The 251,143-nt window shown below is 47.8% G+C and overlaps 1 protein-coding gene across 2 annotated transcripts; it reads left to right on the forward strand.

Moving 5' to 3' along the window:
- The first annotated feature begins 65,961 nt into the window (after window positions 1–65,961).
- Window positions 65,962–231,914, forward strand: SLC24A4 (solute carrier family 24 member 4). Of its 2 annotated transcripts, none has more exons than XM_059915819.1 (17): window positions 65,962–66,115; window positions 68,179–68,289; window positions 176,238–176,314; window positions 180,031–180,105; window positions 181,377–181,461; window positions 181,999–182,102; window positions 182,923–182,997; window positions 185,774–185,799; window positions 187,411–187,464; window positions 189,362–189,504; window positions 194,116–194,285; window positions 196,726–196,918; window positions 220,610–220,776; window positions 225,243–225,357; window positions 229,385–229,497; window positions 229,929–229,994; window positions 231,170–231,914. In XM_059915819.1, the coding sequence occupies exons 1-17, from the start codon at window positions 65,986–65,988 to the stop codon at window positions 231,320–231,322; spliced, it is 1,857 nt and encodes a 618-aa protein (XP_059771802.1). In that variant the 5' UTR covers window positions 65,962–65,985; the 3' UTR covers window positions 231,323–231,914. The 2 variants fall into 2 exon arrangements, with proteins under 2 accessions (XP_059771802.1, XP_059771804.1); XM_059915821.1 differs by having other exon boundaries at window positions 189,362–189,447.
- Window positions 231,915–251,143: the final 19,229 nt, after the last annotated feature.

Raw genomic sequence — 251,143 nt, forward strand, 5'->3', positions numbered from 1 at the left:
TAAATTGTCTATCAGTGGGTTACAATAGGACGAATAGTCCCTCCCCACCCCCATCTGTAAAGCTGTTAGCTTTCAGGCGCTGAAATACTAAGCCTCTCACAGATGCTTTAGGCATTTTCACATCTTTCATCTCATTTTATCCTCATAAGAACCTGGTGGTATTATCTTCATCTGACAAATGAGAGAACTAAATGTGTAATTTAGGATGCATCTGACTGTGAGAAAGAGAATACTGGACCAAAAATGACTTAGACAGCAATAGGTTTATTATCTCCTTGAGAAGTGGTCCTGCTAGCTGCAGGGCTGGTTAATTCAGGGGCTCCATAACACCAGGTCCCAGCTTCTCTGTGCTTCTCTTGACTACTTCTCATGGGCACAAGGTGGCTGCCGCAGTTCTAAGCAGCCACAGCGTCCTCGTGTAAAGCAGCCTCTCCTACGGTGTTAGGGAGGAAATCCTCTCCCAGCAGTGCTTTGGTGACTGCTCCTCACTGGCTAGGATTGAGTCCTGTATTCAGGTCTAAGCCAGTCACCTACAGAGGGGCGGAGTTACATGATTGACGTGGACCAGTCAACCTTCATCTCCTGGGACTGGGAGGGTGGATAGGCAGCCAAACCAGCAGATAAGATGGGCACAGGCAGCCCTGGCTGTGAGGAGGCGTGGCGAGGGCACGGCTTGTCTAAGCCCAACCTGTCAAGCCAAGACTGGAGTCTTAGGTTCCAACTTACACTTTGGCACTTCCCACTAGAGCTCTCTGAGTCCTTGGAATGAGGTCACACCTTTAAATGGTCTTCAGCTTGGAAGGAGCCTCCAGGGCCTTCTGGGCCAGTCTCTTTCTGACCAGCCGGCGAAGGTGGGTTTAAACTTCACAGAGCAGACTTGTCTTGCTTCTTCCCAAAGACTGGCGCAGCTGCTGAGGCTCCGAGGGCCACGTAGTCCATGCTTTTTATTGCACAGATGGGAACAGTGGGGCGGGGTGGGAGAAGGAGCTCATGGTCACAACAGGAGGCGACTGGATTCAGGGCCTTCAACTCCTGATTCTTGATACGTTGCCCTTTCTACTCCACCTGGCTGTTTTGCACGTGAATACTAATAAAAGTGAGCGTGTATGGGAGGCACTTTAGAGCAGCACTTGAAAGCACAGACTGTGGAGCCTGACTGCTGTGTTTGTATCTTTGGGCAAGTTATATTATCTTTCTGTTCCTCAGTTTCCTCATCTGTAAAATGGGTATAATAACTGGACTGCTTCCTCGGGTTGTTGTGAGGAGTAAATGAGTGAGTACACGTAAAGGCTTTGGCACATCTAGTAAGCTTTTTAATTATGATCGTGCTCCTACCACGTGCCCAGCACCATGCTCTATGTTTTGCATTTATCTAGTCTTTATGACACCTCTATTATTAGCAGAATTGTTTTACAGATGAGGACATTAATGCACAGAAATGTCAGGTAACTTACACAGGGTCCCATAGCTGAGGCCACACTGAGTGTCAGACCACATCTGTCTCTAGAAGCCTGAGCTCTTAATCACTTTGCTATCCTGTCTCCCTCCCCTTGGTGTTTGGCCTCTTGGGTTCTCTACTGCAGATAAAAAAAACCAAGGCCAGCCAGGTCAAGCCCCCTAGTTCATGGTCACCAAGCTAGTCAATGAAACAGGAGCTAGGAGACAGGGACATTTCACCAGCCCACTCTTCCCCTGCAGAGACAGAGCCTCCTCAGGTTCCGACAGCAAGATCTGTCTCAGCTACTCTGTCAGGCAGTTCTTCCTCATGTCAGACCCAAATCTTTCCTGCTTTAATTTATGCTCATCTTCTTTTTGCTGAATCTCTGAGACCTTTTTCTAGTTTATTTGAATTGTTAGCTTATGAGTCAATGAGTCTTCACACCTGCCACTCAGCCCTGCCCTGTTTGTCCCCCCGCGTCCACTTCAGAGCCTCTCCCTGAGGATGTAGCTAAGGCCTTTCTGTGCCACCTTCAGGGACAAGAGGACCAGGGGTCTCTAGAGTGTCCCCTCCTGCCGCAGTCTCATCTCAGCCTCAGTGGGATCCCGTTCCTCCCCAGGCCTGGATGAAGCGTCTCCCTCCTGACATCTTATTTCCTTGTACTTCTCCAGACTTCCCACCTCCCATCTGGCTGGGGAGTGACTATTTCTAATATGTGAACTGGGGGAGGGAGAGACTGTCCTCTAGGCCTGCACTGTCTACCACTAGTCACATGTGGCTATTTAAATTGATTAAAAGTCAGTAAATTTTAAAAATCCTGTTCCTCTGCTGCACTAGCCATGTTTCAAGTGCCTGATAGCCACGTGTGCACAGTGCCTTTGTATTGGACAGCGCGAGCACAGAACATTTCCACCACTGCAGAAAGTTCTGTTGACGGCAACAGAATTGTGGTTCTCTAGCTCAGAATCATATGGAGGACTTGTTAAAATACCTAAGGCCGGGCATCCCCCACCCCCAACCAGAGTTTCTGTCTCAGTATGTCTGGGGCGGGTTGGAGGATTTTCATCTCTGACAGTTTCGTAGGTGATGCTACAGAGGCTTGCCCAGGGGCCCCACTTTGAGAACCGCTGCTCTTCCCACCACTGGGGGAGCCTGCTTGGAAGACCCATACGCTCATCCTGAGCTGATGGTGGGAAAGAAGGACGGCTGGACACAGCTCCCGCAGCTGAGCTTCGAGAGGGAGCATGAGACCAGCCTTTTCTTTTTAATTTGTATTGGAGTGTAGTTGATTTACAATGTTGTGTTACTTTCTGCTGTACAGCAAGGTGAGTCAGTTACACATATGTACATATCCACTCTTTTTTAGATTCTTTTCCCATATAGGTCATTATAGAGTATTGAGTAGAGTTCCCTGTGCTATACAGTAGGTTCTTATTAGTTATCTGTTTTATATATAGTAGTGTGTATATGTTGATCCCAATCTCCCGTTTATCCCTGCCCCCCTCCCCCCCGGTAACCGTAAGATTGTTTTCTACATCTGTAACTCTATTTCTATTGTGTAACTAAGTTCATTTGTACCATTTTTTAAAGATTCGACATATAAGCGATATCATATGATATTTGTCCTTCTCTGTCTGACTTACTTCACTCAGTATGACAATCTCTATGTCCATCCATGTTGCTGCAAATGGCATTATTTTGTTCTTTTTTATGGCTGAGTAATATTCCATTGTATATATGTACCACATCTTCTTTATCCATTCCTCTGTCGATGGACATTTAGGTTGCGAGACCAGCTTTCTAAAAGCAAACATTGGCGGGACAGTGGGGTATGTTCCTGAATTTGCCAAAAAAAAACTCCACCCTCAACCCAACAGAATAATCCTGCACGCCTGTGGGCTGCCTGGGCTTCATTTCCACTTGTCTGTAAGTTCTGAGAAGGAGCCACTTCAGTTCCAACCCTCAACACTGTCCTTCTCCAATGACGAATACAAAACGAGGAGCCACTCCAATGTCACCTAAGACACTGGTCCTTGGTTGCAGTTTTCTTTCCACCTTGCACTTTCCAAGACCCACAGGTACTTGGTACCTTCTCTTTCAAAGAGGCTGTGTAGGGGACAGGAAAGCACTGGATTTGGAGTTGAAAGACTTGGATTCAAGTTCCTGTGTGACCTTGGGCATTGCCCCTCTGAGTTCAGTAATGGGGTAATATGATCATATTACTTTACAAAGCAGTTTTATGCTCAAGTAATACAGGATGTGATTTTGTCTGTAAGTCACAGAGTACTATCCATACCTCAGGTCCCGTAGCTTGGTGTGTAACTATTAGAGCACAGGCTCTACCCGATTATTTGTTTATCTGCACATCTCTTGACAGCCTGAGAACTCCTCAAGGCAGGGCTCTGTCTTATTCACCTATTAATCTTTGAGCCCCCTAGTGCTTGACTTGAGGTCCAGCAAATAGTTATAACAATAATGATTATTATACTAAAGCATACAGCATGTATCATTGTCAGGCACTGAACTAATATATTAATTCATTTAATTCTTACTGCTTCTGCACAAGGTATGTATTACAGTTATGAGATTATACATAACAGGTGCCAAGTAAATATCTACTGAAGTGTCTAGGGCAGCCCTTCTCCAACTTTAACAGGAATAGGGATCACTCGGGGATCTTGATCTTGTTAAAGTACACATCCTGATTCAGCAGGGCTGGGGTGGGCCTGGGATTCTGCATTTCCAGCGGGCTCCCAGCTGCCAGGTGGTGCTGCCGGTCCGCAGACCACACTGTGGGGTCAGAGATCTAGATCATTTAACAAGTCATCAGATGGAAAACATCCAGTCCCTTGTGGGGTAGATGCAGGGGTGGGAAACACTCAGAAAAAAATAACTCATGCCTTACTTTGGTGGTGAGAGGATTACAGATCCTCAGGATAGACATTCTCTGAGGGGATGATGAAATGAGTCAATCAAAGGCAGCTTTCAAAGTCTCACTGGAACAGTCTATTCTCACAGTTTCCAGGAAAGGCGCAGGGTAAATACTTTCCAACATTAGGAACAAAGCTTAACGGTGTGGGGCTACACATCCGATCTTAACAGGAAGGCCAGCACTTGCTGTCAAATCTCCTGGACTCTGTCCTCCAGCGAGGGCTGTGAGACCTTCCCATGGCGGCCAGGGCACAGGTGGACCTGAGGCCAGTCCCCCTAGCAGGCGGATGGATGCCCAAGGGCAGTGGGAGGAAGTGTGTGGATGAAGTGTGGCCTCAGAGTCACACACAGCTGGGTCCCAATCCGTTGCCCTTGCCAGCTGTTCAGTCCATGGCAAGTACCTTATCGCCGTGTTTCTGTTTTCTCAGTGTAGCAGACAGATGATACCAGGTTTGATGAAGAAACCAAAACTCCTGGAGGCTTTCAAACAGAGTGACTGTAATGCAAGGAATTGGTTACAGAGGAGATGGCAGAGCTGGAAGCCAAACGGGGCAAGGGGTGGCAGTCCAGAGGCTAGCAGGAAGACAGCCGTGGGCTGGAGGCCCAGGAGGGAAGCCGCGTTTCCACGGGGTCAGGTCACCAGGGTGGGGCTGGAACCACAGAGGACACGGCCCTTGCCAGGATGCTACCTGAACAAGGACAAAGGAGGAGAAATACCCCTAGGGCTTGACCCTTTACCCCACCCTCCAGTCTCTGCCATTGCCTCCCTGGGCTGAACCTAGCTGGACGCTGGGAAACACGGCCTACTGCGGCCAGCCGTGCTGTAACCCGGAGCAGGAAAGGGGAGGAATGGCTCCAAGGGCCAACATGCTCAGGACCTGCATCACAGGTTCAGGGACTGGGCGGGGAAGCCTGTGTAAACGCCCCGGCACAGCGCCGGCCACATCAATAAGGCGCATGTCCTTCCCGCTCCTGGAAACAGCCGGCCTCGGGGGTTAACCTTGTCTTCTGGGATGCCGTCTTGGCTATCAGCAGTTTCCCTCATCACCCCTGTCTGTGTGGAACTCCAGGCTCTGTAACTCAAGAGAATCCTTCTCTACTGGCCTCTAGGGATCCTGGAACAGGTGGGAAAGGGTTCTTCAGACCAAAAGACCATCAGGGCCCAGGGAAGTGGCCAAGGCTGGATGCAGGGACACCGGCAAGGGGTGACGGCCTGGACAGGCCTGTCACTGTTCTGTCCATTCGTTCATTCATTCATCCATTCATTCATCCATCCATTCTTCTCTTAACAAGCAGTCACTGAGCCAGAACCACAGTAGGTGTCGGAATGCAGGCTGTGTCCCAGCCTGGTGGGTGATGCAGGCCTGTAAATTAACATTTCAGTCAGGGCTGTCTTGGTTCTAAGAAACAGAAAACCATTCCAAAAACTCAAGTGAAAAGGAGGCTTATTGAAAGGGGTAAGGGAACCTGATAGAATCAAAGTTCAGGAAGTGCAGCTAGACCTCAGGGACCTGGCCCCATCTTGCTCTCTGCCTCTCCGGGCATCTGCAAACCAGATCACATGTGGTTCCTGCTCCCCCAGAACTTCTGCCTGTGGGTGACGCTGGCTTCCCTGCTGTCAGCTGACTCAGGCCTTGAGTCTCCGTGACTGTACAAGTCCAGCACATCCTCACCAACCAACAAAGATCACTGGTCTCTCCGTTTACATTATAGCGAGAGATCCTGCCCCTGACTGGCTCTCTTGAGTCAGACCCCAGGCCCCATCAGGGTGGCCTGGACAGGACAGGCAGTGGGGAAGCAGGGGGAAGGGCAGGTCCTGACAAGGGAGCCCAGGGCAGGCAATGAAACATGCTTCCTGCAAGAAATAATTACAGATCTGGCCTAAGGAGCATATTGATTATGGAAAAGCATTTAAAGTGATAATAGTGACCATTTATCAATTTATCAAGTTTTTATGTGTCAGACATTATATAAGTACTTTTTATATGTTTACCTCTTTAAATCCTCACTGTAGGCCTCAGAAGTCTGCTTTATTATTTTCCCCATTTCCCCATTTGACAGATGAGAAAACAGGTTGTAGGAGGTTATATACGTGGCCTGAGGTCAGGTGGGTGGAGGTGGTAAGAGCAAACTTGAGCCACATCGCTGAGCCACATGTCTTAGTCCTGTGGTTCTCTGCTTCCACCGAGAGCAGACGCCCATCAGTAAGGCCATTTCCTGTGCACAAACTACAAGAATGCTGTCTCCAAATCAAACCTTTCTTTTGTTAAGGAATTTCAGATGCACAGACTTGGGGTATTAATGTCCCATTTTAAGGCTCACCATAGCCGTCCACCTGTGCTCAAATCCTCCTTTATCTTGATGGTGTTTTATCCTTCATCCAGGTCCCTATCCTAGGCCCCTCCCCTAGAGCTGTCCACTCTGCAGTAGATAACATACGTGCTTCCAATTTACCTCGTGTAGGTTTAATTAATATATGCTATCCTTTGAAAGTGTATATGTGTTTGGGGTTTATTTTTCAGGGACTGTTTATTTTTTATATCTTTTTAAATTTTATTTATTTTTTAAAAATTTATTTATTTTATTTCATTTATTTTTGGCTGCATTGGGTCTTTGTTGCTGTGCATGGGTTTTCTCTAGTTGTGGTGAGCGGGGGGCTACTCTTCATTGCAGTGCGCGGGCTTCTCATTGCAGTGGCTTCTCTTGTTGCAGAGCACAGGCTCTAGGTGCGTGGGCTTCAGTAGTTGTGGCTCGCGGGCTCTAGAGCACAGGCTCAGTAGTTGTGGCTTGCGGGCTTAGTTGCTCTGTAGCATGTGGGATCTTCTGGGACCAGGGCTCGAACCCGCGTCCCCTGCATTGGCAGGCGGATTTTTAACCACTGCGCCACCAGGGAAGTCCTATTTCTTTTTTTAGATCACAAATCACATAAATTCCCCTCTAAGCCCTGTTTTTGCTGCATCCCACAAATTTCCTGTGTTTTCATTTTCATGCAGTTCAAAATATTTAAAAATTTCACTTGAGATGTATTCTTGGACCCATGTGTTATTCAGAAGTATGTTGTTTAATCACCAGGTATTTGGGGATGCAGTAGTCCATAGATGTCCGTTATGCACAGTTGATTGATGGTGTTGTTGAATTCAATCATGTGCTTACTGATTTTCTGCCTGCTGGATCTGTCCATTTCTGGTAGAGGGGTATTGAAGTTTCTAACTCTGAGAGTGGATTCATCTATTTCTCCTTGCAGTTTTATCAGTTTTGTCCTATGTATTTTGATGCTCTGTTGTTAGGCACATACACGTTTAGAATCATTAGGTCTTCTTGGAAGTTGACCCCTTTTTCATTATGTAATAATGCCCCTCTTCATCCTTGATAACTTCCCTTGCTCTGAAGCCTGCTCTAAGATTAATATAGCTACTCCTGCTTTCTTTTGATTAGTGTTAGCAATGTATATCTTTCTCTACCCATTTACTTTTAATCTATATGTGCCTTTGTATTTAAACTAAGTTTCTTGTAGACAACATATGATTGGTTTTTTTTTTATCCACTCTGATAATCTCTGTCTTTTAATTGGGGTATTTAGACCACTGATATTCATTCAAAGTGATTACTGATATAGTTTGATTAGTATCTACCACAGTTATTACTTTTTTCTATTTGTTATCCTTGTTCTTTGTTCATATTTTTGTCCTTCACTCTTTTTCTGCTTTTAATTGAGCATTTTTTAAAACTTTTTTTTAGTGGGTTGCCCTAGAATTTGCAGTATACATTTATAGCTAATTGAAGTTCACTTTCAAATAACACTATACTGCTTCATGGGTAGTGTGAGTACATTATAATAACAAAATAATACTAATTCTGCCCTCTTGTCCCTTGTATCATTGCTGTCATTTATTTCACTTATACATAAGCCATATAGGTATGTAACAAAATACATTGTTGCTATTATTATTTTGAACGAACCATTGTCTGTTAGATCAATTGAGGTTTTTTAAAAATTTATTTATTATTTATTTTTGGCTGCGTTGGGTCTTTGTTGCTGCACGCGGGCTTTATCTAATTGCGGCAAGTGGGGGCTACTCTTCATTGCGGTGCACGGGCTTCTCGTTGTGGTGGCTTCTCTTGTTGTGGAGCACGGGCTCTAGGTGCGTGGGCTTCAGTAGTTGTGGCACATGGGCTCAGTAGTTGTGGCTCACGGCCTCTAGAGTGCAGGCTCAGTAGTTGTGGCACATGGGCTTAGTTGCTCCGCAGCATGTGGGATCTTCCCAGACCAGGGCTCGAACCCATGTCCCCTGTATTGGCAGGTGGATTCTTAACCACTGTGACACCAGGGAAGTCCTGAGATTTTTTTTTTTAAGTTTTTATTTTATCTTCAATTATTCCTTCTCCAGTGCTCTTTATTTCTTCATGTAGATCTGAATTTCTGACCTACATAATTTTCCTTCTCTCTAAAGAACTTTTAACATTTCTTGCAAAGAAGTCTACTGGCAACAAATTTCCTCAATTTTTGTTTGTCTGAGAAAGTCTTTATTTCTTCTTCATTTCTGATGGGTCATTTAGCAGGGTACAGAATTCTAGGTTGGTGGGTTTTTCTTTCACTCAGCACTTTAAATATTCACTCTACTCTCTTCTTAACTTGCATGTTTTCTGAAGAGAAGTTGGGTGTAATTCTTATCTTTGTTCCTCTGCAGGTAATATTTTTTTTCCCTCTGTTTTTTTTTTTTCTTTACCTTTATATGCCTAAGTGTAGTTATTGGTTTTTTGTTTGTTTGCATTTATCCTGCTTGGTGTTCTCTGAGCTTCCTGGTTCTGTGGTTTGGTGTCTGACATTAATTTGGGGAAATTCTCAGTCATTTTTGTTTCAAATTTTTATTCTGTTCCTTTCCCTCTTACTTTTCCTTCTGGTATGCCCATGATGTGTATCTTACACCTTTTATAGTTGTCGCATAATCTTTGGATATTCTGTTCTGCGTTTCACAGTCTTTGTTGTCTTTGCTTTTCAGTTTTGGAGGTTTCTACTGCTATATTCTCAAGCTCAGAGGTTCTCTCCTCAGCTGTGTCTGGTCTACTAACAGGCCCACTGAAGTCATCTTTCATTTCTGTTACAGTGTTTTTATTTCTGGCGTTTCTTTTTGATTCTTTCTTAGAATTTCCATTTCTCATCTGTTACATTGCCCATCTGTTGCATGCTGTCTGCCTTATCAATTAGAACCCTTAGCATGTTAATGCTAGTTGTTTTAAATTCCTGGTCTGACAATTCCAACATCCCTGCCATATCTGAATCTGGTTTTGACATTTGCTCTGCCTCTTCAAACTGTGGTTTGTTTTGCCTTTTAACATGTCTTATAATGTTTTCTTGATAGCTGGGCATGATATACTGGGTGAAAGGAACTGCTGTAGACAGGCCTTTAGTGATGTAATGGTGAGGTGTGTGTGTGTGGTAGGGGAAGCATTCTGTAGTCCTGTGATTAGATATCAGTCTTTCAGAGATCCTATACCTCTGGATTGTGAATGTCACCGATGCTTTTCAGTTTTTTTTTCCTCCCCTTAAGGGGAGACAGGATGGCTTGAGAGGGCTGGAGTTGGGTATTTCCCTTTTCCCATGTGGAAAGCTAAAGCTACACAATAGTCTAGGGGCTTCCCTGTGACTGGATCACCCTGGAGCGTTTTACTCCCAGACTTGTTCATACTGAGCCTCCAGCAATTTGTTAATTACAGTTCCTGTTTCAGAGGTTGCAGCTTGTGGGTTTCTGTTCCAATTAAGTTGTTATTCTCTATATCTATCTCTTGGCTTCTGCAATTTGGGGGGGCGGTGGTTTGCCCCGTGACCTCACTTCTTTTACAGATCTAAGGAGAGGTGTTGATTTTTCGCTTTGTTCAACTTTTTGCTTGTTGTTAGGATAACAAGGTGACTTCCAAGAGCTTCTTACACGGTGGACCAGAAACCAGAAGTCTCCCTTATCTAGTTTTAATTGAGAATTTTATATTATTCCATTTTATCTCTCCTCTTAGCCTATCAATTATAACTCTTTTAATTTGTTTTGGTGGTTGCTTACAAAATACATTTTTTAATTGATATGTCTACTTTTAAATAACAATATACCACTTCACATGTAGTGCAGGTACCTTTTCCCCAATTTCTCCCTTCTATCCCTTGTGACATTGCTGTTATACATTTCACTTACCATATGCTGTAATTATACATTTTTATTCTTGTTGCTTTAAACAAAGTTATCTTTTAGATCAATTGAGAATAAGAAAAGTAAAATATTTTCTTCTCTGAAGCTCTTCCTTTCATTACATAAATTGAAGTTTCTGACATATAATTTCTTTCTGCCTGTAGAACTTCTTGTATCTTTTTTTTTTTTTTGCAGGGCAGGTATGCTGGTGATATATGCCCTCAGTTCTTGTTTGTTTGAGAAAGTCTCTTTATCTCCTTTACTTTGGAAGAATAATTTCTCCAGGTATAGAATTCTAGGTTGGTGGGTTTTTTCTTTCAACATTTTAAATGTTTCCATGCCATTCTCTCCTTGTTGAGAAGTCTGCTGTAACTCTTCCCTTTTTTCCTCTGTTGGTATGTTCCCCCCGGCCTCTTTGAAGATTTTCTCTTTGACTTGGATTTTCTGTAGTTTGAATGTGATGTGCCTAGGTGTGGAGTTATTTTGCTTGTTTGCTTGCTTGTTCATTTGTTTTGGTGTTTATTCTGCTTGGTGTTCTCTGATCTTCCTAGATCTGTGATTTGGAAAGTTTTTGGCCATTATTACTTCAAATGTTTCTTCTGCTCAGTTTTCTCTTCCTTGTCCTTCTGGTATTCCAACTATGCATATGCTACACCTTTTGATGGTGTCCCACAATTCTTGGATGTTCTGTTCCATTCATGCTTTTTCCTATTTGCATTTCAGTTTGGGAAATTTCTATTGACCTGTCTCCAAGTTTACTGATTCTTTCCTTGGCTGTGTTTAGTCTCCCGCTGAGCTCATCCAAGGTGTTCTTCATCCTGTGATGGTGTTTTTGACTTCTAGCATTTCCCTTTTGATTCTTTCTTAGAGTTTCCATCTCTCTGTTTACATTATTCGCATGTTCTTGTATGTTGTCTATTCTTTCCACTAGAGCTCTCAACACATTAACCACATTTATTTCAATACTCTCTCTGATATCCAACATATGTATCATATCTGAGTCTGGTTCTTTTGATTGCTTTGTTTCCTTAGACTGTTCTCTCTTGCCTTTTATCAGATTTTGTTATTTCTTGTTGAAAGCCAGGCATGTATCGGGCAGTAAGGCCTGGGGTAAATTGGCTTTTAGTGTGAGAGTTTACGTTAATTTGTCTAGGTGTTGGGCTGTGTTTTTTTTTTTTTAATTAATTAATTAATTTATTTATTAATTTTTGGCTGCATTAGGTCTTCTTTGCTGTGCACGGGCTTTCTCTAGTTGCGGTGAGTGGGAGCTACTCTTTGTTGCGGTGCGTGGGCTTCTCATTGGGGTGGCTTCTCTTGTTGCAGGGCATGGGCTCTAGGCATGCAGGCCTCAGTAGTTGTGGCACATGGGCTCAGTAATTGTGGCTCGCAGGCTCTAGAGCTCAGGCTCAGTAGTTGTGGGGCACAGGCTTATTTGCTCCATGGCATGTGGGATCTTCCTGGACCAGTGATCGAACCTGTGTCCCCTGCAGTGGCAGGCGGATTCTTAACCACTGCGCCACCAGGGCAGCCCTTGGGCTGTGTTTAATGTTTGCTGCAGCCCTGTGTTCCAGAGGCTTCAACTTCTTCTAGAGTCCTTGTTTTTGTCCCCTCTTGAATTTGGGCATCCCTAAGCACTCCTCTTTGGAAAGAGTCTGTGTCTGACAGCCCTTTCAACTGTAACCCACTGTTATTGTATTGGAACACTCTTGGTGTGGTGGCTTTGTGATTCATTAGCTTTGTTTGGGCATGTTTCTTCACTGAGCCTACTTCCTAACCTATAAAATAAGAACAGTAATAAGCCAAGATGTGGAAGCAACCTAAGTGTCCATCAACAGATGAATAAAGAAGATGTGGTATATACACAATGGAATACTACTCAACCATAAAAAAGAACAAAATTTTGCCATTTGCAGCAACATGGATTGAACTTGGAGGGCATTATGCTAAGTGAAATAAGTCAGACAGAGAAAGATAAATACTGTATGATATCACTTATATGTGGAAACTAAAAAATACAACAACCTAGTGAATATAACAAAAAAGAAGCAGACTCAGAGATATGGAGAACAAACTAGCAGTTACCAGTGCAGGGGGAAGTACAGAGGTGGGGGAGTGCAAGGTACAAACTATTGAGTATAAGATAGGCTCAAGGATGTATTGTACAACATGGGGAATATAGCTAATATTTTGTAGTAACTGTAAAGGGAAAGTAACCTTTAAAAATTATATAAAATTTTTTTAAGTGAAAAAAAAATCAATGTGGAGCGTTCTTCCCATAAAGAAGAAGAAAAAGAGGAAGAGGAAGAAGAAGAAGGAGGAGGAGAAGGAGAAGGAGAAGAAGGAGAAGAAGAAGAAGAAGAGGAAGAGGAAGAGGAAGGGGAAGAAGAAGAAGAAGCAGAAGCAGCAGAAGAAGAAGCAGAGAAGGAGAAGAAGGAGAAGGGGAAGGGGAAGAGGAAGGAGAAGGAGAAGAAGAAGAGGAGGAGGAGGAGGTGGAGGAAGAAGAAGAAGAGGAAGAGGAAGAGGAAGAAGAAGAAGAAGAAGGAGAAGGAGAAGAAGGAGAAGAAGAAGAAGGAGAAGAAGGAGAAGGAGAAGAATAGGGCCTTTTAAGGCTGTGTTAAGGCTCAAATGAAATCCTAAGTGAAACACTGAGCACCATGCCCAGTATCGACTTGATTCTTGGTTGAATCAATGGGCCTATTTAGCTTTACATCATTCATTGCTGCTGGTCTAGTTGGATGGTGACCCAGAGTATGGCTTTGCCTCCCTCAACCACACAGTTAGAATCAGAACCCTTCTCTCCCCATCCCAGTGGCTCAGCGGTATGAATTTTGCAATAGACAAGTTTCTTAAAAATAAATAAAGGGTGCTTTCTAGGTACCCCAGATGCTTTAAGCATCTAATGACATATTTAAGTACAGAAACTGCGGAAACCACCTCTCTCTCCTGAGAAAATAATAACCTCCCTAATTGCACACTGACCGAAGGTACATTCCCCCAAGTAAATAGTATTCTGTTCAGAAGCATCCTAATTAGGTATTTACCTAAGAGATTGCAATGGCTTCACCCGGCTCCCCAGGGAAGTATTAAGCATCATATCAGGGCCAACAGGACTGAAAAACAAGCCAGCATCAATAAAATAAACCCTGTCATTGATTTTCCATGAGAAGGCAGGGGGCTGGGGCTCTGGGGAGAGGAGTTGTTAGCCAGCCGTGGGTGGGGCAGCATGAATGCCTGCATGAATGGAGGCAGCTCCCCTCAACGATGGTCACAGGTCAGGCTGAGAGGCAGTGTCTTTTTGTCCCACCTCCCCAGAATTAGGAGCTGGGGCTCTGCAGGAGAATGTGTTTTGTGCAGCCACTGAGTGCTGAAACAACAGATGTAGGAGCTGCTGAGGCTCCACGTTTGGTGGGAGGTGGAGGGGTCCTCTCTGTGTCCTCCCAGTTCTCATTGGCTTTGGGTCATAGAAGTTCCTGGAGAGGCCAGGGAGCCTTATACAACCTTCCCTAGAGGTGGAGTTACCTGCTCCCACCCACTCCCCTTCTCTTTCTTCTCTTTCTTCCTCCATTTCTCTCCTGTCTTGCACTTCTATCTCATTCTCCCTCCATCTCCTCTTTTTTTCTTTCACCTTCTTCCTTTCTGCTCAACAATCCCCTTCTCCTCTGTCTTCCCTTTCTCTCCTCCGTCTTCCCTTTCTCTCCTCCCTCAGCTCCCTCACCCTCCTTCCCCACCGCCCACTCTCTTACAATTCCTGGCTCCTCACCTGGAACTCCAGGGAGTCCAGACCTGTCCTCATCACCCACACAGCACATGGCCCCTGGCTGGGTGGTGGTACCCCTGCGGCAAGCCCTTGGGTGCCGGGAAAGTGATGAGAGTTTGGGAAAATCAACCTCAGCTTCTTACCAGGAACTGATAGGAGATACTCCTCAAACCTGGCTCTTTTGCTTGCAGGCACCATCAACTGTGCCTTGGGATCAACGTCATAAAGCTCTCCGGGCGGAAGGTTTCTACGGATACACTGCGAGGTGCACAGGGGCTGTCCTCGAGAGCTTGCAGATTGTACATACACTCAGAGGTGGAGGGTGGTGAGATTCTCAGCACGTGGGGACCACCAGCCGTCACAGTCAGTGAAGGGGGCATGGAACACGTGGGTCTCCTTCTCATCCTGGCTTATGGCCCAAAGAACATGCCCTTTTATTTTCATTCTCAGAGCCCTTCTTTTCCAGCACAGAGGGCTTTGTCAGCATGGGTAGAGTCAAAGGAACCCTAGCGATTGTCCTGATCTGGAATTCTTAACCTGGGTCTATAGCCTGGAGGTTTATATTAGTCTGCTTCTGCTGCCATAACAAAGCACCGCAGACCAGGCAGCTTAAACAATAGACGTTTATTTTCTCACAGTTCTAGAGGCTGGAAGTCCAAGATCAAGGTGTCAGCAGGGTTGATTTCTTCTGAGGCCTCTCTCCTTGGCTTGCAGACGGCCGCCTCCCCCTGTGTCTTCACACGTTCTTCCCTCTGTGTGTGCCTGTGTCCTAACCTCCTCTTTTCATAAGGACACCAGTCCTATTGGATTAGGGCCCACCCTAGTGACCTCATATTAACTTAACTACCTCTTTAAAGACCCTATTTCCAAATATAGCCACATTCTGAGGTCCTGGGGGTTAAGACTTGAACATACAAATTTAAGGGTGGGGGACCATTCAGCCCATAATAGGGTTTGTGGATAAAACTGGGGGAAAATAGGAAAAAAATGACATTTTTATTTTCACAGACCTCTAACTGAAATGTAACATTTCTTACCTGCATCACAAATGTGGGCAATAAACCATAGTTACATTAGCAGCACCTGTGACATTGTTACCAATAAAAGTGACAAATATTTTCACATGAAATTATAGTTGTCACAGACATCCTAAAATATTGTTTATACTCATAACTACTTTGAAATTACAGTTGTTATACCCACTGCTGGGTCTTCTTTATTGCATTTATTAAGAAGCATATATGTTACTATATAACAGTTTTTTCAGTGTATTGATAATTTTATGATAATTGGTTTCCCTTGCAAATTCAATTTTATTTTATGCACTTTAAAACATTATACTGAGAAGGGGTCCAGAAGCCTCACCAAACTGCCAGAGGGATTCATAGTACATTAAAGAACCCTGGACCTAGTTGAAAACTTCATTTTTACAAGGGAGAAAAAGGGCGCCCAGAGAGGGAAATTCACTTGTCTGTGGTCACACAGCTGGTTAGTGGAAGGGCTGGGCTAGAGCTGAGGTCTTACGATTCCTAGTCCACTGCTTGGTCCACTCCATCATGTTTGCTAGCTGTTTTTCCCCTGGTGAGGACTGGTATAAAATCATTAGCTTTGATATGAATTCTCAAAATACCTTCAGATTAGTAGTATATCCTATATGTCCTTCAGATGTGCAGCCTTCAGGGTCACCCTTTCCTTTAATAGCCAACTAGCCTAGTCCCCTTTCTGAGAGATAGAAGGTAGGCCAGCTTTTAACTGCTTCCCCTCCTGACATGTTAGGGAGATCTTGGAGGAATGTTTACAGGTTTCATGGGCACTGGTTTTCTCTGATGGCCCCATCTAGTAGGGCAACCAACTCATCCTGGTTTGTCTGGAACTTTCCCAGTGTTTGCACTGAAAGTCCCATGACCTGGGAAGCCCCTCCTTCCTGGGCAAGCAGGGGTGGTTGGCCACCCTCCCAGTCAGCCTCTTGCCTGGACAGCTGCTCCAGCCCCTTGGGTCATCCCTTACCCACTCATCATCGGCCTGTCCAAGCTGTTCCCTCTTTGCCTACTCTGCGTGGCTCTCCAAAGCCCAGCTAAAACCAGGCTGTCTCTTGCTCTGCAATTTCTCTGAAGACTTGGGAATTATATTGTGGGTAAGAGAACAACCTAATATCTTATTGTGGATCTCAAGGCTCCTGGCTGCCCGGGACCCTTGCCCACGGGCTGGTTCTCTCTCCTTGGCCCCCAGCCTGCTGCTACTTGGCGTGGGTCAGTGTGGCCTCTTCCAAGGGTGCTGAGCTCCCTCTTTCCCCACCAGAGGACCCTGACCTCGGCCCTCAGCCCTCTGCCCTCTTGGGGCTCAGATCACTAACATCCCCCCACTCCCAATCAATATCCTGATCTTTCTCACAAATACCATATGATATCACTTATATGTGGAATCTAAAATATGACACAAATGAACCTATCTATGAAGCAGAAACAGACTCACAGACATAGAGAACAGACTTGTGGTTGCCAAGGGAGAGGGGGGTGGGGGAGGGGTGGATTGGGAGTTTGGGATTAGCAGATGCAAACTATTATATATAGAATGGATAAACAACAGGGTCCTACTGTATAGCACAGGGAACTATATTCAATATCCTGTGATAAACCATAATGGAAAAGAATATGAAAAAGAATGTATATATATGTATAACTTAATCACTTTGCTGTACAGCAGAAATTAATGCAATATTATAAATCAACTATATTTCGATAAAATAAATTTTTAAAAATCCTTGTGTTTCTCAAAGGTGCTTCTCTACATGAAGACCGGCTCTGAGATCATCACCACAGCACAGCTCAGCCTCTGATTCTCACACGCCCCAGCTTGGCTTCACCTCTGCCAGTGAGAAGGTTCATAGATGTGGTTTTCTAAAAACAATCAGATGTCCATTCTCCATGTCTATGTCTCTATTCCTGCCCTACAAATAGGTTCATCTGTACCATTTTTCTAGACTCCACCTACATGCGTTAATATACGGTATTTGTTTTTCTCTTTCTGGCTTACTTCACTCTGTATGACAGTCTCTAGGTCCATCCACATCTCTACACATGACCCAATTTCATTCCTTTTTATGGCTGAGTAATATTCCATTGTATATATGTACCACATCTTCTTTATCCATTTATCCATTTATCCATTGTTGGACATGTAAGTGGTTTCCATGTCCTGGCTATTGTAAATAGTGCTGCAATGAACATTGTGGTACATGTGTCCTTTTGAATTATGGTTTTCTCAGGGTATATGCCCAGTAGTGGGATTGCTGGGTCATATGGTAGTTCTATTTTTTGTTTTTTTAAGGAATGGACATGTGGACATAGTGGGGGAAGGGGAAGGTGGGACTAATTGGGAGATGAGGTTTGACATAAATACACTACCATGTGTGAAACAGATAGCTAGTGGGAGCCTGCTATAAAGCACAGGGAGCTCAGCTTGGTGCTCTGTGATGACCTAGATGGGTGGGAAGGGGGTGGTGGGAGGGAGGTCCAAGAGGGAGGGGATATAGGTATACACATAGCTGATTCACTTCATTACACAGCAGAAACAAACACAACATTGTGAAGCAATTATACTCCAACTAAAAAATAAAGGGAAAAAAATAAAAACACTCCGAGTTTCTTTCCCTCCAACACGACTTCTGCAGTCATTCCTGGAGCAAGGCAGCATTAAAATAGCAGTCCGCTCCTGACCCCTAGGGCAGTAAAAAATACATTTGCATCATTGTTGCAGGCATTCATGTATTCATTCAGGACACATTTACTGAGACCTACCACGCACCGGGCACTGAGCTGGGATGTGTAGATGCAAAGATGAACAAGATCAACCCCTTGCTCTCTAGTAATTCCCTGCTAGTAAGGGAGACAGACCATCATATGATGCAGCCAGGGTTGTATGGTGCAATCTACCAGGTGCTGGGTGAACCAAGTGATGATGTGGTCATTTCCACCCTGGTGACAGGGTGGAGGGTGGAGAAGGGAAAGGAAGGTGTAGTGCCGTGATTCTCAGAGAATGATGTCTAGACCAGCACCATCAGCATCACCTGGGAACTTGTTGGAAATGCAAACTGTCATGCCAACCCAGACCTCCTGAATCAGAATCTCTGGGGCTGGGGCCCAGCATTCTGTGTGCCAAGAAGCCCTGCAGAGAATTCTAGAGCCAGTCAAGTCTGAGACCCATGGGCACAGTGGATGTTGTTGGCGCCCCTCCCCCAGTGCCCATTACAGTTTAGTGCAAGCATCCCCCCAGCTGCCTCACCTGGGAGGTTACCTCCATCCCCGCCCCGACAGAGCACAGCCAGTGACGGACATGGGCTACACTGAGCTGCTATCTTGGCCACAGCTCTGTGTGTGTGGGGTAACTCTGGGGTGCAGGTATGATGCAGAGTTCTCGAACGTCCTGACTGAAGCTCGTCCCCAGCTGGGTGCACATTCCTGCTCGGTTTGATCCCTGCCCTCATCCTGCTCCCCTCATACCCTTCTCCCGAGACCACCCCCAGTAAATCAACCTCACGCACCCCAGCTTTAACCTCCTGAGCTACCTGTCGGCGCAGAGGGTAACAACATAGGGAAGCTTGTACACGGATACACATATGTAACACATTCCAAAATCTCAACTTCACACTTTGGCCAGGTATCAGCAGATGGATTTGTACGTACCTGGACAGAAGGGTGATCATTTAGTACAGCTGACGTTATTCGAACGTGCATTTTTCATCGGTGGAGATGCAAGTATGCTCTCCAAGGCAGTTTTTGGCAATGCTTTAAAGAGATGGACTAATCAATCACTTCTGATTCTGGCTGTTTATTGGAGCTATCAATCATGCTGAACCCTCTTGGCGTTAATGGGAATGTCATCAGTGCTTCTACAGGATTCTCCCTGCACCTCAGCTTTAAATAACAAGATTATTATTTTTCACATGTTATTCAATCTGGGATTTCCCCCCACCATTGGTTTGAGCCTGGGAGACCCTCCCCCTGAAAGTGCTTCTCCTTCTGGCCCACCCGAGGAAAGTCAATTTGCCTCAGATTTGGGGAAGGAACTAAGCCAAGATGCCTTCACGCAGACTAATTAGGGGTTGCGCTTAATTGCAGGTTGTCTTGACATTTTTGCAAAGGCTGCCACGTGTCTCTCCTGATGTTGGATATGTATCTTCTCGAAGCTAGGAGAGGCTGTGTCCTCCAGCTTCCCCAGGGGCCTGACAAGTTGCTGGGGCTCCCTATGAACTTTATGTGGTTATAGTGACACAGGCCGGGAACTGGGACCCTTTACTGCAGTGCTTGCACTTGGACAAACAACTCCTCCAGCAACAGAATACAAAGAAGCTCTAAGGGACTGAACATAACTGCACGCATGTGTGATTGGGGCAATTATGCACAACACGATACAAAAAGGCTAAAACCCAACTGCCACTTCTGAGGTGCCAGGAGCAAAAGCAGGGGACTGCGCGTGATCCCTGCACACAGCACCGCCAGGCGGGTGGGCAGGCCACCGTACCCACCGATCTGCTCCTACCCTCACCCTATTTGAGGAACCAGCTCGCTCCCCCCCCCCACCCCAAGGAACAAGCAAGGGCACCTGTTACTTATTTTTGTGCACGAATCCCCATAAAGCCTTGCCTGAATTTCTTGTCTGGCCTCTCCTCAATTTCTGCTGATTAAAGAGTCCAGGAACCCAGGTCGGTAACAACGGTGCAGGTAATCTGTGTGATCTGTGAAGTGGGCTTTCTTAAATCACAAAGAGGATAGAAAAATAGTGCCCAGCTATTACCTCCCTGTGATTATTCTCTTTGACCAAGAAAATCTGTGAATCAGAAGAACAAATGCATGTGTCCCCAAGCCAGTCCCCTACAATGAGCATTTCCTGGGGACTCATGAGATTAAAGGACTCAACAGCCAGGTGAGGAATGAGTGGGTGAGTGGAGGGAGCTTAGGGGTGAGCTGGGGTGGGACAGGGGAGAGCAGGGGAGCTTGTGAGGCCAAGCGTTGGGGTACAGAGCAGAGACCCGCAGAGCAGGGCAGAGTGGAGTCTGGTTTCAGTCTCCAGTGCCATAGTTTTGTCTAGTCAGCCTTGACTCTGACCTTGGGTCCAAAAACTCCTCCTCGACAGCCATCCCCGTCAGCCCTCTGTTGTTGCTGTCCGTCTGTCCAATTCAGGGGTTACTGGATCCCTATTAGGATCCCACTTTTGGCTCATTCTGTCCAGGAATGGTCGGTGAAGCACAACTGTGCCAGGCGCAGGAAGAATGCAGCCCAGGGCTCACACTGACCCCTCACGCCGTCTTGGCTACAAGATCAGGAGAAGGCAGAAGCCGTGATGACGACCACAGGGTTTGGCATGACAGTATCTGTTGAGTTTTCCTCATTTGCGCCATCTTCCCCCGCCCACTGCCACTTCCATGGGAAGAGAATGTGGGTTGAGTGAGTGAGTGAGTGAATGAATGAATGAATGTAGTTGAACTGCACCTTGCTCATTCTCCCCATCGGACCCTCATTATCCTCCCTGGCTTGGAATGTTCTTCCCATGCTCCAATTTGCAGCCCCTCCCTTACCATCTTTGACTCAGCTCAAATATCGCTTGTACATGTCACTCTCTTGATCTTTCTGAAAGGCAAACATGATCTTGTCACCTCTGTGTTGAGATCCTTTAAATGCCTTCCCATTGTTATGGATTTATCCAACAAATACACATTGAACTCCTTGTGCAAAGGTTGCGTCGTGTCTCCCAGTGCCTGGGACTGATCCTGGTTACGGGCAAGACTGCAGAGAAAGTCTGTCTCCTCGTGGGACTTACATTCTAGCAGAGGAGGGAGCCGCTGACCAAGTGAAAATAAACCAGAATGTTCCAGACTGTAGCCCTTCGGAGCACGTAGTCTTGGACTGGCAGATGGAAGGCCCACATTTAGTGCTTCTTTGTAAACCACACTCTCATCCCGTTCACCTCTGCTGCCTCTGTTTCTTCCTCTGAATCTCTTTCCTTCTCTTTGACATACACAGCTCCAGTTTTCTCGAAGGTCACAAGAAGCCAGAAGAAGCATCTCTGTCGGCAGCTTCCGCCAACATGAAATGGAACTCCCAAGGGGCCTGCAGGAGTTATTGGTTTAGGGGTGAGAAAAGGCCTTGATCAAGTGGCCTCAGGAAGGGACTATTTGTCTCCGGAGCCACCTCCCCTGCCCTCCAGCCTCTGTCTTCCTTTCCATTCCTTTCAGACCAGGATCTGTGCACGGATGGCAGTGGGTGAGCCATGGCGAAAATTCGTTTTTGGCCCTAGGAGAGCTGGGTTCCCGTCCTGCCCCTGCCCAGGTGACCTCAGGAAAACCTCCTGTGGCCCCTAGTTTTCATCCCTGAGGTGACAAGATTGTGTTAGATGACATCTGTGGCCCCTTCCAGCTCTGGGTTTGACTAGCATCTTGCCTTCCTTGAAGCTTGGCGAGTCATTGTGCTTCAGCAGCTCCCTTGGGGGCAGCTCTGCTCTGAATGTTAGTTTTGTGATGTGAAAAACATGGCAGGGAGGGGGGCATTGATTCAGTGAAGACTTTCTGGTGATCTGTCACATTTTGCAGTACCTTCCCGCTTCATCCACTTTACACTACTGGAAATCAAGAGGAAAGTGGAATTCCAAAATAAGAAAAGCACAGGCAGAACAAAGGGACGGGTCTCTGCTGAGGTGGTCAGGGGCTAATGCCAGGTATTTCCCACTCTCTGCCTGGGTAAGCGGTAGTGTTGCGCTTCCTGACCCTGTGTGTTTGGATGGGGCCATGTGATTAATTCTGGCCAATAATTTGTGAGGGGAAGTTTGCATATCACTTCCAGGCCAGAGCATGGAGGTGACAGGGGAAAACTTTCAGCACTCTTGACAATGTTTGAGAAGGAGTCTGCTCAGTCAGTCTGGGTCTCTGAATGACCACATTAAACAGAGCGTCCAGCTGACCCTAGATAGACGTGTAACAAAAGAGAGAAATACCCTTGGTTATCTTAGGTCCCTGAGACTTTGGGGTTGTTTGTTACTGCAGCATAATCCAGTATGTCCTGACTATTACACAAACCTAGATTCTGTCAAGAGCAGTGGAGAACATGGTTAATTTCCTCTGAGCAACTTTCATTAATCCTTCATTGGTAAGAGCAAAAAAAAAACCACACAAGATGCCCATGTGGAAGCTTAACTGGGTCTTTCCTTCCCATCTTACAATGTGCAGTGCTCAAGGATAAAAAGCCCTTGGAAATCCACCACAAAGGTGAAGGTCTATGTAGATTCCTGCCGCACCAGTTCAGACCTTAGGTTGCGGGGCCTGTTTTTCCTCTGCCTCATCTCCCCAGCCTGACTCCGTACCCCAGCACGAGGAGCTTCGTTTCCCTAGCAAGCCCTTTCTGAGTCAGATGGATGAGAAATCAGTTGAGAAAGGGAAAACAAGACAGCTTGATCTTTCAGGGATGAGTTTGAAGACATTTCCCAACTTAATATTTTACCTGCCAGGAAAAAAAAAATGAAAATATTCATAGGAAATTATCTTGAAGAGCCCATGTGATGGGTGAGAAGAACTTTCCTCATTGTTTTCAATAATGTTGTTAGATGACGTGATTGACAATGAATAATATCGAGAGGGATTATTGTTGCTGTCCAACCCACTGTTTGCCTCAGACACTTATTATCAGGGAAAGCTGATTACATGCATAAGAATTTTCATGTCTAGCCGAGACCCCATAGTAGATGATTTCCGTAAAGCAAATGTATGGACTTAGAAAGAAATTTTAGCAGACAATTTCCTGTTAAGAAAACTCTTCAAATATAAAATTTTCAAGTCTCATCATATTGGCTCATCATCCCTAAAGTAGAATTTGGGGTGTGTCTAGTATGGGACCAACTAGTACTTTACTTGGCAAAAGATGTCTGTGCCATCATGGTTATCTATGATAACATTTATATAAACCCCCTAGACATTCCCCATTGGTACCCGTGTCCCTGGCTGGTTCCCAGGTTTGGCGTTAAAAGGCTTAGATTCAGGACCCACCTCAGCTACTGACTAGCTCAGAAGCGTTAAACAAATCAGTTTATTTCTCCGAGACTTGATTTCCTCACCAGCAAAAGGGAGTCAACTGCCAACTCTTAAGGTAGCTATGAGGCTCCACTGCTTCTATGGCTCAGTTCTGGTCATGTTCTCCCACTGAAAGTTTCCATTCCCATCGCCTTGCTGTGTTGTCCAGTATGGAAGCCACTAGCCACGTGTGGCTATTTCAATTTCAATTTATATTAATTAAGATGAAATATAATTGGGACTTCCCTGGTGGTGCAGTGGTTAAGAATCCTCCTGCCAATGCAGGGGACACGGGTTTGAGCCCTGGTCCGGGAAGATCCCACATGCCGCGGAGCAACTAAGCCCGTGCGCCACAACTACCGAGCCTGCGCTCTAGAGCCCACAAGCCACAACTACTGAGCCCACACGCCACAACTACTGAAGCCTGTGCGCCTAGAGCCTGTGCTCTGCAGCAACAGAAGCCACCGTGATGAGAAGCCCGCACACCGCAACGAAGAGTAGCCCCCGCTCGCCGCAACTAGAGAAAGTCTGAGCGCAGCAATGAAGACCCAATGCAGCCAAAAATAAAATAAATACTTTTTTTTTAAAAAGGTGAAATATAATTGGACATCTGGTTCCTCAGTGACGCACACCACATTTCACATGTTCAACAGACACTGAGGCTAGTGGCTACTGTACTGAACAGTGAAGATACAGAACATTTCCCTAATTGCAGAAAGTTCTATCCGATGGCACTGGATAGCACTACCAAATTCTTTGTTAACATGAAATCTTGTGAGAAGTTCCCCTACGTAAAACAGTTAAAAAGAGATATTCCGATTGAAAACAGGTGGGGAGATCAGAGTACCTCCCGTCCTCCACCTCTCCTGGCTGCCTCTCGCCTCTCGGGAGGCTGTAAGGAACCCCGCAGAGGCCCTCGGAGCAGAGTCTGAAAACCACTGGTTCATAGGCTAAAGCTCAGACTGCTTTGTAGGTGGCCCTTTATGACCCGACCTCAACCTATCCTGTTCTCCTCTCCCACCTCCACGTCACCATCCCCTCCCCAGGACAATGAATTTCCTCTCCCTAATATGCCCTTCCCCCTCCTCTGCTTGCTAATCATGTTAATCACCTTCCAGGACCCAGTTTGAAGTAGATCCCACTCAACAAGTTGGGTTAGTCACTCCCTGTATCCATTACTGGTGCTTTAACCGCCTTGGATTGGGCCCGTCTCCCCAGCCAGCCTGTGAGCTCCTGGAGGGCCGGGGCCATGCCCTGTATCTCTGTATGCTTGGTACACAGGCGGCACTTAGGAAATGTTAGTGTGGTGGACGGACAGAAGTTGGGTGAGGCCTTGCAATGGGCCTGTCTCCCCAGCTACACTGTGGGCCAGGGCACTGTCCTGTTTTCTCATGACAGCAAACTCACACTGACCCACTGCGTACTCACAATCCAGCCCTGTTTTTGGACTACACAGCTGCCTGCAATCCTCAGGTCTGTCCCCAGTGCTGGTGGGAAAGGACACTGTGGCCGGGCCGGGCCTGGAGCTCACGGCTCCTCATTCTTCCCTCCCACAAATATTTGTTAAGCACCTACTGCATACGCAACAGTAGCTGGGGCGCAGGGGGATGGAGCCCTGGCAAAGCAACACTATCCCTCACCCTCATGAAGCTCACATTCTAAGTAAAATAAACAATAAATAAGTAAAACATATTTTGGCAGATGGTATGATGGAGAAAATTAAGCCTGGAAGGGGGAAAGGGAGGGTGGGGCTGGGGCAGGAGAGCAGTGCTGAGGGGGGGTCACAAGGTGAAGGAAGGTGAGCAGGTGGGTCAGAGGGGCAGTGAGAGATATAAAGGCCCTGAGGAGGGAACCATGTGGATGTCTGGGTGAGGGGTGGTTTGCACAGAGGGGACTGCAAGGACAAAGGCCCTGTGGTGGAAGGGTGCTGGGGGTGTTTGAGGCCCGATTGGGCAAAGCCTCGTAGGTGTCTTGCTGTGGACTGAACTGTGTCCCCTCCAAATTCCTATGTCGAAGCCTTAACTCTCAAGGCGACTGTATTTGGAAGCAGGGTTTTTAGGAGGTAATTACGGTGAAATGAGGGTGGGGTCCTCATCTGAAAAGATTGGTGGCCTTATAGAAGAGAGAGAGAGATATCACACCAGTGAGCACACAGTGAAGCCAAGCAGAGGGGTCTCACCCGAACCCGACCCCACTGGCCTCCTGATCTTGGACTTCTGGCTCCAGAACTATGAGAAGTAAGTGTCTGTTGTTTAAGCCCCAAGTCTGTGGAATCTGTTATGGCCACCAGAGCAGACTAAGCCACCTCTGTAGAGACTTTGGCTTTTACTCGGAGTTGGGAGCCCTGGGAGGGTTTGAATGAGGAGGAGTGGCACGTACTGACCTATTGTTAAAAGAATTTGTCTGGCTTCTGTGCTCAGAACAGAGGGGACAAGGGGACAGGGAGATCCAAGAGAAGTCTATTGGAAACATCAGGCAAAGTCCACACAATGGAATACGTCTCAGCAATAAAAAGGAACAAAGTGGTGCCTGCTGCAACATGGAAGAACCTCAGAAACATCCTGCTGCGTGAAAGAAGCCAGATGCAAAGACCACAGACTGTGTGAGTCCACTTTTGTGAAATGTCCAGAAAAGACACGAAGGAACGTTCTAAAACGAGACTGTGGTGATGGCTGCATAACTATAAATTTACTCCAGATCATTGGTTTGAACCAGGGTGATGAGAGTGGAAGTGGTGAGAAATAGTCAGATGCTATTTTGTGGGGTCAGCAAGTAGGATTTGCTGACGGATTAGACCTGAGATGTGAGAGAAGGAAAAGGCAAGGATGGATCTACGTGCTAACACTTACAGCACTTACTATGCTGCAGACCCTGGTCTCAGCCCACTACAAATATTAACCCATTTAATCCTTATAAAAATTCTATGAGATAAAGACTATGAACCCCATTTTACAAATGAGAACACTGAGGCACCACAAGGTGAAGCAGCTTGCCCATGGTCACATATTTAGGATGAGGCCAAAGAACTAGATTAGTGGAATTGACATGTATTAAGATGAGGCACGCCATGGGACTTCCCTGGTGGCGCAGTGGTTAAAAATCTGCCTGCCAATGCAGGGGACATGGGTTCGAGCCCTGGTCCGGGAAGACCCCACATGCTGCGGAGCAACTAAGCCCGTGCGCCACAACTACTGAGCCTGCGCTCTAGAGCCTGCGTGCCACAACTACTGAGCCCGCGAGTCACAGCTACTGAAGCCCGCACGCCTAGAGCCCGTGCTCCCCAACAAGAGAAGCCACCACAATAAGCCCGCGCACCGCAATGAAGAGTAGGCCCCGCTCGCCGCAACTAGAGAAAGTCCGAGTGCAGCAACAGAGACACAACGCAGCCATAAATAAATAAATAAATTTATTAAAAAAAAAAGAAAGATGAGGCACGCCTGTGACAGGAACTGGTTTGTAGGGACAGAAGGTCAGAAGTGCCCTGTGGACACGTCATGTCTGAGAGGCCCCCTAGACGCACTGAGTGAGCCACAGGATTATCAATCAAGTCAGTGGTTTAAAGGAAGTCGCTTTGCTCTGGGACCCTCTTGCCCAAGCTTAAACTGAAGGTGTTTTAATTTGGAAAGGCACCTCGGAGCTGTCCCAGCACAGTAGGATTGAGATGGGGGCGCCGGAGCCCTACGCAGCTGGGAATGGGACGTCAGAGACGGTAGCGGATTGCATAGGGGAGTCTGGCCATCATGGGGCAACTGATTTTCTGCCCCACCTTCAGGACAAGCAAGATGCGAGGACAAAAATTCTGGTTTCCAGACAGGAGTCAGCACACCTGGTGATTCTAAGAGCCCCAGGCAATGACTGTTTCCCTTCAGCCAAGCAGACAGAGCCTCAACACAGGGATTTGGGTAATTAATGTAATTTGAGTCATTAATTGACCTGATTTGGTTTCATCTGGACTATACAGGTCTCGCCAACATTTGAGATACAATTAGAGGTTGTTACGTGTTTCCCTGTTGACCCACTTGTGGGAGACTCTTTCTGAGTTTACCTGGCGGGATGTAAATGACTTCTTCTGGCTTATAGAGTAAAATACAGTGTCTATGCTTTCAGACCTGTGGTATGTAGAGAACAGTAGGTGGGAAACCACGAGACTGGCTTCTGATAATCCCCAGGCCACTTATACAGAGGGCAGGCAGTCAGGCTAGATGATCTTCAAAATCCCACCTGTATTACTCAGGTAGGGCCACCGTAACAAAGAACCACAGACTGGGTGGCTTAAACAACAGAAACGTGTTGTCTCACAGTCCTGGAGGCTAGAAGTTCAAGATCAAGTTATTGGCAGGGTTTGTTGTTTCTGAGGCCTCTCCTCTTGGCTTATAGACAGCCACCTTCTCCCTGTGTTCTCACTTGGTCTTCCCTCTGGGCCTTTGTCCTAATCTCCTCTTCTTGTAAGAACATCAGTCATATTGGATTAGGGCCCATGCTAATGACCTCATTTTAACTTAATTACCTCTGTAAAGACCCTATCTCCAAATACAACCACATTCTGAGCTATTAGGAGTTAAGACTTCAACATATGGATTTATGGGGACTCAATTCAGCCCCCAACTCCATCCAACCCCAAGGTTCAGCGATTCAGGGTCCCCTCTCTGTTGCTAACTCCCCATGAACTAGGGCATGACATTCTCCCTCTGGACCTCAGTTTTCCCATCTGCTCTGCCTCCCTCAACTGGGAGGCACAAACCAGTTACAAGAAAGTGCTTTGTCACCCCCAAAGCGGTGGTCCTTGGATGGACAGCACCACCCCTCGGGGGCATTTGGGAAATCTCTGGGTGCAGGCTTTGCGTTGTCACCATAGTCGGGAGACCTCAGGGCATCTAGGGGGCAGGAGCCAGGGAGAAGTCCTGCTTCATGGGGGACGTTCCCAAACCACGAACAGTCCTCTGTCACTCGTGACTTTCTAATATCCTCTGTGCATTCATGTAGGTGAAAAAACAACCCATAATCATCTGAACTTAGCACCTAATTCTATTTTACATATAAACACAAAGCATTTCTTTTTGCAAAGTTTAAATGTATATTTTTTACAGGAAGGCACTGCCAGGCAAATCGAGAGAAGATTGTACCTTGTTTTGTTTGGAACTGTATCAAAAATTATTCACCACTTTAGAAAACACATTTTCTACAACACACATTCAGAAAATGGGCTTCTAAGACAATGCCACTCATGGCACTTGAGTCACTGGTAAGACATACCTGCACCAGTTTGCATGTGTAGCTGCCTTGTCCCTTCCAACTAGAGATGCAGATGTCTCCTCAGGCTGTTCCCTAGCATAGCTGTGAAATATATTGTCCTAATTTACTTTCTTTCCGTTCCTTTTATCACAGCCAGGGCATCATATATTTTCTTGAAATTATGAGATAGGTAGTTATATTATTAATGAATTTCCCTTAAAGATTGTAAAGGGAATGCTAAGTATTTCTAAATGGTGGCTATAACATAAGAGTTGAGAAATTCTGCTCTAAGACAACATGCAGGTACAAATTTGTACCGGGCTGGTCAACGTCGCCCTCTGGGGGTTTTGCATTTCTTCAGCCCCCGGGCACAGGTGCACCTGACCCCCCAGGTGATCTGGTTGCAGTGGAGCACCCTCAGAAGGAAGAGAACGTTTTTGCTTTTGTCATTTCTCTTAACTCTCACCCAGCAAGGCGCTGGCATCTGCAGTGGCCACTACTCATTACTTTAGACAATAGAGTCGGTCACTGCTGAGGCCTCTGGACTTCTGTGGGTGAGAGGGCGCAGCTGAAAGCCCAACTTCCCCAAGCCTGGCTACCTGTGCCAAGCAGCTGGCAACACCCCGAGACGCCGGGTCACTTGGAGGCCCGGCTGGGGCAGAACTGTGGGGACCAGCTTGTCACCGGTGACGTCACTGGGCGGGGCAGGGTGTGGGCGCAGCCTGCACCCTGGGGCAGCCCACCCTGCCACCTTGCCACTCGTCTGTGCTCCAGCTTCACTCCCAGCCTGGGTGCCAGCCCCTTCCCAGCCTTGGGGCCTCCGGCTTCATTAGTGGCACAGCACATAAATGAGGCATGTCTCCCCTGGGATGGCCACCCTCCTCAGGGAGCTGCAGACCCTACCCCAACCTCTCTCCCTGGTGCGCATTGGCCTTACTGCTGCAGGTGACATGGAAAGTCCACCAAGAGAAGCCTCCTCGGCAACAAGCCAGAAGTGGTCCTGCAGTTTCCCTTCGTGCACCTGCTCTGTGTTTCCTGTCCCTCCAGGTCATTTTCTCTGAGCCTCCAGCTGAGAATTCCCAAACTCAATGCCTTGCTCCTTCCTTGAAACCCTCCAGTAGTTCCTCAGCTCCTACAAAGAGACTCCCCAACGTGTGGACCACCTGCATAACTGCTTGTCAAAATGCAGGTTTCCAGGTTGCATCCTGGACCCACAGAATCACAGTTTCTGGGGATGTGACTCTGGAATCCATCTTTTAATATGAGCTCCCTGGGTGATTCTGTTTTCTCTAATTTGGGGCATCCTGACCTACAGAAAAAAGTCCAGTTGTCTTTATGGCACTGGCATCTTTCACAGCTAGGCTCTGGTCTACCTATCCAGGCTCATTTGTCACAACTGGGCTCACAGTGAGCTTGTCATTGTTCCCCAGCATCGTGCGCCCTACCGTTTCCACGTTCCTCTACACATACTCTTCCTTCTGTCTGGAAGCACAGTCCCCCCTTTCCCCCTTGAAAACTCCTACGCACCTTTTAAGACAAGGTCAAACAGCACCTCCTCTGGAAGCCTTCCTTGACTCCCTCCGGGTAAGCAGTTGTTGCTGCAGCGCAAGGTCATATGGTGATTATAGTACTTCCCATCCTGTTCTGTCCTCATCCCTTTAACCCCACCTGGCAACGCCCTCCTCATTGTCAGCTCCTGGCGACAGGAGGACTGTCTTATTTATCTTTGAAACCCCAGCAACTAACACCCTTCCTGGTACATCCTGGGTGTTCGGTAAATATTTATGTAACTTTAAGTGGTCTCTTGGACACTAATTTCCCATCTCTTCTTAATTGAGGTTCTGCCTTAGGCTGCTGGGCTGCATTTAAACCTTGGTCATTAAAAAGCAGTTCCTTTGTTTCTTCTGCGTGGTTCATATTTAGCCAAAGAGATTTATTTCTCCAATAAACCCTGCTCTCCAGTCAGCCACATTCATCTGCTCCTCCTACTGAGGAATGAAGGGACAGTATGCACCAAGAACTCCTATGCTAGTGAATGCAGAAGAAGGGAACCAGGGAAATTCGGTTCAGTCTCACCGCCAGCCAGCAGTTGATCAAGGCTGCTTCCCTGGCATTTGTCTCCTGTGTTTGCAGGGTTAAATGAGGTTCTTTAGGGGGGAAAATACTCAGAACTCTTTTCTTTGTTCTACTGACTGCTCTAATTTTCTTTTTTTAAGGTTTTATTTATTTATTTATTTTGGCTGTGTTGGGCCTTCGTTGCTGCGCGCGGGCTTTCTCTAGTTGTGGCGAGCGGGGGCCACTCTTCATTGGGGTACGTGGGCTTCTCATTGCGGTGGCTTCTCTTGTTGCGGAACATGGGCTCTAGGCACGCGGGCTTCAGTAGATGCAGCGCAAGCTCAGTAGTTGTGGCTCACGGGCTCTAGAGAGCAGGCTCAGTAGTTGTGGCACATGGACTTAGTTGCTCCGCAACATGTGGGATCTTCCCAGACCAGGGCTCAAACCCATGTCCCCTGCACTGGCAGGTGGATTCTTAACCACTGTGCCACCAGGGAAGTCCTGCTCTAATTTTTAATATGAAAAAAAGAGAATTTCAGGTTCATGTTCTAAGAGGGTGGCTAACCTATCAGGGAATGTAGAGCTGACAGGTGTGTTGTTAGCAAACCCAACGGACTCCAAGCTCCAAGCGACAGAAATGCAGGCTGGGGATATTTCCTACTTCCTGGCGACCCAAGACTGCTGGAGAATTTTTGCCTGATGCGAATTCAGGTACAAATTCGGTCTTAACAGTTGGGGTTGACACCCATCCCATTTCTTCTGCGTGGATCTCTTCCTTTCTGTTTTTCTTGGTTGAGAATATTATATCTTTAAGGATTCCTGCTGCCAAACTGTTTTCATAGATGCAAACCAACTGTTCTGGTGGTGAGGCTATTATATTCCCTGCCAACTTATCTCCAGGAGAATTCAGGGGTTTGGGCACAGGGAAGATGGCAAGCACTAAACGGACCGGCTGGGCGCTGAGCTGGACACAAACAATATGGTCTTGCGCCTAGAATTCTGAAAGTTCAGGGTGAGAAGGAACTTTGAAGGTCACCTTGTCTAACCCCTCCTTTCCATGCTTGAACTCCCTCTGTGACATTCCTAGCAAATGTTGATTATCCAACCCTTGTACAATCACTTCCTGTGCCAGAGACCTCACTATTCTCTCAGGCAGCCCATTCCATTTCCTGATTGCTCTGCTGGCCAGCTTTCTCATAGGGTAAGCTGACATCGTGTCTCTGTAACTTCTAGGGGGTGGCCTTGCTTGTGCCTGCTTGTGTCATGTAGAGAGAGGCTTAAGGATTGGAGGCTTTCTCTTGTTCAGGTTAATCATCCCTGGTTTTGTACACTACTTCTGTGGGTGATGGGAACCTACATGGTTTTTACACTTTTTTCACATAATGGAGGTACTGTGACATGAGCCCCCTGGGGAGAGCTCCCCAGTGGCATGGTTCACTTACTTCTCCCCAGGATGGGCACGTGAATTCCATCCACAGCCATTCACATCACAGGTGGCTGTCACTACCTCAGTACTTAGTACCTTAATGCTGGGCACATAGGGGTACTCAATGAATATTTACTGGATAAATACAAGGATAGATGGATGAATGGGTGGATGAATGGGTGGGTGGTTGAATAAATAAATAGATAAATGGATGAATAAACAAAATTATGACTCAGTAAGTGAAGGAGTCCAACTGGAAATGTTTGGATCAATCAATCAATATCTATGGAACCTCTTCTATACCAATATTGTGCTGGGTAAAGGGAAGGAGTGCTGGGGAGGAAATGAGCCTTTTACAAAGAAGTGTAGATATAATGATTTATATCCTAATGATAGAAACAAGCTGGATGCAAACCTGTGAAAACAGCCTCCTGCCTCTCTAGATCTGATGGTTATTGACATCTGTCTATAGCAAGGTACCCGCAACATAAATTTGGCTCCTTGGAAGTCCTTCCTGTGATTTGGGATTGAAAGAAGTTAGAGCTGGAAGGGCTATTAGTGATTAATTGGTCAAACCCTCTGTTTTACAGTGAGGACCTGGAGATGGAAGTGACTTACCCAAAGCCACACAGGAAATTAGTGTCTGAGCCAATTCTGGAATCCCTGTTTCTCAACTCCCAGTCTAGCACCTCTTTTCCAGTATGCTTTCTTTGCTCAGAGATTATTTGTCTTAATCCACATTCATTGTGTATTTGCTCCGAAATATCTGCTTTGCATTGACTTTGCAGACCTGGCTGGCTTTGAATTCCATAGATATCATTCATTCATTCATTCATTCACTCATTCTCTATCCAGCCACACTTGGGGGAATATTTATTATTTCACATTGACCATTAGTATTTAGGATAAACAATGCTCCATGTATTTATTAAAAATAACTTTGAAAATAGTCTCCTTGGTTTTTATGTAAGGTTCACAACAATCTCCCTTGGAAGCCAGTACGGAGTTGAAGAAGGCTATGTGTGATTTAAATTTAAAGATGGGCCAGATATGACCTGTGATCAATTTTCAGTGGCTGTTGTGCACTTGGGCTGCAGAGACATTAAGGAAGGCTTGTAAACTACCTAACAGAGCACTTAAAAATCTAATAAATAAGAAATACAATGCCACTGTCAGAAGTCTTGATGGAGGTCGGAGGGAGCCAGAGAAGTAATTTGTGCAGTAAATCCTGTGTATTTCCATTACTCTTTTTTTCCCCTTCAGACAGGCTAAGAATAGAAGTCTCAAATAAATATATATCGGAGGTAGAAAAGAGAAAATGGTGATTTGGAATGAATTGCTTGATGGTCTAAGCTGACAATATAGAAATTGGAATCAGAGATTATAAGCGCAGGGTATGATACCGCCATGTTTTCTAGGAGCCATATTTGATTTGGCAAAACGTCTAAAGGCCTAGGTGGGGGGGAAATGTTGCCGAGTCCCATAAAAACAGATCAAGATGAACAAGGTGAAGACCCAGGGAAGTATGACTTTAGTCCTTACTTGGCTGATGTCTCCTGGACATTCCATGGTCTGACTTCTTTATGGTCATTAATGACCATGACTGAAGGTGTTTCAGCTTCGATGTCTCAAACCATCTGGCTTCTCCTCCCATCATGCAACTACTCTTCTGATGACCACCAATGACCTCCTTGTCATTGAGGCCAATGGACACTTGTTTTATCCCTTGTTTCATGTGGCGCTGATATTGACCCCTGCTTCCTTTTCCTTTCCCTGCTTTTCTTCCTATTTCTCATCCCCATGTTCTCAGTATCCTTTGCTAGCTCCTTTTCGCCACTTGTATTTGAATGTTGATGTCCCCCAAGGGCTGTCCTTCACTCTCTTCTTACTCCACACATTCTGAGCAACTTTGAGACTCTCAGCTTTCTGTCTTCACCCATTGTATGTCTTAGCTCCATGTTTTCAAATTTTTTCTAGATCTGTGCTGCTTAATATAGTTGCCGCTAGCCGCATGTGGCCTTTTAAATTCAAAATCTCAAATTAAAATAAAATGTAACATTTGGTTTTTCATTCACATAAGCCACATTTTAAAAAATCGAAGTATAGTTGATTTACAATGTTGTGTTAGTTTCAAGTGTACAGCAAAGAGATTCAGTTATACATATATATATATTCCTTTTCCAGATTCTTTTCCATTATAGGTTATTACAAGATATTGAATATAGTTCCCTGTGATATACAGTAGGTCCTTGTTGTTTATCTATTTTATATATAGTATTATGTATCTGTTAATCCCAAACTCCTAATTTATCCCTCCCCGCCCCCCTTTCCCCTTTGGTAACCATAAGTTTGTTTTCTATGTCTTGTGAGTCTGTCTCTTTCTTTTTTTTTCTTAATTAATTAATTAATTTATTTATTTTTGGCTGCGTTGGGTCTTCGTTGCTGCACGCGGGCTTTCTCTAGTTGTGGTGAGTGGGGGCTACTCTTAGTTGTGGTGCTCGGGCCTCTCATTGCGGTGGCTTCTCTTGTTGCGGAGCACGGGCTCTAGGCGTGAGGGTTTCAGTAGTTGTGGTTTGCAGGCTCTAGAGCGCAGGCTCAGTAGTTGTGACACACGGACTTAGTTGCTCCGCAGCATGTGAGATCTTCCCGGACCAGGGCTCGAACCCGTGTCTCCTGCATTGGCAGGAGGATTCTTAACTGCTGCACCACCAGGGAAGTCCCTGTGAGTCTATTTCTGCTTTGTAAATAAGTTCATTTGTATCCTTTTTTTTAGATTCCACACATAAATGCTATCATCTATTTGTCTTTCTTTGTCTGGCTTACTTCACTTAATATGATAATCTTTAGGTCCATCCATGTTGCTGCAAATGGCATTATTTCATTCTTTTTATGGCTAATATTCCATTGTATATACATATACCACATTTTCTTTATCCATTCATCTGTAGATGGACATTTAGGTTGCCCCCCTGTCTTGGCTATTGTAAATAGTCACACAAGCCACATTTTAAGGGCTTTATAGCTGTGTGTGGCTCTCATGTTGGACAGTGCAGCTACAGAACACTACCATCATTGCAAAAGGTTCTACTGCACAGTGCTGTTCTAGCAATTGCCACCTGAATATCCCACAAGCACCTCAAACTCATCATGCCTCAAATATATTATCATACTAACTTTGGTGTACGTGGAAAAGGGTGACAAAAAGAAATAAGGGAGGGGGAAAAAAGAAACTTTCAGTTGTAAGTAATATAAAACCCATCTCAACAGGCTTAAATAATAAAGGGAATTTTTTGATGCATGATACTAAATGGTCCAAAAGAAGGGTGAGTTTCACATGAGGCTTGACCTAGCAACTCAGCAACGTCATCAAGGACCATCTCTCTACTATATCCGTAGTGTTGACATCACCCAAAGGCCAGCACCACTTATGGACACAAGGTGGTTGCCAGAAGCTCCCAAAGCAACAATCTTTCTCACTCTTGTCCAAGGAAGATAGGGGCAGTTTCAGGTGCAGAGCATAGCGATTTTTTTTTCTCAGATTATATTCTATTATATGTTATTACAAGATACTGGGTATAATTCCCTGTGCTATACAATAGATCTTTGTTACGTATCTATTTTATGTATAGTAGTTTATATCTATTAACCCCATACTCCTAATTTGACCCTTCCCCCTTCCCTTTTCCTTTGGTAACCGTAAGTTTGTTTCATATGTCTGTGAGTCTGGTTCTGTTTTGTATATAGATTCGTTTGTATTATTTTTTAGATTCCACATATAAGTGATATCCTATAGTATTGGGTGGGCCAAAAAGTGCCTTCGGTTTTTTAAGTAAAAGACACATTTTTCATTTTCACCAAGAACTTTATTGAACAAAGTATTCACCCTTCTATTCCACTACCTTCTGCCATTTTTCAGGCAACTTCATAATTCCATCTTCCCAAAACTTTTTATCTTTTTGAGCAAAGAACTGTTCCAGGTGCCTTCTACAGTCTTCCAGGGAATTGAAATTTCTTCCATTAAGAGAATTTTGTAAAGACTGAAATAAATGGAAATCTGAAGGTGCAATGTCTGGTGAATATGGCAGATGAATCAGAACTTCCCAGCAAGCTGTAACAGTTTTTGCCTGGTCATCAAAGAAGCATGCGGTCTTGCGTTATCCTGATGGAAGATTATGTGTTTTCTGTTGACTAATTCTGGATGCTTTTCATCGAGTGCCGCTTTCAGTTGGTCTAATTGGGAACAGTACTCGTTGGAATTAATCATTTGGTTTTCTGGAAGGAGCTCATAATATAGGACTCCCAATCCCACCATATACACAACATCACCTTCTTTGGATGAAGACCAGCCTTTGGTGTGGTTGGTTCACTTCACTTGCTCCACGATCTCTTCCATTCCACATTGTTGCACAGTATCCACTTTTTATCACCCATCACAATTTGTTTTAAAAACCGAAAGTTTTCATTACATTTCAGTAGAGAATCGCATGCGGAAATATGGTCAAGAAGGTTTTTTTCGATTAACTTATATGTAACCCAAACATCAAAGCGATTCCCATAACCAAGCTGGTGCAAATGATTTTCAACGCTTGATTTGGATATTTTGAGTATGTCGGCTATCTCCTGCATAGTATAACGTTGATTGTTCTCAATTATTGTTTCGATTTGATCGCTATCAACTTCAACTGGTCTACCTGATGGTGGAGAATTGTCCAGTGAGAAATCTCCAGCATGAAACTTCGCAAACCACTTTTGACATGTTCAATCAGTCACAGCACCTTCTCCACACACAGCACAAATCTTTTTTGTGCATTTCAGTTGTGTTTTTACCTTTCTTGAAATAATAAAGCATAATATGCCAAAAATGTTGCTTTTTTCTTCCCTTTTCAATATTAAAATGGCTACACAAAAATTCACCAATTTTTTTTTAACATCTTTATTGGAGTATAATTGCTTTACAATGTTGTGGTAGTTTCTGTTGTATAACAAAGTGAATCAGCTATACGTATACATATATCCCCATATCCCCTCCCTCTTGCGTCTCCCTCCCACCCTCCCTATCCCACCCCTCTAGGTGGTCACAAAGCACCAAGCTGATCTCCCTGTGCTATGCAGCTGCTTCCCACTAGCTATCTATTTTACATTTGGTAGTGTATATATGTCAATGTCACTCTCTCACTTTGTCCCAGCTTACCCTTCCCCCTTCCCGCATCCTCAAGTCCATTCTCTATGTCTGTGTCTTTATTCCTGTCCTGCCCCTAGCTTCTTCAGACCTTTTTTTTTTACATTCCATATATATGTATTAGCATATGGTATTTGTTTTTCTCTTTCTGACTTACTTCACTCTGTACGATAGACTCTAGGTCCATCCATCTCACTACAAATAACTCAGTTTCATTTCTTTTTATGGCTGAGTAATACTCCATTGTATATATATGCCATATCTTCTTTATCTATTCATCTGTCGATGGACTCTTAAGTTGCTTCCATGTCCTGGCTATTGTAAATAGTGCTGCAATGAACACTGGGGTGCATGACTCTTTTTGAATTATGGTTTTCTCAGGGTATATTCCCAGTAGTGGGATTGCTGGGTCATATGGTAGTTCTAGTTTTAGTTTTTTAAGGAACCTCCATACTGTTCTCCATAGTGGCTGTATCAATTTACATTCCCACCAGCAGTGCAAGAAAGTTCTCTTCTCTCCACACCTTCTCCAGCATTTATTGTTTGTAGATTTTTTTAACGATGACCATTCTGACCGGTGTGAGGGGATACCTCATTGTAGTTTTCATTTGCATTTCTCTAATGATTAGTGATGTTGAGCATCCTTTCATGTGTTTTTTGGCAATCTGTATATCTTCTTCTTTTTGGCAATCTGTATATCTTCTTCATGTGTTTTTTGGAAATCTGTATATCTGTATATCTTCCTTTCATGTGTTTTTTGGCAATCTGTATATCTTCTTTGGGGAAATGTCGATTTAGGTCTTCTGCCCATTTTTGGATTGAGTTGTTTGTTTTTTTGATATTGAGCTGCATGAGCTGCTTGTATATTTTGGAGATTAATCCTTTGTCAGTTGCTTCGTTTGCAAATATTTTCTCCCATTCTGAGGGTTGTTTTTCATCTTGTTTATGGTTTCCTTTGTTGTGCAAAAGCTTTTAAGTTTCATTAGGTACCATTTGTTTATTTTTGTTTTTATTTCCATTTCTCCAGGAGGTGGGTCAAAAAAGATCTTGCTGTGATTTATGTCACAGAGTGTTCTGCCTCTAAGAGTTTTCCCCTAAGAGTTTTATAGTGTCTGGCCTTACATTTAGGTCTTTAATCCAAAAAATTCACCAATTTTGATAAGTCTTTTTTTAAATGCATGCTGATTTGACAGCTGTCACATATAACCTAACAAAATTGTTTCAAATGAAGTTAAAGACAACTAAGTGCTGCTAGAGCCACCTTATGAAAAAAACCAAACGAAACTTTCGGCCCACCCAATATTTGTCTTTCTCTGTCTGACTTATTTCACTAAGAATAATAGTCTCTAGATCCATCCAGGTTGCCGCAAATGGCAATATTTCATTCTTTTTCATGGCTGAGTAATATTCCATTGTGTATATGTACCACATCTTCTTAAGCCAGGCATCTGTTGACGGGCGCTTGGGTTGCTGCCATGTCTTAGCTATTGTAAATAGTACTTTTGTCTTAGCATTTTCAATCAAAGCCTTGAGATCCACTTTGGTTGGACCAGTCCAGGCCGCCTGCCTGTGCCTGAACTATTCACTGTGGCCAGGGGCATGGTAAGGATTGACTGGCTTAGCCCCATGGTGCATCTCTGGTTACAGAATCACTTGGAATAAGCTTTTCCTGATGCACAAGTGTTCTCAGACAGAAATTGGGAGCTGCAGGGGAGACAGAAGGGAAACATGGATGCTGAGGTGGTACCCACGGATGTCTGATAGGAGGGGATGGCATGATTTTACAATGAGATTGATAAGTGGAGTTTACATTCAATTTCCTTTATTTTCGAGTTTTAGAATCAGAACCTGGATACTTTGGGTTGAACTTGAAGAAAGCCAAGCAGCAGCTGCAGCAGGACCATGCTTCTTTCATGTAACCCACTATCAACTCCGAGCAGGACAGGGCTCCTTCCATCCCATGTGTTTCCTAAGGAAAGCTTTTGCTTCTCAGCCCCAGAAATGATGGCGTTTTCTGGGGGGTCCAGAGGACCAGAAAATGGGGTTATTTTTTTAAAGCCCAAAGTAGAGTGGGGAAAATGTGCATTTTCCATTTACTGTGATATATTCTTTCTCAAATTGGGGAAAGAAATGCAAAGAATCAGGGGAGGGGAAGAAAGCAGAAAGAAATAATGTAAGTGAATACAGTACCATATTTCCTGGTTCAGACTGGCAAAAAGTAAAACTGCTTCTACGATGGCACAGGAAATTGTGATAGATGCCAAAACTAGAACAGAAAGCTTTTCTATAATTTTTATACTGCTTCATTTTATTTGTTTGCCAGTAATCCATATCACCTGTAAGAAAAGCACCATCTTAAAAGTTCTGGCAAAAATTCACTTCATTTCATGGGATAGAAGTTAGTAAAGCCACGGCTTTTCAGCAAGTATGAATTAGGACAAGTATTCAAATGGATCAGACCAAAACTGCTTTCTTTCTGTGTATAATGAGCATCTTAAGGGAGGAGTGAGAGCAGCCTCACAAACTCCATTATCAAATAGTTACTTTATTCAGAGAGCCTTATAAACCCCATTTAGCTTTAAGTATCTGTCACATCTAGAGGGTCTCCAAGGGAGGGGCTTCAATTTTCTTTAAGTTATGCGGTGCTGGGGAAAATTGGCTAGAGCATGTTGAAATTCTCTTCTTGCACAACTGCAGAAAAATATTTTTCTCTGAAGTTGCTTAAGATGATCTTTTTCAAAAAGCCAAAGCGTTTGAAATGTGTCCGCTGTGGCAAAGCCCCCTTGACAATTATTTATGAAGCGCTGAGGAGTGGTGGAATAGAAGGCAGCCAATGTTCTGGGTTACATTATATTCCCCCAAAAGATACGTTGCAGTCCAAACCTCTAGTACTCGTAAATGAGATTTTATTTGCAAATAAGGTCTTTGCAGATGTAATCAAGTTAAGATGAGGTCATACCAAATTGGGGTGGGCCTCAATCCAAAGACTGGTGTCATTTGGACACAGAAACAGAGGCAGAGAGAAGAACTACCCGTGAGGACAAAGGCAGAGATGGGATTGGTACAGTTGCCAGCCAAGAACACCAAGGATTGTTGGCAGTCACCTAGAAGCTAGGAAGAGGCAACGTAGAAGTCTTCCCTAGACCCTTCAGATGACACATGGCCCTGCCAGCACATTGATCTTGGACTTCTGGCTTCCAAAAGCATGAGAGAAGAAATTTCTGTTGTTTTAAGTTCCCCAGTGTGTGGTACGTCGTTGAGGCAGCCTGAGCAAACTCATACAGCCACTGTGGGCTCCAAGGTCTTCTCCCAGATAGAACAAGATTCACTCTCTTCCATCCTTGGCTCTGCAGAGAAACACAGGTCCTAAATTGCCAGACTGACTCAAAGTGACCTTGCAAATATCCCACTCTGCTGCTACGGCCACCTACCAGAGTCTCTGTGTCACTTCCCAATCTTGAAGAACCCCCCCAACCTTCTGAGTTAAGTCTCAGCAACCAGACAACACAACTTAGTTAGAACAGGGGAGATCTGGAGAGAGCAACAATACAGGCTCTGGTTTCCTGGGTATGAATTGACTCTGAGCCCAAGAAAATTTTGCATGTTCTGGTAGAAGGGCATTGATTACAAGATCTACTTCTGATATTTAATGACTGGAGCCTTGGATAAGACACTTAAGCTCTGTGAACCTCAGGCTCCTCATATGTAAAATGGGTCTATAATTCCTGCCCTGCCAATTTCTCAGGGTTGTTTGGGTATCAAATGAGAGCGAATATGAGTGAACCAGTTTGACATGGAAATTGCATGCAAATCTAAGCCATCGATTTTATCAGGGTGGCCACAAAACCCAGTTTCTAAGGGAGGGAGGGAGAAAGTGTGAGAGTAGGAGACTGTAGCAATACCAGGGTGTTTCTAAAGCAGAGCTCAGAATGAAGAGATCTGCCCAAGGTCAACCAACAGGACCAGAGATCTACAACTAGAATTTGGCTCTCTAAAATTCACTGCTCTGCCCCATTCCTGTCTCTCTCTCCAACAGTCTCTACATATTTGGTTTTGGTTTTGGTTTGGGTTTGGGTTTGGGTTTTGTTTTATTTTTAAAATTTATTTATAATTTAATTTTTATTTTATATTGGGGTATAGTTGATATACAATGTTGTGTTACTTTCAGGTGTGGTTGCTTTCAGAAAAGTGGTTCAGTTATACATATACATATACCCATTCTTTTTCATATTCTTTACCCATATAGGTTATTACAGAATACTGAGTAGAGTTCCCTGTGCTATACAGTAGGTCCTTGTTGTTTATCTATTTCATATATAGTAGTATGTATATGTTAATCCCAAACTCTTAATTTATCCCTTCTACACACCTTTCCCCTTTGGTAACCATAAATTTATTTTCAAAGTCTGTGAGTCTGTTTCCGTTTTGTAAATAAGTTTATTTGTATCATCATTTTAGATTCCACATATTAGTGATATCCTATGATATTTGTCTTTCTCTGTCTGACTCACTTCACTTAGTATGATAAAGACTATACTTTCAGGGATCATTTCTATTAGTTCGTTACATATTTTCTTCTTTAAATTATTTTTTATAATTTAGGAAACTTCTGCTTCTGCTTCTCCCCCTCTCAATTCCTATCCTCTCTCTGTCCTTCCTTCTCTATTCCTCATCCTCTTTCTCTCCTTCTCAAACCCCATTTTTCTTTGGAAAAGTTTCAAGTAGAATGAATTCAGTGTTCTCAGCCAAGTCTCTGTATAAAGAGCTCACTATGTACTTTAACAGAAATTATCTCCTCTGAAGAATCCCTACTTTAATCTCCCCCAAGGCAGGTTTTTGTGGTGTTAGAACAAAATGACACAATTCTCTTCAAACTAAAAGCCTTATTAATTAGCATTCAGAAAGTCTTGCCACTTTCTCTTCTTACCTTTCTTGTAATTGGAGGCTTAATTGATTGGATGAGTTTCAATGATTTTTTAATAGCATGTGGTTATTAGGACCAATCAAATACTTCAGAATAATTGTCTTAACTTTTGAGGCGGGGGGTGGAGAGGGGGGGGACGGCAATAATCATCTCTAACATTGCTGGGATTTAAAGAACACATCTTGGCTGAGTTAAAACTTTTTTCTGTATAACATATGTCTCAATGGGGCTGGAACCAACATACACCTGGGCCAATAGCCTTTCATGGCAGATGTGGTCACAGCAGGTGACCCCAACCTGGGAGAGCATCTCTTTCATGTGAGGTCTCCTGTGGCTCAATGAAAAGCTTGATTGTTTCAGGGAGACCTGACTTAAAACCTGATTACAGGTATGGGGGAGAGACAATTGGATTATATCATGTTGTGTCATCTCACCCGGGAGATAATAACCACTCTCCCAGGCTGGAAACCCCTCCATCGCTTACTAACTGTGGGACATCAGAAAAGTGTAGGGGTCATGGGGTTCTCAGCAGCGGAAAGGAACTTAATGAGTCCAGCCCTTACCTGCCTCATCCGCAGGACAGAATGAATGTCAATAGCCCTGAAATCAAATTGCAAAACTATCCAAGTGGGAAGTGCTATTCTCCATGCAGTAAATGATCTGAATGCTCATAGAGAGACCTGAATGGGGTTGGAGGACATCCGCTGAACTATTACTTTCTTTGACTTAAACTTCAAATGAGCTTCCAGCCCAGTCTCTTCTTGGGAGCTGGCCTTGACATTGCAATTTAAAGGGGACCCTTCAGTCCTCCTGACATGCCCTTCCCAATTGATTTTGCACCACCCGCAAAGAAAGTGCTGTGCCCAGCAGTCTCCCTCAGCAAACCTAGTCCTTCAATCCCCCGTGGTCCTGCTGCTTCTGTGGGTGGTCTTGCTTGATGAAGGCGAAGCCTTAGAGCACCAGTGAGGGGAAGACTGCCATCACCTTGGCACCTCAGGCACCCTACTGCCACTCCAGCCATGAGTGGCGGCGTACTTGCAGCCCAGACACTGCCGTCTGCCACTTTGATTTTTCAGGGACTGTGGACACCATGCCTCCATTTTCACCTTTGATCAGAAAGCTCAGAACAAAACAAAGCCCAGCCCCAGGACACACACCTTACTCCTGTCAAATCGCCCCTCTTTTCTAAAGGGCCCAGGGAACAAGGGGGGCTGTGCCTATCTCTTGGAGGAAGGATGCTCTGAGAGGTCTCAGAGCATTTGTCCTCAGCAACGGTGAGGTCCCTGCTCTGGGGCTTTGATGCAAACTTCCCTGCCGGGGAGGGGGATGGGGAGGCCATTCTTCAAAGGTGCTCAACCATAGGCTGGAGCCCTGATCCTTGGAGTGGGTGGGGGAGAAGCGGCAGGGACACAGCGGCCCTAGGAAGATTGGGGGTGACCATTCTGCCTTGAGAAGGAGAATGAGGCATCTTCTCTCCCGCTAACGCCTGCCTCACCTGTACCCATCAGTGCAATCTTCCAGCAAAAAGGAGAACCACCTTCCCCTCCGTGGGCAGCTCTGGCCCTGCCTCCAAGGGCACATGAAGGTCATCAGTGGCCATCCCCTTCTTCCCCGCAGTTCTAGATTGCGGATTCCATTACTAAATTCATAAAATCAAGACAAGACTTAGCGGTCACATTGGAACCTGTTCAAGGTGACAAGCATTGAACCTGCGCTTAAAGATCCAGGAAATATAAGGTTTCCTGTGAACTCCTCAGTCCAAGAATGTATCTGGTTCTCCCAGATTCCCAGGACAGAAGCCTGGGAGTCATCCAGACTCCTCTGCCCGCCCTCCCGCCCCCCCCCCCCGACCCCCCCCGACCCCCGCACTGTCCTAGGCCTCTTCAGTCAGCCAGTAACTGCAGTCCATTTATCTCTAACTTTCTTCCAGGTCCGTGCCCTGGAGTCTGGTGCCCCTGTCAGGCTTAGTCCACACCTGGCTTCCTCCATCGGATTTTCTTTCTGTAATCTGCCCCGCTTCAACCCATATTTTCACACAGGCTGCACAGTGGTCTCTTTGAAAGCCGAATCTGACCATGGCACTCACTCGTGCAGAATCCCTGAGGAGCCCGTTATTGCCTCCAGGACAATAGCTGAACCCCGGCGCCTGACACCCAAGGTCCTTGAGGACGTGGCTGGCTTCCCCGGGAGCACTTCAGCCATTGCCCGGCACATTCTCTTTCTCCCCGTTACTGTCGTTCCTCAACTCAGGGGTGCACCGGATTTTTCCTATGGGTTACATTTCTGAAATTCAGACGTGTCTGAAATTGACATACACACTTCAATCCCCCACCCTCAGCCCCGCCCCGAGAAACTGTTACTAGATCAATGGTGCGTCATATAATCACTAGCGTTTTGGATCAGAGGAGCCAGCATGGCAAGTGGCAGAAGTGACAATCAGTTCGGCAAGTGAGGCAGGAAATGGAGAGAGATGTTGTACTCTGGAATTTATCTGGTGGAGCCGCCTGAAAGGGGATGGGAAGGGTCAAACCGGTCTTTTGGCAAGATCTGTCTAGAAGTCCTGTGAAGAATGGATTGGAAAATAATGACAATGGAAGGGGGATGGGAGAGAGAACCAGACCTTAGAAGCGGAAATGTCTAGAGGACACTTTGCAGGTAGACCTTAAAGTATGGCCCATTAATGTACAGTTAGTGCAGATCAAGTGTGGGCAAACTTTTTCTGCAAAGGGCCAGTTGGTATCTCAAACTAATGAGGGTCTTTAAGATATTCCGAAAAGCCTGTTCCCTAATCCTGCTTTAGTAATCGAGTGCACTGTCCAGTCCTTTCTAGCCAGCAAGCATCTCCCTTAACCTGAACCTCACGTTTAATTGGTATTTGTATCCTCTTTGCTCTAACATTCATGGACGCCAGGCACAGCTTTAAGTACCGTAGATAATTCAAAACTAATTAAGACTCCAGGAACTCGAAATCTAGTAGAAGAGAGAGACCTGCTAAACAACCAGAAGAGGAATTCAAACACGCTGTACAAGAGGTATGAACCAAGGGCCATGAGAATACAGAGGAAGGAGGGGGCTTCGTTCTTCCTGGTCCAAGGGAAGGCTTTGCCGAGGGATAACATTGGAATTGGTCCTTGAAAGATGGAGTAAGGTTTGTTTGTCCAGGAAGAGGAGACAGCTTGAGCAGAGACACAAAGGTGAAAGTGGTGTGTTCTGGAACAGCAAGGGGGCTGGGGGGAGAGAGCTGGGGCCGAATGAGTGAGTGCAGAGCCTGGAGGAGAGATTAGAAAGGCAGGTGGGGGGCTAGACCATGAAGGGCTTTGCACACCTTGCAAAAGCTGTGGAGTCTGATCCTGAAGGCACAGCAGGCTGAACAGAGACAAATAACGATTGCTCCCCAAACCTTGAATACTAAACTTTCACAGTGAAATTAAAAAAAAAATTCTCTCTAAAACTCGGTTCTCTTGCCTTCTCTGCTCTGACATCTACTTCAGCGGCAGCTCCAGCCGTGTCTCAGAAACACCCACACCACCAACCCCCTGTTCTGTTCAACCGCTCTTTGCAATGAAAACGCCTCTTCCAGTTAAATGTGAATTTTGGATCTCATTGATCTATTTCCACTTATTACCAACAGCGGTTGGAAGATTTGCATGATGAAAGGTGGGAAGACGAAATTGTCTTCTCCTTGGAGAAATCATCTGTGCACCTGCCGTTTAGAAATTATTCCAAGTTCACGCTCCGTGAGAAAAGTTACAAATTGTTCCCTGGCATGGAGGTAATGTACCCGTCCACAGGCGACCTCGCTCATGTCTAGGTGTGTTATTAGCTGCAACACCCCCTTGGTGTGGCCTTGGGGAAGCAAATGAAGAGTCATGGATCAAGGTCACTGCCAGGCATTCATTCATTCACTTATCAAATATTTATTAACAACTGCTTAGGTGCCCAGCACCAGGCAAATTGTACTAGGAGGTACACACACGTGAATCGAAAAGCACAAGTCTTCCCCCGCTAGAATATAAGGTCCGTGGAGCAGGGACTTGGCTTGTCTGATTCACTGCTTTATTGCCAGTCCCTATAATGGTACCCAGCACATAGTAGGGGGTGTCAGTCAGTATTTACCAAGTGAATGAATAAAGGAATGAAAGCGTTTATATTGTAATGGAAAGAATACTGGAAACCTAGGTTTGAATCCTAGAATCTGTGCATGAGCAAGCCATACTCGTACATATTTTTATCTATAAAAATGACTTCCTTCACCAATTAAAAGTTGAAGCTTTGATCCTAATAATATTGAATACCCGTAGTTCCATATCATGTCCCCATATATCTTTATCCTCCTGAATGGGAGAAACCAATCTAACAAAATACTATAAACGTCATGGTTTCTGAAATGTCATCATCTACTACTCTCCAGGTCCCAGATAATACCAACTGATACTAGGAACAGGGAAAATTGAGACTCCAACAGAATAGAGAATGAGTAACTGCTTTTTTTCTTTGTTGGCGTGGTGTTCAAGAGCCAGAGGAAGGACAGAAGTCCGACCAATTCCTGCTCTACCACAGCTGTGCGGTGCCAGTTGATGGAATTTTGTCTAGCCCCCTCATTACACAGTCAGCAAAGAGACATGATCAGCAGAGCTGGGCGCGCCAACCCCGCTCCCCTTTGCGTTTTGGTCAAGTGAGTCGTGGTAGTCAGCAAGCCTGCCCTTCCTGGGCAGTTGTAACAGTTCAGATAATAGGCCCACAGACGTCAGCCCTGCATTTATCCGCTCACAATGGCTCAGTTCGGCACTGCAGCATTATTGCAAGCCCACTTTGAAACAAACACGCCTTGAAACACACACAAATGTGTCCCCGTGCCCCCGCCTCTGCTGGAAACTTTAAAAGACACCTCAGCGAAACCAAGCTGGGCTGTAATGAGAAGGGGCTGTTCCTGAACACGAGGCAGAGGCTGGCAGAATCTTAATCAATAAACTGAAATGCCAGGTGAGTTTGAGATGCAGGGGCGGACCGTGGATGCCTGGTTCTGCCTGGCTTGCAGAGTGCCAGCTGATAGGGTTTTGCCCAGACTTGGTCACAAATGTAGGCAGAGGGCGTGTGCGACCTGAGATGTTTCACGATGTCCTGTTTAGATGAAAATGTCATCCTCCTCCTCCCTGACAATCGCCTTTCATGCCTGAAGAGTCCAATTTCAGGCCAGTCTTTTAGATTATTAGAGGCACTGGGTCCCTAAAGCTTCTCTCTAAATAATGGAAGGAGGGATGTGCTTACTGTCGTCACAGCAGTAGCAGCTGTGCTCTGATACTGTTCACAGTTACAAGGGGCCTTTGCGAGTTTGTCATTTAACCCTCGCAACACCCCGATTGAGGTAGGTGAGGCAGAGACTCCCACATTTATAGATAAGGAAATGAGACTCATACGGGTTCAGTGACTTGCTCAGGGTCACCAGCAAATACACATTAGAACCAAGAACTCTCATGGTTGGGATTGACTCAAAGCTCATCTAGTCCCGGGTATCTCTTGTCAGATGCCTCTTATATCCTAGACCGGCAGTCACCTCACTTCTGCGTGGATGCTTCCAGGATGGAGTTTACTTCCTCACAAGACAAGCGCTCCATTCCACTGTTGGTTAAGCCTCATTGTCATTCTGTTCTCCTTTATATTATGGAGCCCACATCTGTCTGCCTTTATCTTACAACCTTCTTTGGATACATGGAATAGGTTGAGTCCTTCTACCTGAAATCGTTTCTGTTTGAGGATCATTCCTATGTCTTCCACTCCCAGGTCTTCTTTAAGCCAAAAAATTCCCCAGAGTTTTGAGATACCCTCACTCTCACTGTCACCCTCCTTTGATTGTTTTAAATTGTTAATATTCTTTTAAAAACAGAAGCCATCAGAACTTGACATGATAGTCTACCTGTGGCCTGAGAAACAGAGTAGAACTGTGACTATCACCTCCTCGGATTAGGACCCTGTGCTTGTTTTAATGCTACCAGAGCCTGCATAAAATCTGCCCTTCACCTAGAATAGTGAGATGTAGGGAAGGTAAGATTTGATAAAAGAATCATAGAATAATGGGACACAGGAAGGGTAAGATTTGCCAAGAAAATCCTGGAACAGTGAGACATGGGAAAGGTGAGATTTGATAGGAGGAAATCAGAAAAGCACGGAATGCCGCGGTGGAGAGGTTACCCTTGGAGACAGGCTGGTGGGGACCTTGTGGGTGCTGGAGCTGCTAGAAAGGGCAGTCAGAGAGTCTAAGAAAAGAGGCCCTGGGGTCAGCCATACACCCACCTTCTCTGCCCTCCCCTGCAAGGCCCCAAATTCAAGAACTGCAATTGCTGACTAAGCTGCTTCAACCCCCCCATCTTGTGATTGCCAGGGTGACCGAGGACACATACAGCAGAAATGGCTAGTGGTCCACAAAGTCTGTCCTCTCCTGCCATTCGTTAGAGATTAATAGAGTTATAGGTGAACATGTGGCCACATAACTAGAGATGATATTTCCCAGCCCTCCTTGTAGGTAGGTGTGGCCATGTGACATTCTCACCAGTGGATTGTGAGCCACGTGCTGGTCTAGGCCTTAGAAAACTGGGTGGGGCTCCTCCATGACCTTCTCTCCCTCCCCCCAACCCCACCAGCTGGAATACAGGATGTGGCAGGGACCCAACTTCAACCGTACCCAAGAGGATAAAACCTGCGGCAGTGGTTCTCAAACTTGATCTCATTGGAATCACCAGGTGGGCTTGTTAAAACACAGGTTGCTGGGCCCACCCGCAGGGTTTCTGCAGTGGGGGTCTAATAATTGCATTTCCAACAAGTGATTTCTAACAGGAGATACTGCTGCTGCCCATGGGGGGTCTGCAAATGACACCTTAACTTCTGCCTTGAGGGATTGCCTGAGTTTATAGACACAGTGAAGACATCCAGGACTGGACATCAGACCTGGGTACAAAGAGGCACCTCTGAAGGATTCCTGAATCATACAGGGCAGAAGACACAGGAGAAAAGCCTGGGCATTTGGTCAAGCTGGCATGGAGAAGGGTGAGCTGTGCTTTGGCCCCTGCTGTCCGGTGATACAGTTTGCATCTCTGAGTGCATGAAGCAGGATGTACCAATGACTCAAGATTTTGCTCCTTTCAATTCTTTGAGGCTGTGCTCTGCTCATCTGATGGGATCTTGGGGAGTGTCACCTTGGACTTGGGGTGCTGGCCACCCCTGACCTGGGAGGGGGAGCTGCATTTCCTCTGTCCACCCAGCAGACCCCCAGCTGTCAGCTCTGATTCTGTCCTCCTGGGGTGTCTGCTGCTCGTCTGGCTGCAAGTCCCCCAGGCTGGCTCGCTGGGGGGTCCTGTCAGGAGCAGCCCATTGAATGCCCCCTCTGCCCCCAGGTACTGTGCCAACTGTTCTCTGCGCTTTCTCCCATTTTGATCTAGTCATTTGTTTTATTCATATACTTATATCTGGATTCGTCTCAAAAGGATTTTAAGGTAAATTTGTTTTCCAACCCTCACAAAAGCCTGTGAAGTAAGGATTATTATTTCCATTTTAAAGTCCATGAACTGCTGCTTAGAGAGGGGATGTAACACAGCTAGTGGGCACAGCTAATGGCAGAACTGGGACGGAACATTGGTCTTTTTGACTCCAAATTGTATTCTCTTTCTTTCCCCCAATAGGTCTTTTTTAAAAGCTATGAAAAATTGATACATATAAAAAGAACATATGTAAAGTATATGTAGGTTATAACCAGTAACAAAAAAATGCCCCCTGTGAATCGGCCCCTTGGGTTCTCCATGGGCCATGCTGCTTCCAAACGAATATTGTCAGGGACCCTCCAGGAACCAAGGCGAGCTGAGGGCGTTGTAGTTTTTTGTCCTGTAACTCTCACCTCCCCTGGGAGGCAGGCATGCCATGCTCAGAATGCAGACGGAGAAACCAAGGTGCTGGGGCTCTCCCAACCAGGCCAAGGTCCCAGGTGGGGTCCCAGGGTGACCTGAGGTTCACAGAGCCCAGGGCTTCCTATTCTGTCTGCTTGTCACGCCCTCTGGGCCCATTTTGGAACATGTAGATCCCTGATCTCCAGCCCTGACCTTGTAGATCAGAATCTCCAGAGCTGTGGCCCAGGAAGGTATTTTTTTCGAAACTCGGGTGCCGCTGGCCCACAGGCCGGGATGGGGGACTAAGTTCTCCAGCCCCAGGCTACAGCGAGTGAAGGGGGATCTGGGGATGGAGCCTCAGAGCTGCAAACCGACCTACTTGACTTTGCTGCCTCACGATTCTCAGCGACTTGCAGCCATGGAAGGGCCTCAGGGTGGGATACGGGGCCCTCCTGATACAAACTTGTAAACCCTTTCCCACGCAAAGGGCACTCCACCCCAAAGGCTGTCATTGCCACATAAGGCCAAAGTTAACGAATGAGTAGTGAGGGTTTCTAATATTTGTTGTTTAGAAGGTAAAATGAGCCTATTGCTAGAGCTGACTGAGGACTCTTAGTTCAGCATTCTACTAAGAAGTCTGGCTGTCACCCAGCTCTTGGCATCAGAGGTGCCTGGGAATCCTGCAACGCTGGAGAAGAATACACGCTGCCAGAGTCCCATTGGTGCTGCCTTGCGCTTTTCAGCTTCGGCAGCGTCCGTGGCGTTGGTGGCGAGCTGTCTGGTTAACACTGTGGTGTGCGGTGTTGCCTATCTGCATCAGCTGTTTGAGGAGTTTATAATTTTCCAATAACTCCATGCTAATGTTATATTCACAGGCAAACTGTCCACACCCCTGTTGCAAAGGCAGCTGTGAACATGCACCTCGGCTCCCTTGAATTTGCTTGGATGGTAGCATCGCATGTTACTGCGCAGCTCCTTTTCCCTTAAAACTCGGGACGGCTGGGGGCAAGTGGTCCATGGGGCATCTTTTATCCAAGCAGGTCACCAGTCGACAAAGTTTGAGAGCCATCGGCCCAGAGGTGTCAACTCTTAGAGCCGGGAGGTACCTCAGCCCCAAAGTCAGGGAACCTCAGAATCCACTATGGTTTCTTTAACAAAGTAGACTCAAGAGGTAGTTTCTCTTCTAAGACTAAGGCCAGGCGCATGTACAGAGGCTGCCTGCCCAGTAACATGCTATTTCATTTACAGCAGCCTGAGAGCGTAGCTTGTGTGTGTTAATATTGGATTATTTCTCTTCATAGTTAGCTGCCTCCTCACTTCCCTGTTTCCATGGCAACACTTCTCAAACACCACTTGCACTCTGAATACACAATGTAAACAACCTTCAGTTGAACATTTCCCAATTTAGGGGTTTGGAGCCACAGCCAGCAGGCCTGCCATTAGGAATAAAGGTGAGACCCCAAACCTGGGAAACTGCTCAGAAGCGGCGTGCTGGGGGGTGCTGGGGGGACACGCAGCAAAGGACTCCTGAGCCAGGTCTTTGATGGACAAGGGGCCCAAAGGTCACTCACTAACACTCTGTTCTTTCTTATTATATGAGGGGCTCAGGGTGACTTACTGAACTGGCAGGGACTCCTCTGTCACTTAGAGATGAGGAAACTGAGGCTTGGAGAAGGGAAGTGATTTTGTTATTGTCACACACTTGGTGATGGAGACGAGACCAGAACTAGGGTGTGTCCAGGAACTGCACATGTTCACCCAGCATTCGGTTCCCCAGCCCCCTTGTGCTCATGGCAGACATTGTTGGTCCATCCTGGAATTCTTTCCCACGGAGCCTAGACTCATACTTCTCCATTTTAGCACAATGCTCTGGGAAGTCATTGCCAGTTGATTGGAAACGGCACGTGAGATGATGTTCAGTTGCCATTCCAGCATGACCAGTACTAGATCCAGTACTGCAAAGAGAATGGCATTAGTGTAGGTCACTCATAGGTTTCAGAAGCCTGGAGAGCCAAGAAATAGGAAGACAAAGCAGGAAGGAAGTAACTCAGCTAAGCATCTTCCGTGAGCCAGACGCTGACGGAGGTTGGTGCTTCCATATGCATGCTCTTGTCTCACCTTTGAAACTCACCAGATCCCCATTCAAGGGGAGTCAAGGGTTGGTCAGTCCAGACAACAATCAACACGGGGGGCAGAGAGAAACTAATTGTGGACCTAGCCAGAAACATAAGACAAAGCAAGTCCGTGACGGGCTCCAAGGACTGGATGGGGGAAACCAAGATCAAAGGACAAACCCAGCGGGCAACAGCGGGGCCAAAAATGGGAGACGAAGCCCAGTGCTGGTGGGTGTGGAGTCTGGGGGGCAGCACAGCCGACGGGCAGAAGTGGGGAGGGGTGGGGCGGAGTGCAGGGACCTTAGAGAGGCAGGTGCCTGGCGAGGGTGCTCCCTTTTTCCAGGGATCTGGTACAGGGGTACTGCTGGCTGTCCAGAGCTGCCTGACATGCGGCTTCCTCGGCAGATGGTGGTGACATTATCTGTGCCTCTTGTCTTGAGAATTGCCTCCTCTGGGCTTGCTGGCTGCAGGAATGTCCCCCAAGGCAGCCCAAACCGGCACCCCACCTCTTCTTGAGGGAAAGGCACTGATCCATCCAGACAGGGGTGTCCGGAGGAAAGCCACGTGTCCTTTTTCCCAAGTGCATCATGTCAGCCCAGAGGTGCTGTGAGGGCCTCAGCAGGCTCTGGGCTCAGGTGGCTCCACTATAGGAACTCCCTCCACTAAAGAAAATAGGGACTCAGCCCGCTATCCGGGGAATGGCTCAGGACCCCACTAAAGGCATTGCTTTTTTCCTTTCATCAAAGGAGATATTTTTCTTTCCAGTTTCTACCCACACGTAGTAACGCACACAATTTTCGCATAGTTATAAGCATGATAAGGAGGATTGTTGAGTTTTTTAAAATAGAAAAACCTCAGACCTTTTCCATTCAATGTCTTAGCAACCCTTAGCATCCTTTGATTTCTGAGCAAATGATCACATGATTGCTGTGTCTTTAGCAAAGAACCAAAGGACACTCTTGGCCTTAAGAAGTTGAGGAGAGGCTCAGATAGCGGGGCCAGGAAAATGCCATCAGCGGTGTCCTATGGGAGTAGGTTGCAGTTCCTAAGAGTCAAGATTTTGGGACGTGGGCAGGGAGGGGGGATTCCCCCATTTAGTCACAGACCAGGCTTTGGAGCAGTGGGAGGATGGAGTCCATCATTTGCAGGTTTTAAACAAGCAAACGGAAGGAGAGGTTCATCCCTAATGTAGTTGGTGCACAGCTTCCCAGGGGCCCTGAGCCTGCCCCTCTCAACCATCAGAGTGGATTTGGTTTTGCTGATTACAAAGGTGTGCACTGGGGATGGGGTTTTGCCAGTTGTCTGTACTCCCAGGGATGGCACATTGGGTTTCCCCAGTGATGCTGTAGATGTCCTTGAGAGCCAGGCCTAGGCTTCAGGTCCCCATTCCATAACCTGTGCTGGGCTGGTCTTGCCTGGGGCCCTCGAAACGAGCACGCCACACCCTCAGGGTATCACCCTGGAAGGAAATCCACACGTCCGTTGGGGCTCTGGGCTGTGATGACCTGGGGAGTGCGTCTGAGCATTAAACCTGGGGCACTGACAATGCCCTCTGCCCTCAGTGCCTCCGATATTGTTTCTGCTTTCTGTTCTCTTGCCTCCTTTTAGAGGAAAGACAAGGTTGAGGACAGCGCTGCCCTTCCTGTCCTCAGAGAAGACCTCTGTGCTGGGCAGTTTGCCAAATGGAAAGAGCTACGAGCCAGGGAACCAAGGCCTGGCTTCACCACTGACTCACTGTCACCCTGGGAAAGGCATGCCCCTTTTCTGGGCCTCAGTTTCCCCATCTGTAAAGTACAGGGATTGGGCTATAGCAGGATTCCTCAAAGCACCAGTGCTATGGGGTTATTAACTGGTGATAGGAGCAGAAAGGAAAGCGGGGCCAAATCAGTTTGGGAAATGTTGAATTTAGCAAAATAAAAATGCTCCATTGCTGCGGATCTTCTCAGAGCCTTTAATACACTTTGTGGATTTCCAAAAGGAGATTATAGCATAAGGTATTTCCAAAATTTGTTTTAACATAGACCCTCTAAACCTTTTCAGTGTCAGTATTAGAATTCTCTTTCTCTCCTTGGAGAGCCAGCAAAGTCATTGATCTTCACTTCTTTGAGCATCTAAGGCTGTTTGGTTTTTCAGTTTGTTTCTAAAATATAAATAGTCCTTGGTGAGGTCTTGGGGGTGGGTGAGGATCCACCTTAAACCAGAGGTTCTTGAAAGTCCTTAGAAGATGGCTTTGGGGGAAGGGTTCCACTCCTGCAGAAATGGTATGCAAAAGCTGATGTGTCTAGTTTGTACACTCTCCTGGGGTGGGGGGCTCAGAGTCTATAGCATTCATCACATTTTCTAAGGCATCTGTACCCCAAAGGTGGTGATGCATTGTGTTCTAATTCTTGGTAGAAATCATTTGATTTTGTAGGAATTTGGACAAGACTTTGATATCTTGATTGGAATCAGGGCAGTTGGGCTCAGGGAACAGAAGTGACAGGAAAGTGGACAGAAGATGGGGAAAACGAGAGGGACCAGCAGTGACTCCATCCCGGGCAGGGCATGGCCTCCCCAAATTCTTCCCTGGTCCCACTATGAATCTAAAAATCATCACGTGGTTCTTGGCTATGGAACTCAGCTACTGAATATTAATGCTCTGTGGCAGGGAGAAAATTACCGCTGTCCCAGAAAGGCTCCATCTTTCACAGGTCACCGGGGCTCCATTTGTTAAATTGTTGCCCAAGGGCACAAATGTCCTGCAAGTATGTGTCTCCTCAAGGTCAGATACTTTCTCTTCCTCAAAGACACCGGGGTCTCCACCTCAGACTCCCTCCATGCAGACCGGAGAGGTTGCTGAAAAGGTGAGAAGTGGTGGCAGGAAACTTCCCTCTTTACAGAGAAAAGCCTGCCCACAAATGTGTCCGAAGGCGCTGGGGCATTAGTGGGGTGCCTGAGAGAAGGTTCTGTTGGAACCAAAACCGAAAGACCAGATCCACAGAGGGAGACTTTGAAGTGTTAATTCAAAAGCAGAGTTCTCTGACGGACTACCAACCGTCCTTGGATCACCGGCCTTTGCAACAGAATACTAAGCATGAGTTTACACATTATTATTTACCAGCGGCCTGAGGGATTAGAATTCTCTTGGCTTGAACGGCCTCATGACTGTTCACACACATGACCCCACGGAGCACAGGGTTAGCAGTCGAAGGGGAGAAGGTTACTTACTGCGTGTGTTCTCACAAAAGCTCTTTCTTTCTCTCCTTGGAGATCTTCTGAAATATCTCCACACCGCAGGTAAGAATTTGCTTTCAGAACCTGGTTTAAAAGGGGGAAGAGAGAAAGGACAGGCCTCAAAGCTAACTGACAGCGTTCATCCGAAATCCTTTAAATTAATTGAAAACGCTGAGTCACACCCACCCATTGTATAACAGCCATTTACCCACATTGCGTAGCAGCCATTAAAGTATCAGTGTTACTTTGGGGGGCACTTTATTATGCCACCCAGTGGTAAATCTCCTCTGGGGCCCCCTCTTTTTTTTTAATCGCCCAAAAGAGTCGCAATTTGCTAATTTATTATCAAATGGGCTGAGTCTGGGTTGATCCCAGCCTCCTATTCAGCTTTTTGCCTCAGCACAAGGATGGTGGACCATGTGAAAGTTGGTGTCCAGCCTGAAAGCCGTGCTTGATATTTTAAAAACATTTTGAATTATCTACAAAGGCAGAACCACCAATCCATCACCTAGCAGGCGTTACAGGATGACTTACACGTGCAGGCGGGTGAGCTCTGAGCTTCCGTCTCTCTGTGTCTTTTCTGGGTCTCAGTTTCCCCCTCTGTCAAAGGAGAGCTTGGACGGGAAGATGCATTCTTGAGGCAGGACGATGAAGAGCAGAGATCCTGGACCCAGTCTGCCTGGCTTCGAATCCCCGCTTTGTCACTTACCAGCTGTGTGACTTTGGGCAAGTTACTTAACCACTCAGAGCCTTGGGCTCCTTCATCTGTAAACTGATGATTACAGAATTGTTGGGAGGATTAAAAGGGTTGCTAGATATAAAGTGCTTTGAACACTGCTTGGCCCCGAGCAAGGATAGGTAAATGTGATATACTGTTAGGATTGTTCTTGTTGGGGCCCTGGGGAGATGACTCTTTGTGCATGGCACTCATCACCCACCACTCACCATTTCCTCGGCTCCCTGGGCACACTGCTGGACCGTATTTCCCGCCTCCCTTGCGGCCCTGGCCACTTGACAGAGTTCTAACCCCAGAATGTGGGTGGAAGTGAAATCGCCACGTCCAGGTCTGACTCATAAAAACCTTCCCTGGGGGGTGGATTTTCCATGTCTCTCCCGCTCTGCCATTTCAGCGCAGATGAGTTTGGCACCCCTGGAGGCCCAGCGCTGAAGATGGTGTGGCCACGAGAGGGAAGGGACCAGGAGCTCTGACTAACCGCTTGGAGAAGAGCTGCCTGCCTCTACGCCCAATTTGGACTTCGTTTGGGTGAAGAATAAACTTCAGCGGTGCCAAGCCAGTGAGGTCTGGGGGCAGCTAGAGTTACTGCATCCAGGCGCTGGGCTAGTGTGGACGTTTATGGAGACTCAGACATCCTTCCCGAGGGGTCGAACCTGCTTGTGGTTGTTCAATTTCCTGTCTCCAAGTTTCTGATGTTATCTGGGTAACAGCCAAAGGACACCCAGTTCTCTGGCTGGGGACAAGAGCTTGTATGTCCAGCAAGCACTAGCCTGGGCTCTGGCAAGCTCCCCACAGACAGCTGCCTGAGCTGGCTGCCCACACTTTCTGGACAATGGGGCCGAATTTCTGCCCAGATGCCATGGGGAGCTACTCAGGTTCCCCGGGCAGTAGCCCATGTTCAAAGTATTCCATTTCAGTTCTCAGATCTTGGTCCTCCCCCGTCTTCCCCTGTGGCTCTCCCTTGAGTGGGAATTAGCAGGAGCGTTTGTACAGAAGCCTCCGAAGTGGGCAAAGTGAAACTTCCTCATTAAAACTCAAAATGTAACACCTTCCCCAACAAAGCCAGGGCTAGAAGGACGCTGGCTGTGTTAAATTGTCTACTGGTGGGGAGTGACTTGCTGACGGTGTCCCTGAGTTGGAGACACGTGTGTCGCAACGGTCCCAGAGGCATTTAGTAATTCCCCTTGTGGCGGAATCCCTCTCCCTTTGATGAAAATCTCCTCCAATGCTTTCTCTGTCCCTCTCTCCCCGCCCTTGTCATTTTTCCCCTGGCACGACCGTCATTTCTACCCATGTATTCAGGCCCCTCCAGAGGTGCAGAGAGGCCAGGGCTTTTGAGACCTGAGCCATTAGAAAGACATAAAGAAATATGAAAACAAAATAGAGTACTTTCACAGAAAAACAAAAACCCAAGCTGCTGTAGCCTTTGGCTGCTCAGTACACCAATTATAAAGGAAAATCCGGCTTTTGTGCAATGTCATGTTTCATAGTGAGCATGGAGAGGCCAATCCAACAGCAGAACATTAGCAAGGGTCTAAAGTGGAGACACCTATGCGCCATGTCCCTTGCCAAAGAGCCCTTCCTACTGTCCCTTGGGGTAAGCCCTACCTGCCTTATTCCTACTCTCAGACTGACAAGCTCCAAGCGATCAGAGGGGCAGTGGGTGCACTCGGGGGTCTGCACCTTGGAGTGGAGGCTTGAACTGTGACTTATTACCCTGGGGATCTTGGCCAAGCCACTTAGTCTCCTTAAGTCACAATTTCACATCTGTGGTGGAGGCTGATAGTTGCCCATCCAAATCCCTCCTCCTCTGCTTCCACAGTAACAGGATTCTCCCGGGCACAGGCTGCTCAGGTAGGCATTTTCAACCTTTCTTGGGTAGGCATGGTCATGTGACTAAGTTTCCACCAATGGTCTGTGAGAAGTGACACAGGCTGGGGCTGGGACTTCTGACATTGGGTGTTCCTGCATTGTGCTCTCCTCCTCCGTCCTGTGGACTGAAACCCAGGTGTGCTGGTGAATCAGCTTCGACCGTGAAGATGATGAGAACGCCCTAGAGGATGGCAGAGCCACCACGTGGCAGGAGCCTGGGTCCCTGAGTGATGAGGAGGAGTAGAGCTACCTTACAAACCTGGATGGCTCTATGGGGACTCTTGCATAAAAGAAACTCCTTGTTCTCTATGACACTCGAGTGCTGGATTTCTTTTCCATAGTAGGTTAGTCTTTAACTGATAACATTCTTCATAGGCTTATGGTGTGGTAAGTTATGTAAGGGTAAAGTGCTCTACAGTTAGGTGTTCAATACATGGTGAGCAAAGGGATTGGTCATTCCCTTGTTTAAATCCAAGAAATCTGAGAATCAGATTTACAAAACATAGAGCAGCTGCATGACTTGATTTCAGGGAACCCCCAGGCTCAGCCTGTTTGAGCATCTTTCCTCTGCTAGTTGGCCTTGGCTGAGAGTTCCCACCATCAGTGAGTAACCAGGAGATGACCAGGAAGGAAACAGGGATATCATATATAGCCTTCTATCTCTACCCAAAGAGCTAGTTAGCACACCTATCAGAACGAGTAGCTGTAGCATGGTGTGGTTGGTGAAGGGTATGGCTAATGGGCAGAAGACCAGGTTCAAATCCTAGCTGTACCTCTAACTCCTTTTGCAAACTTAAGTGGGCCACCTAACTGTGAGGAACCTCAGCTTCCTGAAGCATCCACAAAATGGGGATGCTAATTCTGGCTCTGCCTATTCCCTAGGGCTATATGGGGATCAAAAGACACAAGATGGTGAAAACACTGCATATGGCAGATGCCAATGGGAGAAACATAACAGATCAAGTCCTATTTGCTGAATGTGGAACAGGTATGCTTGTCCCTTCCTTCCATGAGTATTTGCTGAGGACCTACTAAGTCCAGTGAGGGGAGATGTGTGCAGGGGAGACGTGGTTCCTGTCCCCACAGAGCTTAGAGTCTGCTGGAAACTATACACAAGGAAATAGGCAATTACAATACAGCATGATGAATTATTTGATAGAAGTACAAGCCACCATAAAAATATAGACGAGGGGGCTCTTAACTCAGACTTCTGTGGTCCTGGAAGGCTTCCCAGAGGAAATGATATCTCCTTTAAGATTGGAAGCAACAGAAAGAGTCAGCCAGGTATCTTAGTTCAGGCTGCTATAACACAAATACCCAGACTGGGTGGCTTATAAACAACAGAAATTTATTTCTCAGAGTTCTGAAGGCTGGAAAGTCCAAGATCATGGTGCCAGCAGATTCAGCGTCTGATGAGATCCACTTCCTGGTTCATAGATGGCTGTCTTCTTGCTGTGTCCTCACAAGGGGAGATGGAGCTCTCTGTGGGGGTCCCTTTTATAAGGGCTCTAATCCCATCCATGAGGGTCCCACCCTCATGACCTAATCACCTCCCAAAGGCCCCACCTCCTAACACCATCACATTTGACAGTAGGTTTCAACATGTGAATTCTGTAGGGACGCAAACATTCAGTCCATACCACCAGGCAAAGGGGGCTTTGGAGGTGGGGAGACATGTTCAAGGAAAATGAAACAAGGGTCACCTCTGAAGAGCAAGAAAGAGCCTGAAAGAGATTCTGAGTGGCTGGAGCCTGGAATGAAAGAAAGGGAATAATGAAAGATTGGGCTGGAGGAGCTGGGAGGGTCAGGAGCAGGGTAGAGAGAACACACTTGGCTGCAGCTTGGATAAAATACCAATGCCCAGTTCCTGCCCCCAGGTGGTTTAAAAGCCCCCCAGGCGACTTGAATGTGCAGCCAATGTTGAGAGTACTGATTAGATCACACAGGATCTTATATGTCAAGCTCAGGAGCTGGAAGTCTAGCTTGAGAGCAGCAGGGAGTCTCTGAAGGTTTTATGGGAGGAAGGGACATGACCAGATTTTCCCTTTTACCCTAGCTGCTGGTTGGAGGAAGGAATGTGATGGAAAGACTGGGGTTAGAGACACTGGTTAAGAAGGCTGCCGAAGGGTGCAGGTGAGGAATGGAGCCAGAGGTGATAAAGGGGATGGCAATAAGGGGACAAACCTGAGGCCTGAGTGACGATGGACTGGAAGGAAGTGGGGGAGAGGCAGGAAGACAAGGATGAGCCTCAGATTCCTGACGTGGGGGTCAGAATTCCTGAAAAGACTGCAGCTCCAGATACAGACTTATAAGTCAGCAGCGGAGAGCAAATAACTCCAGCCAGAGAATTGATGAAGTCTCCTGGGAAGAGGGGTGTAAAGAGAGAAGAAAAGAGGGCCTAGAACAGAGGCACAGAGGGCCGAGGGAAGAGCCGGTTGGAGAAGGAAGAGAAAAACCATAAGCACACACTGTTAAAAAAGTTAAGGATGTGACTGTTTTAAGAAGGGTGTGTTCAAGAGTGTCCAGTTCTGCTGAGATGTCTCCACAGGTCACTGGTAACCTTGACAGTGAAGATGAATGGGACCTTGGGGTGGTGCTGAAGTGATGGTGAGAGCGGGCACCTCCTAACAGGGACAAATATTTTTTATCTTCTTCACATTATAACCAAAATGTGTTTATTCATTCATTCTATAAATACGTCATTTATTAAGCACCTAATGTGCTGGGCACTGTGTTCAGAGCTGCAGACAAGAGAGCAGGTTCTTGAGGTCCTCACTGGCCAGGAGGAGACAGATACTCTCTCCCATTTCACAAGACCACGTGATGTAATTGCTATAATGGAGATGCGCGTCAGGGGCTTTGGAACAAGCTGGACCAACTCTACCGGGGAGGGGGAAGGGGCGGCCAAGAAAGGTCCCAGAAAGCAAGGAAGCGGGATGAGGTTTGCCCTGGTGTGGTTGTCATGGGGGCTGTCCGCTGCAGAGTGCAGAGTTCAGCCTGCAGTGGAAGAAGCGCACTTCCAGACCCGCCCATGTTGCTGGGGCCACGTGCCTGGCTTTGGCCGATGAGTGGTGAGCAGCGGTGTGCAGAGCCCAGAGTCCTCAGGTGCCAGCTCAAGACCCTCCAGTGGGCTCTCCTCCCTCTGTCATGGCGAGCAGCAATGTTTGAGACTGTGGCTGTTCCTAAGAACATGAGTAACTGCCCTCAAGACACACACCTCTTGATAGACAAGAAATGTAGGGGAGGAAAAACTATTTTCCCTCCACCTATCTTAGGTTCATTGGCTGGGGCCTTGTAAATTAGACCAACAAAAGACAGATTAACAAGAGAAAACCAAACAGAAGTTTATTCATCTGTGCATCGTGCATACACATGGGATTACCCAGTAATGAGTAATTCAAAGGGGCGGTAAGAATTTGGGCTTATATAGCATTTTAACAAGTAAAAGTACATCTTTAGGGAAGTGAGAAGACAAAGGAAAAAGACTTTGTGCTTCCATGGGTGGCAAATTGTGAGAAGGCAAATATAAGGGGAGATCAACGGCGGATAAGGGCGAGTTTTAGCAAAGTTTGTAGATAGATTGCTCTGGTGCTGTCCCTGGGCTGATAAGGATCTAGAGTTGTCACCAGTGATTAACCTCTGTCCTTCCTGGCACAGAGCAGAGGGGAATAATCTCTACAGATTTATTTCCTACATTTAGGCAAATAGGGGAAGGGCAAATAGGGGAAGGGCAAATAGGGGAAGGGCAAATAGGGGAAGTTTTTCTTGTATTTGCTTCTTCTTATTTGCCTTCAGCTCAAAATAATCCTTATGCCAAAGTAGCATGTTTTGGAGTTGAATATTCTGCTACCTTGAAGCAAACTTGTTGTTTTACTGTTTTTTGTGGTTACCACAGCATAACCTAGCCCAGTGGTTCTCAAAATGTGGTTCCTGGACCAGTAGTAACAGCTTCACCTGGGAACTTGTTAGAAATACAAATTCTCAGGCGCCACCCCAGACTTACTGAAGCTGAAACCCTGGGGTGGGGCTTAGCAATCTGAGTTTTAACAAGCCCTCCAGGGGATTCTAAAGCATGGTCAAGTTTGAGAACTGCTGACCTAGGTGGTGCCAACTGATACAGTTATCTGGAAGACACAGCAGGAGGAATTACAATTCATAGAGAAGGTCGTTTAAGTAAACTTGAAAAAAACCGAGTAAGAAGATGAATTAAATGGTGAGGCTCTTTATGTCATAGGAATGAATATTTAAGAAAAAATATATTGTACCTATCTCCACAGACTGAGCCTTCCTATCAAAATGGTGAAAACTGGTCATGTGGACAGTCTCCTACTATGTCACATCACAGAAAATACTGTTGCAGAGGGGATACTCAGAATCCAATGTCACTGAAGCCACAACTAGGCTAACTAAGGTAAACCCAGAAATGCACTTTCCATTTGTCTCCGTGGCCTTGCTTAGAAAATGCTCCTGGATGCTTTGAATCTGAAAGGTACATAAAATCCAATTCTCTCTTCTGCAGGGTGAGTCATTAGAGCTGCAGCAAAGGCTATTTGGTAATGGGCAGTATTTAAATGAAGCAAAAAGTACAATTTCAAATGAATTGCTTTTTAAACTGTCAGATAAAATGAATCCATTTGTGCATGTGAAATTATTCCAAGGGTTCTAACTATTAACCGAGAGCAGGTGAAAGATGTCAAAGAAACGTTCTATTAAAGAGCTGGCTAAATGTTTAAAGACAGACACCTGATGACTCCTTTGGCCTGTTTTGGATTCAGAAATGTCTATTTTTGCCAGCCCTATGTGAGCTCCATGGACAAAAGTTTTAGGAAAATATTAAATCCTAGTAATAATATGCCATTTTTTAAGCTTCGATAAGTTTTTTTAATTGAAGTATAGTTGATTTATAATGTTGTATTAGTTTCAGGTGTACAACAAAGTGATTCAGTTATACATATATACATATATATATACATATATACGCACACATATATATGTATATATATACTGATACATATTCTTTTTCAGATTCTTTTCCCTTACAGGTTATTACAATATATTGAGTATAGTTCCCTGTGCTATACAGTAGATCCTTGTTGGTTATCTATTTTATATATAGTGGTATGCATATGTTTATCCCAAACCCCTAATTTATCCTCCCCCCACCCCACTTTCCCCTTTGGTAACCATAATTTTGTTTTCTATGTCTCTGGGTCTAAGTCTGTCTTGTAGATAAGTTCATTTGTATTATTTTTTTAGATTCCACATATAAGTGATATCATAAAATATTTGTCTTTCTCTGCCTGGCTTTCTTCACTTAATATGATAATCTCCAGGGCCATCTGTGTTGCTGCAAATGGCATTATTTCATTTTTTATGGCTGAGTAATATTCCATTGTATAAATATACCACATCTTTTTTATACATTCATTTATCAATGGGCATTTAGGTTGCTTCTATGTCTTGGCTATTGTAAATGTGTTGCAATGAACATTGGGGTGCATGTATAATAAGATGCCATTTTGTTCATTAGAGATGCTTTAACCAATGTGACCCAAATGCTGTCTTACGGCGGGACAATAGTATATTATCACTTTAACTTTTTCCTTTGGTGAAAATACAATGCCAAGGGCTCTTGGCTAGCTTTCCAAATGCCCATTTAACACTGTTCTGTGGTCTTTTATTTGTTATTGATAAATAGCAATCCTTGTACAGCCTGGTCAATAAGAAGAAAATTCTTCAAACGTATGAAAAGTGCTCTTTTTGTCACCGGCAGGTATGCCTGGTAGAGGTCACCCATATAGAGGGAGATCCTCAGTGGTAAGGCTGCTCTACAGACAAAACAGAATCCTGAGCTGTTCTACACAAGGGCAACCCCGGCCTTTTCCATTTCATTTCCTCTAGGGGGTTCTACTGCAATTAGTCTTGTGTTCATGACTTCAGTATCCGTGGGACTACTGAAACAGGACTACTGAAAATAATTAGTGAATCTTCTCCTTCCCCTGGCCCTCCAGGTACCTCTCACCTGTGTCACTATGCCAGGCTAGCACAAGCAAAATTCTTGCTTGGTCAGTCCAAGAGGAACTGTGCAGATAGTGCCCCACTAGAAGCATTGGGACAGATTTGAAAGGGCCTGCTTCTGACACTTGAATGTGCACACAGATCTCCAGGGGGTCTTGTTAAAAATGCACATTCTGACTCAGTAGGTCTGGGCTGGAAACTTAGAGCCTGAATTTCTTGCAAGCTCCCAGGCAATGCCTATGCTGCTGTGGACCACATTTTGAGTAGTGATGGAATGACACACATTCCGCAAAAACAGTGACTTTTAGAACTGACTCTGTTAAACAGGCATTTGTCTAAGGGTCTGGCTCCCCTTTGCTTTGGGGTTCCTTGAAAGCAGGAACTGGATCTTACACATTTTTTGGTTGTTTTGTTTTGTTTTGTTCTCTGGCTGGCACTTGGCATTAATCCTGCACACGGTGGGTGTGCATTTATTTAATTAAACAGAGCCGGCCTTGTTCCAAAAAGGATTTTAAGTGGACTTAACCCCTAGCAGGCCCTAACTAGGGGCTTGATGAGATGGCCAGGGAAGGAAATCATTCCCAGGGGTAGTCACAAACCCTCTGGGCTGAGGCCCTTCCGCTAAGGGTCCCCACCACCTGCTTGCACCCGGATTACAACTCAGCTACTGCTCTTCGGAAATTCTCCCTCCTGCCCCATTTTTAAAGAGCTTTACACTAGAGAGCCGATCAGAGAAAAGGAGGAAAAACAAAACAAAACAAAACCCAGAAAGCCCCGTGAAACGGCAAGGCTCCAGAACATCAAAAGCTCCACTCTCCGCGGCGGGGCGCAGAACTCTCGGGTTTCTCTCTGCCGGGTCTCCAGCTTCGTGCAGGTCGGCGTAGCGCCCGGAGAGCCCTGCAGGAGCCGGCCTTGGGGGCGCGGGCGCGGGCGCTCGTCGGCTTGGTGCAAGCCTGTTTGTTAGCTCTGCTCGAGCAATTAATCTTCTCGTGCATTTCCCGCCCCGGGGAGAGGGGGAGTCGTGGGGGCCTCGGGTCGCCTCGGGGGTCGTGCAGAGCCCGGACTAGAGCGATCGCTCTACAGAAACCCTTGTTCCCAGAGTCCCTGTGGTGCCATAACCCGTTCCTCTCTGCAGCAGCCTCGGAGGGTTAGAGAAGGGCTTGTTTCGGCTCCACAGGGGCTGGGGGAGAGAAAAAGGGAGAAGGAGGGTGATTGTGTGGGTCAGTAGTTGAGCCTCAGGGGGGAAGGGAGGAGCGCCCGGGCGAGTGCGCCCTAGGGGAGGAGTACACGTGCTGGGGGGAGCGGTGGTGAGAGGCGGGCAGGAGGGGAGGAGAAGGGAGGCGTGAGCTGCGGGCGGGAGGCGCCAGGGCCTCGCAGACGCAGACGCCGGCAGCCGGAGAGAAAGTTCCCGGGGAGAGCTCGCCCCCGGAGGGCCGTCGTCGAGGCTGCTCGCGGCGAGGGTTGCAGGTCCCGCGCGTCCCGCCTGCCTCCGCCTCTGAGCGCCCTGGGCCGCCGGGGCTCGGCTCGCCGGGAAGCAGGGGAGCATCGCTGGCCGGCGGCCGCCGCCAAACTTGGAGGGGGAGGGTGCTGCGAGTGCGAGCGGCGGCGCGGGGCGCGGGGGCACACTGAGTGCTACCGGGGCTGCGGCCGGGCGAGGGCGCCGAGGCCGAGCGGGCAGGTGAGGGGCACCAGCGCCAGGACTGCGCCAGCCCTGCGAGCCAGGGCCGCCAGCGCCAGCGTGCCGGCGTCGCCTCCTCGCCGCGGAGCCACGGTGAGCGGAGCGCGCACGCCGCGCGCCCGCACCTCCTCGCTCCCCTCTGGGCTTCCCCGCCGAGCTCACCCGCGGGCCATGAAGCTTTGGCCCGTAGCCCCTCGCCTCTGAGCCTCGCGTCGCCCGCTCCAGCCCACGCCGCTCCGCCAGAGATAGCACTCCGGCCAGTGGGGCTCCCCATCCTCTGCCAGAGACGGCATCCAGGCGCTCCGGGATGGCGCTCCGCGGTCCCCCGCGGCCGCGCAAAGTTCGCAGGAGACGAGAGATGCTGGGGCAGCAAGTTGGCTTCGTGTGCGCGATTTTGGCCCTGGTGTGCTGTGCGTCTGGCCTGTTTGGCAGCTGGGGTAGGTACTGGTGCGGGCCTGCCCCGGGAGTTGGGGGGCTTGGGCTGGAAAGCCGCGGGGCAGCTCCGAGAGGTCTTCCCTTCCTTCCCAGTCAGGTTGGCCCCAAGGGTTCATCCAGTCCCTTCCCCACCAGGCAGGTAGAGCGCACCCAGGAGGGCTGATATCGACGCTCTGAGCTGTGGTTCCTGTTCCCCTGAGCTGCGCGCGGCCCCTGGGGGCTCAGAACGCGGCTGCAGGTCTGTGTTACTAAGGCGAAAGCCTGAACCACTGGCCCCCTCGGCGCCAGAGTTCTGTCCCTGGGGTGCCCAGGGAGTGTGGGCAGCGCAGCGGCGGGATCCAGGTGTGGATTCTCTTGGCCTGGGGCGGACGAGACTAAGTGGACCAATTTCCAATTTTACGGAGCGTTGAAGGTTGTTCTCTGCGTCCCTCGAAAACCCAGATTCTGAGGCTGGGAACTGAGTCTCAGCTCTCCCCTCGCCCCTGCCAAAGGGGCGCCCTGGGTGTCCTGACGCGTCTTCTCCAAACCCTAAAAATGTTGGGGGCAGTCTGTCCCCTCGGGAGGTTGCTGCTATGTTTCAGTATCACTTCTCAACTCCTCTTAATCCCCACGGTACCAGAACGCTTGTGCCTGGAACCACTATCCACACTCCTTCATCCAAGGAGAGACTGAGGGATTTGGGAGTTGCTTAGGATATACAAATTTAAGATGGAGAGAAAAAGAAACTTGCAAAAAATATGTTTAGGGAAGGGAGTGGGGGATGTGAGCCTAGGTGGAAGCTTCAGAAGACATTCAGGTGGCTAACATTCCCATTTTTAGTTGGACGCTGTGGACCTTCTAGTATTTTTTTTTAGTGTTCTATTTTAATTTTTAATGTCCTCTAGAAACTATTTTAAAAATTTTTTAATTGAAGTATAGTTGATTTATAATGTGTTAGTTTCAGCTGTACAGCAAAGTGATTCAGTTATACCTGTATGTGTGTGAATATACGTATGTATATATGCTTTTTTCCCGATTGCTGTCTAACATTTTAAAAAATGAAAGAAATGGCATGATTTAGCAACCTGGACATGGGGAATAAAGCAGGTGGTCCCTTCTTGAGCAGTTAGGGACAATTTAGAGAGTTTCATATTGATAAAAATCAGGTGGAACTTGATTTAACTCTTTAATACTGCCTTTCAAAACCCAAACTTTGTGATTTGAGGATAAAAGATCAAAAACTGGCCCTGTCCAACAGAAATCCAGAAAGGTTATTTGAACACTTTAGTACCTGGTGCTTTGCAATTGGGCAAGTTGGTGTGTGTTCTCCCTCAATTACAAGAAATAACAAAATACCTAGAGGCTCCTAGATGTCAGCATTATAGAAGAGGTATTATTATCCAGCTGAAGCAGTATGCACATCAGGAGAGGTAAATGAATACTTTAAAGGTCTTAAGGTGAGAATCCTTTTTATTTGCTGGCCTTTAGGAGTTTAACTGCGCTTGGTTATCGGCATCCATACCAGTGATCTCCCTTGTTACTCAGTGTGGCCCTTGGACCAACAGAATCAGTGTCACCTGGGAGCTTGTTAGTGTAGAATCTTGGGTCGTGGGCCAGACCTACTGAATCAGAATCTGCATTTTAACAAGATTCCCAGGTGATTTGTGTGCACATTCAAGGGTGAGAAGCCGTGGGCCAGACCCCATCAACTTTCTCCACCTGTTTGCTGACTTTATCCTTCAGGGCAGGAACGCCTGAGCATGTTTACTGGCTAAGAACTTCATGGTCATCTATCTAAACCCTTTGTTGCACCTGTGAAGGGCTGAGACTGGAGCAATCTTGGCCAAGGTCAGATCACATGCTGACCAATCTGGGACTAGAAACAATGAACTCGATCTAGGAAGCAGATTACTGTAGGTGAGCAGGTGATATTGTGCTTCCAGTCATTGTATCACTCCCTACAGATGGCTCTCAATAATCAAACAGGGCTGTTGCTGACAGAGCTAGATACAGGCGGGTAAGGCCATTGTGAGAATGCAGGCGCCATGTTGATCTAATGGTGTTTGTGACTTATTTTCCAATCCAGGGCACAAAACAGCTTCTGCTAGCAAACATGTTTTACCAGACACGTGGAGAAGTAGAAGGCTGATGGCACCAGTGAATGGGACTCAGACAGCTAAGAACTGCACAGATCCGGGTAAGAGATAGATTCTTCCCCTAAGGCATTTGGCGGGATCTGGAGATGGTGCGTATGCGGACAATTACAGCCAGAGCTGAGAAAAGGTGGTTTTGTGACCCTGAGTAGGAAAGGGTAGCTATAAGGTGTTGAAAGGTAACGTACAGATGTTAATCAGTCGTGCTGCTAAGCAACTCCAGTACTTTCTTTATCCAACAACTGAAAAGATCACATTTCAGAGAATTTAAATTCTCATTTTTAAATTCTCATTTTTAAATTTAAGTTCTCATTTTTTGTTCTCACAATGCTCCTAAAGGCTCAGTGTTCCGCCCCAGCTCCCGCAATTTTGTTTGCCTGGGTGTCTTCGTTTTCTTTCCCTTTTGCTCTCTGTGTCCATCTGATGGAGCTTCAGGGACACAAACCCAGCTGCTGTGGCAGAGGGCACTTTGGGATGACTCACCAGGGTCATACCACCCAGGGTCGCTGCAGAGGTGGGACACGCTGGGTTGCTGGGGCCCCTTCTCTGGAAGAGGAGTTCCAGGTAGCATTGCAGCCTGGTAGATGGGTTCTGCTCGCCCTGGGAGGTGGTTCGATGTGCCTCTTCAGACTTCTCCAGGCGATCAGAGGCTGTAGGGACCCAGTGATGACATCTCGTCTGTTCTCCTGCCAGATGCAGGCTTTGCTTAAATGGGTGGAGATTTCTTCTCAGAACCTGTACGGGCCAGCGAATGGAAGCTGCCTGGGCCTCAGACAGGCCAGTCCTAGGTTTTAGCTCTGGCTCCCAAACTTGGGGGTCTTTGTGAGAAGGACTCAGTGAGACGATGCCTTCAAAAGCTCTTTGGGAACTATGAGGTTTTATTTTCTTATTTTTTTTAATTGAAGTATAGTTAATTTACAATGTTGTGTTTCAAGTGTATAGCAGAGTGATTCAGTTATACATATATATCCTTTTTCAGATTCTTTTCCATTATAGGTTATTACAAGATACTGAGTATAGTTCCCTGTGCTATACAGTACGTCCTTGTTGTTTACCTATTTTATGTACAGTAATGTGTGTATGTTAATCCCAGACTCCTAATTTACCCCCACCCTGCTATCCCCCTTGGTAACTGTAAGTTTGTTTCCTATGTCTGTGAGTCTATTTCTGTTTTGTAAATAAGTTCATTTGTATCATTTTTTAAGATTCCACATATAAGTGATACCACATGATATTTGTCTTTGTCTGACTTACTTCACTTAATATGATAATCTCTAGGTCCATCCACGTTGCTGCAAATGGCGTTATTTGGTTCTTTTTTATGGCTGAGTAATACTCCATTGTGTATGTATACCACATCTTCTTTATCCATTTACCTGTTGGTAGACCTTTAGGTTGCTTTCATGTCTTGGCTATTGTAAATAGTGCTGCTGTGAACATTGGGGTGCGTGTATCATTTCGATTTATGATTTTCTCCAGATATATGCCCAGGAGTGGGATTGCAGGATCATGTGGTAGCTCTATTTTTTGTTTTTTTAAGGAATCTCCATATTGTTCTCCATAGTGGCTGCACCAATTTACATTCCCACCAACAGTGTAGGAGGGTTCCTTTTTCTCCAGACCCTATGAGGTTTTACTATAGATGGGTACCACTTGGCTTTTCCACCAAGTTGCCGGGCAAGTCAATCTTTTTAGGTGTCTGTTTTCTTACCTCTAATATGGACAGAATAGTACTTGGCCTCCTACTCCAGGGTTGTTGGAAGAATCTGGTAAGGCTCTGTATGGGGCTGTGTGCAAAAGGAACTAGAAACCCAGGCCAAAGGACCAGGTTAGGATGGCAGTCTTCCCATGTCTTATTTTCATAGGCAGGTCTTATCTGCATTTTAAAGGTCGGAAAACATCTAGGGAGGAGACACGAGTCACTCAAAATCATGAACCTTACAAGCGGGGAAGGTGGCACTGGAACCTAGGCCTGTGGGTCTGAAATGTTTGGTTAGTTCCATGCACTGAAGAAGGCCAGGGCGTTCCCTCAGAGCCTGTTTTCTACACCATCAACTTCCCTTCCCTCAAGATGCCGTGTGAGAAATCCATTTGGGACACGGAGGCTTTGGTAAACCTCTAAGCGGTTCATCCTCTGCTTGATGGGGCTGCGACTGCGTGAGCTTGCAGGGAAGCAGCTGGGATTCCCCTTAAACTCCCATCTATCTCGGTGACCCAGTGGGCAGTGGTGCCCGTCCTGTCATTTCACCTCCCCCAGCACGTTCTTCCATCAGCCAGAAGTGGCCGGCGCATGTGCAGGACTAAGCCATGAACATGTGTAAGGCCAGGAACTATGGGTCCATCCTCTCTCTAGGCACCTGAGAGGCTAAAATTTGCAGCATCCATGAAAGGAATGCTTAGCTACTCTGGGTAAAGAATCAGGGTGAGTGCATTTTTGACTGGTTTCTAGCTCATTGATGGCCTCATCGTGGGCTGGCTGTGTCCTCCTCCTGTGGCTCCTGTCCCATCTAGTCTGGGCACATTGGCTTAGATGGGGCCCCGTTCTTAGGAGAGAGTCTCCTATGCCCCACTGTTGCCCCTGTCTCTTCAGTATACTGTCTGATCAGAAATTATTCCACTAACTACGGAGCAGTCAGTCCTATTTGGCAGGAAGGACTGGACTTTTGTCCGCCTTGTGGAGAGGGAAGCAAGGAAACCGCAAAATGTTTAGCAGTAAGTAATATTTGGATTATGCTTTGTGTTGACTGTTTCTGGGATAGGGTCCTGCACATAGAAAGGACTCAGTAAATATTGGTCAAGTGATGGAATGAAAGGGCATTTTCGAATATTAAACACTTTAATTCTTAGTGTTTATGCAAAGATGAGGACCACGAGGCTCAGAAGTTCAGTGACTTCCCAAGATCTCTTGGCTGGCAGGAGCATCCCTTGGTCATCTGACTCTGGATCTCATGACCTCCCTGCTCCATTGCACCTGCCCCCGCTCTCCTCCCAGCCCAGGCGGGGCTGAAGCCTGACTCCCCTTCCAGCCTCCTCGTCCCTGGACCACGAGACTATCCAGTCTCCTTTCCATTTCACGAGTGTGTAGCACACACCTGCTGTTGTGTGTCCAGCCCTGCAGTGGGCACTTGGTGGGGAGTAGAAGCAAGTATAAGAGGCCGCCCTTGTCATCAAGCAGCTCACAATCGAGTAGAGAGGACAGAGTCCTGACACAGGAGGACTGCAGAGGTCCCCCAGGCAGCAGCCCCATGGGGCTCGGAGGGCAGTGAGTGACTCCGATGCGGATCTGTGGAGTCCTAGCGTCTAGATGAGGCAGGCCTCTGCTGCAGTGACAGAAAACCTCCCCAAGTTGGGTTTAGCGAAAAAGGGAATTTATTGGCTTAGTCACTGAAAGCGTGAGGTCAAAGGTGAAGTGTTGAGACTCAGTTTCTGTCTCTGGGCTCAGGTGTCAGCCAGTGTGGGGGGGTGGTGACCACAGCTCTGGCTTTATGTCCTCCCAGACCCAAAAATGCTGGGAGAGAGCGCTGGTGGCTGAGGCGGTTCTGCAGAAGCCCCGAGGTTCTGGTGGCTTGGCTTGAGTCACGTGACTCAAGTCACATGACTCTAAGCCAATTGCTTGGCCAGGGGAGTGTTGGGTCTGGACCGGCTTAGACGTGAGTCACAGTCTCTGCCTCTGGAGGGAGGGGACTGAAGCATCCTCCTCCAGCCCCGAACTCTGCCTGGGAGTCAGCTGGGGATGGGCAGTTTCAGGAGGTGGCCCTCAATGTTTTATAACCGTCCTGTTCTGGGGCTGCTGCTGTGACCAAGGTGGACCAGAGCTCCCTTCCCGTTAGAGTGTCAGGGGGGTGACAGGGCGGCAGCCAATGGCTGCCGTCTTTCCTGCAGTTACAGGAGTCACCCATAAAGAACCCCAAGGTTCTTACATCCCCCGAAGTTTCTGCTCTGCGTCCTTCTCCACCAGCTAGAGGGCCCCCATCCTGATCTACCAGATGAGGACTTTCAGGGATGTGGGAAGATGGGGCTTGAAGAATTTCCTGCTGTGTCAGCTCCCAGAGCTGAAGCATCGCCCACAGTAGGTGTTCAACAAACGTTAGTTCACGTTTCCACAAGAACCTCCAGGGAGGGACCCTGTCTTATTTTCTGTCCCCTCTGAGTGCTCCTATTCGCCTGTCAGAGAAGTATTTAGCTTCGTTTCCTAAAAACACGAATGGGACCCTGCTCTAGTCATCCCTTAAGACTTGAGGTGGAAAGTGGGCTCTTTGCTCAGCCTGGGGTCATTTCTCCAGATCTTGGTGGTGTTTCCATCTCATTATTTGTGCTTCAGTGTAAGTGCCCCCCGACCCCATCACGTTACCCTACGTTATTTTTATGACATGTATCTCCATCTAAAATAATTTACTTATTCATCATCTGTCTCCCCTTGAGGGCTACCTTGCTCACTGCTCTATGCCCAGAAGAGTGATTCTTAATCCTGGCCACACGTTCAAATCACTGAAGCACTTTTGAAATGCCCAGGACCCAACCCTGGAGTGTCTGATTGCCTTCGTCTGGGGCTGGGGCCTAGAAATCAGTACTTGCTCAGAGCTCCCCAGCCGCTTCCAAGTTGAAGCCAGGGTTGATGCCCGCTGGGCTGGAGCCCTGCTGGTCAGCATGGCTGGCATCACCTGGGAGCTTGGTAGGAATGCAGAGTCTCAGGCCCCAGACCTACTGCGGAATCAGAATCTGCATCCTAATGAGATCCCCGGGACGGTTCCCATGCCCACCAAAGTCTGGGAAGCACTGGGCTAGAACACTGCCTGACACTCTGTAGGCTTTCAGTAAGTATTTGAATGTTGAATGAAGGCTAACACTTAGTTTAACATAGTGATTTTCCTGAAAACCAGTTTGGTTTCTCTTTTTAAATGTAGGGAAGCTAAAAAAAAAAAAAAAAAAAAAAAAGACTTTTCCATAGCCTTCAGTGGTCAAAATTGGAGTTTGGTTTTTGTTTTATTTTTCTATTTTATCTTCCTCCAGAGGCAGTGGGTCCCTCCCTACAAAATGCATGAAATAGGAACGAGGGGCAGTGACTTTGAACCCTGTGGGAACTGTCTTAGTTCAGGCTGCCAGAATAAAAAATTACAGACCGGGTGGCTTAAACAGCAGACATTTATTTCTCACAGTTCTGGAGGCTGGGAAGCCCAAGGTCAAGGTGTTGGCTAGCTCCATTCTTGGCTTGCAGACGGCTGCCTTCTTGCTGTGTGCCCACGTGGTGGAGAGAGAACTGGAGCTCTGGTTTCTCTCCCTCTTCTTATAAGGGTGCTAATCCTGTCTTAGGGGCTCCACCCTCATAACCTCAAATAAACCTAAAGACCCCCACCTCCAAACACCATCACATTAGGGGGTTAGGGCTTCAACATAGGAATTTCAGAGAGACACAAACCTTCAGTCCATATCAGGACCCAAAGGGTTTCCACACGTTTCTCGGTGGTGACACTTGGAGTGTTTGAAGACAGTTGAGGGTGGAACCGGTGATTCTCACCCCTAGCCTGCAGGTGAGAAACACCTGGGAGGCTCTGAAAGATACAGATGCCTGAGCCTGACTCTGACCTGTGAGGTCCGAACCAGTGCTGGACACATTCTGCGGCTGACTTTTGGAGCTTCTGGGAACCTTGCTCTTCCCCTGCCCGCCGTCTTCTAAGATGAGCTTCTTCTTGTGATTGTCACCTCCCACTGGCCTTTCCTGATCACCCAACCCAAAGTAGCCTTCTGTGTCACTGGTTCTCTTGGTTTAGGTTTTAACAGGCACTAAACTTATCCATTGTTATATTGTTTGTTTGCCTCCCTCAACTAGGATATAAAAGGCGAGCCTCGTTTGCTTTTTAAAACCATAATAGTGCTTCAGTGTTTCCTTTTGTAAAATGAGGGTGGTAAGGGGGGTGATAATTGCATTTATTTCATAGGGTTGTTAGAATTAAATGAGTTAATACCCATCAAGCACTTAAACGCATACATGTTCACACATTCGCTCCTTTTCATTATTATTATTTTTATCTGCTTAGCCCAGAGATGACACAGTGCCCATGTATTGTAGGTACTAGAAAACTATTTGTCAATTGAATTTTATGAGGACAAGCAAACATCTTGACACACATTGTTTGTCTTCTCTTCTGTGAATACATTTCTTGTTTTTTGTTTTTTGGTTTTTTTTTTTTAACCTTTTTGGAGATTTGGGATGCTGGAAGATGGCATACCTTGCAGAACTTGCTGCTGAATAGAAAAACTGATTTTTGTCTCTTGACAGTTAGGTGGTGTTTTACCTTTTGGCTTCTTAGCTGGGGTGGGAATGCCTTCCCCCATTCTTACACTGTCTTTTCCTGCACATTTGAGATTGAGTCAGTGGTCCCGCCTCTACCATGTCACCCCATTCATTTAGGTGCCCAGCATCCTGTGCCTCATGTTTGAAAAGGGAGAGAGGTGCTTGGTTCCCTCCATTGATACTGGAGGAATTTGCTTTGTCATGTTTGGTTTTGCTCCTTTTCAAATATGTCTTTTGAAAGGCCTGGTGGCTATGTGTCTTCGCTTGAGCTGCCATAACAAAACACCATAGACTGGGTGGCATAAAACAGAAATGTATTTTCTCACAGTTCTGGAGGCTGGAAGTCCGAGATCAGGGTGCCAGTAGGATCAGGCTCTGGTGAGGACTGTCTTACTGGCTTGTGTGTGTCCTTACGTGGCAGGAGAGAGTGAGTGAGAATAAGCCTCTGCTGGCCCTTCTTATAAGGCCACTAACTCCATCAGGCCCAGAGCTCGCCTTCATGACCCCGTCTAACCCGAGTGACTTCCCAGAGGCCCCATCTCCAACAGCATTACTTGGGGGGGTTAGTGCTTCAACATAGGAATTTTGTGGGGATGCATTCAGTCCATAGTAGTGTCCACAGAGGGAAGGCCGGGGGCAAGGAGGGCTGACAGAGAGGTGCTTGAGAGGCATCTGAAGTTGAAGGTGGTTTCTAGATTTTCAGGAGAGCAGAGGTGTGGGATCACGTGCTAGGTGGAGGCTTTTTTGTGGTCAGCCTGGCTCTGATCTACTTTTCCTTTTTGTTCCATGCCAAGGCTGAGCTGCAGACCATAGGGAGAGGAGACGGGGTGGTGGAGGCTAGTGCGGGTGTGGGAGCCTGCACACAGGAGCCAGCGTTGAGGCTGGGCTGGGAAGACATGAGATCGCTGAGCAGGTGCCCGCTGCAGTGGGTCTCTGTAGGCGCCCCTGTGCGGGGAGCAGAGGTGCAGAAGGCACGAGAAAGCAAGAGTAGGAGGAGGGGACCCAGAGCTGCAAAAAGTACATCAGGCCGTGTGGGCGTGGAGGTGAGGTGGTACCGGCGATAACATGACGTGTCTGGATTCTGAACGAACGTCTGTCTGTTCAGAGGCTGCTTCAAGGCACACATCCCAAGTCTGAAAGTTGTTATGTAAAAGCAAGCGCGGCGTTGGAAAAGCAAGAATTGAACTTATCCCTGTGGGCAGGGAGATCACAGCTGAGTTACTGTGCCAGACGACAGAGCTGGAGTGCCAGCGGGGAGGGGCTTTCCTGGGCAGAGCAACCTCCAGAGCAGCCAGGTGGCTCCTTGGGGCAAGTGTCACCGTCCACCTTGGAACAGCGATAGGCTGGCAGAGCCACAAACCTGATGGCAAGTACAGGCCGAGGAAGACAGCACCCTGTGATCAGTGTGATCACTCTTGGCTTTTTTGGGGTGGTGGGAGTGGGCATGTTAATACAGTGGGTCAGGTGGCTTGGGGGCCAAAGGTCTGGGTTCTAGTATTGGCTCTGCCAGGATCCTGCTTGGCATTTGGGGTTGATATTTCCCCCCTCTCCCCCCTCCCTCCCTTCCCTGCACCCCCCCCTCCCTCCCCACTCTCTCTCTCTCTCTCTCTCTCTCACAAATACCTCCCAAAACGAGATTACATAGGATAAGTACAAAGACTTCCGGCAGCCAGGCAATGCCCTGTCTCAGTGTGTACGAGCGCTTTCCTTCTTGGCGATGGCAGCTTGTCATGGGGAAGGCAGATGTGTGGAATTGTGTCCCAGCCCACCGTTACTGGCCGGCCACGTGACCTATAGCGAGTTATATAATCTCTCTAAGCCTCAGGTTTTCTCTTTTGTAAAATGAGGATAGCAGCATTTCCTACCTGTCTCATAGGGCTGCTGCAAACCTTAAATCCCATGATGAATTGAAGTACTTAAGGGTACCCATCACATCATTGTAATCATGGCTAACACCAGCGTACTATAGGCAGGTGCTGTTCTAGGTGCTTTCTGTGTATTAACTTACTTGCTCCTCATAACAACCCTTTGGGTAGGTGCTATTAGTGTCCTCGTTTTGCAGATAAGGAACAGGAGACTCAGAGAGGTTAAGTAACCAGTCCAAGGTCACCCAGCCAGCAAGAAGAGACAGGTGTATGGTAGAGGCAGGGAGAGAGAGATTTAATAGACTTTATTTTTAGAGTAGTTTTAGGTTTACAGAAAAATTGAGGGGAAAATAGATTTCCTGTATTACTTCCCCTCTTCCCATCTTCCCCTGTTAATACCTTGCATTCCTGTGGTACATTTGTTGTAGTTGATGAGCCAATACTGACACATTATTATTAACCAAAGTCCATAGTTTACATCAGGATTCACTCTTTGTGTTGAACATTCTGAGTTTTGATAGATGTATAATGACATGTATCCACTGTAACAATATCATACAGAACAGTTTCACTGCCCTAAACATCTGTGGAGCCAAGGTTTTTAATTTGGATGGTGTGAATCGTGCGCCTATATCCTTATCCATAATTACGAATAAACAGGGTAGAAAAAGACAATTTAGAGATGAGGACTTGCGTTGCAATTCCAGACTCCATCACTGTCTGGGTGCCCCCTGAGGAACAGGGAATGCCTATCCATTGTAACAGCAAACACCTGTGTGGGCACCACTTCTTGGTATGTTTCTAATACCGATTTGTTTGCAATCAAAAGTTTTGTTGTTGTTGGTTTTTTTTTTTTTTCCTTTTTGCCTTATCCAAACTATTGGGGCCATCTGCTAGCAATCTCGCCTCCTTGCCGGGCCATCTGACTTCCAGATTCTCCGCTCTTGACGCCATGCGGGCCTCCCTCAATCCAGAGAGCACCCACTCGGCTTCCTCTTGAACTCTGAGGATCGTTTCTCCTGAGTTAAAAATGGAAATCATTAAGCATTGCCATGTGTTGCCTTGGGTAGAAGAGATCCAGCCGTTCAACTCAACAGCAAAGTCAAATGCTTGAAAAGCGTTTTTTTTTTTTTTTTTATTAAACATTGTCCATTATGAAGAGGCCATTGGAGCATAGCATTTTACTAAAAAAGAAGAAAAGTAAGTGTGCTGGAATAATTTACAGTTTCTCCTGGAAGGACAGTGGATGTCTCCCTTGGGAAAGGAAGAGAAGGTCACTGTGTGGCCAAGAAGCAAAGGAGCTCTCTGCCCAGTGGCTTGTCCCCTTGCACATGGGAAAGTGCCACCAGTTTCTGGGTCCACAGCTCCCTTTGCTAAGTCAGCACAGGACGGGGCTCCAGCTCTGGGTCTCATGTAATTGCGCGAGAAATTAATTGCAATGTGCATTTCTCGACTGTCTACACAGCCTGTACTGTACTAGGCTCTGAAGCTGGAAGGGACCCAGTCTCTGCTGTCAGAGAGTGTGCACTGCGCAGGGGAGACGGGGCTTAAATAACAGACAGAGCCCCCTATGGCAGATACCTCCAGAGGAAAGAGCCCGGTGGTTCAGGGCAAGGGTGCCCTCCCAGGAGGAGGTGACATCTGAGCCCACCCTGCAAGGGTAGGAGGTGGCAGTGGAAGGACATTCTAAAGCAGAGGGCTCAGTGCTTAGGAAAGTGCTGCCTGAGAAGGTGCAGCAACATGTCCTACCTGAGCAGTGCTTACTAGCAACCACGCATCGTGCTCATGGGCTGTCCGAGGGGAGAGAGAAAACAAACACTTCCTAAGATTACCATGCACAATAGTTAAGTAATTAGGCTTTGGGGATTTAGCATGGAGTCAGTGCTCAACCAGGGCTAGGCTGAATCAGATTACTTTTTTTTTTTTTTAAAGCAGATGGAGGTCGGGCTGGGCAGTATGCTGGGGCTGTCCAGGATGAAGTTGGTAAACTGGCTCACATTGGCCCTGCCCCAAGCCACAATTAAGGCAGTCACCCCAATTCACAGGTTGTGCTGGGCCCAGAGCAGGTTGTAGTTAAACTAATAGAAATATTTGCTAGTCTTTCTGCACTAGGCTGTGAGCTCCTTGAGAACACAGCTGTGTCCCCTGCATCTTTGGCTCTAGGACTGAGGCCGGAGTCAGGCATAAACTCAGCTTGCAGCAAATAGTGACTGGATGGACAGAGGCCCTCGTTCTACCCGTCAGGGAGCTGCGGCCCCCGAAAGCAGCTGCTTTCTCCCTGGCTGTCTCCCCCCCTAGCCTGCTGATGCTTAGGGACAGATCCAGACACCCAGCCAGGAGGAATTAAGAGTTATGAGCTCAAGGGTTAATAACATGGACTCTGGAGTCAAACTGCCTGGTTTCCAATCCTGCCTCTGTCCTTAGTAGTTACGTGACCTTGAACTAGTTACTTTATCTTCTAACCTCAGGGAAGGGGCAGGGTTTGTTTTGTTCACTGATACATCCCAAACTCTGGAACAGCACCGCGAGCACATGCGTGTGTGTGTGTGTGTGTGTGTGTGTGTGTGTGTGTGTGTGTGTAGGTGTAGGTGTATAGAAGCCCGTACAGCACCTTCCTCACCGGGTTGTATGTGCTAAGTGTGTTAATCTATATAATGGGTTTACAGGAGGGCCTGGCACAGAGCAAGCACTATACAAATATTTGCTGCTGAAATTACTTCCAAAAGATAACTCGAATTGAACATAATTTTATAGGATAAATTTTTAGAACTGAAAGATTGAGGGTGAATTTCGTAAAGGCGGCATTTGCTTTATTTCAAGTAAAAACGTTAAATTGACATCTGGACTTATGTTTGCTTGTTTCTCTTTGAGGACAAGAAGCTGTTGATTCTTTGAAGGGCTGATGGTGAGACGGCGTAGACCGTGCAGGCCGCAGTGGACCCCTGTGTGTGTTCCACATCTGGTCCTTTCTGTTGGTGAAGGGGGACCTGATGAATGAGATCTGGAATTTGGAGACCAGAGTTTGCGTTCCGGCCCTGACACAACCTGTGCATGAGTCACTTTGACTATTACAGCCTTAGTTTCCTGCCTGTGAAATGGGCATAATGATGATGCTATTTATCCTAAGACTTTTTAGGGTCAAATGCTGTGCAAACATTATTACTGTTGTTTGCATAACTATAGTAGATGCTTAACCCTTCGAAGAACATTCCTTCCTAGTGAAATAGAGAAAATCAGTTATTTGGGGCTTTGTTATTTGGGGCTTTTCAGAATTGACTCGTAAAACCGCAAATAGGATTTGGTGCAAGCATTGCGCATGGCCCGCGTGCAGCAAAGCCCCCGTCGGTGGAGTGTCTGGCTAGAAAAGAAAGACACAGGAGGTCTTTTAGAACATCCTTTCAGATACCAGCTTTTATGACCCCCTCATCAGTTGATCTCATTTCACACTATAAATGTCTGACATTTGATTCCGTTATACATGCCAAGTTCAGGGACCAGCCTTTTAGCTGGGCTGATCCCACACCAGCTGGTTCAGCTCTGTGCCTAAGATCTGTGTTTATTAAAACAGGCACATGGATGAAAAAAATTACGTAGGAGGCCTCCTGTGGGCAGTTTCTCGGAGCTCAGGTAGGAAACCATTCTTGGGTCTGATATTTGGCTAGACGAGCATTCATGGAGCGACAGTGTCTGCTGAGCCCGTGGGGAAATGAAAACTGACCTAGATGTGGACGCTGCCTCCAGGGAGCTTCCATTCCAGTTGAGAGGAACAAAGTACAGAACTGACCTGTAATATGAGGGGGGATATGAAGTGTTCCAATCCTGGGGGTAAGGACAGAGGAAGGACAGCTCAGTCCTAAATGTCAGGATCAAGAGCATCACATCAAAGGGGGCCCTGGGGACGGGCCTTACACACATTCCCTTGCTGAGCCTCGCAGCAATCCTGGGAGGGCAGCTGGCAGGTATTATTGTTGTTGTTATTATATCCAGTTTACAAAAGATACAGGGAAGGCACAGAGAGCTTAAATAGTTTGCCTAAGTTCTCCTAGCTCGGAATTGGCAGAGTGGGGATTGGAACTCAGGCCGCCTGTCCCCATAGCCTGTGTTCTTTGGGGAAGATGATGAAGGGTCCCCTGGCTAAGGGACAGTTAAGGGATAAGCTTAGGGCATAAGGTGTATGGGCGGGTGTGGGAGGCTAGTCACCCTGTAACAAGCATGTTGGAGTAAGAGCCTTAGACCCCCGAAGGCCTTGGTACCCTACCCTGTAAGCAGTGGGGGCCACTGACGGTTTCTGAGCAGCTCTGTGCTTTAGGAAGATGACTCAGCCGGCAACATGGGGGATAACTTCAATTAAGGTAATATGTGAACGTTCTTCGCATCAAGCCTAAGGAGCTTTTTAGGGAGAAAACAAAGTGAAGACAGGGAGAACAGTTCGGAGCTATTGCAAAGAGATTTAGGCAAAAATGATCGTCTTGTGCAGGTTGTAGAGGAATAGACGGAGAGAGGCAGCTTCTGCAGGTCTTGGCAGATGTTGGAGGTAGGAGTTGTCGGTTCTGATCACAGATGCAGATAAGTGGTCCCAGCACCACCATTTTCCAAGACGGGGGTGTGGGAAGCACTCCTTCCTTCTTTAGACTTGGACCCCTCTGCAGGGACCCTTGCCCAGAACCTTGTACCGAGGACAGTGGCTGGTTTCTCTCCTCTCTTTCATACTCTGAAGTGCGCATCTGACAGACACTCATTGGCCCTCTGTGAGTGGGGCCCTGGTCGGTGCTGGGATACAGAGAGAAGTCCCTGTTCTCAGCCCACAGGTGTCATCGCCTCGTGTGACCTGGAATGACACTCTAATGCCCAGCGTGGCTGGAAGACATCACGCACCATGCAGCATTTGAGATGTGCTTTGACACAAGTGGGTATTTGCTGGGCAGATGGGAGTGTGCGACATTCCTGGTGCTGGGCACGGTGATTGCAGAGATAGGGTGGTAAGAGAGGACCCGGCCGGATCAGGGATGAGAGTGGCGTTTTCAGCTGGCTTTGGGTTCAAGTCCTCGGGTGGGCGTGGTGGGCCCTGTGGCTGCATTGCACCAAGCCCGAGGGGCGCTGCTTCTCCATCTGACTCGTGTAGGGTGGCAGATGCGGTTCTCGGCCTCGGGGAGCACAGCCGAGAGGCGAGGGAGCACAGATCACCACGATCCTGTGCTCCTTCTGCACGTTGCCTCTGTGTCGGGTCGCCCGGTTTATGACACGTTTTATATCAGCAGAGCTTAAGCCCCACGGGATTTTGCAGAGGCTTTTGCTGTAAGTGACACGTAGGCATTTAAACAAAACCCATAGGGAAGAGTTTCTGAAGTGTAGAGCATTGTACAGACTTAGCAAAGGGAAGACTGTGGCCCTTTTTCTGGGGGACAGCCGATACTCAGAGCCTCACCTGCCCCTCTTCTGCTTCTCTTCGCCCACTCCGAGTATTCAAAGGGGCAGCTGAGTGCTCGTCCTGAAAGGATTCGTGTCATCACGTGGGCGCTTGGTAGAGTGGCAGCAGCCCAGCCTCCCTTTGTCGCCTGGTGGCCTTTGTGTCTTACCTTATTTGGAGATGAACATCCCAGGACAGGGACCATGTGAAATGCCCTCTGTGCTGATGAGCTGCCTCAGGGTGGCCGAGGACCTTGCCTGACCCGCACGGTGAGGACAGCGCACTGGGTGGGGGCCCGGGATGCAGGACCGAACTTGCAGGACGTGGATCGGAGCCAGGGACGGGAGTCCCACCGTCGACAGGCTGGCCTGCAGTCTGGAGGAAACCCATTACCAGAAAGAAGTGGAGCCTCATTGGAGACCCGCAGGAGTGTCGATAAAGGTGATTAATGGAGTAGATAGAATGACTTAGAAGCAGAGATTAGAGCAGCTAAGTAGCTCTGGCTTATTACGCCTCTGTCAAAGCAGGCTGTGTGGAGAAGGGGCACTTGACACTGTTCTGCAGTGATTCACCTGGTTGCAGGAGGCCACACCTGGGGAATCCTCAGACCAGGAGGGGAAGAGCCAGGGGCAGCTCCCCTCCCCTAAGTGCCTCTTAAAGGAAACCTTGGCTCCGCAAACAGCCTCCCCAGGAAAGTGGAGGGAAGCCCCATCACCTGGGCTATTTAAATTAGGTGGGGCAGTGCGCTGGCGGGTTTATAAGAGAACTGGCTGCGGAGTGGACTGGCCGTGCTCTCGCATCTTTTCTCTAATTTCTGGGTAATTCTTCTGTGGGTCTCGGAGGGGGAGCCCTTGAAAGAATTGCTTTGAAATCTCTTTGATCATTTAAACCTTGCTTGTTTTCCCTTAGCTGGCAAAAATTCCAATGTAGCATGGTGTGACAAGTATCTAAATGACTTGCGGGCTTTGGGTGACCCATATGCATTTAGAGGAAGAAAGAAAGAAGAGCGGGATTGGTATCTAATTTGCAGACCACAGGCACTGGGCAGGGGTTGCTGCTGCTTCCACCGCCCCCAAGCTCACAGTGAATACTTAGAATCGCACAATGAAGTCAGAGGGCCCCCAAGAGATCACGGTGGGGGGGGGGAGCGGGGAGGAGGCACGTGTTGAAGCTCAGAGCCGTGCCTCTCCATCTTTAATGTGCCCACGGTCACCTGGGGACTTGGTTAAAATGCAGACGCAGGAGGTCTGGGGGAGGCTGAGGTTCTGGGGTGCTATCAGCGCTGCTTCTTTGGAGTAGTGAGAGTAGAGTCTGCCTGTTCTACGTTTGGGTCCCAGCTCTGCCAGCGAGCTGAGCAGCCTTGGGCAAGTTACTTGGTCTGAGCCTCAGTTTCCCCATCAGTGAAATGGGGGCTATATTGCTTACCCAGCAGGGGTCTTAGTAGAATTCAGTGAGATCATGGCTGTCAGCTGCTTTGCTTAGCGCCGTGACCAATACATAGCCAGAGTTTGGATATGGAAAGCTTGTGCTTAGAGCTTGGTCCGACATTCTCCAAGCTGCTCCGAGGAGCCCCGGTCCCTCACGGTGGTCTTGCCCCTCTCCCCATCTCTTGCTCAAAAAAGCGTTCGTGATTGGATAACTTTGGGGAAGACTTGTAAAGTCTGCCTCTAGTGGAGACCGATTGGGTCACAACAGCATATTCAAGGTTCTGAGATATTCTGCAGTAAAGAAATATTTAAACTTAAAAATTTGTATCATGGGAAAAGACATAACATAAAAGTTACCATTTTAACCATTTTAAAGTGCAAGGTTTAGTGGCATTAGGTGCAATCCACATTCTCGTGCAGCTGTCACCGCCATCCCCCTCCAGAGCTTTCTGTTCATCCCCAACTGAAACTCCACACCCGTGAACCAGTGATGACTCGTTCCCCTCCCCCAGCCCCTGGCGACCTCCATTCTACTTTCTGAGTTTGACTACTGTAGATACCTCATGTAAGTGGAATCATACAGTATTTTCCTTTTGTGTCTGGCTTATTTCACTTAGCATAATGTCCTCAAGGTTCATCCATATTGTAGTGTGTGTCAGAATTTCCTTCCTTTTCAAGACTGAGTAATATTCCATTGTGTGTATAAACCACATTTTGTTTATCTCTTCATCCATCATTGGACACTTGGTTGTTTCCACCTTAGACTATGGTGAATAATGTTGCTATGAACACGGATATACAAGTATCTGAGTTTTACACTTTTTTCAACCTAGTATTTCCCCAATATTGGTGGGGAGGCGTGTGGGTGGAAAAATGCTGAACAGTCCAACCCACTCTCCCCAACCCTGTATATTACAGCCCCGGTGGGACTCCCAGGTCTGTCCCTGAGGTCCTCAACCCTGACTGTGTTTTAGACTCACCCAGGGAGCTTTAAAAAAATACCCATGCCTGGGCTCCACCCTGGACCAATTAAATGAGGATCTTTAAGGTTGGGACCTGGCCAGAGGTATACTCAAAGCTCCCAGGGAACATTAATGAGTAGCCAGGGGTGGGGGGACTTGCAGAGGTTGACACCCAGTGGTGGTGCAGGGCGGGGGTGAGAACTGAGGTGCATCGAGTCCCAGGATGTCACGGGCTGTAGCCGCTCCACGAGTCTCCCCATCACCCAGATCGAGCTCCTGCCCTGGAGCTCCTGCCATGGGTGCCTGAGAGCAAGGGCAGCCCTTGTGTTTGGCAGCCCCTTGGGCTCCCATAAGTCCAGACCATATTGAAAAACGTCTGTTGTCCATCTCCGCTAGGGAGGCCTTATCCTCAGTGGGAGAACCCAGATGGAGGCAAGCCCATGCCTGCATGAAATCACCGAGGCTGCCATTTAGTGCCGCAGTGTGGACCTGCCTCAGCGTGGTGTGCAGAGCTGAATGCAGATGAGGCGAAGCATTGCTGATTTTGAGGACAGTTTTTGTTTACAGAGGGCAGTAGGAGCACCACCGTTCAAATATTTCTCAACTGGGAAGATCACTGTTGACCCTTCTTGTCACTTTGAGATTGAGAGATTGAGTTTCTGGCCTTCATGCTGTCAGCCAGATGGCCTGGGCTGGTACACACCGCCCCCTCCCTGAGACACGGATTTGCCTCAGCAGGACTTGACCTTGGGAGCCACGGTGTAGTGGTCTGCCATCCCTGTTTAATTTCCAGGAACTTGCAATCTTGACTGCCCAGTCTCACTTTGGTCTGATGTGTCATAGTGTGGAGGAAAGACTTAAAGGCATTTAAATTATTTTTTCATAGCATAGCATGGGCCCAGGAGAACAAGCCAAAAGCCTGTTTTTACTCCAAGTTAAGCCTTCCAGCTCGGTCCTCTCTTTCCAGGAGTGTATGATCCTGGGGTCTTTTGTAAGGAGATCCTCAACCCCAAAGAGATCACAGCAGCGTTTTGCCCGGTCCTGCCGGGCAATACACCTGGGAGGCTGGGGCGAGGTGAGCTCCAGGGGGTCCGCTCCTTTCCTGCGCTCGGGAACACAGTTTACAGGAGCAGAGCTGCTGAACCCATGGTAACCAAGCCCACACATTCACTTCAGACCTAATAACCAGTCCCCAGCCAAGCTGCAGAGCCTGGGGACAAGAAAATCCCCTTCTGATTCGGCACACCTGACCATGGTGTCATGGGGCGGTGGACCGTCCCCCTCACTCTTTCCAGTTGGGGAGAGTGGTACCCTTGGTTTGAACAAACTGGCAGAAATATCCTCAAGCTGTTTTACTCCATAGAGATATATGATATGAAAGAAATGATTAAAAAAACAAAAACCCTCACAACAATGAGTGATTTTGATTCTTGACCCTATCCTCCTTTTAGGGAGTCTTTATGGCTTTTTAATGACCCGGGTCTCCATCCACTATGCAGGCGGAGGATAAAGGCTGTTTCTGCCTTTCTGTGTACCAGGCTCCTCCACGCCCATCTTCGTGCAGACGTTCCTTTGAATTGGTTGTGAAAATCCATCACGAAGACTAGACCACGAAGCAGGGGTATTTGCCATTCTGGGTTTGAGAGGCAGCCTAGGATCCTGTGTGGGTGAGTTGGTCTGGGACTTCTGTGAGCTGCAGGCATTAGAGATTGATCATCTGGCAACTGGCTTCGCTGGCTGTTGAACGCACGTCCCTGCTCAGCTCACCCCATTCGCGGTGCAGCTGCCTGTCTGGTTCATCTGTCTTAGAAGTCCGCGATTTCCCTTTCTGCTGCTTCCGTTTTCATATAACCCAGTGTCAATATAGCAACAAGTGGCAGGGGCAACCCTGAAACTACTTAGTAGACCCGGTCCCTCATGGTTTGCTTGATATGGTTTGTTACGACCCATCTGTTCGTTCACCTCTTTTCTCTCCCTTAACTGCATCTTGGGAGTTGTCTTTTGGATGCAATCTGGGTCTTAAATTGTAGTACCCTGTCGTCTCTTTCCAGGAGTAGTTGGCTCCTGGAAAGAAGTAAGTTTGCAGAATTATCAGAAATTCACCATCACTCTCCATTTGATTGAATAATCTTTATTTTGAGTTTAGCTAGTCCCTGAGGCCAGATTTTTCCCGCTAGCTTCTCAGACCGACTGGTTCCCCACTCACACCTCTCCTGCCGCCTCTGGGCTTGAAGTGTGCTAAGGCGATGTGCTCACTCATTTATTTACTCATTTACCCAAGAAATTCAAGAGCTGCTGATGTGGGAATCACTTTGCCACGTGTAGATGAATCGAACAGGGCTCACCCTAACATACAGTGCGGGAGGGAAGAGGAATCATGAATCCAAATATTAGCATGTCATGATGAGGAAAGGAACTGCTTCTGCAAAAAAAAAAAAAAAAAAAAAAAATCCCAAAAGTCAAATGGAAATCTAGCTCTTTATTCCAAAAACTCATTCTCACATGAAATAAGCATTGCTTAAATGCCCACCCTATGGTGCAGAATACCATAGGCAGATAACTAAATACCAATACCAATAACTAAGATACTCTCTGGGGATAGAGAGACATTCAGATCTACATACCTTCAGAGGCAGACGAAGCCATGTGAAGGCCCAGAGAAGCAAGAGGTTTTTCCTTGTGGGCCTTCATGGAGGAGCTGGCCTTAAAGGTGGCGTGGACAACTTTTGACCCCACGGATGGAGGGAACTACATGGACCCGGACCCTGAGGTAGGACTTTCTGTGATGATTTGTGTTATTGTCTGCACTTACTTACTTCCAGACCTTCCCGTATGGGGGGGGGGGGTGTGACTTGTGTTATAGGGCATTCAATCCATTGACACTGGACATGGACATGAAGCTTGCTTTGGCCAGTGGCACATGAGCAGATATGACTTATACTGTCTGAACAGAAACATTAAAAGCCGTGGTGTGTTTCTGCCAGCTCTTGCTCTTTTCCCTTTCCCACGAAGATGGCATGCCCTGGATGCGGCTTATCCTTCTGCCTGGATTCTAGAATGGCAAGACAGGAGAAGCCAACCCATGATTGCCAGTATATGATGCAAATAAGAAATAAATGTGTGTTGTATGCCACTGGTATTTGGGGGTTGTTTGTTACTGCATCATAACAGTCATCTAATGAAAGTTGACTGATACAGTCTCAGTCGTAGAATGGTGTGGTTTGCTCACATGTAGTGTAAAGCGAGGGGGAGATTTGGGGAAGAGAGATTGTCCTAGAATCAGATGACAGCAGGTTTCTGTTGTCCAGCTAAGGAGTTTGGATTTCTTACAGAGGCAGTGGGAGTTGGGAAAGGCTTCTGAGCCAAGGATTGATGTGATGGGGAACGTGCTTTGGGAAGATGACTCCAACCTCAGGACAGAGGATGGAACTGGTTCTGGGGAGATGTTTGAGGTTGTTTGCGGTCCAGGCAGAAGGTGAAGAGGGCAGGGACAGTGGAGTAGAGACAGGATCCAATTTCAGAGACTAGGTCATTGTCAGATTAACATAGACCTGGCAGCTGCCTGAAGGTGAGGGAGGCAGAGAGGCGCAGGGGCCAGGTTCTTGCTGGTGGGGGGGGGGGCTTTGTCTTGGTGGACCCTCCACAAGCTGGGGGAAGAGCTGACCTGATGTGCGCCATCTGGCCAGCTCACCAAGTGTCTGAGCACTGCCTGTTTCCAAGATGCTGCATTTTGCTGTGTCAAGACGAGAGGTCTGGGGAGACATGCCAGGCATTGGGTGGACTTCAAGTTCACTCCCGGCTTTAGAACTTCCTAAAATTCTGCTGCTGCACAAACCATTGTGCAAACAGGGTAGAGGTGTGGTGGGGCCTGACTAAGGAGACAGATGGAATGCCTGGGGGGATGGGGTCCAGTCGGGGTGCACTGTATCCCAGAGCAGAATGCAGGGTGACCCCATGAGGGACTCGGGGATTTGGCCTGCCCCACTCATTGATCAGTGTGTAGTTGTCCCCCTGTATCCACAGGGGATTGGTTCCAGGACCTGCAGGGATACCAGAATCCCAGGGTGCTCAACTCCCTTATGTAAAATGGAGCAGTAGTCGGCCCTCCTTCTCCACAGACTCTGCATCTGTGGATTCAGCCAACTGTGGTTCGAATCTTGATTGGTGGTTGGTTGAATCTGGGGATTCGGAGCCCACAGACATGGTGTGCTGACTGTAGTAGCATCACTCCTTCATTAATCACTCATTCAGCAAAGTGGTTGAAGTACCAACTCTGAAGCTGGACTGTGTAGGTTTGAGTCCTGGCTCTGCCATTTACTAGCAGTGACGTTGGGCAGGTTACTTATTAACCCTTCTGTGCCTCAGTTTCCCCATCTGCAGAATGATGATGACACCCCTGAGGTGAGGTGTCTTAGTGAGGGTTCAATACATTACCATAAGTATAGCACTTAGAGGAGGATTTGATGATACACAGTAAGGGCTGTTGCAGTTGGGGGAGGGCAGTATTTATTGAGCACCTACTGGGTGCCAGGTACTGTGCTAGGCACTGGGGATACAGCAATAAACAGAGTCCCTGCCCTCGTGGAGTTTATTTGAGTGGAGAAGGCAGCACATAAATTTGCAAATAAGTAGATGTATAATGTCAGGTGAAAAATAGCACGAGGAAAAATAAATCGGGATAAGGAGATAGTGACCAGGATGGGTTTGGGGATCTAAAATAGGGTTTTCAGGAAGGCCTCTTAGTGGACGGGACCTGAATGTGGCAAGGGAGGGTGTCTGGCTATATCTGCTAGGGGAAAGGGGAGTTGTGTGTCAAGAGAACAGGAAGTGCAAAGGCCCTGAGGAGGCTGTTTCCAGAACGGCAAGGGGGCTATGTGGCCAGAATGTAGTTTGCTCATTGAAATACTTCCATTTCTTTCTTAAGGAAATTGAAGCTTTCTGCTTCTATTACAAGTTCAGATTTTATAGCAAATGGGATAGAGAGTAGTGCAGGAATATGGAACCCTGTTGTTCTCAAGCCTTTTTTAAAAAAATTTAATTTTATTTATTTTTTTATATAGTAGGTTCTTGTTAGTCATCCATTTTATACACATCAGTGTATACATGTCAATCCCAATCTCCCAATTCATCACACACACACACCCCCCACTTTCCCCCCTTGGTGTCCATACGTTTGTTCTCTACATCTGTGTCTCAACTTCTGCCCTGCAAACCAGTTCATCTGTACCATTTTTCTAGGTTCCACATATATGCGTTAATATACGATATTTGTTTTTCTCTTTCTGACTTCACTCTGTATGACAGTCTCTAGATCCATCCACATCTCTACAAATGACCCAATTTCGTTCCTTTTTATGGCTGAGTAATATTCCATTGTATATATGTACCACATCTTCTTTATCCATTTGTCTGTCGATGGGCATTTAGGTTGTCTCAAGCCTTAAATTGTCTTTTGGAGCCTCAGTTTTTCCATCTGTAAAATAGGGGTGGTCTTCCTTACCCCTTGGGATGGGTGTGGGGAATACATGAGGTCATGTGTCCTTAATCTCTGCACCCACAAAGCGTTCGGTAAACATTAATTATTAGAAGCCTTGGAGGAGAGTGATCTGAGGGCAAGGATGGCAGTGTCTCTCCAAGATAACATGTTGGGTTCGAATCTGAGGTCATAAGGGAGTGATGGATCATTATTGTAACCCGTCTAATTTAAAGGGCCTTATATCCAAGCTGTTATTTATATTGCAGTAATAGCTACTTGCAGTGGTGATTTTACTTGCTAGAGGGGAAAATGGCCATGACATCTGTGAAATGGCATTGAACTAGGGCTGTGGTTCTTAACTTTGGTTGCTCATTAGACTCACTTGGGGAGATTTAAAAAATCCTGATGCTGAGGCCACGTCTCAGACAAATTAAGTCGGAATCTCTAGGTGTGGACCAGTCTGCAGTAGCTTTTAAAGCTCTCCTGGTGATGCAAATGTGCAACCATGGTTTAAAACCACTGAGCTGGGTTGGGTGGGGGTGGTCTCTTGCTCTGAAAGATTCTGCAGGGAGATTTGGGGGCGTATATGGCAGATCCATGATCATTGCCACTGTGATATGTGACTGGGGCAGGGGGTGGTGCTGAGGTTAAGAATGACCTCAAGAGTCAGGGTTCCACTAAGCTACTTCCTCTGTAGTGTAAGCTACTTCCATTGCCAGAATGGTTCATTACGCAGCTGGACATAGCTTTAGTTTTAAACTTCTAAGAAAAGTGTCATTAAAATGAGTGCTTTACAGTGGACTCTGTGCTTACTAAAAAGAGTGCGGGCTCTTCAGTAGGTTCTGATATCAATCTCCTATTTCTTCCTCCTGGGGAGTTAGTGATCACCCTTAGCCAGTGTGGTGATGGGAATTAATGTGATACATCCTTGATTCCATTCAGTGTCCCACAATGGGCTCATTCCACCTGGTTTGTGTTGGGATGCACCAAATCTTTCAAGGAGCCAAAGGCACCAACAGCCTGGTATGTCTCTTTGTGGGGTAAGACAACACTAATGGCAAAAGGTAGAGTCAGGAAAACTGAAGCTTCAAGGTGAAGTAGCAGCCAGGAAAAGATGAGGCGTCTCATTAGATAGTGAAATTCTCATTGTTTATGTTGTTTCCCTTTTTGGCTGCCAGGGAGCCGAAAGTTGTTTTATGTTCATTTGCCTTAGATTCCCTTAGACTTTATTTAAAAATTGTAATTCTCTAGTCCCTCTTTACCATTACTTCTCCACACTGCTACTCGACTTTCAGCTTTTTACTCTGATCTTGGTCTTTTTTTTGAAGTATTTGGGTTATAAAAATACTTTTAAAGAAAATAATTTAAGTGCTAGACATTTTGGACATCACCCTGTGCCTCGATATCTGATTGGAAAAGAGTTGTTCTTATCACGTTCAAAGGAGTTGTTGGGATGTTAGAGCTTCTTTTTTTTTTTTTAAAACGTTTCTTTAATTAATTAATTTATTTATATTTATTTTTTTTTTTGGCTGTGTTGGGTCTTCGTTTCTGTGCGAGGGCTTTATCCAGTTGTGGCGAGCGGGGGCCACTCTTCATCGCGGTGCGCGGGCCTCTCTCTGTCGCGGCCTCTCCCGTTGCGGAGCACAGGCTCCAGACGCACAGGCTCAGTAGTTGTGGCTCACGGGCTTAGTTGCTCCGCGGCATGTGGGATCTTCCCAGACCAGGGCTCGAACCCGTGTCCCCTGCATTGGCAGGCAGACTCTCAACCACTGCGCCACCAGGGAAGCCCCTGTTAGAGCTTCTTTTGCAACCCTGACATCTTCACAGATGAGGACCCAGGCCCAGGGAGAGGAAAGACTTGCTCAGGAGGTAAGACGATGTGATGGGACGAACCGGGCACTCAGCACAGGAGTCTGGGTCCTAGCTTCTCCATTTACTAGATATGTGAACTCAGGCAGGTTTTAACCTCTTTGAGCTCTCAAATTCCTTATTTATGAGATGGAGACCATCCTAGCTTTGCAGGTTTGTTGTGGGGATTGGATGAGTTAAGGTGTACAAAGCACTTGGCAGGGTGCCCGGCACTTAGAAACAGACACAGTAGCATTTTTATCAGATTATTGCTAAGCCCAGGGTCAGCAAACTCTTTCTGGAAAGGGCCAGATAGTAAATATTTTAGGATTTTCAGACTGTATGGTGTCTATGGCAATCGCTCAACTCTGCCATTGTACGATGAATCCGTAAGTGTGTATGGATATGTTGCAATAAAACTTTATTAACCCTGGGCTGTAGTTTGCGACCTGCTGTAGGTCACACAGCCAGTTGGCAGTTTCCTGATTCCCAGTCTCTGGGGCCCCTTCCTCTGGACCCACACTGCACACCATTGGAAATGGAGACTGCACAGTAATTAGTTTGGTGTTGTCCAAACTATTGGTTTTTTGGGTTAATTTCTTTTCCCTAAGATTCATACTAAGGCAGAGTTTCATCTTGAGAAATCTGAGACAGGATCAGCGTGCCCCTGTATTTCCTCTGGGTTTCATCTTCTGACGTGCGTGGGAAAATCCTTTTGAAGCACATGGTTCTAAGGGCTCCCTTTGGTGAAGGCTAGTTGGGGCCCAGAGCCAACAAGGGGTGGAGCCAGGTTCTTGTGAATGTGGCAGATTCATTACTGAGAATGTTGCACGGGAGTGACAGTCTAAACTCGGGAAGGAAAGCAGGTGCTGTGTCAGCCCCTGACTGTGGCTTATGATCTGGAGTTACCAGCCCTCAGGGAGGTGGCACATCATGCTGCAGCCTTGGGAAGGCTCATAAAATGAACCATCGCAAAACAAGAGGCAAAGAGTGGGGACCCCGCATTCCAGGTAGGAAGGCTGGTGTAAGAATTACTGTGAGTCCTCCCCTGCCCCTGCCATCTCCCGATTTTCAGTGTCCTAAATAATAAGTGACTGTATGATGTTTCTTGAGTGTACAGGGCAAGTTCTTTTTTAGTTTTTTTTTAAATTAAACTTTTAATTTTGAGAGCTGCAGATGCACACAGTCGTAAGAAACGGTGCAGGGAGATTCCATGTACTCTTTACCTTGTTTTCCCTAATGGAGATATTTTGAGAAACAATATCACAGGATACTGACATGGATGCAGTCAAGATACAGAATGTTTCCATCGCCCCAAGGATCCCTCCTGTTGCTGTAGGGCATTTCAAAATATAAGCTTTTATTGAATTTGGGGGCATTCAAATAGGGTAGCATGCCAGCAGAATGGTTCAAGTACCGTCTGTGGCAGTCTTGTTTCCCATAGCAGAATGTCTCCTTTCTGAATTATGGATAAAGGAGCTTTGTAACTGATTGTCTTCCTAAGAGGCAGTTCTTGTGGGTTTGAGGATGTGCCATGGCACTGGTCCCACAGGGCAGACACTTGCCACTCAACCTGGTGGACATTTGGTCATAAAGAATCATTTTAGGGATGGTTGTAGAGGGGAAACGTGCCCAAGCTCAGAATAACACACTTATAAACAATAGCTGCAGGCTTACGAATGTATTGGACCCTGTTTAAAGTCTCTGCATCTAGAAAGACAGTAGCGAGTAGTAACTGGTGAACTGACCTCCGTCATTTGATCATGTGAGGCTGAGTTCTTTGTGGGGAATTGGTAACAGTGGTAGGTGAGAGCCAACTGCTCTTCGGCACCCTTGCTGCCAGGTTATAAAGAGAGGAAGTTGCCAATCAAATTCTGCCACATGCGGATGTACAACCATCAGTAAGATAAATGAAGTTCTAACGCACTATCCTTTAAGGTATTCTGAGCACAACTTGAAGGGAAGTTCAAGGTAGAATCGATGATATTCAAGTGTCAGGATTCCATTAACCTTATAGTCAGGATCAGACAACCAGAACCCACCCAAGCCAACAGCCAGACTCAGACCATTTGAGGCTCGGGCACCATCCCTAAGGATGCAGTTTGTAGGCTTCTCTTCCTAGTCACTGTGGGTGGGGATGACCTCCACAACATCTCAGCCTACCCACATGTCTTGAAGGCCACTGATTTTATCAGCGAGAGTCCATTTCTAACACCCAGTATGCTGATCATCCAATTAGGATTCTAGTTACCAGTATTCCCAACTCATTATGCAGATTAGCAGAGTCCCTGATGTTTATGGGAAATAGAGACAACTGAAGCACTTGGTGTTTGGCCATTCATCATGCTAACTCACCACCCCTGGGGTGGGAATTCAAGATTAGGGCACTGACATCCCCTAGAGCTTAGCTGAAATTACACACACACACACACACACACACACACACACACACACTCTATGCCGAAAGCTCAGAGTAAATTAGAGTATCTTTAAAAAGTGGTTGCAGGACAGGCTGAGCTTCAGAATGCCACCTTTAACACTGATAGATTGTGGGACTCTGAGATTTTTAACTCAGAGGCTCTGTTTCCCCATCCATGAAGTGGGGATAAGACCTACCTCAGAGGGTTGCTTGTGGAGTCTAAGAAATGTTAGCTGCTATTGTTAAGTGAAAAAAAAGATGCTTCTCAGCTTTCTTCTGCATCCACTGGTATGAACAAGACATGTGCCCTTTAGAATCATTCTTAAGTGCTCCTTCTCTAATCAAAAAGTTATAGGCTTTATTTTAGTTGGAGAGACGGGAATAAGAATGGCAGGGGTTGGGGGGTAAATAGGAGGAAGGGAACTGGCATTTGAGCCCCTGTTCTTTGATCAGCACTGTTGTGGGTGACAGTGAACAAGAGTCCTGACCCCCAGGGAGAGGAGAGGCCTTGAACAAGGATTCAAGAGTGAGATGACCTATGAACAAGTGCAAGAGGCAGTCAGAGCGTACAAGGGGGTTGATCTCGTAAGAGAAAGCTCCCCCGAAGCAGGGATGTTTGACTTGAGACACCACAGTAGACAAGGAAGGAGTTACCTCAGTAGAGAAAGATGGAAGATGTGAATGGCAGATACAGAGGCACTGGGGCAAGGAAGAAGGTGGTATATTACAGCAATACAGCCAAGTTTGTAGCGTTTGGAGTAGAGTGACGGGGGAAGGAGGCGTAAGGTGAGGCTGTAAGGGTGTAGGCTCTACATTGAGCAGGACCTTATAGGCCAGGGGATGGAATTTGGACTTTGGCGAGCTCTCCCCTAGGGCTTTGCATTGCCATTAGTGTAGATTCTGCTTTCAGAAGATGATTCTCAGATGTGTGGCAGCCTCATTTTGCTGATGAAGAATTGAGGCACGAGGAGGTTAAGCACGTTGGAAGTTGGAAGATGGAAAGCAGACCCAAGATTCACTCCCTGGGCCTTGTTTCACCATCTGCCAGAAGGGGAGGTTGTAGCTGAAGTCTGAGGTCCATTCCAGCTAAATTGGGATGAGTTAGACTTGCAGAGGGACTTACACGGGAGTGGGAACATGGCACCTCCTTATGAGGATTATAGAATGGTGGCCCTATAAGTTAAAAATGAAAACTACACTCAGGAAATTCCATCAGCCATCTGTGGAAATCAGCCCCTGTCTTAGTCCGTTTGGGCTGCTATAACAATACCATAGGCTGGGTGGCTTATAAACACCAGAAATTTATTTCTCATTTCTGGAGGCTGGAAGTCCAAGATCAAGCGCCAGCATAGTCAGGTTCTGGTGAGGATCCTCTTCTGGGTTGTAGATTGCCGACTTCTCATTGTGCCCTCACGTAGTGGAAAGAGGTCAAGAGAGCTCTCTGGGGTCCCTTTTATAAGGGCAACTACCCTACTTGTGAAGGTTCCACCCTTATGATCTAATCACCTCCCAAAGACCCCACCTCTAAATACCGTCACACTGGGGGTTAGGATTTCAACATATGAATCTGGGGGAGACACAAACTTCCAGTCTGTAACAGTCCCGTTGTCCAAGAATGTGATTCTGCAGAGGTTGGGAACCCTCAAAATTCTGATTAGGATTTCCTGGCTGTGCTTTGAAAATGACCCTCGAGAGTAACTGTAGTTCAGTATAGGGAATATGTAAAAGATGATACCATAAAAACTCTCCCTCCTGCCTCTGTCCAGCAGCTACCCAGATCCCTTCCACAAGGCAGCCCTTTCCCAGTTTTGGCACGTGTATGTACATAGAGCTTGGGGCTGTGGGATGGTTTATGTATTTCACACACGTAGTTAGCATAGCACACACATTGTTCTGTACCTTTCCTTGCTATTGAAGGCTGACCCAGATCATTAGTAAATAAATGTGGGGTTTTTTTCCTCTTTGGTCTCTAGAGCATCCTGTTGTAGGACAGGGCTATGACCTACTGAACTGGCTCCCTCCTGACACACGTGCAGATCGGTGAAGCAAAAGAGGGCAAGGAACAGGGTCGTGATGAGTAATTTAGGAGGGGGATTGCTGGCCAGAGAATATGTGAATTGGGGATTTTGACAGATGGTGCCAAATGGCCCTCTATCAAGTTTGGACCAATGAACAGCCTGTGTCCCAGGAGCCGGGGATGAAGCACCCCCATGGTGTTATCAGATTTGTCGAGGTTGCTAATCTGGGGTGTGGGGAGTGGAGTTTTTGTTTCTCACCCATGAGTGAGGTTGAACATCTTTTCCTGTTTGAGCCATTTATTTGCGTCCCCTTTCTGCTTACTCTCATTTACATCCTTTTCTATGCAGACACTTAATCTGTTGCATACTACTTGGGCTGTCTTGTCAGAAAGGGAATTGCCACCTTCACGTGTCCTGAAGGTTCTCAATTGCTTAGAGAACCTCAAGGTGGCAGGGCCTGGCCCAGCAGGCTGCGGGAGGGGCCTGGAGTGCTCCCCGGGGCAGCTGTAACCCTGTAGGGGTCGAAGCTTCCGCCCCACTTGTTCTGCCTGCCTCTGGCGCGGTCCTCACTCGAGCTTCCCGCACAGCTGGCCTGGAGAGAGGGACGGCACTGCTGTCCCGCATAGCTGCATACGATGAGAAATTGGACTGAATCACCTTCTGGTTTTCCGTGCCCTCCCCGTGAGCTTGGCCGTAGGGCTCTGCCTGTCGGAAACCCGAGGCCAGGTCTCAGACCCTGGTGAGCTCCGCTGCTCCCTGCTTGGGTGTGGTTTGCCCCTTTCAAGCCCCGTCCCCATCTTGACTGCTTTCACTTCATTCAATTGTTTGTTATCTGTTGGCCTGCCTACGATGTGACCAGTACCTTTGTAGCTTGGGGACCGCAGTAGAGATGAGAATGGACAAAGGCCCGGAGCTTATAGCCCGGGTCGGGGAGGAAACAGACACAATAAACAAGCAAAGTCTATAACCTGCTAGAATAGAATCTCTCTCTTGTGCACCCAAATCCCCAGGGGAACCTTGTGAAAATGTAGATTTTGATTCAGCAAAGCCTGAGATTTTACATTTCTGACAAGCTCCCAGGAGATGCTGCTGGTATTGGTCCCCAGACCACACTCTCAGAAACAAGGCCCTAGAAGGTGTTAAAGGCAATGGGGGAGCTGCTTCCCCCTAGCTGTCTATTTTGCATGTGGCAGTGTATATATGTCAGTGTTACTCTCTCACTTCGTCCCAGCTTACCCTTCCCCCTCCCCGTGTCCTCAAGTCCATTCTCTACATCTCTGTCTTTATTCCTGTCCTGCCCCTAGGTTCATCAAAACCATTTTAAGGGGTGGGATAAGGAGGAGGGGAGGAAGACACAAGAGGGAGGAGATATGGGGATATACGTATGCATATAGCTGATTCACTTTGTTATACAGCAGAAACTAACACAACATTGTAAAGCAATTATACTCCAATAAAGATGTTAAAAAAAAAAAAAAGCAACGGGGGAGAACACAGAGCAGGGTAAAGGGGCCCTAGGTGCTATTGGGGGTGGGGCATTGGGAATATCCCAGAGGCACCCCAGCCCAGGCCGCATTGAGAAAGTGACGTTTGAGCAGCAATAGGAGGGAGGTGGGGACACCGAGGGGACAGCCAGCACGCAGGCCTCACAGCAGCGGGAGAGGGCCGGGTCGCTCTGGGGGACGGCAAGGAGGCGCGGTGGCTAGAGTCCGGTGGGTGTCATCAGAACAGCGGGTTGTAGACGTGGGGCAGAGGGTCTCATAGGCCGTGGAAACACGAATGTTCTCTTCATTTGGATACTGACAACGGCCCAGTGGGGTCTCAGGCTCAGGTAGAAGCCGAGGCCAGAGAGATTTGATGGTTTGTCAAAAGCTAGCCCTGAGCCCAGGCCCTCAGACTTCAGATTTTGTACTTGGCGATGCCAGCCTGCAGGGTGTGGGAACTTTGTCAGTTCATGCAGAAATTGGCCTGGTGTTTCAAAACGCCTCTTTGTCCAAATAGTAGAAGCAGGACTGGACTGGGAAGGGCCAGAGGACAGAGGGGAAGCTCAGGGCTGCTGGGCCTGGGAGTGTTGCCTGCCCCCAGGTTTGGGGCGTCAGGCCGGGGCTGGGCTCCCAGGCTTTGGAGGACCCGCCTCTACTCTCCAGCCCTTGGTCACACACAGCGGCCCTGAGTGATGCTGGCCCCGCGAGCCGGCAAGTGAGGGGTCCTGAGTGTGGTCTCGGCAGGCAGTCTTTCCCTTGGTGGGTTCCTCTTGGCGCTCGCCCTCCCTCACGGTCCCCTCGTTCCCCAAAAACTGGGTTCGCCTTTTGGTGTCAAGCCAAAGAGTCAGAGAAGGAAGGATTTATTACTTGCAACAAGTAAGGAGAACACTGGGGATCTTTCCCAAAGCAGTATCTCCCTGAACAGCAAAACTGGGGACGTGTTAAGCTAAGGGAGCATGCATATTCATGAGGGGACTTGTGCAGAGAGGAATTTAGCGTAGAATTGGAGCAAGAGTCGTGCTAGGTTGAAGGAGTCCAGGTCTTAGTGGCTTGAAGTCACGAGAGCCAGCAAAGGTCAGCATCATCAATTCTCCGGCTCCATTTGGTCTGGTGGCCGATTGTTCGAGGGGGTTGAGGACCCTGTAAAACAGCTCAGGAATGTGCGTCAGGCTATTCTTTACCTTTGAAACAGAACTGGGAGTCTTAGTGACTGATTTATTGTCTCCGATATGGTTATTTCCCTGGCCTGGCAATAGCTGCTTGTTCCCACATTCCTTTGTTCCCTTAAAATCATTAACTACTGAGACCTATTCTTCTGCACGGGCAAGCATTGTGGCCAGGCTTAGATCACAAAATGGCCTAGGCCTAAAATGGCTGCTCTTGTGTCAAGAAAGCCATGCCTCGTTCTCTTCCCCGGAGACCCCAACCTTATCTTGCCTACACCCTGACTGGCTGGCGTCATGTTTATTTCCCCGTGGGTGTGTGCATGCCACGGAAGGTATGAGGGCTGAACCCCACTGTATACTTGCCTTGCACGTACCCAGTCTAAACAGGAAACACGGAGCTCTGATGAATTTAATGTGACATTTTCCATGTTTTTCTCTCTTGCAAACCAGAATGAGCATGCCACTCTGTGGACTGTTGCCAAATAGTAAAGCTTAGTGTCTGAAGCCAGAACTCCTGAATTTGAAGCCCAGATCCATCGCTCACTAGCCGTGTCACCTTGGGTGTGCCATTTGACCTTTCTGTGCCTTAGTTTCTCCGACTGTAAGGTGGGGACAGCGATGACAGGGCCTGGGTTGTCGTGAGGATTAGAGGAATTAATGGATTACGTTGCACAGCACGGTGCCTGGTGCACAGGACAAGCTTAGTGAATCGCACCATGTCCTGTTTCTTGATGAAGCTTCAGTGGGTCCCATGGATATAGGATGAAGTCCAGTCTCTGCAGTGGGATGCTGTTCAGTTCTCTCTGGGATCTGGCCCCGGTTCCCCTCTCTGGCTCCTCTCCCCACATGCCCCTCGCCTACCTGATAACCCAGGTATACTGATAACCCAGTGTCACACATACAGCTAGCTACATGTCCCCGAGGATCTAATGCTAAGCTGAAATCCTTCTCAACTCTCACAGTACAGAGAAAACACTTTAAGTGCCGATGGAATCTTACAGAGATGTCGGATGCTGATATTTCAGGTTTCCCAGGTAACCAGACGTAGGACATTTGCTTCTTTTGGGCCCGAGTGGAGTTGTTCCCTTTGTATTTTACTCAATTGTTTTCCTAGCTCTGATGAGTAGTCATTGGATAATTACATCTCCTTTCAGTATTAGAACCACGTTTCTCAGTTTCTTGAGACTTACTTGGGCTATTTCATCACGAAGGTCAAATCAGTGTTACAGCCTTCCTTGGAAGGGTAAGATTAGGATCATCTCTGCCGGAAGGACTTGGCACAGTTAAGACCTAGGGAGAAGTTCTTCTAAAGTCAATAAAGATCCAGACAGAAAGCTTGGTTGCAAAAAGGAATTGGATATCCTGGTGTAAAACCAGAAATTGGTCAGCTTGATTAAGTTTCATTTGGGAAGCTCAACTCTGAAGAATACATGTTGCATTTCCGGACTCGAAGAGACACTTGGACGTGCACATTCATAGCAGTGTTATTCATAATAGTCAAAAGGTGGAAGCAACCCAAGTGTCCACCAATGGATGAATAGATAAAATGTGGTATAAACATACAGTGGAATATTACCCAGCCTTAAAAAGGAAGGAGATTCTGACACATGCTACAACATGGATGAACCTTGAGGACCTTATGTTAAATGAAATAAGCCACTCACAAAAATAGGATTCCTGTATGATTCCTTATATCAGGTGCCTAGAGCAGTCAAATGATAAAGACAGAAAGTAAAATGGTGGCTACCAGGGGCTGGTGGGAGGAGGGAATGGAAAGTTATTGCTTAATGGGTACAGAGTTAGATTTTTACAACATGAAAGGAATTCTGGAGATGGATGGTGGTGATGGTTGCATAACAATGTGAATGTACTTAATGCCACTGAAGTGTGTACTTTAAAATGGTTAAGACAGACACCGGTGACCTATTTTTAATTAGGAAATTCTACTACAAGGTGGATAATTGGTGCCATGAATTTTTGTATTCTTACAATTAAACTTGTTTCCCGTATGTCGAAGTAAGATTATTATTGTTCAAGCATCATTCTCCCACATTTCAAGGTTTGTAACTTCTTTTTTCTGTAAATAGCTGATATGTCTGTTCCTTATCTGTATGGGGATTTTGTGGTTATACAACAGATGTGTATCATGTTATTTAAACAGACCAGGGAAAGGCCTGATCAGATACTAAGAGTCAGCATGGCTGCTCAGGGCCTGGGGATACACAGGAGCTGGGCCCTTGGTGTGGCCAAGCCCAGTCTAGCATTTGAGACCCCCGGAGGGTCTGTGTGAAGTTCCTCCTCCTGCTCACGGTGGAGCTGATAGGGAATATGAGTTTACTTCTTCCAAGTCATCTACATTTTAACAGCATCTTGAAGACACCCTTCCCCCCAAACCTCCAAAGTCCAAAAGTGAAGGGATCTCGGGTGTTCTAACTGGTTAGTGAAGAAGATATTTTGGACAGAGATGCCTACCCAGTGTTTATAATAATAATGCTTTATCTTCCTGTTTAATTTCCAACACCTCTGCACATTTACCCCTCTCATTTGATCCTCACGGAAGCCCTGTGAGGGAGAGAAAATGCTCACTGTCTGTTTACAGATGAAGTGATGCCCCATTGGACAGGTAAAGTTTAGTGCTCACTTATTGGACCGTCCATCACCACCACGAGACCTGTAAGCGTTTTGAGGATGACTGTCCTTTTATCCGTGTTGGTGGTGCCTGCACACTGCCTTTCCTCCATCTGGAGTCATTTACCGGGGTGATCGGGTAAGCTCAGCTCTAGGACCCACCCCGCTGTCTTCCCCTTTGCACCCACCAGGCTTCTAGGTTCCCACGGAGTCTGAGTTTCTACAGCACAAAGATCCCCAACGCCCAACTCAGCTGCACCGTCTCATCCTTGTTCTTTCAAAGGATGGGCCATTCTTGTGTGTGAAAGTAATTAGAATAAAGCTGTCCAGCCTTTTAACACACAATTGAAACGAAAGGGAATGTTTTAATCTTATAAAAAGACATGGCGTTGCCATGCTCCCAGCAAGCTTCCAGGTAGGAGGCGTCAGGACGGAAAAAGCCACAAGTGTTCATGGCCAAAATATGCCCGTGGCTGGTGAGTGTTTCAGGTTGGCCCACAGTTGGCATCGCTCCCCACACGTTTCTCATCTCGAGGATATTGATGGATTATGTAATAGAACATTTTTTGCTGAAGATAGAATTTGAAACTGCAAAAATGTTCCCTGTGCTAGCTAAAAAATGTTTTTGAAAAAAGTCTCAGGCTTCAGACTCTCTCCTTGGAAAATGCCGCAGGGGTGGAGAGGCAGAGTAGTTAGGGAGGGAGCGGGTCCCCGTGAAGGTACAAGGGGGGCACGGCTGATTTCCTTAAAACAATGAAGCTCTCAGCTGTATGAATTTTTGGTTGCTAGGTCCCTTAGTAAAGATAAAGCAAGTGAAGGTTGAAATGGAAAGGAAATGAACGAAGGGAGGGATCTTTCAAAGGCAAGGGCAGCAGGACTGGTGTCCTTTAGGGAACACATTCAATAAATTTGATGTTTGCTAAGTGCTGGGACAGCAATTAAAAGTCCTTGCCCTCATGATGCTACAGTCTAGCGTGTGGGGGAAGAGAAATAGTAAACACTGTGTTTGGTGGAAAAACAAAGCCAGGTGACAATCACAGAGAGAGGGAGTTGAAATGACTCTGCTTGAGTTGGGGTATGTGGGATGGGGGTGGGGAAAGATGATGAGCTTAGCTTTAGTGGTGTTGAATTTGAGGTCTCCGTGGGCCCTTCATGTAGGAGCCAGTGCCCAGCTGGTGGCTGGAGATGGAGCCTGGAGAGATGGGGGCTGGTATGGGATCTTAGAGGGTTGGGGGGCAACAACAGCCTTGGGAAGCACGGCATGCTGGGGCCGGGGGGAGAACCGTGCATCGCCTGGCTCACAGGTGCTCAGGAAGGATTCGTTGAAGTAACAAATCCCGATAATGGCTTGGAACGTGGGGAAGTTTGAGCAGGCGTGGTCTCCTGACCAGGTAACTTGAGTAGAGGCCCGGGACTTTCCTGTCTTTGCTTGGCCAGAACCCCAGGCCTCAGCTTCCCTGTCTAGCCCCAGCCTGATGCAGGTGGCGCTGGGGTCTGACCTCGGGGCCTCTCAGGTCGCTAGACTCTTGGCAGCTCAGGCCCAACCTTGTCTGTTTTGCTCCTCCAGGTCTCTGGAGAGAGCTTCCGAGTTCCCTTTCCAAGAGGCCTGGATGGTGGCACCTCGGCACCCCGTCTGGGGCCAGGCTGGGGCACGGCCTGAGTTCCGGCCCCTTCCCAGGCTCTTGGTCCTCTGGTACTTCAGTCCTTCCCCTCCATTCTCTGCTCTCCCGTGTTTACCTCCTGTTGCTCAGAAGGGCCTGGGGGTTGGGTACAGGAACTAGGCAGGCAGCTGTAGGTTGGACTGACCCCACTGAAATTTACTATCAAGTCATTAAGCCAGTATATTCACATGGCCACTGACGCAAATGGGCATCCCTAAAAGGGATTTTGAGGGGTATGGTAGAGATGGCTTCTGGCTTAAGAGCTTCCACGTAAATGGAAATTTGGGCTTAAAACTGAGGACTTTAGAAAACAGTTCCCTTTACCCCCCGTAACAGTGATACCCTCCCCACCCACCCCCCCCCACCCCGGCCTCATGCAGCACTGACGTCTGTACTGGAGTCACGTTTTGCTCAACAAATTTTGCAGAATGAAGGTGCAAAGAGAGAAGGCAGCTTGGGGCAGAAGCTACAATGCTGTTGGTATTTGGTCAGCAAACACTGAGTACCTACTGTATACCAGAAAGTGGCAGCTGGCAAGGAACACACAAGCTGAGTCGGTTTCTCCCTGGGTTTCTCTGCTTAGTTAATGAAACTTGGAGTGTGTTGGTGGTTTTAAGAAAATAACAAAGAGGAAGAGAGAAGGACAGCTTCCTCTTGGGGAGCGGGTGCTGCACCTGCACGTGAGGAGCATAAGTCGGACAGACGGCTCAGCCGGTGCCTGGAGGACAAGCCTGTCCCCACCGGGGTCTCAGAGGTAACAGTTACAGGACATGAAGTCGGAGCAGACCATCCGGGGGCTGAGCACAGAGTCGGGGTGCAGGGCGGGTTGCCGGACGTCTACAGTCTGGGAGTGACTATTCAAAGGCCGCTCTGTGTCTCGTGGTCAGTTGGGCACCAACTCGTGGCCAGTGTCTACTGCTCGGCCAGCACCAATTAGGACATAAGGCCCTGGAGGACTTTACACTGTGTTAAGGGTACAGATGAATAGTGCCTGAGGGTTTGCCCTCCACTCTGTCGTCCACGTGGCCATGAGACGGCTCTTCTGAAGGCTGTCACCGTCCACATCCTTCCTTTGGTTAAAGTCTCCAGAATGCATCGCCGCCCTGGCGATGAAGACGAAACTTCTCAGTCCTGTGTCTGGAACCCCTGGCTCTCTGGGCCCTGCCGCCCAGGCTCCATCGCTGCGCCTGCGCGGTCACTCACCCTCGGACGCTTCCTCTGTACTCACGGCCCCGCCCCCTGCGCCGTCTTTCCCCGCATCCTCTGTCTGGCGATTTCAGCTTCTTTGTTCAGCACCCAAGCGAATAGCCGGCTCCTTCCGACAGGGTTAGTTGTTCTTTTTATTTCTCCATTACTGCTTTTGTAACATAATTAGATTATAATACTTAGTGTGTCGCATAATTGTCTGTCCAGATGTGCTGTGAGCAACTGTACTCACCACCCAGCACCCAGCCGGTGGTTGGCACTTAATGGTCCCAAACCTTCACAGAATGACCCAAATCCGTGATGGCTGTGGTTCCCTCCTTGGTGGCCCCCATCCTCTCTGGGCAGCCTCTCTGCTAGACTCTTGAGGGGTGGAGAGGGCGGGAAGGACGAGAGGAAGTGGAAGGCGAGAGCCCCAAAGTGAAGGGCGGGGGATCGCTGCCCTTGAGGATAAAAGGAAGAGGCAGGGAACGCACAAATGTTTATCCATAAACACAGGATGAAACAAGTGTGTACACAGACAGCAACACCCGTGTGGGTCGTAGTGGGGAGGCAGGGCGATGGTGGCTTTAGGCGCGAGGAGGTGACACTGCAGCACAGGGCCCATCGGGAACAGCCTTTCGCTCAGTTCCAGAGGCCCCGTCCCCATCAGAGGCCGGCAGAGGGGGAAGGAAGGACTAAATGCACACTCGCTGTCCCCTGGTCTTTGCTCAGAGGGGGCTCCCCCTCCTCCTGCAGGTGTCTCCTCCACCTCCATCAGGTGTTCCCTGATGGCCCGAGGGAACTTGGAGCCTCTCCCTCTGCCCCCTCCAGATGACAAACTGCACGAGTGACCGGAACAGCCGTGGCTTCTGCTTGAGTGTGTCCAACAGATTCTCGGCGGGCATCCAGCACGCACCGGGGCTTAATAAGTGTTTATTGAATGAAGCTCCTGCTCTCCTCCCTCCACTGGGGCCCGGCAGCCTGCTGACTTCCCAAACCCACCCTGTGAATCCCTTCTCCCTGCCTGGCCCCTGCCCTTCCCTTTCTGCCTGACCCTCCTTCCTCTCAGTCTTTCCAGCTTCGCTTGTGCAGTGCCTCCCTCAGGATGCCCCCCTGGATACACCGCAGTGTCACCTGGGCCCTCCTCCCTCTGTACGTCTGGGCCGCTCACAGTCTGGCCACCTCCTGTCTGTCACCGCCCCGTCCTGGGGGCTCCCTGAGGACAAGGACCACTTGCTCATCCTTTGGCTGCCAGTACACAGCACGTCTGGCACACCTGTGCCAACTGGGAAAAGTCTGAGTTAATCCTAATTCACCTCCCTCGGCTATTGGAGCCTTGATGAGATTGGGTCTGCAGATCAGCCAGGTTCCTACAGTGATGCCAAGGCTTGCCATTGTCTGTCTTTTTTTTTTTTTTTAATAAAAATTGTGTATATATTTTTTAATAGGTCTTTATTGGAGTATAATTGCTTCACAATACTGTTTTAGTTTCTGTTGCACAACAAAGCGAATCAGCCATATGCATACACGTGTTCCCATATCCCCTCCCTCTTGAGCCTCCCTCCCATCCTCCCTATCCCACCCCTCTAGATCATCGTCACGCACCAAGCCGATCTCCCTGTGCTATGCTGCTGCTTCCCACTAGCCAACTATTTTACATTCGGTAGTGTGTATATGTCGGTGCTACTCTCACTTTGCCCGCCCACCCCATGTCCTCAAGTCTGTTCTCTGTGTCTACCTCTTTATTCCTGCCCTGCAACTAGGTTCATCAGTGCCATTTTTTTTTTTTTTTTAGATTCCATATATATGCGTTAGCATACGGTATTTGTTTTTCTCTTTCTGACTGACTTCACTCTGTATGACAGACTCTAGGTCCATCCACCTCACTACAAATAACTCAATTTCGTTTCTTTTTATGGCTGAGTAATATTCCATTGTTATATGTGCCACATCTTCTTTATCCATTCATCTGTCGATGGGCATTTACAAACTTACAACACAGTGAATGAGCGCTAGAGATCCAATGCACGGTATAGTGAATATTATAGACAACAGTCTTGTATTAAAATCATCAAACTTGCTATTGTCTTAACGATCCTTGTTTTGGAGCAAGCTTCTGTATGGGCTTATAGCTGCTCACGCACAAGCCCTTCACGTCTGGATAGGCCGGCCCAGGAGGGCTCAGGTTGACACCCCCAACTCCCTGAGCCTGAGCACTCTTGATGGGGGACAAACTGGAGCCTCTGGGGGCTGGTTTGTGCTTCTCCCTCCCTCCAAGGCCCTCCCCTCATGTTCCCCCATTTAGCACATCTTAGCTGTGACATGTTGGTGGCTTCCTTCTTCCCACTGTGAAGGCAGGACTGTAGCTACTCACCCCTCTGTCCCCAGGGCCTGAAGCTCAGAGAGGGAGCACAGTAAGGGAATGAGCCAGCCTCGGGTCTTAATATCCCTGGGGTAGTGTGTGCTGTGACCCAGAGGTCCCCGAGCAGGTGGAAGATGATTATAACAGCAGTACATATTCATTTCTGATTACTTCCTATGTGTCTGCCACTGTTCTTGGAATTTCATGCATATTAACTATTCTTTCTACTGGTTTTTTTATTTTTATGCTTTATTGTAGTACAATATAATTGACATACAATACTAAAATTCACCCATTTTTGATTGTACAGTTTAAGAATTTTGTTCATTTTGTGCGGCTGTGTAACCACACGACAGTCAAGATGTAGAAATTTCCTTCACCCCCAAAATTTCTTCATGCCCACTTGCACTATATCCCTCCTTGACCCCTAGTCCCAGGCAATTGTTGATCTGTTTTTGTCACTAAAATTTTGCCTTTTCTATAGTTTCATAGATATGAAATCATACAGTGTGTAGCCTTCCTCTTTGGCTTCTTTCATTTAGCATAAAGATCTTAAGATCCAACCATGGCGATGCATGTCTAAATACTTTTTATTGCTGAGTAGTATTCTACAGTGTGGATATACCACAGTTCATCTCTTCACCAGTTGAGGGATATTTGGGTTGTTTCCAGCATTAACTATTAATTCTTGCCACAAGACTATGAGGAAACTGAGGCAGGGGGAAGAGTAAACTTGCCCAAGGTCACATAGTATGAGTGGCAGAGGTGAGATTTGAACCAGGCAGTCTGGTGTCAGAGCCCATGTTCAAATCACCCCACCTTTCTGCTCTTTACCAAGTGTCTACGATATTCCAAGCACTATTAGTAATAACTTGCGCTTGAAAGCTTGGTGTGTGCCAGGCAGCGTTATAAATCCTTCACCCTTATAAACTGGTTTAATCTGCAGAACCTTTTGTGGGATAGGCATGGTTGTATCCTGTTTTGCAGATGAGGAAGTTGAGGCACTGAGAAGTTTCGTAGTTGTAGCAAAGGCTGAATGAAATGAGAAGGAGGCCTGCTTTTCCTGCTGGATGCGCTGTCCAGATGCTGACCATCCTGGCCTTCTCCTGGGAGCACCTGATCTCAGGGCCAGGCCTCTGGGAAGGGAGGAAGCAGAGTGTAAAGGGAAAGGGGCACAGTCCTGCCACTGCACGCAGACCTCTCTGGTGGGCAGGCGATCCTGGCATGATGGGGGTTTGCCAGCAGATGCTTGGGATAAACAGAGTCCTGGCCCCTGGCCAGAGGGATGAGATCACAGCAGCCTAGTTGAGCCAGGAGCATGTGCTGGTGGTAGAAAGGGGGATGGCCTTGTGCCCTGCGGCAGAAAGAATATATCGATTGGTGTCAGGTTTTACTGGGGTGTTATGCTCAGGGCTGCCCTGTGACTTCAGCCCTCAGGGTGGAATCTCCTTGCCCTGAACTGATACCTTCTCCTTTGTCCTTGGCTGGGCTTTGGAGGTTAGAAAGGAAACAACCGGGACATCTTCAGAACCTGATTGGATGCACAAAAACCATGCTGGTGGGCATTTTGTATGAGCCTCTTTCTGTTGGTACATCCCTCACCCACCCTAGTCCCCACCTCTGCAACCTAGGTTAAAATGCAGATACACGTGTGTGTGCCTTCTCCTGCACACCTCATTGCCACGCCTGTGGAAAACAAACGAAACCGGAACTGGAAGGTGGCCATAGGCACTGTTTTCCTTTAAACTTGCCATCTGCCTTAAGACTTGCCCTTGGGAGACAATGTTGATTTTTATGGGTAGGTCCAAGGTGAAGGTTCCCAAAGCCAGAGTTGCTGTTTATGTTCCTTATTTATCTCTTTTTTTAGTATCTGTCCAAATAGTGAAAACTCTTTATTTTTTATTTTTATTTTTTTACATTTATTTTTTTAAATGAAGTATAGTTGACTTATGTTCGTTTCAGGTATAGAGCATAGTGAGTCAGTATTTTTATAAATTAAACTCCATTAAAAGTTGTTATAAGATAATGGCTGTAATCCCCTGTGCTGTACACTATATCCTTGTTGCTTATCTATTTTATACATGGTAGTTTGTTTCTGTTAATCCCTTACCCCTAATTTGCCCCTCCCCCCTTCCCACCCTTCTTTGGTAACCACGAGTTTTTCTATAATCTGTCAGTCTTTCTGTTTTGTGTGTACATTCATTTGTATTATTTCTTAGATTCCACATATAAGTGGTATTATACAGTATTTGTCTTTCTCTGACTTATTTTACTAAGCAGAATATTCTCTAGGTCCATCCATGTTGCTGCAGGTGGGAGAATTTCATTCTTTTTTATATTGAAAACTTTTCAAAAAAATTAAACGTAACCAGTATAACCCCTCTGTCAGCTGGATGATGAGGATTATGGTGATAGTAATTCTCACTCTATATTTTTCTGTGGGTTTTTATCTATCAGCATCTTTTTAGATTTTTTTTTAAATTAATTTTATTAATTAATTTATTTATTTTTGGCTGTGTTGGGTCTTCGTTTCTGTGCGAGGGCTTTCTCTAGTTGCGGTGAGCGGGGGCCACTCTTCATCGCGGTGCGCAGGCCTCTCACTGTCGCGGCCTCTCTTGCTGCGGAGCAGAGGCTCCAGACGCGCAGGCTCAGTAATTGTGGCTCACGGGCCCAGTTGCTCCGCGGCATGTGGGATCTTCCCAGACCAGGGCTCGAACCTGTGTCCCCTGCATTGGCAGGCAGATTCTCAACCACTGCGCCACCAGGGAAGCCCTCTTTTTAGATTTTTAAAACAACCCTGGAGGAGGCAGGGAAGGCACGATTACTTCCATTTCTTTTTCAACCTGAGGCTCAGCCTGAGTAACTTGCTCAGGGTCACACAGCGGTAAGCAGCATGCTGGGACTGGACCCGGGCCTCTTGTTCTGAGTTCACTGTCTTCTCGGCCACTCTGCAAAGCCCCCTTCTTGGCTTTGGTTGAGGAACTCAAGCTTTCCATCCGGCTTTGAGGTGCTATAGACTCAGGAGTTGGAGCGAGGGAGCTGGCGGCTGCTCCAGCGACCATCCAGGAATCACTGGAGTCCTCACTGTCAGTTTCATGCCTTCTGATGCAGCAGGGAGGAGGGAAAAGGCAGACCCCAGGCCTTGCTCCGTCGGAGGTTGGGAGGTCTGTCCTTTGACTCTGATCACATGAAAGCAGGGCGTAATCACTGCTTCTGCCCCAGCTTCCGGGAGCTACTGAGTGCTTGCTCTGTGGGGTGGGCGCTGCTGTTCTCACAGTGTTGTATTAAGTCGCTGAACCCTCACAACGAGGCAGAGGGAGGTCGAGGTTGCCCAGTTACTAAGCAGCAGAGCTGGGATTCCAACCCTGACCTCCAGACGTGCTCTTAATCCCACACCGTTTGCAGAGCAATGGAATGGAATTTTGTTTTTCCCAAGGTTGGCCCCGGCCTGGTTTGGAAGAGGATGAGATTTGAAGTAGTGAGCTGAAATGCTCTGCCTGAGAAATGAACAAGAATGAAGGGGTATCAGCAGATAGAAGGTAGCGCCTCATAGGAGAAACAGCAGGAAAAAAGGGTTGCAAGCTGCTCAAGGGGCGAGATTGCCCATTCCGAGGGGAGTGGTCACGGTGATTTAGGCAGCTGCATAAGGCTCCGTTCCAGGTGGTGTTTGTACTGTGTTACACCAAACCTTCAATCGCCAGCCACGAGGGGCTTTGCGGGTCAGGGTGCTTTGGGGATGAAAAAACAAGAGGTGACATCATAGCGTGGGGCAAAGTGGGGAAAGGCCAGCATTTGCTGCCTGTGAGTCTCAGGGTGGAGAATGAACATTTGAAAGAAGCAGAAACTCAGAAACAGAAGTACTTGGAGAGTTGTTAGCGTATATTTTTGAAAAAGTTAAACATAATTCTCATACAAATGGAGAGCGAACATGTGTCAAAGACCTGTTTAACTCATGAATGACAGAAGCAGCGGGTGGAAAGGAAAGATACAGGTTCCAGGAAAGATACAGGAGACAGACATACCTCGTTAGTGAAAGGATGCTTGAATCCGATTCCAAAGTGAGATACCAAACCGACGGACATCCTGCAGGGCAAAGAAGCCACCACCTTCGGGATTGTCTTTTATCCCTCCAGACAGAAGCGAGTGGCAGTTTACCAATTCTCAGCAAGTTATCCTCTAACTTTACAAAGTGTGAGCCACAATGAGGAAGAAATTATCCAAGTGACATTCCCAGGAAGACCAGATGATCTTTTGCTGGGCAGGTTAGATGATGCTCCAGTGCGGCATTGAAGGGACAGCAGACGTCCATCTGCCTTATATCAGAGTTGGATAATTTCTCCCTAAGTCTTTAGAGACATCTGGGGAGAAGTTCCTCTGAATTTCCTATAGTAGATGGTTTGGGACTCTTGCCGCTATTTAAATATTAAAGGACACAGGCTCATTGTTAAAGGTGGTAGATTGAAAATGCGCATCACCTTCACTCCTTCCCAAAATCCCATCAGAAGACAAGTAAAAGGGTTTTTAGAAAAACTAGACTCCAGAAAGATAAGAAAATATCAAGCATTTTGGAAGCTGGGGAGCAGAAGTGTGAGTAGCAAGTCATCCTGCAAGTGGGGGGGACAGTGTATGTGGAGGGGACAGTGTAAGTGGTGGGGGGACAGTGTAAGTGGGGGAACAGTGTAAGTGGGGGGGACAGTGTAAGTGGAGGGGACAGTGTAAGTGGGGGGGGACAGTGTAAGTGGGGGGACAGTGTAAGTGGGGGGGACAGTGTAAGTGGAGGGGACAGTGTAAGTGGGGACAGTGTAAGTGGAGGGGACAGTGTAAGTGGGGGGGACAGTGTAAGTGGAGGGGACAGTGTAAGTGGGGGGGACAGTGTAAGTGGGGGAACAGTGTAAGTGGGGGGGACAGTGTAAGTGGAGGGGACAGTGTAAGTGGGGGGGGACAGTGTAAGTGGGGGGACAGTGTAAGTGGGGGGGACAGTGTAAGTGGAGGGGACAGTGTAAGTGGGGACAGTGTAAGTGGAGGGGACAGTGTAAGTGGGGGGGACAGTGTAAGTGGAGGGGACAGTGTAAGTGGGGGGGACAGTGTAAGTGGGGGAACAGTGTAAGTGGGGGGGACAGTGTAAGTGGAGGGGACGGTGTAAGTGGGGGGGGACGGTGTAAGTGGAGGGGGCGGTGTAAGTGGAGGGGACGGTGTAAGTGGGGGGAACGGTGTAAGTGGAGGGGGCGGTGTAAGTGGGGGGGCGGTGTAAGTGGGGGAGACGGTGTAAGTGGGGGGGACAAAGCAAGGGCCACTGTAAGGGGGGGTTGTGGGCTGAAGACAGGAGGGTTGGTGGGAGGTCGGGGAAGCAGTTTGGTGCCCTCTACCCACCCCTCCCCCATTTTGCACAACCAGACCACCCTCCCCCTTCCTACTGTGGCAAAAAAAATGAGGGTTTACTTTTTGGAGAGAGTGGAAGTGAGGGTCCCCGGAGAAAAGGGATTAGGAGGAGGTTTACGAGCTGGATGGGGACCTGTAGCTGTCTTCCCCACTCAACTTCCAACAAGCTGGCAGCCAATTCTGTACCCACTCAGAGGAGACTAGAAAGTTCTCTGGGGGACTGGTCAGCCTGAGAGAAAGGATCTAAAGACCTGACCTCCAGAGGTCCCCGCTGAAGCAGGCTGATTGCCCTACAATGAGACGCTTGGCCTCCAGCTTCATCCGTGTGCCCTGCACACCCAGGCAGCTCTTCATGCCTCTTGCGCGAGCCCAGAGGGCCAAGAGTCATCTGGCATCCAAGGAGAGCCTTGACTTTGTAGGACAAACAGAAGAAAAGCAATTTGGAGGCAACTAACTATGCAGGGAGGGAGATGTGAGTTGGGGCCAGGGATATATTCCTAGGCTGTGAGTAGACTTTGCATTACTATGTAGTATTCGTGCCAAAATCTTTAGTGTGGATCTAATCCTGGGGAAACAGACAAATCCACGTGTGGATCAGTCTACAAGAAACCGATGTGGAGACCTCAAAGATGACAAGGAGAAGAAAAAAGCTGGCCCAACTCTAGAACAAAGGAGGTGAAGATGGCATGTCTACCAAATGCCATGGTTGGGTCCAGAACTGGAAAAAGTATATATTCGCAAAACACATTTTGGGGACAGTTGGAGAAATCTGAATGTGAGCTGTATGTGAGTAATGTGTCAAGATTAAATTGCTTGACAGTCACCGTAGTGATGTGGGTAGGAACAGGGTCTCTAAACTTCAGTACTGTTGGCATTTTAGGTCAGATCATTCTCTGTGGTAGGGGCCGCCCGGTGCATTGTAGCGTGTTTAGTAGCGTCCCTGGTCTCTACCCAGCAGATTCAAGTAGCACCCTTTCAAGTCTTGACTATAGAAAATATCTCCAAACATTGTAAAAGGTCTCCTGGGAATGGAGGAGAGGAGAAACTAAAATCGCCCTTGGTTGAGACCCCTTGGTATGGAGGGGAGACTCTTCTTGTTCTAAGGAGAAAGGTGTTGAAGTATCTAGGGCTGAATTTCGCGTCAGCAATTTACTTTCGAATGGTTTAGCAAACCAAATGTATGATACAGAAAAAGTGAATGTGACAGATATTAACTGGTCAATCTAGGTAAAGGGTACATGGGCGTTCGTTGCATTATTCTTTAAACCTTTCTTTAGGTTCAAAAAGTCTCAGAGTGAGTTCATATAAAAAATTAGCAAAAGAGAACCCAGAGAATTTTAGTACAGTTGAAGTGAGGAGCTCAAAAAATGGCTAAAAGATAAAATTGAGAGTCTCCTGGCTGTAGAACAAAAATTAAAAGCAGGAGCTGCCTGAACCTGCCACATATTCACCATGGGACTTTGGGCAACTGTGTGACCTCTGTGGATTTCAATTTCTTTGTCGGGAGGATGGAGCTCATAATTTCTGTCCTGTCTCCCACACAAATGTAAAAGGTGATTGCTGTCCTTATTATGGAATGACTGTCTCTGACCCTTAGAGACACTCTCTGTGAATGGGGTTCATGTACTTACTGCTCTGGTTTGCGTTCATTCACCCATTCATTCATCTGAGAAACATTATTCGAAAATACTTCTATAAAAAAAGATGCTTTTCTTAAAGCCAACAGGAGGGAAAAAGAAAATTAGAGGAGATCAGAAGGTCCAACATTAGAATAATATCGATAATATTCTAGAAAGAGGGGATAGGGAAAATGGAGTGGGGGATGTTACTAAAAATAATTCAAGAACACTGCTTGGACCCAAATTTCCCAATGAAAAGCCCATTAAATCCTCGGCAATATGGATGAACATGAGCCTTACTAAGGCTTCTCATTGTGAAATTGTCCCCAGTGTTTAGTAAAGTGTCTAAAAGTTTCCAAAACAAGGAGAAAGAGGTCGCATCAGATGTCTCGGCAGCAGCGCTGGATGCCAGAAGGTCATGGAGTAACACCTTGGAAATCCTGGAAGAAAACTGCTCCGGCCTAGATTCTCCGACCTGCTGAGCCTCTCACCGAGGTTGAGGGCAGAATAAAGACATTTCAGACATACAAGGTCTCAAATGTATCTCGGTCTCGGTGGCTTTGCAGACACACACTCATGTCACACTCTTGGGTCTGCTCCTCGGCTGGCCTTTGGCGCCTGGCTCAGTGTCCCTGACTGGCGCTGGCCCTTTCTCAGTCACCAAGGTAGGGGACTCCCATCTTCTCTCCCATGGGCTCTCTCATCCATGCCATTGGCCAGACACTGACCACCGTGCTGGGCTGGGCTGGGCTCCTGGTCCAGCGGGGAGAAGGCGCCTCATGGTGTTCGTTATTTCCTCAAGTCAGACACCTGCTCTGAACTTGGGCTGTGTATCAGGAAGTGTACACCTAACGGGTCATGGCCCTGATCCACCCACAGGCTGTCACAGTCAGTGGGTGTGTGAATCAAGAACAGAAAGTTCTGTTCCAGAATCCGAGGATCTGGGATGTAAGGATGACTTGGAGGGAAACAGGCAATGATGTGCTTATACAAATAAAACACATCATAAAAGAAAGGCTCCAGGGGCTTCCCTGGTGGCGCAGTGGTTGAGAATCTGCCTGCCAATGCAGGGGACACGGGTTCGAGCCCTGGTCTGGGAAGATCCCACATGCCACGGAGCAACTAAGCCCGTGTGCCACAACTACTGAGCCTGCGCGTCTGGAGCCTGTGCTCCGCAACAAGAGAGGCCGCGACAGTGAGAGGCCCGTGCACCGCGATGAAGAGTGGCCCCCACTTGCCACAACTAGAGAAAGCCCTCGCACAGAAACGAAGACCCAACACAGCCATAAATAAATAAATTAATTAATTAATTAAACACAAAAGTTTAAAAAAAATAAAGAAAGGCTCCAGCATGTGGCCACCAGGAAGGGCTCTCGGAGTTCTGGGCTGCATCTTGAAGTTGGGGGGCAGGAATTAGGCCAGCAGGGGAGGGGCCTGTGTGAAGGTGTGCAGACATGAATCAGTATTGGGGGTAGGGGGCTCACAGGTGGAGGGGTCCCCAGTGAGTTTGGGTTTCCTCGCAGCCCTCGGGGACCGGTCAGAGCACATGAGTCTCAGTGGATGGACCCACCTTCCATGCCACCTCCCCCCAGCTGAGTGAGAGCAGAAAGGTGTGTGGGGAATCATGACCTGGCTGGCTCTGACCTTGAATAGCCACTGCCCACAGGTATTTGCCCCTGGTGGCCTGAGGCTGACAGAGGAGACAGGAACGTAGGGGGTCCACTGGGCTCAGCCCCTGGGGTATCCAAGAGGTAGGCAGGGACTGGGTGAGGGTTTCTCTCAAAAGTTCTGCCGCATGTGCTACATGTCACGGCCACACACACGTACACCGGGCTCTATTGGAGAGCATGGATCGCCAGGCAAGATGTCACAACATCGTATCCTCGGGGACTTTGGAGGCAGCGTTTTGCAGCAAATTGTGCCCAGGCTTCCAGAATCTGGAATGAGGTTTACCTCCTTGGACCTTCGTCAGGCTCTTAGCCTTTCTGAACTCACTCCTCTTGTCCACAGCGTGGGGATGGTGTCAACCTCTGGGTTTCAAAGAGTGGGTGGAACACTGCCCATCGCATTACATTTGTACCTCTTCAGCCCAAGAGAACGGGGGCGTTATTGTAGTTCTTAAGAAAAGTGGATACTTGGAAACAGAGGCCCCAGGAGGAGAAGTGCCTTGCCTGGGGTCCAGAGGGAGCTGAGATGGGTGCCCAGGGTGCGTGTCCCCCACGTGGGGGGCTACAGCCCCCCTCTGCCTCATTGACCCTCTGTGCTGCGGTCACTTACCAAGCATCCTGAGTGAGATTGTTGTTAAGCTTTGCAATAATTCTTCTCTTTCTGGGTCTTTTAGACATCAGAAAAACACACCGCTGAGAATAAGGTTGGGGAAGAGATCTGTCTCCACCCCCATGGACTTTTAAGATGGGGACAGTGGGGCTTCCCTGGTGACGCAGTGGTTGAGAATCTGCCTGCTAATGCAGGGGACACGGGTTCGAGCCCTGATCTGGGAAGATCCCACATGCCGCGGAGCAACTGGGCCCGTGAGCCACAATTACTGAGCCTGCGCGTCTGGAGCCTGTGCTCCGCAACAAGAGAGGCCGCGACAGTGAGAGGCCCGCGCACCGCGATGAAGAGTGGCCCCCACTTGCCACAACTAGAGAAAGCCCTCACACAGAAACGAAGACCCAACACAGCCAAAAATAAATAAATTAAAACAAAGAAGCAAACAAATGTTCAAGTACAATTGGTGTCTTTAAAAAAAAAAAAAAAAAGATGGGGACAGTGAACTCCATGGGTTTGGACAGCCACACGTCAGACTTTTCTAATGAGGAAGAACACCCTTCACTTAGCTCTGTGTGTGTGTGTGTGTGTGTGTGTGTGTGTGTGTGTAACCATGGTTAGCCTTATTTAAAAAAATATGAAAAATTTCAAACATGTAAAATTAGAGATGATAGTATAATGACCCACACACACATAGCCATCACCCAGATTCATGGCCATCCCCGTTTTATCAATATCCCCCCACTTACCCCTTCCCATGTTATTTTGAGGCAAATTCCACATATCATACAGGATATCATTCATCAATAATTCAGCATATATCTCTAAAAGGCTTTTTTATGACATAACCACCACTATTGCATACCATGATTGCATCTGAGAAATGAACTATTTTTATTCTTTATTCAAACTAGACCTGGGTCTCCACTGCCTCCTTGGGAAAAGAAGGCCCTAGCCAAAATACAGAGGGAACCCCAGCACGTTCTTTGCTTTTATTCTTCCCCAGACGTGGCTCCTGGAGACGGAAGAATGATTTCAAGAACTGTCAGGGGACTTCCCTGGTGGCGCAGTGGATAAGAATCCACCTGCCAACGCAGGGGACACAGGTTCGATCCCTGGTCTGGGAAGATCCCACATGCCGCGGAGCAACTGAGCCTGTGCACAACTACTGAGCCTGTGCTCTAGAGCCCGCCAGCCACAACTACTGAAGCCTGAGCGCCTAGAACCCGTGCTCTGCAACAAGAGAAGCCACCGCAACGAGAAGCCCGCGCACCGCAACTAGAGAAAGCCTGCGTGCAGCAACGAAGACCCAACACAGCCAAAAAAAAAAAAAAAAAAAAAAGCTGTCAGGATTGCTTTTGGTGATTTTTACCCCGCCTCTCCTGAGCCAGGCAGGGCTGCTATGCCATGGTCAGCACAGCGCTTATGCCCAGAAGGAGAGGCAGGAGCAGTTGGGTGGATTGGGCCCCTCTTGCGAGATCAAATTGGATCATCTTGAAGGACCCAAGCCTCTGGTCATGGGTCTACAAGTCATCAGTCCCTTAGAAGCTGGCATCAAGTCATAAAGCTGAACTCCATAAACAGAGGACAGGTGTTCTCCCACACCCAAGCTCCTCCCATAGGCAGGTGGGCACTGAGCACGTTGTACCCAGTTTGCAGAAGGCTCTGGCATTCCAGAGAGAAGTGTCCTTTGCAACAATCCCCTAGCTCTGCCCTCCCTTCCTTAACTCTCGGCATCACTGGCTCTTGCCACATTTTCTCACTGTGCTCAGTGTTTGAGAGCTGAGCCTGAATTTTAAATTCATGCTCTCTATATACTGAGCCTTCCTATTACACAAAGTTAGGGGACCTTTATGCCTTGGGTCCAGTGTTTTGCAATTTGCTTGCTTGCCCTACTTTTGTTAATAGATCTTTAATTCTCTTTAAACATTTGCTTCTATCTTTTGCTTTTATTAAATTTTGAAATGCACATGTGTTTTTGAGTCCTCTGGGTAACAAAATGTCAACAGATTATAGAGTACATTTTTTTCCGCTGCCTGCTGGCTGGCAGAGTTACAACAGTAATCTAAATCTGATTAGAAATGAGGCCATGACCCCCCCCCACACACACTCTCCCCAGATCCTCTGATAATAAGACCAGGGAAATGTGAGAAATTAAACCAATGATTAGGTTCCCTTCAAATAGTTACAACTTTTTTACCAAATTCCTTTCTGGGGATTGGGCTTGGAAGGATGAAGTGTAATTCAACTGCTTATGCCCACCAGTGACCTGAGCACTTCTAGAATAAGGTTCATGGAGTTTGAAAGATGCCGCTTGACACCCACTGGGGATGGCTGTGATTTTTTTTAAAAAAGGGAAACAAAGTTGGGAAGAAAGGGGAGAAATTGGAACTCTCATATACTGCTGGTGGAGATGTAAAATGGTGCAGCTGTGGCAAAAAACACTTTGGAAGGTTCCTAAATAAGTTAAACATAGAATTCCCATATGGCCCAGCAGTTCTTCTCCTAGGTATGTACCCAACAGAATTGAAAACAGGTGCTCAGACAAAAACTTGTATGCCAGTATTCCTAGTAGCATTATTCATAATAGCCAAAAGGTGGAAACAACTCATGCCCATGAACAGATGAATGGATAAACAGATTGTGGTTGAGGCATCGAATGGAATATTACTCAGCCATCAAAAGGAATGAAGGACTAACACACGCTACGGCTTGGAAGAGCCTGGAAGACACCATGCTAAGTGAAAGAAGCCAGACACCAAAGGCCACATATTGTATGATTCCATTTATAGGAAATGTCCAGAACAGGTAAATCCATAGAGACAGAAAGCAGACTGGTGATTGTCAAGGGCTGTAGGGAGAGGGGAGATCATAAGGCGTAACTGGTCAGTGGGTAAGGGGTCTTATTTTGGGGTGAAGAAAGTGTTTTACAATTAGATGGGGATGCACATGGTGAAGGTACTAAATGCCACTGAATTGTGCACTTTAAAACGGTTAATTTTATGTTACGTGTATTTCACTCAATTGGAAAAAAGAAATGACAGTTTGGCTTTGTGTAACACAGTCACCCTTTGCTTGCCATGAAGCCAAATAAGTGTGTTGGGGAGGGTGTGCGAGCGAGGTGGTCCGCCGGGGCCGTGTGGTGCAGTGGATAAGAGAATGGGCTCTGGAGGCAGGCAGTCGTGGGTTCAAATCCTGACTTTTCCAAGCTGTGTGATGTTGGGTAGGTTGGTTAACCTCTCTGAGCCTCGATTCCGTCATCTGTAATATGGAGCTGCAGTAATGCCTTCCTCACGGGGTTGCCGAGAAGACCAAGCTCTTAAGGTCAGCCACGAATGGATGGGTTCAGGCTGGCAGCCGGGGGCATGCTCCTTCTCCAGACTCTAGTTCCCGCTCCTGTAAATCTCATCTCCATACTGTAGCCGCGGCTCCTGCTAAACTGAGAGTGAGAATCCTGCCTGGCACACCCTGTGACGTGAGTGACAAAGACCACTCACGGCCACGTGAGTGACAAAGACCATGGGCAGGAACACGCTCGGGCCACTCCAAGCCTCTGTGCCTGTTCTCTGGCCACAGGGGCTGTTGGGGGGACTTAGAAGGCGTCTTCTTTTCCCCGTGATCCATCTGCTTTGCATTCCATGCAGGAGGCTGGGCTAGAGCTGAAAGGCCCCGGAAGCCCTTTGCCAGGTGACGGGCGAGCCTATACCTGTCCAGCTCCTGCTGAGAGTGACAAGTGTTCCCTGTCTCCAGCTGGGGCATGCAGGGTTTTCCAGGAATGGATTAGCCCAGCACCAGGATCAGCTGCTTAAACCAGCTTTAGCTCAGGTGCCAGGAGAGTTTGGGAGGTCCTGGGACCAAAATCTAAGTCAGTGGTTCTCCACTGCCTCCCAGGGGATGTAGGGCAAGGTCTGGGGACATTTTTGGTTGTCACAACCCCAGGGGAGGGGTTTTTATTGGCATCCAGTGAGCAGAGGCCAGAGGTGCTGCCAAACACCTTGCAGTGCTCGGGACAGCCCCCTGGACAGAGGACTTGCTGGCACAGGATGTCAGTGGTGCCGGGGCTGAGATCCCTCCGCTAAATGCATCTGTCAGGAAGACTGGTTTATAATGCCAGGGAAACGCCTCAGAGGGGACCATTCCTGCCTGCCACGTGCATCCCATTCGTTATCTCAACAGCCACGTAGGCACCTCCCCACTTCGTGGAGGAAAAAAGGGAGACCCGGGGGGATGAGTGACTTCGTTCAGGGACCACAGCTGCCAAGTGGCCGGGCTGGGATTTGAACTGAGGTCTCTCTCACTCCAGAGCCTGTTTCTTCAACTGCCCATCAGTAAAATAGAGTAGCACATGTCTAGCCTACCTTGTGGGGACCAAATGGGTCAGGTATGTTTTACTTAGATAAACCAGCATTACTCAGGGCTTCTCGCCTGGGAGCTGTGTGGCGTGGTCCTTGTTCACAAGGCACCTAGAATTGTAGTGGGTCGGGGGTAGACCTTAAAATGGATAAATTCAATCTGCTATGCTAAGGACTAAGAGCTTCAGGGAGAAGGGTGTACCCACACTGCGGAGGAGCTGCCTGAGCTGAGCATGAAGATAAGAGAGAGGCAGTCAGCCTGTAGAAGAAAAGCGGGGAAGGGTGTTCCGAGTAGGTGGAACAGCATGAACAAAGGGATGGGGTTATGAACCAGCATGGAGCTGTGGCGGGAGCGGAACACGGAACAGGCTCCGGAGGCCCAGGCGACAGGAGGAAGGGCTCCAGGATGCCATGCAGAAGGGCTCGGACCTCATCCCCAGAGCGAGCTGGGGAGCAGCAGGTCAGGTGCGTTCTAGATCAGGCATCCTGGCTGCTGTGTGGGAGACGGACCTGGAAGTGTGATGGGTCAGGTTGTCGGGTTGCTCGAGGCAGTGAAGTTGGGCTGAATCGGTGGGGTTGGAGGCGCGGTGGGGGGGAGACGGAGGAGAGGCAGGAGGTGAACCAGGCAGAACTTGGTGACTGGTTTGCCCTTGGAAGAGAGGGAGAGGGGCCTAGGCTTATCCTGGGTTTCTAGCTTGGTGAAGGGGAGTATTGGTATCCTACCTAAAAAGGAGGATGCGGGAGATTTGGGGTAGAAGGTCTGAGTTTGAGTGACCGTGGGACGAGTAGGGGTTTGTCCAACACCCAAAGGTTGAGTGGTTGAGTCTGACCTCGGGGTGGTGGGTGTGCATGCAGTCTGCCTGTTTCACTCACATTACCGGTGAGATTCCTCCAAGCTGCGGGGACAGTGGTCACTGTTTTTCGTTTCTCTGTATAACTGCATGGTGTGAATACATACGGGATTGGTTGGTCCATTCAGCTGTCGGTGAACATTTAGGTTGTTTGGAGTTATTAGGAATATTGCTGCAGTGAACATCTTTATGTTACCAACTCGGGTCCTTGGACTCCTTAATCAACAGAAGTGGATAAGAGGCCAGGTGAGGAATTCAGGCAAGGCTTTATTGGGACCCCGTGCTGCAGCACAAGGGAGTGAAAACAGGTAACAGGTGCCCTTGCTTGTTCCCTAAGGGGCCGGGCACTGGTTCCTTAAATGGGCTGAAGGCAGGGGCGGATCAGTGAGCGGGGCAGGAGGGGTGGCTTAGGTGGCCTGCTGTGGCGGTGCTGCGTGCGGGGGTCGTGCGCAGTTCCCTGCTTTCGCTCCCGGCACCTCGGAAATGGCAGTTGGTTTGTGGCCTTTTTGTATCTTGTTGTTTATAATTGCCCCAACTACGCACGTGTGCAGTTATTTTCAGTCCGGTTTCTTTGTGTTCTGTTGCTCCAGATGTTTGTTCAGGTGCAAGTGCAAGCTCTGGTGAAGGTCCCAGGTCCCAGCCTATCTCACTTATATGTGCCTCTTGAGGGACATGGGCTCTCATTTTTGTTGGGTGTTTAGGAGTAGAACTACTGGGTCACAGGAAGGTGCTTGGACATCTTTCGTAGACACAGCCGGACGGTTTTCCAAAGTGTACCTGTTTACGCTCCTGCCAGAACATATGGGGGTTCTGGTCCCTTTATATCCTGACCAGCGTTTCTCTGGTGTCTTGTTGTGATTTTAACATGCTTTTCTCTGCAGATGAATGGTTCTGGGCACCTTGCCCTGTGTTTATTGGCTCTTCAGTTATCTTTTTTTCCTCTGTGATGTGTCTGAGTCTTTGTCCAGTTTTCTAGATTGTCTTTTTCTGGTTGATTTGTATCCAAGTCCCTTGTCAGATACGCGCACTGTGAGTATCTTCTTACCCGCCATGCGTTTCATTTTCACTCTCTTACTGGTGTTTTTTGAATGGAAGTTTTAAATTTTAATAAATTGAAGTTAACAATGACAGCAATGAAGTAAACATCGTCATTAGAAATGGAGCAAAGTGGCAGCTTAGACAGCAGAGGAAGCCTAGTGCTCTGGCTAGTGTGATTTTTTTTTTTTTTTTTAGTTATTTATTTATTTTTGGCTGCGTTGAGTCTTTGTTGCTGCGTGCGGGCTTTCTCTAGTTGTGGCGAGCCGGAGCTACTCTTCGTTGAGGTGCGCGGGCTTCTCATCGCGGTGGCTTCTCTTGTTGCGGAGCACAGGCTCTAGGCACGCGGGCTCAGTAGTTGTGGCGCATGGGCTTAGTTGTTCCGCGGCATGTGGGATCTTCCTGGACAAGGGATCAAACCCGTGTCCCCTGCATGGGCAGGCAGATTCTTAACCACTGCGCCACCAGGGAAGTCCCTAGTGTGATTTTTAAGGGAATTAAGATCTCTGGTTTCTTAAAAGGAAGGAGATGGCCTGGGAGTGGATCTGGAGTCTTGGATCTTTATTATTGGGCAGGTCCCCAGGTCTCTGTCTGTGAAGGGGATGCCATCTGCCTGGCTTCCTGGGGGCTCCACAGGATCCAGGGAATCCACATGGGTGAGAGGACTCTGAAGAAGGATATTCTCAGAGGTTCCTCTCTGAACCCAAAGGCAGAGGCGTGGCCCCAAACCCACCTCCTCGCTGGCTGCAGCGGCAGGTGTCGTGGACGGGACACAGCAGGGGCTGCTGGAATAACCTAGGAGGGAGGGTATCGGGCTCCGGCCTGAGGTGGATGGGGGGAAGCTGGGCACGCTGCCCCCTCTGCCTCCCTGGGGTCTCCCTCTTTCCATCCAAGGCCTGGGAGCTCTTGCCTGGGGGCCGAGGAGCCCCAGAGAAAGGCGGCTTCAAGAGGCTGGCTGGCCTGGATTCCGTTTGTGCCACCTGGTTCGTGCCCACTTTGATGGGGCTCGTTCCCACAAGGGCCAGCTGTCGTGCTGGAAACCCAGCTTCCTGTCGCTCGGCACAGCCTCCCCATCGCTCATCATGCTCCAACCACATGACCTTTCTGTTCCGCGATCACATCACCACTTCCTGCCTTCGCTGAAGCCGTGCCCTGAGCTGAAGCTGAAGATTCTCCCTCCCCCAACACCCGCCCGTTTTCACATCGTCCAGGCCTCTGCTTGCTGTTCCCCTCTTTGGTGGCCCTTCTCCCGCCCACCCTCTCCCTGCTGTGGTCTCTTCTGGAGCTCGCCTCGCCCTGAAGCTGGGCCACACGGCACGACTTGGGGGGGGGGGTCCCCTCTCCCTCCAGTACAGCAGATGCCCGAGGCATGGACTTCACGCCGTTTGCTGCAGCCCTGTGGCCTGTACTTGTGCCTGGCACGTAGTAGGAGCTCACAGACCCTGAAGGCAGAGGGACACAGACCCACAGATGATAAGGAGTGGTCGTCTGCCACTGAAGGTGGAACAGGGTGGCAGCGACATGGACCAGAGAGCAAATTCCACGGCCAGAGGTGGGAGGACCCCACCTTCCATCAGTGCCCTCCGTGCTCATTTAAAGAGGACTTGGAGGGGAGTTTGAAGCTCTAAGGGCCAGGTTGAGTTTCCTAAGGTGCTTAGGTATCCCTCGTGATCCTTGGCCCCATCAGTTGTGAAGGTGGGGCATCAGCACGTGGCCACGTTTCCCGGCCTCAGGGAGGGCTCTGCCCTGACAAGCCTGCTTCCTGCCCCTCGGGGCCACATGTTGCCATGATGGCCGCAGCCCCATGCCGGGCCCAGAGCAGTGCAAGGTGGCCCTTTGCTGGGGCGGGACAGGTGTTGGCGGGAAAGTGGCTTTTGGGTGTCTGGGCAGGTGCTGGCAGTGCTGAGATCCTGTTATTCTGGGATTTTGTTTTCAGCACCCCACCCCGCTCCCATGGAGCTTCTCTGACCGTCAGAGGAAGAGGGGCTGCTTTTCTAAAAATCTGGGCTTTCACAGTACCAGCTATGGGATCTCTGCCTTTGTGGGATTCCACTTCAGAGGCAGGTGCAGTTTATCAGCTCCAGAAGGAACTTGGGTGTCCTGCCCGGGCTCGGTCAGCACCCAGAACTCTCAGCCTGTGGGCGAGGCTCTTCCCCCCGCCCCGCCCCCGCCCAGCGCAGGTGCCAGGCTGGGTGCCTGGTGGGCCAGACGGAGGCTTTGGAGGCACAAGGGGCCCGAGCTGCTGCTTGTGAGCCAGTGACTGTGGGCAAGGGAGGTGACCCCTCCAAGCCCTAGTTGTCTCTTGTGTAGAAGGGGACATGGCTCCTTCCTCTGGGGCCTGTTTTAAGGGTTTAGTCGAAAGAACAGTCCTGGGCAGATGTGCCTGAAGTAAGGGGTGGATGGCAGAGATGCCCACTGAGCCACAAAATGCCCACTGAGCCGCAAAATGCAGCCCGATGGTCACTTTAAAAACTTGAATTGTGGACTTCCCTGGTGGTCCAGTGGTTAAGACTCTGTGCTTCCATTGCAGGGGCCACGGATTCCATCCCTGGTCGGGGAACTAAGATCCCACATGCTGTGTGGCGTGGCCAAAAAAAAAAAAAAAAAAAAAAACTTGAATTGCATTTGCACAGTACTTTGAAGTTCTTCAATTATGTGATATTGTTTTGCTTTGTCTTTTATTCTTTTAGGCTTGGGATTCTCAACCATGCCTGCACATTGGAATCGCCTGAAGGGCTTTAAAAATTTCTTTTTAATTTAATTTTTTAAATTAAAATTTTAGGTTTCCCCTCCTCTCCCAACATTATGATGTCATTACAGGGGTGTGGCCTGGGCCCCAAGATTTTTCAAAGCTCCCCAAGTGATTTCTAAGGCTGAGAAGCCCCTGTTTTAGGAGGTCACGTGTATTCTGTAATTCACTACCTTTCAGAAATCTGTAGGAAACCCAAGATAGATAATTTAAAAATTCATGTAGGTTCTTAAAAGAAACTTTGCCTTACTGTGCCAATTTGTATCTGTCATCTTGTCTGTTATTTGAAGTATGTGGGTCAGCTCCCTAGCTGAAAATCTCCACTGATTTTCTTGAGTCCTCTAAACCCCTTCCTGCCTCAGGGCCTTTGCACTTGCTGTTCTCTCTTGCTGAACACTCTTCCCAGATCTTGATAAGGCAGGGTCCTTGAAATCTATTCAGGGCTAGCTTAAATGTCACCTCCTCGAGAAGCCTTCTCAGACTTTCCAGTCTCAAGTCACTCTCTCCCCAGTCACACCCTATCACGTCACCCTTCACAGCCAGAACTGCTATAATTACCCTGTTTATTTTCTTACTTATTGCTGGCTGCTCTGTTCTTAAACATGAGCCCTTGAGAGCCTCACTGTCTGTTCACTGCTGGATCTCCAGGCCTGGCACCTGAGAAGCACCCAATGAGGACTACTTGAATGTAAATTAAGTTGAATGTTCATCTTTGGCATTTGTGAGCCTCTTGAGAACAGGCCCAAGGATTGTGTCCTTTAAGGCCTCTTGCAGTGCACAGTAGAGGCACAAGTGGTGCTGTTACATAAAAATATATTCATCAACTTGTCATTAGAATAAGCGTCTGAACTAGAAAGACCAGTCTGAGGATGTGCTCTAGGCTATTACAGAGGGAGGGGGAAATGAAGTAGGTACAAAACTGCAATGCACAATTCTACTTTGAGGTCATATGGATGTACTATAATGATAGAGGCCAAAACTACTGTAACAGTGAAGATAGAGGCCAAAAGTCGAGTGGTAATCTCTGGGTTGAAGGATAGCCAGGAATTTCATTTTCTTCTTTATGATTATTTTATATTTTGAAAATTTCCTATAGTGAACACATTTCCTGTAACTAGAAATACTAACTTTTAAAGGGGGAGATTTATATTTTTTGATGCTTCTGGCAAAGTGGTTTAAACACTCTGGCTTGCAAAAAAATTATATATATAGTATATACATTATATATATATATTTATATATAAATAAAAGTAAGACCTCTGGCTCCGAAGCCAGGTGAACCTGGCTCTACATCTTGCTAGCTCTACCTTAGGTAAATTAACCTCTCTGAGCCTCAGTATTCCCAGCTCTTCAATGGGGATAATTACAGTCTGCCTCAGAGTTATGGTGAGGATTAAATACGTCAATCTATGCAGACTTTGCCTGGCACATAAGGAGTGCTCAGTATGTGTTAGCCCGTATTTTTACTACTAGTGGGGAACCAGTATATTTTAGGTATACCATCTCACTTAATCATTTAATCCCCCAAACAAACCTATGAGGTTGGTGTGGAAGCAGAAACTGAGGGAAGTGAAGCATAACGTGTTTGGTTGTTGTCAGAGCAGGGATGGGGAAACAGTTTCCAGCTGCCTTCTCAGGAGGTCATGAGTTGACCACCTGACCCTACCTGGACACAGAGGAATTGGTCAGTCCTGTAAATCAGTCCTGGAGCAGTTCTTAGAAAATCTTGTGCCCCAGAAGTGGCCCTGGGACTGTTTCTTTAAGCTGTGACTCAGAGGGTCCTGCCTTGGGCATTCTGCCCTCTAGTGGCAGATACAGGCTGTGCGTCTGTTCTAGGCCACCGAGCCTCTTGGCCGGTTATGAAGAGCATTGGATTCAGAGTCAGAAAATCTGTATGACGGGCTGTGTCTCTTCACTCACTAGCAGTGAGGTCATTGGCTAATCTCTCTCAGGCACGGTTTCTGCTCCCACCCCACCTTAGACCTGCCTCCCCCTGCACCCCACCCCACCTTAGACCTGCCTCCCCCTGCACCCCCCAGCCTTGTCTGGACAACTGCAGTGCTCTCCCTGTCTGGCTCCCGAGCCATCATATCATATCACCTCCCAGTTGTCTCGACAACCAGTGGATATGTTCTTGTCACTTTCATATGTAAAGACCCCAGGGGCCCTCATGGCAGGAGGAGAAACCCGGTGTTTACTGAAGGCCTGGCCCGAGCTGGAAGCTTGCCATGTCAGGCCCTCTGTCTGGCCCCCCACCCTGTTCGCTAGCCTCATTTTGTGTCCCCCTGTCCTGCACACTGCTTGCGTAGACCCCAGAGGGCACCAGGAGAAATGAGACTCGGTTGTGCAATTGACGAGCTGGAGCAGGCAGCCACACAGGTGCCAGGGCATGAGACAGAATGCCCTGAGTGCTGGGGACTTTGCACGTGCCCGGTCCCCTCCTGGATGCCCTTCCTCCTCTGTCTCCACACCCACACCCCCATGGCCTTAAGGCATAGCTTGATCTCCCCATTTCTAGAATGTTGCCTGTCCGCACTCCAGGCAGCAAGGACTGCTTTCTGCTCTCTCCTGTTACCACTGTACTGCCCCTGACCCCACCCCCCCCTCGCTGCCCAGGTCATGCCTGTGACGCTGTGTTTCCCACTTGGCCTTCCCTGCGAGACTGGGAGCTTCCCCGGGGCAGAGGCTGAATCGGCCATCAGAGTCGCTTCCCCTGCCCAGCAAGGTGCCCCTCGTGGAGTGGGCTCCAGTGTTTATAAATGACTGAAGGGGAATGAAGATGAAGGCCGCTTCCCGGACACCCATTCCCTGTGCCCTGGGGGCCTCCTCCTGCAGATGCACCTTCTTTACCCACTCCCTTGCGAAGATCTTCAGTGTGGCCCAGAGCCATGCCTAGCTGGGCCCCAGTCACTGCCGCTGGAGAGTGTGCTTTAGGCCGAGAACCCAGTGACTCTGAAATATAAGCCAGAATTAGTCTAGACCAAACCATTTCATGACTCCAGCTTGACTCACATGAGATGTGAACGGGGTAAGCACCGAGTGAAATGAATTTTTGATTACCACTTGGGCATTGTGCATCTTTGTGTCTGCCTCACCCTGTGTTTCTCTCCCCCAGCTCAAGCCTGAATGTACACTCTGCAATTCCTCAGGGGACAGCCTGGCAGGCAGGGCCTTTGGGGTAAAGTAATGTTGGAAGTAGCATAAGAAAGGAAAATGACAGGCCTCTTCGGGCAGAGGTTTTAGCCTCTCTGCTGTAATTAAAATTTGCTTTAAATTTCAGGGCTGCATTTATCAAGACTGAAGGGCAGGGTGTACAGTGTAGCGTGGTCACATTTTAGAGCTGATGTTTTTTCAGGGAAGTTTAATGGAGGTTTGTAGGTCAATTCTGATTTCTAAAAACATTATCTGCATGTGCATCGAGAGCCTGCTCTGTGCTTGTGCTGGGCTGGAGGGCTGATAGAAAGGTGAACTGGATAAGAAGCCTCTCCGCAAGCAGACAGCTGTAAATTAGGACAAGTAGAAAGGTCTCGGTGCGCTAGGAAAAGGCAGCAAATTCAGAGCCCTAGCAGGTCAACGCTGGAGGGCTTCATGGAGGAGGTGGCCATCTAAGTAGGCCTTGGAAGACACTGAGGCTTTAAATACGTGTTAACTGAGGCTGGGGAAGGGCAGCCCAGGCGGAGGGAGCATGATAAACAAAGGCCTAGAAAAGCAGCTGCCTCAGAAACGAGGCGCCGTCAGATGGGCCAGAGTGGGACCCGGAAGTGGGAGGGTACAAACTTGAGAAGGAAGGTTGGGGTCAAGTGGTAGGGGGTGTTTGAGAGTCACAGTTATGGCAATGGCCGCCCTTGGTATGGAAGAGCTGTTGTCACTGGGAGCATTTCCTATCGTTGGGGCTATAGGGACAGCAGTAGATACTGGGGCTATAGGGACAGCAATAGACACGAATCTGTCAGCTGGGAAGTGGTGGGTGAATGTTCCCACTCCCTGAGCTCAGAGGGCAGTTTGTAGAGGGTTGGTTACTAAGTGACCCATTGGCACGATGCAAAGAAAGGAAGGATCTGGCTTCTCTCTACTCCCACCCCCACTCCCATCTGTTCTTTGAAGCCTGACTCAGACTGACCAATGCTAAGAGGAGAGTAATATTTAAAGACTGAGTTGGGGTTGGGGAGCACCCACTGCCAGGGCTTGAATCCTGGCTCTTGCTTGTGCTAGCTGTGTGATTTGAGGCAAGTGATTTAACTTCTCTGAACCTTCATTTCCCCATCTGTAATCAAAGGGGACAAAGTAATTAGGATAGCAGCTGAGAGGTAAAGTGGTTCTGAGCAATAAAGGAAGCCACTTGTGAGACTTCGAAACCATGCCTGACAAACAGCGAGTGGTTAATAAGTGTGGGCTGTGGCTTTGCTGGAGTTACTGTCTTACTGATCCTGGCTGGTTTGGGTCGTGCCCCAACTCTTAGCATCTCTGATAAGACACAGAACCTCCCAGCTCCCAGGTGCTGTGTCTTATAAAATATTATACTGGGAGGGGTCTGCCAGGTAGGTCCCATCTGCAAGGAGCAGAAACAAGCTCAGCTGGAGGTCAAGGTTGCACAGCCCCATTTAGATGCACACCCAGGGCTTCCGAATAGTGACTCGGCTCCCACGGCTGCTCAGGAACAGGGATGGGCCTTTGTCACAGGTTCTAGGCGAGCTGGCACCTGCGTGGTCTGAGTGCAGATCTGTCTCTGGGTTCGGCTGAACTGGGACGTCTCAAGGACGGTGTCTGCCCATCCCATGTCCCTTCCCCCCAGCCCTCTATGTGCTTCCTGAACTTGATGCCTCACCTCCCAGAATTCGTGGGGAGAGGTGAGAGGGATGGACGGTGTCTGCTGCTGCGACAGGTGACAGGTGACAGCAGAGGTGAGCAGTTATGGAAGAGGAAGAGCTTCCATTTGGCCGGGCTCTGGATACTCAGAGCCTATGTCCCCAGTGGCTTCAAGGCGCTGAAGTGGTGCTGGGCAGAGAGGGGCCTGGGCTTCACTCCTGTAACCTTGGGGAGGTCACCGATGCTCCCTGTGCGCCAGTCTTCTCAGCTGTAAAATGGGATCCGACGTACCTCCCGAGGTCACTGTGTAGATTAACCAGATGCACAGAAAGCACTTACTAGTCCTTCCTTCTGCAGTTCCTCCTGAGTGCCTGAAGCCAGCAGGGCCCCTGGGATCCAGCTGTGAGCAAGACCCTGCCCCCCGGGGCAGTCTGCTTTCTGGGGGGATGGGGTAGCCTTTAGCACAGTGCCTGACACATGATAAACCCTCTAAATGATACCTGGTACCTGCTGTTAACCAGAATTAGTGTTATTTAAAGCCAACCTCTTTCTCCCCTCCTCTCGCCCGGCAAAAGGCAGTTAAATCAGCAAAAGTCAGAGAAGAAGGTAGTCATCGGCAGGAGCCCAAGCTACTGAATGGGGTTTGTTTGATGTTTCCTTTAATCTGTGTTTAATGTGTAAGCAGATTATCTGAGCAGAACTAGGACTTCTGTGCAGGATGCTTTGCCTGTCTCTGGCCTGGGCAGCTGGCCTGTGACACCACCATTGAGGCTGGGTTCTCTGTTTCTGTGGAACTTCTAGGTGGTCCTCGGTGGAGAGATTTGGGCGGGAGGAGGGGACTTCTATAGCTGTAAAAATGTGTTCGGGTTGCCATCTGTGAACGCAGATGCACTTCACCCTTGACCTTTGAGAGGTTCCTTCTCTCCCCCCACCCTTGACCTTTGAGAGGTTCCTTCTCTCCCCCCCACCCTTGACCTTTGAGAGGTTCCTTCTCTCCCCCCACCCTTGACCTTTGAGAGGTTCCTTCTCTCCCCCCACCCTTGACCTTTGAGAGTTTCCTTCTATCACCCCCACCCTTGACCTTTGAGAGGTTCCTTCTCTCCCACCACCTTTGACCTTTGAGAGCTTCCTTCTCTCCCCCGACCCTTGACCTTTGAGAGGTTCCTTCTCTTCCCCCACCCTTGACCTTTGAGAGGTTCCTTCTCTCCCCTGACCCTTGACCTTTGAGAGGTTCCTTCTCTCCCCCCACCCCTGTGTGAGTCTATCTTCAGTCCTGTGACCCCCTCCCCCGCCAGCCTCCTGCTGTCCTGACCGGGTCAAAGGGAGGAAAGCAGGAGCTGTGGGGACCAGGGGCGGAGGGCAGGGGTGTGGTGGGAGTGGTCTGCCTCTGGGGAGGGGTGTTTCTATCACTGATGTTTAAAATTGTGCCAGGGATGACCATAAGTTTATTATTTTTTTGTCTTTTTACTGTGGGGAATATATATAACATAAACTTTGCCATTTAACCACGTTTAAGTGTACAGCTCAGTGGCATTAAGTGCATTCACTTTGTTGTGCAACCATCACCACCATCCACCTCCAGAACTTTCCAGACTAAAACTCCACACCCATTAAACACTGACTCCTCCTTCTCCACTCCTCACAGGCCTTGGCGACCACCAGCCCACCTTCTATCTATGCATTTGACGACTCTCGGTGTCTCATATAAATGAGACCGCGGAGTATTTAGCTGTTTCTGACTGGCTTACTTCACTTGGTGTAATGTGTTCAGAGTTCATCCGTGTCGTAGGAGTATCAGTCCTTCATTCTTTTGTAAGGCTGAGTAACTCTCCACGTGGTATGCGTCTACCACGTGGTGTGTCTCCATTCAGTCATAGAGGGAACTCGGGTTGCTTCCACCTCTTGGCTCTTGTGGATAATGCTGCTCTGAACATGGGTGTACAGTATCTGTTTGAGTCCCTGCTTTCAATTCTTTTGGGTACCTACCCAGAAGAGAAATTTCTAGATCCTCTGGTAATTTTATGTTTAGTTTTTTGAGGAACCGCCACACTTTATAAACCCTTTATGCACAGTGCACCCCTTTATTGCCTGCATCTGGGGTCGGCACAGCCAGCCCGCCTTGGGTGCCCCATTCCTGTACTGTTTTCCTCTGTTGTCACCTAATAAAGCCTTGAGAGAGACCTCAGGACCTGCGTGGCTGCGAGTCAGGTCTGGAGCGTATCGCAGTCTGAGGCTGTGTCCCTGTCCTGAGAAATGCGCTCCCCCAGGGCTCGGTAGCGAGGTCTGTGGCTGCCGGTGCCTGGCCTGGCTTCCCAGCCACTTTCTCCTCGGTTCTTGGAAGCTTCCGACGGCTGGCTTCCAACCTTGTTGGTTGAAGAAGGCCCACAGGCACTGATTGGGGACGCCTGTCCTCTGGGCTGGACTTTAGCCAATGGCCTGGGTTGCCCCCTCCCTCGTGGCTCACAAGACACTTAATGTCTACACTTACGTATTTACAGAGTGGGGAGGCCACAGCTCCCCTTCCCCTCTGGGTACTGGTCGGTACCAGTTCCAGATGATGGTTCTGGAACTCATGGTGTCGACCCTGAGGGATGTCAGGGCTACTGGTGTTCAGGTATCTAGGGCAAGGGCTCCAGGGCAGCCCCCCAAGACCAAGACTGGGGCCCAGGAGACATCTCACGCCCACCTCTGGTCAGCCTGCATGGGGAGCAGAGAACACCTCTGGGCTCTTGGAAACTCTTGTCCAGACTTCATGTTGAGTTTCTTTTTTTTTTTTTTTTTTTTTAATTATTTATTTAATTTATTTATGACTGGGTTGGGTCTTCGTTTCTGCGCGAGGGCCTTCTCCAGTTGCGGCGAGCGGGGGCCACTCTTCATCACAGCGCGCGGGCCTCTCACTATCGCGGCCTCTCTTGTTGCGGAGCACAGGCTCCAGACGCGCAGGCTCAGCAATTGTGGCTCACGGGCCCAGTTGCTCCGTGGCATGTGGGATCTTCCCGGACCGGGGCTCGAACCCGTGTGCCCTGCATTGGCAGGCAGACTCTCAACCACTGCGCCGCCAGGGAAGCCCGAGTTTCTTTTTAAAACAAACAAACCCCACCTCCTTTAAGATATGTGCACTAGAACATTTATGGTAGAAATACTGTGACAACTGAGATTTTCTTCAAAATAAATGGGGTATGGGAGTTCCCTGGAGACCTAGTGGTTAAGATTCTGGGCTTTCACAGCTGCGGCCCGGGTTCAATCCCTGGTTGGGGAACTGAGATCCTGCAAGCCGTGTAGCATGGCCAAAAAGAAAAAAAAGAAAAAAAAAAGCTAGAATAAACAGAGTGGGGAGACAGAGGGAGCCAGCCCAGCTGGTGGGGATATGAGATGAAACCAGATCGGCCCTGAGTTGATAGTTGAAGCTGGGCAGTGGACACATGAGCGCTCATTACACTCTTCTCTCTGTTCCTGTCTGTTTGACATTTTCCATATTGAAAATTTAAAAAATATAGCCTTTCCATCCACCCCTCTCTTGGCAGGAAACTAACCTGCCCCGAGCACTTCTTATGTTTGGGCACTTCCCTATTCTCTTATTAAATGCTCACAACACACGTGCAGTGGGTGCTGTTATCCCCATTTTACAGGCGGGTAAATGGAGGCGCCTTGACATTTCAGCAGTTGAGTGGCTTAGCTGCGACATGAACCAGGTCTGGTTCCCACACCGCTGCTCTGCCCCCTGGACTTGCTGCCCCTGGATGGAGAGTCCCAGCCCCACCTCGTTAGCCCTGGGTCTGTGCAACCTGGACCAGCTGCTGGAAACCAGTGCCCTGGGCGACCCCGGACCCTGTCTCTGTGGCTTTGCCTTCCCCTCTCCTGTCCCCAGGAAGCCCTGCCTGCAGGGCCTAGAGATCGTTATAGGGAAGAGGAGACGGGGTAATGACTTGGCCCAGGTCACTCAGCTCCTAAGGGGCAGAGCCACTCCCCTGCGCCAGGCCGGTGCTCCTGGGCCCCAGCCCCCAGGGGGCCGTGCGCCTCATTAGCGCGCTCTCATTTCCTGTGTCTTCCCTGGGCTCCTGAATTTTGCTGCTCAAATCTCCCCTCACCCTTGGGCTTCTGGGTTTCCTGTCGAGTCTTGGTCCCAAGCATCCTCTTGCACTTGTTTTCCTCCCAGTCTTGCTTGGTTTCTTAACTTGTCTCTTCTGCTCAGTTGGTCTGTTGCCAGCTGGCCCCTCTGCAGAGGTGGCTTCTCCCATCCTTTGCAGAATCTATGCATGACGTCTCTCCCTGCCCCTTCTCTCCTCCCTCATCCTGGGTCGTTCCCGCTTCCCTCTGGCCTGTGTCTCCCAGCTCAGCCCAGGTGGTGCCACTGCTGTCCCGCTGCTCCCACGGCCCAGGTTGACAGCTTTCTCCCTCCCTCGTGGAGGAGTGCGTTTCTCTCCACTTACGCCAAGGCGTGCCCACGCCATCTCACCTTCCCCTGAGGAGAGGGCACAGCTACTGCCAAACAGGACCTGAATTCCCGGCCTCCTACTCGGTTTCGTCAGCCTGTCAGCCTTTATTCCATTTAAGATATTTTTAAACGCTCAACACTTTTGCCTTAGTTTTAACTCTTCCCCCAGTTAAAATGTGGCTCTCCTTCCAGTGGATTTTCTCCCTAAGATCTAACAATGTATTTTCTTAAAATGGCTTCTAAAAATTTATCTGTTCACCACCATAAATTTGAAATGAGAACCATCCCAAAAAAGATAAAGCATCCTCTTTGGCTGTACTCTGTATCCTGCACCAGACTAGGTGGGGGGCTTCTCTGTGAGCCCCATAAGCCTTCTTGGACCCATCTGTATCATCGCACTTACTTGTCACTAGACAGGCCAGCTAGCACCTTTTTTTCTTTTTTTTTTTTTTTTTTTTGCAAAAGGCGCCAGGTTTACCAGGGAAAACTACAATTCCTATTTTAGGAAGCTTGAGTTGACTGTGACCATGAGGTGGCGTGGTATTAGATAGGATGCCAGCTAGTGTAGCAGACACTCATATTTCAGCACAATAAAGGTTTACTTCTCACTGTGTAACACTCCAGCGTGTGTTCCTGGCTGGTGGAGCGTCTTCCACATGGTCACTCAGGGACCCAGGCTCCTTCCATCTTTGGCTCTCTCTCTAGGGCTCTGGGGAAAGAAAACAGTGGAATAAACACACCTGCTGCTTGATGACCTTGGTCTGGAGGGGTGCATCGCTTCCGCCAGTGAGAGCTAGTTGCATGTCCCACCTAAGTGCAAGAGACATTGGAGGTGTTCCGGTTGGCTGGGTTCCTAGCCGACTGCCAGCATCACCTGCCAGCCAGGTACATGCAACATTTAGGATGTGAAGCCCAGTCGAGTCTTTGGATGACAGCAACTTCAGGCAACATCTGGCTGCAACTGCCTGAGAGACCCTAAGTGAGAACAACTCTTCTAACCCCAGTTCCACGTTCTCTCTCCTGCCCACTCTTCCCAGGAAGCCCCAGCCCAGGCAGAGCGATCACCACCAGCTCTGGCTGCACGTACCACACTCCTGGAGAGCACCTTTCTCAACCTGCTCTTTCCTTCTCCCCAGTGCCCTATCGATTTTATTGATTCTTCTTTTTCAGCAGTACCAGAAACTCTCTGTTGTATAATTTTCTAGAGATAAGGCAGGATTTCTGGATTTAGAGATTTAGTGTGTAGAAAACTAATGTCTTGATCTGAAAAATACATTGGGTAGTTATCTTCTCACTTATAATGTTAGGATCATTGAAAGAAGAGACAGTCGCAGATTTTTTTTTTTCTTTTCTCCCAAGGATTGTCCCTAGATTGTGTCAGCCTTGCTTGATTTCATCCCGACGTCTCATCTGCCTGTCACTTGCCTTCTGGACGTCTGGACCCTGATTGCTCCATTTCAATCCTGGACCAGTTTTCCATCCTTCATAAACAACACTTTGATTCATATATTGGGGCAACAGCTTCTGATCTCTGGGTTGTGGCCGGAAGCAGCCTTGTTTCCAGTGAGTGACCTCTCCAGCAATGGGGTATTCAGGGGTTACTGGTTGCTCTTCATGCCCTACTGGGTAGCCGGTGTTCACTTTTAGGACCACTCCCTGAAGGAGGCCTTGGAATGGGAGGTGGGAACTCAGATGCCTCAGCGGTGAAATTGCAAAGCCCTCTGAGTTGGTGGCAAAGAGAAGAGGGAGAAACGATCAGTTAGGATTGACTTTCCTTTTCCATCATTCAAGGAGTCCAAACTGTTGGTGAGCATCACCCCTGTGGAGGTTTCTAAGGAATGGTTTCTGCTTGGAGGTTCCAGAATTTTCTACCGTTGTCCATCATGTGATTACCAAGTATCTCCTGCAGCACAGGGAGTGCAGGGGGCTTGCCCCACGTGGATGCTTGCCGTCCAAGATAGGGGTCAGTCAGGGGCCACAGGAAATGGTCATGGTTTCTATCTAGTTCCATCCAAGACAAGTTTTTAATAGGAACAAAGCCATGATTCCTAATTTTCCCTTATTTTAATTCTCACAGTTTGGAGTTTGTCATTTGCTCTCTCTTGTCTTTATAAATTAGAATGTTTTCCTTGATGTGGGCAAGTCACATCCATTTGCAATGTTGTTAAAATACAGAAGAAATACAGACTTCTGCAAGAGTTGAAAATGGTCATCCAGATGGGACATTACTGCACTTAGAATAGTTTTTATCATAATACATAGTCCTACATAAAATTTTGTTCAAAACAATCTTAAAGGAGACTAGGATCAGTTGATGTTATTTCCATAGAAATTCAGATTATTCTTCCTATAACTTTTCAAACTATTCTGAACCATGAATAGCTACTTAATATACAATCGTGTAGGGTATCGGCAATACCATTTACACATCCTCTGTGAATGCTGTTAAATTTTAAATGATGGGTAGAGTGGGAAAGAAGGTACTAAAGTGAACACCATCATTCTAGGCTCTTCTGCTTCAGGGCAAATTTCCTGGCTCCCTCCATCCAAAGAAAGCAAGGTGCCAATTAAGAGATGCTTTGAGACTAGAGCTGAGGGGTGACCTCCCCACTCAAAAGCCAGACAGCAAGAGTGATGGCAGGGGAGGGCAGAAAAAACAAAGGGATGCAGTATGGGGTGGGGAGGGTCTGAGTGACTTCTAGGATGGATAACGCAGCCCAACGGTTCTGAACTTGACCCCAGATAGATTTATAAACTGTCCTCCTATTTTCTTTAGAAGTGATGTGCCCATCTTTTGACCTGACTTTTTTTTTCAATTGAAGTATAGTTGATTTAAAATGTTGTGTTAATTTCAGGTGTGCAGCAAAGTGATTGAGTTATACATAGATTCTTTTTCAGATTCTTTTCCATTATAGGTTATTACAAGATATTGAATATAGTTCCCTGTGCTATACAGTAGTACCTTGTTTTTTATCCATTCTGTATATACTAGTTTGCATCTGCTCACCCCAAACTCCCACTCCATCCCTCCCCCACCCCCTCTCCCCCTTGGCAACCACCAGTCTGTTTTCTATGTCTGTGAGTCTGTTTCTGTTTCATAGATAAGTTCATTTGTATCATATTTTAGATTCCACATAGAAGTGATGTCATATGGTATTTGTCTTTCTCTGTCTGACTTACGTCACTTAGTATGATAATGTCTAGGTCCATCCATGTTGCTGCAAATGACATTATTTCATTCTTCTTTATGGCCAAGTAGTATTCGTGTGTGTGTGTGTGTGTGTGTGTGTGTGTGTGTGTGTACACACCACATCTTCTTTATCCATTCATCTGTCAATGGATGTTTAGGTTGGTTCCATGTCTTAGCTATTGTGAATAGTGCTGCAGTGAACACAGGGGTACATGTATTTTTTTAAATTATAGTTTCGTCCAGTTACATGCCCAGGGGTAGGAATGCAGGATCATACTGGCCTGACTTTTACAGCGAGCTCTTTCTGCCTGACCAGGGGACTCAGGTGTCTTGGGTTAAGAGTTAATCTTGGCTGCACTACTTTTAACTTGCCGAGTTGCCGTGAGTGGAAGCCGCACTTCCCAACTTTGCTGCCTGTAACAATGCAGTGATGCAAAAGGACTCTCTAGACCAGCAATTCTCAGAGCAGGGTCTTCGGCTTAACTGGAAGACTTCGGGGGCCTCCTGACAGACCGGGGCTGATTTTTTAAAAATCCTCTCTGTTTCTTGCGGGCAAATAACGTACCTAGGACTAGCTCCAAAAATTTCATTTGCAGAAATTGTGAAGGGTAAGTATTACCTGAGCTAGCTATTAAGGGTTGCTTTGCTAAGACTTTTTATTTGTAAACTAAAAGAAGTGAGTTGCTAGAGTTTGAGGGACCTAATTCAGGATTCTGTAAGAAGTCTGGATTCCAACCAGCAGTTGGCGTTACTGCCCAGTTCCGACTACACACGTATCCAGAGAGAGTTGGAATCTCCTTGACTTGGAGGAAGCTTGCTTTATGAGTGCCCCTTCTGTTTATTGTTTTGAGATGCTCATAGTTTTTAATTGCTGCCATTTTTGCTTTTCATTTGTAAGCAAATCACTATTAGTTTGGCTTCATTGCCAGTTCAGTTTCGTGGGGGTTGTTTGCATCACAGGGCAAGGTTTGCCACACCTGCATATTTTGGCTTGTCATTTGCCAGTAGTGAGACTGAGACTTGTATATATTTTAATTTGACTAAATCACACTCCTCCTTCTCCCACCATCCCCCCAAATTGGCTGGGGAGTGATGCTTTGTTTTCATCATGAAATCCTTTGTCCCCTGGGAAGTGGGGACAGATGAGGTTGGGTGAGCCCCACATGCTCTTGTTCCTCCTTCGTGGGCCATAGTGTAAAAAGATAAATTAAAAAGTGAAAGATGAGGGGGTGTAGAGAAAAAAGAACCCTCCTACACTGTTGGTGGGAATGCAGCCATTACGGAGAACAGTGTGGAGGTTCCTTAAAAAACTAAAAATAGAGTTACCATATGATCCAGCAATCCCACTCCTGGGCATATATCTTGACAAAACTGTAATTCAAAAAAATACATGCACCTCAGTGTTCATATCAGCACTATTTATAATAGCTAAGACATGGAAGCAGCCTAAATGTCCATTGACAGATGAATGGATAGAGAAGATGTGGTATATATATATATACACACACACAATGGAATACTACTCAGCCATAAAAAAGAATGAAATAATGCCATTTGCAGCCACATGGATGGACCTAGAGATTATCATATTAAGTGAAATAAGTCAGAGAGGACAAATATCATATCACTTATATGCAGAATCTTAAAAAATGATACAAATGAACTTACAGTAGGTCCCCTACATACGAACCTTCAAGTTGCAAACTTTCAAAGATGCGAACATGTATTCCATCAATGTCGGGCGTGAGTGAAATTGCAGCTTGCCCTCCATCTCCTATTGCTGACGATCCTTCAACTCTACCATCTCCCACTTTCTCTCCCTCCTCCAGTCAGTAACTCTTCTTGCCTGTTCACTCGATGCCAGCCCCTGTATGCCAGCTGTTACTACTGTGCTGTATACTACTGTGCTTTTTAAGGTACTGTAAGATTAAAAATGTTTTCTTTATTTTTTTGTTTGTTTTTTATGTATTATTTGTGTGAAAAGTATTATAGACCTATTACAGTATAGTACTGTATAGCCGATTGTGTTAGTTGGGTGCCTAGGCTAACTGTGTCGGACTTACGAACAAATTGGACTTAGGAATGCACTCTCAGAACAAAACTCGTTCGTATGTAGGGGACTTACTCTATTTACAAAACAGAAATAGGCTCACAGACATAGAAAACAAACTTACAGTAACCAAAGGGAATAGCGGGGGTGGGGTGGGGGAGAGATAAATTAGGAGTTTGGTATTAACATATATACACTAGTATGTACATATATAAAACAGGTAAACAACAAGGTCCTACTGTATAGCACAGGGAGCTCTACTCAATATCTTGTAATAACCTATAATGGAAAAGAATCTGAAAAAGAATATATATGTATAACTGAATCACTTTGCTGTACACTTGAAACTAGCACAACATTGTAAATTAACTATACTTCAGTTTAAAAAAAAAAAGAAAGATGTGTGGGCTCATGTTCCTGCTCAAAGACAGACTTAGGGGACAGGAATCCCACAGAAAGGAATGGAGACCAACCCTAGGAATGTGACTTCTGCATCACCCTACAACTTAATGACATGTTTAAAAATACACCCACAGCTTCTTTGTCTTGAGAGTCAGTTTACATCTAGCACATCTATAGCTCTTCCTCTGTGATGGGATAAGTTTTATACACAGTGTGTACGATTTAGAACTCTGCTTCTTCATCTGTCTTCTCTGTTCTTGACTGTGTCTCTCTCTGGGGGTCAGAATTCTTTTTCCTGTATGTGCAGCAGTCTGCTGAGTTGTGATGGTGACAGATCTAATGGGGGCATTTGAATGGCTTCCTGAATCTCTGTCACTGCCTCTGCTCATGGTGCTCCCCCCACCTTCCCGCCACCCATGCACCCACTTTTTACCAGTGCATAGATTAGAATTGGAGGCTTAATACAACATAATAGGGTCATAGGGCACCATCTCCATGCCGGACCCTGTGCTGCCCCAGGGATTCTAACGTGGACAAGCCTCTGGCTCCTGTCTTCAAGGTGCGAATAGCATTTTCTCTTAGTCTGGTAGGTGGAAAGTATACATTTTCTCCTTATTGATCTCTGAGTTTTGACTGCTTATGAAGTCTTATATAGAGAAGCATCACGGGAAAGGGGAACTTCTCCTCCCCTTTTGCTGTGGTAATTCACACCAGAGGTTCCCAGTAGCTCTGAGGTTGGAGGATGCTGTGAAATATATCACAGAGGATCATCAGAAATTTGCATTTGAAATGCAGAGGTGTCTGTTCTCAGAATCCCACGGAAAGTAAGCCTCCCGTGTGTGCCCAACTCCTTCTGCCCCCCCACCCCCACCCCCCGGTTCTCCTGGCTGCAGCATTGGAAAGAGTCCCTGAGTCACCATGCGGAGCGGACCATCTGTGACTGACAGAGGGATCACAGCCTGGAGCTATTTGTGTGTCTGTCCGTGATGTGAGCGTAGTGCTGTTTCCTTAACTCTCAGTCCAGGGCTCTTTCCCATGTTCTTGAAGGAAGAAAGACCTTTTGCATGAGAATAGTTGCCTAATCATCCTGGATGGAGGGGCGGGGTGGTATCTGTGCTCTAGGGGGATTTAAATTGGCCAAGGGGGGAGGAGGTGTGCATGAGCAAAGATGTAGGGGGTCGGCTTGGCCAGAGATTGTGTGCAGCTCAGTGATCAGACTAGAGGGCAGGGTCCCCCCCATCCCCCGGGAATGGCTGGCAAGGTTGGAATTGTTATCCAGGCCAACAATTTTGGAAGGAATAAAAGATGTTTCTGAAAGTTCTGTTTGTCATTATCTAATGTTGCAAGTTGGGATGTGATAAAAGTAAAGAGCGAGACCACCTGGTGGAGAAGCTTTTCCTATCTTTGTTATTTTTCTCACCCGAAAAATAGAAGCAAGTGACATACTGCTATTTAGGATTCACAGTGTTACCGAGCTCAGGTTCGGCCACTTGCCACTCGAAAGCCAATAATTCGAGGGGCAAGTGTCAGTAGAAAGAAAAGTAGCTTTAATCAGAAGAGCCGGCAATCTGGGGAGAAGGTGGACTCGTGTCCTGAGACCAACTCCGAAGATTCTGCTCAGCCGTGACAGTTTTTCAAGGGAAAAATGGGGGTGGGGGGAATCCCAGTGAATCATCGAGGCAGGAGGTTGGGTTCTGCATCATTCTGCATTGCGTGCAGACTGGCTGACTCTCTCTTCAGATGTTATCTTGCCCGCATGATCTGCCTGTAGGGTTGCTTATGGAGCTGTTAGGGTAGAGAGCTAATTATTCTTTTTTTCTTTAATGTTTATTTTTTATTTTTATCTTTTTCTTATAAGTCATCCATTTTATACACATCAGTGTATACATGTCAATCCCAATCTCCCAGTTCATCACACCACCACCACCACCACCCCCACTGCTTTCCCCCCTTGGTGTCCATATGTTTTTTCTCTACTTCTGTGTCTCAGTTTCTGCTCAGCAAACCGGTTGATCTGTACCATTTTCTAGGTTCCACATATATGTGTTAATATACGATATTTGTTTTTCTCTTTCTGACTTACTTCACTCTGTATGACAGTCTCTAGATCCATCCACGTCTCTACAAATGACCCAATCTCGTTCCTTTTTATGGCTGAGTAATATTCCAATGTATATGTGTACCACATAATCTTTATCCATTCTTCAGTCGATGGGCATTATGTTGCTTCCATGACCTGGCTATTGTAAATAGTGCTGCAATGAACATTGGGGTGCATGGGTCTTTTTGAATTATGGTTTTCTCAGGGTATATGCCCAGTAGTGGGATTGCTGGGTCGTGTGGTAATTCTATTTTTAGTTCTTTAAGGAACCTCCATACTGTTCTCCATACTGGCTGTATGAATTTACATTCCCACCAACAGTGCCAGAGCGTTCCCTTTTCTCCACACCCTCTCCAGCATTTGTTGTTTGTAGATTTCCTGATGATGCCCATTCTAACTGGTGTGAGGTGATACCTCACTGTAGTTTTGATTTGCATTTCCCTAATAATTAGTGATGTTGAGCAGCTTTTCATGTGCTTCTTGGCCATCTGTATGTCTTCTTTGGAGAAATGTCTATTTAGGTCTTCTGCCCATTTTTGGATTGGGTTGTTTGTTTTTTTTAATATTGAGTTGCATGAGCTGTTTATATATTTTGGAGATTAATCCTTTGTCCAACGATTCATTTGCAAATATTTTCTCCCATTCTGGGGGTTGTCTTTTCGTCTTATTTATGGTTTCCTTTGCTGTGCAAAAGCTTTTAAGCTTCATTAGGTCCCAGTTGTTTACTTTTGGTTTTTTTTCCATTACTCTAGGAGGTGAGTCAAAAAAGATCTTGCTGTGATTTATGTCAAAGAGTGTTCTTCCTATGTTTTCCTCTAAGAGTTTTATAGTGCCCAGTCTTACATTTAGGTCTCTAATCCATTTTGAGTTTATTTTTGTGTATGGTGTTAGGGAGTGTTCTAATTTCATTCTTTTACATGTAGCTGTCCAGTTTTCCCAGCACCACTTATTGAAGAGGCTGTCTTTTCTCCATTGTATATCCTTGCCTCCTTTGTCATAGATTAGTTGACCATAGGAGTCTGGGTTTATCTCTGGGCTTTCTATCCTGTTCCATTGATCTATATTTCTGTTTCTGTGCCAGTACCATATTGTCTTGATTACTGTAGCTTTGTAGTATAGTCTGAAGTCAGGAGGTCTGATTCCTCCAGCTCTGTTTTTTCCCTCAAGACTGCTTTGGCTATTCGGGGTCTTTTGTGTCTCCATACAAATTATAAGACTTTTTGCTCTAGTTCTGTAAACAAATGCCATTGGTAATTTGATAGGGATTGCACTGAATCTGTAGATTGCTTTGGGTGGTATAGTCATTTTCACAATATTGTTTCTTCCAATCCAAGAACATGGTATATCTCTCCATCTGTTGGTGTCATCTTTAATTTCTTTCATCAGTGTCTTATAGTTTTCTGCATACAGGTCTTTTGTCTCCCTAGGTAGGTTTATTCCTAGGTATTTTATTCTTTTTGTTGCAATGGTAAATGGGAGTGATTCCTTAATTTCTCTTTCAGATTTTTCATCATTAGTGTACAGGAATGCAAGAGATTTCTGTGCATTAATTTTGTATCCTGCAACTTTACCAGATTCATTGATTAGCTCTAGTAGTTTTCTGGTGGCATCTTTAGGATTCTCATGTATAGTATCATGTTATCTGCAAACAGTGACAGTTTTACTTCTTTTCCAATTTGTATTCCTTTTATTTCTTTTTCTTCTCTGATTGCTGTGGCTAGGACTTCCAAAACTATGTTGAATAATAGTGGTGGGAGTGGACATCCTTGTCTTGTTCCTGATCTTAGAGGAAATGCTTTCAGTTTTTCACCATTGAGAATGATGTTTGCTGTGGGTTTGTCGTATATGGCCTTGATTATGTTGAGGTAGGTTCCCTCTATGCCCACTTTCTGGAGAGTTTTTATCATAAATAGGTGTTGAATTTTGTCAAAAGCTTTTTCTGCATCTGTTGAGATGATCATATGGTTTTAATTCTTCAATTTGTTAATATGGTGTATCACATTGATTGATTTGCGTATATTGAAGAATCTGTGCATCCCTGGGATAAATCCCACGTGATCATAGTGTATAATCCTTTAATGTGTTGTTGGATTCTGTTTGCTAGTATTTTGTTGAGGATTTTTGCATCTATATTCATCAGTGATATTGGTCTGTAATTTTCTTTTTTTGTAGTGTCTTTGTCTGGTTTTGGTATCAGGGTGATGGTGGCCTCATAGAATGAGTTTTTGAGTGTTCCTTCCTCTGCAATTTTTTGGAAGAGTTTGAGAAGGATGGGTATTAGCTCTTCTCTAAATGTTTGATAGAATTCACCTGTGAAGCCATCTGGTCCTGGACTTTTGTTTGTTGGAAGATTTTTAATCACAGTTTCAATTTCATTACTTTTGATTGGTCTGTTCATATTTTCTGTTTCTTCCTGGTTCAGTCTTGGAAGGTTATACCTTCCTAAAAATGTGTCCATTTCTTCCAAGTTGTCCATTTTATCGGCATAAAGTTGCTTGTAGTAGTCTCTTAGGATGCTTTGTATTTCTGCGGTGTCTGTTGTAACTTCTCCTTTTTCATTTCTGATTTTATTGATTTGAGTCCTCTCCCTCTTTTTCTTGATGAGTCTGGCTAATGGTTTATCAATTTTGTTTATCTTCTCAAAGAACCAGCTTTTAGTTTTATTCATCTTTGCTATTGTTTTCTTTGTTTCTATTTCATTTCTTTCTGCTCTGATCTTTATGATTTCTTTCCTTCTGCTAACTTTGGGTTTTGTTTGTTCTTCTTTCTCTAGTTCCTTTAGGTGTAAGGTTAGATTGTTTATTTGAGATTTTTCTTGTTTCTTGAGGTGGGCTTGTATAGCTATAAACTTCCCTCTTAGAACTGCTTTTGCTGCATCCCATAGGTTTTGGATCATCGTGTTTACATTGTCATTTGTCTCTAGGTATTTTTTGATTTCCTCTTTGATTTCTTCACTGATCTCTTGGTTATTTAGTAACGTATTGTTTAGCCTCCATGTGTTTGTGTATTTTACGGGTTTTTTCCCTGTAATTGATTTCTAATCTCATAGCATTGTGGTCAGAAAAGATGCTTGGTATGATTTCAATTTTCTTAAATTTACTGAGGCTTGATTTGTGACCCAAGATATGATCTATCCTGGAGAATGTTCCACGCGCACTTGAGAAGAAAGTGTAATCTGCCGTTTTTGGATGGAATGTCCTATAAATATCGGTTAAATCTATCTGGTCTACTGTGTCATTTAAAGCTTGTGTTTCCATATTAATTTTCTGTCTGGATGATCTGTCCGTTGGTGTAAGTGAGATGTTAAAGTCCCCCACTATTATTGTGTTACTGTCAATTTCCTCTTTTATAGCTGTTAGCAGTTGCCTTATGATAGGAGGTGCTCCTATCTTGGGTGCATATATATTTATAATTGTTATATCTTCTTCTTGGATTGATCCCTTGATCATTATGCAGTGTCCTTCCTTGTCTCTTGTAACATTCTTCATTTTAAAGTCTGTTTTATCTGATGTGAGTATTGCTACTCCAGCTTTCTTTTGATTTCCATTTGCATGGAATATCTTTTTCCATCCCCTCACTTTCAGTCTGTATGTGTCCCTAGGTCTGAAGTGGGTCTCATATAGACAGCTTATATATGGGTCTTGTTTTTGTATCCATTTAGCAAGCCTGTGTCTTTTGGTTGGAGCATTTAATCCATTCACGTTTAAGGTAATTGTCAATATGTATGTCCCTATTACCATTTTCTTAATTGTTTTGGGTTTGTTTTTGTAGGTCCTTTTCTTCTCTTGTGTTTCCCAGTTAGAGAAGTTCCTTTAGCATTTGTTGTAGAGCTGGTTTGGTGGTGCCCTTAGCTTTTGCTTGTCTGTAAAGCTTTTGATTTCTCCATCAAATCTGAATGAGATCCTTGCTGGGTAGAGTACCCAGCAAGGATCTAGGTTGTAGGTTCTTCCCTTTCTTCTCTTTAAGTATATCATGCCACTCCCTTCTGGCTTGTAGAGTTTCTGCTGAGAAATCAGCTGTTAACCTTATGGGAGTTCCCTTGTATGTTATTTGTCATTTTTCCCTTGCTGCTTTCAATAATTTTTCTTTGTCTTTAATTTTTGCCCATTTGATTACTCTTTGTCTCGGTGTGTTTCTCCTTGGGTTTATCCTGTATGGGACTCTCTGCACTTCTTGGACTTGGGTGGCTATTTCCTTTCCCATGTTAGGGAAGTTTTTTACTATAATCTCTTCAAATATTTTCTCAGGTCCTTTCTCTCTCTCTTCTCCTTCTGGGACCCCTATAATGTGAATGTTGTTGCATTTAATGTTGTCCCAGAGGTCTCTTAGGCTGTCTTCATTTCTTTTCATTCTTTTTTCTTTATTCTGTTCCGCAGCAGTGAATTCCACCATTCTGTCTTCCAGGTCACTTATCCATTCTTCTGCCTCAGTTATTCTGCTATTGATTCCTTCTAGTGTATTTTTCATTTCAGTTATTGTGTTGTTCATCTCTGTTTGTTTGTTCTTTAATTCTTCTAGGTCTTTGTTAAACATTTCTTGCATCTTCTCGATCTTTGCCTCCATTCTTTTTCCGAGGTCCTGGATCATCTTCACTATCATTATTCTGAATTCTTTTTCTGGAAGGTTGCCTATCTCCATTTCATTTAGTTGTTTTTCTGGGGTTTTATCTTGTTCCTTCATCTGGTACATAGCCCTCTGCCTTTTCATCTTGTCTATCTTTCTGTGAATGTGGTTTTTGTTCCACTGGCTGCAGGATTGTAGTTCTTCTTGCTTCTGCTGTCTGCCCTCTGGTGGATGAGGCTATCTAAGAGGCTTGTCACTAATCATTCTTTAACTGCTTAATTCTTCATTCTTCTTTCAATCTAGGAAGAAAATCAACAGGTTAGGCAAGGCATGGTGTGCATTCAGGAGAGCCTAAGTCAGGAGTTAATTTCAATTGCTGAGTGATCTCATTCCTATGATTAGGTTTTTAAGGTTAGGGGGGACAGAAATGGGTAAACGGGAAAGGGGCAAAAGAGCTGCTTTCACTTCCCCACTGTCAGACATCATTCCAATTCTATGGGATTAGGGGCAAAGGTCCATCTTTTGTGACTTCTTCATGCTGACACAGGGTACCATATTCTCAGAGTGGAAGGTGTCGACATGGGTCTGTACCATCTCTTTGCTAACAATTTTAGTTGGCTACTTAAATATATGGGCAGGGCAAGCTACAATTATTTTGATGCCCACCAAGGTATAGATTACTTTGAGCAATAATGTTAATCCCATTTTCTTGAGGCTAGTTCTTGGAATTCCTCAAGATGGAGCACCTTATGTCATGGCTGCACTCTGGTCTTCATGCAGTTAGCTTTTTGCCTCTAAGTTGTTCTATAAAAACAACTTAAGAAAGCATCAGACGCTGAAAGATTCTGTGACTCTTGTACTAATCATTAGCTGCTTGAGCCTGCTTTTTTGTGACTCAGGGAGTCCTGAGAGACTTCAGCTTTTCTACAAACAAGAGGCAGGGAACAGAGAGGGGCTCTTGTACTTGCGGGGGCCACTGCAGTGTTCTACTTGGTTCCAGTAGCATATGTAGGATTTGGCTCCAGAGTGGTCCAGATCAGAAAACTTGACGTGGGTGTCAGAGGGAACCCAGCCTGACCTCTCCTCTTTGAGAACAAGCCATGCACCTGAAATAAGGGCCAACAGGACCAAACCCTGAGCTAGGGGCTGCAAACACACCTCTGTCACAGCACCTCCACCTGGGCCCTGGCTTGGGGCTGAGCCATGAGAAGGATGGGCCCCTGCTGTCGTCCATTCTGGGTCCACACCCCCCCGATATAGGCCTTATTTCTGTTTTCTAAACATCCTGGTTGTTTGCCTGTTGAAGTTGGTGGAAACAGGCAGGTGAGCTGCTGTGGCTGGTAAATTGTAGTCCGAAAGCGCTGGGTAACAGAAGGGCGGTTCAGTGCCACACTGAGGATGGCCTTGTCCCCAGGGCAGCAGGGGCCACCGAGGGCCTCTGAGGGACAGCCAAGCACAACCACGGCGGGGCTAAGAAGAGGCGAGGCTGGCAGCAGGCGTTTCCACTGAGCATCAGAGAGGTGGACATGTGGGAGCCGTTTTGGAGGAAGAACTGGCGGGCTTGTTGGAGACTGGAGGGGAGAGATGGGAAAGGCCACTAAATGGGTGAGCCCCCAGGGCCCGGTTTTACTGACATGTCCTCCTCCTCCTCCCCCCTGAAGCTTTCTGTGTCCTAAGAAAAAGCCTGTTTGCCTCAGCGCCTTGCTTCCCAGGACCCCTGACCAGCCGGGGGGCTGCTCTGATAGGTTCCCTCACACCTGCCCCACCTGATGGGCCCAAACAGATCCCTTCTTGAAACAGGAGGGAAAGGGGCAGGGCACAACCTTTAGAAGAATGACATAGCCCAGGGACACTACATAAACTGATTAGAACCAAATAGGTCCAAGACGGCAGACAAGTCAACTTTCAGTGGACCTTGAACCTCACTGTACTCTGATTGTAACACATCAGCAAGCTAAATGACACACCCACAGGTGCATGACAGTTTCAAGGTAAGGGTCAAAAGTGGGTGGTGGCCCAATTCCTGGAAATCCCCACCCCTTCCCCAAAGTAGCTGGAATACTCCTCCGGCTCATTAGCCTATGAAATTACCCACCCCTATAAAAACTGACAACCCCGTACCCTGGGGCTACTCTCACCTTCTGAGATGGCCCACACTCTGTCCATGGACTGTGTTTCTCTCTAAATAAATCCACTTCTTAACTATCACTTTGTTTCTCACTGAATTCTTTCTGTGATGAGACATCAAGAACCTGAGCTTCATTAAGTCCTGAGACCAGGTGTGTGATCTGAGTTAAAAGACTGTGGGTTCAAGTCCCAATGTGAGTTGCATGGTTTCATTCTGACCCTCACCAAGCTGGAAGGGGAATTTCTACAGCTGTTTGGGCACAAATCACCACCGAGAGAGTGGGCTACGCTGGGCCGAGTTGCCACGTGAGGGACCCTTGTCTCCCTGCAGGGTGGCCGTTCCCGGCTCAACGCCTGCTGCTTTCCCGTCCTGAGATCCTCCCAGGCCAGGGTTAGGCCGAGTAACTCTGGTGACAGGCTCGGTAACTGTCGGGTGTTTGAGGATGATCAAGTAGCCTCCTGGAGGGGGATTCCAGCAAGATTTAGGATCTTAATTAACAGCCCTAACAACCTATTTCTGTTCAGCCTGGTTAGATGACATTTAAATGCCAGCACTCTCATGAACTACTTGCCGAGAGCCCTGCTAATTTGTTCAGGCCTCAATTAATCATAAAATGCATTTTCAGTAGGATACAGAATTACCTAGACCCAGGTTCTCAGAAGATAACATGTTGTTAATTTCATGCACACCGAGTTAAAAATGTCACTCCATGGGGTCTAAATTGCCATAAACTTGCTTACACAGCAAAACCTCACCTTGATTTTGAAACCTACTAGATAGGGATGATATTTCCCGTTTGGCCTGATGAATCCAAACAGTTCAGATCAACGGCAACTGGATCTGATGTTTCTTTTCTCCCAGAAGGGATAGAACAAATATATCTAAAGGAAATTAGGAAAAGACGGTTGGATTTTTACAAAATGTGGATAGAAAACAACTTGATATTACGGTTACTTTTCATATGCAAGGTGTTACCTAAGGAAGAAATCAGTATTTCATGGTGTGGACTTTTAAATTAAATGTTGCCCCATGTTTGGATTGAAAGCCATTTTATTGCCTTCTGGGAGTGGTTGTGAAATCTTGAAGCATCTTCAGTTACTTATATCTGCCTCTACATTGGTGAGGTATTGGTGCCGGGGCTCAGCTGGCTGCCAGGGCTTTGCTATACGATGGAGCTGAACTAATCCCTGGCCCTCTAGTACCCCCAGCACCTTCTTCCAATGAGAGTTTCCATTACACTGGTTAATTAAGACAACTGCAGAGAAATTTATTAGTTGCAGAGGTAGTTAGAGAAGAGAGTTGAATGTGGTCTAAAGAAACTGCAGAGAAGGAGAACTTGCCTTGAGCCTTGAATGTGGGAGTTTGGGGAGGAGTAGAGGTGGGGGTGAGGAACAGTTTTAAATCAAATACCTGTATGTTGGAACTGGTGTTCTGTTAATGATCTGTACCTTGATAAACTGGAAGAGATCAGAGGATGTTGGCTCAGAATTGGGGGAAACGTACACCCAGCCACCCAGAGGGCGGGTGAACCAGGGGAGAGAAGACCACGGGGCTTGACTAGGAAGCTCCAGCCACAGTGGACCCTTTAGACCCCGGGGAACTGCAACTCCTTTTACCCACAGCTTTGAACCCCAGGTCATTAGGAGTGCCCCTCCCTCCCTGGGGAAGTATTGGACAGTATATAACTGAGCACAGGATCATCTAAGATGAGAGACCACCTCATAACTAGCTGCAGTGATGCGAAGTTAATTCCTTTCCTCTGACAGCCCTAAAAACAACCTGAGAACCTAGGTCTCCTGTTATCTTTGCCTTTTCTCGTTTATTTCTGTGGGCTTTGGTGCTTAGTGGGAGATGCATACTTTGCAAATGCAAGTTAGGAAGTGTTTTTATTGATATTCTTTTTTTTTAAATTAATTTATTTAATTTATTTATTATTTTTGGCTGTATTGGGTCTTCGTGGCTGTGCGCGGGCTTTCTCTAGTTGCGGCGAGAGGGGGCTACTCTTCGTTGCGGTGTGCGGGCTTCTCACTGCAGTGACTTCTCTTGTTGTGGAGCACGGGCTCTAGGCACGCGGGCTTCAGTAGTTGTGGCATGCAGGCTTCAGTAGCTGTCGCTCACGGGCTCTAGAGCACAGGCTCAGTAGTTGCGATGCACGGGCTTAGCTGCTCCGCGGCATGTGGGATCTTCCTGGACCAAGACTCGAACCCGTGTCCCCTGCATTGGCAGGCGCACTGCGCCACCAGGGAAGCCCTTTATCAATATTCTTGATGCCTGGTGTAAACAAGTGTGTTTGAGGAGCTGTTGGCTAAAGGAAAGAAAGAAATCTCAAATCTCACTGGTCCTTCTGCCACTTGAGGGGAGAAATTGGGAAATGGGAGTGAAAGCCTAGGTGGAAACGACTGTTTAGAAAGGGCCTCCACTCACACAGGCGTCCATCCTGTAACCGCCTTCCTTGATTTCCCACAGCAGAGCAGGGGGAACGATGAAAAGACTCCAGTCTCATCCCTCAGTCTCATAATGAAGAGTCAGAAATCTCCTGCCTCTCAGGGTTGAGTTAGCCAGCAACGCTTGCAAATCAAGTCAACAAAAACCTATTGTGTGCCTGGTGCTGTGTTAGGAACTGGCAGCACCAAATGGAAAAACAGAGACTGTCCTCAAGGAACTTGTGCTCCCGGTCTGGTAGTAGATCACTGTGTACAGCTGTGCAGGTTGTGCACTGCACAACTCTAGAGGGCGCCATTCAAATCAGAGATATTGTTGATTTGTCTCTTTATTATGAGCATATTCCAGTAACTGGAAGCAAAATGTATTCAGGAAGGGGCACTTTTTTCTAATTCTAGGCACGCTATGAACTAGTAGAGCCTGAATGTGGAGTCAGACAGAAAAACAATGGCAGTAAAGTGTGACAGTGGCCAGAGTGGATATGTGTGCAAACAACAGACTTAGTAGGAGGAGCCCTCCATGTGCCTGAGAGAATCATGGAAGGCTTTGCAAAGGTGGTCCTTTGGAAGACCATCCCCCTAAGCAGAGAGGCAGTGTTATGTAGTGGGAAAGAGATTATGTTCAATACCCAGACTTCCTGGGTTCAAATCTCAAATGTGCCCCTTACTGTGGACAAGTTACCTAACCTCTCTGTGCCCTTCCTGAGTTGCTACTAATTCTGCAATACCCCCAGGGCTTGTGTCTCTCCAGCCAGGCAGGTGGCTCCTTAGGAATGAAGCATGGGGCTGAGGGGGGGTGGGGGCAGGGAGGCATCTCAGTCCTTCCCCTATAGACAATACACTCAGAGCCCTACACACAGAATGCACCAGCCTTTTCCTGGCGCGCAGACCCGACAAAGGTCAAATTCACCCACTAATAACAAAACTCATTCTTTTTCCCTCTAAACACCAATGCTCACAAAAGTAAGAGAAGTATGGAATAAATATATTCAAATCATCTAGGTCCATTGCCCAATTTCCTTGATGATGGGATATATTGGTTTCATAACATTTAAACACTTGATAGTTTGCTGATTGTGGTCCTCAGATAATGTTTATCAACTTACACTCTTGTTTCAAGGTACAAGGGCAAAGCTGAACAAGATTAATGTTCGCTGGAATAAGTAAACTGTATGTCAAAAGCAAGGCATAAAATTGGTTACCCTGGCTTCTAAAAATACCTCTGTGAGGCAGGCAGGATTATTGAGTGCTAAGTGTGCTCACAACTTAATTTAGTATGGCCACCCACTAAATTGTGATGGTCCTGAAATATATTGAGTTACATATCAGTAGTTGAAACTTTTTTCCCTTTCCTCAGTGTATATCCTTGGGGACAGCCATGAAGAGCATCCCAGATCCTTCATATCACCTACCATGGTCCACAGTCCAAGAACAAAACCCCTAACTAGATCATACAGGTGGATGCTTCGAGACTGTTTGAGAGCATATGTTTGGAAAATCAGAAAATGTTATTCCTTTGGAGGTTAAGATAACAATCACAACAGTAACTGAGAAATCCCCAGATCTCAGTAGCTTCACCCAGTAGTAGTTTGTTTTTCACTTGCTTGGCAATCCAGTGTGAGCGTTTGGCAGGGAGCCTTCCAGGCGGTGACACAGGGATCCAGGCTCCTCCTGCCTCCACTCTGCCATCTTCAGATGGCCTCCAGGGGCCCTGTGGAAGGTGAGAGAGGGCTGAGAAGATGCGCCAGCTTCTGAGGCACTTTGGAACAGAAGTGACACACGACACACTGGTGATCTGGCTGATGGAGTCCTCTGGGTGGGCAACTGTTTTTACCAGCAGCCACCCTATCCTGTGGAAGTGAGCACGAATCTTTGGGAAGCCTCCCCACCTTGCATCTCTGCCACCGTGCAGTCATGAGTAACAGTACCCTCCCCCCAACACACACACACACACACACACACACACACACACACACCCCACAGTTAGTTCACAACAGCAGACTGTCTAAAGCTCAAAGAGTACTGACTGGAAACAGGACTTCAAAAATCCGAGAGAATTACCCTCAACTCTTCTAGATACAATTAGGGCTAGTCCTTAGTCAGAATTTAAAGTAGGCATCTTCTCTCATCGATTTTTTTTTCTTTTTTCTTTTTTTCTTTTTTCTTTTTTTTTAATGGCTTGTGGGATTTTAGTTCCCCGACCAGGGATTGAACCCAGACCCTCAGCAGTGAAAGCCTGGAGTCCTAACCACTGGACCGCCCAGGAATTCCTCTTCTTTCTTTTACATGCTTCTAATGGTCTCCTCTGCAGACTCTGCTAAACATCTCCATTTGGGCACTGCACCCGCACCCCCTCCACACCTGCTCTGTTCCTGTATTACATACCTCCCTTCTCTTCAGCCAAACCACTCATTTTTTCAGTGCTGCTGATGCCCAGTATTAAGAGGTGAAGCTGATAGGGCTCATTTATACTAATATGTAGTTGACTGACAGCTCTTTTTCCCTTGGAAATAATTGCATTTTTATTTTTTTTAATTTTTTTAAAATTTATTTATTTTTGGCTCTGTTGGGTCTTCATTGCTGCACGCGGACTTTCTCTAGTTGTGGCGAGCGGGGACTGCTCTTCGTTGCGGTGCGCGGGCTTCTCATTGCGGTGGCTTCTCTTGTTGCGGAGCACGGGCTCTAGGCGCATGGGCTTCGGTAGTTGTGGCTCATGGGCTCTAGAGCGCAGGCTCAGTAGTTGTGGTGCACGGACTCAGTTGCTCCGCGGCATGTGGGATCTTCCTGGACCAGGGCTCGAACCCGTGTCCCCTGCATTGGCAGGTGGATTCTTAACCACTGCGCCACCAGGGAAGCCCAATAATTGCATTTTTAAAAGAGCATGTTTGAAAAAGCTTTGCTCTGGTCTTGTCAGAATCTCAGTTCAGTGACTGTGTTAGAAAGGAGTTGTGTAAATGTAAACATAAATTTAAAAGAAATGGAAAAAAGCTAATACTGCCCTTGGTGCTGCGGGTGCTATACGTGTCCACCTCCCTGCGTAGAGAGGAGTACAGTGTAGTGTTGAAGTGTTGACTGCCTGGGTACAAACCCCTACTTTACCACTTGCTGTGTGACTCTGGACAGGTTACCTAGCCTCTCTGTGCCCTATACTCAGCTATTGCAGAAATTTCTGCAGTACCCCAGGGATGGTGTGTTCCCAGATAGATCAGTTAACCCTTCAGCTGGGAGTCGTATCCCCACCCGAGAAATGACAGGATTTAAGAACAGGACTTAGTTGCTGTTTGTGTGTGTAACAAAGAGGTAAATATGAACATTCAAGTTGGGAGCTTTTCCGTCAGCCCCTTAGTGGTCAAGATGGTGCCAGGAATTATTTAGTGCAGGCCTCACTTCAGTGGTTTCCAGCATTAAGGGTTGATTACAACACTAGAACCACTTTGCAGGGTGATCACATACAGTGAAGGTAGAGGGATATGGATATACACACACACACACACACACACACACACACACGTGTGTGTGTATGTGCACGTATTTTGGGAGAGGGGGGCTAGGCTTATTCCTCGTGTGGATTCAGACAGAAATGATTTCCAAAGAACCAAAGTCTTGAATTGTCATGGGATGCTCATGTGGTATTCGTATGCTTATTGCTGCAAAGAGTGTGCATCTGTGTGTGTGTTTTGTTTTGCATCCACAAGGGGGGGATGAGTCAGGATGGAAGAAAAATAAAAGGGGGTGACTAAACTGACCTGGGATTAAAGTCTATTATTATATTTGTTGTGGTTAAATTGAGTCTTCTGAGTTTATTTGTTTTAGGAAGTGGCTTACTTCATTATTTTCTTGATTATCCCAGAATAGCAAGCAATAAGTACCTATGTGTTGGAAAGTGCAGCTAGAGCTTTCCTATCTCTGCAAGCGTGTGAGTTTATGTTACCTTGGAAGCCTTCTAGGTGGGCTAATTGGTTTAAAATGATGGCTGTGAGGTGTGAGCCAAGGTGGAAAAACTCCAGGCATTGGAGCCAGGCCAGTTTGCTTGGGATGAGTTGTGGCTTTCCTGCTTATGGGCTGGATGGGCTCAGGCAAGTCATTTAGGCTTTCTGAGCCTCAGTTTTCTCATCTGCCAAATAGGGATAATAAGACCTACCCTTCAAGTGGTAATTAGGATTAAGTAAAATAATAACTTAACAAATGCTGGTTTCTTTATTTCTCTAGAGGGAGTGGACCACTGTTTGTTTTACCTTTTCCCTTGTCCTGGAGCAGGTTAATCTATACCTGTTCTCCAAACAGAGAGTTTCCCTGTGGGAAAACTTAGGGTGGATGTATTTATGTAAGCCTTTTCCTCGTGTGAGAACGTGGGGAACTTTGATGCCAGTATGTGTGGATTACAAGGCATTATCATTGGGACTAAATAGAGCATCCTAGGGGCTGGAGTTTTCTGAGAGAGAAGAGAAGCTGCAGGAAAGGAAATCTGGCCTGAGGACCATCTGGTCGAGTCTTTGGGGTGAACCAGGTGTGAGTGGGGCTTTGGCGGGGCTTTCTTCAGACAGAGGTGGGGCTGGGTCAGGACAGCCTATGGAAAACAGCTCCCCAGCCAATTCTGAGTAAAGTTCAGTCTCCTCAGGCCTTTCCCATCTCAGTCAGGGTCACTGAGACGCGAAGGGGTCCAGCAAGCTGACGTCAGCAACTCCAAGTCGTAAGAGGAGGCGATGTTGAACAGCTGGATGGAGGAATGGCCCTGGGGGTGGGGGGTGGCCAGCGCTGTTTCCCAGGGAGCCTGTTTTCTGCAGGGCTGAATGAAGCTGGAAGCCATTTGAGGCTGTAAGGCACAGAGGTGGAGGAGTTGCTCAGGAGCGAGGGATAGGAAATGCAAATGCATTAAATGTTTTCATTATTGGGAGCTTTGCAGCTGCACCTTCTGTCTTTTTTGTTTAAGAGTATCTTGGGTTCTAGTACTTTTTATTGAAGGATAACATACAGGGAAGTGGACTTAATACATTTTCCCAACTGTGCGTACCCATTTCTCCAGCACCATATCACGCAACAAAATATTACCAGCTCCAGAAGGCCCCCTGCATCCCCTTCCAGTTACCCGTCCTCCTGGCTGTACTGAGCCCTTGCTGTATGCTGGGCCCTCTTCCACACGTTTACATAGACCTTCTCGCTCCATTTTCTGAACGAGCCCAAGCGGTAGGGACTAATATTGTGCCTGTATCACAGGTAGGAAACGGAGACATGGCAAGTTAAGAACCTTGCCCAAGGCCACACCACTAGCAAGTGGCGGACAAGAATTTAAAGGCAGTGAGAGGTCCACCTTGCCCATGCGGCTTCTGGGAGGAGATGGAGGACACTTGTCACCTAGAGGTCCCATGTACTATATGCAGAGAAAACAGAATGACCAAAAGTGATTGAGAATTTAGTAATTTGATTAATAAAATATAAATGCATCCAGAAACAGAGGTCTAGACATTCCTGATGCTTGCACATGGGGGTGGGGTGTTCATTCCATGTTCACTCAATGCACGTGGGTTTGGGCACCTCTTAGACAAACTCTGAGCTCTCCCCTCAGATGGAGAAGCCCTTCTCTGGTGCTTTTGACAGATGAGGAAGGCGGGTGCCAGAGAGGAGAAGTGACTCGCTGAAGGTCACACATTCAGTGAGGTCACACTGGGACTCAGACCCCAGTGCATAGACTCCCTTTACAGTGCTCTTTCCTTTCTGCCTTGCAACACCCCCATTCATCAGCTTCTCCGTGAACACATTTCATAGACATTCACAGTTGAGTTGAATACTCCAGAGCCTCTGTTGGGTCACAGCCCCAGGGTCTCAAGCTGCCCACGCACATCCCTACCTCCAGCCTTGGAATCAAGGTTGAGCACTTAGCAGAGAGCTCCACTGCCCACTTACTCTTTACCCAGTGAGCTGCTGCTAATAGCCAGCCTCTTCCATGCCCAGCAGGAGGCCTGCCCCTTTCCGAACCATCTCTGAGACCAGGTAATTCCCTTCTTTCCTTTAGGCTCTTACCCGACGTGCAGTGAGAGCCAGTGCCCCGCCAGCCTGCTCTCTCCCAGCCAGAGCCTGTCTCGGTTATTTGTATAAAGCAGAACCAGGTCCCTGAAGCTCATGGGTTCTCTGAACCCTTAGTCGGTGGAGGACGACAGGAAATCCACACAGCCTGCTCATGTTTCTCTCCAGAGAGCTTCCTCGAGCTCAGCCTGTTGGTGCCCTGGGATTGTGTGCCTTCATTCTTGCACCAGCATTGTTGAGTACTTACTGTGTATAAGGGGCACTGTCCAGAGATAAATAAGACAGATGCAAATGCTTTGGACTAGGCCATTTATCAAGTAATCCTCTCGGATGGGCACTTTATGACACACAATTCCAAGATCAAGGCCTCTGCCTTCCTGGGTTTCCATCTAATAGCAGCTGGATGAGTTAGGACTTTGGTTGGAAGTGACAAAGACCCAGCCTCGACTGGCATGAGCAAGTGATGGGAAATGATGGGCTTCTGATCTGGGAGGTCTGGGTCCAGCTTTAGGCATAGCTGGATCCAGGGGTCAGTGGGTGGCAACAGGATGGGCTCAGCTCTCTTCCGTGCTGGCTTTCTTCCCAGCCAGTCTTGCTCTACACAGGGACCCTGGAAAGTCATGGCCTGCATTGTTACCACTCTTAGGTTCAGCAGAAAGAAAGCATGCCCCAAATTCCTAGGATTGACACTCATTGGATCATTTACCTATCTCTGAACCAACCTTGTAGCCACCCCTACGGAGGGACTGGCCCCACTCACATCATATGGACAAGAACAGGGAAAGGGTGTCCCCCAAGGAGAACCAGGGTTGCAGGATGCTGGGCAAGCAGAAACAACAGACGTCAGCTCTGTCCACCACCCCAGCACTCTGAGTACCCAGCTCTGGTATAATCCGTCTCTCTCTGAGACAGGCTGATCTGCATTTGGGCCAGGCACGTCTGTCCTCTTGGGCACAGGGTGTGTGGCAACAGCCCACAAGCCTTCCTGGCCTGTGCCATCCCCGTATCATCACCCACCTATATTCATGGCATCATAGCGCCCTCTCATCCCTCTAGCCAGAAACCACAGGTGCGTGCTTCCTCGCCTCCTTTGGTCCTCCATCCTGCTGCTCAGGTGGCCACAGCATTTGCGCACCTGTTCCTTCCTCACCATCCTTGAGTTACTCCGGCAGCTTCTGCCTAAGGTCCCTGTCCCCCACCCCCACCTCCGCAACACCTTTCTAAAACAGGCATCAGCAAACTACAGCCCAGGAGCCAAATCAGTTCCTCGCCTGTTTGTAGATGGCCCACAAGCTAAAAATGGTTTCCACATTTTGAAATGGCCAGAAAAACATGTTAAAGAGTGATCGTTTGTGATGCTCGAAAATTATATGAGATTCAAATTGCTGTGAACATAAATAAAATGTTATTGGCACACAGCCATGCCTGTTTGTTGATGTATATGGCTGCTTTCATGCTACTAAGGCAGAGATGAGTAGTTGTGGCAGAGACCATATGGCCCCCAAAGCCTGAAATACTCACTCTCTGGCCCTCTACAGAATTAAGTTTCCAGTTGGGGTTAAAATACTCTAATCCTGTCATTCCCGTGCTCAGAAATCTAGTGCTCCCTGGTGTCATGGGGACACAGCTAGATTCCCACGCTGGCACTCAGGTCCTCTTCTCATTGTCGCCTCCCCTACTTCCTGGGTCCTGACGGCACAGGATTCCCGGTCTCCAGGGCTCCCTCCTTCCTGCCTCAGCATCCAGTTCATTCCTTTGCCTAGAGAGCCTCTCTCTCCTTCCTGGGAGAATCCAGGAAATCTTTGGAGCCCAGCTCTCTCATCTGCTGCTTTTCCCTGAGTCATCTTTTCCGAGTTGGAGTTAATTGTTCCCTTTTCTGTATTCCACTAAAATTCTGTGTAAGCTTCTCCTTGTGGCATTTGTCCTGTTACAGTCGCCATCCTCTACACATCTGTTTCCCTCTCCCCGCTAGATTGCAGACACTGCCAGGCTTATCCTTCCTCCCTCCCAGCCCCCAGCACAAATCCTCCTGGTAGACGGTACACACTCGGTGCTTGTCAGAAGGAACAAAAGTCAGGGTCTGGTCTGGAAGTAGCTTCTGTTCCAGGGACAGACCTGCTGGTTGTATAGGAATACACGCGTTGGAGAACTGCAGCTGGTAGAAGAAAATATGAAGCTAAGACAGAACGAACAAGGATTCGAATTGACTTAATGAGACTTTAAGGGGGGAGGGGGGAGAATCAGAGTTCTCTGGCATGTTCCTGGCCACCCAGTTTGGGTAGAGAGGGTCTTGTGAGGGAGGAAGACCTGTGCTTAGCAGCATGTGGACCGGTAGACCGTGAGAGGCAGAGAGTAGGCGGATCTTAGTTACAAGGAGGCAGAGTGAGGCAGGCATCAGTGTTCAGTGGACAAAGACAGCAGCCACCATTTTAATGTGTTTTATTCCCTAGACCAGCGTTTTTCAACCCAGACACTATTGGCATTTGGGGCTGTGTAAGTCTTGGTTATGGGGGCTGTTCTGTGCATTGTAGGATATTTAACAGCATCCCTGGCCTCTGCACACTAGATGCCAGTAGCACCCCTGCCCCCAGTGTGGCAACAAAAAGTGTCTCCAGAGCTCACCCGGGCAGGGGAGACATAATCATTCCTGGCTGAGAAACACTTTCCCAGCTGACTGCTCCTCCACGTTCTGTGGTGAAAGACTTGTTTCTCTATTTCACCAACACTCTTGTGAAATACTAGAAAAACATGTTTGTAAAATACTAGAAAAACAAATCACTCGATAAATGATCACATACTTGGTTGTCACAATGTCAGATTGCTTAAAAGTGTTTAAATGCTTATTCTTCTCGCTCTGTTTTCCTCCTGTCACGGACAGGTAACAAAGAGTTCACAGATCACACTTTAGCACAGCGCTAGACCCAGAAAAATATTCGAGAACCTTCATTCTCTGCTTGAATAGAAGGGAGGTATCGTTCCCACTGAATGGATATCGCTTTCATAAAGTCGAAAAATCATAAGTCGAATCGTCATAAGTCAGGGATCGTCTGTGGAGTGCACTTCGGGAAGAGTTTGCAGTACTGGGCGGATAAAGAGGGAGACAGAGGCTGGCAGGAAAGCAGAGACTCATTTCCCTGCCTTAGTGATCAACTTCTCTCCTGCCATGTGCTGTGCGCCCTGCATCGAGGGGACAGGACATGAATGAATTGAGCTGAGGAACCCCTGGGGTCAGGCATCTCATTGGGAACCGCTTACTCTCTCTCCTCTTACTGAGGTGGAAACTGAAGACCTCTCTGTCAAAATGACATTTAGTGGCAGAACTGAGGCCAGAACTGAACATTCTGGACTCTCAATCCAGTGCCCATTGTCCGATTCTTGACTGCCTCATGAATCTTAATTCTGTTGATGTTTTTGAAGAGGGGGCATGGGCCTGAGAAGACATCTAAGGGGAGAAAAGTCTAGAAGTGAAGGTTCGGTGACCTCAACGTGGTTCATTTTATAGTCTGTTCTATGGATCAATGAATCTCCTGTTTATAACAAGCTAATAACCTTCTCAAACTTCACAGTGCTTCATGGAAACTAAGGAGTGAAGTAATTTTCCACAAGCTCACAAAGGAAAGCCAAGAAGAAAATCCAGACCCTAGTGACTTCATCGGAAACGTTTTGGACAGAAGCTAAGGATGAGAGCAAGCCTAGAACTTAGAAAGAATTAGGCAGATGTCTTTGTTCTTGTGAGATCTTAGGAAAAAGGGGTTACATGTCTGAATTACAACCATCTGTCATTCAACAGCTGTTTAGTTAAGCACCTGCAATGTGAAACACCCTGGAAATCCATCAAGCCTGCCAGTGTCCTCCTTCTGCCTGTCACCTTGCTTCACCCTATTAGTTGAGCTCCAGTGGCTCGATGTCTCATTAGAACTGTGAACGTCGACAAGGCCCACCGAAGGACTGCCTGGGATCTGTACAAAAGGAGAAGCTGTCGTGTCCTTTCCAGGAAGGTCTCGGTGGGCCTTCCCAAATATGACTGTTGACCTCAGCCCCTGTTTTTCCTCAGTCCTGACCTGAGGCTTCCTGCCTTGAGGCTGCTCAGGGCACCAGCAGGGCTTAAGTCTGGGAAGAGAGGCAGGATTATATGCCAAGGAGAAGGGTGGCCAAACAGGGAACCTCTCGGGCTGGGGGTAGGGAGACAGCGCAGGACCTAGGAGTGCTGGGGTGGGGTGACCCCGACCCACGGCTATGGGTTATCAAGTAAGTGGTGATAGCAGCCTGTCAGGTCCCTCCACCAGCCTGGCCCCTTGGTCTCCTGGTTTGGCCCCATCCGGGGCAGGAATGGCTCCTCGTTCTTCATATCCTAACCCCAACCCCAGTTTGCCAAGATCCAGTGTGTCAGTCAGGGTTCTCCAGAGAAGCAGAACCAATAGGAGGTACACACACTCTGTGTGTGTATGTGTGTGTATATATATCCATAAAGAGATTGATTTCAAGGAATTAGTTCATGTGATTATAAGGCCTGGCAAGTCCGAAGTCTGAAGGGCAGGCTGTCAGGCTGAAAAAAAAACCGCTCAGGAGCTGATGCTGCAGTCTTGAGACAGAATTTCTCCTTCTTCTCTTCCAGGAAACCTCAGTTTTTGCTCTTACGGCCTTCAACTGATTGCACGAGGCCCACCCACATTATCAAGGGTGATCTCCTTAAAGCCAACCAACAGTAGATGTTAAGGCACATCTGCAAAATACCTCCATGGCAACCCCTAGATTTGTGTTTGATTAAATGACTGGGTACTATCGCCTAGCCAGGTTGGCACATAAAATTAACCATCACCTCTACTAGACAGCCTGGTCATGACTTCAGGGCCAGGGCAGGTCAGAGGTAAAGGGAGGGGCTGCTCTAGCCTCCTCAAGGTCCCTTGCTGGTTAGTGGGGAGCCCTAACCAGCCTTGCTGGTTAGACCGCTCGCTCTTGGCAAATCATCCACCCTCCCTTAGCTTTGTCCTTGGGTGGGAGGCATTCCTGAGCCCATGCACCTGCTCCAGCATCTGTCTTTCCCCAGGCATTTGCTTGAGGCTGTCTAGGAAGGGGACGTACCAAGTATCTATGTTGGAAATGATGGAGGTCTTTCCTGGCACGTAGGCATGGGTTAACTTGAACTCTCTCGACTGATTGGTATGAATTTTTACTACAGGGCACTGAACTCCTAGTGAATAAAGTGACCATGAAATTTATAATCCAAACTGGGACACTTTGGAGAGCAGAGGGGACATTATTAATCATGCTGGACAGCAGATGTGAATCAAGATGGTTCTGGGGCAAATCAGAGCATATAAAAGACTTAATAACAGTCATCACTATGTTGTTCTTAAGAGTTCATTAACCCAGAGTAGTTTTCTGTGCCTGTGTTCCATAGATGAAGGGTTAATCAAGTCAACAAATGTGAGTGCAGTTGTGGGCTGAGTTGTGTCCCCCCAAAGATATGTTGAAGTCCTAGCCCTTGGCATCTGTGACTTTGACCTTATTTGGAAATAGGGCCTTTGCAGATGTGATTAGTCAAGATGAGGTCATACTGGAGAAGTGGGGCGGGCTTGCTAAATCCAGTGACTGGTTCCTTACAAGAAAGCCACGTGAAGACACAGATGCCCAGAGGAGAAGGCTGTGTGATGATGAAGCAGAGATTGGAGTGATGTGTCTGTAAGTCAAGGAGCTCCAAGGATTGCCAGCTGTCACCAGAAGCCAGGAGAGAGGCCTGGAACAGATTCTCCCTTAGTCTCTGAAAGGAACCAACCCTGCCACACCTTGATTTTGGACTTCCAGCCTTCAGAACCGCAAGAGAATAAATTTCTGTTGTTTTAGGCCACCTTGCGTGTGGTACTTTGTTACAGCAGCCCTAAGAAACTAATATGGGACTTCCCTGGTGGCACACTGGTTAAGAATCCACCTGCCAATGCAGGGGACCACGGGTTCGATCCCTGGTCCAGGAAGATCCCACATGCCGCGGAGCAACTAAGCCCGTGTGCCACAACTACTGAGCCTGCGCTCTAGAGCCTGTGAGCCACAACTACTGAGCCCACACGCCCCAGAGCTCCTGCGCCGCAACTGCTGAGCCCCTGTGCTGCAACTACTGAAACCTGCACTCCTAGAGCCTGTGCTCCACACCAAGCGAAGCTACCGCAATGAGAAGCCTGAGCACTGCAATGAAGAGTGGCCCCCGCTTGCCGCAACTAGAGAAAGCCCGCACGCAGCAACGAAGACGCAGCCAATAAAAAAAAAGAAACTAATATGGGTGCCTCCTACATGCCAGGTTCTGGTGGAAGTGCCAGGGGTACATCAGCAGCCCACAGCAGATACAGCCCAATCTTATGAGGGCTCACAGTGTAGAACTTTGTCCCTGGGACTTTGCACAGACTGCTGGCTGTATGGTCTAGCCAGACAATAATTGTTTCTGCAGGTTGATCAGACAACTGAAATTAACACCTGGCCCAAATTGATTCTCACACCCACCTTTGCCAGCTGAGAACAACAGGACAAGTCAAGTGGGTTCTGTTTCTGACTTTGGCAATGGTGACATGGCTCAGGTGACATCAAGGTCTTGTTCCAGGGGTGCAGAGTGCCTGTTGTGATGAACCCACCTGAAAATGGGTCACAACAGGCAGAGCCCATGCTGCTTCCGGAGCTTCTGAGCTCGGGAGATGAGCTCACCTTTCTAGCAGCAGCAAGGACCATATCCAGCCCCATCCCAAAGTCTCCTCCACAGGAAACATGGTGGTGGCTGACACGTGCGATTTTCACGTGAATCCAGGTGCTTGTTACTTGTCCATCCATGTTGCGAAACTATGACAATGAGGGAAAACACTGGGGAGTGCTAAGGTTTATCAGTGGTAATAAATATGCTCCCCTTTTCCTATATTGTGGGAAGTTCTATGGATCTCTCTTTACTGACATATAACAAATATAAAAAAAATACAGATTTTTAAGTGCACAGCTTGAGTTTGACAAATGTATGTAACCATGTAACTACCACCCCAGTCAAGATCTAGAACATTTCTGTCACCCTAGAAAGTTTCCTGTGCCCTTTTCTAATCAGCCCCTCCCCCAACCCCAGAGGTTCTGATTTCTATCCCCGAGGGTAGTGTTGACGGTACTTGGGCATCGTATCTGTGACATCATGCTGTTTGTGCTAGATTCTTTCATGCACCATATTTTTAAGCTTCATCCTTTACTGATAAATCATAATAAATGGACTTAAACATTTTACTATAAAAAACAATATAATCATGTTATAAAGCGTTTGGCAAGGAGGTGATGGGAGGGAAAGTGATTTAGGATTCTTTTATGTGCCACAGCCGTTTTAATGGTTTTAGTGTGTTTCTTTCTAATTCTTTTCATTTGCTTATTTGTTCATAGCTGCAAACAATCCATAGGTGATTTTTTCGTGTGTTTCTTTTTAAAATTTATGATAAACATTTTTTCCACATCCCGTGTCTTTACCATTTTTGATAATACTCTATCTAAATTGTGCCATGCTATAAGCTTGGACCCCAGAGACGAGCTTGAACTACTAACACTGTCACCAAGAATCCTGTGTGCAAGCGCAGGTCACTATCCACACCCCCCAGGGAGCCTGGGAAGCACAGCACTGCCAGGGTACCGTGATCCAAGGACAAGCTCCCCAGGAGAACACATGGTGTGCCTCAGGTGTTGCAATGCCATGCCGGCCTCTGCCTCCTCAGGCTAGCCCCGCATTCCAATTATGACTACCATACCTCTCCCTCCCCCCGGCCTGAGTGAGCAAGAGAGCCCTAATCAGCTGTTGCTTTAACCCCCTCCTGTGTGGGTGGGGAACAGACTCCTGAGGATGGCCTACACACAGAGGCAGGGTCAAAACCAAAGCTGAAGCCCAGGAGCTGGGTGAACAGAAAAAGGGAAATTTCTCCAGGCAGCCTCAGGAGCAGCAGATTAAACCCCCGCAATCAGCCTGATAAACACTGCATCTGAAGAACACCTGACTAGACAACGAATGTTTCAAAAATTGAGGCGGTGGACTTTGGGAGCAACTGTAAATTTGGCGTTTGCTTTCTGCATCTAATCTGTTTCTGGTTTTATGTTTTTCCTAGTTTAGTATTTAGTGCTTATTATCATTGGTGGATTTGTTTATTGGTTTGGTTGCTCTCTCTTTTTTTAAAAAATATATATATGTATTTTTTCCTTTTACTGTTTTTAAGAATGTGTATGTGTATGCTTCTTTGTGTGATTTTGTCTATACAGGTTTGCTTTGACCATTTGTCCTAGGGTTCTGTCTGTTCATTTTTTTAAATTGTTTTTGCTTTTGTTAAAAAATAAATAAATAAATAAATAAATAAATAAATAAATAAATAAATTGTGCCATGAAGGCAGGGGCTTTCACTGTCATGTTCACTGATGTTTTCCCAGTATGTAGAACAGTGTCAGGATGTTGGTAGGTGCCAGTAAATGTTTGTGGAAGGACTCGATGAATGTATCACAGCTACTTAACCATTTCCCTATTACTGGACAATTAGGGGCTTTGGTGTTGTACCATTAGAAATAATAAATATCTTCACACAAATGGTCCCCCCCCCCATTTTGAGTGATATTCTTAGAACAAATGCCAAATATTGTGTCAGAGAAGAAACATTTTATGGTTCTTGTTAGACAGTCAAGTGCCTTGTAGAGCTGAATTACTCAGGTATCAGTCTTGGCTCTGCCACTTATTTGCTGTGTGACCTTGAACAAATTACATCACCTTTCTGTGTCCTAGTTTGCCCATCTGTAAAATGGGACTAATGATAATATTTCCCAGGCTTGTTGTGAGGATTAAATGAACTACTGTGTGTAAAGTACTTAGAAGACTTGGTGCATAGTAAGCCCTGTGTATATATTTGCTGTTTATGTTTTATACATAAAAGAGGTTATGCTAAGAAAAGTTTTGCCTATCTTTCCAAGTAGAAATGGTTTATATCTTAATAACCACTGTCCTTTTGATAACTTAATAGCACTGTGTGGTGCCCACTGGCGAGTGGCTCAGAGTTGGGTTGCTGTGTGATGGGCAGGAATCTTGGTGACTGGTTCCCGTCAGATGTTCTGTGTGCCTGCCTGTGAAATGCTCTTGCTGGATGCCATCCGGTAGAGGCAGGGACGAGACCGGGGTGAACAGTTTGTCTTGCCAGAGACTCAAAGGCAGGTAGGGGAGTGGGGCAGCTTTATAGCGAAAAAAAGAAAAGACTTCCATTTTGACCTGAAGGAGGTTGCCGGCCTGGGGAAGCTGGAAGTGGCTAAATAGAGGCAGGGTATTTTATGCCGTTGGTTTGGGGAGTGTATTCATTTCCTAGGGCTGCTGTTACAAATTACCACAAACTGGGTGACTTAAACAGTAGAAATGTATTCTCTCAGTTCTGGAGGCCAGAAGTCAGAGATCAAAGTATCAGCAGGGCTGGTTTCTCCTGGAAATTCTGAGGAGAATCTTTTCCTTGTCTCTGTCCTTGCTTCTGGTAGCTGCCAGCAATCTTTGGCGTCCCTTGGCTTATGGACACATCACTCCTATCTTTGTGTTTGTGGTCACATGGCCACCTTCTCTGTTTCTGTGTGTCCTTTCCTCTTCTTAGAAGGATACCTGTCATTGGATTTATGGCCCACCCTAATCCAGTATGACCTCATTTTAACTCAGCTACCTCTGCGAAGACCTTATGTTATGAACAAGGGAATTGCATTCCCTCAAAATCCATATGTTGAAGCTTAACCCCCAAAACGATGATATTTGGAAATAGCGCCCTTAGGGAGATAATTAAGGTTAAATGAGGTCGTAAGGGTAGGGCCCTAATGTAATAGAACTGGTGTCCTCATAAGAAGTAAAAGATATCACTTATATGTGGAATCTAAAAAAATGGTACAAATGAACTTACTTACAAAACAGAAAGAGTCACAGATGTAGAAAACAAACTTATGGTTACCAGGGGGGAACGTAGGGGGGAGGGATAAATTGGGAGATTGGGACTGACATATACACACTACTATATATAAAATCGATAACTAAAAAGGACCTACTGTATAGCACAGGGAACTCTTCTCAGTACTGTATAATGACCTACGTGGGAAAAGAATCCAAAAGAGTGTATATATGTATATGTATAACCGATTCATTTTGCTGTACAGCAGAAACTAACACAACATTTTAAATCAACTATACTCCAATAAAATTTTTTTTAAAAAAGTGAGTTTCCCATAGACAGCAAAAAAAAAAAAAAAAAAGAAGTGAAAGAGACACCAGAACAAAAGTGCACACACACAAAGAAAAGGCCATGTGAGGACACGGTGACAAGGCAGCCATCCACAAGCCAGGAAGGGCGCTCTCACCAGAAATCAGCCATGCCAACACCTTGATCTTGAACTTCCAGCCTCCAGAACTGTGAGAAAATTAATTTCTATTGTTTAAGTCCTCCAGTCTGTGGAATTCTGTTACGGCAGCCCTAGCAGTCTGACGTACCTTCTCTCCAAATAAGGTTGAGTTTAAGGTTCCTGGTGGACGTGAATTTTGGCGGGGGACACCATTCACCCCATTGTAGGGGTCATATTTAGCTTTGTCTGGCTGGTCTTGAGTTGGAAATTGGGACAAACAGTAGGGAGGCTGGCCCTCACTGACCACGTCCCGACCATCTGGACCATTGCTATGGCTGTGGGCCAGTTGTGGTTGGGCTTCCCGGACCAGCTGCTGCGGAGGACATGGGTCAGAGCTCTCCTGTATGGCCTGGCCGGCGTCCGTTTGCATGTCCAGGCTCTTGTCCTGCTGCTGCTGCTAGCCAGCTGTGATGCTGAGGGAAGCACTTGACCTGTCTGGACCCCAGTGTTCTCTCTCCCCTTGAAAATGGGGCATGAAGCAGTTCTCCGTGGGCGGGAGAAAGATGCTCAGCATCAGGGCAGGGAGAGAGGTGGAGATGGCGAGGGTGGCTTAGAAAATATTTCCCTGGTGATTTTGCTAAGCCCGTGGCCCCTCCTGGGTGGAGAACAGCTGGGCCACTTGGCATCTGGAGCCTCTGCCAGCCATGAAATTCCACAGCGGTTTCTCTTGGAGAGAGCAGTCTTCCTGCTGGATCTTCCAACCATATTTTTATTTTTCGTGGCGCTTGATCTCTTTTGGAATGTACTAAAACGAGAGAGAAGATTTTAAACTCATTTTCGTGCTGGTTAAGCCAATGATTTAATCTAATTATTTTTACTCCTGTTTGGGACATGAGAGTGATGCTATAAAACCTAGACATTTCAGCTGTTGTCCATGAAAGGTATACAATTCTTAGCAACTTTATTTTAAACTGTAGAATTGGGGGAAAATCACGATTTTTTTTTTTTTTTTGCTTTGGTTTCTGGCATTGGGTGGTTTCTAAAACACAGAAGTCGAAATGCTAGAAATTTGAAGCTATTTAAATTACTCCCCAGCCTTCCCATCTAGCTTTCATAGTTTCAGGATAAACGTCAGGGCTTAGAATATGGGGTTATTTTTAACCAGGGTAGAAAGCAAAGGGAGAAGGGCATGTTTTGAGGCAATTTTTTTTTTCCTTTTTGAAAAATTCAATTCACAGTTTCTATTCCCTGAAGAGAATCAACTAATCAAAAGGTTTAAGAAAGGTCAGCATCTAATGGAAGGACACCTCTGTCAAACACTCTCCGTCTGGGAAGGGTCACGGTTCAGCATCCAAGCAGCAGTTTGAAAAGCTGAGAAAGGAGGGATAGCCACACCACCTCCTGGGCATCCTTCCGGGCAGAGCTCATCCTAGCAGCTCCTGGGTTTGTGTCAGAAGGGAGGTGGAAGGCCAGATACTCATCACTCAGCGGGCATTTCCTGAACACCTGTCTTGTGCCAGGACCTGGCAGCTCACAGACGTGACCAGTGCAGCCAGAGCAGAGCAGACTGGAGAAATTGCCAGGGCTGGACCACGCAGGGTCTTGAAGACCTTGATAGCGTTCTGGGCATTTCTCTGAAGAGTAGTTGAAAGCCTTTGAGGAGTTCTAAGCCATAAATGCATGTGGAAAACAGAAAGGAGCAGATTGAGAATGGTCGTGGGGAGGTCAGGCAGAAGGCGGGTGCAGTGGTCCAGCCAGAGTGGATGCAAGTGGTGGAGATGAGGAAGCTGAGGGACTCGAGAGCTGTTTTGGAAGTAAGATTGTGGAGGATTGGCTAAAAGAGGGCAGAGTGTACCAGTTAGCTTTCAGTGCAGGAAATAGGAACCATTCTCAATATTTTCAACAGAAAGGAATTGAATTCAGGGAATTAGGTCCTTACAAAATTACAGGAAGGGCCAAAGGAGCAGGAATTGGAAATGGAATATTCAAATTCAAGAACATCTTATGTACAAATAAGGAAGTAGATGCTATTGTCAGGAGAGCCTGTCAACACTTAGATCTCCAAAGCCTTGGTTGCCAGAGGAATAACACCTCTCCCTCTTTTCTGTCCTCTGAATCTGCTAGGTTGGCCAAACCTACTTCTCATTCAGAACCCTAGCTGCATGGTAGGTCAGGTTTCACAGAATAGGTAGCAGAGCTAGTATGTGTGAACATGCAGTGCACGGCCCGCATACCCGTACCTAGTGTTCTTGACAGGAAGGCTCATGGAGGGAAGTCGAAATGGATGCTGAGTGCCAACTGGCCTGTCCACTTATCACAGGGTATGAGGGAGGAGGAGGTCATCAAGGATGGCACCAGACCAATATGGAGGGTGGGCCGTTCGCTGGGGACAGGTTTAAGGTATTTATAAGATGGCCAGAGAGTCATGTGCCATTGCCAGCTGGGTATGTTAGGTCTTGAGCTCAGGAAAGAATGAGATCTGGGAGAAGTCTGCAGAGATTAGAAAGTCAAAGCCAGGTCACCTGGAGAGAGGAGGGCTCAGGGCAAATCCCCTGGAACCCCAAGATTCGGGGTCCCATAGAGGAGGGGGCCCTCTAAAGGAGACTGGGCAAGTGAGGACAGCGTGGGATCAAAGAAACTAAGAGAGAACATTGCAAGAAGGTGGAGTCACACAACAGTGTGGGTGAACCTGAATGCGTTTTGCTAAATGAAAGGAGCCAGACCAAAAAGCCTATATATTCCATGATTCCATTGATATGACATTCTGAAAAAGGCAACACATCAGGGGTTGGGGTTCGGGGGAGAGTTTAACTACAAAAAGGCTGCAGAAGGGAATTTGGGGGTGGGGGAACTCTTCTGTCTCAGAGGCGTGAGAACCCATAGAAATGCACATCACAACGAACGAATCTTACTGTGTGTAAGATGGATGGATGGATGGATGGATGGATGGGTAGATAGATAGATAACACATACATTCATTCATACATTCATATATATGTTCATTCATACATAAAAGAAGTGGTCAGTTTTAGTAAATGTTTCAGGGAGGTCAAGGAAAATGAGTGACAGGTTTCCCCTGGATCCACAGAATAATGGGCTAGACCCCTGTATGAGTGGGTCCTGGGCTATAAGTGGAATTGACCTAAGACATGCAATGTGTATTCCTCCTTTTGAGAGCATGACTTCTTGACACGGCCCTTGGAGCTTCCAGGAATACAGAACCTGCTCCTTGGATAAAGGAGACCTTAGTCCCGAGATGTGCCCCTCCTGTGGATAAAATGCTTGGATGGAAAGAGCCTGGTGCTGGTTGGGCTCCCAGCCTGGGTTCTTCTCTCACCTGTGCCAAACAGTGGTTGTATGACTGCAGGTGACTCCTTAAGCCTCGCAGAGCCTCCATTTCCTCATCAAGAAAATGGGAATAATGATCTTCTCAGGACTGACATGGCAGATTAAAGGACTTTGAAAAGTCAGTAACGCAGCCTCCAAAACTTGACGAGGGTGCCACTCTCTCCATGGGCTTGCTGCCCGTCCCACCTCCCCCAGGCCAGTAACCCCTGGCTTCCTTCATGCCTCACCATCACAGCAGGCTTCTTCCTGTCTCTCAATCATTTGTTGCCTTATTGGACCCTCACCAGCCCGTTAAGGGCACATCCTCAAGGCTAAGCCCCTAGCCTAGCACCTGGCACATAGTAAATGCTCAAGAAGCATGTATTGACTTGAACTCCTTCAGGGTCAGGGTATTCGCCATCCTGATAACCTCCTGCTTTCTGAATAACTTTGGCTTTCTCCAGAAGTTCCCATCGCCCTCCAAGGTGAAGAGCTGCCAGGCCTAAGGATGCCCACAGATGCATCAGGGCCTTATCCACCTGCTCCCAGAGAGTCCATCACCTGCTGCGTGGGGGCTTAGTAAATACTTGTTGAACAAATTCATACATTTTGGAACTAGCAGCAATGTTGGCCAAAGTATAGAGCCTTGAAACGGCAACATAAATTCAGGGTTTCTGAAATATAATGGCATCACCCATGTAACTGTGTGTGTCAACAGGAAGGGTCAAGTGTGCTCTAGGGGTCTGGCTTATAAGGTGTTAGAGAACTTAGTAGCTAGTGGTGGGGAGGGGATGGCAGATGTCCCCTGGGACCTTACATTCCTCCCCCCAATGTTCAGGAAGGCAACTGGCAGGAAAGACCTCCTGCCCCAGTTCCGCCCTGCCCTGCACACAGTGGTGGGGGGATATTCCAGAACCAAGAGTGACGGAGAAACCAACTCTGGGCTCCGAGGTCCACAGGAAAGAATCCTAAAAGAGGGGTGGGGAGTGGCTGCTGGGTCGCTGGCAGCTTTATCTCCCCTCCTCCTCCTCCCCTGCCCGCCCCCGGGTGTGGACGTTGCTGGAATCATCTGTGGTTTCCTGAGCGCAGCTCCACCTGCAGACACATCTCTTCCCTACACCCACCAGATTTCTGCGGCTTAAAGGCTTACGTGTGACCTCGAAAGCCGCTTGTGTGCGCCCTGCTGATTCCTCTCTTCTCCCTGGTGGGGATTTGAGCGGATAGGGTAGACTCGGCCCCTCTCAGACACGAAAGCATCCCACCATTGAAAGTGGCCGGGGGCCCCCAATCCCAGCAAGCCCAAGAGAAGAGAAGAAGGTTTTCTCAGGAAGCTGGGATTAAACTGCACCAGCATTCAGATCCTAACATGGCCAGTATAATCACGCTTGCTCTTTTCCCCGCTAAGCTGATCTCATCTTCTCTTTTGCTTTCACAAACCAAGGCTCATCCTCTGGAACAGCGGGCACAGACCTGGTGTGGAGGGCGGAGCCTGTAAGTCAACAATCCTCAGAGGGATGGCAGCCTAGCTGGGATAAGTGCGGTGCATACACTATCTGTATCACTTAATCCTACAGCAGCCTGGCGGGCAGGTTCCGTTACATCCCCATTTATAGGTGAGGTAACAGTTCCGAGGTGTTAAACAACTCGCCAAGGTCATGCAGCTAACAAGTAAAGGACAGAGGCACTTCCTGAAACCTAAGTTACCTGCTTCTGAAAACAAAGCCTTAAGCAGCTGCATAGGCTGCCTGCAGTTTAAAATTGCTGCTGTTGAAATAGAGACACAGACGTAAAGAATGGACATGTGGATACCGGGGTGGGGGGAAAGGGGGGAGGGACGACTTGGGAGATTGGAATTGACATATGCACACTATTAGGTAACTAATTAGAACCTACTGTATAGCACAGGGAACTCTACTCAGTGCTCTCTGGTGACCTAAATGGGAAGGAAATCCAAAAAAGAGGGGATATATATATATGAATAGCTGATTCACTTTGCTGTACAGCAGAAACTAACACAACATTGTAAAGCAACTATACCCCAATAAAAATTAATTAAAAATAATAAAATTAAAAAATAAAATTGTTGCTGTTGATGACGAAGGTGGGAGGGGTGGAGTTCCTGCGGCATATGCGGCATGTGCTCCCTGGTCTCTACACCCCGCCCCCTGTACGCCAATTTCTAGAGGATGTGACTCTTAAACTGGGGAGTGGACTGGTCCCAGCTTCCAGCTGCAGACTAGGGAGGGCAGGGTGGCCGTCTCCCTGCTTGCAGCCTTTGCTATCCACGCCAGGGCATGCACACACAGTAACGATGACTGTTTCACCACCTTGCATGGCAGCAGATCGCCACTGAAGAAATAGAAGGACAGAGAGGTTAAATGACTCGGCCAGGGTCCCACAAGCTGATGGGTAGTTGAATCAGGACCCATTTCAAATCAGTGCAGCATGATTTCTATCCACGTTAGAGGCAGCCCTTAACCCTGGACGAGGAACTCAGGATCCCCCTGCTGAGTCCTGGCTTATATGGTCCCTGAACTAGTCACTCCCCCGCTGAGTCTCATCTGGAAAACAGGGATATTTGTGGCGGCGGTGCCTGCCTCATGGGCTCAGGGTGTGTCCAGAAGACTTGGGTGGGTACAGAGGGTGATAAGCAGCTGGTAGCTCTGCCGGTCACTCTGTCTCTGCTGGCAAAATTCAGACCATGATGGCATTCACTCCCTTCCACAGCCCTCCAGCGTACTCATGGGGTCACAGAGCAAGGCACTGCGGCTGAACCATTAGAAGCCTGTTCCTACCAAGGACAAAGCCATTTATAACCCACATCCCCTCTCTGCTGGAGCCCAGACAATAGTGTCCTTATGGCAGAAAGCAGCATTACTTGATTCTAATTTTCCAAGAGTGCCCAGTATTGGATAAATCACTGCTTTGGAGAATCAAAAACTGTCTCGAATTTTCATGGCAGAAATGTCTGCTTGATCTGCCCTGAAATATCCCAGACAGTTACATTTCTCCTGGAAACAAGATCCTGGACGCAGGAATGTTGGGTTACTGCCTTTATAATTCTCCATCTCTGAGCCGACAAGCCTTGAAGTAGACCCATGCCCTTGAACTGACAGCAGCAATTCTATTAAAGAAGTTTGATTACAGGGGAAAAAGAAGTGAAAGAATCTATGTTTCATTAAATGCTGCTTGTTTTAAAGTGGGAACGTGTTCTGGGAATCTGGGGAGCTAATGTTTTCTAGGTCTTGTTGGGAGAATCTCATCTTAAACAGAAAAGTTTTCTGTTTTAAGGGAGAAACCATCCTTTCAGAGCTTAGAGCCAAATTATATTTACAGAGAAGGGATTTTTGTCCTGGAAGTTTATCAGCGTTTATCAGGTGCCCACTCTGAACCAGGTATCATTCTAGGCATTTAAGAGGTTTGCAAGGGTAACAAAAGCATTCTAACAGGATGAGATGATGTAGATTGTCGATTGTCATTTTTGTTAATATTTTAGCATTGTTTATTCAACTGAGTGTTAAGGTCTATTGAGAACCTACTGTGTGCCAGGCCTGGCTGAGGCACTGTGAATGCAATGCAGGGCAATGTGGATCCCTGCCTTCCAGAAGCTTCCGGTCTAGCTGAAGTGCTGAGGACGTGGGGGTGTTTTGGTGTCTGATGGGGAACCTGCAAAAATGACATTCACAAAATAAAATACTTACCTGTTGGTCATCTCCAATGGGGGATGGGGCGGTGAGGAGGAATTATTCTGCCATTACAGGTGACATTGAGGTCCAAGAGCCCATAACAGAAGTGGCAGTACCCACCCCACAGGAGCATCCTTGGGCCAAAGAAGGGCCTATGACATGGTACTCAGTGACCTGAGATGCCACTTATGCCAGTGGAAGCACACCTGGCACCTGAGGGGCCTGAGAGGTTAGGGGACAAGGATGCTGTCGGCCCTCACCTCCTCCCTTGTTCCAGCTCGGCATCAGGTCCCCCTCCAAGCTTACCTAGAGCCTCGCCTCCCATGGATCGTTTCCCCTGCTCTGTGTGGCACCGCTATAAGAGACCTCTCCCTGGGGACAGGAGATTTTCCTAGTGCTGGCACTGCCATCCTCGACCCTGCCAACGTCACTTGACCTCTCTGGGATCTTGGCTTCCCCCTCTGGAGTGACAGGTCCATTGTGGGCAGGAGGAGAGATTGGGAGGAGGGGCTGATGGGTCTGGGACAGGCTGGAAGGGCTTTGCAAGAGGCCGCCTGTCCCTGAGCTCTGAAGCGACTCTAGCGGAAGGGGATGGGCCTCCCCTCTCCTCTTCGTGGAGCTGCTTCTCATTTCTGACTTGACAGTGGTGAGGGAAGAGTATTCCACAGTCCTGGGCGGGGGGTGGGGGGATGCAGGTTTGAAGCCCACCACAAGCTTGACACGCTGTAACAGTAAGGCATGTTATTAAAATTAGTCTCACCGTTTTACCGATGAGGAAACTGAGGCACAAAGAGGTTAAGGAATGTGTCCCTGTCGACCCAGCCTGTAAATATTAGAGCAGAGAACTGAACTTGGCCATGTGACCTCGGAGCCTGCCCTCCCAAGCAGGACAGCCATCCCTGGCCTCAGCCTGATCGTTGGCAGGGATTGTGTTTGTAACAGATCCGAGCGTGTGTTGAAGCCACTTGGAAAGCTGTCTGCTAGGAATGTGATTGGAATCCATTGACAAAACAAGGAACCATCCCGATTTTCTTCTTCGGTGACTTTTGACTTCTTTATACTTTTTTTTGGTAACTTTATCGAGATGTAATTCATATACCATACAATTCATCTGTTTAAAGTGTACGATTCAGTGGCTCTTAGTATTCAGAATTGTGCAAGCAACACCACAAGCAATTTTAGAACATTTTCATTACCCCAAAAAGAAACCCTGTACCTTTTAGCTGTCATCCCCCAAACCCCATACCCTCCAGCCTTAGGCAACCGTTAATCTACCTCTATCTCTATGGATTTGCCTGTTCTGCACATTTTATATTAATGAACTCATACCATAGGCAGTCTTTTGTGAGTGGCTTCTTTTACTTAGCAAAATGTCCTCAAGCTTCCTCCATGTTGTAACATTTATCAGTACTTCATTTCTTCTTATTGCCAAATAATATTCCATTTGTATGTAAATATCACACTATTTATCCACTCATCAGTTGGTAGATGTTTGGGTTGTTTCTGCATTTTGGTTATTATGAATAACACTGCTATGAACATTTCGTGTGTGGGTTTTGTGTGGACATATGTTTTCATTTCTCCTGGGAAGATACTTGGGAGTGGAATTGCTGGGTCATATGGTAACTCTGTTTAACCTTTTGAGGAACTGCCAGACTGTTTTCCAAAGGGACTGCACCATTTTGCATTCCCACTAGTAATGTGTGAGGGTTCCAGTATCTCCACATCCTTGCCAACCCCTGTTATTATCTGTCTTTTTGTTTATAGCCATCCTAGTGGGTATGAAGTGTTTCATTCTTTTTTTTAATTGCAAGGGATATGCAAAACATGATCAACTTTAAGGTACTAGAATATGGGGATAATTCCATATCCAGCAATGTTTTCCTAAGAGTGCAGGTCTGCCCTGGACAGAGAAGTAGCTGGCCTCTCCCCTGGCAGTCTAACACCAGGGAGGCTCTTCAGTTCCATGGCCGACCCCCCAGGCCTCAAATGACACCCCTTGATAACTAATATTGAATACCTTACCATGTCCTCTTGTCTTCCAGCGATTCATGAGTTCCCCACAGACCTGTTCTCCAATAGCGAGCGACAGCACGGAGCCGTCCTGCTGCATATCCTTGGTGTAAGTGGCCCTCTCGGGGTGGGATGTCCCTAAACTTCAGGCATGTGAAACCTGTCTTCAGAGCACAGCGTGTCAAAGGTCTCATCCAGTCTTTGTAGAGCCCTGTGAGAACAGATGCTGGATGTGTTTTAACCACAAAGAAATGAAATCTTAAGGATATGAAATGACTTGTTCAGTGTCACACAGCGAGTGGCCCCAGAGCCGAGACAAGGATTCACGTCTTCTTGTGCCTCATTTTCTGCTGTTATAAAATGGGAGTGACAGCATCTTTCCCAGATGTATAAATACAAGTGAACACGGGTCAAGTCCATCAGACGTCACAGGGCACGTGATAAGGGCTCTGTCCCCTCTTGCTATCATGATCCCCTGGATCCCCCCACATTTTACTGCCTTGGCATAACTAGTTTAAGACTTCGGTGCCCTTCTTCTCAAACTTCCCTCAGTGTTAGATGAGCCTGATGACCAGTGGTGGAGTTCAAGTAGCCGTTCAAAAAGGCATAGTGAGCTCAAAACTAAATTATAGGTAAAAGTTGCTCTTCTCTGCAGGCAAACTACAGCCCGCAGCCACTGCCCATGTCTGTAAATAAAGTTTTATTGGAACACAGCCATTCTCACGCTTTTCTGTATCATCTGTGGCTGCTTTTGTGCTTCACTAGCAGAGCTGAGTAGCTGTGTCGGAGACTCTGATCCACAAAGCCAAAAAAATTTACTATCTGTCCCTTTGTAGGAGAAGTTTGCCAGCCCCATTGTTTAGTGCAGGGAAATGAAAGTGCTCAGGGTTTAATTTTCTACTTTGCATCAGTCACAGCAAATGTTCCTCCCGATGTGGTTCCCTGAGCACCCGGAACCATCTGCTTACATATTTAAACCCAACCCAGTATTCGTCTTTGCAAGAGATAATTAAGCAAGTGAAAGCTGGGGTTCTCACATAGAGAGTCGCCACCTGAGAATAATGTATGAGTGAAGTTTTAATTAACAGGATAAACCACTGGTGAAAATGAAGGTTGTGGGCAAATTTTGAGTGACAGACCTGTGTATTATTTCTCTAATAGAGTTATTATCTTCCTAGTATCTCTGGCTTTCCCATGCCCTCTCCTTTCACTGAGGGGGTGTGGGTTTGGCAAATTAGTCCCATAGTTCTGTCCCTCTGCCTCATCAAAGTCTTGACAAAGCTTTTTTTCCTGAACCTGAGAGGACCTCAAGAATTTTGCAGGAACCTTTTTTTTTTTAATTTTTTAAAAAAATTTATTTACTTATTTACTTGGCTGTGTTGGGTCTTCGTTGCTGTGCGCGGGCTTTCTCTAGTTGAGGCGAGCAGGGGCTATTCTTCCTTGCCGTGCGCAGGCTTCTCGTTGCAGTGGCTTCTCTTTTTTTTTAAAAAATAAATTTATTTTATTTATTTATTTTTGGCTGCGTTGGGTCTTTGTTGCTGTGCACGGGCTTTCTCTAGTTGCGGTGAGTGGGGGCTACTCTTCGTTGTGGTGCGGTGGCTTCTCTTTGTTGTGGAGCATGGGCTCTAGGCGCGTGGGCTCAGTAGTTGTGGCTCACGGGCTCTAGGCGCGCGGGCTCAGTAGTTGTGGCTCACGGGCTTCGTTGCTCCGCAGCATGTGGGATCTTTCCGGACCAGGACTTGAACCCATGTCCCCTGCATTGGCAGGAGGATTCTCAACCACTGCGCCACCAGGGAAGCCCAGCGGTGGCTTCTTTTGTCACAGAGCATGGGCTCTAGGCGCATGGGCTTCAGTAGTTGTGGCGTGCGGGCTCAGGAGTTGTGGCTCATGGGCTCTAGAGCTCAGGCTCAGTAGTTGTGGCGCACAGGCTTAGTTGCTCTGTGGCATGTGGGATTTTCCCGGACCAGGGCTCGAACCCGTGTCCCCTGCATTGGCAGGTGGATTCTTAACCACTACGCCACCAGGCAGGAACCTTTTAGGCCAGGCATTACCCAACTATGTCTGGAGAACCAAATCTAGCCTACCTCCTGTTTTTATAAATAAAGTTTTATTGGAATGCAACCACACCCATTCCATGGCTACTCTTCTACAGCACCAGAGTCAAGACGGACTGTGTGGCCTGCGAGGACTCAAATATTTACTATCTGACCCTTTAAGAAAGTTTGCTGAGCCCTTCTTTAGAGCAAGAAAAGGCTGGAGCTTTAGAGCCAGTTTTTGTCTGTAGCACTAAGAAGCTTCTCAGAACTTCGGGCCCAAGTGAAGGAAACAGTGGTGTCATCTTGGCCCCCTTTTCTCTCCAGTGTTTCTGAGGCGTCAGGGGAGCCAGAGGCCCTTCACCCTCACGGGACACCCTTTGCCTGGGAGATGCTGTTGGGGGGAACTTCCGAGGGTGTGAATTCAAGTCGGTATCCTAAGCTTTGTAGCAGGGTCTCTCCCACCCTCTCTCTGTCCACTTTACCCACATCCCCAGTATTTGTTTCCTTTTTCCTTCCCCCCAAAAGATAATGTGTCAAATTCAGCGAAAGCCACACCTGGACTCCAGTAGACATCTGCCTCAGATGCTTTGGTCACAGTTGATAGATCTTCCACTTTAATCACAGTTAAATAATTGTAAAGTTGTCATAATATCACGCTGTTTTAGCTGAAGCAGCCCAGCCTTTCCCTCTCTTGCGAATAGGCCATTCATGTCACTTTTTCTTTGAAGAAAAAATGGCTTCCACCAGCGCCTAGAGTAAAATCCCATCTCCTTTCCACAGGTCCTGCTCCTTGCCTCTCCCTCCAGCGTCACATTCTTTATTTTCCACCTTATTCTCACTCTTTTCTACCTGCACCAGTGACCTTGCTGTTCCTCAAATGCATCAAACATGTTCCTGCCTCAGGACCTTTGCACTTGCTGTTTCCTGGCAGTTACAGATACTTCATTTGCGTATCTGCTCATCCCCCACAAAGAGGCAGAGGCTTTTCCTGGCATCCTCGCCACCTATCCCTAATGGCTAGAATAGTACCTGGCACATAAGATGAGCTCAGTAGAGCCGTGTTGGGTGGACAGGTCAGGGAAGAGTTCTGTAGATGAAACCATCTAAAAACTACCCATCTGTTCTTACTCTGTCATCAAACAGAAGAAACGGAGACCTAGAGATGTGACTTATCCAAAATCACAAGGCAAATAATTCCGAGGATTAGCACTGGAATTTGGACTCTGTTCCATGAGCCTCCCAGTGTAAATGGCTTGTGGATTTTAACCTGGACCGACATCAAGCAGCGTCCCAGGAAATGCTGGGTCTCACGTTGCCGTCTGTTTTGGCAGGAGGTGGGCAGTCAGTAACAAGGAAATGATGCCTTCTCTAAAACTAAAGAGGGGAAATCAGGATGATGATTATTTTAAACTCTTAAAGTGGCAATTTTGAATACTTTCCTCTTGGCCCTTAAGATTAGGATCTTGCCTTTTGAGGGCCTACCGTGGTGCTGAAGAGAGAGCTGCTTCTTTAAGAAGAGAGGAAGGGGCACAGGACCCTGTGGCATGAGTTCTGGTCCCCTCCGCTGCTCAGCAAGTGATTTCTCCTGTCTGGGCTTCAGTTTCCCCATCTGTCAGTGAGGGAATTGAGGAATCACATCTCTGTGGTGCTGGAATTTTCCTCTGTGCCTCCCTCTGGTCACCTGGCCTCTGCCCGAGCAGGCTGGTTTGGAGGGTGATGGACGCCTGGCCGTGCCCATCAGTGGCAGGAGTTCTGGCTGACACTCTCTGTCTCCCCATTTCCTTCACAGGCTCTGTACATGTTCTACGCCTTGGCCATAGTGTGCGATGACTTCTTCGTTCCGTCTCTAGAGAAGATCTGCGAGGTACGTGGGAAGGACTTAGGACCCTTTGGCAAAGCCTGGGTGCGGGGCTGGGGGTGATTGACACGTGGCATGTCAGTACCAGGCCAAGAAGGACCGGGGCGGGGAGCAGGCCCAGGCAGAGGCAGGGCGGGGCAGGACAGGATGTAGCATGGTTTGGATTCTGCTAAAAGCTATCACAGGTGCTTCAGTGGCTGAACCTCTGTGGCACCTCCTCTACATCAGGGCTAAGGTGGCCGGGCTTCTACCTGGGGTCAGTGATGGGCCCCCCACCCCGTTTTCCATCAAGCCCAGAGCTCCAGCCCTTCCGAGGACCCCTTCTGTAGCAAGCTCAGTGGGGAGGTTGTGCTGGCCCAGGGATTGGATTCTGCAGTGGCTTCAGAGCCCAGGCTGCCCAGGAGTGCTTTGGGAGGTGAGGGCAGGAGGAGGCCGAACCCTGCCCCGAGCCAGCCTGCCCAGGGGCCTTCTGAGAACCACAGGTGGGCACCTTCAAGTTGGCATTCAGGCGGACCCAGAATCTCCGTGGTTTTCCCGAGCACCCGAAGCCTCCAGCCCCACATTCCAGATCAGAGGATGGGCCTCTGTGGCCAGAACACAGTGTCGCCAAGCAGAGTGGGCCTTGACAGTTCCAGCCCTGTCCCTTGCTGGCTCAGCCCGGGGGACAGGATGCGAGGGTCTGTTTCAGTGAGCAGCCAGGTGTCGGGCCTGCCATTGAGAAGGCCTTCTGGGATGCAGGAACCAGGCTGTGCGTCCGAGGCCTCCACATCCCACAACTGGCATGTGGAGGTCCACTTGGTACCCAGGGTCTGTGTGAGCACCAGAGGAGATGGGCGCTAAACTGGTGGGCTCCCCGCTGAGCACCAGACCCTGTTCCAGGCATCCAAAGATGAGAAAGACCAGCCTTGTCCTCGTCATCCAGTGGGGAGGCAAGCGCATGGACCTCAGACCCTCACTGTGTGATTCGTGTTTCAGCTCCTCTGTCCCAGGGGAGTGGCTGCCTCGTGGTGGCCACTTACAAAGGCTTCATCAAGGAGACGTTATTTAAGGGCTCAGAGAGTGAACAGAGATGGACAGATGGGGGAAGGGGACAGGCGATTCTGGGTTGAGTGTCTGGCAGTGTGGACGAGGTGCAGGGAGGAGAGGCCGCCAGCCCAGGAGCTTGACTCTGGCTACGGTGCTGCTCCCCTGCGCTCTCCCGGGCTGCCAAGTGTCCAGTTCGCATGTTTACTGCCCCCACCTTACAGCCTGAGGGTCTGCGGTCGCTTCTGTTTCAGAAACTCCATCTGAGCGAAGATGTGGCTGGAGCCACCTTCATGGCTGCAGGAAGCTCGACGCCAGAGCTGTTTGCCTCTGTAATTGGTAAGAAGTCCCGTCGCCCCGAGATGCAGGATGCAAAGAGAGCCCAGGTTTGGTGCCCAGACTAGTGTGGGCATTTGTCAGCTCTGAGTCTCAGTTTTCTCATCCGTAAAATGGGAGAAGTAGAGAGCTAGAAAGTGAATTAGTGGTTCCCAGGGGTGTGAGGTGGAATGGGGTGCTAACAGGTATGGGGTTTCTTTTGGGGGCGAAGTGAACGTTCTAAAATTAGATTGTGGTGATGACTGTATAGTTCTGTGACTGGACCAGAAAACACTGAATTGACATTTTAAATGGATGAATTTTATGGTATGTGAGTTACCTCTCAATAAAGCTGTTCAGAAAGTGGGAGCATTAGAGTAGCCGGTCCCTGAGGGCACTTCCACCTCTGGTTTTGCTGTCCTCAACCGCGTCGCTGGTGTTCTCTGATAATAAGAACAGCTTCCCTCCGTTCGTGGGGTGGGGGACACAGAGCCAGCCCGGGTCTAAGGAAGGGGAAGGCCTGGGCTTTGCAGAGGAGTGTTTGTGCCTTTCTCTTTCCAGGTGTGTTCATCACCCACGGAGATGTCGGGGTTGGGACCATCGTGGGCTCTGCTGTGTTCAACATCCTGTGTATAATCGGAGTTTGTGGATTATCCGCAGGGCAGGTCAGTGGTCTCTCTCTCCGTACGAAATGACATAGGGACAGCGCGGGGAGACCCAAGGCCCAGCCCTGGCCGAGCCCGTTAAGTGCTGTGGCTGTCAGAAACGGTTTCCTCTCTGAGCCTGCTTCCTCATGTGTAGCAGGGCTGTCCTGCCTTCCTTCCACCGGTGGGTCTGGGAGCAGGAAGAGCGTCAGCTCCGCGGCTGGTCCAAGTGGGGAGCGTTCATTCAACAGCAGTAAATATTTAAGGGGCGTCTCCTGTAACTCTGACCCTGAGCTAGACTTTGCACATATTTGGGGCCTGCCTTCAGCCTCCCCACAGGACGCATGAAGCTGGCTTGTTGTTGAAACCCCATCGTGTCTTCCTGGTCTTCAGAGCCCCAGGGGGACATTAGACTCAATCTCAGAGAGTCAGGCTCAAGGGTAGGCTCCGCCCGGCCAAGGGAGGCAGAGGTAGGCAGCCGGTCACCCCTAGAAGGTTCGAACATCGGAGGGAAGAGTGAGTGCCTCCGGCCTCTCCCCCTGACACATGGCTTCTGCTGGGAAACATGCCATGTGGTCACCTTGGAGGAACAGGGGGCAGCTTTGCCATCACTTAAGAACATGGTGTGGTATCATTCCATCCCCAGATGTGACAAAGAGCGCAGGGTGGCCTTGAACAGCCAGACAAGATGTGGTTCTGGTGGCACAGTTAAGATGAGCTCCGTGGACATGTGTCTGCACCTGCAGGGGTCTGGGGGTGGTGGGAGCCCCACAGCAGTGTCCCCTGGCCCCCGTACCCCATCTCCCCAGCCAGTAACAGCTGATGGTCCTTTGCTCAGCAGGTGATCCGTCTGACGTGGTGGGCCGTGTGCCGAGACTCTGTGTACTACACCCTCTCTGTCATTGTGCTCATTGCCGTGAGTTACCTTCCCCCCCTCCCGCCCCCCGCCCCTGCGAAGGCACCGGGGCCCTGCCCACCTCTGTCCCTGGCACTAGAACCAGAGAACCCACGGCGCCCCTGCCCTGGGGTGTGCGGGCCACTCCTTGCAGTCATGTTGACCAATCTCCCACCACCGTGCCTCCCTGCCCCGAAAATCTCATACCTGATGCTTTGCTTATCCATCACATCCAGGTACCACCCTGAGGGCACAAAGGCCTTGAAAAAGCTAAAGAAGGCATCATATGGTCGATGCAGTTAAGCTCAAGCACGTGCTCATCAGAGGCCTTCAGATCCTCACTTAGAGCCCATTTACTAAAGAGCAGAGTTTCTGGTTTCCCACCTTACGGCGGAGCAGGGAAGAGAGGCCAGCTGGGAGCAATCAGGGTTGGCAGCTGGGAGCAAGGATATGGGCAGAAAAGGCAGAGGGGCTGAAACAGGGATCCCTGAGGGCTCGGGTACATCATGGCACATGACAGTGACACAGCACCGAAGCCCATGACACAGATTACTGCCAAGGAAGGACCATGTCATCCACAGGGGAGCAGCTTCCATCCAAAAGGAGCTTTAAAGTGGCGGCATGAGGGCAGGTCATTTTCAAGAGGGCAGATGCACATGGCATGCCCAGATTTCAGAGTATGGAGTGTACCCTAGAGTGACAGTTCTCAACCTAAGAACATCTAGAGCCAACTGGATTTGATAATCATGACCCTTGTATTAGTTATCTGTTGCTGTGTAACAAATTTCCCTTAACACTCAGCAGTTTAAAACAGCAAACGTTTCTTGCTCCCATTTTCTGTGCATCAAATCTGGGAGTGGCTTAGCCGAGCCCTCTGGCTCACGGGTGTCGGCCAGGGTATAGTTATGTCAAGGCTCCCGTGGGGGGCGACGATCTGCTTTCAGGATCACTCGCGAGGCTGCAGGCCGGCCTCAGGCTGTTCCACAGTGCAGCTCTCGGCATGGGGACTGGTTTCCCTCCCAGCAGGGGCGAGGAGGCACCAAGCTGGAAGCCACAGTCTGCTTGCAACCGAATCTCGGAAGTGACAGCCCATCACTTTTGCCGTATTCTGTTACAAGCAAATCCCTAAGTTCAGGCCACGCACACAGGCGAGCATGAAGATCAGGCAGTGGGATCATCGGGGCACCTGAGAGGCTGCCCACCACACCCCCCAAAAATGAAAGTTATAGATAAAACTATTTACCTATACACAATTTTACAATATCAATATAGTGCCCAAACTATACCATAAAGGACAAATAAAGGTAATTCATAATAAAAGAATACATCTTTCAGTGTGTAAATGTTTGGGCATGAAGGTGCTGGAATGCTGAATGCTGTGATCCGTTGCCCCCATATGGGAAATCTCCAGGCCCTACAGCTACCAGTGCAGACTGAGGCTGGTATGCTGGGCTGGCAACCCCATGAGTGGTGCCGACCTTGATGATGTGATTTTCCAAAATTATGAATGACTCCTGATAAAATCCTAAACAGAGCCAAGTACAATCATCCCTCCATTTGCATGACAGTTAACTCACTAGAAAATTAAGTATTTATTAAAACCATGTAAGAATACTTTGATTTGCAAAACGGAATTAAGGTTGAGGCTCAGGTCATTTTTTTTTTTTTCTGCTTGCCTAAATATCTAGCAGGACATTTAAGACGTGTGCCAAATACGGAAGAACTCCTCTGGTAGAACCATTTCACATGCTCTAGGCTGACTAGCACCCCGGGCCTTCACTGCCTCTAAATGCCAGTAGCCCTCCATTGGGTTATAAAAACTGAAACTATCCCCATAAATGTCCCCCAGGTTTCCCAGGTCATGGCACTGGGCTCCCCTCTGTTGAGTGCCTCTTCCTCAGAGGCTTGAGTTTGGGGAGCCTCATAGCAATGCCCAGCCAGGAGGACCCTCTCCGAAGTGACTTCCCAAAGCAGATTCTGTGTGTGCTGCCTGCCGTGACAGCCAGGAGAGGGGTACAATGGGCCCAAGTCCAGACAACATCCCCCTGGTCTCTCCTGGCATCCCGTGTCTCCAAGATCAGATTGGTGGGCACCGCCCCTCCACCTTCCTGTGCGCACTGGGCCTGGCTGGGGCGGTCACAGGACTCCTCCCCTGGACCACGGAAGCATCATTCATCCGTGTCCCACATAGGCAATGCTGGGTGGAATTGTTGGGCAATGTCAGCGCCCTCTTAGGAAGCCACGGCATCCCCACCATCACCCCTGGCCTCCCTTCAAATGGTACAAATGGGTCCTTTGCCCTCAGAGTTTCCAAAGGGGTTACTCTTTATTTTTAAAGAAATGACACCCCTTCCTCCCCACCCACACACACAGAGGTACCACAGATCAATCGATAGATAGATAGATAGGTAGGTAGGTAGATAGACAGACACAAACATACATACATACAGAGATGCTTTTTCAGTTTTTAAGATTCTTGATTTCAGCAACTCTGTTCCATTACTGAGGGCAGACCCCTGCCAGGTTGGCCCCAGTGGCTACTTGGACTGTTGGTAGCACAGGCCAGTTCTCTTTGGAGACCCACCCTAGACCTCATACTGCAGCATCTACTGACCAAGGTTTCCACTAAGGAAAGGTCACCTTCTATGTTTGAGAAACCCAGACATGGAGAGAAGAGCCAGCTTTCTGTGAAACACATAACTAGCCTATGTGTTGGCTCTGGGTGCTTAGAGGTCTGCGTTTATTCTTCTTTTGGAATAAATCTGTCGCCCCACCCTTTGTTTCTTTTGCCTTCCAGTTCATATATGATGAAGAAATTGTGTGGTAAGTTTTTAAGTTTGTTTCTCATTGTTCCTTTTTCGTTAGTATCCTTGCTTGTTGGATTCATTGAATCTTTTTTAAAATTATTTTTACAAACATAAGTTTATGAACTTGTGAAAGTAAAAAGGGTATCATTCTAAGCAGTCATGCCTTTATTTATCCTTTCAAAGTGACCAAGATTGTTTCCCTTAGTATTCGCACCCTGCCAGATATCAAGATATATTATAAAGCTAAAATAATGAAAACAGTATGGTGTTTTGCACAGGGATAAGCATAGGCCAATATGGAACTGAGAACCCAGTAATGGGCCCAGTTCTGGGCTGGGGGATACGACAGGCATCATGACAAGGTAGTGAGTTGCGGGGGGGGGGGTGGGGGGGCGCGGGAGAGGTCCTCATACTACAAAAACGAGGAATTCATATAGAATAAAATAATATCAGCTCCTTCCCTCACACCTTATACAAGAATAAATCCCAGGTGGATTAAAGATCTTGCTGTGAAAAGCAAAATTAAAACAATTTAGGGTAGAATATAGGGACTCATCTTTATGATATGGAGGTAGGAAGTGATTTCTTAATCAAGATACATAAAGCATAAACTTGTAAAGAGGTTGACATTGCCACTCTAATTTATAGGGCATGAATGCATCTTACATTCATAAACCATAAAAACGGTTCTCTTCATTGACAGTGATTCAGATCTGCATCCTGTAAGTGATTATTTGTTGGGCATAGATTCAGGAGAACTGATGCGAGCAGCTGCGTGCTTTGGGCCCAGAGCATCCTGGTTCTGGGTCCTAACCCACTGTGTGAGCCAAAAAGTGTCTCCCTTTCTGGGTCTCCTTTTCCTCATCTGCAGATGGAGTTTTGAGGGGGTGGTCGGGTCATCTACAGACCCCTTTGTGGCTCTGCTGGGCTGTGGGCTAGCAGAGGAAGAGCTCCCCAAAATGACTATAGCTCATGTCGGGCACATAGTAGGTCTTCAGGACACACTTGTCAGATGACCCAACAAATTAAGCTGTGTGACTCCTCAGAAGCTTGTGTTCTGAGCTACAAAAATCCCCACCATGTGTGGGGTTGAACGCTGGTTCTGCAGGACGGCAATAAGAGTGCTCCCCAGAAAGACCCCCACCCAGCCCAGCCCCCATGTTTGGCCCAAGAGGCTCCTGTGACTGGCCCATCTCTTCAGGCAGTTCTTAGGGCCCCTTCCCACCTGCACCCACAGCTTCTCCTGTCGCTGACCAGAATCTCAGGTGACCATAGGGCCTCTTAGCGTCATGACTCCAGGCCACTCCCCTCCCTGAGTCTGGGATGAGGTGGCCCTGGGCCCTCCTTTCTCTAGGTAGCTGGGGGGACTCCTCCTGAGCCCTGTAGATGAGACCCCCTGTAGTTGAGAAGGCCCCCCCCTCAGCCTTCTCTGTTACCAAGCGAGCTTCAGCTTGCAGGACGGCTGGGGGCTGGGTGGCTCGCCCACATGCCTGGGTCCTGGGCCGGGCGCTGGGTCAAGGAAGGTGACAGGACCACCCACTCTGCTGCACCCGCCGCTGTGCTGGTCACGCCCAGCCTTCAGCGCGCGGGCCTCCTGGCTCTAACCAGTCTCCTTTCTGTCTTTGAGGTGGGAAGGCCTGGTGCTCATCATCTTGTACGTGTTTTACATTCTGATCATGAAGTAAGTGCCCTTTCTCCTCTTCTGGGCTGTCTAACCCCTGGTTTCACGTCCTGCTTTAGCCTTTTGTCCGAGCAGGAAGAAAACCTCCTTCAGCCCTTGCGGTCACTTGTGGCCACCCCAGTTCTCTGGGGGACACCCTGCTGGGGCAGCCAGAGTGGGAGAGAGATAGACTCTGTGTTAGGGTGCTGTCCGCACTTGGGCCGGGGTGGGTGGCTGGCTGGCTGGTGGGGGGGAGGTTGAGGCCACTCCCAAAACAAATAGCAAGCAGGGACCTCTCTCCCAACCCACTCCACGCCCCTGGCCCGTGCCCCAGGGTGACCGCTCTTTTGTGCTGTCTCTATAAATTTAACGCCTGATAATTTAATGCCACTCTTTTGAAAGAGCCGGGCACCTCCATTTTGTCCAGACTTCATAAAATGCCACCTCTCGGGGCTGCCACCTTGCACAGCTGCACCGGGCACCACTTGTAGTTCTAAAGATGCAGACCTTGGCGCCAGGGTTGTGTACCCTGAGGCCCTCCGGAAGCTGCCCAGGTCAGAATCATCTCAGAACTACCCATGATGAATTAATATTCAGCCATTAAAAAGGAAGGAAATTCTGACTCATGCCACAAATGTGGATGAACCTTGAGAACATTATACTGGATGAAAGGGATCCAGTCACAAAAGAACAAAAACCGTGCGGTTCCACTTATGTGACGTACTGAGGAGACTCAAATCCCTAGAGGCAGGCAGCGAATTAGAGATTGATTACCAGGTGCTTGGGGGAGGGAGTAATTAATGACTCATCGGTGAATGGGAACAGAGTTCTGTTCGGGATACTAAAAATTTGGGAACTAGATAGTGGTGATGGTTGCACAACCTTACGGATGTAATTACTACCACTGAATTGTGCACTTAAAGATGGAAAATAGTTAAGATGGCAAATTTTATGTGGTATGTATTTTTCTACAATTAAAAGAAAAAAAAGGCTACCCATGAGCTAAGCCACGTTCAGGTTTGTAACTTTCTCCTCACACCTCCGCAGGTAATTAAAAAGGAAAACACCACTGAGGTTTACGAGGCTCTGAATCCCCCCATTGACCTAAAACGTTTATAATGTTTTACAAAGATGGACGATAAGCTGTCAGACTGCGAGAGAATGGTGCTTAAACCGTGTGCTCTCTTGAGCGCTTTCCAGTGGGGCCGTCAGCCTGGGGTCTGGGGTCGAGCCCGTTGTCGGTGTGGGCAACAGCGCTGGCTGGGATGGGACAGGCGTGGGCAACAGCGCTGGCTGGGATGGGACAGGCGTGGGCAACAGCGCTGGCTGGGATGGGACAGGCGTGGGCAACAGCGCTGGCTGGGATGGGACAGGCGTGGGCAACAGCGCTGGCTGGGATGGGACAGGCGTGGGCAACAGCGCTGGCTGGGATGGGACAGGCGTGGGCAACAGCGCTGGCTGGGATGGGACAGGCGTGGGCAACAGCGCTGGCTGGGATGGGACAGGTGTGGGCAACAGCGCTGGCTGGGATGGGACAGGCACGGGCCCCCAGGCAGCCCACGGGAGCCAGGCCAGGCCCGGGAACGCCTGCTTCAAGCCTGTTCTGAGGCTGGGCTGAACTTCTTTTGTCAGGACAGGTTTATGGCACGCATAGGCAGGCGTCAGTCATTTTCTTGGGCCGAAGGCCTCTCACGCCCCCAGGAAGCCCACTCAGGAGCAGCAGGCCCCCTGCGACGGCACATTATTCCAAGGTTCCTGTTAGGAGCCTCTGTCAGCTGGGTTGAAAAGCCTCAGCTCCCCCCACCCCACCAGCTCACCCAGGGCCGTGCTCGCCGCAGGTGCACAGGGGAAGGAGGTGGGGGAGGGCCCTGCCCAGTCGACCCCCCAGCTCTGACCTCCCGCCTTAACTGACTTGCAGGTACAATGTGAAGATGCAGGCCTTTTTCACAGTCAAGCAAAAGACCATTGCAAATGGCAACACGGTCAACAGTGAGCTGGAGGATGGTAATGATTACTGTGATAGTAGCTCTGATGACCCTTCCATGCCATTGCTGGGGCAAGGTAAGGCTGAGCAGACAGGAGCAGGCAAACCGTGTCATTGAAACCACTCTCCCCTTCCGTGCGCACACACACTCCCTCTGAATTGTCACTCTGCCCCTTGGCCACAGGACCCTCAATGAGGAGGGCGAGTCGTTTAGGAGGTGTGGCTCAGATGGGCGTTTACTTAGATGGGAGAAGGATGAATCAGGAGTCCACAGTCACGTCCTCGGGGATCGCCCCTGGCCGCCCAAGGAAGTCTCAAGCCCTGCTCGGCTTTCCTGAGATGCAGTGAATTACATCTCTGACCCATGTCAAAGGCCGGTGACAGGAAGCTGAGCACTTGGGAAGGCAGAGCAGGCTCGGTCTCCCTGTGGTTTCTCAAATGCCAGGCCCAGTTCTGGAAGCTCTGTTCTAGAGAGACCACTGGCTCCTTGCCCAGATGAACAGCAAGGCCGGGAAGGAGGCCCCGGAGCTTCGAGGACTTCCAGACCCACCCCTGAGAGCCCTGATGGGAGCCCCTTCCCCTGGGGACTGTGGTCCGGTCTCCTCAGCTTCTCTTTGGCCCCTTGTCCGGGGGTTCTGGGCCTCCTGAGCCAGCCCGTGTCTGTCAGGTTCCCCAGATGTCTGGGCCCGACCGGTTCCCGCCTTGGAAACCTTGTCCTCGATTCTTAATCCAGCCATTTACCAGGTGACTCCATCTGTGGGGACAGCTGCCAGGAAGCCGAGAGAGTTCACAGTCTTCCCCATCCAAGACCTGTGTTAAGGCCTGAATAGATTCTTGGAGTTAAGACCTGGAAAGAACAGCTTAAGCTGGCCTTGTTGAGTTCCACCCGCACTGTTGCTAGGGGCCTCCTTTAACCAGGGGCGAGCCCCTTGGACCAGCTACCCGAGGAGTATTTCTCCTTTATTCTTCATGGCCTTCGGCAAGTCACCCCCTGTTTCAGGTGACTTTAATTCCTTTGTGGTGTCACTGATGTCTCAGAGGGGACTGTTTGCCAGTTTCTGGGACACGTGGAGGCCGAAATCTATATTCCTAGGCTCCGTCCCCAGCCTCCACCCTGGGGTGGGTCAGGGTAGGAGCTCCCCCCATGTGCGCTCCGGGCAAGCGTGTTCTGTCCCGTCCCAGGTAACCCCCAGGAGGAAGGCACCTGTCGTGGGTGCTGAGTGAGGGGTGGATTTCTCCACGGGGAAGGAGGGAGGCCGGTGGGGAGAGGGTGTGAGTGCGGCCAAGGCCACAGCCTGGCTGCTGAGGCCCACCCGCGGGCGGGGTGAGAAAGGAGGCCTGCAGAGGGTGGGGCTGTGCCCTGTGTCCTGTTTCTTGGGCACGAGCAGGCTGCCCCGGGGCGGGGGGGGGGGGGGAGAGCCCGTTTCCAGGACAGTCTCCTCAGCTCCAAGGCGCGTCCCCACCCACAGTTTCTTAAGACAGAGGCTGCTCCTGGCCGCCCTCGTCCAGGAAGATCAGTGCTCCTGGGGTCCTCTGGAGCCCCGTGGCAAGAAGAGAGATTCCACATGTGGAGTCGTTCAGGCCAGTGGGAAATAGCCGCATCCTCAGGTGCCAGCCCCGGGAGCTACCTGCCGCCCCTGTGGCTGCGGGAAGAGGCCCGTCCCCAGTGCCACGGGGCAGGGACGTGAGCCACTTCCTCTTCCACGGAGATCCCGGCTGCCCCGAGGCCACAGCCCGTGCGGGGCATTTCCAGGCGCTCCCTGGTGGCCTGTCTGCCTCAACTTTTGTACCCATGACAGTAGGATTTCCCACAAGTTTATTGCTTTTCCCCAAATTTCGAAGCCCAGGGCAGTTTCTAAAAAATTGGAAGATTAGACACAGGATTGCCCCCAGGCACAGGGAAAGGTGCAAAGATAGGTCTCCCTCCAACTCTTATCAGGGTGAATGCGCTTAGATAAAGGCCAAGGAGGAAAAGATTTGGGGGGTTGGGGGTATGCAGGCCTGGAACTGGAGAGGTGGGAAACCCAGAGATACAGCCCCAGTTGGTGGATGCCCCTTCCCTCCAAAGGGCCGTGTGCAGGGGCAGGAAGAAGGAGCGCCTGTACCACCCCGGTTGTGGGGGGTGGGGGGTGCCGGGGGCGGGGCCTGAGGAGAACGGGGCTTCGGGACTTTGCCTTTTCTCACGGTGCTGCCACAGAATCTTTCCAACTCGGAGCTTCTCTCTCCTGGTCCTCAGCCTTCAGGCAGGTCATGTAAACTACCCCATCCAGGGTTGTCAAAGATTGCTGGCTACTAAATTATTTCAGGAAAACATGCACACTCACACACACCCCTGACTTTGCTGGTATCAGCTTTGGTATTTCCCCATATATGTAAAATCAAACATCTTTAACCCAACCTCTTGACAGGAGAGGACACACTGCCTCTTTAACCCCACTTCTATTAAAGACCTTTATGGACTTAAATGTTCTTAAAGTTCCTACAGTTCAGCTCACCAAGTCAGCTCGAGCCAGTTTTCTCTCTTGAGGGAAATAGCATCCTCCAACTTTGTTCTGCGTACAGTTGTTTGGGTTTTTTTTTCCCTAAAAGTTTTACACATTTTTTACATCACACTTCAATTCAGCTCAAGAAAGCGGAGCACAATACACCAAGAAAAGGTGACGAGGACAAAGGCAGGAAGACACGCCGTCGTTTCCTGTCACAGCTGGGGGTCTGGCCTCTCCTTGCTGGCTGTCAGGTGGCCTTGAACACGGCCTGACAACCAAGGCCATCTTGACCACTGGCTGGGCTCACTCTGGGACCTTTCCAAGCTGCCCTGGCCCTAGACACAACTTTGGCTTGGAGCAGGGAGAGAGGGAAGGATACCTGGCCTTAGGCTGAACTGCCGGAGAAACATGCTGTAATTGATTGGGTTACCTGCTGGGCAGGTGCCCTTGGCTTGGACATATCACCCTGTGCTGCTACTTGGTGGGTGGTGCCAGGACAAGGTGCCTGAGAAGTCAGGTATCATGGCTCCTCCCTCCTCCTGAGCCCAACTGTTCCCCCAGGTGGTGCCCATGATAGGGCTGGTTCTACCCACGGAGCCTGCGGCTGTTTTGCTGGTTTCCCCCTGCCTCTGAGGTGGAGGCTCCAGAGGAGGGAAGGATTCCAGCTGTCCTGCAGCAGGGTGGGGCCGTGGGCACGGGGGCTCCCGATCCTCAGAGTGGGACCGAACCAGGAGAGGGGCCATCCCGAAGGCCAGAGGCCCCGAGCATCGAAGCCCCTCTACTAACACCCTCCTTCACATAACCCCCTGGCATCTGGGCCACCATCAAGAATGCTGCCCCAGACTCCCGGCGTCCACGCACGCTAATCATCTCTGGCAATCTCTGTTGGCCTTTGTCTCCTTAACTCTTCTCCTCTTCTAAATTGTAAGTAATCTGCTTTCATCCAAGCGATAACACATGCATTTTAAAAAACAAAATCCGTGAGTCCAACGCACGCCTTGTTGGCGGTTAGTGTCTGTCTCCGAAAAATGCATGGTCCTCCTGGCTTTGGTTCTAACTACACGCCTCCTGTCTGCTGAGCCTTGCTGCCTCTTTGGTGAGGATGTGTGTGGCTGGTATGCATTTGTTCGTGTTTGTGCCATTAACTCTTGCTCAGGTTTGCTCTCGACTGCTCCTGGTTACCCTATTATCCAGGAAGGACACTCACCGGGAGCTGGCGACCAGTGGAGAGGGATGGGCATATCTGCCTTGATAGCCCCTTGGAGGGGAAAGCCCCCCTGCTTCTGTGTGCTGTGTTCAGGAGTGCTTCTGTTTCTGGACCCTCTGGGGCTCTGGAATTAAATGTCAAACCCCCCAGGACTCGAGCTTGGAGCATGTTTGGGAAGGTGGCAGGGCAGGTCTGGGCACTGGGGAGATTTGTTCTTCAGCCTCATGAGTCAAAGGGTCAGAGAGAGTGGCCTCCCTACTGGAGGGTGCTGGTTTTACTGGAGACACTGGGCTCGGCCAGCAGCTCTCCGTGCACCCTCCGCAAGCAGGCTTCTCCTGGGTCTCAGTTGCCTCGCCCAGGGCCTGTGAGCCAGATCTTTGACCTCACTGCCTACCTCATGGAGAACAAATTTGGAAGCATCCTTTTGTGCCAGGTGGAGATGGTTCCTCTAAGACAGAGCAGGTGGCCTCATGGGAAGTTTAGAGCCGGTGCTCTCTGGCGCCTCCCAGCATTTTCCATTCCAGGGGGCCCTTGTCAATTTGTAAAGTTTTGTCTGAGCCTCTGTAAACAGCGGGAAAGAAAGGTCCTCTCAGAGTCAGGGGTGAGAGGTGGCAGGGATCCTCAGGGTAGGTGGGCTGCCCTGTGAGGCTTAGATGAGGAACTGAAAGACCCTTGCAATTAGCCAAGACTGGGCCCTGGAAGAGAGCGGCATCGATTGGCGGAGGGGCATCGACTGGCGGGGGGGCTGGCAGTGGAGTTGGGGGAGTGGTCCTGTAACAGGGGGACTTGGGGGTTCTGTCCAGTGCTTGCAGGCGGTTCAGACCCAGTGGCCCACCTGACTAATGGGAGGAGCTGCAGCCAGGCTTCCAGGCGGCTACCAGCTGCCGAGACCACAGCCCAAGAAGTCTGCACCGAGAGGGGAAGTCAGTCGCCCCAGCCCTTGGGTTTTGCCCCAGGGGATCTCAGCACTAATCATGGCTTTGTGCTCAATATAGTGAAGGAGGAGCCGCAGTACAGCAGAAACCCAGTGGTGATGGTGGATGAGGTCATGAGCTCCAGCCCTCCCAAGTTCACCTTCCCGGAAGCAGGCTTACGCATAATGATCACCAATAAGTTTGGGCCCAGGACTCGTCTGCGGATGGCCAGCAGGATCATAATTAACGAGGTGAGTTTGCTTCAAGGACCATGAGACCATGAGAGCGAGTGGCCTTGGATGGGTTCTGGCACTGAGGAGGCCCTGGCTTGTCAGCACACTTTCTGGTGTTGGGCCTGGGGTGTCCTCTGCCAGGCTGGCATTTATCGCCGCACCTGTTGAAGGAAGGAAGCCCAAACCTCACCCACAGGCAGCAAATGGTCTTATCGGGAAGGATTTTAAGGCAGGTAGCAATCAAATACCATGCCTGCCATGTTCCACTAAGTATTTTGTCAAGTAGTAGAGTGAAACTAATTGGAGAAAGGCTAGTCTGAAGTACAGATTGTTTATTTTAACTGTTGCTCAGGGCAAAAAAAGAATGAATACACACCTGTTCTCTGTGGGTAGAGCAACTCTAGAAGGAAACTGAGAAACCTATAGAAACCTTCTGGTTTGTCTCTCTCAGCATGTGGATCCGTCACCTCCTTCGTGTTGTAACCTATGCCTCTTTCAATACAACCTCATAGCTGTAGATTTTTTTTTCAAGTATAATTCTCTATTGATTCCCATTAAGCTCGAGTCAGGACCCCCTCCCATTGTTAACCATTCATGTTCCTACTGAGTCACATCCCACCTCCTTACAATTCTGTCCTTGCACAGCTATTTGGGGGTTTTGTTTGTTTGTTTGTTTTTGTTTTGTTTTTAATAAGGATGACCTTTCATTTCACTCTTTCTGGGTAGCAAAATATTATGCCTCCATGTCTGGCCCTGAGTGTCAGATGTAGATCACTTTGCTCTTTTTGGTGGGCTAAATGTTGTGGACACACGTGTAGGAAAAAAAGTTTTAAATTTCCACTCAACCCTAGACTTCATGGTTTAGGAGTCCCTGCCTAAAACCAACATGAAGGCAGTTAATGATCAATTCCTCTTTCTTTTGGAAAAATAACATGCCTCCATTTTAAGTAATAATGACTTTTTTCCCCCTCTTTTTGCTTCCACTAACTACAAGGATAAGTGTTAGGCACACAGTTGTGGAGTATTGCCTTGGGGACATGTTTACTGACTCTTGGTCTCCTGCTGAAGTAACTGGGAAGGATATCTGTGCCCATGTGTGATGATCGTTACCCACAAGGCCTAAAGCTGACCCGTAAATATTTTTAATGGGAGCCCGACAAAGACGAGCTGCGCAAAGGCAAACAGATTCTTGGGAGCATGAAAACCTGTTGATTTCTTGAAATGTGGCCTCTACATTTCCCTGGTTTCGTAGAAACCCACAGACTTGGCGAGCAAAGTCAGCTTCTGCTTGGGTAGAAAGGAGGCAGACTTGGTCAGTAGCTACAAGGAGATGGGGGAGGGAAGGGAGCAGGTGGGCTCAGAGCACACCCATTTCACATGGCAACAGACTTGGACAGCAGAGGCCTTCCGAATGGCCACTAACCCAATCAGGATGCTCAACATCATTAGTTGTTAGGGAAATGCAGATTAAAACCACCATTAGATACCACCGCCCATCCACCAGAATGGCTAAAATGAAAAGGATTGACAGTATCAAACGTTGACCAGGATGGGAAGCAACTGAAATTGTAATCCGTTGCTGGTGTGAGTGTAAAATGGTTCAACTGGCACCTACCTTATGACCTAGCAATCCCACTCCTAGATAAATACCCAGGAGAAATGAGCGCATATGTTCACAGAAAGACATGTACACAAATGTTCATGGCATTCTTCATGATAACCAAAAAGGGGAAATAACCTAAATGCCCATAAACAAGCAAAGGATACGTTGTGTGTTATTCACAGGATGGACTACTATACAGCCCTGAAAAATATCAAATGACTGATGTGTGCAGCAACATGGACGAACCTCACAGATATTCAGCTGAGTGAGAGAAGCCAGACATAAAATAATATGTACTCTTTGAATCCATTTATAGGAAGCTCAAGTTCAGGAAAAACTAATTGATGTTTATAAAAGTCAGAATGGAGTTACCTTGGTTACCCCTGGAGAGAGGGGACCCTAAAGGAGTCTTTGGAGGGGCTGGAAATGTTCTATATCTTGATGTGAACCATCATTGGGCTGTTGGACACATAATATAAATGCACTTTTTGTGTAGAAAAAAAATTTTTTTAAACTATGCAAAGTCTGTCCTGTGTGACTGTCTTCAGGTGGTTTATGACCATCTTCTGGGGGATGCAGAATGATCGCTGTCATCCAGTGACATGAGATGGGTTGTCAGGTTGGCACTAAGAAGAGGAGGCCCAGGGCTCTGACTGATACCCTTGCTGGTATTGGTCCAAGTGGAAATGAGCAAAGTTAGCTGGATTCCAAGGTCCTTGGGCCATTTTTCAGGCAAACCCATCTCCAGAGGCGTCGTTCTCGAAACCTTTAAGGGCCGCCACATGGGAGGAACAAAGCTACAGGGCGACACTTTGTCACACGCCTGGGTGTCTGTCTTGCCTCCTGTCCACACAGAGGCAGAGGCTGATCAACTCGGCAAACGGTGTGAGCAGCAAGCCACTTCAGAACGGGAGACACGAGCGCATCGAGAACGGGAACGTTCCCGTGGAAAGCCCTGCAGAGCCGCAGCGGGAGCGGGAGCAGCCGCCGCCGGCCCCGGAGCCAGAGCTGGTCGAGGCCGCTTTCCTGTCCCCCTTCTCCATGCCCGGTGAGTTCTGGGGGAGTGGGGCTCCCGGGCTACACTGCTGGGGGCTCCGAGGGTCCGAGCCCGGGTCTTCAGGATGGAGAGCCGGACCCATGAGGGCGGGGGAGGCTGGTGGGAAGGGTAGACATAAAGTCACTCGGCGAACACCTCCTAAGTGCTGAACTGTGGGTTAGAGCTGCCCTGGGATGCAGGCACTGCCCAGGGTTGGGGAGCCTGTGTGCCAGACGGCCGGCCAGATGGAGACTTGGGAAGTGCCAGTAACCCCTAGTGACTGCACTCAAACGCCCAGGGCATCGAGGCTTTCTCATGCAGTAAGAAAAACAGCCACGTATGTTATTTTTATGGACCCGCTCGGACTCTCCAACCCTTCCAGCACCGGCAGGCTGTTTTGCCCATGCGTTGCATATTTGCTGGGACAGGATATTCTAAGGCCATAAATGACCTTTAGACAGTTACACCTTATCTATTTGATGACATCTCCTACCTATAAATAAGTCAGAACGGGCGTGACTCTGCCCCCAGCCCTGAGTGTCCTCCCATCTCACTGGACGGGCCCAGTGTCATCTGACTGCCACCTCCTTGCTGACCTCACCTCTGCTGCATCCACACTGGCCTCCTCACTGTCCTTCCCAGAACGTAGCAGGTGTGCTCCTGCCCCAGGACCTTTGCACTTGCCCTTTGCTGGAATGCACTTTCCCCAGTTATCTATATGGCTCCTTTCCTCACCTTCTTCGGGTCTCTGCATAAATGTCACCTTCTCGGTGTGGCCTTCCCTGACCACCCTAATTTAAGTATTTTATATATTTGGTTATCTTGTGTCTCCCCGGCTAAAATATCAGCTCCGTGCTGGCCGAAATCTTTGTCTGTTTCATTCACTGTATCCACAGTGCCCAAGCCCGACACATAGTAGGTGCTTAGTAGATATCCGTCAAATGAATGAATTCAGGAGTTCATGTGCGAGAGGATCCCCCAGACACACCCAGTCTGCCTTCATCTTTAACCAAACTCCTCTGCTCCAAGTCCACGATGGGAAATGAAGGCCTGAACTCTTTGGCCTCATGTCGGAGGTTTTTTTCTTGGTGTCCTGCCATCCTGAGAGGTAGCAGAATTCCAAATTTTTCAAGTCCGGAACTTGATGTTTTTCTGAAAAGAATTCTATGTTTAACATCAGGCTTGCAGACCGCACCTGACTTGGGAGATGGCTTGGGGGGGGTAGGGGGGAGAGGCTGCCCCAGCCCCTCGTCCCCATCTTTGTGGGGACACTCCTGCTTCCCAAGCAGATGGTGTGGGCCCTCCTGGCTGGGATACTCTGCCACCATGCTTCATCTGGAAAATATAGGTTCTATTTGCAGTCACAGGGCTTCCTCGGAGTTTCTGGATTAGAGTCTCCAGCGCGTGCTGAGCACAGCTACCCGGGGGCTCTTCTCCAAATGCAGGGCCTGGTTCCCAAACCCAGAGAGTCCAAGGACTGGAACGGGGCCTGGGAATCAGCATTTTCAAACCTTCTCAAGGGGATTCCTGGGGCCTAGGCCAGGTTAGGAATTGCTGCTCCTGGTCAGCACCTCCCAGCCTTCTTTCACATTAAGGGAAGACCCAGAAAGTGGAATGCATTTCCCCCACTGAGGTCACAGAGGGGCCCAGCCCCAGGGGTTGGGTCCTTCCCAGGGCCCCCTCTGCTGACCAGAAGGCTGAGGGATCTGTATCTCGGCCTGCCTCTAAGACATCCCTGGCACGTCAGCCCACCTTCCGGAACACTCTGTGGGGGCAAAGGTCATCTCAGCCAGCTAGTCTGCTGGGCTAAAGGTCGAACTGTCTTTGGGTGGGAGCTTGGCGCCTGGGGCTGGGTCTGGGACACTGAGGGAGGGAGGTGTGGTCTTCTCCAGATCCTGGAAACCTGTATCAGATCATCCGTTTGGATATGCAGGAAAAAGAAGCTTTCTGCGGGGCGGAATCCTGGGAGGGAGATGTGTCCACCCAGAGGAGAGCCTGCTCCAGGGCTGATGGACCAGGACGGGGCCTGCCCCACCTGGCGTTTCTTACTTCTGTGGTCCTGAGAGGTCCGGACACAGTCCCCTGGCTACTGCACATAGCCTCGAGCCGTCACATCACCAGCCAAGTCCACGTGGGGCTGAGAACAGGGGCTGCAGTCACCAGTGGGGTTTCAGTTCCTCAGGACCTGGACACCAGATGCCAGGGAGGCCTGGAGTATGGCCACAGAGCAGGAGATGCATCCGTTGTCCGGGAAACAGCCTACCTTGCTGGGGAGTCGGACTGAGAAGGAGCTACCGTTCGGGGAGTTCTGTTCTCCAGCCCCAGGAGGTGGACGCAATCCGCATTTTACAGACGCAGGGCCTGATAGCGCCAGCATCACCTCCACCTGTGCCGCCACCGCCTCTGAGTCCTGGTCCCGATGCTGCTTGTCTTCCAGGGCTCTGCAGGAAGCCAGGGAGGGACGCGCCCTTTTTGGTAGCTGCTATTCTGTAAAGTGACGCAGCCACATGTAAGGGCAACTCATCTTTCCATTTCCTTGAAACCTTGAGTTTGGCAGGACTTTGTGGGGTGGCCCCAGAGCCAGCTACCTCCTCCCCTTGTCCTGGTGCCAGGATCTGATGCTCCTTCGAGAAGGGGCTTATGGGAAATCGGGTCTAGCTCCCTGCAGGGACTCTGGGCAGGTCACCTCCCGGGGCGGGCGGCGGTGCTTATAATGCTGCTCTCCTGCAAAGGCCAGGACCAGGTCCCTGCCAGGTTCTCTGCACCCATGAGCCCTTGCGCAGGGAGCTCTGCCCTTCCTGGCGGGCAGGGGCTTCCTGTTGAAGTTGGTTCCACATTCCTCTTCAAACCAGGGGCTCCAGGACGTTGCCCTGGGCCGGCCCGCAGCAGAGCCAAGTGCTGTGAGTTTCCGCCCGGTGCTTGCCCCTCCTCGCCCTCAGGAACGGGCCGGGGCTTCCTGTGTCCCTGCAGAAAGCTCCCTTTGTGTCCCTGCGGAAGTGTTTCCAGGTGTTGCCCTGGGAAACCACAAGTGACTTCCTCTCCACCTCCTCCTCCCCCCTCAATGCGAGGAGCAGGGGTGGGAACAGAGTTGTGTGGCTGCCACCCGTTTAGGAGTGTACAGCAGCCGAGGGAAATCGAGGCTGGTGTGGACAGAGGCTTACAGGAATTTAGAGCCAGTCGATGGGACACAGCACCTGTGAGAAATTCCGAGTATCCAGCTTCAGGCCCTCTGTCCACCCACTCACCTTCCTCATCTTTTCAGCTCATCTCTGGTTGTGGCATCACAATGATCTGGGGCTGTAGGGAGGCCCTGAGGGGCTTTCGGGGTGGATGGAGCTCGTGTTCTCCTAAACTGGACCCCAGGAAGGAAGCATGGGGCCAGGGAAGGGATAAGGGGGTGGGGCACTGGGAAGAGGGCAGAATCCGTCCCTGTGGTCAGCTTGGAACCAGCGTGGCTGCAGGTGTCAAGGAATGACCCCAGGCCATCTGGTGTGCAGCTCTTCTGCATGGTCGGGGACAGGCTGGGAGGCAGGCTCTGGAGTCCAGAAGCCCTGGGTTCGAATCTCGGTTTTACCACTCACCAGCGCTCTGGCCCCGGGCAAGCTGCTTCACCTCCTAAACCTCAGTTCCTCATCCACAAAATGGGGCGATGGCATCTTGGGTCTCTGTAAATAAGATAAGTAAGTAAGATAGATCTTTAGATACTGCCTCTGTGCACTGTGTGATACATGGGTGCTCAGTAAATGTTCATTTGGATCACAGTGTGCTTTAATCCCATGGTTTCTGTTATACCCAGCTTCGCATGCCCTCCCCTGCTTGGACCATAAGCAATGTTCTAGAAAGGTCACGGATGCCAGAATCCCTGGAGGCCTGGTGCTGTGCTCATCCCCAGGGTCAGGGAGAGGGAATTAGTCTCTGCTAGGTGCCTGCTATGTGCTGGGCCCTGGGTTTCAGGCACTTTGCAGACAAGAGGATTTTTTTTTTAATAAGTTTAATTTTTTATTCATTTATTTAATCTTTGGCTGCATTAGGTCTTCGCTGCTGCACACGGGTTTTCTCTAGTTGCTGAGAGCAGGGGCTACTCTTCGTTGTGGTGTGCAGGCTTCTCATTGCAGTGGCTTCTCTTGTTGCTGAGCACGGGCTCTAGGCGCACGGACTTCAGTAGTCGTGGCACGTGGGCTCAGTAGTTGTGGCTCTTGGGCTCTAGAGTGCAGGCTCAGTAGTTGTGGCGCATGGGCTTAGTTGCTCCACGGCATGTGGGATCTTCCCAGACCAGGGCTCGAACCCATGTCCCCTGCATTGGCAGGCGGATTCTCAACCACTGCGCCACCAGGGAAGCCCCAAGAGGATTCTTTTAGTCAGTAAATATTTGGGTACCAGACTGTTGTGGGCCTTGGGGATCCAGGTGGGAACAGGACAGTCATGGAGCCTGCCCTCTGGGACCTTCCAGGCTTGCAGGGTAAATCTGAGCAGATAATTGCGTGATACACTTTGTGTAGCATCTCCTGCCCTCACCACACAGCTGAAGGGTAGGTGAGGTGGAAACGCCAGCCGCGGCCCCCGGGCTCTGCCCACCCGCATGAGGCATCACTGGGCTTGTGGACCAGAGCCAGGGGCACCCAGCCACAGCCTGGATCTGGTGCCCACCCGGTCTGATGCTGGAGTTATATCGACACCGGGTGCAGCCATGCTGTTCCCACTCTGAGCCACAGAGGCTGGTAATTGGGCCTCCTGGGCCAGCTGTTGGTTGTGGGAGAGGAAAAGGAGAAGGAGCTCTTCCTCCCCTGGAAACTGTGGGTTGCGGCCCTGCAGTGGCCGGCCGGTGACCCTGAGCCCCAGCCCGGCTGGGGAAAGCCCTTAGTACAGGCTGTTTGTGGCTGACGAACAGTCTGAGACATCCTCCTGCCCCGTGGGCCACACCCTTGCCCTCCAGCTGGACTCCTCCTGCCCCCATAAGGGTAAAGAAATCACATCTTGTGTTTTGGGTTGCTGGCGCTCGTGTCCACCATTATTATAGTGACCACATCTCACTGGGGACTTGCTGTATGTCCGGCATTGAGTGAAAAATAGGGAATTCTTACAGGGCTCTTACGGGACTTCTGTGTGCCATGCCCTGCTCTAAGAGCTTTACATGTATTCCCTCATTTAATCCTCACGACAACACGTGAGGTGGGGACGATGATCATCTCCATTTTATGGAGAAGGAAAGGGAAGCACAGAGAGGTTAAGTGACTTTCCCACAGTCACCCAGCTACTAAGTGGAGAGCAGGTTTCCAAACTGGGCAGCCCAGACTAACTACTGCCTCTTTGTACTGTGCACTTTCGTTCAGTCCTCGCAGCTGCCTTGTGAGGGAGGCATTATCATTATCCCCATTTTACAGAGAGGGAAACTGAGGCTCGGAGAGGCTGTGGGACCTCCCAAGTCACACAACCATCATGTGGGGAACCACCCTTCCACCCTGTGCCCCTTGAGCTAGGGACGCCACCCCGAGCCAGTCTAGTCGGGAGCAGAAGTCCAGGCCCTGGGAGGTTCTTGAACGGTGACAGGAAGTAAAAAGCTTATTGAGCACTTCCAGTGAGCCAGGCAGGGTGCTTCACACAGATGAACTCATTAAGTCCTCAGGACCACCCTGGAAGGTGGGTACTGTTATTATCCCCATTTCCCAAGCGAAGAAACTGAGGCTCAGAGCGGTTTAGTTGCCCGAGATCACACAGGAGGAAGGGGCAGAGCCAGGATTTGCACACTGACATTCTGACCCCAGATGTGCCTAAGGGACAGCACTGTAGCCCAACTAGGGGATTCTTTCAACTCCTTCCTTTGGAGCCAGTGAGAAAATGCTTGCCTCTGCCTTGGGTGTCTTCTAGCTGGTGCACAGGTGCCAAAGATCTTGAGTCTGTGTTGAGCAAACCATGTTGAACTGAGTTGAATTATGGGCCTTTGGGACCTGGCATGCGCTCTTCAGGCCTCGGATGGCACAGCTAAACTTTTTCTTCCTTTAGCAGCATAAAACTCAGTGCAAGCCATCTGAAGGTTTCGGGAAGCTTCTAGGGCTTCTTCTCCCCACCCCAGCCCCATCTTCCTCAGTTCTACATAGCACTGACAGAGCCGTGCTGACTGGGAGGAGAGAGGTCTGCTTAGTCTCTCTCAACCCAGTAAGGGATACTGCAGAAATGGAGCTCTAGAAAACTCTGGGCCCTGTTCTTTCCTCTTAGCCACTCGGCACATCTAGGAACACAGTGGAGAAGCTGCTGGTGCCATGGGCTCATGTACGTGTGAAATTCCACACACGGTTCCCATCTGCTCCAGGCCCCCGGAGACACACGGCACTTTATGGTGGAAATGATCTTGTTCTTGCCTCGGTCACGGGGGCCACCAGAGAAATCGCACATTCGGTAGATTGTCCCATAAGTCAAGGTCAGGATTTCAAAGAAGTGCCCTTGTCAGTCACTGTGGAGCGCTGAGGTGTCAGTTCACACCTAATTAGAACAGACACTGGCTGAGCACTGTTATTTTTTAATATAACAGCTTTATTGAAGTGTAATTTACTTACCAATATATTCATACCTTTGAAGTATACAGTTGAGTGGTTTTCAGTCTACTCACGAAGTTGTGTAACCATCATCCCCACAGTCAGTTTTCTTTAGCACCCAAACGGTGCCCCCTACCTGTTAGCAGTTATTCCCCATCCTCCCCCCATCTCCTGGCAAATGCTACTACTCTACTTTGTCTCTTTGTATTTATCTATTCTGGACATTTTATATAAATGGAATCATCCAATAAGTGGCCTTTTGTGTCTGCCTTCTTAGCGTGATGTTTTCAAGGTTCATCCACGTTGTGGCATGTGTCAGTCCTTCATTCCTTTTTATGGCTGAATAATATTCCATTGTATGGATGTACCACATTTCTCCATTCATCAGTGGATGGACGTTTGTATTATTTTCACTTTCTGGTGATGAGTGGTTTATAAAAACAGCTACTAAAGCGTAGTAGGGAAAGAGGGGGGGTCTGTTTTTATTTTTTAATCTAAATGAAAGCGATTTTCCTCTGAATTCTCTGTGGTTAACAACAAATGGTCTCTGAATACTAGAGTTAAAAGGGATCTTGGGAATTTTAGACCAGCCTTCTTATATTCCAAAGCAGGAAACTGAGGGGAAGGGGCTTACCCAAGGGGTGGTCTTGACCAGACAGAGCTAGGCATCTGGACCACCTGCCCTAGAATCTGCTCTGTGATGACCCCACAGCCAGGCCAGTGCAGTGCAAGCTGGGAGGTGAAGGGGCCCAGGACCCACCATGCACCAGGCGTGTGCTGGGGTCCTGAAGTCACACAAGCTCCCTTTGAGATAGAAGGAGACCTTTTTTTTTTTCCCATAAGGATATAGGGGTGTGTTATGGATCCCACGAGCAGGGAAACAGCTGGACTCACCCAGGGGCCGGACTTGGGACCTCCGTGAATGTTGCGTCTCTTGTCTTCATTTCTCCACACCTGCCTGTCTCGTTCTGCTCTTTGGCTGCAGACCGGCTTTTCTGAAATTCACTGTCAGTGCACATGGCAGGCTGTGGCCTCCCACTGGCCCCAGACTGACCCCTGACAGTTCCTTCTTCCCTAACTTGGTTCACTGGTGTTGCATCTGAATTCCAGAGTCCCGAGAGAGAGAGAAAATGCTATAGTCCCAGAGGTCAGGGGTCCACTCCTGGTCAGACGCCGTGCTCGCCAACACGGCTTTGGTGGCCCCGGGGAGGGTGGGTTAGAGGGAAGAAGGGCTGAGCCCACTTGCCTGCACCCCTTGTAGGTGTCTATGACAAGTGCCTCCAGCTTCATCAGGACATGATGGATGGAACCCATCTCAGATGCAGGAGAAATTGATAGACGTAGGTCCCTTATGCAGTGGTGGGAAGGGCACTCCTGGCTGGGCACCAGCAGTGACTCCCACTGAACCGCTGCTACCACGCCAGGATTGGGGAGGTGGGGAGCTGGGATGGACCAAAACGTTCAGGAACTCACCGGCAGAACTGTGACCCAGGGACCACGAGGCCGCTGCCACAGCTGATCTCGACCGCCCCAGCATCACGCAGTGGACACGGGGCTGCCGGTCCAGCCTGAGGGACCATCTCTGATTCCCACTCAGCTAGCACCCGGGCACAGACATGCTGCTGCAGCAGAACTAACATCCCCAGAGCCCTGCTTAACAGCGGCGCATCTAAAGCAGCAGAAAGGCAGCCCGGCCCCACCTCAACTCAACTCTGCTTTTCAAAGGGACCCAATTTGAGTCCAGAACTTCAGCTGCAAGGGAGTCTGGGAAATGCCTCTGCAGACGCACTAGGAGGAGGTTGGCGTGGGGAATGCTGAGGACCCGCTCAGCGTGTCCACCTCCCGCGGGAGCTGCCGCGAAGCCTGGAGAGAAGCAGCACAGCCAATCGTAGCTGATGACTTACGCCAGAGCGGCTCTAGCGAGGGACTCGTGTGGCTTCCAACCTCCCAGTGAAACAGAGGAGGGGACAGGGCCCCGACCTATAGCTTGGCAGACACATCCTTCCTGGAACCCCAGCCCCGCTCTGTGCTTCACACCTTATATTTGGTGCTTGGATTCTGCACACAGCCCTGCTGGGTGGCTCGTGTGGTCCCCGTTTCCCGGGGGAGGAAACTGGGGCTCAGGAAGCTGCACACAGGTGAGTAGGGGCCACGGGCAGGGCTGGTACCGCAGGTCTGCCTGACCCCCTAAGTGCTGTCCTCGGCCTGGTCCCAGTGTCGACTTTGGCCAAGAGGGCCCCCAAGCTGGAGCACCTGCTCTGGAATGCAGGGGGTGGCAGGAGGGAAGAGGAGGGAGGCGGCCAGCTGCTGGGTCTGCGTGGTCTGTAAGTACCGGGAACCCACAGCCCAGCCCTGAATGTTTGCTGGATGTTTAAAGCGAGCGTGCCGGCCAGCACGAGGAGGACCACCAAGCGTTCTTGACTTCGTTGGTGTTTGTGGGACCAGCAGCCTCTATTTCACCCTCCCCGGGGCCTCCAGATTCAAGGTGCGACCTTCAGAGGCGTGACGATGAGCTCTGTACTTTTTGCCTTTTTTTAGTCTCCCCACAGATCCTTGGAGTGGGTGAGGCGGGGCAGTTATCACCTCACAGACGAGGACAAGGAGGCTCAGAGAGGTTGAGGGTCCGCCTGCTGCCACACAGTGGAGAGTGACAGAGGACGGAACAGCTCTCTTTGGCCCCAAGCCTTGGGATTCCTGAGGTGGAGTGCAAAGCTGGCCATAGCTTGGGACCATTGTTAGAATAAGGGAGTCGACGCACCGACCCCAGCTCTGGGACGCACTTACATCCAGTCCCAGAGCTGGGCATGATCGGGGCTGTGGACACATACACGGAGCTGCGGTCAGGGTCCCTGGGAGCTGCACCATCCGAGGGAACTCTGGGCCCGGCTTCTCTGTTGACTGGGAGGTCCTGGTCTGTGTGTCTGATCTGTCCCCCTCTCCTGTGTGGGAAGATGCTTCTTGGGGAAGCACGAACAGGGTTCCGGAGGCTGAACCGTGTTACCTGAGTGTGCGGTGTGAGGGGGAGACCGAGCCAAGGGCGCCTCCCTGGGGAAGGGCTCTCTCAGCCCCCGCAAGCTCTCCAGGTCCCTGCACTGAGCTGCCAGGGCGCCTCTTACTGGGCCTTTGGTCCCTGTGTACTCAGCCCTGACTGCCCACATCTCCGTGTCAGCCCTCAGCAGGGCCTGCCTTGCTGAAGCCTAATGTTTTCTGTCACATCCTCCCTTTCAGTCTTCCCCTCCCTCCCAAACCTCAGCTTGGCAGCTCGGTTTGATTACAGCCCTGACGTGTCTGCTTCCCATGGGGCCCCTCCTTGCCCCTCTAATGCCCTCAGGGTCAAAAGGCATCCTCCAGGACTCAGGACAGTGTAATTAAGAGACTTTGGTTTTGGACTCCTGGGTCTGCCACTTCCTAGCTGTGTGACCTTGGGCTAGATGGCTTACTTCTCTGAACCTGTTTTAGTCTTCATAAAACCAGTGCTTGAGTAATAGGTACTCAGTAAGTGGAAGTTAATTAACCATTAATATCAACAAAAGCTAAAATTTAGTGCTTGCTCTGCACCAGGCATTGTGCTAAATGTATCTCCCATGTTGGCTCACTTTAGTCTCACAGTACCACTGTGAGGTACACAGTGAGCACAATGGAACTGTTGTTATCCCCATTTTGCAGGTTAGAAAACTGAGATACACAGAGGCTAAATATTTTTCCAAGGTCACCCAGGTAGAATATGCCAGAGCTGGTATTTGAAGCTGGTAATCTAGCTACCATTAACCCTGGAGCTTCTGTGCCCCTCAAAGACCAATCAATTTAATGGTAAGTCTAAATTTAAGGATAAAACAAAAGTATATTAAAAGTAACTAAAAATTATTGATTCTAAAGTTCATTAACCCCTAAGGAATAAGAAAACTTTAATGATTCCTCTTCTTAAGAGGATTTTTCTGTTTTGATCACAGCCATGAGCTAAAAGTATAAGGCTCTATGCTGACAGTCAACACCTCTGTCAGCCAGTGGGTAGTAAAAGAACTTCCACAGGCTTTGAAATCACAGGACTCAGAGGGCAGGCGAGCAGAATAGTACAGAGGACCCAGGATTTAAACTCTAAAGACCTGCATTCAAGTCCAGGTACTACCTCTCACTTTGTGATGTTTAAGTCACTGAATTTCACCAAACCTTAGTTTACTTACCTGTGAAATGGGGAGATGGGAAAAATAGAGTGTTGATATGGAAAATAGAGTGTTTGTGAAAACCACCTCCAAGATGTGTGAGGCACAACACAAATGTTGAATAATGACGAGGGGTGTGTTCATGAATCCAGCCTTGACAATGCTCCACCCTCACCTGCATCCCCTTGCCCCTCCCCACAAGGGCCAGACTAGAGGCCATTGGCTGGGGAAGCAGGGTCTATTTGCGGCTCTGCCACTAATTTTCTGTGAGATTTGGGCAGTTCATTAACCTTCATGCGTCTTGATTTTCTTCTTTATAAACAGTTAAGCAAGTGAGATTTATCTCAGGAATGCAAGGCTGATTCAACACATGAAGAACAATGTAACACACTGTATTTTTAGAATAAAGGGTGAAAACCACACGATCATCTCAACAGACACAAAAAAGCATCTGTCAAAATCCAACACCCTTTCTTGATTTAAAAAAAAAACAAAAACACTCAACAAACTAGGAATAGAAGCAGGTTTCCTCAGTCTGATAAAGGGCACCTCCAAAAAAACCCAAAGCTAATGTCATACTTAATGGTGAAAGACCGAAGACTTTTCCCCCCTAAGATCAGGAACAAGACAAAGATGTCACTCTTTCCTCTTCTATTAAACATTGCGCTAGAGGTTCTGTCCAGGGTAAATAGGCAAGGAAAAATAAAAGGCATCCAATTTGGAAAGGAAGAAGTAAAGCTGTACTCACAGATGACATGATCTTATATATAGAAAATCCTGAGAAATCCACCCCCAAAACCCCACAACCCTATAAGAGTTAATAAACTTGCAGAATACAAGGTCAGTATACAAAATTCAATTGTATTTCTATACATTAACAATCCGAAGATGAAATTAAAATTTCATTTACAACACCATCAGAAACAACAAAATACTTAGGGATAAATTTAACAAAGGTAGAACAAGATTTGTACACTGAAAACTATAAAATATTATTGAAAGAAATTAAGGAAGATTAAATAAATGGAAAGACATCCTGAGTTCATGGGTTGGAAGACTTAAAATTTTTAAGATGGCAGTAGTCCTCAAATTCATCTAAAGATTCCATGCGATCTTTATCAAAATCCAAGCTAGCTTTTTTTTGCAGAAATTGACAAGCTGATTCTAAAATTCATATGGAAGTGCAGGGGACTCAGAATAGCCAAAACAATCTTGCACAAAGTTGAAGGACTTCCTGATTTCAAAACTTATTATGAAGATATAATAATCAATACTGCCTGGTACTGGCATGAGATAGAAATATATATCAATGGAATAGAATTGAGAGTCCAGAAATTTAAGGTCAGTAATTCTTCATAAGGGTGCCAAGACAATTCAATGGGGGAAAAATAGTCTTTTCAACAAATGGTGCTAGGAAAACTAGATAGCCACATTTTTAAAAAACAAGTTGGACCCCTAATTCACACCATATACAAAAGTGAATATGAAACAGACTTAAATGTAGTAGCTAAATATATGAAACTCTTAGAAGAAAACATAGGTGTACATATTTGTGACCTTGGATTAGACCATGGTTTCTTAAATATATCGAAAGCATAAGTAGCCAAAAAATAAAATTAAAAAAAAAAACACTTCATCAAAATTAAAAACTTCTGTGACTTCTAGGACACTATGAAGAAAGTGAAAAAACAACTCCTGGAATGGGAGAAAACATTTGTAAATTATATTTCTGATAAAGATCTAGTATCTAGAATATATACAGAACTCTTAGAACTCAACAATATAAATGGGCAAAGCATTTGAGTCAACAATTCCCCAAAGAAGATTTACAAGCAGCCAGTAAGTCCATGAAAGTTGCTCAACATTATTAGTCATCAGGGGAATGCAAATCAAAACCACAGTGAGATACCACTAATCACTCACTAGAATGGCTATAGTAAAAGACAACCCTAAAGTGTTGGCAAGGATGTGGATATATTGGAACCCTCGTATACTGCTGGTGGGAATGTAAAATGGTAAAGCCTCTTGGAAACCAGGCTAGCAGATCCTCAGAGAGTTAAACATAGAGTTACTATATGGTGCATCAATTCTACTCCTGGTTATATACTCAAGAGAAATGAAAACCTATGTCCACGTAAAAACTTGTACACGCATGTTCATAGCAGCATTATTCATAGTAGCTAAAAAGTAGAAATAATCCAAATATCCAAGTGATGAACAGATTAAACAAAATATAGTATATTCATATAATGGAATATTATTTGGCCATAAAAGGGAATGAGATACTTCTTCATGCTACATCATGGATGAACTTTGAAAACATTATGCTAAGTGAAAGAAGCCAGACACAAAAGGCCGCATGTTGATTCCATGTATATAGAATGTCCAGAATAGGCAAACTACAGTGATTGCCAGAGCTTGAGGGGAGGGGGAATGGGGAGTACTGCTAAAAGGGAGGGGGTTTCTTTTCAGGGTCCTGAAAATCATCTGGAATTATGTAGTGATGGTTACACAGCTTTCTAATATACCAAAACCCACCTAACCGTACACTTTATAAGGGGTGAATTTTATGATATTTTAATTATCTCAGTTTTTAAATGGAGTTAATCTAGAATGGTGGTTCTCAAAGGAGTGAGACAAGCAGCATCAGCATCTTAATTATCTCAGTTTTTATTTATTTTTTTAAATTAATTTATTTTTGGCTGCGTTGGGTCTTCGTTGCTGCACGCAGGCTTTCTCTAGTTGCAGCGAGCGGGGGCTACTCTTCATTGCGGTGCGCGGGCTTCTCACTGCAGTGGCTTCTCATTGCAGGGCACGGGCTCTAGGCACGCAGGCTTCAGTAGTTGTGGCTCGCGGGCTTCAGTAGTTGTGGCACATGGGCTTAGTTGCTCCGTGGCATGTGGGATCCTCCCGGACCAGGGCTTGAACCTGTGTCCCCTGCATTGGCAGGGGGATTCTTAACCACTGCGCCACCAGGGAAGCCCTGTCTCAGTTTTTAAATGGAGTTAATCTAGAATGGTGGTTCTCAAAGGGGTGAGACAAGCAGCAGCAGCAACATCTGGGAACTTGTTACAAATGCAAATTCTTGACCACCACCCCCTGCCCAATTCCAGAGCTGCCAAATCATTAGCTCCAGGGGATTCTGGTTTATACTCAAGCTCGAGAACACTAGTCTTGGACCTGTGCTCTCTAGATCATGTAAACACGCCTAGTTCCAGGGTCCATGAATATCTACATCATCTGGCAACACACACATCCCCACGTACCGCAGGTTAACCACTCTAGGTAGTTAACTATCCAAATTATTTTGTTTGAAGTTTTTCATTAGCAACTGCATCTGTTCTTATTTTTTTCCCTCCAGTATGATTAGCCATCTGTTTTGTTAGAGTTCATTTTAAAGATTTTTTTCACATAATTAAATTGTAATTTCCTACTTCAAAAAAGAAATCTGAGAGTGGAAGAAACACCAGCGCCCCTTCTTTCATGCTTACATTTGCACATCTGTTGGCGTCCACAGGGAGCATCTCTCAGATGTCCCTGACATTGCCCTTGAAGGGATGGCAGTTGGAAGGGGGGCTGGAGGGGCTCCTGGTGGTGTCAGAGGAGTGTCCCTCAGCATAGACATTGTCCTGTAGCCCCCCAAACTTTATCACTTCACCCATTAATTAGTCCAGACTCTTTAATGTTGAAATCCAACTCAGGCTGGTTTAAGCCAAAGGGCCCGTAGTGGCAGATTCACTGAGAGAATCGACCTTCAGGCAAAGCTCAACACGGGGCTCAAATGGTTACAAGACCCTGGGACATGTCTCAGCAAGGTTTTCCCTGTATTGGCTTCATCCTCTGGCAGCTTGCCAAGATGACCACCAGCCATCTAGGCTTACCTCCCATCGGATTGACCCAGTGCACAAGTGGTGCCTCTGGCTGAGTTAAGGATTGCATTCAGCTGCATGTAACAGAAAATTCATGTGACAGAGCCTTCACCTCGAAGGATTTATTTTTATCACATAAGTCCTGAGATGAGGGTGTCTCGTAGCTCTGTCATACCATTGGTGTCCCATTTCTGTTCTTCCATCCTTAGCAGGTGACTTTTGTCTTCAAGGTTGCCAAGTCGCTCCTGTGGCTTGTATGTTCATGTTCCAGGCAGGAACAAGGAGGAAGGACAAAGGGCAGGAGACACGTGTCACTAAGCCTGTCTCTTCTTATCAGGAAGATAGTCACCTTCCTGGAAACCCTACCACATAGGCACCTCCTTACATCTCATTGTCCAGAACTGTCCATGGCCACTCCTACCTGCCAGGAAGCCTAGGAAATGAAGGTTTTTAGCTAGGAACCTACTGTCCAAAGTAAAATAGGGTTCTGTTAGTAAGGAGGAAGGGATAATGGATATTACAGACAGTGATTCCCAGCACAATCCACACATGGGTCTCTAAATGGGTTATCCATCCAACCCCAAACCCATGTAAACCACTCAATGACAAGGGTTGTTGATTTGTCCACTGGTGGATTCTCAGTACCTAGAATAGTGCCTAGCACCGAGAATGAACACACTGAGTATTTATGGAATGCATGATTAGCCATGCTGGACTCAACACACCCACCCATAGAGCTAGGAAGTAGAGTCAGCCCTCCAAACCACATGGCTGATGTAGAATGGAGGTTTGGTTCCCTAAAGGAACATTAGCATGCTGTTACCAGGAGCGGGGCATGGGTGCTAGGCAGATAAGAGCAACGAATGCCCTGCACAACCCAGCATTGCTCGGGCTAGCCAGTTCTTAGAGATAGCAAACTACCCATCCAGAAGTACACTTTTCACATGCAGACTACCCAGTCCGGAGCTCAGTCCTCTGAATCGCTGGCCTCTGTCTGGCTCTCGCACTCCAGGAGGTACGAGTCCTTTGCCCTGATCACTGCAGGGTCAGTACCAGACGGCTGGAGACAGCCCCTGTCCCCCAGGGCCCGCTGAAACTGTTCCAACAGCCAGTCCTAAGCCTGCTCACCCTGTCTTGCACTTGCTTGTGGAAACTGCAATAATCATTTCGGTGTCTGGTGTCTTACGGCGCCTCATTAAACAATGGAGACGCTGAAGACAGGTGGAAGGTATGGGTGGGGTGGGGCACGGCATGATCACTGTGAAAGTTTTCCACACTTGGACCATGACGCACAGTAATAAATATCTTACACACGCACACAGATATCTGTAAAAAGGAAACAGAAGTCTTCAGAATGGTATTTAACTCGTTTACCGTAACTCTAATACTTTTTTTTTTTTCTTTTTAAGGAAATGCTAGTCACCACCCACTTAATTGATTTCATAATCCGCTAATGGGTCTCATCCAACAGTTGGAAAACACAGCCATAGAGCAGGTCTGCTGGAGCATTGTTTCTTAGGAAACAATGGTGGGCCATGAGGCTTGCCAGCTGGGTGGGACCAAATCACGGCAGATGTCCAAACCAGATTCAAAACCCATGCTAGACAAACAGACAAACATCAGCTTCAATTTGGTGTCTGTGAAAATAAATTATCCTTCTGCTGTGGCATTTGTATATATCTGCAAAGGCGCTCCTGAGCATGTAAGTGTCCAGGGTTACAATTCCTCAAAGTGGATTTTTCTCTTACATACAGAGTTTTAGGTCAATTCTGGAGATGCCCTAGGCCTTCCCTGGCGGCCTGGATGAATTGGGATGTGGGCTGAAATTTTGGACAGACTAATCAGGTAGGAAAACTTTCTGCTGTTTGTGCAAGGATTACAAGGTGCAGAAAGGTATATGTAGAGGAAGATCTGGGAAGACAGCTGTTTTTCTAGATGTAGCATCTAGGATGAATACATGAATGGATTTGCTGATTTCTAGCTAACCATATTCTCCTGATTCATTATTATAAACAGGCTGGGTTGTTTTTTTTTTTTCTTAACAAATATGTTTTTAGTGACTTAGAAAGATTCAAGCACAGATTTACAGAGCTAAAACTGCTACTGCCAGCCTACTTTGCAATTTCTTTTTTTTTATTGAGCTATAATTTATAAACCATAAAATTCATACTTATAAAGTATACAATTCAGTGTTTTTTAGTATGTTCACAAAGTTGTGCAACATCAGCACCATATAATTTCAGAAATTTTTCATTACCCCGAAAAGAAACTTCATACCCCTGGGCAATCACCTCTCCCCATTCGCCACCTCCCCCCATCCCCTGGCAACCACCAGTCTACTTTCTGTCTCTATGGATTTGCCTAGTCTAGACATTTCATATAAATGGAATCATATAATATGTGACCTTTTGTGTCTGGCTTCTTTCATTTTGTACAGTGTTTTCTTGGTTCATCCATGTAGCATGTATCAATACTTCATTCCTTTTTATGAGTGAAAATTCCATTGTATTTATATACTACGTTTTGTTTATCCATTTATAACTTGATGGATATTTAGGTTGTTTCCACTTTGGGGCTATTATGAATAATGCTGCTATGAACATTTGAGTACAGGTTTTTGTGGGACATATTGAGGAATTGCCAAACTATTTTCCAAGAGGCTGGACCACTTTACATTTCCACCAACAGGGTATGAGGGTGCCTATTCTCCCACATATTCACCAATACTTGTTATTATTTATCTTTTTTATTACTGTTATAATTGTGGGTCTGAAGTAGGGTTTTTTTTGTTTGTTTTTTAATTTATTTATTTTTGGCTGTGTTGGGTCTTCGTTGCTGCACACGGGCTTTCTCTAATTGCCGCAAGCAGGGGATACTCTTATTTTTTTTTTTTTTTAATTTGGGTTTGTTTATTTATTTATTTATTTATTTATGGCTGTGTTGGGCCTTCGTTTCTATGCGAGGACTTTCTCTAGTTGCGGCAAGTGGGGGCCACTCTTCATCGCGGTGCGCGGGCCTCTCATTATCACGGCCTCTGTTGTTGCGGAGCACAGGCTCCAGACGCGCAGGCTCAGTAATTGTGGCTCACGGGCCTAGTTGCTCCGCGGCATGTGGGATCTTCCCAGACCAGGGCTCGAACCCTTGTCCCCTGCATTGGCAGGCAGATTCTCAACCACTGCGCCACCAGGGAAGCCCTTGAAGTAGTTTTGATTTGCATTTTCCTAATAACTAAAGATAATGAGCAGCTTTTCACATGCTCGTTGGCCATTTGTATATTTTCTTTGGAGAACTGTCTATTCAAATCCTTTGCCCATTTTTTTTTTTTCATTTTTTATTTTTATTTTTTTTTGGCTGCACCATGAGGCTTGCGGGATCTTAATTCCCCAACCAGGGATCGAACCTGGGCCCCTGGCAGTGAAAGCGCCGAGTCCTGACCACTGGACCACCAGGGAATTCCCCCTTTGCCCAGTTTTAAAACTGGGATTTTTTTGTTGTTGTTGTTGAGTTATGAGTTCTTTATATATTCTGAACACTAGATATTTTGAGTTAATTTTTGTATATGGTATGAGGTAGGGGTCCTATTTCATTCTTTTGCGTATCTGTATACAGTTGTCCCAACACAATTTGCTAAAAAAATTACTATTTCCCTATTGAATTGTTTTGACACTGTTGTTAAATATCAATTCACCTTAAATGTATGGGTTTATTTCTGGACTGTAAATTCTGTTTCATTGTTCTATATATCCTTAGGCCAGTAGCACACGCTCTTGATTACTGTAGCTTTGTAAGTAAGTTTTAAATTCAGAGCATGTAAGTTTTCCAACTTCATTATTTTTTCAAGATTGGTTTGGCTATTCTGGGTCTCTTGCATTGCCATATGAATATTAGAATTAGCTCATCAGTTTCTGCAAAAAAGTCAGCTGGGATTTTAGTAGGGATTGCATTGAATCTGTAGATCAGTTTGGGGAGTATTTCCATCTTAACAATATTAAGTCTTTCAATCCATGTACAAGATGTCTTTCCATTTATTTAAGTCTTCTTTAATTTCCTTCAACAATGTTTGTTAGTTTTCAGCATACTAATCTTCTGTTGTATTTATTCCTATGTATTCTATGTATTTTTTTTCTTTTTGATGCTATTGTAAATGGAAATTGTTTTCTTAATTTCATGTTTTTGATGTTCATTGTTAGTGTACAGAAATACAGCTGAATTTTGCATATTGATCTTGTATCTTGTAGCTTGGCTGAATTTGTTTCTTAGTTCTAACAGTTTGTGTGTGTGTGTGTGTGTATTCCTTAGAATGTTCTCTATACAAGATCATACCGTCTACAAATAGGGATAGTTTTATGTCTTCCTTTACAATCTGAATGACTTTTACTTATTTTCCTTGTCTACTGTTCTTGGCTCAAACCTCCAAAACAATGTTGAATAGAAATGATAAGAGCAGATATCCTCATCTTGTTGAAGGCTTTCAGCCTTTCACCATTAAGTATGATGTTAGCTGTGGGGTTTTTATAGATACCCTTTATCAGGCTAAGGAAATTTTCTATTCCTAGTTTGTTAAGGGTGTTGGATTTTGTCAAATGACTTTTTTGCCTCAATTGAGATGATTGTGCCATTTTGTCCTTTATTCTATTAATGTGGTGTATTGCATTGATTGAATTTCATATGTCAAACCAACCTTACATTCCTGGGATAAATCCCCCTTGGTCGTGGTATATATTCCTTTTTATGTGTTGCTGGATTCAGTTTGCCAGAATTTTGTTAAGGATTTTTGCATTCGTATTCATAAGGGATATTGGTCTGTAGTGTTGTTTTCTCTTGATGTCTGGGTTTGGTATCAGGGTATTACTGGCTTCATAGAGCAAATTGGGAAATATTCCCTCCTTCTTTATCTTTTGGAAGAGTTTTATGAAGGACTCATGCTAATTCTTCTTTAAACGTTCGGTGGAAATACCCATGAAACCATCTGGTCCTGGCTTTACTTTAAAGGAAGCTTTTCTGATTACTGTTTCAGTCTCTTGTTATACGTCTATTCAGATTTTCTATTTATTTCTTTTTGAGTCACTTTTGGTAGTTTCTGTCTTTGTGGGATTTTTTTCTGTTTCACCTAGGTTATCTAATTTGTTGGCACACTGTTGTTCATAGTATTCCTTAATAATTCTTTTTATTTCCGTAAGGTCCTTAGTGGAGTCCCTCTTTCATTCCTGATTTTAGTAATCTGAGTCTTCTCACTTGTTTTCTTGGTCAGTCTAGCTAAAGGTTTGTCAATTTTGTTGATCTTTTTAAGAACCAACTTTTAGTTTACTTGATTCTGGGTTTTGTTTTGTTTTTCTTTTTTTTTTTTTAACTTTTTTTTGGGGGGGGTATTTATTTATTTATTTATTTGTTTACTTACTTACTTACTTACTTATGGCTGTGTTGGGTCTTCGTTTCTGTGCGAGGGCTTTCTCTAATTGCGGCAAGTGGGGACCACTCTTCATCACGTTGCGTGGACCTCTCATTATGGCAGCCTCTCTTGTTGCGGAGCACAGGCTCCAGACGCGCAGGCTCAGTAATTGTGGCTCACGGGCCTAGTTGCTTCGCGGCATGTGGGATCTTCCCAGACCAGGGCTTGAACCCGTGTCCCCTGCATTGGCAGGCAGATTCTCAACCACTGCGCCACCAGGGAAGCCCTGTTTTGTTTTTCTATTTCACTTACTTCTACTTCAATCTTGATTATTTTCTTTCTACTTTTTTTGAACTTAATTGGCTCTTTTTGTTTCTTAGTGTAGAAAGTTAGGTCATTGATTTAAGTTCTTTCCTCCTTTTTAACATAGGAATTTACAGCTATAAATTTCTCTCTAAGCACTGCTTTCACTGCATTCCATAAGTTTTGGTATGTTATGTTTTCATTTTCATTCATCTCAAAGTATTTTCTAATTTCCCTTGTGATTTCTTCCTTGACCCATTGGTTGTTTAGGAATGTGTTATTTAATATCTACATATTTGTAAATCTTCCAGTTTTCCTTCTGTTGCTGCTTTCTAATTTCTTTCCAATGTGGAATGATTGTAGAATATACTTGGCATGATTGAAATCCTTTTAAATTTATTGGTGCTTATTTTATGATCTAACATATGGTCTATCCTGCAGAATGTTCCATGTGAACTTGAAAAGAAGGTATATTCTTCTTGAATGTATATATTAATGTTTTTCATCAGATTTGGAAAGTTTTTGAGCATGAGTTCTTCAAGTATTCTTCCTGCTCCTTTTTCTCTCTCCTCTCTTTCTGATACTCCCATTATGCATATGTTGGCATGTTGGATGGTGTGCCACAGGTCTTTGAGGCACAGTTCATTTTTATTTACTCTTTTTCTGTTCCTGACACTAGATAATCTCAGTTCACCTATCTCCAAGGTCACTGATATTTTTCTTCTTCCTTTTCAGATTTGCTATTGAGCCCCTCTAGTAAAATTTTCATTTTAGTTATTGCACTTCTCAATTCCAGAATTTCTGTCAGCTCTTTTTTATAAGTTTTACTTCTTTATTGATACTCTCTGATGAGAAATCATTCTCATACTTCCCTTTTGTTTTTGAGACATTTTAAAAACTTTTTTGTGCATATTTAAAAATAGCTGATTTAAAGCCTTTGTCCAGTAAATCCAATATCTGGAATTCCTCAGAGATGGTTTCTATTAACTGCTTTTTTTCCATGTATAAGCCATACTTTCTTGTTTCTGTGCATGTCTCATAATTTTTGTTGTTGAAACTGGACATTTAAAATAATATATTTATTAATCTTTTCCTCCCTTTATGAATTGTTAAATAAAAATACCAATGAAAAACTTGAAAATAAATAAATAAATAAAATAATATAATGTGGAATAAGAAGAAGAAGAAGAAATCACATTCTTCCCCTTCCCAGGACTATTTGTTGTTGCTTTATTGTTGTTGTTTGTTTGGTGACTTTTCTAATTCTGTAAAATCTATATTCTTTGTTGCCTGACCACTGAAATATCTGTGAGGTTAGCCTAAGGTCATCTAATGATTGCACGGAGATTTCTTTAGATGCCTGGGTCGAAACAAGTCTCCCAGTCTTTGCTGATGGGCTCTGTGTGTGTTTGGGGGCACGCCTTTAACACCCAGGCAGGCAGTTTACAACTCCACCTTGGCCTTTACTTCTTGTTTTCTCAGAGTCTCAGTTTCAGGCAGAAGTGAAAGCTTAGGACATTGTCAAGTCTTTCCTGAGCCTGCAAATAACCCTGAGAACAGCCCTACGCATGCTCATGGACTTTCAGATTCCCAGAACTATGTGGGAGCTTTTCCAGGCCCTCTATGGATATCTCATTACCAGCTTCTCCTTTTAGGTTTTTCCATTAACCTATTGTTTGTCCAACTGTTATCCACCACCTCAGGCTGCACAATTTTCCACAAGTGCCCCTGTTTTCAACAAATGCCCTCAAGGAAAAGGCTGTTCATACTGGGTGAGCTCTGAGTCAGGTAAAATAAAGACAGCCTTGAAAGTGGGGTCTTCCAGGAAACCAGCAGACAGGTCAGATAATGCCAATCCTCTGGGAATGGACTTGGAAGGAGCTCTAATCCTGTCCTACCCTTTCTGGTGGATGCCAGGCTACTGGTCTTTCAAGGTTACTCCAAAGCTGATGAAAGGGAGTGAAAACAGGGCAAGTTAAAATTCTATATAAAGTTCACTGTTCTTACTGATACCCAGCCAATTTTCTTAAATAAACACTCCCTGGATTGCTACAAGGCTTTGGTTAATTTCCAGAGTTCTAAAACAAGTTGAGGGGCTTTCCTGGTGGCGCAGTGGTTAAGAATCCGCCTGCCAATGCAGGGGACACGGGTTCGAGCCCTGGTCCAGGAAGATCCCACATGCTGCGGAGCAACTAAGCCCGTGTGCCGCAATTACTGAGCCTGTGCTCTAGAGTCCGTGAGCCACAACTACTGAAGCCCGCGGGCCACAACTACTGAAGCCCGTGCGCCACAACTACTGAGCTTGTGCTCTAGAGCCCGCGAGCCACAACTACTGAGCCCACATGCCACAACCACTGAAGCCCGCGTGCCTAGAGCCCGTGCTCTACAACAAGAGAAGCCGCCACAATGAGAAGCCCGCGCACCGCAACAAAGAGTAGCCCCCGCTCACCGCAACTAGAGGAAGCCAGCGTGCAGCAACAAAGACTCAACGCAGCCAAGAATAAATAAATTTTAAAATAAATAAAATAAAACAAGTTGACTCTGACCATTTTTGCTAGTGTTCTCATTGCTTTTATGGAGGAGAGAATTTTCAGAGGTCCTTCCTCCACCATTTCATTGGCATCACCCACAAGCCTATTTTGAGCTTGCATGTGCTCAAAATACCCAGTGACTTATTAAGGACACTGTGCTTGCACTCAGTACCTTTTGAGGCCACTTCTCCTCTGTTGAACTGTTTGCGGATTCCCTTGGTAGGGGCCAGCGAGGTCATGCCTGCCAGCAGGACACCACATTTCAGTCTTGCATCTGCCACTGGCTATGTGACCTTGGAGCAAAGGAGCTGAGAGTTCCAGAGCACCTGCTGTGCCAGGCTCTTTGAGCTGGCTGTTTTATATACATTGTATCATGTCATTTTTGCAAGAACCAAGAAAGAGGTAATGTTCCCATTTAACAGATGAAGAAGCTACTAAGATGCAAAATGCTCAGCACTATGCCTGCTACACACAGCAAATATTCCCTGCATCAACTATCAGTGCTGTTGTTACTTACAGCTGTTATTGTGAGAGGAGGAAGTGGAGTTGAGGGGATTGCTCAAGGTCATTTGAATTCCAGCCCAGGTCTGACTCCAAAGCCTATCCGTGTATTCCACATCCCCATTCCAGCTGCCCTGTGCAAATCTGTTTCAGCTCTGGGTCTCACTTTCCTCATCCTATCAAATAAAGGATTTGGACTGACAGAGGTTATTCAATCAACAAACACTTAACTGTCTTGCTAAGATCGCTTCCAGGTTGACGGTATGAAGGTGTGTGATTCTGTGAAGTCCGTTGCTAGGAGTCACATTCGTAGCATTCTCTTGTTTGGCTTGAAAAGATAAACCGACGGGTAGACTGGCAGGTGTGTAACCCGGTGTGTGTTTCTCTCCCCCCTTCTGGCTCCGCCCCATCCCTCTGCAGAGGCAAGAGGGGACAAAGCCAAGTGGGTGTTGACCTGGCCACTCATCTTCCTCCTGTGCGTCACCATCCCCAACTGCAGCAAGCCCCGCTGGGAGAGGTTCTTCATGCTCACCTTCGTCATGGCCACGCTGTGGATCGCTGTCTTCTCCTACCTGATGGTGTGGCTGGTGAGTGGCAGGAGTGGGGGTGGACCGTATGGACAGCTCCTGCCTGGCACCTGCCAGCGGTGCGAGAGCTGGTCTCAAGAGCACGCTCAGACACTGCTACGCCACCTGCGGCAAGTCACCTACCTTAACAGACCTTGGCTTATTTCTCAGTAGGAAGGGGTTTCAGCAGAAGTGCGTGGTGCTGTGCTGGGCATCAGGGATGCCCAGGTGGACACAGCATGGTCCGTGGTGGCCATAGGAGGCAGACGAACCTTCACACGAACAGCCTGGGACACGCCGCCCTGGTGTGATGGGAAGAGGAATATGGGGGTGGTGGGGAGTCTCTGTAAAAAGCTCTGGAGGGCTAATCACTAGCCTCCCTTCCTTTTCCGTATCCCTAGGGGAATGTGATGGAGACTGGAGTCAATGGAGACAAACACAAGGCAACCCTTTCCATGCCCCCTGCCAAGGGATGCTCCTCTCCCCTTTCTATGTCCAGGCAGAGATATAAACTTTAGGTAAACTCTTCTAGTCCTCATAACAACCCGATGGGGTAAGCCGTTTTATTATGCCAGTTTTACAGATGAGCAAACTCAGGCCTAGAGACTCAGTCATTTGCCCAATTAGTTACACAATTAGCAACTATTGCACAATTAGTTACACAGCTAGTAAGTTCTAGAGTTGGGGGGTTAGAACCGAGGTATTGGTCTCCAGAGTCCAGGATCTCAACCAGTCTCCTGAACGGCCTCTCAGTTTGTTACTGGAATCTTAAGGTGCCGCTTGGACTAAAGATTTTCAGGCAGAGAGGCTTTGGCGTAGCTCCTCTGGCCACACGTGACAGCTCCCTGTAAAAACCTTTCACTGGCTGGGCAGGACCAAGCAGGAGCCCCTTCAGCCTCGCTCTGCATCACCCTGTGGGGTTCCCTCCTCTTCCCCTCCCCTCCCCTCACCGGGGGAGCCCGGGAACAAGGAGGGAAATAGGTACCGGACCTCTGCATTTCTATTGGGAAGCTCACCTGTCAGCCATTCACACCTCAGTGGTATGCATGTAACCATTTCACTCTCATCCTAACACCTGACATCTCCTCACACCTAACATACAGGGCAAGGTTGTCTTGGTTTCAGAGACACAGGGGCCCCCTTTCCCTTAACCCCAGAGAAACAGTTTGGTGGGGAAAGAAGAGCTGTGGGGTCACATGGGAATGGATGTGAATCCTGGTTCTCCCTCTGTGAGCCGTGAAACCTGGGTAGGTGACTCAGCTTCCATGAGCCATGGTCGCCCCCTCTACGAAAGGGACTGGTTATTGGGAGAATGAAAGGTTTCTGTTCAGGCATCAGGTCTGAGCTTGCAGCCTAGCAAATTGATCCTAACTGTAAATATCAGCCATATTCACCATGAGGTGCAGCCAACACTGTTTCCACACTTGTTCAGATAGAGGTTTAAATCCCCTTAGATGCTGGTGTGTGTGCATGCGTGTGCGCATGTGTGTATGTGCGTGTGCACGTGTGTGCGTGTGCATGCGTGTGTGTGTTTAGGAAGAAGAGTTGGAAATAGCTACTATCCAAACCCCCCAGAAAAGGATGGCAATCAGATATAATGAAAACTGGCCTCAAAATGAACTGAATTTGCAAACTTAAATTTTTCTGAATAGGGTTAAAGGCCAGCCCCTCTTTACATTTGATAAAAGGGCCCAGCGATTTCTCTTACTAAAGTGCATTCCCCAAACGACGTTGCTAGTGAAAAAAGTATTTCATGACATTGGAGTGGGTGTGAGAATTAGGGAAGATTAAATTAATGTTTGAAATTTGTTTCTTCTCTAATTAATGAAAACAACAGTATTGTGAAATCAGTTCTACTCATTAGCAGTGAGGTAGGGCATTTAATAACACTCCCAACCCCGTGACCTTGACTTACAAACCCCACTCTCACTTCTTAAAGCAGACTCTTGGCAGTGGCTTGGCGGGAGATACAGGAACCACCTTGCTGGGGCGCTCTTGCCTGTGGTTTTGAACTTCAGCTGGCCTCAGTTTGAGGTGATTGAATGGCCTCCACAGTAGAAAATGGTAAAGACAACAGTGCCACATTAGCCTGATTTCTACTGAAGAAAGATGTGCCTGCCTGGGGGCCATGCTCTTACTTTCCTCATGTCCTGATGGGGGCGCCAGGGAGCAGTGACGTCTCACCTGCCCACGCCTTACCCCAGCCACCCTTCACATCTCTCACCCCCAGCGCTTTGCGGAAAACGATTCCTGAGTGTCAGTGTCAAAAGGGAGAGACCTCCAAAGCGGGTCATCCTGTCCAGCACCTTTGCCCAACTGGGGAGGTGAAAACCAAAGAGGAGGCGTGACTTCCACAAGGTCAGGCAGATGGTCAGCCCAGCTCTGGACTCGCCTCTGCCTCCCTTTCTGAAGCCCAAGCATCAGGAGGGCTCAGAGAGCCCAGGGCTGGAGTCCAAGACAAAGCCACGCTCACGTAGCATCTCTGGTCCTGAACACGTGCAGAGTGTGTGCACACACACAAAACCTTCCTTCTGTCCTTCCAGCCTCCGGCTTCTTAGCCATGGAGTTCAATAATTTAAGGGAAAAAAAAAAATGGAAACATCCCCAGTATTGCCAGAATAACCCAGTCTCCTATACGTATGACATCTGGCATCACCCATTAAAAACATGTCAACCACAGCCCGGCCGGGCTTGTGGAGACCTCCTTCACTGCCAGCATGGGTTGAGCATTGATGGATCGATCAGCTGTGTGGTTTTGGTGTCCTCAGTGTCGCTCTTCTCTCACAGCCCCGGGCAGGCCAGTCGGTGTGTGCTCTGCTCCGCGCCTGGTGATGCTGAGCTGGGCGCTATGTTTTGAGGGTAGAGCATCTTCAAACCCACCTGCAAAGCTCTGTCCGAGGAGGGATAGCATTTCAGTCCATGAGCTCTGACTACATTCCAGGGCTGAGCTTTGCCCTTAGAAAGCACACCTCGTCTGGGTCTAATCACCCTAATTTTCTCTGCCCCCATAGATTGCAAGACGAGTGACTGAAAGAGAAAGGAAACATACATCTATGAATGTCTTGCACAGACCAGGCACTGTCACCTCATGTTTTCTCACTTAATCCTCATTTAAAAGTCCATTTTACAGATGAGGGAGCTGAGGCTCAGAGAAGCAAGCCAGCTTATCCTAAGTCACCCAACCATTTGCTGGGATTGGAGCCATCAGCCAAGATATGAACAACCCTAAGAAATGCCACTGTTCCCGTTTTCTAGATGGGGAGGTGAGCCAGGACTAATGGGCGTTTTGAATGGGGTTGTCCAGGTACTTTCTAGGGCTTTCCATCTGGCTGCTGCTCAGGGCCCAGCCACCTCCCAAGTGTCAGGCATTTATTAGAGGACTATGTGACCATGCCTCAAGATCCTTAAAAGCCTGCGAATCCTTTGATCCTACAGTTCTATTTCTTGGAACTTATCCTAAGGCTATAGTAAGATGAGATCCCAGAGAAGTTCACACAAGACAGCATGACGGCGAGGTTGGAGCGCAGCCTTCAGAGTTGGAAAGACTTGGCCTGGGATCCCTGCTCTCCTTCACCGGCTTCATGCCCACGCACATTGCAGCTTAACCTCTCTGATCCTCATTTCCCTGGGCATAATAACAGTGCCTCTCGCACCAGTGGGTGGTGAATAATAAAGAGTACCTGAGATTGTGAAAGTAAAACACCTGGAGAGGACCTGGTACGCAGTAGGTGCTCATTAAATGTTACTTGTTACCATACAGTGATATTGTAAGACCAAAAACCGAAACCACTTCCATATTCACCAGTGACGGATCGGTGAAAACTTTAAAGCCATGCAATGGAATCCATGCATCAGTTTAAAATAATGTTCTAGATGAGTATTTGAGTTGGAAAGATATTCACAATGTATTATTACGTGTAATAAATAGCTGCAAAATATAGGTTGGTGCTATAATCTGATTTTATTTTTTGTCTAATACACACACCAAAAAGAAGGTCAAGGTATATGCTAAAGCAGGGGTTTTCAAATGTGATTCCCAGACCAGCAGCCTCAGGATCTCAACCACCTGGGAACTTGTTAGGAATGCAGATTCCTGGGCTTCACCCCAGACCTCCTGAATCAGAAACTCTTGGAGTGGGACCTGGAAATCTTATTTTAACAAGCTCACCAGAGAATTTCCTACATGTTCAAATTTGAGAATCATGGGCTGATGCAAAGTGTTAATAGTGGTTGTCTGAGGGTCTTGAGAAATGGTAGGTGGTTTTTACTTTCATTTTACTTTATTTTCTAAACTTTTGAAAACAGTAAACACGTATTACGTAATCTGGAAAAAAGAACGCGCCAAAGATGGTTTTAAAATAGAACCGTATTCCAGATTTTTCTGTTGGATACAGCAGTACTGTGTATAAGTTAAAAACACTCAGATATCAGCACATTTTCCAGGGGCGCTCCTCTGTGGGTTGATATCTCCCCCGACTCTTCCGCAGGTGACTATTATTGGATACACCCTTGGAATCCCTGATGTCATCATGGGCATTACTTTCCTTGCAGCAGGCACAAGCGTTCCAGACTGCATGGCCAGCTTAATTGTGACGAGACAAGGTATGGATCACGCCTCAGCCCTGACAGCAGTCAGCGTCACCACGCGGGCCCCTACCCCCAGCCCCAGTTACAGTTCGTGGCCCCCCGTGACTGGCAGTCGTTACGTCCTGCTATGAAGGAAACTGATGACTGGAAAGCATCATGTATTAGATTCCATCCATGGAGAGAATACTACCAAGATCAACTCCTCCAGACCTCTAGAAGCATTTGTGTGGAGTTGTATAAAAAGGGACTTCTTCTGGGAGTTCCCTGGTGGCCTAATGGTTAGGGTTCCAGGCTTTCACTGATGGAACTGAGATCCCACAGTCTGCGCCGCATGGCCAAAGGAAAAAAAAAAGACGATGAACTTGTTCCGGCACCACCAATGTGAGATTGAGCAGAGCTGGAGCCCAGACTTTTTATAGCAAATGCAATAGGAATGAGAAATGTTCTGATCCCGGGAAAGCCAAGCGAGGATATCCTGTATCTCCAACTATTTTCCAATTCTCCTTCAGAATTCTAGACCTTATGTAATGTTATGGTTTGCTTGGCGGTTTTTCTTTGGAGCTAAGTGCCTTGGGGTAAGCAAGGTGAGGAATACCAGTGTGCTCTTTGATGGCAGAACAAAAGAGCTGTAAAGAGCCACCCTTCCTTTACCGCTCCCTTTCTACCAGTGAGATAGCATCCAAGCCCGGACCTCCACAGATCTTCCTCTGTAGATGGAAATTTGAAAGTATGGGGGGCAGGATGGGCAAATAATGGAGTGGAATCTCAGAGGAGACAGGAGAGGAGAGCAGTGTCCAGAGAGAAAGTTGGTTTGGAAAGAACGAAAAAGTTTTATTTCTTCAAGATAAAAGAAAGGGTTGATTAGTTGGTCAATCAGTCCTGAGAAAACACGAATTGAGGGGAAGGAAGGGTGGGAGTATGTTTGGCAGTAGGCCGGAGCCTTATGGAGGATGGGGACAGCTGGGGACAGCTGGGGACAGCAGCTGAAGGGTTTGGAATTGAATTGAGTGACCTTTGAGGTGAGTGTATTCATTTCCCAGGGCTGTTGTAACAAAAGTACCCCAACTGGGTGGCTTAAAACAACAGAAATGGATTCTCTCACAGTTCTGGAGGCTAGAAGTCCAAAATCAAGATGTCGGCAGGACCGTACTCTCTCTGAAGTTTCTAGGGAGGATCCTTCCTTGTTCTCTCCCAGCTTCAGGTGGTTGCCAGGAATCCTTGGCTTGTGGCTGCATCCGTCCAGTCTCTGCCTGTGTCTTCGTGTGGTATAATTCCCTCTGTGTGTGTTTGTCCAAACTTCCTGCTTCTTATAAGGACACCAGTCATTGGTTTAGGTCCCACCGTAATTCATTATGACCTCATTTTAATTGGATCACATCTGCAAAGACTTTATTTGCAAATAAGGTCACATTCACAGGTTTCGGGTGGGCATGAGGGCGGGGCACTATTCAACCCAGTACAGTGAGTAAAAGGAGAGCCGATGAGCGCCTAGGGCCTGGCTGATGCTCAGTGGCGTGAATTTGGGTGGGATTCCGGCATGAATTTGAAGTCATACCAGCTCCAACAGCACACAGATGAGAGATCACAAGTTCATCCAGAGCTGGGGTTGGCTGGGTGGGCACAGTGGAAGGTCAAGGAGGCAAAAGAATGTGCCATTTAAACAGCTGGCCTTAGAGTCCAAGCTAGTGGGTCAGGGGGTGGGGGTCATGATACTAGAAGATTCAGGGCTTGGAGGGGAGGGTCCCAATGAGGTCAAAGGGGCTCTGTAGGAACAAGGACAAGTGGGGACATCATCTCAGAGTGGCTCCTGTGAGATGCAGAATGCAGAAACAGGAGGGGTGAGGCGGGGGTGGGAGCGTAGAGTTGTTGTGAGTATGATGCTGGTGTGATTGGCAGGGGGTCCAGCAGACCAGGTTAAAGCCTGGACAGATTCTTTATGGCGGAGGACACAGAAACCTCTGTTCGGAGTCCATCACACAAGGCAGGAGCCGTGCGGTGAGCTCTAACAGAGGCTCTGCATCCTGGGCTCCCTGAAGGCTCTCAGCCCAGAGCGCGGTCCAGGCTGGCAGCATCGGCTTGAGAGAAATGCAGACTCTCAGGCCCCGTCCCAGCCCCACTGAGTCAGTCTGCTTTTTTTTTAAATAATTTTTATAACTTTATTTTTTTTAATTTAAATTTATTTATTTATTTATTTAAATTTTGGCTGCGTTGGGTCCTCGTTGCTGTGCACGGGCTTCTCATTGCGATGGCTTCTCTTGTTGCAGAGCACAGGCTCTAGGCGCGCGGGCTTCAGTAGCTGTGGCTCGCGGGCTCTAGAGCGCAGGCTCAGTAGTTGTGGCGCACGGGCTTAGTTGCTCACGGCACGTGGGATCTTCCCGGACCAGGGCTCGAACCCGTGTCCCCTGCATCGGCAGGCGGATTCTTAACCACTGCGCCACCAGGGAGGCCCCCAGAGTCTGCTTTTTAGGACCCCCAGTGAGTCGTGTGCTCTTGAAGTTTGAGAAGTGCTGCCGTAAGATTCCTCAGAGGGCAGAGCCTGCGCAGAGCAGGCAGTCAAACCTGAGAAGCTCTCCTCCCTCTTCTCCCAAACCTGGGCATCTCTGTGCCTCCTGACCCATCCGGCTAGTGCCTGCCTCCTCACCAGGGGCAACTAGCTGGTCCAAAACAGTTGCTGCTCGTTCCTGTTTCACAAAATCCTGGGAGACTGGAAGGCGGGTTTCCCAGCGGTACCACCCCTCAATAGGCCTCAGCTGCCGAGATTTTGAAGGCACTCAGATCAGTGCCCAGGCAGGCAGGGAGGTAGCTGTGAGGCCCTTGAGGGAGGCATTGTGTCCTGGAGGTCAGCGGCTGACAGCAACAGGGCGGGAGGAGGTGGGCTGGCTATACTAGGGGGGCAGGAGGTCAGATGGAGGTGAGGCAGTCGTCCGGATGCTCTTCTGAGCCTCTGCGAGCTTCTCAGCGACCAAGGCAATTTTATGGGCACAGGCATGTGTGTTTCAGGCTTGTTCATTCCACGGACGTTTGTTTGTGGCCAGATTATGACAGCCGTGTCGATTAAGGGCTAAGGGGCCAGGTGAAGACAGGTTTCAGCCCGCGTGAGTCTTATTTGTAAAAGTTTGTTTACTAACTTTTGATACCTCTCAAGTCATTAAGTTCCTAAGACTGTGTGGCTGGCATGAGACTGGACAGTGGGGCGGGAGAGGGAAGGTGGTGACACGGTCCCTCACCTCTAAGATGCTTCTAGTCTGGTTGGGAGGAAAGAGTTCACTCTTGGGAGACCACCCAGGCATAAAACCTGATGCCCTGTCATCTGGGTCAAGGTCGTGGTGCCATCACCTGGGTCACAAGTATACATTGAGGATGAGGCCCCTTCCCTCCCAGAGCACCTGGGAGGCTTAAATAAGAAGCGCATAGTGGGGCCTCCCAAAACACCGGCTGACACCCCTGGCAGGAGGAATAATGAAGGGCTCTGGATTAGTTTCCTAAGTCGGCCGTAACTCCCACAAACTGGGAGACGGGAAAACAGAAACTGACTGTCCCACAGTCTTGGAGGTTAGAAGTCCGAGATCAAGGTGTCAGAAGAGTTGGTGCTTTCTGTCTGTTCCAGGCCTCTCTCCTTGGCTCGCAGACGGCTGTCTTCATGTTCAGATGGAGCGCTCCCTGTGTGCATGCCTGTGCCCTAACATCCCCTTTTAATGAAAACACCAGTCATATTGGATTAGGATCCACCCTAAGGACCTCATTTTAATTTGATTACCCCGGAAAGACCCTGTCTCCGGATAAGGTCACATTCTGACGTATTGGGGGTTAGGACCCCAACATATGAATCTTGGGGGGTCACAATTCAACCCACTACAGGCCTCACATGTAAGACTTCATGAAGGGAGTGGATCTTAGTCCTCATTAAAAGGTTTTAGAAATGTGGGGTCCATGAGGAAGGAATTCCTTTCTAAGGAATAACACTGATGGAACAGTTATGGGAAGGAACAGGGGTTTCCAGCGACCTGCTCTTAATGAATGACATGTCGATTGTTCCCTGCAGGCCTTGGTGACATGGCGGTCTCTAACACCATAGGAAGCAACGTGTTTGACATCCTCGTGGGACTCGGCGTACCATGGGGGCTGCAGACCATGGTTATTAATTATGGATCCACGGTAAGTTCGTCTCGCTTCCTTAGTGAGATGACGCCAGGCACATGCGCTTTACAGGCAGTGATAGTGGTGTTGGCCCTGTGCCAGCCAAGGGCTGCAGGGGATGCACCGCCCCCTTCTCCTTGGCGCGCTGGCAGCCACTTTGTGCAAAGGCGTCCCGAGCAGCCTGGCCAGTGCCTGCAGGAGGCAGCCCGTGTTTGCCCTGCACTCACGGGTGCTTTGGCCCCGTGTCTCTGCCCACTGGCACGCCTGTCCCCTCCTAGTTCATATCCTTAGATGAGCAGAGACCTCAATCCATGGCCACGTGCTCACCGTGAACACCCACCTGTGGCTTCCAGATAAGGGAGGGAATAAGCCCGAGCACACTGGGCTCCCAGAACGGATGGGGGCCTGAACAGCCCAGAGGTTCAGGGTATGTGTGTTTGTTTTTCCAGGTGAAGATCAACAGCCGGGGTCTGGTCTACTCCGTGGTGTTGCTTCTGGGCTCCGTTGCTCTCACCGTGAGTTTTTACAATTCCAAAATAGAAGCCTCACACATACATCATTTCCTCTGACTGTGCACAGTCTCTGAATCCCCTGCCCCTTCCCCTTGGCAGTGAGGGGTAAAGCAGTAAAAGCATATAAATTCACAGATACCCCCAGAAACAGTTTCTGCCAAGAATGTTGGCACCAAACACTGCACTTTTCCCTGAGCCACTAAGAAGTCCCTAGAGGAAGTGAGTCACGTTACCTCTCTTCTTGCTGCCCGGTCTCTCTCCTCTCACTGGTGCCAGTAGGAGACAAGTCCTCCCCCAGCGCATCTGAGCTGACATGGGGGCCTGATAGTCAGGTCTTGGGGCTGGCACACCGTGATACTGAGGTCTCCTCACTCCACATGCCCCAAACTGTGATAACTCTACCTCTGCTTACTTTATTCCATCCTTACAAGCACCTGATGATATTCTACTTTGCAGGAGTAATCAAGGCTCAAGGGTTAAGTAACTTTCCCAAGGTCACAGGGATAGGAAATGACAAAGCTGGGATTTGAACCCACACTGGTCTGTCTCTAAGGACCCATGGCATTGCTCTGATGAGGTAACTCTGATCCAACCCTTAGGAGGCCTCAATTCAGGGATAAGAAAGAAGGTTGTAAAAGGACAGGTGGGCAAGTCTGGAAAGAACATAGAAAGAGGATGTGCTCCAACCCAATCTCCCAAACACACACACACACACACACACACACACACACACACACACACACAAATAGAAAGAGGTGGTCCAAGCAGAAGTTTGCCAGACGTGGGCCAGCGGGAGCCTTGGAAGTTTTGCTAAAGAAGGCTGAGGATGCCAAGTTCTGAAGCAAAGGGAGGACCCAGTGAAAGTCCCTGGTTGTCACTAAAGAGGGCCCGGGAGGGCGTGTGCATCCCCAGGAAGTGGTGTACGTGCCCCGGCAGAGCCGGTGCCCTGAGGCCAGCTGCTGAGTGTGCCTGGAGTCTGCACCCTTTCATTAGACAAGCGTAAAGCCTGCAGGGCTCATTCTGATCAAACCAAGGATCTACCGGCAGCGCCCCTCCGCCTTTGCCCACCTTTTGCAGAAAGTTCTGGGGTTCATCGCTCGTGTGTAGCTTTCCCATAAAAGTACCTTTTGTAGCATTTCTCTGCCCCCAAGCCCAACACTCACACGCTCTCCTTCCAGGTCCTCGGCATCCATCTGAACAAATGGAGGCTGGACCGGAAGCTGGGGGTCTACGTGCTGGTTCTCTACGCCATCTTCTTGTGCTTCTCCATAATGATAGAGTTTAACGTCTTTACCTTTGTCAACTTGCCGATGTGCCGAGAAGACGATTAAAGCGGAGCCGCCGCCCCCCAACCCGGGAGCTCTTCTGGACACTCCGGCGCTGGCGTCCTCCTTCTCCTCCCCTCCCCCACCACGAGTCGCTCCTGCACCGGCCGCCACCGGCCGTTCTTTCATCCTCGGGAAGGAAGAGCCGTCGTGGTCTTTGTGTGGTCACGGGCCAGGCTGCTGGGTGTCCTTCTCCTCCTCGGGGTTCTGCCCCACAAGAGGCAAGATTCAGGGGCCGCTGTTCGAGCAGCTTCGCAGCCCTCTGAGCCACCAGCCACAGGGACATGGCATGTGTCTCCTCTTTTGGACGCTTGGATCACAAGGACTTCTGTGTGCTGGTTGTCCTTCTGTCGCACTGCGGCCTTGGAAATGAGGCGGGCGGTGAACACAGGGTCTCCTGTGGCAACGCAGACTAGGAGTGTTGTTCTCAAGGGTCCCCTCTGGGCCAGAGAGTGTGGGTTCCTTGGGCAGCGTGTGCTACTAAGAGCCTCTGAATCCTGCTGGAGGCACTTACGGTTTGGAGGGAGCAAGGCTCCGCTTGTTGGGAGTTTGGGGCTGTGACGGCAAACACCCCAACCCTTTTCCTGAAAAAATTGGAAGGATGGAAACAGTTGTTCACAGCAGAAGAGAGAAAACGAGTGAATATTCTTATCACTTGCATTGATGCATTCAGAGAATGAGCAATGAAACATTAAAAATAAAATGTTAGCTATACATCTTCATACTTGAAAAATATCATTCCATACAAAGAACCTTGATGGGGACCAAAAAGGTAACGCTTATGGAAAACAAATCCTATGTATATCGTGTTGCACTGACGCTAAGATGTTTGGTTTGGAACATAGAAAAGAGCGGAAGACTAACATCTAAACGGGTGCTAACTCAGAGACACGGTGGAGATGGTAGTTTACAGCCATTCATTCCAGACCTCCTGTGGCATGGGACGCGCGCTGTCAGTTTGGGTTTGTCATTTCTTTGTTAATGCTCTGCTCTCAAAACCACCCCGTTCAAAGGCCCAATTGTTTATATGCCCAACAAATTTCATAGCCTGCTGAACTGGAATGCGTGTGCCAGAAGTAATGGTTACTGACAAGAAGAGAGATTTCCTGAAAAACCACCAGTTGCTCTCTGCTGAGCTGGAGGCGAGTATGAAAACCGTAACTTGGAATTTTTTAGAGCTAAGGTTGTTGAACCTTATAGTTTGCTCCACAGGAAAGGCCAAAGATGGGAGGTTGATTCAAAAATAGATAGAAACATAGTAAACAATTTCGACTGCTTCATAGCTCTCAAATATATATTAAAAAGATCTACGAACACAAACCATTCCTGGTTTCTAAAAAGAAAGCACAATTCATTTTATATAGAGGTGTTCTTTTTTTATTTTTTTAATGTTGCTATTGCAAAAGTCTATCAGATTTGATGCACTTTTAATATTGGGCTATTTTGCACAGAGGACTGTATGGGAACGCCCCACGATGGTGTGAGGAAAAGAGGCTTTTAGTGATTCACCAGTAATCGGTCATGGGTGATGAGTGTAAATCCAATAGCTTATTCTTTCCTCAGACACAAAGGTTGTGACCCGCAGTGGAATTTGTGGCTGTGCTTTTTGGGGCCTCCTGAATTTCAGAAGGAGGACGTGTTCAAGCTTGTCTCCCTAAAATTCCCTTAGCGCGGGCCTAAGACATGACAACTCCATCTCCAGGCTTCTCTTCTGGATCCTCATCCGTGTTAGTAACTACACCAAGTTAAGACTTCTCTTTTCGTTTCTCTACTTAGATACTCAGCGGTCTTCTGGTTGAGGAGAAGGGCGAGTTTCCTAAGAAATTAGCTTAGTGGGAGGCCAGGGAGCCCGTTGGTTCATCAGTATAAACGTCTCGATGCAGAGGGTTTCAGAGCCCTCAGGACCGCTCTGTGCCCTCGTAAAATAGCAGCCTGGTCTTCTCCATCTAACAGAGTCATCCAGGTTTCAAACTGCATCCGTCTCTGTTTGGAGGCTCAAAACTGCCCTGTGACATAAGTAGGGATTACTGTCCCCGTTTAACAGGAAATTTAGTCTTGGAGAGCTCAGGTGACTCTAGGTCAATGGCTAGTAAGTAGCAGAACAGGGACCAAGCTCCAGATCGCCACTCGGCTGAGCCAGTCCAGTGTGTGGCCATCCTTGGTGGGGCGAGTGTGGCTATGTCCTTGTCCTTGGGGTTGGTTGGTCCTTACTGTTTGAGTCAAAACTTCATCAAGTTTCTAATTGACATCTGGGTGCTCCAGCTCACATCCTAATATTTATCTCCAGCCTGTGTCCCTATTATTTTCCAATAAAGGCCAAAAAATATTTTTAGCCACCACAAGGCACAGGCCACATGGTCCCTGATGACATCCCTGCTGGTGTTCAGTTCTTTGAATCCTTGTGTAGCTTTCAGAGAACACATCCTAATCACCCACCTCTTCCTCAGCAGAACCCATTTGAGATTATAAATATGCTGCAGTTGCAGTTTGAGACAAAAAATAATGTTTCTAGCATGTAGAGCTGTTCTCCTGGCTAATTCTCTTATGACTTTAATGTGCCAATGTAACTTCCTTAAAGCATCTATGCATTTATTGTATCTAGGAAACTGTATATACACTGTAGGTGCAGAATTCTCTTTTTTAACTAGATATTTTTCCATCTCAAGTTTAAAGAATTGCTTGATTAATTAGGCCTTCATTTTAAAATACTGCTTTCATCACTGCACTGGATTACTTCCTTTATTTTATTCCCGAAGCTAGTTAGCAGAAGGTAAAGTTACTCTGCTACAAAAATAGGTAATTTGAAAAATAAACTTAGCTCTTCGAATTGGGGGCAGAAAATGAACCACTGCACTCAGAAAACGTCTATAAAAGCAGAGCCAAGTGGCTCCTGTCCATTTCTGGTTTGGAATTTACCTTCGCCAGCCCAAGCATAGTCGGGGGGGAAGGTGTGCCGTGTCTTGAGAACCTAGCCCTAGAGGAAGGTTCTGGGTCAGCTGCAGTGAGAGACTGCTGTTAAGGGCAGGTCGGGGGCATCCCACCCCCATCCTCCCTGTAACCCACAGCTGCTGGCCTCTGTGTTTGTCTTCCGTGTGCACCGACCTTGTGAGTTTTCACCTGTTCATTACCTGCTCCCCAAGCCCTCGCGCCGCCTATTAGGGCTGTTTCTTGCTTCTCCCCGTCAATCTTCTGCCTTTACAGACCCAAGCAGCTGAAAAGGCATAACCCTCGGGGAGCCAGCTGAAACCAGATGGGCGCGCCCACCACTCTAGGGCAGCCCTGCAGACCCCGACCAAAGACCCCTTCTGGGCTGCCCAGGGTCTAGGTCCCAAGGGAAGAAACTGCCCCCTCTTCTCTTTTGACAAGGATTTGCAAGCCTCTTAGAATCAGCAGGAGCCCAGCCCTCAGAGAACACCGGACTCCACAAACAGGCTGGGAATCCAGGAAGGGTATGGGCAGCCTCTTTGGCTGACACCCTTCTTTCCTCCGGGCGTTTCCCCACCCTGAGCCCTAGGGCCCCTCCCTCTCCTTAAGGTGGGTGTGGACAGAATCGAGATGGACTAGGAGAGGGTCACTTCCTTGCCTCCTTCCCCAGCTGTGAAATGGGCCAGCGGGGTCAAGGTCTGGAGCAGGGCAGGAGAGAAGCAGAGAGCCTCCAGCTCGGGCTGGCGCTGCCCTGTGAGCTCGTGGCCCTCCCGTCTGCCCTGATGCTGAGTGGGCCCTTAGGGCTGGGGTTGGCCTCTCTCACACGCCGCCCTTTCCTTCTCTGGTAAGCCCTGTTCCTCCCCTGGTGGGAAAAGATGGTTGTACAGGTATGTGACAGGCTCTCGGCAAATGCTTGTTGCTTGAATAAACAAAGAACTTGCCTGTTAGGGTGAAAATCTTCAGGAGATTGTTCCCGAGCCCTGTGATTTAAATATTCCCAGGTCCCTCTAATGCCCTCTGAACATCATTTCTGTGGGAGTCTTCCTCCCCTTGGGGCAGTTAGCAGATGCGCCCAGGGACCCTGAGATGGGCCACAGCTCAGCAGCTTCGTCACCACGTGGTGCTCATAGAAACTTCCAGAAATTTTTGAAAACACTCTCTGGGCAGCTCTTGGGTGGCAGGAAGTCCATCATCCCCCATCCATCCCGGGACCCTATGTGCTGCCCCTGGCCCCTGCCCTTTCTATGTGGATTCACCCAGAGCGTCTGGGCACCCCACCAGCTGTGAGCCCTTACTCTCTTCAGCTGGTCACATGAGCCCCTCACGTGCGAAGATGCTCGCAGGGCCTTCTGGAAGCTTACAGAAGGGGCCCCTCCAGCACTGGGTCAGTCTCCCCCACTGTGTCTGTCATGTGGGTGGTAGAACAAGAGGGTCTTTGCCCAGGCCCATCCTACAAGGCAAGACACAGGTGGGACGCAGATTTTGTTACCTGGCTCGTGTAGGGCCCCCTTTGCCTTGCTGCAGAGACCTGTTCCCCCAAGGGCACAGTCCACAACAGTATTTTTGGCTGCGTTGGGTCTTCGTTGCAGTGTGCAGGCTTCTCATTGTGGTGGCTTCTCTTGTTGCAGAGCACAGGCTCAGGCGCGTGGGCTTCAGTAGTCGTGGCTCATGGGCTCAGTAGTTGTGGCTCGTGGGCTTAGTCGCTCCGCGGCATGTGGGATCTTCCTGGACCAGGGATCGAACCCGTACCCCCTGCATTGGCAGATTCTTAACCACTGCGCCACCAGGGAAGTCCTGCAATGGTACAGATTTTTAAAAGGCTGTTGCATTTGCTTCTTAATAGGGAAAACTAAATTGGGACACTAGCTTAGTATGTGCTTAACTTCAAACCTCTTAGCCAATGAGGTCAGTATCCAAAGTCACATGCTACCCAATCTCAAGGAAATGGTACCTGCATGAAATCGGGAGAAGAAGTGCTTTTCTCCCATCCTGCCACCCAGGAGGAGCTATTTTTTCCATCACAACAGGGAAGCCAGCTGGGTTGTATTAGAGCTTTGATTATTTTATGGGGATTTTTAAAACTTCTAACTTTTCAATGACAAATGGCTCCCCGGTTCCCTTGGTCTCTGCTAAATCCTCACACATTGCTGGGGACCAGGGGCATGTTTGGTGTCATCTTTTACCTGCGTGCTTCTAAGGCTTTCCATCACCTCTTACGGTGCCAGTGTCTGGTCATCAAGGTGGCGTATCCTCCGCACACTTTGTAGCAGTGGTTGAGAACATTTCCTCTTCTAGTCTGGGAAAACATCTGCTTCCTGAACACCCTGATACAGAACCAGGGCCATGGGAGGTGGCTCTGACAGTTAGAAATGCCCACCGTACCCATGTGAAAGTCAAGCCCTTGCTTGTGTGGCTTTTCCATCGTTAGATTTATGGGCCTGGGATGGGCTGCTTCTTGGTTAAAAGCCCTATGACACACATGGGCATATCCACACCTATTCCCCCAGTTGCCGGAATTCAGACAGTTGCTTTTTATGCAGCACATTGGTTGGGACTTATCCACAGTAGAAGCCAATAAAGCCCTTAATCCTGGAGAAAGTATGTACCCTCGCCACCCCACCACTGGAAAACATGTTTTTTTAACTATCGAGAAAAAGTCTGTACAGCTTTTGGTTTCTAGTCGCATGGTTTGGTCTGATCGGCCTTTGTGCATAAAGGAGGATCTCAGACGTTGGGGCCCTCCCTGCTCCCACCTCCGGAAGTTCCCAGATACTTGGGAGTATCCGGATGGACACGAAGTCCCCATTCAACGCAAGGAGCGAGGCCTTTCCTCCCACTGAAAATGGCTGGGATGTGAGCCAGGCAGCTCTGTTTTTCCAAATCAAATGTTCTGGAGGGTGTTTTCTGGCCTCACCTCCAGAGGTGCCCTTCTGAGCTCTAGAACACTTTCTGGCACTTCCTCCACGTGACTGGACCTAGGCTATTTGGGGGCCCAGTGGCCAGAGCTGTGGCTGAACCTCTGTGGCCAGCTCTGGGGGAGCCTCGTAGGGGTCTGCTGGCCTGGGAGACCGGGTGTCTAATTCAGAGCACACGCTCCCTGGTAGAGTGCCCTCTGTATATGTCTCCTGTCCAGCTGTTGCCAGTTGCTGGGTGTCTAAATACAAAGGGAGCCTTGATTACCTAGAGAGGAAAGAGCGCTGCCAGCCGGATGGGGCCAGGCCCACGTGCAGACGCCGGAGCTGCCGAGGGAAGGGCAGGGGAGGCCTGGCACAGCCCAGGTGCCCAAGAGGCAGGCTGGGCACTGTTTCCACAGGGCCATGGGATCTTCCTGGGACCCAGCAAATAGCAGGTAAATAGAACCAGAGGGCTTTCGTGCCCAGAAAGAACCCCCTTAGAAACAACCAAAACCAAAAACTTCTGAGGCTGTGACACATCACTTGAGTCCCCATGAGACAATTCCGGCATGCTAGGCTGAACGCTGCCATCTTTGTTCATCTTCTCTAACGGGCGAAGCAGGAGCAGTCAGTTGAAAAGTTGTACATAGTAAATATCTTTATCCTGCTATTTATTTTTTCAATAACTGTGACCTCCTGCACTGTGAATGCTCTGTGATATGAGATCCTTAGTTTAATAAAACTGTCATTAAATTTGAATGAATTGATATTATTGGTTACTAAACACTGGCATGAGTTTATTCTTATTGTGAAGAAAAATCTAGACTAAATATTGAACTAAATCTTTATAAGAAACCTAGCAGTCAGTATTGTAATACGGTATATGAAAATCTACACGGTCAACAAAATAAACGAATACAAGTTGTCTTTCCCTATAGAGAGCTTCCATTCATGTTTTAATAGGCACATACATATTTGTAGTTTTGGAAAGAATTCTTTACACTGGAATAACAGCCATTTATTTAAACCATTTCTATTTGCATATTGAGAAGAAAATAAACTTCAAAAAGGATGAGGGTTGGCGCTTTTTAATTATAATGATTGGTAATGAATAAAACAAAGCAGAAAACTCATAACTTACCTTGGCTAAGCACGAATGAATCCAGAATGACCCAGCCTTCTCTTGCCTCACCAGCAAGGCCAGCTTTATGGGCAGGGGACCCATGAGGTCAGTCACAGAGGGCCTCACACTCAGAAAGACCCCAGGCTCAGTCGTCACCATCTTGAAATCTTTAATTTTTTTTTAAAAGGGGCCCCACATTTTCTTTCTTTTAAACTGAAGTCTAGTTGCTGTACAATATTATATGTTACAGGTGTACAATATAATAATTCACAATTTTTAAAGGTTATATGCCATGTACAGTTATTATAAAATATTGGCTATATTCCCTGCATTGTACAATATATCCTTGTAGCCCACATTTTCATTTTTGCCCTGGGCCCTGCAAATTATAAATCTGGTCCTGCTCATCAAGAATAAGGTTACGCTATACCTAACAGACAAGAAGTTGGTATCCTCAGGCAAAGAACTTGCAAACTAATAAGAAAATGGCAAAAACCCTTCAAAAGAAAAATTATAAAGGAAAAAAAAGGTAATTCCCAAAAGAAGAAGTATAAATGGCTAATTAACAGAGGAAATTCAATCTCACTGACCACAGCAGGGAATACATATTAAATACAGTAAAATATGCGGGGCATATTCAGGTTTATAAAGCCTGAAACAAAGAATTTGGGAGCTGGGTCCTCAAAACTATGAATGCAAAATTGAGTGTGCATGTGAATGTTTTTTAGAATGAGAAAAGGAACCACAATAAATTACAAATTTTTAAAAGCTGAAAAGTCTCACAAATGTCGCTAAAGCCAGTAAAAATACCATAGCATTTTTGCTAATTGTGTAACACTCCTTTATAATATTTTTTCTACATTTTCTGGCTGTATGTTTTTTCATCATTCTTTCATTTGACAATGATTTTGTGTTACCATTTCCTATGCAGAGGATAGAAAAATAATTCAGTTTTTATCCTAGCGTGGTTGACTGAAATGTTTCTTATTTCCAGTTGGAATTAATAAAATACATAACTTCACACAGCTTTACTTGCTAAAAAAAAATAATAAGGTTATGCCATCGGCTCTTGTGTCGTGAGAAATTGAGATGAGGGGGAGAGGTACTGGTTAATTCCTTCATTCTAAACGTTTCTTGCGTCCCAGCTGCCTCAGTGCCACCATAAACTTTAACATACACGTAAATCACCTGGCGTCTTGTTAAAAAGCAGATTCTGGTTTAGCAGGAATGGGATGGGGCCAAATATGCTACATTTCTAGCACGTTCCCAGGTTTGCCAATGCAGCTGGTCCACTTTGAATACTGAGAAGATGGATCAGTCCCACTCAGGGTGTGATCTGGGCACCTGTGCAGCCTCACAGACTGTTCTCCATCTGCCACAAGACAAGTATAGAAACTGAGAGAGAGTATAAACATTTATGGCAATACGATGACTAATTTTATGTCTGAACATGTTTTTTTCATTGCATTTTTCTAGTAATTTTTTGTTGTACTTATAAAAACACCTGTCCACAAAGAAAATATTTTTTAAAAATCTTTCCCATAGGTTCTACTTTAGATGAGAAGTTGTACTTTACATGAAAGTTTAGATGGTTTTAACTCTTTCCTGTTTAAAAGTCAATCCACAATGTATGAAGGACTTTGACTTGGTAATTCCAGCTCAATTAGCCTTGTGGGTCCTGCAGCCTCATGTTCTTTGTTCCCAGTATCTCATTGTCCCTCAGTCCATCTGGTGCTGCATGGCTTGATGAACCAATGGAACACAGGACAGAAACAGAAAATGTCCCCACTTCACAGATGGGGAAGATGAGGTTCAGAAAGCATACCTGCTGTGTGGAGGGTCTTTCATCCACTCACCGTGAGAGCCAGCCTTAACAGCCATGCCTCCTCCTATTGCCTGGGGTTGCCCAGACCAGACAAGGGAGGGGGTGGTTGGCTGAATCTGTCCTCCCCTGGGAGCTCATCTCCTAGTTGATTTCACAACTCAGGCTCTATCAGCTTGTTTTTGAGGTTTTCTAAAACTTGCTCCAGGCAATTCCAATTTCAACATGGTCCTGGTGCAGGTGGTCTGATGGTATAATGGTACAAGAAGCAGGCCTTCTCCTGGGCGTCTGTCGCCCACCCTTGCTATAGCTATATTCCAATTTTTTAAAGTGGGCAAATGTTCACAGCAGTTATTCTCCTTTCCTCCATCAACAGGTAGACAGAGGAAAGGAGAATAATTTATAAATATAAAAATGCTGAGATTATCAATATGGGGGAAGAGAATCTTAAATATTGAACTCCAGGCAATGATATGCAGGCTCAAGAGCTTAGGGGTGATGTTTGCAACTTACTTTGAAATGCATTGAAAACATAAGATGGCTGGGTGGGAAATGGGGAGATGTGTGATAAAGCAAGTTTGGTAGTGTTAGTGGTAGAATGTAGATGGTGGGTATATGGATATTCACTGTACAGGGGTTTTTTTTTTTCTGTATGTTTGAAATTTTTCATAATAAAATGTTGGGGGAAGAGAACAGCAAACTCTCCTCCCACCCCCAATCGCCTTCCTGCTCGGTAGTACCAATATCTCACCAGTCATCAGCAGCAAAATGTCAACTCCTCCCACCACCCCTAGTGCTAGACAATGATCTGTCTTCTCGTTTTCTTCCTTGCAGTCGTTTTTGCAACCTCTCACTCCCTTTCTGCTCCAGCCATCAGGGCCCCACTGTCAGTGTTCGCCTGGGCCAGGCCAGAGGCTCCGAGCCAGCCTCCCTGCCTCCACTCTCCCTTCCCAGTCCAGCCTCCACTCAGCAGCCAGAGGGATCTTTTAATGCAGAAATCTGATTTGTCCCTTTCGTGCTCAGAAGCATTTAACGACTCCCAGTTGCCTCAATGGGCCATCTCAGACCCTCCACAACCATGATGACAATATCTTCCTCTTTATCTTGCATGACTCTGCCTATCCTCAGAGATTTTGCTGTTACCTCTGCTTGAAATGGTTTCCCCACCCCTTATCCTGCAGAGGAGGGCCCACACTTCTTCTTTCAAGGCCTTCCTAGGCCTCTAGGCCAGAATGAATCACATGCTTCTGTTTTATTTTTAATTATCTTATTTTTTTTGTCTGTAAACTTGCTTCTATTACTATTTGGCAATTATGCATTTGGAATTTTCTAGAACAGTCTCAATTTGAAATATACTCACCCACGGCCTCCTCAACCATTGAAAGGCACCCATTTGGGGGTGTCTAGACTACATCTTTTAGACCAGCCCTTACAGCTAGAAAGAGCACAAAGTATTTTGTCATTGTCATTCAGTAAACATGTATTGAAGGCCTGCTCTGCACCAACTGCTGGTTGCAGAGGTGGAAGGCCTACTGCCAATCACTTCAAGGAGCCCCCAAGTTCTGGGAGGGAGTGAGCTCAGGAGGCAAGAGCCCAGAGAAGGGACACCCAATCATCCTGGCAGTCAGGGGAGATGCTGACTCAAGCTGAGGCTTAATGGATGAGGAGAGTCGGGAGTAGGGATGGGGAATAACATACCCACACGTGAGCCAGGCAGAAGGGGACACGTTCAAATCACATCAAATATTTCATGATTTAAAAAGAGGCAATGGGGCTTCCCTGGTGGCGCAGCGGTTAAGAATCCGCCTGCCAGTGCAGGGGGCACGCATTTGAGCCCTGGTCTGGGAAGATCCCACATGCCGCGGAGCAACGAAGCCCGTGCGCCACAACTACTGAGCCTGCGCTCTAGAGCCCGTGAGCCTCAACTACTGAAGCCCACACGCCTAGAGCCCATGCTCCGCATCAAGAGAAGCCACCGCAATGAGAAGCCCGCGCACCGCAACGAAGAGTAGCCCCCGCTCACCGCAACTAGAGAAAGGCCACGCACAGCAACAAAGACCCAACTCAGCCAAAAAAATAAATAAATAAATTTTTTAAAATAAAAAGAGGCAATTAATATGGAGAAAATATGACAGAGATGTTCAAATACTTTGTGGACAAAAAAAAATGTTGCCTGCCATTTCACTAAACAACGAATGTTGCCCGCATCAATACAGCCAGCCGGATGGTGCACCCTAAGGGGAATTCAAGATGGAGAAAAACAGGAATACTGGCCCTAGATACTTAAGATGCATATCAAAGGAATAATTTCAATGAACCCAGACTCTTGCATCTTCCCATATGTAGAAAAGCACTAAAATCATTAACTTGAGATTTTTTGTGTGTGATTAGCAGTAATCTTTCGATGTTCAACTACATGGGTTTTTATTTTTGTTTTCAGCAAAAACTCCTGTACATCCTGATTCCTCTCTTACCTCTTTGGAACAGTTCCTCAGAGCTAGCTGAGAGGCTGGTTCTCAGGCTAGAGTCCTCAGTAAGGTCCCTGAATAAAACGTTAACTCTCAACTTTTAGGTGGTGCGTTTTTTTCAATCAACACTATCTCTACCATACACAAAAATCAACTCAAAATCGATGAAAGACTTGACTGTAAGACCTGAATTCACAAAACTCCTCGAAGGAAATGGGCAGTGTGCTCTTTGACATCCAGCTTAGCCACATCATTCTACATATGTCTCCTCAGGCAAGAGAAACACAAGTAAAAATAAGCAAAGAGGACTACATCAAGCTAAAAAGCTTCTGCACAGCAAAGGAAGCCATCAGTAAAATGCAAAGACAGCCTTCCAAATGGGAGAAGATATTTGCAAATCACGTATTCAATAAGGAATTTAAATCCAAACTGTATAAAGAACTCATGCAACTCGACAACAAAAAACAACCCAAATTTTAAAAGGGCAGAAGACCTGAATAGACATTTTTCCAAGAAGTCATACAGGTAGCCAACAGGCACATGAAAAAAATTGTTCAACATCACTATTAGAGAAATGCAGTCAAAACCACAATGGGTTATCACCTCACAGCTGTTAGAATGGCTGTTATCACAAAGGCCAGAAATAACAATGCTCGTACACTCCTGGTATGAATATAAATTGGCGCAGTCACTATGGAGGCTCCTCAAAAAATTAAGACTAGAACCACCGTATAATCCAACTATCCTACTTCTGGGTATTTATCCAAAGAATACAAAAACACGAATTCAAAAAGATACATACACCCCTGTGTTCATCACAGCATTATTCCCCCATCCTCCATGCTGATCGGTCTCGGTATCTGATCAGGTTTCCCATCCTCCAGTGATGCCAGGTGATGTCTGGTCACGCTGCCTGCCTTCAGTAGGAATCCTGTTAGGTCGGTTTAGTCAGAAACCCTCTCACCCGTGACGTCTCCTTAGTAATTTTCCATCCACTGATCCCCACCCTGCTCCTTGGGTATAAATGCCCACTTTTCCTTGTTGTATTCTGATTGGAGCCCAATCTCTCTCCCCAGCTGCAAGACCCCGCTGCAGTGGTCCCTACACCCACAGCGATGGCCCCCCTTGAATAAAGCCTGCCTGTCCCTTAACGAGGGTCACGAATCTTTTTTCTTTACCACTTGCCACATTCCGCCTGGTGGCCTCTGGCAGGAGGCGCGGGGCGTGGCGCTTAGAGCCAGCTGGCCGAGCAGCAGAGCCCACGGCGGGCAGCACGGGCAGGCACGCAGAGAGGGCGCTCCCAGGTGCGGGAGCCAGAGCACCTCCTGTGGGGCTCCTGACCCACAAACCACCACCGACGTGGGCCTCCGGGCCGCAGAGCTGGGTGGGGCGGCGGCTGAGGGGCCCGCAGGACCAGCGAGGCTCACTGAGAGGCTGAGCGGGATAGAGGTGCTGTGACCAAGCTGGAACCTTCCAGGTGCAGCACTGAAAGTCCCATGTCCTGGGAAACCCCTCAGGCCAGGGCAAACTAAGATGGTTGGTCATGCCAGGCCAGGACCAGATTCAGGGACATGTGGCCTTTGCATTTACAGAGCCCACGCTTAGGCGGGTCTTGTGCTTGGCTTGATGTTCTGCTGTCTCTGTCTTGAAATCTGTAACACTTTTGGAGCAAGGGGTCACACATTTTCATTTTGCACTAAGTCCTACAAGTCGTGTAGCTAGCCCTGCTCTAGGCCAACACCCCTGTGAAGATCACACACTGTGGTGCCAGCACCTGAGGCTTCTGTGGATGACACTTTCCTTTCTAGTCCTCAACATCGTCTTGTCCGAGGAGACAGCGTTAATAGCAGCTGAATTGAACCCAAACTTCCTTAAACACACCTCTTGGCACCCCTGTCAGAGGCAGAGCACAGGGTGGAAGGCACTGCAGAGCCCACGGAGCTGGGCATCTGTTCTGCACTTATAAAAAGCAATAAAGGAAAAATTAAAAACTAAGTCAATAAAGAGAAACTGACATTTGTCACAAGCCTGCTACTCAACACGCAGCTAGCCAACTTCCATATAATCTTCACAAGCAGCTGTGAGGTATGCCTCCACCCATATTCCAGAAGAAGAAACTTGGGCTCAGAGAGGCTAAGAAACTTCCCCAAGGTCACACAGAGGGCAAGAGCGGAGCCGAAAGGGAACTGTGCTGTGCGGTTCCAAAGCAGCCAGCGTGCGTGTCCCCTCTGCACCCAGCCCGCCGCCCAGCAGCTCCTGAAGGCAGGGGGTCCACGGTGGGGAATGTTCTTAACCTGAGGTCCCAGGAGCCTCCTGCGGGGTGCACACCCCTCTGTGGACGCTCACCTGGGATGGCAGCAGAAGCCCAGCCTGGGACTGTGGCCAAGAAGGCCAGTGCTGGGTCGGATTTCCTCTCACGCTGACCGGCTTGTTGCCGCCCCATGATTCTAAAGGAACCACCCTGGGTTTTCTCACAAGGAAGACGCCTTGAAGACACCACACTAGATTTTCATAGGAAGGATATAGCCCCAAAGGGAGAAGTGAAATAGAAATCACGGCCTCACTCCCACGTTGTGATAGAACATCTTTGTTGCCAAGCACACTATACAGAGAAGTGTAAGGTACAGTCCTTGCCCGCAAGGCAAAAGACAAACGAGGAGGGTTAGCTACCTTGAGCCATTACAGCGCCTCTCAGTGGTGGGCACTTAGGCAGTAACTCATTCTTCCCTCATCACTATCTTGAGAGCTATGTAGGGTCCTACCTCCAAACGTCTACCCATGCCGCTGTCACCTCCCCCTGGGATGCCCTTCCCTTATTTCCACCTGTTGGAACCCTACTCCAGAAAACCGCCAAAGACCAGTGGCTTAAACAGGGTAGGATTTTATTTTTCTCTCATGTAGAAGACGAGGGTGCTCAGTCCAGGCTGTTGGGACACTCCATGGCGCTGGTGAACCAGCCTCTCTCTCCATTGTGGCTCTTCGTTCCTCAGTGTATAGCTTCTGCCTTATAGCCCGAAGTAGCTGCCAAACTTCATCTTGACTGCAACCTCATGAGAGATCCTGAGTCAGATCCAAGCACTTAAGCTGCTCCTGAATTCCTGACTCATGGAAACTGTATAATTAAAAAAAAAAAAAAAAAAAGTATTATTGTTCAAAGCTGTTAAATCTGGGGGTAGTTTGTTAAGCATCAATGGATAACTAACACACCGTATTACTAAACAGGTTTAGTTCGTTTATTCAACTGTCCTGAGCCCCCAACCTGGACACACATGGATGAATCAGACGTGGTTAAAGACTACCTATCAGAACAAGAGGATTTCCTGGAGGTGGGGCAGAAATCATGTCATTTGTGTCCTTGCCCTTGGAACGCTTTCCCCACCTTGGTACACAGTAGGGTCGCAGGACCTGGCACACAGTAGGAGCTCTGCTTCCCAGAGAAGAGTATCTACCTCCTGGCTTGCCTTCTGGTGGATGAGCCAACTTAGAGATGATGAGCTCTTAATGTTCAATCATCTGGCCTCTTGTCAAAAATGTGGATTTGTTTCTCAGAGGACAGTTTCAAAGCCTCTTTCCATTCCCTCACTCCCCGTGCTGCCAAGAGGAAGGACATGCAAACCAAGCAAGCGAGAGCCTTTCCTGAGCCAGCTGCCTTCCCCCTGCCTGCCGCTGGTGTGCGTCCTTCAAGGCCCTCCAAGGGCGGCCTCCTCCTTTAGGCCTCCCTGGTTGTCCTTCACTGTGGGGGAGGGAGCGAAGAAAGAAAATGATCTTCTTGAAAAATTATTCCCTCGCGCTGAATCTTTATGAACCATATTGTCGGAGCAACTTGAATTATATGTGTAACTCATGGCCTTGTTTTCTTAAATAATAAAATATGCAGTACTCTGCTATAAATTCTACAGAGCCTATTGATTCTCACAGAATGCTTTCACAGCTTTTTGCCAAACTCTTGTATCTCTAACCAACCTGTGGTTGCAACTGATGAATGACAGGAATGTTATAAATCACACAGTTTTGTTTACACAAATGGGTACAACCAAAGCAAAACAGTAAAGATGTAGTCAGAATTTTACTCATTCGTTGATGACATGAATGACTTCTCTGCAGAATCAGACAATAATTTTCGAAAACTGGAAGAATATTTGCCTAATTTTTTGTGTTTTTCATAACATAATGACTAAAGATATGACACAATTTTTTTTTTAAAGATTTTTTTGATGTGGACCGTTTTAAAAGTCTTTATTGAATTTGTTACAATATTGCTTCTGTTTTATGTTTTGGTTTTTTTGGCCGAGAGGCATGTGGGATCTTAGCTCCCTGACCGGGGGATTGAACCCACACCCCCTGCACCGGAAGGTGAAGTCTTAACCACTGGACCACCAGGGAAGTCCTATGACACACTTTAGAAATAGCTTTTTTGAAGTATAATTGACATACAAGAATTGTACATGTTTAAAATGTATATTTGATGTCTTGATATATGTAAATATCCACGAAGCCATCACCACAATCAAGATAATGAATATATCAGTCAACCCCAAACATTTCCTCACATATGGCCTGTTTTTCTGGTCATTTCTTCTTCTTTTTTTTTTTTTTTTTTCCCGGCCATGCACACGCAGCATGTGGGATCTTAGTTCCCTGACCAGGGATCAAACCCGTGCCCCCTGCAGTGGATTTCTGGTCATTGCTATACGGATGTAGTTGACACTGTTGGTTGTATACCCAACATCCATTCTCTTCTTCCTTCCTTTAATTTTGCTAAGGTTTCAACCCCTCCCCAACATGATCCAGGGAAAGGGCACCTCCAAGCCCAGGACCAAGTATGGATCTTAATTAACCTAAGCCAATCGGTGTGTGACGTTCTCCTGGTGACTAGGCCAGACATGTGACCTAAGTTGGCCAATCACACTACAAGGACTTCTGTTGCATGCTTAGGAGAGAGGTTTTTCCCCTCTCTTGCAGGATGGCCCCATAGAGCGTGATCTCAATTGCGACTGGAAGCTGTCTTAGAACTGTTGGAGAACTAGCCTGAGGTTGAAGTCAACGTTGAGGAGGCCAGAGCAGAAAGAAGGACCAAACCTGAGTGATTGATGGCAATGTTGAGTCCTTTTACTAGACAGCATCCACGATGGCTCCCAATATTCCTTGCCCCCTAGTCTTCATACCTTTGTTTAAGCCCCTCCTGTTGAGTGTAGGCAGGACCTGTGACTTGTTTCTAATAGAATACAGCAGTGATGATGGAATGCCACTTCTATATTAGGTTGTATGAGCTGTGACTTCTGTCTTGCTGGCAGACTCTCTCTATTGCCTTCTCAGCTTGCACACTTTGATAAAACAAGTGGCTGTGCTGGCCATTTCCACATGGCCAGGCACTGAAGATGGCCTCCAGCCAACATCCAGCAAGAAACTGAGGCCCCTCAAGGAACTGAATCCTACCAACAACCATTTGAGTTTGGAAGCAGCTCCTTCCCTAGCTGAGCCTTCAGACGAGACACCAGCCCTGGCCAACAACTTGACTGCAGCCTTGTGAGAGACCCTGAAGCAGAGGCAACCATCAAAATTTTGCCAAGACTCCCGAGTCACAGAGATTGTGAGTTAATAAATGTGTTGTGTGAAGCTGCTAAATTTGGGGTAATTTGTTACACAGCAGTAGATAACTGATGCACTTCCTTATCTCTAGGCTTTGAGTTACATGAGGCAGTCCATTTCCTTTGTACTCAGTCCACTTAGAGTCAGGGTTTTCTGTCATTTAAACCCAAGAGCATCCTCCTGTGGTGCGTCTCCTCCACTAGCTTGAAAGCTCCTCAAGGACAGGCCTTCCATGTCCTCCCAGAGATTCACTAGTGTCATAACTTTGTAGACTGTGTGAATTAAGGACATACTTGACCCTAATTTTAGCTCATCTTCTGACAGCACAAAGCAGGGAAAATCCAAACGATGACACGGGACTCAGAAATGGAGAAGCCTTTCTCCTTGGTTACAAGTCTTTTTTATTTAGCCAACAAGAGATTATTAAGTGCCTGCTGTTTGCAGAGCCCTCCACTGGATATTGGTGAAGGGAGAGAACAGATTTAAAAGGAGGGTATATTCCTTGCTCCTAGGGAGCCGGCACTCACACTAAGGATAACAGAGGCATGAGAACATCATAGTGTCTAGAAATATGTAACAAGTGCAGGTTAAGAGGGCACTTCAGTGGGGAGCAGACAGGCTTCAGAGACAAACCTCGGAGTCAGAGGAACCAATGCAGTGACTGGGCAGGAGAGAGGTTCCCTGAGACAGATACTGGAAACCTTCAGTTTCTGCCATAGTGATGGGTGGAGATGGCCGAGGGGAAGTGAGACACCAGACAAGAAGCTGTCCCAATAATCCAGATTGGGGGCTGCTTTAAAAGCTTTTTGGGGTGTGTCCTCAGCTCACGAGCACCCTTTCTCTCTGAGACTGCCTACCCCTCACAGCCAAGATGGGGCAATCAGGTTACCTCTCCAGAGAATTGGGAATTGGGACCACATGATGCCGGTAGGTCTCTATAAAGGGGTGACTGAGACTTGGAAACTTGGGGGTATTGGGATGGTCTGTCTGCAGAGAGGAAGGAAGAAAGACAGAGACCTGCAGAGAGAGGACAATGAGGTAGAATCCCAGAGACTAGGGCTAAAGATACTCTGCTCGGTTTTAGGGGAGAGATCCAGAGCATATCTGTCAGGGTCCCATCCCTTCCAGAACCTGGGGAATCCCTGTGCACCTGTGGGTTCCACCAGGCACACCTATGCCTGTGTCAGTTTCACCTTCCTGCCACATGGAGTCCCAGAGCGGCTGTAGGTACGGAGTGCGGTCAGATCCCAGGCCAGCATCCATAGGGTAACTGGGCTTTTAGGAATGCTTCTTTAGCCAGTGTGATGTTTCAGAAATCTGAAACAGTCCTATAAAAAAATCCAGATTCCCAGGGACTTCCCTGGTGGCGCAGTGGTTAAGAATCCGCCTGCCAATGCAGGGGACACGGGTTTGATCCCTGGTCCAGGAAGATCCCACATGCCATGAAGCAACTAAGCCTGTGCGCCACAACTGCTGAAGCCCGCGCGCTCTAGGGCCCGCGTGCCGCAACTACTGCCCGTACGCCTAGAGCCCGTGCTCTGCAACAACAGAAGCCACCGCAATGAGAAGCCCGCGCACCACAATGAAGAGTAGCCCCCGCTCACCACAACTAGAGAAAGCCCAGCAACAAAGACGCGGCGCAGCCAAAAAAAATAATAATTCCAGATTCCCAGTTTTTTCGTTTTTTATTGTAAGGCCTTGTAGGCACAGGCCCTCGTTCCTGCGGGGCGTCTGCTGGGGAGAACTGAGAAGAGGCTGCCACTTTCTCCAGAGCCTGGTTCTCAGGTCACCCCAGCCCCTACCCAGTGGGCGCAGACATCGTGTTCCTGGCTCACGCAAAGGATACTGATTAATTTTGCCATAATAAAGCTTTTCTCCACCTCTTTTAAAATATTTCCCCAAAGTAACAGGGAATGGAGAGGTGGGAGCTTTTGAGGGGTCAGAAGAAGATAGAAAAAGCCCCTGAAAGAGAGCTGTTCTCTGTGTCTATTTTTGCAAAACAAGATATCCCAAACAGCAACCATTTTATTATATTTTACGATTTTCCCAGTCAGGAATTCAGGCAGGGCTTGTCCAGTGATTCTCCTATTCCATGTGATTTTGACAGAGCGCACTGCACGATATTTAGTTAGCAGATGGGCTGGTCTGGAGGATCCAAGACGGCCTCACTCACATGTCTGATGCCTTGGCTGATTTGAGCTCAGTTTGTCTTATTCCACAGCTTTGCCCTCTTGCCCCACTCCACCCCACCCAAGTCCTTTTCTACGCCCCAGGAGGCTGACCCGTAAGGACTCCACATCCATAGGGACTGACCCACGGGCTCCCAAGTCCTCTGGCTTCCAGCTGGCTTTGGCTACTGGGGGACTACTGGGAGGGAGGAAATTCAGACTATTTCTTTTCCTGCGTCCCTGGACTGAGGGTGCTTGAGCCTCTCCCCTGGTGGTCTTTCTACAGGACAGGACTCTCTGCTTCTGGGTCTCGTAACCACTCCCTCTCCTCATCTTTGGGCTGAGAAAGGTAACAGATCTGAGAGTTACAGCACAGTCCCTTGTATTTCCCCACTACACCTTTATTAAATCCTCCTCAAATAATCCTAATCAGAAATGCCATTTGTTTCCTGTGAGATCTGACTGATACATTTGTGCTTAGTCATAGCACAAATAATAAATACTTATTGAGTACTTACTACATGCCAGGCGCTGTTCTAAGCCCCTTATGTTAGCTCATGCGACATTCACAGAATCCCTATGAGGTAAGCACTATTATTATCCCATCTCACAGATGAGGAATACGAGGCACAGAGAGGTGAAGTAGTTTGCCTAAGGTTACACAGCCACTAAGTGGCAGAGCTGGGATTTGAACCCTGGCAGCTTGACTCAAGCCCCTACTCTCAACAACTACTCTATATAGTAGGAAAATTTCTGTTGAACGAATATGCTGTTTCCTCAAAGTCTGTAATCCAACCCAGAGCAAGGTTTTGGCAGGTTTTGAAAAACAAGACTGTGC

Source organism: Balaenoptera ricei, chromosome 2, assembly GCF_028023285.1.
Source record: "Balaenoptera ricei isolate mBalRic1 chromosome 2, mBalRic1.hap2, whole genome shotgun sequence".
Lineage (NCBI taxonomy): Eukaryota > Metazoa > Chordata > Mammalia > Artiodactyla > Balaenopteridae > Balaenoptera > Balaenoptera ricei.

Bases quoted from the DNA above. Each gene is read 5' to 3' on its own strand.
- SLC24A4 (XM_059915819.1), top strand. From the start codon at position 65,986: ATGGCGCTCCGCGGTCCCCCGCGGCCGCGCAAAGTTCGCAGGAGACGA. The intron at 189,505-194,115 runs GTAAGGCTGAGC...TGCTCAATATAG, and splicing joins CATGCCATTGCTGGGGCAAG to TGAAGGAGGAGCCGCAGTAC. The intron at 194,286-196,725 runs GTGAGTTTGCTT...CTGTCCACACAG, and splicing joins GCAGGATCATAATTAACGAG to AGGCAGAGGCTGATCAACTC.